The 262,150-nt window shown below is 46.7% G+C and overlaps 1 protein-coding gene across 1 annotated transcript; it reads right to left on the bottom strand.

The window, feature by feature from the left end:
* Positions 1 to 25,896: 25,896 nt before the first annotated feature.
* MMP11 (matrix metallopeptidase 11) lies at positions 25,897 to 202,111 on the bottom strand. The gene is made up of 8 exons (XM_086942745.1): positions 201,859 to 202,111; positions 93,966 to 94,219; positions 45,035 to 45,178; positions 43,763 to 43,896; positions 33,301 to 33,545; positions 32,525 to 32,729; positions 31,902 to 32,162; positions 25,897 to 29,920 (listed from the first exon to the last, which is right to left on the bottom strand). Exons 1-8 carry the CDS (start codon positions 201,973 to 201,975, stop codon positions 29,781 to 29,783), a joined length of 1,500 nt encoding a protein of 499 aa, XP_086798871.1. The 5' UTR covers positions 201,976 to 202,111; the 3' UTR covers positions 25,897 to 29,780.
* Positions 202,112 to 262,150: the final 60,039 nt, after the last annotated feature.

The raw sequence follows: 262,150 nt of genomic DNA, 5'->3' as shown, positions 1-262,150 counted from the left end.
CGAGATCACGTCTCGCGGTACTTCGCAAATTGCGAGATTTGAGATGCGGCGCGCGAAAATATAAATTTGCAATTCTGCACAAGAAATCCACAGCAAGCAGCATAAACCTTCTAGAAATGATGATTTTTATGTGAATAACTCCTTAGTTTGACATTTGCCTGCACTTTTTTAGCGAGGAGTCCATTTTGGGGAGGGGGGCAGGGGGGTGGGAGGAAGGAAGTGCCCCATAGTCTTCAACTTCCTGTTCCTGTTCAGCAGGCTCCTCCCAGTGCTTTGTCCATCTCCTGGTCACTTTTCATTCGGATGTGGACCTGGAAGGATTACCTTTTGTGGATGCTGCTGGATCTTTGGATTTGAGGCCTTTTTGACTTTCTTTGGATCACTGTTGGATTAGAAATTTTACAAGTAAGTTTGTTTGGGGCATTACAGTTGCTGCAACTAAAATTTTGGGATTTTCGATTTTTTTGCTGTTTTGGGGCCTTTTCCCAGGGGTACTCAGTGGTGGGTGGACTGATTCTTTCTGTGGGTTGTCTTGAATTTAAACATCATGGAGGCCATAGATGAATTGGGATTGTGCTGATTTTTCTGTGTTTTTCGATTTTTTTTTTTTGTAAAATTTTGTGTTTTTCGATTTTTGACCTGTTGTTGGGGCCTTGACCAGGGGTAGTGAGTGGTGCATGGGGCCTAGTCTTTCTGTGGGCTGTCTTGAATTTAAACATCATGGATGGAATGGGATTGTGCTGATTTTGCAGTGTTTTTCGATTTTTGGGGGTGTTCATGGGGAGGGACATGCCATGTGGCTGGTGGCCATTTTGAGTGCAGCTACAGGCACTGGCCATGTGCTGGCAGGCAAGTGGCCATTTTAAATGCAGGCTTTGTTGTTAGGCCTCCAACCATTTTGCCTACTTTTCAACCTTTATTTATGCCAGGGGTAGTGAGTCTTGCATGGGCCTAGTATTTCTGTGGGTTGTCTTGAATTTAAACATCATGGAGGCCATAGATGAATTGGGATTGTGCTGATTTTTCTGTGTTTTTCGATTTTTTTTTTTTGTAAAATTTTGTGTTTTTCGATTTTTGACCTGTTGTTGGGGCCTTGACCAGGGGTAGTGAGTGGTGCATGGGGCCTAGTCTTTCTGTGGGCTGTCTTGAATTTAAACATCATGGATGGAATGGGATTGTGCTGATTTTGCAGTGTTTTTCGATTTTTGGGGGTGTTCATGGGGAGGGACATGCCATGTGGCTGGTGGCCATTTTGAGTGCAGCTACAGGCACTTGCCATGTGCTGGCAGGCAAGTGGCCATTTTGAATGCAGGCTTTGTTGTTAGGCCTCCAACCATTTTGCCTACTTTTCAACCTTTATTTATGCCAGGGGTAGTGAGTCTTGCATGGGCCTAGTATTTCTGTGGGTTGTCTTGAATTTAAACATCATGGAGGCCATAGATGAATTGGGATTGTGCTGATTTTTCTGTGTTTTTCGATTTTTTTTTTTGTACAATTTTGTGTTTTTCGATTTTTGACCTGTTGTTGGGGCCTTGACCAGGGGTATGTGAGTGGTGCATGGGGCCTAGTCTTTCTGTGGGCTGTCTTGAATTTAAACATCATGGATGGAATGGGATTGTGCTGATTTTGCAGTGTTTTTCGATTTTTGGGGTGTTCATGGGGAGGGACATGCCATGTGGCTGGTGGCCATTTTGAGTGCAGCTACAGGCACTGGCCATGTGCTGGCAGGCAAGTGGCCATTTTGAATGCAGGCTTTGTTGTTAGGCCTCCAACCATTTTGCCTACTTTTCAACCTTTATTTATGCCAGGGGTAGTGAGTCTTGCATGGGCCTAGTATTTCTGTGGGTTGTCTTGAATTTAAACATCATGGAGGCCATAGATGAATTGGGATTGTGCTGATTTTTCTGTGTTTTTCGATTTTTTTTTGTGTAAAATTTTGTGTTTTTCGATTTTTGACCTGTTGTTGGGGCCTTGACCAGGGGTAGTGAGTGGTGCATGGGGCCTAGTCTTTCTGTGGGCTGTCTTGAATTTAAACATCATGGATGGAATGGGATTGTGCTGATTTTGCAGTGTTTTTCGATTTTTGGGGGTGTTCATGGGGAGGGACATGCCATGTGGCTGTGGCCATTTTGAGTGCAGCTACAGGCACTGGCCATGTGCTGGCAGGCAAGTGGCCATTTTGAATGCAGGCTTTGTTGTTAGGCCTCCAACCATTTTGCCTACTTTTCAACCTTTATTTATGCCAGGGGTAGTGAGTCTTGCATGGGCCTAGTATTTCTGTGGGTTGTCTTGAATTTAAACATCATGGAGGCCATAGATGAATTGGGATTGTGCTGATTTTTCTGTGTTTTTCGATTTTTTTTTGTGTAAAATTTTGTGTTTTTCGATTTTGACCTGTTGTTGGGGCCTTGACCAGGGGTAGTGAGTGGTGCATGGGGCCTAGTCTTTCTGTGGGCTGTCTTGAATTTAAACATCATGGATGGAATGGGATTGTGCTGATTTTGCAGTGTTTTTCGATTTTTGGGGGTGTTCATGGGGAGGGACATGCCATGTGGCTGGTGGCCATTTTGAGTGCAGCTACAGGCACTGGCCATGTGCTGGCAGGCAAGTGGCCATTTTGAATGCAGGCTTTGTTGTTAGGCCTCCAACCATTTTGCCTACTTTTCAACCTTTATTTATGCCAGGGGTAGTGAGTCTTGCATGGGCCTAGTATTTCTGTGGGTTGTCTTGAATTTAAACATCATGGGAGGCCATAGATGAATTGGGATTGTGCTGATTTTTCTGTGTTTTTCGAATTTTTTTTTTTGTACAATTTTGTGTTTTTCGATTTTTGACCTGTTGTTGGGGCCTTTTCACCAGGGGTATTTGAGTCTAGCATGGGCCTAGTCTTTCTGTGGGCTGTCTTGAATTTAAACATCATGGAGGCCATGGATGGAATAGGATTGTGCTGATTTAGCAGTGTTTTTCGATTTTTGGGGGTGTTCATGGGGAGGGACATGCCATGTGGCTGGTGGCCATTTTGAGTGCAGCTACAGGCACTGGCCATGTGCTTGGCAGGCAAGTGGCCATTTGAATGCAGGCTTTGTTGTTAGGCCTCCAACCATTTTGCCTACTTTTCAACCTTTATTTATGCCCAGGGGTAGTGAGTCTTGCATGGGCCTAGTCTTTCTGTGGGTTGTCTTGAATTTAAAACATTATGGAGGGCATGGATGGATTGGGATTGTGCTGATTTTGCAGTGTTTTTCGATTTTTTTGTGCTCTATAACTGAACTGATGTTCCTCTGTCTTCCATTTTTTTTTAGGTGCACAAGACTCAAGAGAACCACCAGTGCCAGGAAGAAGTCCTGCAGCGGTGTGTGTGTGCAGCATAACGTCACGCGACGTCACGTCTGGCCTCAGACAACTCTACAATTCGTGCAACTGCGGCCTGCTGTCTGACCTGCTCTGAAGAAGATGGCCCCGCCCCCAAAGAAAGTTCTCCGTAGCTCCTCTAGCAAGAAAGTTGCTAGTAAGGAGCAGAAGAAGCAAGTTACCAAGGAGGCTGGTGTGTCACCCGCCACTTTTTTTGGGAGCAAAAGAAAAAGTACGCCTGCAGCAGCAGGATCTGCTGGGGACCAACCTGAGAGCAGCACCCCTGCTCCATTGGGTTCAGTGCCTCCACCACCACGCCAACTTAAGTCAAAGCCCTTGAGTGCTTCAGAGGCAGTCAGTGTACTTCTCCAATCACCATCGACCAGTGATGTTGGCTCATCGCAAGAAAGTAGCAGCAATGTCCCTGAATCAACACAGGTTGTTGTAACTCATCTGACAAGTGTTGAACAACCACAGCCGCAACAACAACACCATGTGCAAGTACACGCCCAAGTACATGTGGAAGAGAGGCAGCAAAAGAGATGCGCAAGCAAAGGTGCATGGACGTTCACAAGTGCCCACAATAGTTGTTCCTCCCGAAGTAGGGGCACATTTGGAAATCGACAATGAAGCTGAGGTATCATTGGAAGCCACTCCTCCTGATGATCATTCATTGTCTTCCACATCCCTAGCAAGGAAAAGATCAAGGGGGGTGTCTACATCTTCTTCAAGCCCACCTCGTTCTGGTGCAAGTGATCTGTCTTGGGAACCACGACAACTGCGGTCTGACAGTGAGGCAGAGGCACACCATGATCTGCCACCGGTACCTAAGCGTAAAAGGAAGGTCGTCCAAAAACTCAAACCTATGGAGTGTGATGAGGCTCAACAAGAAGTGACAGATACTGCTGGTGATGAAGCCTCTCACGATGACGACGAGGCAGTCATCACAAAGGTCACTGCAGCCCCACCGGGCATGCAGCAAAGAGACATTTTGACCCTATCCCGAGAAGCTGCTGAGCGTGATGATGATGTCGGCGAGGAGGCAATGGAAATGGAATCATTAGATTTGGAGTTAAGTAGTACACCAAAACCTACCGCTTCCATATTTCTTCCTCGCAAGAAGGTACCCACCTCGTCCTCGACCTCAATTCGTGGTGGTGAAAGTGCAAAACGTACTGAAGTTCGGCAATCCACATCCTCCACTTCATCTGTCATTAGCAGCAGGACCACCACCACCAGTATCGACGCCTCCTCCGGCGGCGGCCCCCGAAGACATTTCAAGTCTCCAGTTTGGGACTTCTTTAGTGTTTGCCCAAAAAAGGCAAACGTAGCCATTTGTAGCCTTTGTAAGCTTCGATATAGTCGTGGTAAGCTTGGTTCTAACTATGGTACCGGAGGCCAGAGAGGTCATCTTGAGAGAAGGCACCCTCTCGAATGGTTTCCGCACCTAGAGGCGGTCAAGAAAGCCGGAATTGCACGTAATGAAAACGTTGATTTGTCATCTGCTGATGACGAGGAGGTAGAAGAAGACGATCCAAACACTTCACTTACACCCAGTTCCCATGTCAGCAGCACACCCCATGGGAGCCACACTAAGAGTGTGGGAGAGAGTGAGACATCAATGCGGAAAAGTTCATCAGCGAGCGTAACTGGGTCGAAGAGATCATCATCCCGTAAATCATTGGTCCAGGGCAACATTAAAAAGATGTTGTTTACAGAAGCGCAATATGAACGCAACCACCCAATGACCCGTCTGTATAACACTAAGCTGGCTAAAATGCTAGCTCTGGACCTTCTCCCTTTTTCTTTTGTCGAAGGGGTTGGTTTTCTAGAATTAGTGGCAGTGCTCTGCCCTAAATGGAAGGTTCCTAGCCGGTTCTATTTTGCCCGAGTTGCGGTTCCAGCACTACATGAAGATGTTCTGAAGGCGATTGGGGCAGCTTTGCAGAAGAGTGCTGTTCACACTATACATCTGACAACAGACATGTGGACCAGTGGCGCAGGCGCTGATTACATGTGCATCACTGCACACTGGGTCTCTTTTTCAGGGGCTAAAGCAAAGCTAAACTCAGGTGTTGACACTAACACTGTTTTTAAAGGTGCTCGGAAACATGCAACACTAGCCATGTTTGGTTTGGAGAAACGTCACACAGCAGAAAACATTTTGGATGTCTTTAACACAAAGGTCCTTAACTGTCTGTCCCCACTAAAACGCAAGGTTGGTTATGTTTCCACGGACAATGGCTCCAATATAGTTAAGGCCATGAGGGACGGTTACTATTTCAGAGTGCCGTGTTTGGCGCACTGTATAAACCTGGTTGTCCAAAAATTCTTGGGTAATAAAGACAGTGCAGCGTGCAGTGTATTGGAGAACTGCCGAAAAATTTGCAAGCATTTCAGGCATTCTTTTAAGGCCCGCAAGCAGCTGAGGAGCATGCTATATCAATGTCAAATGCCAGTGAAAGCACTCATCCAGGAGGTGGTAACACGTTGGAACTCAACCTTCTACATGCTTGAGCGTCTGTATGAGCAGTATACGCAACTCGATCAATATTTCTTGAAAGAGGGTATAGAGGAGCTGAGGATGGGTGGGCCGCAATGGAACATAGTTGAAAGCCTAACACGCATGCTTCGTCCTTTTGAGGTCTTCACGCGTGCAGTCAGCAAGGAGGACTCTAATTTGGGAAAAGCTATCCCATTGTTGTACATGCTGGAGGACCAACTGAAGGAGGTGTGTTCTGTGTTTCGAAAAGATGACAAAAAGAAAGGCTCTTCTTTGCTTCTGGCTGAGCAATTATTAGAGCTCCTACAAGGTGATGAACGTCTTCAAAAGATCCACTCAGAACAGCATTACATTTGTGCTACTATTCTGGATCCACGCTACAAAAAGGCGCTGGCAGGCAGAGCATTCTTTGCTTTTGCTGATGAAGATGTTACAAAGTACAAACGTTGGCTAGCCTTGTCAGCCAAGAAGTTTGAAAACAGAACGGCTGGAAATTGAAGGAAATGGCAGTACATCAGCAGGCCATCCCCAGTCAAAACAATCCACTTCTGCACCTGTGGCTGTGGCACAAGTGACCTCTCAGCCGTTAAAGACACCGGCAACCGCATCATCTGCACGAAAGACAGCAGAAACATTGGAGGCTGAAGAGGATTGGCTAGCTCTGCGTGGGTTTGGTTCTCAAAAGGCCAGAGGCACAGCAAGAGCTACGCAAAGTGGAGGAACCTTGGAGGAGGACCTTGAGTCGATGGTGAAGGACTATCTGAATGACTCCACAGAGGTCTATGTTAATTCTGACCCATTGGCGTATTGGCATGGGAAAAAAGAATTGTGGCCACAGCTCACCAACCTGGCTTTAAACTACTTGTCTTGCCCACTCGCAAGTGTGTCTTCTGAACGGGTTTTCAGTGCGGCTGGTGGGATTGTAACTCCCAAACGGAGCCGCCTCTCGCCCAAAAATGTGGAGAGGTTAACAATGATCAAGATGAATCAGCACCTCATACCACCAGATATAAGAGTACGAGAGAGCGTGCCGGATGAAGAGGAGGTGGCCAGCACCATAGATGAGGGAATTTCTACTCTGTCAGGTGGCACTGACCTCACCCGGGCTGAATTCGCAGAGTATGATGACGAAGCCTTATTCTTATTCCTGGACCGTGATTCCGACTTCGAGCCCTGAAAATGAGACAACGAATCAATAACTTTCTTTTTCATCCTTATTCACTTTTATTCCTGTGTGTCTGTCTTTCTTTGTTGTGCACAGTTAATATAATTCAAACTTTAATCAGATTATCACAAAGACAAGCCCATCAGCAGAACTGTCTTCACTTGTTTGCTAATTTATTTGAAGGTGCCGCAGTCTGCATTCCTCAGGTTCACAAGTTCAGAAGAACATGCTCCTCTATCCTCCTCCTCCAGACTCCTATTTCCATCAAAGCAGAGGGCTGGTTTACGCCCAATGAAGAAAGACTCAGCACTTGTGGGGGTGTTGTTCTACCTCTTTGCAGGTGAGTTGACGGGTCTGGGGCCATTGCTGGGAAGCACTAAAAGTGGTTTGTGCCAAATCCGAGGCGGAAATTTTTTTGTGTTTTTGATGACTTGCTTGCCTTTGAGGTGCTCTTAGGGGGGGTTCCGTCTGTTTGTGGGTGAGTTTCATGGTCTGAGAGCATTGCTGGGACACTCTAATCTTGATTGCATTTGCTTTTCAGGAAATCCGTCGTGCCAACCCCGACTTATGGCCTAGCTACGCAGCGCGTTTGGACCGAAGGCCCAGAAATATTGCAAGTATGAGATTTTGCTTTTGGCCTGTTTGGGGGTGTTATGCTTCTTGGCGGGTGGGTTGCCGGGTCTTGGGGCATTCCTGGGAAGGTCTAATACCGGGTAGAAGTGGTTGGGACAAAATCCAGGCCGATTTTTTTTTGGGCTATTTCAGACATTTTGCTCTATGTAGCGTTTTCGGGGGCCTGTTTGGGGGCTTGCTGGTGTTTGCGGGTGAGTTTCGTGGTCTGGGAGCACTGCTGGGACACTCTAATCTTGATTGCATTTGCTTTTCAGGAAATCCGTCGTGCCAACCCCGACTTATGGCCTAGCTACGCAGCGCGTTTGGACCGAAGGCCCAGAAATATTGCAAGTATGAGATTTTGCTTTTGGCCTGTTTGGGGGTGTTATGCTTCTTGGCGGGTGGGTTGCCGGGTCTTGGGGCATTCCTGGGAAGGTCTAATACCGGGTAGAAGTGGTTGGGACAAAATCCAGGCCGATTTTTTTTTGGGCTATTTCAGACATTTTGCTCTATGTAGCGTTTTCGGGGGCCTGTTTGGGGGGCTTGCTGGTGTTTGCGGGTGAGTTTCGTGGTCTGGGAGCACTGCTGGGACACTCTAATCTTGATTGCATTTGCTTTTCAGGAAATCCGTCGTGCCAACCCCGACTTATGGCCTAGCTACGCAGCGCGTTTGGACCGAAGGCCCAGAAATATTGCAAGTATGAGATTTTGCTTTTGGCCTGTTTGGGGGTGTTATGCTTCTTGGCGGGTGGGTTGCCGGGTCTTGGGGCATTCCTGGGAAGGTCTAATACCGGGTAGAAGTGGTTGGGACAAAATCCAGGCCGATTTTTTTTTGGGCTATTTCAGACATTTTGCTCTATGTAGCGTTTTCGGGGGCCTGTTTGGGGGGCTTGCTGGTGTTTGCGGGTGAGTTTCGTGGTCTGGGAGCACTGCTGGGACACTCTAATCTTGATTGCATTTGCTTTTCAGGAAATCCGTCGTGCCAACCCCGACTTATGGCCTAGCTACGCAGCGCGTTTGGACCGAAGGCCCAGAAATATTGCAAGTATGAGATTTTGCTTTTGGCCTGTTTGGGGGTGTTATGCTTCTTGGCGGGTGGGTTGCCGGGTCTTGGGGCATTCCTGGGAAGGTCTAATACCGGGTAGAAGTGGTTGGGACAAAATCCAGGCCGATTTTTTTTTTGGGCTATTTCAGACATTTTGCTCTATGTAGCGTTTTCGGGGGCCTGTTTGGGGGGCTTGCTGGTGTTTGCGGGTGAGTTTCGTGGTCTGGGAGCACTGCTGGGACACTCTAATCTTGATTGCATTTGCTTTTCAGGAAATCCGTCGTGCCAACCCCGACTTATGGCCTAGCTACGCAGCGCGTTTGGACCGAAGGCCCAGAAATATTGCAAGTATGAGATTTTGCTTTTTGGCCTGTTTGGGGGTGTTATGCTTCTTGGCGGGGTGGGTTGCCGGGTCTTGGGGCATTCCTGGGAAGGTCTAATACCGGGTAGAAGTGGTTGGGACAAAATCCAGGCCGATTTTTTTTTTGGGCTATTTCAGACATTTTGCTCTATGTAGCGTTTTCGGGGGCCTGTTTGGGGGGCTTGCTGGTGTTTGCGGGTGAGTTTCGTGGTCTGGGAGCACTGCTGGGACACTCTAATCTTGATTGCATTTGCTTTTCAGGAAATCCGTCGTGCCAACCCCGACTTATGGCCTAGCTACGCAGCGCGTTTGGACCGAAGGCCCAGAAATATTGCAAGTATGAGATTTTGCTTTTGGCCTGTTTGGGGGTGTTATGCTTCTTGGCGGGTGGGTTGCCGGGTCTTGGGGCATTCCTGGGAAGGTCTAATACCGGGTAGAAGTGGTTGGGACAAAATCCAGGCCGATTTTTTTTTGGGCTATTTCAGACATTTTGCTCTATGTAGCGTTTTCGGGGGCCTGTTTGGGGGGCTTGCTGGTGTTTGCGGGTGAGTTTCGTGGTCTGGGAGCACTGCTGGCTATATATACTTTACTTTGCAAGAGGTTTGAAGCAAATCCATGGTGGCTGAGGGGACTTAGGGCCTAGCTGCAGAGCGCGCGCGGAGTGATTTGGGAAATTTGTGAAAAAGTGACTAAGTCCCCATTTTTGTACTTTTGCTCTTTGGCTGTTTGGGGGTCTTCTACTCGTTTTCTCCTGGGTTGACGGCTCTGGGGCCATTGCTGGGAAGCTCTAATACCGGATAAAAGTGTTTTGGACCAAATCCCAGGCGGAATTTTTTTTGTGTTTTTGATGACTTGCTTGCCTTTGAGGTGCTCTTAGGGGGGGTTCCGTCTGTTTGCGGGTGAGTTTCGTGGTCTGGGAGCACTGCTGGGACACTCTAATCTTGATTGCATTTGCTTTTCAGGAAATCCGTCGTGCCAACCCCGACTTATGGCTAGCTACGCAGCGCGTTTGGACCGAAGGCCCAGAAATATTGCAAGTATGAGATTTTTCTTTTGGCCTGTTTGGGGGTGTTATGCTTCTTGGCGGGTGGGTTGCCGGGTCTTGGGGCATTCCTGGGAAGGTCTAATACCGGGTAGAAGTGGTTGGGACAAATCCGCGCGGAAAAGCCTTTAGTTTTGGCACTTTTTGTAACTTAGGGTTCGTTAGGGTTAGCCCTAGCACCAGGATTGCATGTGTATCGGGGTGTTCTAGATTTTTCAAACTGAGTTCTGGGGTCTTAGAGCACTCGTGAGAATGTGTAATTTTGGTTGCAAGTCATTTGAAGAAAATCCATGGTGGGAAAGGGGGGATTTGGCATAGTTAAAGAAAGCCTTTGCCACTATTCTTAACTTAGGGTTCGTTAGGGTTAGCAGTATTTCTATTGCATGTGTTTGAGTGGGGGGGATTTCGAGTCTTGGAGCGATGCTGGCTATGGCTACTTTTGCTTGGTTGCTTGCAAGTGGTTTGAATACAATCCACGGGGGGTAATGGGTAATTAGGGTACTTCGGCCTACTTTTACTTTCAAAGTAAGTTTTGTCTCCAGTTTTCTGCTAGGCCTCGTTTTTTGGGTGGGAGCACTGCTAGGAAGATCTATTTTTGTTCTAAAACACAGTTTACAGTACACCTAGCTTGAGGGGCAAGATCCGCTACATTAATTTGCCCATACTTACTTATCCTTCAAAAGGTGACTCAGAGTACGCACTTTTCAAAAACATTGTACTGTCTGTCTACTAGGAAAAACAAATTGTGACTTTTTGCACTCCACAGCCTACATACCTTATATTTATTTATCAGTGGTGTTGTAATATTATATCACTTCCTGTTTTTCGTTGAATAATTACAGGCCGGGTTTCAGTCTCTGCAATGGGGAAAAAAGGATGGAGTCAGGCTTCACAGTAGCGAGCCACAATTCAGCATCAGGCAGGCAGTGGACAGGGTGTCTTCTGGTGACCAACATCGGTGGACGAAGCGTCGGCTGCAATGGAGGAGTGCCGCTAATAGGAGGATTTTTTTTCTGCGGGCAACTTACTTACCACTTCCAACAGGACCACTACAACCACACATAGATACAGTATCCCTTGCCTTTTTCTCTGACTGTGACTGCATTTCTTTGCTCTCTCTCGGCTTCTACATTGATCCCTTAACACATCACTTAGTCCACTCCACTATCTGCACCACACATAGTCATTTTGTAAGTGCTCCTACGTAATTCGCAAGTCGCAGCACGCCCCAGGCCGTAGAGGACTGGGATGGCCCCAATGATGAAGCATGTCACCAAGGGGCAACCCTGGTGAGTGAGGGGACACCTAGAAAAAAAGCAATTTCTCCTTTCTATCTACTATACCTTCTGTCAGGTTACGCAGCCCCTAAGCGCCTACCGTACTATGAAACTACATTTCCCATGAGTAGGCGGGAGACTTGCAGACTATTTAGTGAGACTATATGAGAGTACCCTTGTATGTTAGGACATCACTTCACTGATGCCTGTCTTGTCTTCTCTTACAGGTATCCTTTCCCTGCTGACCCTACCTTTACCCATCCCACATTTTTTATTTTAGTTTGTTATTTTTCTCCCTCGCCTAATGCCTCGAACACCCTGTGTTTACACTTCTGGGTGTTGGTGACATTTGGAGGTGGAACCATATTTGCATCGACTGGATCACGGGGAGTAAACGTGACACCTTCCAGACCAACCCCATTGAGTGTTGTTGTGAATGGATTTATAGTGACCAGCAAGGCTCTCGGGTATCTGGCTACAGAGACCTTATGTTGAATATAGTTATCAATAATTCCACACAGGCCCTGTACTGTCGCATTCTTTCTTTCCACAGTTGTCGATGATATATTCTTACTCTGCTTGACAAAGAACCATTGCTAATGTGAAAGAACTTCAACCGAATTAGTAGTTATACTTTACCATTTGTTAGGCTACAATGTGGCACTGCTCTACTGTACTTCTGTCACCTGCTATATTCTCAGTTGTACCGTTGAATTGCTCAGGAGGACAAACCAGATTTCATTTTCTTTTTTTTCATAGGCATGCAACTGCCACTGTGGCACACCACTACTACCACCGCTATGAGGAAATTTTATCCGACCAAGATTGCCAACGTTATTCGGTGTTTCCCGTGGAGCCAGCCCTGGGCCTAGCCCTACTTTCAAACACAAATTACAGGTAAGATAAGCGTTTGGTGGTTTGGGGGTATAATGGAGTATTAGTACGAGAGACGAGAGCCTGAAGGTAGTACTACTAAAGTCCTAGGACTCTTGGATTCACTTCACTTAGTCTGTGAGAGGCACTTAGTGTTGAAAACATTTGGGCATTTACACTTAAAGGAAGAAAATGGAACTAAACTTTCAGGAAAACAGTCAACGTTAAACCCCCACCCACCAGGCAAGCAGTAAAAAACAGGTATGCTCAGATAAAGTTTGAAAAAGTATATTTATATCCCTAACAAAATAATCTCCCGCAAGACCCTCCCTAACCCCAACGATTGTCCTTCAAAAGTCCCCAAAAACCCAACTCCCAATTCCCACCCCCCAAAAGTCTCTAAAAAAGGGGCAAGGGACACTAGGGGTGGATGCTGTTCACTTTTTGGGCCAGGGCATCATGCTCCTCGCGGAGCAAGGCGAGCTCCTGCTGAAGGCGGGACACCATCAGGGTGGTGCGGCGCAGGCGTGCCTTCACTGCCTTGCAGGTGCAAGGCCTGTGAGAAGCAGCTGTTGGCCTTGCTGCTCGGCGGTGGCGTTTGCCTTTGGCAGCCCGGCTCAGTCTCGGTGGACCACTGTGCTGGGTCACGGTGGCAGCCGGTGAGGCCACGGAGGACGACGTTGTCGTTGTTGTCGACCGCACACTTTCCACGTCCTCCAGGGCCACCAGCCGCCGATATTCCGCAACAGTGGCCTCGATTCTCCGTTGCCGGGCCGCTCTAGCCAGCTCCTTCCTCCTTGTTCGTTTGGAAGGAGAACCTATATGAAGAAAGAAAGACATAGTCTGTAACCAATGCTCTTTAAGATTAACTCAATCATTCAGCAGAAATGTGTGCTGCAGTACAACTAGCAACTTGCAAGCGCATTACATAACTATTGAGGCCAGTATCTATCTAACCTCACACTTCTTCATCCTTGCTCTAACATTAGTGGGAGTTTAAGGAACAAATTCTATGAGCACTGTGGACTTCCATTGGAGTCGACTATGAAAGTACACCAGTCTTATTCTTCTTCTTGTCTCTTGTTTTGGAAAATTGGTACGTTATTTTCTGCAAGCCGGCATAATGCCAGCGCGGTAAACTTGCACCCGAGAAAAAGAGACGCACGCCATGAGGAGTGACCTAGACTTGCGTTGCCGTTGCGTTACTGTACCCGTCCAGTACATGCAGGTGGTGAATCTCTTACTTTTCTATTACGGGTGGCACTGAGAATACTCTGTTACAACTCAAGGGCTACTGCTTAATTAATTTAACTTTCACCCTACAGTGGAAATGAGTACTAGAAATGGAAAATTGAAGAAGATAAATAATCTGATTATCTATCACTTCACATGGGATGTTTTTGCTTATATATGGGATGACTTTAGGTGCTTTGCTTTTTATTGAGTGACAGGCAGTGATACATCCACACATGAATGACTGAGTACTACTAAACTTATTAAGAGAGGTAGGGAGTGGCCACCATAATAACCGGATCTATGCAGTGCTTGCAATACAAACTACTGCTACTATTTATGGTAGTATTTGGACAAAATTAAAAGTTCTTTTCCTTGCCTTTCCTACACTGGAACGGACGTGCGGGTGCAGTGTTAGTGTTACATGCTCTTCAAAGTTACACTTACTTCATCCACTGACCGTCTACTCTCTCTAGATCATGGGTACTCACAAACTTTCTCTCAGGGGCTACATTTACAGTGTAGTTTGGGGCCGAGGGCCGCACTGGTGGGGGCGGAGTCAGAGGGGGCGGGGCTAAAGCAAAACGATAACTTGTGACCATGAGGTTGCACACAGGTCCCTGCAGCAGATGCCCTCATCCACTGAGCCACCAGACCCAGCATTTACATACATCTCTCTCCCTCCTGCTGTCCCTCCTGCCCTCCCTCCATCTCTCTCTCCCTCCTGCCCTCCCTCTCCCTCTGTCATCTCACTGTGTGTGTGTCTATCTGTGTCAGCCTTCAGCCCGGGTTGAGACCGCTTCCTCAACGCGCACACACAGACAACAACACCAAAGTACTTAACAGGTCTTTAAAAGACCATTAACATATTATTGAGGCTTTGTTTGTTTTAGCGCCCCTGCTTCTCCACCCTGACAATCACTGCTTGCCCGGCCCCACAGAGCAGAGGCTTAGTTCTATTTCACCTCTTTGTGGCCTTGCATCTCCACTCTGCTCTGTGGGGGCCGGGGGAGCAGTGATTGTCAGAGTGGAGATGCAGGGGCGCTAACAGGTGAAATACAAAAAAGCCTCTGCTCTGTGGGGGCCGGGGGAGCAGTGATTGTCTGCAAGGTCAGCGCACCGCCAACGAAGGCTTGCCGGGCCACCACCGGCCCGCGGGCCGTACTAGGAGTACCCCTGCTCTAGATACACATATGCTATCTAAGAGTCAGATAGTAGCATGATCCAGGTATATGGACACATACAGTTTCTGTGTCACCCACCCAGGCTGTTGTCCTTCCACCCATCATTGCTTCATCATTCACCCAGCCATGCATCTCATATTCTTGCCTTCCCAGCTAGTCTTCAATCTCAATAAGTAAGGAATATATAAGAGCTTACCTCTGGCCGCCACCACCACCGTCTCAACTCTCACAGCTGCCGCCGCCGCCTCCTCCCCTGAAGCATCGCCCGATTCGCCCTCCGCCTCGGTGTCGAGCACCACCACCTCCACACTGGCCCCGCCACCAGATGTTCCACCTACAAAGTACATTTAAGAATGTTAGAATAAAGCAGTCACTAGTATTTGGTCTAGGAATGAAGACATGTGAAAACAATGTAATTTGTGACTGTCGTTAAAGTTAAAAAAAAAATGTCCCTTTTTCCAGGGAAGGTTGTCTTGCTGCACTTTTTGGCACAACTGATGAAGGCTGTTTTTTTAACACGCACCATTTTTCTCCACACAGACAGAAGATGGACTTCTAACAACAAGATCAAGTTGAAACCAGGTGAGAGCTCGGCTCGACCACAAGAAATGTCTTCAATTAATCGTCAGCACTAACCACTTTTCCATTATCAGTTAAACGTTTAGTTTTATTATGACTTCATTTTAATAAATGTGTTTACTTTTAATAAAGCTTTTAAACTTAAATACAATCTGTGTTTTTTGGTCCAGACTAGAGTGACTGAGCGAAAGGTTTTGCAATTTTTGCAAGCATGAGTCCAGATAGAACACTTCAAAAGACATTATGGACAATCCCAGAGGACTGCACTAAGTTGATAGAGCTATTGCTGACTAGAATCATGGGAGTTTCGCCAACCGTGCAATCTTAGTTAGCTACACAGACAGACTAATAAGAATAATCTAGTAATACCACAGGGAGTCATAGTAGAGGCAGGATAAGAATTTAGATACAGTCTACAAGAAGAGCAAAGACAATTTTGAAAAAAGTCAAATGAGGAACGCTAGGAAAAATAGGTACTAGTCTAAAATGAAAACTTACTGGGGCCAGCAGAGGAGCCCTCGCCTGCCCGATCCTGGCCCTGTTGATGAACAGCATCCGCCGCCTGCTGCTCCTGTGTCCTCCTCTCGCCCCTGGGGGGAGCTGACGTACAACATGAAAGAAAGAACAGAAAACATGGATGATTGTTGCTTGTCAATGTCAACCAAATCAAACATTTCAAAAGAACAATAACAAAATATTTCTGCGAAATTATATTGATTATGGTTACTTTTCATTTATATGCGGACCTGTGACTTCGAAAGTCACGTAACTCACTAAACAAAGTACTGAAACGTTCACCTAGGACTGGCAGGCAGCAGTCCGCAGGCAAGACGCAAAGTGACAGACAAACTCCATTGTGATTTCAGTCAGATCAGTGACAACACTAACAGTTGCCTGCTACATTACCAGTCATTTAAATAGTCAAACTATCAATCCACCGCCACTATTTTTCTTATTGTCAGGGTTACAAAGGAAGGGGCAGATTTAAGCCCTTGCGGCTCTTTTGCGCCGTTCTTGCGTGACTTTTGTGACGCAGCAGCTAAACAAAAAAGGGCGCCATGGTGCGGCGTATAATATTATAACAACGTGACGCATTTGGGAGATGCATCCCGTTATAAAGCCCTGCGCCATCAGGGGGCGTTCCGGCGCAAGGGAGGGCATTCCTGCGCTGGAACACATCCTAATAGTGGCTGAGGGAAATCTACAAAATATCAATCAGTCACCTTTAGGACAATGATGCGTCACACAAACCCTGCACCTGCTTGAAGCAGACGTACGGCTTGACCCAGCATTGGGGAGATAGGGTACCCCAGAGCATTGATGGAGCTGCGCCATCGTTGCGACGCAACTCCAGCAGTAAAGCTTCGGTGACGTTTTGGGCCCATGGGGCGCCGCCGCCGCATTGCAAATACGGCGCACCATGTTTGGTGGTGGTAGCGGGCCGCACAATTAATGGCGCATCCCTGCTACTTTGCAGGGATGCGACGGTAATTGCAATTCTGCCCCTTAGGGGCATACTTACTTACGCGTTCTGGCGCATCTCCAGAGATGCGCCAGATCAAATGCGTCACGCAAAACTACCCTTGCGACACGGCAGATGTGCCTCATTTACAATGCGGCGCGCCCTGGCGCAAGGGTAGGCACTTGCGTGACGCATCTCGTCACGTAAGAGCGGCGCATCGCTGGAGTCACGTCGCCAACGCAATGCAACTCCAGTAATGCTCAGGGCCACCCAATACTTTACATGCTGTGTCATTCCTTTCGCCTGCTTCGAGCAGACATAAGGAATTGAATTGACGTAGCAGCGGCGCAGAAGTGCCTGCGTTAAATCTTGTAGATTTCACGCAGGCAATTTTGCGAGGCGCACAGCCGCTGGACCGCCCACCCTGCGTACTAGGAACGCACCCATTGTGGTGCAGGCCCATGGCTTTATAACGTGACGCATCTCCCTAGATGCGTCATGCTGTAAATGACTTGCAGGGATGCGGCACGTTTACGCCGCTGTTGCGTCACGCAAGGCAACGTAAACGTGGCGCAAGGGGCTTGTAAATGTAATCTGCCCCCTAGTGTCTAGCATTACGCAGTTCTGTTAAGTACACTCATACATAATAGTTACTCAGGCCAATGAGACCACGAAATAGAAAACAAATAAGCATAGTAGCAACCCCACTGAGAAGGAGAGCAGTGCACCTGAAATGCACAGAAGATTTTGAAATATAATTTAACTACAATGTAATCGTCATCAGCGGCATTATTGGCTTGCTCCATGTAAAAAACAAATATTTGCAATACAACAACACAGAGCAGGAGAAAACATCATAGTAGTGAGTGATTAAATGCCAATGGCTACTACTACTCACCAAGGCCGGGGATCTCCAAGCCGAGCTGGTCCAGCAGGTCGCGCTCGCGGTCCAGGAGGTCCGTCCAGCGATGGGTGACCTGGCTGTAGGTGCGCTGGACCCCGTAGAGGTGGGATATGGCCCAGCACACCTTCTCCCACCGCTTCCGGCGCTCCCGCATGTTATAGCCGCCGGCCGCGATCCTGCCGCCTCCCGCGATGGTCCTGGGCAGGCGGCGCTGGACAAAGTACACCAGCGCGCCCACTTCCTCCGGGCTGAATATCTCCCGGCGCGTCACCTGCTCCCCCCTCGATCTCACGCCTGCTGTCCTGCCACTGGGTCCAGCACTACTCCCCGCCGCCGCTGCGGCCCTCAAGTGCCTGGGCAGCTTCACGGCGCCTGGCTTGACCATGGTCTGGGCAGGTAAGGTAGGAAGAAGTAGAAAATTAAGAAAGAATAGGATAGGGAAGAAGAAAAGAAAAGAGTTTACAAAAGTAGTTTAAAAGTAAAGAAAAATAGCAGAAAAGACAAAAATATACAGCTAGGAAAAGAGAGGGATAGATAAGAAGCAAAATCGTAAAAAAAAAACTGAAAACAAGCAAAGGATGGGAAAGATATCAAGAGGATTAAACACCATGCCCAGACACAGGAAATGAATGAAAAACAAGATGGCCGGCGCCCGTTTCCGAGCGCGAAAGTCAGTTCGCGCGAGATTTTCCTCGCGATCTCGTGCGAACCTCTAGATTTCCCGCGCGATCTCGTGCGAACCTCTACTCGCAATGCGCTTACTGCGCGAGATTATACATAGCGGGCGGAAACGGAAATACGTCACGCAAACAAAATGGCCGCGCCCGTACTCGACCTTGGGGTAAATTCGCGTGTTGCGCTGCAAGCGGCTCGCGAATACTGCAAAAAAACTCGCGAAACAACAAGCCGCAAAAAAATAAAATGCTCATTCGCACGAATTGGCGGCTTCCGCGGTCGGTTTCGCACGACGCCGCGCCCCGCGAATAGCGCGAAAAAAACCGCAAAACGATTTCAGCAAAAGCAAAAGCAATGAGCAGGTGCAAAAGGTCAACCTCATGATTTGTAACGATTCTTTGTATTGCTTCCTGAGGGGGCCCTCCAGAATTCGGTTGCCTGCTTGCAACTATTGTGTGACCCTGCTCTGACCTTAACTGTATGCCACAAAGGTCCTGATTTACAGCTAAAGGAGCAGACAAGCAGGTGCCAGGCTGGAACTTTAAATTCTTTCAGTGACACATTAATTAGCCCCTAATTCATTATTGTCAGTTGGGGCAGGGCAGGTGTTGTAACTAATTTTGCAACAATGAAAGCACTTAGCAAGTGCAAAAGATCACTAATCAGGGCGCACTAAGGAAGCAGGTGCCAGCTAAAAAAATATTCTGTGACACATTAATCAGCCCCAAATTAATTCAGGTCACTTGAGGCAGGGAAGGTGTGCTTTGCTTTGCCGAAAATAATGTACACTGGACAACCAGAGGGTGTGGTGATGAAACAGAGGGTGGCATGGGTGGGCCAGAGGGTGGCATGAGTAGTCAGAGAGTGGCAGTGGTGACAGAGAGTGGCAGTGATGAAGAAGAGTGTCCCAAACAGGCTGGACATGTAGAAACAACAAGTTCGCAAAACTTGCGACCCGACAGGTAAGTTCGCAAATTGCGAAATTGTAAAAACCCTCGCGAACTGGCAGAAACACGGGCGAACACAAAAAAAAAAAAAAATCCGCAAATTCGCGGGAATTCGCGGATTTTGCGGATTGCGAATCCGCAAATCCGCAAAATTCGCGAACGCGAGATCCGCAAAATTCGCCCATGCTTACCTCTGAGCTGAAATTGCCTGTTGGCTTCTTTCGCCCTTTGCCCTGTTCACTTCCTGCTCCTCCTTGCGGGCGTGGCCTGGACGAGGCAGTGCTTGAGAAGAGGGCTGATGTGAAGGCACAGTCCTGTGCCCTGCTCTGCTTCGCCTTGCTCTGGCTGGGCATCGCCTCTGTCAGACCACAAGCAGCAGACGTAGCAACCAGGTAAGAAATCTGAGCAGCTCATTCTCCCCCCTGTGGCTCCTTAACGTGTGCAGCGCTAGAATCCAGTGTCCATTGTCTCCACGCCTGGCCCATCTATTCTCATCCTCATCCTCCCACAGCCCTAACAGCAGAGGGGAGACCCCGGTGAGAGGAGACCCTGGGTCCGGGGGAGGTGGGCTTTCCCTCTGCTTTTCTGCCTAACTCCGGTACAGCACGGCCTGTTAGTCAGTGGCTGTGAACTTCAAAAGTCGCCATTATTCCTAAGTGGCGCCACTTTGCTGCCCTTTGCTGTTTTGCACTCTTCTACTGACATCTGTGCTATCACAGGAGAGTGTGCTCCTTAGCTCTCAAGTCCCATTAGTGGTGCTCTTCTTCTGGAGCACATGCTTTTCACTTGCAAATGATAAAGGAAGTTTGGTGCCGACCCCTGCCTCAGAATACATTCATATTCTTATGTTTCTTCATCTGTCAAGGGACATGTTTGCAAACCACGACAAAGCAAAATTCGATTCAGGATGGACTTCTGACCATAGTTCAACGAGGCTCCAAGCTTCCGGCCAGCTGCCCAACAGTAGCAAGGGCCCCAATGAGCAGCGGTCCATCGCACTTTCCAGGCCAAGTGGGACCCTGCTGGGTGCTCACAGATGCAGTGAATGAGGTTTATTGTGATAGGTCAAGCTGATTACATAGAGGAGATCCCCACCTGGGCAACAGCCTTAATTATCACATTCAACAGTGATAATGGCCCCTGATGGGCCGCGGCTGACATTTCCTCTCAGACTACATTGGTCCTGCCCACTCGGCGCCCACAGTCAATCAATCAATCAATCAAAGCATTTATATAGCGCACTACTCACCCAGAGGGTCTCAAGGCGCTAGGGGAGGGGGGGTCCGCTACTGCTCAAACAGCCAGGTCTTGAGTTGCTTCCTGAAGGCGAGGTGGTCCTGGGTCAGGCGGAGATGGGTCGGGAGGGAGTTCCATGTCTTGGCGGCAAGGTAGGAGAAGGACCGTTCCCCTGTGGTGGCTCTTCGGATGCGGGGGACGGCGGCGAGGGCGTGGCCGGTCGATCGAAGCTGGCGTTTGGGAGCGTAGAAGTTGAGGCGGCTGTTGAGGTATCCTGGGCCTTGGTTGTGTAGGGCTTTGTGTGCGTGGGTGAGGAGTCGGAAGGGGATTCTCTTGTTGACCGGGAGCCAGTGCAGGTCTCTCAGGTGTCCGGAGATGTGGCTGCGACGGGGGATGTCCAGGATGAGTCGTGCTGAGGCATTCTGGATCCGCTGGAGTCTCTTCTGGAGTTTGGCGGTGGTTCCGGCGTAGAGGGAGTTGCCGTAGTCCAGACGGCTGGTGACGAGGGCCTGGGTGACCGTCTTCCTGGTCTCGGTGGGGATCCACCAGAAGATCTTACGTAGCATGCGCAGGATGTTGAAGCACAACGAGGAGACGGTGTTGACTTGTCTGGTCATGGAGAGGGAGGAGTCCAGGATGAAGCCCAGGTTGCGTGCGCGGTCTGTTGGTTTGGGTGCGCTGCCTAGGGCGGGGGGCCACCAGGAGTCGTTCCAGGCTGAGGGTGAGGATCCCAGGATGAGGACTTCCGTCTTGTCCGAGTTCAGTTTCAGGCGGCTGTTCTTCATCCATTCGGCTACCTCTTTCATCCCTTCGTGAAGGTTGGCTCTGGTGGTGGCGGGGAATCAGCTGGGTGTCGTCGGCGTAGGAGATGGTGTTGAGGTTGTGCTGGTGCGCGATGTCTGCGAGGGGGCTCATGTAGACGTTGAAGAGGGTTGGACTGAGCGAGGAGCCTTGAGGCACACCGCAGATGACTTCGGTGGCTTTAGATCTGAACCGGGGGAGGCGGACTCTCTGTGTCCTTCCGGCGAGGAAGGAGATGATCCACTCCAGTGCCTTCTCCTGGATTCCGACGTTGCTGAGTCGCTGCACTAGTGTACAGTGGCAGACAGTGTATAAGGCCGCGGAGAGGTCTAGGAGGATGAGGGCTGCTGTTTCTCCGTTGTCGAGCAGTGCTCGGATGTCATCGGTGGCTGCGATCAGGGCGGTCTCGGTGCTGTGGTTGGCCCGGAAGCCAGACTGCGAGAGGTCGAGGGATCCGTTCGTCTCAAGGAAGGCGGCCAGCTGCTTGTTGACGGTCTTCTCGATGACTTTTGCAGGAAACGGGAGCAGCGAGATGGGGCGGTAGTTCTTGAGGTCGGTGGGGTCGGCTGATGGCTTCTTTAGTAGAGCGCTGAGTTCGGCGTGCTTCCAGCTCTCCGGGAAGGTAGCGGTGTCGAAAGAGGTGTTGATGATGTCCCGCAGGTGGGGTGCGATGACAGCGTTGACCTTGTTGAAGACGTGGTGAGGGCAGGGGTCGGTCGGAGATCCGGAGTGGATGGAGTTCATCGTGCGGATGGTGTCTTCAGTGCTGATCGGGGTCCAGGCGCGGAGGGTGGTGGTGGTGGGGGGCGGTGGTTCGGTCGTGGCGTGCGACGGTTGAGTGCTGAAGCTGTTGTGTATGTCCGCGATCTTGTTGTGGAAGTAGGAGGCGAGGGAGTTGCAGAGGTCTTGCGAAGGGGTGATGTCATTGTTTCCGGCGTGGGGTTGGAGAGCTCTTTAACGATGTTGAAGAGTTCCTTGCTGTTGTGTGCGTTGTTGTCCAGTTGTTCCTTGAATGCGGTTTTCTTGGTGGCGTGGATGAGTTGGCGGTGTTTTCGGGTGGCGAGCTTGAGGGCAGTCATGTTGTCCGGTGTTGGGTCTCTGCGCCAGGTTCTCTCGAGGGCTCGGCAGTTCTTCTTGGAGCTCTTGAGTTCGTCGGTGAACCATGGGGCTTTCTTGCTACCGGGTCTGCTAGGCGGGGTCTTCAGAGGGGCGAGGTTGTCTGTGCAGTTGCTGATCCACTTCGCGAGGTTGGTGGCCGCCTGGCTTGGGTTCGTTGCGCTGGTGGGAGGGTTCATGCTCAGGGAGGTCGCGAGCTGGTCGGCTGTGATCTCGTTCCAGCTTCTGCGTGCAACCTGTTGCTGGTGATGGTGGATCATGGTCCTTCTGAAGCTGAAGTGGACGCAGCTGTGGTCCGTCCAGTGGAGTCCGGTGGCGTGGCTGAAGGCGATGTCCTTGCTGGATGAGAAGACGGGGTCGAGTGTGTGTCCGGCGTAGTGGGTGGGAGTGGTGACCAGCTGCTTGAGTCCAAGGTTTGCGAGGTTGTCCAGCAGGGTGGTGGTGTTGCGGTCGTTGTTCTCCAGGTGGAAGTTGAGGTCCCCGAGGAGGATGTAGTCAGCGGAGAGGAGGGCGTGCGGGCTGATGAAGTCGGCGATGTCTTCGCTGAATTGTGTGCGTGGTCCCGGGGGTCTGTAGATGAGGGTGCCTCTGAGGGTGGTCTTGGGGTTGATGTGGACCTGGAAGTGCAGGTGCTCGGCGGGTGCGAGGGTATCGTCGTTGTTGGTCGTGATGCGGATGGTGTTCCTTTGGAGGATGGCGATGCCTCCTCCAGTCTGGTAGATGCGGTCCCTTCGCATGATCTTGTAGCCGTCTGGGATGGCGATGGCGATGTCGGGCGCTGAAGAGGCGTTCATCCAGGTTTCCGTGAGGAAGGCGACGGCTGGTGAAGTTGTGTCGAGCAGGTTCCAGAGCTCGACGGCGTGTCTGTGGACGGAGCGGGTGTTGAGCAGGATGCATTTCAGGTGGCTGCTGCTGTTGCTCGTCTTGGTTGGTGCTGGAGTAGTGCAGGTCCGGATGCAGGTGAACTTGCAGGAGTCGCAGCAGAAGGGTCAAATGCCGTGAGGATCCACCTCCTTATTTCTTTGCTGCTGCCCCGTGCAACTCAGCGTATGGTAGTGCGGCATTCCCGGTATGCGGAACTCCATGGAATTTCACTGAGATTTAAGCATAACTCTACAAGCTCCGATCACCTCTAGTTGTGATAGATTGGAGTGGGCTAGATTGTGCTAAAGTGTAGTGGGGTATATTGGGGTGGAGTAGATTGGATTGGTGTAGAGTGGAGTGGAGTAGATTGTAATGGGGTAGATTGGAGGGGAGTATATTGAAGTGGAGTGAGATAGATTGGAGTGGGGTAGATTAGAGTGAAGTGGGGTAGATTGGGTGGAGTGGGATAGATTGGAGTTGGGTAAATAAATTATGTTGAGTGGAGTGGCATGCTGTGTCGTGGAGTGAGTGGCTTAGATTGGGGTGGTGTGGCATGTCGTAGGGTGTCTTAGAGTGTAGGGGCGCAGAGTGGAGTGGCATGTTGTAGAGTGGGGTGCCATACAATGGAGTGACATGGCATACAGTGGAAGGGCATAGAGTGGAGTTGTGTGGCGTCGTGAGGAGACTGCATGGTCTGGTAGCGCAATGCCATTACAGACCACAAATTTTCAATTGAAATGACCATTCCATTTGTACAAAAATACGGTTTTACTGCACACGAACGAAAATATGTGCAAATGTAATCACTTAGTGTATTGATGTATTTTTATCCTATTCAAATATTTGTTTTCACCACACTTCAGAATTACAAGAAAAAGTTGCTTTATTTGTACTAATTATGGTATATTCTGAAACATCAGCACAGTTAATTTATTTTTGTTGTTGTGTGCTAGAAAAAAAAACATCTTACACCCTCCACTCTTACATGGATTCTCAGCAGGATTGTCACATAAATTCTCTCACTTTGAAGTCAGAGAAAAAAAAGTAAACACTAGGGGCAATATGTACCAAAAAAGATTTTCGCGATTCTCAAATTGCGATTTTTAGCGAATCGCAAAATGCAATGTATGTAGGATTTGGTAAAAAATTTGCGAATCCTACATATTCCTTATTTGTGAATTGCAAATTGAGATTCGTAAATAAGGAATACCTTCCGATTCATTCCTATGGGCTAGGAGGCCCATAGGAATGAATGGGAAGACATTCTTAATTTGTGATTACCAATTAGAGAATCGCAAATTGAGAATGCAATTTCAAGGTTGCAAGGGTGCCAAAAGGACACCCGGTTGTACCCCTGAAATATGCATGTGTGCACATTTTGCGCACATACATGTATGTGCGACATATGGCACTTTAAAAAAATCAAAAAGTGTGTTTTTTTTAAAAGAAAATCGCAAATTACCACCAACTTGAAGTTGGTGGTAATTTGCAAATCCTTAAGGCCAAATAGCAAATATCTGGTGCTTCCAGAATTGCATTTAAGGAATCGCAATTTGCAATTCCTTAATTGCATTTGCAAAATAGAGAATCACAAATTTTGCAATTCTCTATTTTGCGATTGCCTTTTGGGATTATAAATCCCAAAAGGCTTTTTCTAATTCGCAAACAGGCCGATTCTGAGAATCAGCCAGTTTGCAAATGGGAAAAAGACGTGATGCATATGGCCCCAATTGCCTTTCAAAGAGAGAGCTTGGCATTTGACCTTTGTCCTTGAATGCACAGCAAATGTGACAAGAAAAGAACAAGATTTAAAGGCCTGTTTACAGAAATTTAGTTTGTTAAAGAATATAGTAAACAAGGTTTGGGCAATGTGATGTACAAACCACAAAGCCAATGCTAAGCAATGGGTGGAATGCATTCCTAGGTCAGTTTTCTGAATGTCCCAAAGATGGCGGAGACTTCAACCTAAAAAGAAACACAATTCAAGCACATGCAGCGCAGAAGAACAATAATCCAGAAATCAATCAGTACTTGGTACATGCTCCAGGAAAAAACAAAAACTCATTGAGACACAGTGAAGCTGAAAGGAGCTGACATAAGCTCTTCAATGAAAAGGAAGAATATAAGATTGACAATGATGCCAATCAATGGTAAGTAATGGGCGGGCAAAAAGTCAGTTTTTAGAGGATTTTTTTTTTTAAAGAAACAATGAATCGTCTCAAGTGACATGGCATTCACCGTCTCTGGCCAGACCTCTTCACTAACCTAACAATGTCTGAGGCACAGAACTGCAGAGCTACGGGCGGGGACAAAACGGAATCCAACTCGGCCTTTGGAGGACAATGTAGGAATACACTGGGAAACAGCGGTAGAGCCTGTATGGAAAAAAATTCCCAATAGTTCTGCAGGGGGATACTATAGGGTCACTGGGACAAGGCGTCACCTACAAAAGATTTTGGAAGACAACCATGAGCTTGTTGGGAGAAAATAAACCCCATCAGGATCTACAGGAGGCTACAGTGGGTATTTGGAGAGAGGCTCTATCGGTAACTCTCACAGGACATGTAGAAGGCGGCTCTAGAGTTAGGTTTGCAGTAGGAGGCTTCTGCGCATTGTGGGCACCCAATAGGCACCATTTCTGTCATTCAGTCACAACAAAGCCCACATGTAGAAAAGAGTTCATGTTTATTGGTACACATAGAAAAAATATAACACATTAAAATGTACAAAAATGTACAGAGATATTTGAACTGAAAACCGATGACTCTGGAATGGAGACACGTGGGATAGTAACAAACTGAACGTTTATGTCGGAAATATGCAGGGAGTCCTGTTAATGCACCGCCTGCTAGGCAGCCTTGGAATCCCTTGAGTGCATCCTTTCTCTACATGCTGGAAGCCTCTCGAGAATACTGCAGCGATCCCCAGTGCTGTACTAATGAACCACTGCTAGAAGTATAGGAACACGAGGTACCGTTTCCATGCATAGTCCAGGAACCAACTGGTGAACCACCGCAAAGCATCCATGGAGACAGCTGGGACATCACTGATATGCCTGCGTGGAAGCCAACCAGTGCAATGCAGCACTACATCTATGGAGACAGCTAGGGCACTGCTGCTATTCATACATGAAGACATCTGGGCCCTACTGATATGTTTGCGTGGAGACAGGCTATGCACCACTACTGAGCATCCATGGAGATGAAGACCACAATTGCACCCCTGCTATTCATCCATGGAGACAACTGGTGCATCACTAGGGCACTACAACTGTGCATCCATGGAGATAAGTACACTTGTGCTGTTCATCCATGGAGAAAACTGGGGCACCATTGATATGTCTGTGTGAAGATCGACTAGTGCGTAACTGCTTTGCATGCTGAGAATCCAACTAACGCACAACTGCTGTTCATACTGCAAGTCCAAAGTAGCACACCACTGCTATGCACACATATGGTGTCCTACTGTAAATGTGCCCAGCTGCTGTCCCCCAATAGTGCCACTACTGACAACTCCAATGCAGCACTCATGTGAAACCCTACTACTGCCCAATGGAAACCCGCTGTGCCTCTTCCTAGTGACGTCCCTATTGCCCCACTGTCACATAAAGGCCCTGAACTGCAGGACCACATTACTACTCATGCCCTTTGACTGTTTATAGTAAAAATTCCCAGCTGTGCTTTGCATTGGTAACCATCCCTTCCACAGGAGATAGGCAAAGACCCTCGCGTGCTGTCTCCTTGAGGCATTCTTATCATCCAGGTAAATAACAATTACACATTAAAGGGAGGCAGAGTCCTGCTCAGTGTCCTGCACTGATGCACGATACCTCCTTCCATAATAGTCAAAACACACCTTTTTACAAACTGATACAAAATAAAGAATGGAAATAAAAATACTAACTGCAGTGTCCATCCTTAACATCAAAGTTAATGGACATGGCCACAACCTTAGAAAAGGTCTGCAATTCAACGCGGCGGCGTCTGGGTGCTGCCCAGGGTGAGGTAGAACACAGACCATAAAATGTAGGTTGTCTCGAGGGGCTTTTGATGCTCTCTGAAGTCCACAGTGGGTATATGGCTGGCAAGAGGCGCACTTGGAAAACTTTGTTAAAGAGTCACAGTGCTGTCTGACTGCTGATCTCCCAGGAATTGTGTTGAGAATGGTTTACATTTCCGTTTTCTCCCCCTCCACGACCAACACATTGGATGCTTCTTCCACTGTGGTCTATGGCGGTTCAGAACCATAGACCAGAGCAAAGGGGTTTGTAGAGAAAATGTACGTAAGAAGGTGGACTACTGTGACTTTCTCCGTGACTCAGAAGTCTTGCCCTCTGGTAGCCTGGTAATAGACAGACTCAGTTGCTTGGAGCCAATGCTACACGTCATTGCCACAGGCCTACATCATTACAAACACCTTTATGGAGAAGCCATTATAGGAAAAGGACATTACAGAGAAATATCTTTACAGAGAAGCCATTACAGGAAAAGGGCATTACAGAGAAATACCTTTACAGAGAAGCCATACAGGATAAGGACATTACGGAGAAATACCTTTACAGAGAAGTCATTACTGGAAAAGGACTTTACAGAGAAATACCTTAACAGAGAAGCCATTACAGGAAAAGGACTTTACAGAGAAATACCTTTACTGATAGCCACTTCAGTAAAGCCTCGACATATGTTGTAATTAATATTAGGACTCCGTCTAACTATTGCAACACACAAAATTGTTTTAACCGCCCTTTGTTAACTTACCATAAGCTACACTTTAACCCCTTCTGTGCTCCCGTCGGCCAATGGGAGCACTCCCTCCCCAGTGCTGCCGTCGGCCAACGGCCGACGCAGCCCCGCCCACCCTTTAGAACGCCCGCACCGCGGTGGAAAAAACTGCCGCGGTTAAGGCGTTAAACGGAACCCTAACTTTAAACCTAATTCAAAACAAAAACCTACTACCCTTTAGCTTAACAGCAACCCCAAATCTAACATTTGCTCTGTCTCTATGCTCCTGACCCTAATTCTTTTTCTTAACTTTGTGTCTTACGCTAACCATGACCCTATCCTGTCTAGCATTTTAACCCTTTTATTCCAAAGGGTTTTAACTAATGTGAAAATGTAATTCTTTTTTAGCTGAGTTTTATTTTCAGCTCTTTTGTCCAAATCTAGTTTTTCTTCATAATGCCTTTACTCACTAGTGGTTTCCATGTTGAATGTATTTCACTGTAATTATTTTTATTGTAGTGGTTTGTTAGTAAAGAGATTACTTTTTAACAGCTTTTCTCTGTATAGGTTTCTCCCTAAGGGGTTTCCTCATAAACTTTCCTTTGTCGTAGATAGTAGTAGTTAGTAAAGTGATTTCTTTGTAACATCATTTTTCTGCAACACATATTCCCTGTAGTGGTTTCTTTGTTTTGTATTGTATCGCATTTGTATCGACTTTTAAGGTGTTTCTGCTTTGTACTGTGGTTTAACTGTAAATGCATTTTTGTAACACCTTTTCTATGCAATGCTTTCTCTCTAAATGCATTCCTCTGTTTGGTTGCTTCACGTTTGGTGTTACCCCTTTAGTATATTGCCCTTCCATGGACCAATACCTTCTTGGAATCCTGCTGCTCTTTCTTGAAAAATTCTTAATGCCATGCTATGATTTTTGGACAACAGCAGTCTGGGCATTAGCGGCATGGAAACGGTGGCGCCTGTTCTTTAAGTTGCCCTCCTCTCCCAAGAATCACATTGTGAGATGTGCTCCTTAAGCATCTGAAATGATGATGAATACTACACTCAATGTTGAAGGTTCATCTACCACTTGGAAATGTTTACATGTTGGTACCCAAGAGGAATTACTATTTATTGAGTTTGGATCTGACCAATTTAAAGTTTCAATCAAATGGTTCCTCCCCCTCGAGCAATGGAAAGCCGAGTTGGGGTAGAAGGTGGATATCAATGGATAGTTTCTCCTGAGTATATTGCAATGAAGGTGCAATTAAGCACTTTCTACACATTTTGCAGGATTATTGTCTTACTTTCTTTATCAAAATGTGTCAATATTAAATTCCTTGAGCAAGATATATTTTCAGTAGCTCATTCAGATATGAAGGGTGGCGCGTGATCGTCTTTCACATGTGTACATATTGCCCTAAATCCCAAATTCTAACCATTTTAAGTGGGATGGTTTCGTTTCTTAGGGAACTGCCCACCGACCGTGCTCCTTTGAGGGATTAGTAGTTTCTATGACACAATCTAGGGGTTAGCGAACCCCGTCCCAACCCTCACTGCTCAGTGTTCTTTCACTTTTGCACCCAGGTATGCTGTGAATCTCCATCCCCCTTTTTGGTCAAGAAGGATCCACTGCTGATACCACAGCTCCCCAAAAGTTAGTCGCCGTTACATTCCAAAACTGACAGCAATCCACAATTCCCTAAAGAGGTCGAGATCTTCTTATTCCCCTGTTAGCCGGAGGAGGAAGGCACCCTCATCAGGATGTGGAAGCTATGTCTGCAGCACCTCTGGAGGTGGGAAAGAGTTCTGGTCCCAGCATCTGTGGGATCCCTTCATCGGAGTGAGTTGGCAGGAGCCGCTGCTGCGCACTTGAAGAAATCCTGGTTGATCTGGCGAGGGTATCCCTCAAGGACTCTGACCTGCACTGGGTCAAACTTCCAGTACTGTCTTCCCCTCACAAAGTAGGCGTAACCTGCGGGAGAGAAAGGTCACATATAAGGAAGAGGTGAGTGAGTAGGACAGGATGGGGCTTCAGGATAGTGTAGTCTATACATGTCTTACCATTAGCTATTGTATCTCAGTACTACATTAACCCTCATGAGAAATTATGGATCCTCTTAAGTCACTGGACAAGAAAGGCAACACCTTTTATATAAATATACATCTCAGTGCAAGAGTACGTGTCCGTCAAGGAATCTCTTGAATACCTGCATGTGGTAGAGAACCCCAGTGTTCTTAGTCACACGTGCAGGTAGATTTGATTCAGCCATTCCTATCCTGCTTTGTTCTGCATGGGGGCATATGTCTTCTAGGATTACGTTTAAGGTCCTCTACATTATGTATTTACGGTCAATGGCCATCATTTTTTAAGAGTAACATGCTCCTTTGTCAATTCTGTGCCTCTGTCTTTAAGTAACCCTTATGTTCCATAGATGGTACAAATATTTTCTATAATAGCCCAGTTCACCTGAAATAATCCTGCTGGCAATCTGAGACTAGTATCAGGTCATCTCACTTTCAGGAAAAAGCTTAGAACTTGGCTTTTCTCTGTCAGGTTTATTTACTTGTGTGGTACTTTCATATTCACGGAACCTGGGCTCAGTACATGAAACTCTTTTGTGGGTGTTTGTGTACTATAAAAAAAAGTAACATACATTAACATTTGAAGCATTCAGACTGCAGTCTTGTATTTATATGGCACAGAACACCTTGGTAATTTATAATGTCCTTAGAATGTAGAGTTGAGGGTACAATGTTCTATATACCATATTAGTAACATGCCTCTATTCTATCAACAGTTTCTCATCATAGCCTTTAGTTTTAGCACCTGGGAGTTGCTAAAAGAGCTCAGCCTCTTTTAGTGTGCACCCCAATGTTTAATGTTCTCCCTTTGTGGCCTTGCCACATCACCAACCCACTTTGATGTCTTCTTACACTGTTACACCAAGGCACTTTATCTGTTTAATGATCAATGTGATCTGACCTCCCTGCCTGGCACTTACCTTCATCAGTCCATTCTATTAGCTTTGCGGTCTCAGTGGTGCAAGACTCTGTCAAATATCTGCAGATCTTTCCTGCCCTGATAGTCATTTTTCAATGACATCGGCACAATTATTGGAGAACCAACATTCCTGCCATTTGCATTTGCACCATAGGATTACTCTGAAAAATATCAGCCCCTTGTTGCAACTTCTTTTTCACTAAAGCACTGATTGTGCACAGTAAAGTTTTTCATAAAATTTGGCTGAAGCAAAGTCCTTAAAAATATAATGAAATGTCGAGGGCTCTTGCACAGGCAGGGTGGTACTAACATTCTAAACATCTCTTTTGAACCCCAACATACAGGTGTTTCTCGTGAATAACCACAGTTGATCACCCCATCCAGGCAAGCTGTTTTCTATTCTACTGAGGCATGAGGACTGCATTATATGGGTACGGTATCATCGGCAATGCTCTTCTAAGCTTCCAAGAGACAGCCTTTCGGGCACCCAGTTGTATAGTTTCTACATCAGAAGATCTCTCCTCTAGGGTTGCAAAAGCTTCTTATATCTGACACCACGTGCCTGCCCATCAAGAGTCTACGCCTGCTCAATCTGCTTATTTTAAAAACTTCCGGGCAGCCGTCAAGGCTTTTTCGTTTTGAAGGTGTAAATGGAATATAATAATTTCCATATATGTATGGGTTATTTGTATAGCGCGAACCTAGCCAAATGGCACCAGTGTGCAGTTAAAGGGTCATAAGCATTTCCCTCTTGCCCAGTCATAGAGCCACCTGCAGCAGAAACTATGGTCTTTTTTTTTATTAAAGATGTCCAAGAGCACTGAATTCTTTTGTGGGTCATTTTGAGGAACCACTTTCATTGGTATATGTTACTCCGCTAACCTTAGGTCAATGGATGGCCTAGGGGATGGTCGGTTGACAATAGCATTGTTGCCATTCTTTCTGCACTTACCATACTCATCTTGGAAGGCAGCGTCGATGGCCGTGGGCACCCCTCGCCAATCTCCCATGCTTCGGGGGTAGACGTTGTCCACCCGGCGGGTCGTGGGATTGAAGCGCCAGTAGCTGCCTCCCTTGAAGAAGTATGCCTTCTTGTTCTGCTCCGTGCCCCACATCAGAGCTGCCCGCACATTTGGTTCAGTCAGGCCGAGATCTGAGAGCGGCGTGGGGCCTGAAACCTGCCTCTCCCCATCATACACCCAGTACTGGGAGCCTAGTGAGAGTTGGACAGAAGGAGATTAGTTAAAGTCTTGTTTCCATCAGAGGTGCTACCTACATGTTGTCTATATATATTACATGAACTGAATACATTCTGATCTAAAAGGATAATAAAATGAAGAGATTGTGCCAACACACAAAGGTTCATCTTCTGCTAACTGTGAATGGAAAGTAAATGTACACATGTGATCTGGAAAAGAAACTGTAAACTTTTGAATAGAATAAAAGAAGACTGTCTACTAAGGGCGAGTCTTGTTCTTTGCAACTAATATTATGTTTACTGTATGTATTCTGGCCAGTCATGTAGACCAGAAACAAAGTTTTTTCCTCCCTCTTTGCTTTCTGAGCCTTGCTCACCTTGGAAGAACCAGATGTTGCCAGTGGAGTCTTCGAATGCAGCATCAATAGAGTTTGGGATTCCTTTCCAGTGACGCGATGCCAGTGCCGGGTATCCAGACTGTAATTTGCCACTTCGGAGTCGCCAGACATATTGAGATTTGAAGAAGAACAGTTCACCACGGATGGTGGAGATGGCATCGAAATCGACGTTACAAGCATCAGGCTTTAGATAAAGCAGAATACAAAGAGTTTTAATTGGGCTGGTGAAAACTGCTTTGAAAGTTACCGCTTACGTCACCGGGGGATATGAGTTCCCATTGGCTGCTTTACCTCATTCTTTACCTGCCACACTTCTCTCCTGGATTGACATTCAACAGCACACACATTTCAGATCACAAAGCTAGGCTACTTCACCGCAGCTCTCAGAATAAGGCCACCATGGCGTTCCAGAACTCAAACATCCCCAAGGCAGCCTTGCTTATCAATCTTTTACTACAATCGTCTCAGAACTCAGATCTGGGGATGAACCTCTCCCTTCAACTTTCAGTGCTGTTCCATTACTTAGATCAATGGACATAAATTTGCAAAAAATCTCATATAGTGCATCATGAAAATGAATGTCAGCTATTCCATAACTGGGCCATGTTGGTGCACGTGTGTATACACGCGCACACATGCATGCACTTCATGAGGCATTCACATATCGACAGGCATCGCAAATGTCCTGTGCACATCAGTTCCCATAGAAAGAGAGGCGGGGGATGAGGTACTTCATGCATGTTGCCTCCACTCACCTCCAGGCTGCTGATTTCATTGGTTTCGATCTCAGGCTGGTGGGGCTCTGCGACAGCAGGGGTGGGAGCGGGGACGGGCCGCCGCCTGCCGTACAGATGCTGAATACCCTGCTTGTCATCCTCACTCAGGCTCAGGGGGTAGCGGAAGGAGTAGAAGGGCGACATCAGCGACTTGGCGATGGAGGAGTGCTGCAGACCAAGGACGTGTCCGAACTCATGGGCAGCCACCTGCAGGAGGTCCGTCCCTGTGTAGTAAAGAAGAGTACACATTTGACTCTGGAGCGAGAAATTGAGGAGGAGAATGTGGGAATCGGGATAGTGGTGGACAAGTCGAATGCTTTTCAAACAAAGGTTGACCCTACCGAACAAGTCATTTGTAACTTGGGAATGACAAACCTCCTACTTTCTTCTGAAGGCTGGAATAAGCTACCTGCATGCCTTTAGAGATAGATTTGTAAACAAAATGCAAAGTAAGTTTCTCTGCACCAGAATTCTTGAAGTATTGAAGGAGTCGTTTGCACTGAACATAACTTTTCAGGGACGTTGGCTGTGTTGACAGCATTGAGATACAGGCAGATTCCACAGCTATCTCTGATATGTACAAATATGTAAATGCCTGCTTTTCATACTGATGATATGGCACCGTCTAACATTATGGCAGACAATTACTTGAATGTCTTCGATATTATGATTGGTGACACTTCAATAAAACTGGCTGAACAGTTTTGGAAGATGTATTTGTTGCATGTTGAGTGAGGGCTGGATGGTCAACAACAGTACATCCTAAATGGTTTGGTAGACAATGGAATAAGGGCTTAAAAACCTCCCACAGTGGTGTAGCATCCATAACCACAGACACAATTTCTTATTATACTGGAGCTTTATTGTGTTGCATCCAGCCTGTCCCCTGTCCCTACTCTAACTGTCCTCATCCTGTACTGACCCCTCCTCTTCCCCTCAGCCCACCTAGCTCCGCCCACCCCAGCTACTAGACTGTCAACTATATTACATCTCCCCCTTTTTTAACAAAATGAGCTTAATGTCTTCAGTGTTCGCAATTCCTCAATCCACCACACGGGACGGCGGACAGTCTGTTCTTCAAACCTCAGTAGTGTCGAATCAGTGGTGGGCTTGGCTTTGGCCAATCTTTCTGTTGTCTGGATCAGGGCATTCTTGACCACGTTGCGTTTGAACTGTTTACTCTCACACTCCGCAGTCATCATGTTTCCTTCCTGCGGTGTAACTGTTGGTTCAGATGCTCGATCTCTTTCATGAGGGGATAATGTTCTGGTCCTCTTCTGAACACCAGCATCTACTTTTACTTCCTTTTGTCTTGTCCGGTCGAGGGCAACACTGCTCTCCAATCCAGGGTCATGTATACCAGACAGTACGGTGCTATCTGATGAGACTGTCTTGGTTTGGTTCGGTAACTCATTCGCCGCATTTACTTTTACTTTCTTTTGTCTAGTCCGGTCGAGGGCAACATTGCCCTCCAATTCAGGGTCATGTATACCAGATAGTACGGTGTGATTCGATAACTCATTCACGGCCTCGGGTTGTCTGGCGAGCTCGTGGGCTATCTGTGCATAGGCATGTTTCTCTCTCATCTGATGATCTCTCTCTGCTGACATGTCCGGTTTTCCTTGTGGAGTGGATGGCTGGTCCCTTCCCGTCTGGGGATTAAGGTCCACTGTCTCTGTTTTCCTTTTGTAGGTCCTTTGAGTCAGCCTCGCGGACCCCTTCAGGGGTGACGGTGTCTGATCTATGTCCAGATATACTTGTGACTGACATGACAGGTTGTCTTGTGGCGTGACCGAGTATTCAGAGTCCTTAGTGTGTGACGTGTTGCTCTTGACGGGAAGGATGTCCTTTGGTTCCATGGTGCGTTCGGGTGGTTGACGCCATGGCTGTTGTCGGGACCATGACTCGGTCAACTCACGGGATTGAACAGACGAGCCCTCTGGGTCAGAGAAGTCTCTTGTCGACTTCCAGGATCGGACAGACGTGCTCTCTGAACCAGAGGAGTTCCTGGCCATAGACGTGCTTTCTGGGTCAGAGAAGTCTTTTGTCGACTTCCAGGATCGGACGGACGCGCTCTCTGAATCAGAGGAGTTCCTGGCCATACTCCTTTTGAAGCGTTTCTTTGAGGGTGTATCGGATAATGGATGTCTGAAATGAGTGGGCCGTGACACGTTGTTCGTTGACTCAGGGTTGTCTTTAAAACGCTTCTCCGGGCGCCTTCGTCGACTTGTCTTTGGCGTTGTTTCATTTGAGAAGTTGTTCAACAACCACATGCTTGTTCTTTGTGTTTGCTCTTGAGATTTTGCATCTTTGTCTTTCTCACATGTCAACGACGTCTTCTCAGTTTCTTCGTTGTCCCCGGTGTCATTGATGCGTTGGTCTTTTCCTGTTCGTTGTTGGGGAGGGTCAGTTCGTCTTATGCGACCTATTTCTTCTTCCCACTTATTTGGTGCTCGGATACCCATGATGTGGGTGTGATGTGTTCTCCTGCTGGATGATGTTCCTTCAGACTCATCTTCACAACTTGGAGAGGAATGTTTCTGCGCCAACTTCCAGTTTTGACCATTTTGATTTCTTCTTCTATGGCTTGTCTTCCTTACTCTCTTTTTGTGCAGGTTACCTTCTTGTCCAGGAGTGCGGTCTGTCCCACTTGACGCTCCCTCCTCGTCAGACTTTGAATGACACCTTGAGGGTGAAGAACTCCTTGAGGTTGTCCTTTGACTGATTGACTCGGAGTGCTCCTTATCACTTTGTCTCTCTTGTTGTCTTTTCACTGGTCTGCCTTCCCTCTCTCTCCTTTTTGTTTTGTGCATTTTCCGAGTTTCATCCGTCCAGGCATCTTGATATGTTGCTTTCAGAGGCAGGTTCTTTGATCTGTCTTTCGCCTTGACGTGTATTCCAATTTCAGCCTTCCTAATGATTTCTTCTAATGACCAATTTCCTCGCAGGATCTTGAGCTTTGTGTTGGGGTTTGCGCAGCCTTCAATTATCCGGAGTCGAACTGCGTCCTCATTCGTAAAGGTGTTAAAGTGGCAGCCTTGTACCAGGTTTTGCAACCGAATGATGAAACTTGGCAAAGGTTCACCTGGTTCCTGCCGAGCTGTGTTGAAAGCGATGCGCTCATGATCCACTTCCGCTTGTGCGGCGAGACGGGCACCTAGCTTCTCTTGGAGTCTTTTATAGATTTCTGTGTCTTCTTTGGAAGATGTTTTGATTGGGCATCGGCCCTCAGGACCCACCAAATGGAGGAGCAGCATTAAACATTTCCTCTCTCTTTGCTCACCATTGGCGTCCAGGAAGTCACTCAATGTTGCCAGCCAATGGTTCCGTTTGAGACACAGACTCCAGGTATCCGTCTGCACCCCTGGGGGTGGTACTTCAATGCAGGGATTGAACCGTTGTGCTACTTCTTCCCCCGCCATGAGAGGAGAATTTTGATGGATTATATTTGCCGGGCACGAGCTGTTCACTCGTCTTCGTAGCTGATCCTCTTTAGTCGAAACCTGTGGTGTGGTCATGTGCTGGGACGTTGATAATCTTTGCAATCATCACAGTATGTGCCAGTGAATCACTTGGATTTCGTGCGTTCCGAAGTGTCCACCACCCAGCTGCACTGTGCTAGACACAAGGTTTCTTTTCTTTCGAGTTGCATGCTAGTGGCAGGTGTTTACCAACTCTTCCGTGGTGATGCTGGGCACGTTTGACATCTTTGCTCGTTCGGGCGTTCACTGTGCACTAGCGCAAGTCCTCCAGTCACTTCAGTGTGTGTTGTGCTTGTTCCTGGGACTCTCTTTCGCAGTCTTGCCCTCTTCTGAACCTCGTGTGGTTCTGTCCAGCAACTCCTCCCTTCGGCGCTCTTCAGTTTGTGCTCAGCGTCGTCTTTATCTGTCTCTTGAATTTGCTTATGCTTGTTCCATTGTGCTGTTGTCTTTGCTTGGTCCTTGTGTTCGCTTGTGCTTCTTTTATTTTACAGACACGTGTTACTTCATTACATTCGCCACTGCGCATTCGCTTGCGTTTCTCAGTGTTCGCGTTTTCACCCGTGCTGATATTTTTTTTTTGTCAATGCTTGTTTGTTAAGTCACTCTTGTGGTTGCTCGTGCTTGTTCTGTTTTGGTTGCCAAGACTTGTTCATTGTTGTTCACGAGCCGTTATCCACGCTTATTTATTTGCCTTTCCAATGCCTTTCTTTGCATTTACCAGTGCTTGTTTATTTGCTCATACCAAGGCTTGTTGACTTGCATGTACCAATTCTTGTCTATTTGCATTTACCAGTGCTTGTTTATTTGCACGTGCCAAGGCTTGTTGACTTGCATGTACCAATGTTTGTCTATTTGCATGCACCAATGCTTGTTTATTTGCATGTACCAATGCTTGCTTGTTTGTATCTGCCACTGTTTGTTTGATCTTCGCCAATGCTTGTTAATTTGCATCTACCAATGTTTGTTTATTTGCATGTACCAATGCTTGCTTGCTTTTGCCAATGTTTGTTTGTTTCCTTACAGTTATCAATGCTTGTTGACTTTCTTTTGCCAATGCTTGTTTCTTTGTTCTTGCCAGTGCTTGTTTGTTCACTTTTGCCAATGCTTGATTTCTTGACGTTGCCTGACTTCAAGATGGCCGCCTATGGACCACACAGGGTATGTCCTTAAACCCTGCCTGACTCAAAGATGGCCGCCGTAGTTGTCTGCAGGCACTACTTTCTCTCTCTGGACTCGACCCGATTCTACACACAGGACTCACCGGCAGTTGCTCCCAGGGTCAGCATACTCCAGGTTGGGGTCCCTCTGGCTACTGCTACAATCAGGTGAGGTTGGGGTGGGCTCCCGCCTTACTTTGCAGGGTCCCTCGGCGGCTGGTGCCAAAACCCACGCATCCGGTGTGAGGTTTTCCGACGTTGGAGCTCACTCGGGCTCCGATTTCACCGCGCTCAGCAGCGCTTGGCAGGAGACTTTCTTGGGGGCAGTAGACCTTCGTGGGGGCTATGTCCTTCACCCTAGGGCACTTTCCTTCGACCTTTGAGGCTTGGCAGAGTCGGAGTGGGCTCCCGACTTCTGTTTCTTTGGGGCATGCCAAATCACACGCATCGGGTGTGAGGTTTTCTTCCGATCACGGGCATTCGAATCCCGGTTTTCAGGCGCTCGGTCGCGCTCCCCAGCCAGTCCTTCAGGGACAGATTACCCCACCTCTGGGCACTTCTTCAGTTCTCTGGGGGCACAGCAGGGTCGGAGTGGGCTCCCGACTCCTGTATTCACGAGGGTCACTCACCCTGCACGCTTCCGGCGTGATCCGCGATTTAAGCGCGAAGGGCTCTTCTTTGGCACTGAGCGTTTCAGCGCTCCTCTCGGCCACTCTTCTCAGTTCCCTCGCGGTCTGCAGAGGGGCAGGGTCACTAGGTGTTGACCTCTTCGGTTTAGGTGGCAGCTCAGTCGTCTTCACCAGCTCAATCTCGACTGCTGCTTGGGACAGGGGTTTTTTTTCACGAGGTGCTGTGGGTTTGTGGGTTTTGCTTATCCCACCTTCGTCGCCAGTTGTAGCATCCTGCTACAAATAACCACAGACACAATTTCTTATTATACTGGAGCTTTATTGTGTTGCATCCAGCCTGTCCCCTGTCCCTACTCTAACTGTCCTCATCCTGTACTGACCCCTCCTCTTCCCCTCAGCCCACCTAGCTCCGCCCACCCCAGCTACTAGACTGTCAACTATATTACAAGTGGCCAGATGGCAGTCATATTCGAGGTTTTGTAGGTCTAGTAATAGCTGTTAAGATATGTGATGAATCATAACATGACGATGTGTTGTAGTGAGTTACATATCTGCATAGGAGTCGGCGGCTATGAAAGACTTGTGAAAATAAGGCAGTGTTAAAGGTTTGGTGGTTATAAGCAACAGCACATACCTTCAAGGAGAACCTTTCCTCAGTGTAGGGCAATGGTCCTGACCAAATAAGGAGGCTATGGAGAACCTGTGATGTAGCGATTTGACAAGCGTGGCGTCACTGGTCAAGGCTGACCATGAGCTGAACTTACAAGAGTCAAGCGCAGAGGTGAGCTTAAGTTGGCTCGACTCAGACTGTATGGGAAACAAGTGATCTGCACAAAGAAGAGAGGGAGCTAAAGACGACAGAAGTTGGGTCAACATACCACTGCTAGGAAAGTTAAGATATATACGAGTTATGGCAAATGTCTCTCATGGAAGAAACAGGATTTGAGGATGACTGCCCATGAATCTATGGAAGAAGCCATGGGCAGGTAAGGTACCAAATTAATTTGTAAATAGATTGCAATTGGACTGGGCCGGGTAAGGCTGAACTTTCATTAATAAAACCAGAGGAAACAGTACGCCGTCTAGTAAAGCACGTTTTGGCTAAATTGTGCTGTGCCAGTGAAGTAATAGCTAAAATGAATTTCAGAAAAACATGCACATTATTCAGCCAGAGAATTAATAATGTATATGCAGAGTGAGAGGACTTACATGACTGATGCATTTTCTATACATTTTTGAATTTGCTATATTTGGCACATGGTTTACTAGGTGGCGAACTGGCATGAGTACATCAGGCGAGAAACTAAATTTCCACGTTTTTTTTTCCTTTTCCTAATTTTCTCAATGAACATACCCTTAAATTTTACTCAGAATATTTCTGCTAGTACCTTTAGAAATATTTTGGGTTGGGATTGGCCCTGCAAAATGTTTGCCAATACCCACAGATTTACAAAGTTGTGGGAGTTACATGCATTTTCATGGCTACCCTCATAACACACCCTTTACCAGTCTATAACTCTAAAAGTGCCACCATGGAAGCTCTGCCTTGATATGAGATTTTTCGTTATTATAAGATCACTTTAGAATCACAAATGCCTTTTGACTCACCTTTACTGAGACATCTCCATGAAGATCGAGTACAGATTTTTAGGTTAACCCTTCAGGATGGAAACAGGGTCTACTTAAATTCACTGGATGCAAATTTGTCTTACATAAAATGTTTTGAAAAGCTGGGTGGGATCCGGCACATCTGAATTTACACACCGCTGTCTAACTTAGAATTAAGTCTGCAAAATCACTTGTGACGCAGACACAGAGATTTTTGCCTCCCTCATTTTCAAAATCAGGTGCTCCTTAAATAGATTCCTTCCCATCCAACAGATATGTGTCCCTTATAAAACCTTAATACAGAAAGATGTGCAGTACATGACTGCCTCTGAATCCATATATCATTACTAGTATTTGCCAAGACGTGTCACACAATTTAGATATTTCACAGCCTGGTGGGCAGAAAATCTGGATTTTATTAAAGACACGGAGGTTAAAATGATAAATGATCAATGTAGGCTATACGTAAGTATTCGGGATGTTCTACATGTGGATTCCTTTCCATGCAAATTGGATGTGCCAGTGATGATTCCAGGAAAAATAAGAGGAGCCCCATCTGGAAACCTACATATGCAAATGAGAAGTGCCATCTACGGAATTTACCTATGAGGACCAGGTAAGCCAAAATTGACAGAAACCACTATGATTGCATGCACCCCATTTGGATTAATGCTAAAATATGAGATGCTCAACATACATATTTTTATATAGGTAAATTATATGTGCCTAATTTCGATTTTCACATGTGTAGATGTGATGTGAAATTTGTAAATACATGGGCTTGACATGCATTTCTGTTAACTGTAACACAGATTTTTATGTATGTATACCCTATATGGATTTCTACACCCATATAGATTTCTACCTCTACCTATTTTGTACCCGGTGTGGATTTTTCCTATATAAATGAGATGTTCTGCATATAGGTGTGCATTTACTAAGCTTTTGCATTGGGGGTTGTGTCCCTTTAAATGGGCAGCCCGACGCAAAATCCTTTTTGGCATTTACGCAGTTTTGCGTGGTTTCGTAAATACAAAGCAATACAAAGCAGTTCAAAGTGCTCCCCGGTGTTAAATGGGTGAAGGTGCATTAGGATTGTCTGGTGTGTTTTGTGTGTGTGTGTGTATGTGTTGGGGCTTGCACTGCTGAGGAGCCTGCTTTACCAAATTTATTGCTGATGTAGTGGCTGAAAATGATGGATGTGTTATAACAGTAGGGTGGGGCGCTGAATCGCTGCAGCCCGGTCACAGGGAGAGCTCTGTGCGCCCCTCTGCAGGTTCACGCTCTGGGCGTGAGCCCAGCTGACCCGTGCTAACGTGTCAGCAGGGTGCTCCAAATCCCTTTAAAAGCCAATCCTGCCTGCAGTCATTTTGATGCATACTCAATTTGTTTTTGTAAATCTGAGCATGAGCTCAGATCTGATTGAGGCAGGAGACACCTGATTTTTAAGCCAAAAATAGCTTTATATTGGCCAGCACCCACCTGAAATTGCCTCTCCTTCAATACAAGTCAATGGCAAGAATACATTCTCCCGATTATATTTTAAAATCTCCCACTTTCTTCTTCTAAAATGTTGCCATGCATGTTTTCTGTCCATCTGAGTTATCACGGATATACAAAAAATTATTGTGAACCACCCCGTTGGGGCATAAAATGCCCAGCAGCTATAGAAATTCACCGGAAGCTCTGCTAGTGAGCTGGAGCCATAGAAAGAAAAAAGTTACTTCTAGACAGGCTAGTACCAACAGAACACTCATGGAGTGCGGATGAGAATTTGAGAATGGAGGGCAGACATAGAGCACTTCAAGAAGAAGTTATGTTATAAAAAGAGGAGACAGAATCCTGGCAGAAACCATGAAAAGACAGACGTCGTTCCTAGCTTTGATACCAGCACCTCAGGTACACGCAGAAGCAAGGCCATTTTTAAGGTCAATTACTATAATTTAGTGCTCTCTTATGGCAGCACCAGCCCTGGGATAAGATAAGATGAACAAAGCAATGCTAATGAAGTGTGCTACATTGAGCAGGGAAATTGGAAAGCACTTTTTGTTCCTAATTCATTTTTACAGATTATGGGTGAAAAGATTCCTTACTACAGAGAATTTTCAGGGAAGCGAGGCCTCTTTGGGATGCTGAGGCAAACCGGAATAACAGCCTTTTCCATGCAATGCCTTTACCACGCATACCTTAGCTGAATATATGATGTTTCAACGCATGCAATTACAACGCAGTCTTTACATCGCAACTACCATTACATTGCATGATTTTACAACGTATGCCATTACAACGCATACCATTACAACTCATTTTTAAAAACTACCACTACAACGCATTCCATTACAACGCATACCATTACAACGCATAATACATTTAGGGTAACAGTAGGGTAAGTGTTGGATAGTGTAGTGGTAAAAATTACTATTCCCACTCCAGTGAGTGCACAGTAGGGAAAGTGTTGGATAGTATAGGGGTAAAATGTACTTATCCCCATGTACCCCAAAAACCCATACCACCCTAATACTAAAAAAATGGTCTCCATTACTTACCTTATAATGCGTTGTAAAGGCATGCATAGTAATGACATGTGTTGTAGTGACATGCGTTGTAATGGCATGCATTGTAATGGCAGTTGTGTTGTAAAGGTAGGTTGTTGTAATGTCTGCGCTGTAATGGATGTTTCCCAACTTAGCCATGCATTCCTTTACTACACAGCCGCCTTTGCCACGCATTCCTTCACCATGCATGGGAAATTAAATCAGGGAAGGGTAAGTATATATAAAGTGCTAAGTGTCATTTTAGGGTTTGGGGGTAAGTAGTCGCAAAGGGTGGTGAGGGTAATTTTAGAGTTTAGGGTTGTGTATTGGTAAAGGGTGGTGGTAAGGGTAATGTTCGGGTGTAGCGGTAAAGGGTGGTAAGGATAATTTTATGGTTTGGGGTGGGTAGTGGAAAAGAGTGATAAGGTAATTTGAGAAAAAGGGGGGCTCGAGGGGTTTGTGGTGGTTTCTTCATATATGTTGTAAAAGCATTTACATGGCAAAGGCATGATTAATAAAGGCTGCATTGTAAAGGCCTGCGTGGTAAAGGCATGCGCGGTATTGTCATACAGCCCCAGGGCGTAGAGATTGTAGTGTAGCACGTGCAATGGCACCACGGCTCTAGAGTGTGTGGGGACCACTGTGCTGCAGTTACGGCTGCTTTTACTATCCAACTTGGGGAGAACAGACATTTTCCTACCATGCATTGGGCTACATGGCACTCCTGTTCCACCTGGGCAGAGTAAGAATGGCTGGTGAGGATGTGTGTAGAAATCCAGGGAGACACAGTTGTAGTGCAAAGGTTGTTAATTAAGTTAGCAATTAATGCACAACCATCTAGTCATGTCGTGGTCAAAGCCAGAGTGCATGAAGTACATAGAATATTACAATGTGGCATCTCTTGACATCCGTGATACGTGCGCGCGCAGGCGCTCTTTAATACTGAGGCGCTTCCTGACTGCTTCCGCTGTAATGAGGGATAGGTTTCTTGACCCTTCATAGCCTGGCTTAAGAAAAGAACCCCTTTTTACCTAGACTGTTCCCGATGGTCCACGTCTCGTCGTAGTCGAAGTGGACATCTCCTTCGCGATGTGTCTTTGGAAAGAAGGCGTGAGCCAGGATTCCCCCGGGGCCATCGAACGGCAGGTTGTCGCCGTGCCAGTACCTGTGGGAGGAGCACAGGTTTCTTCCTTCAGTGAGGAAAGCGAAGGACACTTTTCAAAAACAAAAGAACTACTGACGTCATACGGATTACACTTTTAATGTTGTCATCCTTTGTTTTGCCACGCCCTCTTCCTTTCTCCACTCTCTGCACTCCCCATCTCTGGGCCGCCCACTCATATTGTTTTCGTCCCATTCCTTTTTTTCCACCAGTAGGCCCACATTCCCTTCCCTTATTTTCTTCCACCCTTCTCTAACTAGCAGGTTTTCTCACTTAATTCTTGATGTGCCCTTTTCCCTCTTTACTTTCATCCCCTTTTTACTCGATTCCTTCTTCACTCTGTCTACTTCATTTGCCTTTCTTCCTTCATTTCCTTTCTTTCCTTTCTTTTACTTTCTCCCAATCCGTCCTTAATCCATCCTTTCTCCTGCCTACTCTCTGCCCCGTTTCTTCATTTCTTATGTCCTTTCTTTCCTGTCTTTCTTTCTCCCAATCCGTCCTTAATCTGTCACCCTTCTGTCTACTCGCTATCGTTTTTATTACTTCCTCCATTGCTTTTGTTCTTTCTTTCCTTTCTCTCTCCCAGTCTGCCCTTCTGCCCACTCTCTGCCCTGCTTTTACTTCCTCCATTTCTTTTATCCTTTCTTTCCTTTCTTTCCTTTTCCCAATCCGTCCTTTCTCCAGCTCCCCTCTGTCCTGTTACACATTTAAATATTCCTTCTCTTCTTTCTTTTCCTGCTCCATCGTTTCTTCTTCCCCAATCTCTATCCTGACCCTTTCTTCCTCCATTTATTTTGTACTTATTTTCCGTTCTTACACCCTCCCCTCGTCTCTTTCCCTCTTGGTTCCAAATCCCAGTACCTTTTATCTCTCTCCATTTAATTTCCTTCACCCCCTTCCAGTCTCTTTCCTTTATCTCTACCACTTCCATTTCCTTTCCTCCCATTGTTTTTTCCTGCCTTTGTCTTCCCCCTTTCTCTTTCTAAATTCCTTTCCACATTCCTTTATTCATGCCTTTTTTCCAGTCACCTGTTCTTCGTCACTTTCCCTTAGTCTGCTCATAATCGATCGTGAGCCATTCTTCCTCTTTTCCTTTCTTCTCTCCACTTCCTGCCCCTACTTTCATTCCACCATTGCTCACCTGGTGAAGTCGATGATAATGTCTGCCCGCCCCTCATGCACTTCGGTAAAGGTCAGGGAGGTCACGTCGCTCCAGACCTGCAGGGCTTCGGCAATGGTCCGCCTCACCTTGATCTTACTCAGCTGCCAGGGAAACCGTATAATTCTAAAAGAAATGTTACAATACATCAACGTATTATACGTAGGGTGACCAACTGGCATTGGTGCAAATTCAGGACGGTGAGTGTAAAAATTCAGGACGGGAGGTCAAAATTCAGGACAAAACTTCAGGACAATAGGTACGTTTTACAGACACATCAGAGGTCGCGCAATAGTATATAATTAATCCCAGCCATTTCCAAACATATTCAACCATTTGCAAACCTATCCATCGTGTATCCTTCCATCTATCATTTCACTCATCCATCCCTTCATCCATCCCCTCATCCATCCTTTCACTCATCCTCCATTATCCATCCATCCATCCACCCTTTCACCCTATCCATCTGTACACTTATCCATCCACTCTTCATCCCATCCATCCATTCACTCATCCATTCAGCCATTTACCCTTTCACCAATCCAGCCATCCTTTCACTTACTAATCCTTCCACCCATCCACTCTTTTAGTCATCCATCCATCCTCCCTTTCTCTCTCCATCGACCCTTTCACTTAGCCTTCCTTCCATCCATCCACCCACCCATCCATCCATCTACTCATCCACTCATGAATCTATCCATTGCCCCTATCACTTATCCATCTATCATTTCACTTCTTCACATTTCTATTCATCCTTTTGTCCATCTACCCTCCCTTTCACTCACTCATCCATCCTTACACCCACCCTTTCACTCATATCTCCATTCATTCACCCTTGCACTTATCAATCCATCAATCCATCCATCATTTCACTCACCCACCTACCCCCCATCATCCACCCACCCACCATCCACCCACCCACTCATCCATCCTTTCACCCACCCACCATCCAATCCACTCATCCATCCTTTCACCCACCCACCATCCACCCACCCACTCATCCATCCTTTCACCCACCCACTCATCATCCATCCATCCATCCGTTCACCCACCCACTCATCATCCATCCATCCTTTCACCCACCCACTTATCCATCCATCCATCCTTTCACCCACTCTCCATCCATCCATCCTTTCACCCATCCATCATCCATCCATCCATCTGTCCTTCCCCTCATCATCCATCCATCCATCCCCTCATCATCCATCCATCCTTCCCCTCATCATCCATCCATCCATCCTTTTCCCTCATCATCCATCCATCCTTTTCCCTCATCATCCATCCATCCTTTTCCCTCATCATCATCCTTCCCCTCATCATCCATCCATCCTTTTCCCTCATCATCCATCCATCCATCCATCTACCCTTCCCCTCATCATCCATCCATCCTTCCCCTCATCATCCATCCATCCTTTTCCCTCATCATCCATCCATCCGTTTCCCTCATCGTCCATCCATCCCCTCATCATCCATCCATCCTTCCCCTCATCATCCATCCATCCTTTCACCCCCTCATCATCCATCCATTCCCTCATCATCCATCCATCCATCCTTTCACCCACCCCCTCATCATCCATCCATCCACCCTTCCCCTCATCATCCATCCTTTCACCCACCCCCTCATCATCCATCCATCCATCCTTCCCCTCATCATCCATCCATCCATCCGTCCCCTCATCATCCATCCTTTCCCGTCATCCATCCTTCCCCTCATCCATCCTTCCTTTTATCCATCCTTCCCCTCACCCATCCTTCCCCTCACCCATCCATCCCCTCACCCATCCATCTCATCCATCCATCCTGCCCCTCATCCATCCATCCTTCCCCTCCATCCATCCATCCTTCTCCTCATCCATCATCCTTCCCCTCACCCATCCATCCATCCCATCCATTTATCCTGCCCCTCATCCATCCATCCTTCCCCTCCATCCATCATCCTTCCCCTCATCCATCCTTCCTTTCATCCATCCTCCCCCTCACCCATCCATCCATCCCATCCATTTATCCTCCCCCTCATCCATCCATCCTTCCCCTCATTCATCATCCTTCCACTCATCCATCCTTCCTTTCATCCATCCTTCCCCTCACCCATCCATCCATCCCATCCATTTATCCTTCCCCTCATCCATCCATCCTTCCCCTCATCCATTTATCCTTCACCTCATCCATCCATCCTTCCCCTCATCCATTTATCCTTCCCCTCATCCATCCATCCTTCCACTCCATCCATCATCCTTCCCCTCATCCATCTTTCCCCTCATCAATCATCCAGCTACCCTTCCACCCATACATCCAGCTATTTACATTTTCTCTCCATCCTTCCCCTCACTCATCAATCCATCTATCCTCTCTCATTATCCATTTATTCAATCTTTCATTCATCCATTCACCCTTTCACTAATTCATCCAGCCATTCACACATCCCTTCACTTACTTACTCGCCCACCTTTCCATATTAATTTTGAGCTGAGCCCTTTTGAGAAGAGGCCCATCAAGAACTTCACCCTCGCTGCAGGAGCCATTCCAGGACTGGGACAGAAGCCACCCAGGGCGGAGACTGGATCCACCACAGGGGGGAGAGGAGCCATCACAGGCGGGGGGGGGGGGGGGGGGGGAGGGAACAGGAGCCATCACAGGCGGGGGCGGGGCAGGAGCCACCACAGGGGGGAACAGGAGCCATCACAGGCGGGGGTGGACTGGAGCCAGGAGCCACCACATGGGGGGGGGATAGGAGCAGGAGTCATCACAGGAGAGGGCACGTGATCCACCAGGGTGGGCACAGGGGTGGGCATGCAGTATTCTAGTATCGTCTTGGGCTTCTCGCCCCCTCCTGCACAAGACAACGAGAAGACAGGCTCTCTGTCCAAAATGCCATCCCCCACTGTGATGTACAGTACTTACAGGAGATACTCTAAGAGAACTGATTGAACTGATTGTCCTCCATACATTGTTAATCAGTGTGGGTGCGATTGTGCCATTTCTCTATTTTATTACAATATAGACTGCATGTTTGAAGAACTGAGGTTTGCTTACAAATTAGTGACAGTAATTAAGCTCGGTGAAGAGAAGCAGGTGCTGCCTCGGTGTAATCAGGGGTGTAATCTGGCCGAGTCTAGGATGTTTGGGGCCCTGGGTAGAAATGGAATGTGTGAGCCCCCCTCTAAATAGCAGAGACATGACACATTCAGGGCTGTTTGCATGTGAATGGATGCCCCCTGCTCCTGAACCTGCAGCTCCTCCCTCTCAGTCACCTTCGAAGCACCTCTTAACAGGTCATCAAGGGCTGGAGGTGTGAGGGTTGCCATCCCGCTGTGCCTCTCCAATGCTGCGGGCATCTGAGGAGCTTTGGTGCAGCATCTGAGTGAAGAAAAGAGGTGGGTGCAAGCTGTGCCGGCTTTAGGGTGGAGCAACCGGTGCCCTGTTAAAATGACGATCAAATGGCATCCGTTAAAGATTCCTTCACGGACAACGGACAGATGGCCGAAATTACGGACTGTCCGTGAAATTTACGGACGGTTGGTCACCCTAATTATACGGCACACTGATGACGACTTAAAGAGAACAAGAACTTTGGAGGGGGGAGGAGCGTATGGAAATAAAATTGAGGGATGGACAGAGAGAGGCAGAGGATGGACAGAGAGAGGCAGAGGATGGACAGAGAGCAGGCCCGGACTGGCCGTTGCGGGCACCGGGCAATCCCCCGGTGCGCCGCATGGGTGGGGGCCGGTTTTGGGCCCTGGTGGCCGTTTTTGTTACAGAGCCGTTTTTAATCGGCCCTGTAACAAAATAGGCCGAAAACCGGCCCCGCCAAAGAGCTCGGTCGCACCCCCAGGGTGCCGGCCGAGCACTTTGCCAGATACTGAAAATACTACAGAGGTTCTGCCCACATCACCCTCCCATATCTGGGCAAGGAACATCAAAAAGATGAAAAAGTAGAAAAGATGATACTGAGGGATTAATTCAACATTTAATTTCGAACAAGAAAAAAATTAATTATCCTGTTCTGTACAACTTAATGTATAGAGGTAACTAATCACAAATTTCTAAAGACATATAGACATGCTGCAAGAAAAAAGTGACACACAGAAGAATATATATATAGAGAAAGCACATATCAACTATATACAATGCAATCAAATATATACAAATCACAATTACAATATATACAATTCATATACAAAGGTGTACCCAACGAAAGATCTAAAGAAAGACCTATCTCAAAATATACACTCCTAATTTCGAGTGATATATATCTGCCAAGGAGATCCTACAAGCGCCTGAGATGCAAATTCTCTCAAAAAACTATTTTTTGTGTGGCGCATGAATTTAAACAAACACAAATAGACAATAAAAGGACTCCTTAACACAATGGTGTTGATGCAGTCGAGGTCGCATTTCCGCCAATTGTATCTTTATGGCTTCATCAGGACAAGGGTACTACAATAATATTAAAAAACACACAGTATATCAAAAACACATAACAACGTGTCGTATCCTTCTCACCTGTCCGTGTGAATGCAGTGCCACAGTGCCCTAGAGAAAGTGCTCACAATAGAACAACTAAGTCTTCACTTAATTGAAATGGAATAAAGTCAAATAAAGTAACTCATCCAAGTGAAGCCCGGAAGAGAAAAGGGCCGGTTATGGCTCTCAGTCCGGCGGCAGAGGATGGACAGAGAGGCAGAGGATGGACAGAGAGAGGCAGAGAGAGAAATGGAGAGAGAGGCAGAGGATGGCCAGAGTCAAGTTAAATCAGGGACTTTTGTATTGCGCACATATCACATCCGAAGAGCCTCATGGCGCTTGCAGACGGCTCTGACAAGAGGATCAATGGTGGTTTAATTTCCAAAAAGCCAGGTCTTCAGCTTCTTAACCCTTTCGATGCTGATGACGAGCTCAGCTCGTCATCACCCAAAGGTGTCGTGTGCTGATGACGAGCTGAGCTCGTCATGGTGCTACTAAAATGGCATTTTCCAGCACAGGGGGGGAAAACGCCCAGCAGCCATGTGGTTAATAAAGCAGCTATGTTCAGGGATGATACGAAGAAGGAAGGGCATTTTATTCCATGTGGCAGGAGCAAGAAAGGAGAAAGCTTGGCCACCATTCCTGGAAGTATGGATTCTAAGAGGGGTCAACAATGTCTTGTTACTAGATCTAAGTTTTCTACAAGGCTGATACCAGCTTAGCTTTTGTGACCAGTAGTTAGGACCATTTCCATACATATGCTTGTGAACCAGGCATAGGGTTTTAAAGAGAATTCGCTTTTCTGCTGGAAGCCAGTGAAGGATTTTTAGACAGGGAGCAGAAGAGGATCTTCGCGGAAGGGTGAGAACTAACCGAGCTGCAGTGTTCTGAAGTACCTGGAGCCTATTCAGGTGGTTTTCATTTATTGAAAGTAGTAAAGCAATTCCGTAGTCCATTCTGTTAATAATTAGTCCCTGCACTAGGGGTTTCCGTGCCTCAGTAGGGATCCACTTAAAAACCTTCCTCAGACTGCGCATCACTACAAAACAGGTGCCAACGATGTAATTGATTTGGTTTTTCATGGACAGTTGATTGTCTGTTTCCTTGGGGGTTGGGCAAAGACCTAGATTGAGTGGCCACCAGTCATGTGTCCAGTGTTCCACAGCTTTGCCAAAGAGCATAATCTCTGACTTGCTGCCATTTAGCTGGAGGTGGTTTGCACTCATCCACTTCTCAACATGGGTCATGCAATTTTTAAAACGCTGTTTGGTTTCATTAGGGCCCGGACCCAGTGTGATCAGAATCTGGGTATCGTCAGCATAGGATAGGACATCAAAGCCGTAGGCTCTGATCACCCTTGCCAACGGTGTCATATATACATAAAAAAGTGATAGGCTCAAGATAGAGCCCTGTGGCACACCCATCTTGACAGGTCTCTCACACGCAAGGTTTTTGCCAATCTGAACAGCAGTTACGCGGTCGGATAAGTAGCTAGTGAACCATTTTAGGGCATTTCCTCTGACACCAATCTCCCAAAGCCGTTATATTAGAATGCCGTGGGAGATGGTGTCAAAGGCGGCAGACAGATCAAGTAGGACGAGGATGACTGCTTGATGTTTATCTAAAGCCAGTCTGATGTTATCAGGGACCTCGACCAATGCTGTCTCCGTACTGTGCGCTGCCCTAAAACCAGACTACGAAGAATCTAGGAGTCCATGGCTTTCAAGATGGTCCACAAGCTGTGTATTGACAAAAGATTCGAGCATTTTCCTGAAATAGGGAAGTAATGAGATGGGCCGGTAATTTAAAAGGATGTTGGGATCCGCCGTAGGTTTCCTTAAGAATGGTCTAACTCTGGCTGCTTTCCATATTGTGGGGAAATATGCTTCCGAAAGTGATTTGTTGAATTGTCTGGTCGATCTCTCCACTAATACCGGGGCAAGAATAGAAAAAAGTTTGGGGGAAATAGGGTTGGTGGGGGAACCAGACTTTATTTTCAGCCCGACAGAAGAGATCGAGTTACTGTCACATTTTACAAAATCATTCAGGATATATAGGGATCAGATAACGGATTTGGCAGAACTTCAGGATGAATGCTATTATGTTGTAGTGGAAAAGAATGATGAATAGCTATGATTTTTTCCTTAAAGAATTTAGAAAGAGCATCAGTCCATTCTTGAGAAATGGGTATTACTGACTGATTGCTGGAGGTGGTAAATTCCTTCAGAATTTGGTTAAGTTCTTTAGAGGAATTTTCTGCTTTATTTATAAGGAATGTTTTTTTGCCGCTTTTATTTCGCTAATATAGCTAAGCTGTAGTGCAGTATTTTATATGCTTTACGGTCAGCCAGATTTTTACTTTTGCGCCACTTTTTCTCTGCAGTTCTACATGTGGATTTTGTAGTTTTTAGTTGCTCAGTAAACCAGGGGGCAGTTCTGGTCTTGAACTTGACTTTACTCGGAGGGGCGATTTTGTCCAGTGCAGTCTTAATGGCATTGTCGAGGTGTTGTGCTGCTGCATTTACACTGGCTTCAGGGCTTGCCAGGTCTGGGTGGAAGTGTTTAAGAAAAAGGGGTAGAGTGATTTTGCGCCATGGCCTACGCAATATAAATTCACTTTCCAAAACCACTTTGGCTGCGGTTATGGGAATTGGATTGGATTGGATTTCTGCATAATAATTAAAATCTCCAATTAGGAGAAAATTATCTGAGGCTAGAACATGTGGCCCAATGATCTCAAGCAGCTCATCCGTGAAATCTCCTTTGGCACCCGGGGGTCTATATACTAAAGCCTCTATCCAGGCGTTGTTGGAGGATCCCTTGATCTTACAGATACTCATTTCTGTGTGATTAAAGACGAGATTTTCCAAAATGGTAATATTTAAATTATGCATGGAGGCAATTAGTAACCCACTCCCTCTTGTCTCTTTCCTATCGAATCGAGTTACTTTATACTCTGGAGGGAAGGCAGTGTGTACATCGGGAGAGGCATTCTCATGTAGCCAGGTCTCAGAGACAAAGCAGATGTCAGGGGCTCATGAGTCCAGAAGGCTCCATGTTTCTAATGTGTGTTTAGGGATTGAGCGAGCATTGAAATTTATAGCATTTCATTGCTTAGAAGCCTTAAATGTACTGGGCTGATTTAGACAAGGAGATGTAATAGTCTTCTTCTGGCCAAATGGTTGGGCTGAACGAGAAAGTTCAGGAATCCTACCTATTTCTGCCACTATGGTCTCCTTAGGTTTTATCAGGGGGGTGTTAAATTTTTATATTTCTTCGCAGGAGTATTTAAAACATTCCATTTTTTCTGACTCCGGGATGTTGCAAGAAAAATAGATTACTGAAAGATGCAGGGGTCCGGGCATCTGGCGACGGTCAGGCGCGGACGCCACTGCACGCGTCCGCGCCCTTCTCCTAGTTAAGTAGGAGATGACGTGAGAGAAACTGTATTCGCTGGAGGGGTTTTGTCCTACAGGACCAGGCAGGACAAGTTTACAATATAAAATAAAGATTGCCTGGTCTCGGGTTCAATCGCTGTTTTTTTATTTATCAGCAAGTGTGAGCTCTGTTATGTAGTTTTAGAGACTCATTGTTAATTAACTTTTTTTCAAGTGTTTATCTTACTTGTACATTTGCAGTAAGAGGTTATAACACAACCTGAAGCAGTTCTTACACATAAATCATAATTCAAAAAAACAATTGTGCATGGAAAATCATAACAACAATGGTGTGCATGACCATTACATACATAAACATGAATTTCAATCTTTAAAAAGGTACACCAGAATTTTCAACAATCAGTCTTAGGTCATATTTCGTTTTGAGAGTTTTTAAGACTGACACACTATGGGCATCTAATTTATGCAAGGTTCGAGAACGTCCTAGCAGCGCGGGACGTCTTTTTCAGTTTAATGCCTTATAGTGGAATAGAAAATAAATCACATGTGGAAAAGCGGACGCGTTTCCAAACCCGGTATGGATACTCGGGTTTTTCTTCAGGGCAAGCCTGGGTACCTGTTGGGTTAAAAATTATATTTTAGTCTCTACTCTTTCTCATGATTTTTGCAAGTAGGTTATATTGGATGGGGCATGTGGTACCTGTTTGTTTCAAGTGCGCGATGTCATCATTATCATTCAGATTTCCTGACCTTGACTCTGTATCAAGAGAAAGGAGACCATAAGTTGTCACTATGTCTCACTCTCTTTTGGCTACATGGGCATGACCGAGTATTTAAAGTGGCTTCACTTACTTATTTTGAAGGTGTGTGGGCGTCAGTCACGCTGGCTTTTTCGAGCGGGTGCTGGCAGGGAAGTTTCCGCGTTAGGCGCGTATTCCTTGCTGGGATTGTTTCTTTGTTTCAATCGCTTGTGGCTACAAAGTTGACAAGAACGCTCAGATTAGTTCGGCGTTTTGCTTCAGAAATGACAGCTGAGAGCGCGAGGTTGCAAACGCGAGGCTGTAGGAGCTCACCTTTTTAGATTCAATCTCGGAGTTCTTTCGACCACACTGACTCTGCCGGACTTCACCCGGAAGTGCACAGGTTAATCACCTGACATAACCCGCTGGTGGAGTTATGGGAGTTGAAGTGCGCTTTATATAGGGATTAGAGAAAGCTAAAAGAAGCTAATTCTTTCGTTTTCATTGAAGGCAGGATGGGTGCTCCAGAATGGGCGGTGGCATTACATGAGGGCTCAATGAATGTTCCTTTGTAATTCAGATAGTTCATTCATCCCCTCAACTACACAGTTGAACTTGAGAATTAAGTAGGCTTCTCGTTGTAGCAACAATGTTTCTATGTCTCCTCCTCTTGATGGAATTTTAATTCCTGACAGGACTGTCCATTTAAAGTCTTTTTCTGTGTGTCCACTTTGCGTGAAGTGTTGTACCATTGGGGCTGTTAGTACTTTTTGTTTGATGCGGGACCGGTGTTGGGCCATTCTCTGGTTTATTTGCTGACTAGTTTTCCCAATGTATAGTTTGGGACATGGACAGATAACCGCATACACCAAGTTGCGGCTTTTGCAGTTGGTAAATTCTTTATGGAACCATTTCGTATTGTTGAATTCGAATTCAGTGCCTTCAATTGTGGTGGCACACGAGACACACGTTCCACATTTGTGATGTCCTTCAACTGGTTTCAGTCGCCATAGTGTGCGTAAGTCTGTTCTAACTTGACTGACTCCTAGGTCTGCCCTCACAATCTGTTGTCCAATGCTTTTGTTCTTTTTCAGGGCAAAAAGTGGTTTCTGCATTGGCATCCCTAGCCCAGATAGCAGGTGCCAATTTTTGAGGATTATAGATTTGAATTTATTGGTGTAAGGCCCGTAGGTACTAACACAAACTAGTCTGTCTACTTGGTTTTTTCTGTTTTTTAAACAACAACTCTTCTCTTGGTGTACACCAAGCCCTTTTGATGGAGTGCTTTAGCCGACAGCATGGGAAATGAGGACACGCCGCAACTACTACAAGAGCTAGCTGAAACATCCATAGTTAACTTGTCGGAGAAACAACTTACCATACATGAGAAAACGGTTTTAGAGTTAGGGCTCAAATTTGTCCCAGCCACGCATATGGATTTGACTAAACTAAAGATTGAAACACTCGAATTTTGTCGGAAACTGCGACTACAGGCTTTCTTTTTTGACAAGGAAAATGCAAGGGTACTTGAACCCTCTGGCCTTGCCAACAGGTCTACATTCATTCCTCCCACACACTTGGTCCCGAAAGAAATAATCACGTTCGAACAAGCTGTTCTCTCCTCTATTACACAGTTGAGCAAACAGAAACCTTTTTTGAAAAAGAACTTGACAAAAGAACAACAAAAAGCCATCCATGATTTAAGAAATGATGATACAATAGTGGTGAAACCTGCAGATAAGGGGGGAGCACCAGTAGTGTGGGCAAAAGATAAATATGTCGCTGAAGCACATCATCAAATTGACAACTCTGAGTGGTACAGAGCATTGAATGAAGATCCCACAGAACAGATCCAAAATGAAATAAGCTCTAAATTAACAGAAGGGTTTGACAAAGGCATCTTAGGTCCAAAAGAGTTCAATTACTTACTCAAAAAGAATCCACGTACCCTGGTAATCTATTTTTTACCCAAAATACACAAACACCTCACAGAACCGCCCGGGAGACCTATAGTCTCCGGGTGTGATTCTGTGCTAGAGCCATTAGCAAAATATGTTGATGTGTTTTTGAAGCCATTTTTGGGTCAAGTAAAATCTTACTTAAAAGATACCATGGACTTTATCACCAAAGTCGAAGGGGTCCCATTTGATGCGAACCAACACCTAATGGTGTCCTTTGACATAGTTTCCCTATACACACAAATTCCACAAGAGGAAGGCTTAGAAGCGATTGAATTCTTTCTGGAAACCCGCCCCAAACCACACAGAGTGCCCACTGAGTTTATAATCGATTTAGCTCGAATTGCACTAAAGAGGAACTACTTCAGGTTCATGGACACGTTCTACGTGCAGGTGAAGGGGACCGCCATGGGGTGTCCTTACGCCCCGGAAATGGCGGTCCTCTTCATGGCCTCGTACGAGGAACGGTTTGTGTACCACAATAACCCCTATCAGAACCACATTTTAAATTGGTATCGTTACATTGACGACATCTGGTGTCAATGGAAGGGTTCAGTTGAATCCTTGATCCAATTTCATGAATGGCTGAACATGAGACATCCGGATATAAAATTAACTTTAACCCACAGTACCACCCACCTAACGTTTCTCGACGTTGAGGTTGGTGTACAAGATCAAAAACTCATTACCACGTTACACCGCAAATCCACAGACAAAAATACTATCCTCCACTACCGAAGCTACCATCCCCAAAGTTTGAAAGCTAACCTCCCCTATGGACAAATGCTAAGGATTAGGAGGAACTGCTCTAGAAAAGAGGACTTCACAGCACACTCAGAAATTCTCAGTAACCAACTTAAAAAAAGAGGTTACCCTGACAAAATGCTAAAGCACTCCATCAAAAGGGCTTGGTGTACACCAAGAGAAGAGTTGTTGTTTAAAAAACAGAAAAAACCATTAGACAGACTAGTTTGTGTTAGTACCTACGGGCCTTACACCAATAAATTCAAATCTATAATCCTCAAAAATTGGCACCTGCTATCTGGGCTAGGGATGCCAATGCAGAAACCACTTTTTGCCCTGAAAAAGAACAAAAGCATTGGACAACAGATTGTGAGGGCAGACCTAGGAGTCAGTCAAGTTAGAACAGACTTACGCACACTATGGCGACTGAAACCAGTTGAAGGACATCACAAATGTGGAACGTGTGTCTCGTGTGCCACCACAATTGAAGGCACTGAATTCGAATTCAACAATACGAAATGGTTCCATAAAGAATTTACCAACTGCAAAAGCCGCAACTTGGTGTATGCGGTTATCTGTCCATGTCCCAAACTATACATTGGGAAAACTAGTCAGCAAATAAACCAGAGAATGGCCCAACACCGGTCCCGCATCAAACAAAAAGTACTAACAGCCCCAATGGTACAACACTTCACGCAAAGTGGACACACAGAAAAAGACTTTAAATGGACAGTCCTGTCAGGAATTAAAATTCCATCAAGAGGAGGAGACATAGAAACATTGTTGCTACAACGAGAAGCCTACTTAATTCTCAAGTTCAACTGTGTAGTTGAGGGGATGAATGAACTATCTGAATTACAAAGGAACATTCATTGAGCCCTCATGTAATGCCACCGCCCATTCTGGAGCACCCATCCTGCCTTCAATGAAAACGAAAGAATTAGCTTCTTTTAGCTTTCTCTAATCCCTATATAAAGCGCACTTCAACTCCCATAACTCCACCAGCGGGTTATGTCAGGTGATTAACCTGTGTCACTTCCGGGTGAAGTCCGGCAGAGTCAGTGTGGTCGAAAGAACTCCGAGATTGAATCTAAAAAGGTGAGCTCCTACAGCCTCGCGTTTGCAACCTTGCGCTCTCAGCTGTCATTTCTGAAGCAAAACGCCGAACTAATCTGAGCGTTCTTGTCAACTTTGTAGCCACAAGCGATTGAAACAAAGAAACAATCCCAGCAAGGAATACGCGCCTAACGCGGAAACTTCCCTGCCAGCACCCGCTCGAAAAAGCCAGCGTGACTGACGCCCACACACCTTCAAAATAAGTAAGTGAAGCCACTTTAAATGCTCGGTCATGCCCATGTAGCCAAAAGAGAGTGAGACATAGTGACAACTTATGGTCTCCTTTCTCTTGATACAGAGTCAAGGTCAGGAAATCTGAATGATAATGAGGACATCGCGCACTTGAAACAAACAGGTACCACATGCCCCATCCAATATAACCTACTTGCAAAAATCATGAGAAAGAGTAGAGACTAAAATATAATTTTTAACCCAACAGGTACCCAGGCTTGCCCTGAAGAAAAACCCGAGTATCCATACCGGGTTTGGAAACGCGTCGGCTTTTCCACATGTGATTTATTTTCTATTCCACTATAAGGCATTAAACTGAAAAAGACGTCCCGCGCTGCTAGGACGTTCTCGAACCTTGCATAAATTAGATGCCCATAGTGTGTCAGTCTTAAAAAACTCTCAAAACGAAATATGACCTAAGACTGATTGTTGAAAATTCTGGTGTACCTTTTTAAAGATTGAAATTCATGTTTATGTATGTAATGGTCATGCAAACCATTGTTGTTATGATTTTCCATGCACAATTGTTTTTTTGAATTATGATTTATGTGTAAGAACTGCTTCAGGTTGTGTTATAACCTCTTACTGCAAATGTACAAGTAAGATAAACACTTGAAAAAAAGTTAATTAACAATGAGTCTCTAAAACTACATAACAGAGCTCACACTTGCTGATAAATAAAAAAAACAGCGATTGAACCCGAGACCAGGCAATCTTTATTTTATATTGAGAAACTGAAGCGCTACTGTGCAGCTTCCAGTAGTGCGGCCGGAAGTGAGTGAATGCCTAGAAACGACCCTGCGTTCAAGCGGCACAAGCCGTGACGGACCGGGGTCAAAGGCAACAACTAGGAGCTGGGCAGGAGAAAGATAGGCAACTTAGTGAGGCGGCGCAGATAGCTAAAAACAATAAAAAATGTAGGTAAGATACAAAATTTCAATTACAAAGTTTGTTTCATGCGAGAATTACCATCATGTGAAACTGGGACACAGCGAGGAAGTGGTGCCTAAGGGACTCCTTGCCCTTCATAAATGGTTGCAAAAACCATTTTTTAAGAGCAGGCATTGGTCCCACGGACCACTGCCCACTCTTAAAAAATAAATTGAAAACTTTCCCTTTTCTTTTTTATACACATCCCATTTTCCTTTAACCCCTCCCATGCTCATGACGAGCTCAGCTCGTCATGAGCCACGGTGGCCGTGTGCTCATGACGAGCTCAGCTCGTCATAAAGGCCGCAACATTTGCACGCGGGGCTAAATCACCCACTGTGCTGAGCGTTCTAAAGAAACGGGTGTTGTCGTGATGAGCTCTGCTCATCATGAGCACACGACCACCGTGGCTCATGACAAGCTGAGCTCGTCTTGAGCGCTGGGGTGCTATGCGCTCCCCCACACCCCCCAGCACAGCGGGGGAATTAGCCCCGCAGGCAAGGGGTTAAGGAAAACGGGCTGCATTAAAAAAATGCTTCTTTAAAAACAATCACACGCATGGTCTACTGACCCCAGCAGGCCACATCCCTGGGATTTTAGCGATCAATGGGTCGCAAACAGAGACCTACCTCAATAATATTTGTGCGACCCACTGGGAATTGCAAATGAAACTCAAAAGAGAGAAAAAGAGGTTTTCTGATTGCGACTCGCAGGAAATAGCAATTAAGAACACAGTATTTCAAAATTTCGTACATGTGGCACTAAATCCTGCTGAGCTCTTCTCACCAGACTCACTGACCCAGCCTGTATAAACATGACCCAGAATATGTATAAGTGTATTTTTTAACAACATCCATCCAAGTTCAATGACCAATTTAAGGTCTCAGTAAGCGATAATTATGTCAAGTTACATAATGGACACGGAGTAGATTTGTATCAAAGGGAATGTTGGATGGTCAAGCTGTGAATGAACTAAAGTAAACTGAGAGTTGTAGGAGTGCCATGATGATGACAGATGCTGAGTGTTTGAAGGGTCCGACAGAGCATGAGGGGGAATGTAATGGAGCAGATAATGGACGGCAGATGGGTTGTGAATATGGTTCTTTGAGGTTCAACTAACCAAGAGTGAGAAAATCCTGCAACTCTAAACTACTCTGGGGCATATTTACAACAGAACGGAGAAGCGTGGCGCTAAGTTAACGCCATGCTTCTCCATTCTGAAAATGAAGGTATGCACCGAATTCACAAGAATGCAGGGCACCCACGTGTTTCTCCTAGCGCTGGCGCTGAGTTCAGCTGCCTAGTGCCAATGCAGGCACCCTTGCACCATAGTGCAAGGGTGTCCGCGTCGGGGGAAATGATTGTTTATGTGCAGGAAGGAGTCCTTTCCTGCACATAAACAATCATTCATGGCGTTTTGAAATTTCTCTGTGTGCTGCTTAATGCAGCACACATAGAAGTTGCAAGACGTCATTTTTTGGGGGGATTGCTTATGTGCAGGAAGGGTCACCTGCCTGCACATACACAATCAATGGCAATTTGCTATTTCTATGTGTGCTGCACAAAGGAGCAGACATGGAAACAGCAAAGACAATGAGAAATAAAGCATTTCTCCTCGATGCGCCAGGGTAAGACCAGGTTTTCACTAGTCTTAAGTTTGGCGCTGCCTCCTATTTACGCCAACCTTGTAAATACGGGACATCATCAAAATCAATAGGTCTTGCGGTGGAATGCCCACCGCGACACCCATTGACAGCCCCTTCCATGCTGAGTGCAGTGTGAAAGGGTGCCTTATTTACAAGGGAGCGTTAAGTCCCATTAAGTGGCTTAACGCTGCCTTGTAATTAAGGCAAAGCCCCTATTGCCGTCACAACGTCACTGAAAGAGACGTTGTGGTGGTGATAGGGGCTTGTAAATATGCCACTATGTGTGGTAATTTTTTACTCCTAGTAGGTATGCACATTTCTTACAATACTCTGATTAGATTTTATAACACTGTGTTTTCATAGTTATATTATTGAATATTTATTCTATTCCTGAATGCTTCATAATGAAAAGACCACATAGTTATTGGTTTCTTTTTCTTTTGATTTCTCAGTGTTTTTATGTTATTTCGTGTTTAGAAGGGAAAGAAACGTGATGTAGTACACAGTGATATCACTAGTTTCATTGTTACAAGACTAGATTCAATTGGGTCTCTGCTTATGGTCAAAGAGACTTCCTGTGTGGTTTTGAATAAATATGTTCAATTCTAAAAGATCTGGGAATCCGTGATTACTCAAAGTCTCCCGCTTTGGGAGTTTGTTTCTAAAAAACAAAAGAAAGTTCAAATGTTTGGTGCATGGCTGCCAAAATAGACTGGGGCTATGCACCAAACATTTAGTGCAGTGAAAGGAAGAACAGTTACCGCAGTTCCCCTCAATGTACAAAGATGACCACTGGGCCAGCATTGTGCTCTAAATTTGGTGGATGGTGTACCCTCAAGATGGCAGAGGTAATGTCTTCTGCCATCTCGATGGACACTACTCTGTCTACAAAACTCAAAATCAGGCCCTATTTTCTTCTAGACTAGAAATGATGTGCACATAATCAGTGTACTAATTCTAATAGTACTGAATAATATAAGTGCAATGTTGTATTCTGTGTTTGTACTCTCTCTTTAAGATTTACATTCTCTTTAGAACTTTATTGTAGGGGTGTTCTACATCTTAGCTTGTCAGGGCATTTGCCTGTTAGCTTGGAGAGGGACACCAGCTTATCTCTGTAATGCTGAATAAACATCTCTTATTTAGTATATTTACTGGTTGTGGACATTCTAGCTTCCCCTACAACAGATGGCGATGAACCTCTAGCAGGAGTAAAAGAGGAACAGAAATTTAGAAGAAGTTTAGCTGGTGTAGAGAACCACGCGTGGAAATCGAAGAATATAGTAAGAAATCGAGTAAAACGAACGAAAGTAATCTTTGTCAAAAGAAGAAGAAATTGAAGTGAAGTCAAACCCGTCAAGAGGGTGAGAAAGCTTGATTTCCGAGAACGAATCAGCAAAAGAAGAAGTAATTATCAAGCAGAAAAGGAAAAATTAAAAGACGCACTGAGGTCGAAATGTGGAAAGGCATCGACAAAAACTTCTGTGAGTTTGAAAGATTTTTGATATCAAAAGACATTGGATATGCCTGAGGAGTTGTACAGATTGAATGCGACATTTAAAATTTGAGAAGTAAACATACCAAGTTTCGCCGTTTAAGTACGAGCTGAGAAATGTGTGCCACCGCTGAGGATCGCTTGTGACGTGATCGCTGGCAAAAGAGTTGTAGGACTAAAAAACAAAAGGCGGGCGTATCTCTTCACCTTATTGGCCCGCCTAAACCTCGGGCCGGTCTTTCTGTCCTATATCCGCCTCCTGTATACCAATGTCACGGCGTCGGTCCGGGTGGCAGGCGCGGTCTCAGGACGCTTCCCAATCGGCCGCGGTACGCGCCAGGGTTGCCCGTTGTCCCCATACCTATTTGCCCTGGCCATGGAGCCCCTCGCGGCGCGGGTGCGGCTAGATGCCCAGCTGCGTGGCTTTGTCTGGAACGATACTCTTACAGATAGAATTGCACTCTACGCGGACGATGTCCTCCTGTTCCTTACGGATCTGCGGCGCTCTGGCCCTCGAATCCTGGAGATCATGCGGGGGTTTGGCGAAGTCTCCGGGCTTACCCTTAACCTATCTAAGTCGACCCTGTGGGTTCTGCATGGCGGAGCGGTGGCCGACGATTGGGCTGCTGATCTACGAGTGGCGACGGACGGCCTGAAATACTTGGGTGTTTTCCTCTCGACTTCGCGGGCCGTGGCCTGGACGCGTAGTGTCCTACCGGTGTGGGAACGGGTCCAGACGGATGTCAAAACGTGGTCCAGGATGCCGCTTACGATCTTTGGGAGGTCGGCCATCTTTAAGATGGTGGCGCTGCCGAGACTGCTGTACCAACTCCAAAATTTCCCGCACCCTATCGGCATGGAGTGGTTTCGCCAGGTGAACTCTGTGCTGGGCCGCTTCCTGTGGGAGGGCGGAGCAGCCAGGGTGGCCCTCAAGACATGTTTTCTATCCACCTACTGTGGTGGCTTGGCCACGTCTGATCTCCTCTCCTACTACCAAGCATCGCATCTGCTTGTTCTTAACGATTGGTGGTATGGGGATAGGAGTGATCCGGCATATGCCCTGGAAAGGCATCTTATGGGGGACCATACGCTCCACACAGTTCTATACTCGGCACGTATACGCCGTGGGTTGCCATCGGTGACAAGGGTGGTCTTTGCAGTGTGGCGGCAGTCCTTGCGCCGCATGGGCTGGTGGGGCAAGTTGATGGCGGAAACGCCGCTGTGGCACAACGGTCTGCTTCCAGAGCTGGCGACTCTGGCTGGGTTCGAGGGTTGGGAGACTATTGGGATTACTCAACTGGGTCACGTCGTGTCCGGCGCAACCCTCAAGTCCTTTGCAGACCTCCGAGTGGAATTCCAAATGCCTCAGTCCCAGTTTTTCCGTTACCTACAGCTGCGACATGCCCTCGCCCCAAGCGTTGCCGGCCTTGACTCCCTTCCGGAGTTTAGCCCAATTGAGGCGAAAGTCTTTATGGGCGACCTGGGAGACAAGAAGGTTTCCAGGATCTACCAGACTCTGGTTATTCACTGCTCGTCTACTCTCAGCTCCCTCCGGGAAGCCTGGGAAGTGGACGTGGGCACCCTGGACGAGGACGACTGGAGAGAGGCCCTGGAGTCTCCCCGTGGCACCGCTATCGCGGTTCGGCTCCGTCTCATACAATTCAAGTATCTACATCGTGCCTATTACACACGTGAGCGACTGTGGAGGGCTGGTTTGATTGAGTCATCGGAGTGCCTGCGATGTGGGGAAGTGCTTGGCACCTTGTTGCACACAGTATGGTCATGTGGTCGCCTGGCTGGCTTCTGGAGGGGTGTATGGAATTGCCTGGCTGAGGTCCTGGGCTGGGATCTTCCCCGTACCCACCGGCTGGGCCTGCTGCACGTCATGGACGGGGTTGGGGGCAACCTCTATAAACGTCACCTATTGCTTCTGGGCCTGGTGGTGGCTAAGCGCGACTTGGCTCGGGCCTGGAAATCTGTGAGGGCCCCCCCCCCTGTCGGCATGGAAGGCGGGACTGGACTATTTTATGGGTCTTGAGAAACCAATTTTTGAGGCGCGGGGCTGCCCGCGCAAGCACTTCAAGATCTGGAAGCGGTGGGCTGACTATCGTGGCCTATCCTTGGAACCCCCAGCGGAACCGGAGGAGGACATTTGATCATAGCGCTGTCTCTGGCCCTAAAGGCACATCCCAGGTTGCTTCATGCCTGCTTCTCTTATATGAACCATCCCTGTGTTGCCTCTGTACATGTGTGGAAAGGGGGGGGGGGATAGTGGGTACGGGTGGGGGTGTAGTTGGGGTTGGGATGGGTAGTTGGGATTTTAAAGCTGAGCTTCATTGATACTTGCTTAGTATTTCTTGTGTATGTGATCCGTACATTGATCTTGATGTGGTGACCTTGGTGTGGGAAGGTGCCTCATGCTTGTCATTCTTTTGCTCAATAAACTTGGTTGTGAAAAAAAAACAAAACAAAAGGTAACGCACAGTACGTAAAGACGTAACAGCGCGTAGCGGCCATCTTGAGTGCTACCAGTGTAACCTAGCAACGAATTTCTTCGTGAATGAGACGAAGGACATTTAAATGTATTTCGTGAAGGAGGTACACGGAAACGACCGCGTCGGAATCCAAGGAACAATTAAGGAGTGGTAAAGTGTCGATATATATTTAAACCAAGAAACGTTTGTTACTAAAAGAAAGAGAGGAAAAATATTGCGGTGAAAGTTATTACAAGTAGAGCTTGAAGAAGTATTATTTGAGACACATGTATAGTAAAGGAAAGTGAAAGGTTCAAACCTAAAGATAAGAATTGATAGAGTAAAATAGTAAATATGGAAAGCCATAATGTGGTGATGCCACCGCCATTTTTACAGGAAAGTGGTGATCCACCAATTGAATGGGAGGAGTGGATCAAACATTTTAGAGAATTACATAGAGGCATTAGATGGGAAGGACTTCAGTGCTACAAAGAAAAGAGCGTTATTATTGAGCACATTGGGGAAGGAAGGACAGCACGCATTCAAATTTTTACCTCAAGGAACTAATGCAGATGGAAGAGTTATTTCTAATGTTGATACAGAAGCAAAAGAACGTTTAAAGAAGCAATATTCGAAGGAGGTGAACATTGTGATGGCAAGACATAAGTTTTATACCCAACCGCAGAGGCAAGAAGAGACAGTTGATCAATTTGTCACACGACTGAGAGAGTTGTCCCTAAAGTGCAATTTTGGAAACATCAGAGATGAGATGATACGAGATCAACTCATAGTACAGTGCAGGAACAAGAAGATGCAGGAGAAACTGTGGGCTGCAAAGAACCCGTCACTACAAGATGCAGTGGAAATTGCAAAAGTTGTTGAGGAATCAAGTGCGTGTATGAAAGAGATGGAGCGCAAGGAGAACATGAAGGAGAATGTTTTGTGTGTGGAACAGGCCGAAGGAGTTGCAGCTGTTGGTAGTAAAAAAGGGTATGAAAAAAGCGAAAGGAGTGTAGGAAGACCATTCAACTTTAATTCAAATGGTACGGATCAGTACAAAAGCAGGGATAAAATACGCACAAGATGTGGTAGCACATACCATACTGCTGATTACAGGAAGTGTTTTGCTATAGATAAAGAATGTAGGAAGTGCGGGAAGAGAGGTCATTTCAGTAAGATGTGTAGGTTTAGCAATAGAGGGAAAGTGGACATTCTAGCTTCCCCTACAACATGCAACACTTCCCACTATTACAAGCAACTAATTTTGAGCTCTACGGAGTAGCATGCTACCCATCTGCAAACTGCTTCAACACCTCTTCAGCGGAAGAAAGTGCTGTATAGATCTACAATTCAATACAATACAGTCGTAATCACATTTACAGCACTTCCTAGTACAGGTAGCAGCGGGCATCATCTTCAAAATCAGCAGCATCGTTTACAAAGGTACCACAATTAACACACCCGCTTATCTTGAAGACAAGCTCACCATTTCTGGTGGGTCTCAGCCCACCCATAAACAGGACACCATCAGACTAAGAAGCATAAAAAAGAAAAACCAAGACAGCAGGCCTTTTCCATCTATGCACCCAGGATCTGGAACAACATCCCCATATATCTAGCAGGACCACCCCAACACCGCTCCAATTTAGAAAATAGTTGAAGGTTCACCTATACATAGAACACTGCACCAGAATGCATTAACCATCCACAGTCCAGCTTCTTCTCCTCTTACTGCTTTACTTCATTTTTGTCTTTGACCATGCACAGCGATCTGACATCTTTTTGCTAGGTTAGCGCTATAGAAATACCATCTACATGCATTGATACATACATCAGGAGTGCCCGATGTAGGTAAGCGCGGTGGGGTGGAGGCAGTGTGGGGGGAGTCGACAGATGACGATGAGGGAAAATTAAATTGAAAAAGGAAAACCACTTACCTTGCACTCGCCGACTCGACGATGCGGCAAACTCAAGGTAAGTGGTTTTCTTTTTTTATTATTATTATTTGATTTTATCTGCTACTTCTCTGTTGACTCCCCCACCGCGCTTACCTGCACCGGCCGCTCCTGACATACATGCTGAACAGCTTTACTGTCAATCCTTCTGCGTGCTAGTAATTCTGGGATTCAAGGTAAGGCCTTAGGTTACCACCTTGTGTTGGCATCATGTACAATAAAGCGCCTGAAACTTGTCTTTTTAGGTCTGACTTGAAAGAACAGCTTTCGCCAGCCCGTAGGTGAGCAACAGAAAAGGATCCTAATGAAGCAGTACTAAGGGGTTTTGGCTCTGCCTATATGTTAGTCTCTACATACTTTTAATTAGGTAGAAGGCGTGTGCTTCCCTTTAAATGGAGTGATAGTATTGAAATGATTGCCCGTGCCAAGGCTTATGCTCAATATAGACAGTCTGAATTTGGTTATGGCGACAAGCCATTGACAAAGGATTTAGACCTGATTGGATCATTGGGAAAAATATGTTAAATGCCACAGGGCTGCTCTTTTCATTATGAAAGGGTGTGGCAAAGGCACTAGGCCTGGTTTATTTATTGTGAAAACACATCAGAAGGACAATAGGCCTTTAAAGGTTGATTGTTTTTATACTGTGTTAAAGCCTGAAGACTAGTATTTGTTACATCTCACAGATTACCGCAGTAAGCAAAGATGTGTTTGCTGTTTATCCTCTCTGACAAACTCTGGGGGTAGAAGAGTTGCACTGTAATAATCCCTTGTGTCCCCTTTTGGGAGGGTAGTGTATTGTTTTGCCAACTGTAATTTGGTGCATCTTTGCAATGTTATGCCTGAATGCCCGATGGGTCGCTCCCTTGTAGGAAACTCTATGCTCAATTCAGTGGGCTTGAGATGGTTATGGTGACAAACCAACGATAAAGGCTATGATACGGATTGGTGCATTGGGAGAAGGTATGGTGAATGCTATTGGTCTGATCGGTTTATTATGAAAAGTTATGAAAAAGGCTTAATTTACTATTAAAAGCAGATGTTAAAGGCAATAAACCCTTATTAATATTATTATTCACCTTTATTACAGTAGTTATCATTGTTGAAGTTCCATAGTAACTGCATGATCGATATAACAACACAACATAGGCAAAGGTTTTTTTGTGTCTCTTTTTGCTCTTCGACTTTCCACTCTTGCCTCAGTCTGCATCTGCTTCAGAGTCCCAAACAGCATTTCAAGGGTTACATTTTGTGATTTCTGCCTCCCGTCCTTTTCTTCCTCTTCCTGTCCATTTTCCTGATAAGTCTCTGAGGTAGCAGAATAGTCCCACGATAATTTCTTATTCATACTACTCCTTGACCCTTTTCCAGTTCTTTTACCACCAGCCCTCTTTTTCTTTTTAGACTCTAATTCCCTGGAGCCCTTACTTGTATCCGAGTCCGAAGTCTGTTCAGTGCAACTCCCTTCCTCTTCAGTTTCTTGTTCACTGACATCTGTAGTATCTGAGCCCTCATTTACTGAAAAGAACTCTGGGGAGCCTCCCCTCGTGTTTCTATCTTCTCTTCCATTCTTGCTGTTTTTGCCAATGTCTCGATTAGGATGTAGCCCTTGCTGGTCCCTTAGGCTCTGGGTGCTACCCCATCTCTGTTCTGAGTGCTGCATAGGTCGATTATTTGGCTCTATCTCCACACTTAACAAAGCGTCTAGCATCTGCATGTTGTTATGCTTTTCTAACTGCTCTGTAACATTGTCCTCATAGCCGACATTCTCTACAGCCCCTTTGCTCACCTTCACGTCTTCCATGTACTGTCCTGCTTGCAGCGCGCCGTCTCTCGTATTGTTCAGTGGTTGCCCAGAAACCATGCCTTTCACGCTTGTGTCCTCGCGGTCTGCTGCCGCTGGCTCGGCTTCCGCGTTCAACTCACTCTGGGCTCCTGAATCCGTCAGCGGTACCACAGCCTTCCCGCTCACCATTTCAATCTGATGGGGCTCGCTCCGCTGAAGCACTATCTGCGGGACTGCTGGGGGCGCTTTCGAGCTGAAAGACTCCGGTAAGGTTGCCTGCCGCATCTGGTCTTTTGCGATCACTGCTTGTACCCGCAGGGTCTTTCCGTCCGATTCCATTGACACTTCTTTTGTTGTTTTGATCACAACCGATCGGGTCTCCGGTCTCACCTCAGTCTTTTTCTCTTGCTTCTCAGGTTTCTTTGTCAATGCATTCTTTGACGATCGATTAGGTAACTCCGATTGTTTTTTTGAGGATAGAGCTTTTGGAACTGCCCCCTCTCTAGCTGCAGCAGCTGAGCCTTTAGTCGGCCCTGCGTTTGCTGGTTTATCTTTGTCCACTTTGGCTCTTTGGGACATCTTGAGAGATACTTTCACGCTGCTTAGCAGGCTTTTCCAACACTTCAGCCAGCTTTTCACCGTCTTTGTTGAAAGAACCCTCAGCCAATCTGGTTTAAATGTTTCTGTCGTATCACGATATACCAGGTTAGCCAGAACCCACATTCCTGTATTCACCAGTCCTTCCACATCCTAGGATAGGAGAGAGGGAAAAAGCGACTTCTCTCTACAGAGCTACGTCGGCCATCTTGCCCTGTGTCTTGAGGGGAGAGTCTCGCAAGTTGAGGAAAGGACAAGCAGGGTGGAAGATGAGGTGACAGAATGGCAGACTTTTAAATCAGAACAGGAGAAAGTGGTGGAAGACCTCCAATGGAAGCTAGAAAGTTTTGAGAATCGCCAAAGGAGAAACAATGTGAGACTTTTGGGACTGGAGGAAGGGAAGGAGGGACAGGACCCCAGAGGATATGTGGTTAAGATACTGGAAGAAGCTTTTCCAGAGTCAAAATGGCACTGGGATGTTGAAGTGCAGAGAGCCCATAGATACCCGATGTTTATTAAGAAAAATCGGGGGGGGGGGGTATGAGAACGAGCGACCAAGAGCAATGCTGGTATTCCTAGCTAATTTCTTAGCAAGGCAGGAAATAATTGATAAGGCTAGGCCTGACACAAAAAAACAGTTGACGGCAATACTTTTTTCTCTAGGCCTGACTTCTGCCACGTTACTGTGGAAAGAAGGTGGAAGTTGAGACAGATTATAGGTCCCTTCCAAAAACAAGGGGCGGAGGCTTATCTGTTGTTCCCTTCAAGGTTGAAAGTAATTAGGAGAGGCTATACTAGAATGTTTACATCTGAGATAAAAGCAGCGGAATATCTAGCAGAAATTACGGAACTTGATAAAGGAAAGGAGAGGAGAACCAGAACCAGAACACCATCTAGATCCCCTGTAAGAACCTCACCAAAGACCCCATAAGATGGTAACATTAACAAAATGTATAGAGCAATGCTTGACAGAGGTGAAATAGGATAGGAGAGAGTAGCGATTCTGCAGACTACAGGGGCTACACATAGGCCAGGATTGGCCTATTTGCCTGTAGCGAGGGGTGGGGGGGGCTCTTAAAGGGAGGGGGGTAAGGGGGGGTGGGGGGGGGTGGTGGGGAGGGGAAATAAGCACGGTGATTTTGAGCACAAACATGGTGAAGGCAAAAGAATTAAAAAAGATATATGGAGCAAGTTATACAATGGAATAGCAAGAAGAAATATGGGGAAGAAAATAAAGAAAATCATTAAATGTTGTTGGCGTAGGTGTGAACAGGAAGTAGGAATAACTATGAAATATAATGACCTGTAGAATAGTTTCTATAAACATTTGTGGACTTAATGAGCTAAATAAGAGGTTAAAAACCGCTTCTTTGTTAAAATCGCTAAAACCTGATCTAGTGTGCCTCCAGGAAACACACATTGAGGGCACCAAGGCTTACCTATTGGATCAACTTGGTTTTAATGTTTTAACAAAAACTAATCAGAATACAAAGACGAGGGGGGTGGCGATTTTGGGCAACAGACAAGATACTCTGGTTAAGAGGAAGTTGGAGGATCAGTGGGGCAGATGGGTTATAGCAGAATTACTGTTTAGGGGAGAAATTATCACGCTAGTTTCGGTGTATGGATCTACAGGAGATGATCCAGATATTTTTCAATTTTTAGACGCGGAACTTGCGCAATGGCCGGAGCCCATAACTTTATGCGGTGACCTGAACATCCATGACCTAGATAGTAGTTTTTTAGACCCTGATAAGAAATATATGGGGAGAAAAAGAAGAACCTACAGAGCTCTAGCAGATATGGCAAGAAATAATTCGCTAGAAGATCCGTGGTTAAATTGTCATCCGAAATTTAGATGGAAGTACTTTCTTCTCAGCTCCTCACCAGACACTGGTCAGGTTGGATTATTTTTTAATCACGAGAGGTCTGATAGATAGAGCAAGAATAGAAAGAGAACCAAGGATCATTTCAGATCATAGCCCATTAGTGTTAACTGTAATACTTGGGCAAAGGAGAAATAAAGAACTTAGACAATGGACTTTTGATAGAATGCTGCTTCAGGATCAACCTTATAGGGAGAGAATGAGTGAATGGATTAAGGAGTTTTGGGAGATTAATAGAGGTACTTCAACACCAGGGATTGTGTGGGATGCTTTTAAATCCGGGATAAGAGGAGAAACCCTGAGCTATGTTATCAGTGCTAAAAAAATGGAGTAGGAAAAAGCGGAGAAAGATAATAAATTAATCAGAGAGGCAGAGGAAGAACTTATGATGGCTATACATACACATTCTCCAATTGAGCAGATATTATTGAAGATAGTTGCCCTTAAAGCTGAAGTTATGGATGGGATGGCAAAAAGACTGTTGAGAAGTATCTAGTAAATAAAGAAAAGGCGTATGAGCTTAGTGAAAGAGTTGGTCACATACTGGCAGTACGAGCCAGGCAAAGAGATGGGATGGCTGATATCAAAGAGATTAAAAACTGTCAGGGAATTAAGGTTAAGGATGCAGAACAGACTAAAGAGGTTTTCAGACAGTTTTATACGGAGCTTTATACATCAGGTGGTCATGAAAGAGAGGAGGATATAAGGGCATATTTGAGTGAGATCGAGCCCTCAGTGTTGGCAGAGGCAGACAGAAAAGATCTGGAAGAGAAATTTCAGGTGGATGAATTGGTTGAGGCTCTGAGGGAGTTGCCATCCGGGAAGGCAGCTGATCCGGACCAGATCCCGATAGAATTTTATAAAATTTTCCAATCCTCTTTATTAGCAGAAATGTTTAATGTGATGCTGCTAGCGCAAATGGGTGAGTTTGCTCCACAATCCTGGGGAGGCGCAGATATTATTGTTACTCCGAAAAAGGGCAAACCCGTAAATGTCCCTGGCTCTTATCGACCCATTACTTTAATGAACGCCGACGTTAAGGTGTTCTCTAAAATGTTGGCAAAAAGGCTATCTAGGGTAATCGAATCCTTGGTTATCACTTCTCAGCATGGTTTTATTCCAGGTAAGGGAACAACCCAGCATACTAGGCAAGTAATCACGGCATTTGATGTAGCAAGCATCCTAGAAGACCCAATGGCAGCGGTGTTTCTTGACGCCGAAAAAGCGTTCGATAGGGTCTCTTGGAGATATTTATGGGATGTTTTGAGGTGGCATGGTTTAGGTCCAGGATTTATAAAGGCACTGCAGACACTATATATTAACCCGACAGCTAGGATAAGAATCAATAGAGGCTACTCGGCAGCAGTTAATATACAGAGAGGTACAAGGCAGGGCTGTCCCTCTTCTCCCCTGCTCTTCGCTCTATATCTGGACCCCTATATACGAAAGTTGGATAGTAATCAGCAGATACCACCGTTAGTTCTCAATGGTTGTAGACTTAAATCATTAGCGTACGCGGATGACGTCGCCATCCTGACTGCAGAACCTACAGGGGCCATTAGGGCAATTGAAGTTGAAGCAGAGCGGTTTGGTCAGTTTTCAGGATATAGCTTGAACATCACTAAAACTCAGATAGTTAAAAACCAGTGGGTACTCTGTAATGATGTTAGAGTGACGGATATGGCAACTTATTTAGGGGTACAAATAACAGCAGAAATTGGTAAGATTGTGGAAAAAAATATGGACCCCTTGATAGCTCAAGTGAAAAAAGATCTAGAAAAAATGAATAATTTGCACCTGACATTAGTTGGCTGTACAAACATCATTAAAATGATGATTCTACCTAAATTTTTATATGTATTTAGGGCTGTACCCTTGTTGATTGAAGCCAGCTGGTTTTATGGTATAGAGGCTATATGTAACAGGTTTATATGGGCTCACGGTAAGACCCGGAGGGCCTATAGGTATATGACACTCCCCAGAGAAAAAGGGGGATGGGGTGCACCAGATTTCCGTTTATATTATATGGCTACTGTCCTACAGTATATTCAAGGCCTTATTGGAGGCAATGCTGATGATGTAAGAATGCATAAGATGTCTACAGAGGTTTATGCTGTCGCACTAGGGGTAAATGCTCACAACTGTTTTTTGAAATGTACAGATTTTAGCTATTTTAAGAGAACTAGGTTTAAAACTGTGAAGGCGGCAGTCACAGTATGGAATGCATTTCTAAAGAAAGTTAAAATGGGGAGGTACAATAGGTATGTTTCATTGGTCAACAATAGGTCACTCCCTGAGGAAATTTTTGCAGACCATACAATGGCAGAGTGGGGTTTAAGGGGGATCACGCAAATAGGCGATCTATTTTCACAGGATGGTTTTAAGCAATTTTCAGAGCTAAGAGATGCATATGGTATACATAACAGGGGATTCTTCAAATATTTACAGATCAGAAGTTTTCTTAAAAACAAAGTCAGAGGACCAGCAGGTTTCAATAAAATAGAATTAATGGAAAAAATAAAGCTGATGGGGGACCGTTCTATCAAATCCTTTTATGCAATATTGGTGAAAGAAAAACAAGATGACTTAGATAAATTTAGTAAGAAATGGGCAGATAAATTAGGAGTTGAAAGTAATTTGTTTTATGATTCCCTGAATTTAGGATGTACAATATTATGTGCTGCCCCGCTGCAGTCGCAGCATTATAAAACATTATATTTTTTGTACTTCACGCCTGCAAGGATCGCAAAATGGGGGGGGAATACAGGAATTAACTGTCCTAGATGCAATGCGTTGGAGGCAGATAGTGTGCATATTTTTGCAACATGCCCCCAATTACAAACATTGATAAATGAGATTAAGGGGTTTTTGGCAAGATCATTGGGTATTGCGATATCTCTTACACCAGCTTGTATTATGTTAGGTGTGACTGAAGGGGGACAGGAGCAATATGCTGAATTTCTGTTTGTAATAATGGCTGTCTACAGATTAACAATAGCTAGGGCTTGGCTAGATAAAAACCCGCCGAAATTGCAATGCTGGTTGGCAAATACCCTGCATGCATATAATATAGAGGAAAAAATCTATGCTCGAAAAGGGAGGAGTGGAAGACGACTGGGGAGAAGAATTTGGGAGCCACTATGTAAATGGAAAGAGGTGCAAAGAAAGAACAGCTAGGTCTGGGGGTTGGAAGATGTCATCTTTACTGTTGCTGTTTTCTTTCATTTAGATTTCCCTGTATTTGCTTCCTTGGTTTTTTTTTCTTTTTTCTTTTTCTTTTTTCTGTTGAATGGATTATTGGTATGATAGTATGACAGTACTCAATGATGGAATTTAAATAATATAAAAAGTATTGTAAATGGAAAAATTGTAATATATGTAAGGCTTATTGTGCTCGATTATGGTGAAGAAAAATAAAAAATTAAAAAAAATAAAATAAAAAAAAAACATAGGCAAAGGTCTATTTTGGATATCACCTATGTTATGGTGGGCGTATGATATGCCAAGGGAAATTTTACCTGAATCCTAGTGAGCGACAGAAGCGAGCGAGTCCAACCTTTTCTAGGGAAGAATCTGGGTGGGGGGAGGAAATGTTGAGAAAAAGCAGTCTAATAATGCAGATTAAAGGCACATTTTCACATAAATTTGCTAACAAGCCTTACGCTGTGAATAGAAACTTATTAAATATTCAAGTCCTTTCGTGGTATGTCAAGCCAGTGAAACCAGACGGCCCCCATGAGTTGATCCCATTTTTTGAAAATGTCCTCACTATGGGTGCACCCATATCTTAAAACTTACCCCCATTTCCATGGTCAGCATTTTGTCATGGATGCCTCTGTAGCCCAAACTTTACATACACTTTGCTAGTGACAGACATTTGCCATTATCCCATCATCAAAGCCATATCCATTACCCCCATGGTTCTAGTCATTCTCCACACCTCATTTGTTAGTCACCCTCCCAACCTCTATCTTTTCAACACGTGCCTCAGTGTAGGCACTCTCAGCATCTTCATTGGGCGCAGCATCACTACGACACACCAGCTCTACTTATTAGATGGATGAGGCTCTCCAGCGAACTGGAATCCTACATGTATTACTGGAAGCGACTCTTTAATTGGATTCACCGAGTGAATGCTCTTACATTCGACAGGCTGGATTAGTGCCATGAGTGGCGGCTACATGCCTATGGGCAATGCTGCCACACTTTACATTCTTCAAAATAGGATGTCTGGAAAACTGTTGACAGCCAGAAGACATAACTACTCTTTAGTCTCTCTTTACCTCCCTGCAGCAGAGAATGACTTTTACAGGTACAGGTGTCGCTCACTGAGCCCTTGCCAGGATCCACCCCTTTTTCTGCCCACAGCAGCCTTAAACTGCAGGCCTTTATGAGACAACTGTGCTTTTTTGGCATACTCAAAGCCCATGTGTGTGTGTAGGTGGCAAGCGCTTCTCTTCGGCCCACTGTCCGCTATGGAACTCGCCCTTTTAGAACCTTTCTGAAAGGAAGTCTTGGAAGAGGCCGGGACATGCCTTTCCTTCTACTCCATCTGGCTTCACTTTCCTGTTCTGGTTGATTCCAATCTCATGCCCTGCAAGGATCACTGTTGAAATCTATGGACACCGGGTCAGTAACTCAGCCTTATATCCTCCTAAGGTCTATAAAAGCATAGATTAATATACAAATAATGTATGGGTTATATAGTTTCAAGAAATCCTTCTAGGCGAATTTGCAGTTTACAGCACACTTTACGTATCACAATCAATATTATTGCAATCTGAACATTGTACAATGTCCTATTTAATAGAAATGCTCCTTTGCTCCGAGGCAAAGGTCACTAGACTTTAAGGCTTAGATTTGAGTGGAAACAAGCCTTTGTAGATGCACGGCTCACGGCAATCCTTCCCTTTCTCACTAAAACTACCAGATCCCAGTTTTGTTGGTGATACCGTGAACCCTGCAGATGTGCGCCACTGTGAATGCAGGCTTCAAAGAGCCCTCTTTGGAGAGATGACCCGCGTGCGCAGGCTGGCTCCTGTGCCAGCTTGCCCTCGCCAGCTCCCACCAGCAGTCCTTCCTGAGTTTGCATCTTCTGTTTCCAAGGCAACGTGGCAACTCCCATGCCTACTGTTCTGTTCATTGTCCCCTAAATCTGCCTTTTCTTCGTATAATAACTGTCTAATCTTTGCTGTGAGAGGGATTCTACGCCCCCTTATTTGTATTTATAACAGAAGCCGGCTGGTGCAAACAACACTGCTGCCTTCTCTTCCCTGTAGTACCTGTGGCCATGAACACAATAGGATCCTCGCCTGGAGTGGAGCCGTCACTCTTCGACACCCGGCAGGAAGGAATCCTCTCTGCCACTCACTGACTGTGCAAAGAAGACATGTCTTTTAACAGTTTGACTCGACTGGATTAAAGAATGTGATATGAAAGTGTTTGAGAAAGAGATTAATGTGGGTGCAAATATAAATGGAGAGGAGGTTGAATGTGTTTCTGTGGATTTGGGGCATGGAAACATTATATTCGCTGCTAAACTTTTGCAAAGTTCTGGATTTGCGCCCTTTGTGAACTTTCACAGTTTGTTTTCACTGGTGCAAAGGTCAAGGCCATTTTCACTTTAATGAAACCCAGTCACCCCGAATTACATTCTTATCCGGAAATATCCTTAAATATGGACAACGTGGCTTCTCCTGTAGTCCCTTCAATATATTGTCAAATCCCAAGAAGCTACTGGATTTGTGACAACGGATCTCCCGGTATTCCGTCTCCCAGATACCCTGTAAATTTCACTTTGAGGGGATGGTTAATCTCCTCTTTCAAGCACTGGGGGTATACTCGTAACACCAAAACCATCAAATAAACTTTCTCCAAGAAAGCAGGCATTAAATCCGGTGCGAGTTGCAACACTGGGGCGAGCAAGGTTCATCTAAAGAGCATGATGTCATTTGTCCCAGGAGAGTTTTAAATGTTGCTACTGGAATGGGGGAGAATGGAGGCAATTCACCATTAGTGGTGTACCCCACAGAGCCATCTTCCAAAGATAAAACGGAGCCGTCCTCAGATACCTGAAATTCAGAGAAGATCTTCAGAATCCTGTCTTTAAAGAATGAGGCCACCCTACTGCAAAAATCTTGCAAATTCTCCAACTCCTGTTGAGTTGACGAGATGTAAGATCTCTTATCACCTTACACAATTATTTTGAGACATTAATAGCAGATCTTATTGTGTGGGAGAAGTATGAAGATTTGATTAATTGGTATATGAAAGTAAGCATCCAGGAAGTCTAATATCACCATAAAATCTCCGTCTGAATTTAATTGAATTATTGTTTGTCATGTTATCATTCTGAATGACTTGCAACAGACAAGCTTTTCACAGATTTCAAGTCTGTAGCTTCCATTCAGTTTTAGCACCAAGAAGATTATTGAATCCATTCCATGTCTTCCCTGCTTCCATGGACAGGTGACTATTGCTGCTTTCTGTACTAGAGTTTGAATTCCTTGCAACATTCACTGTCTCTTTTCTTCTGTTAGAGGCGTTGATCTTAATAGTTGGTTTGGAAGTAAAGTTGCAAACTCTATGAGATATCCATTCTTTATGAAGTTCAGTACCCCCTCATGTCTTTTATAAAGCTTTTCTATTGGGTATAACATCTTCCAATTTTTCCCCTTCTGCTTACCTCCTCCCACTGTCCATACAGTCAGGATTTTGCATTTTGTTGATGGGTTTGCTTGTTCTAACTTGAATTTTCTTGACATGGCAGTCTCCAGGCTACAGGCATGACCATGAAAGGGACATTTGTTTATATGGAATAACTGAGTAGTATTCTTTTGCTAAAAATAATTTCTTACTGATGGGTTTCTAACATTTTTCTCTCTTCTGCAGACTTCTGCACAATGTGGTTGTAAGAAATTAAGTTACTGGTTGAGGAGAGTGAAACCCTACTCAGGCAGAAAGCACAATCCTTGTCAGTGTGAAGTCACAAGCAAACCCTAAATTAACCTGTGCTCAAACCCCTGGTAACTTGGCACAGATCAGTCAGGCTTAACATAGAGGCAAAGTGTAAAGTATTGGTGCAAACCTTCAAACAGTAACACAGTGAAAGCAAACCATAGAAGATCCCACATCAGTTTAGAAAAATAGACTCATTCTTTAATAAATACAAGAAGACCAAAACAACAAAAATCAAATCAGTAGAACTGGATATGTGCAGGTTTTAAGATTTCAGTGAAAATGGTGCCAAAAAGCACAAAGTGCCAACTGTGGATATATGGTCGTACCAGAAAGGGACGAAAGTCCTATGTTCAAGCTGACCACGATGGAGGGTGAGACAAACAACCTGACTGTCAGCGGTCTGTAGAGTAAGAGGACTATGTGTCTGAAATGACAAAGGTGTCACTGTGTACAGGAAATGAATCCCATCAACCCACCCAAATAGCGGAACATCATCATCTGGGATTTTCGTGGAAACTCGTATGGATAGGGAGATACACTTGTTGAAATAGTGTGTTAATCTCCGCTTCACCGAGACCACCAGCGATGGATCCAACCATAGAATGACAGGGAGGGATAGAGTGGTGTGGGATATTTAGTTGCAGTGAGAAAATGTGTAAACAAAAAGTGTATAATTTAAAATTGGCTACCGTGACAGCAAGGAATAATTTTAATAGGAAGCAATCAAGGTGTCAATATTAAAACAAAGTGTATGACAGTTTGACAAAATAACTGTCAGGAAAAGATGGTATAGTGGTCAACATGTTTCTGCCATTTACTAGGGATATTCCCTTCTGGCTTTCATCAGGACCTAATAATACACTACTGCAAAAAGAAGAAGAAAAACAGTGCAAAACAAAGTATTTACACCAAGATAAATGATACCGGGTATACTGTTGAGCGTGGAAGATCTCCTACGTCTCTTCTTAACCAGTTCAAAATTCTATTGGATTCTTTCCTGAAAGATTTACAAGCAAAGAAAAATTGTACATGTAACAGACACAAAAAATACAATTTCTAACCTAGTGTTAGATATCACTCTTAAGTCTAACTTCAGGAGATAGTTTCGAATTGATGAAAAGCTTTATGTAACTCACCCAATAATCCTTGGGAGTAAGCCCCACCTCCCCTGGCCACTGCTCAGGAAATGGAGGCCCCACTCTAAATCAGTGAAAAAATAATAAAAGTAACAATTCAATGGTAGTGTAGGTTCTGACTCTAGGAGATACCTAACCCCATTTATTCACTGTATTTACTCAATAGTTTTATAGAACCTTGGTATTTGATTTCTGAAACACCACAGACGGCTTGATCCACTGAGCCCACACATAACGACGGCATTGTGTGTTGATATTGTTAATAATAATTCAACACAAATTCTACCAAACTGCCAACTTGAACCTTGATGAATAACAGTCCTGATGTGTTTAAGAAAATATGGCAGGGTAGTACTTCAGCAAAGATCCCTTTTGCAAAATAGGGTTCAATCTATGCATTCTGACAACAAATGACAAGAAAGAAAAAGACCCGCTGTAATTCTGCAGAGCGCCCAATTTCCTGCTGCCTCTTACCTCTCCGTCGGTACCTCTGGCCTCGTCCTAAGCCAAGGGGGGAGGTACCGACTGAACAAGGAAGTTCGCTTTATCTAGAGTGTATTAGCCAATCACGGTTTCGTGACAAAGCATGTGGTCATGCGGACCAGAGAGGACACCACACATTGCATGTTACACCGTGGTCCGCTATTTATCATCAGCATCAAGCTAACGTGGGATATCTTCCGGCATAGCTTCAGTACGTTGTATACGTATCCTGAAACTTTGGTTTTAAGGACCCTTTGTGCTTACTATTTGCCTCACTGGTGTCTGTACTCTGGGCTTGAGTAAGGTTCTTCTTTACATACGAAGGATTTTAAAAGCCAACGATTACAGCACGCCCCACGTTAGCTTGATGCTGATGATAAATAGCGGACCACGGTGTAACATGCAATGTGTGGTGTCCTCTCTGGTCCGCATGACCACATGCTTTGTCCCGAAACCGTGATTGGCTAATACACTCTAGATAAAGCGAACTTCCTCGTTCAGTCGGTACCTCCCCCCTTGGCTTAGGACGAGGCCAGAGGTACCGACGGATAGGTAAGAGACAGCAGGAAATTGGGCGCTCTGCAGAATTACAGCGGGTCTTTTTCTTTCCTGTCATTTGTTGTCAGAATGCATACATTGAACCCTATTTTGCCAAAGGGCTCTTTGCTGAAGTACTACCCTGCCATATTTTCTTAAATACATCAGGACTGTTATTCATCAAGGTTCAAGTTGGCAGTTTGGTAGAATTTGTGTTGAATTATTATTAACAATATCAACACACAATGCCGTCGTTATGTGTGGGCTCAGTGGATCAAGCCGTCTGTGGTGTTTCAGAAATCAAATACCAAGGTTCTATAAAACTATTGAGTAAATACAGTGATTAAATGGGGTTTGGTATGTCCTAGAGTCAGAACCTACACTACTATTGAATTGTTACTTTTATTATTTTTTCACTGATTTAGAGTGGGGCCTCCATTTCCTGAGCAGTGGCCAGGGGAGGTGGGGCTTACTCCCAAGGATTATTGGGTGAGTTACATAAAGCTTTTCATCAATTCAAAACTATCTCTTGAAGTTAGACTTAAGAGTGATATCTAACACTAGGTTAGAAATTGTATTCTCTGTGTCTGTTACATGTACAATTTTTCTTTGCTTGTAAATCTTTCAGGAAAGAATCCAATAGAATTTTGAACCGGTTAAGAAGAGACGTAGGAGATCTTCCACGCTCAACAGTATACCCGGTATCATTTATCTTGGTGTAAAAATTTTGTTTTGCACTGTTTTTCATCTTCTTTTTGCAGTAGTGTATTATTAGGTCCTGATGAAAGCCAGAAGGGAATATCCCTAGTAAATGGCAGAAACATGTTGACCACTATACCATCTTTTCCTGACAGTTATTTTGTCAAACTGTCATACACTTTGTTTTAATATTGACACCTTGATTGCTTCCTATTAAAATTATTCCTTGCTGTCACCTTAGCCAATTTTAAATTATAAACTTTTTGTTTACACATTTTCTCACTGCAACTAAATATCCCACACCACTCTATCCCTCCCTATCATTCTATGATTGGATCCATCGCTGGTGGTCTTGGTGAAGTGGAGATTAACACACTATTTCAACAAGTGTATCTCCCTATCCATATGAGTTTCCACAAAAATCCCAGATGATGATGTTCCGCCATTTGGGTGGGTTGATGGGATTCATTTCCTGTACACAGTGACACCTTTGTCATTTCAGACACATAGTCCTCTTACTCTACAGACCGCTGACAGTCAGGTTATTTGTTTCTACATGGTATATGGGAGTGTAGACTGTCAGGTGGGTCTATAAGGATGGTTTCCCCTTAGACCCTACTCCAACCATTTTGTTATATACACGATGGAGGGTGGCCTGGCTACAGGGGTCCAGTTAGGCCCGCAGAGCAAAGTACATTAGTTCCTGGCTTCGGAGCTTTGTGAGGTTCTGCGATGAGGATCCATTGTGCAGCCCAGACTGTTCCGCGGTGCCATAGAGCTGTGATGCAAAGTCCGGTGTCGTTGTCAAGGATCCCGTTGACAAGGGCTTGAGATGCACAGTCCAGTATTGAGGATGTGTTGCGCCGTTGAAGCTGTTAATCTTCCTGAGGAGCTGTGAGGTTGCGATGTGAGAACCTGTATCATTGTCAAGGCTGCTGTCAACAAGGCGTGCAAGGATCTGTGTTGGGGAAGCTTCACACAGGTTGCGGTTTCTAATGCAGGCTGTGAGGTCGATGCAGAGTCCTTTGCATCTGGAGGACCCCTTGCATCGGGAGGGCCCTTGGTCTCTGCAACAGATGTGATGCATCTGTTCTGCTGGGTACACAGGTGGGTTGGTAGAGCTTCTTCAGGGCTGCTTCCAAGAGTCCATGCCTGGGGTGGCCCCTCTTGGCAGGGCAGTACTCACAAGTGTCAGAGCCCAGGAGCTGAGTTCAAGGTTGTTGGAGCTCTCTGCCACTGAGGCTCTAGTCAGAAAGCCAGCCAACTAGCCCTTGGAGTCACTTTGGGTTCCTGGGTTCAACAGAACCAGGTCCAGTCCTTCTCACCCAGGCAAGAGACCAGAGGGCAGCATGAGGCAGGTGAGCACAGCAGGGTGGCAGTTCCTTCAGAGCAGCAGAAGTACAGTCCTTTCAGCAACACAGCAGTCCTTCTTCCTGGCAGAGTATCCACAGGTCCAGAAGTGTACAGAAGAGGTGGTGACTGAAGTACAATGTTTATACCTGGTGCCCTTCCTCCGGCAGATGAGAGAAGCTTCTAGAAATTCTCTTTGAAGTGCACAGGCTTCCTGCCTTCCCTGTCCTGTCTCCAGACTAACTGCATGGGGTATGCAGCTCTTTGTGTGGAGGCAGGACACAGCCCATTCAAGTGTAAGTAGGGCTGTGCACAGCTCAATCCTCCCATCCTGCCAGAAAGTGGCCATCCATGCACACCTAAGCTCTCTATTGTGTGTAGCTGTCTAGGAGAAATACACAAAGCACTACAGTCAGCTACATCCAGTCATGTGACCCAGAGACAGGCTACTTATTATAGAGAACAGTGGACCCTAGTATTTAAAGGATCGAGGTAATAATAGGCATACACTAAATAGTGCGTATGTCCTTTGTCCAGCCGGACAGGATTTTATTTAGTGAATATAAACAGTAGCACAAGGATTTTACATAAATGACAAGTGGACACGACCCGTGACCCACAGTGAACAAGACAAAACAACGAAAAATCAGGCATAAACGGACATGGCGGTCTTTGTACTTGTACTCAGTGGACAGACTTAATTAATTTTTAAACACCATTGCACAAGTCATTATTGGACATTTGTAGTACATATGGTGCTAATTTGTCGACGACGTTTCGATGCCTAACTTTGAATACACCGCATCATCTTCAGGACAGAGAAATAGTACATGTTTGTCTTGAAACCATAATGACATTTGCCTATTAGATCAGGGCTTTCTTATGGTTAAGCACCACGGTTGAGGAGTGCGCGGATAAACCAGGTTTCTGCTGGCAGAGGGAGCGGTTTGCTCATTCTGGCGCCAGTATAAGAGAGGGATAGCTCTTACAAACGAGACCGGACCAGTCGCGGTTCGTTCTTAGCCGGTTACTCGATGGAATCCATGGCGTCGGGCAGGTGGGAATCACTGATCGCCATAAGTTAGCAGGGTATGCTCAGACGTGAGTCCCTTGCTCACTTTGCCACTGGACTCAAGCAAGCCTGGCTGAAGACCGCTGTAATGCTAGAAACTGGTCCTAGGAGGCTTGTTTCCGGTCCAGGGAAGGCATGGCTTGGCAGTTCGGGCTGGACTGTTCCCATGAGGCACAGGGTCAGACTGATTTGCATATGGCCATGTCTGAACTGGGGTGGCAGAGTGGGCTTAAGAACAGTGATGGATTAAACCCAGATCTGTTGACTGGGTGTGAGTGTTTGATTGGTTCAGATGCTCCGTCCATCACCACCCCTTTTTGTACAACTTTCTAAAAGCGGCATTTTCAAAATTGTAATTTAAAATCCGACTTTACCATGATAGAAGATTTTTCATTACAATACCAAAGACCCCAAACTTGGACTAGTTCCCTGCTCCCATTTGGAAATTACAGCTTATTAAATGTAATAAGGTAACTCGATGTTAGCATATGGAAGAGGTAGGCGTTGCAGTAGTGAAAAATGAAATTAAGAGTTTTTCACTACCTGGAAATGAAAAACTTAAAAGTACATGTGCAACTTTTTAATACCCTAAACCTTGCCCACTGGGCTATCCAGGGCCTACAATAGGCGTGTTTTATATTTATTAAAAAGGAAGGCTTGGGCCTGGCAAAAGGTTTATTTTTGCCAGGTCAAAATGGCTGTTTGCATCTGCACACACACGCTGAAATGGCAGACCTGAGAAGGGTTTAAAGGCCAAACTGAGTGTGGGCCACAAACAGTGCTGAAGGCCCAAAATGATTCAATTAATTTACAGGCCCTTGATACCTTTAGTACCACTTTACTAGGGATGTACAAGTAAATAAAATATGCCAATAGGGGATAAGCCGGTCTTACCATGTTTTAAGGATTGAGCAGAAGCACTTTACCACTGGTTAGTAGTTGTAAAGTGTGCAAAGGCCTAAGCCCAGCAAAAACAAGATTAATTAAGAGGACGAAGGCAAATAGTTTGGGGGAAGACCACCCTAAGGCTGACAGGTCTATCAGTGACTGAGTTCCGGGCCAAATGTTTTTATGCCCAGGACCGGTAGCCGATGAACCAAAGATCTTGCTACTCTTGCAGCTTCAGCTTAGGACCACAGGGCATTAACATTAGTGCCTGATACAAATTGTGTCAATATTCCATATTTGCTCAAATCTGAGTTAGAGCTCCTTCTTCCTGCAGGCATTCAAACTGATTCAAAATCTTTCAACAAAAGCTGTGATTCATACACATTTTTTCGTAAGGAAGTTTGATGCTATGTATTCTCTTTTGAATAATGATTTCACTTTATTTTATACAACATCCAAACGCGATGCCTCTCAGTAGCAGCTGGTGACATTTCAAAGTTGTGATGGGTAAATGTTGGGGATGAGTTTAATTAACGAGTAAGCAAAGTGAGTGAGCCGAGCAGACTTAAGGGGAGTTGGAGTGATTTCCCTGAGAATATTTTTTTTAAACGAGGGGCAAATGTATTTTAAAGCTAATTGTTCTGAGAAGTTGGCCTGATATGTGATGTCCACTATTCTAGTGGGCACAATGTATCAGTCCAAACAACCCTTATGGTGATGGTTGTAAAGTCAACCTTATAGACCAGCTATCCTAGAGGTAGAATGGACAAAGCAGTCTTAGACTAATACTTCAGAGAGCATGTGAAGCCAGCTGTTTTACCAATCATAATCCCTTGAATACCAAATGGAAGGACATCACACAAGCTATATATAATATATATATATATTTATTACTAACACAACCCCTCTGCACTCTTTATGAGGTCAGAGTTCGAGATACAGCACAAGTTACTCAATAAGCATACTATAAGTTGCACAAATACAATTCTGCCCTGGGGGCCTCACGAACCATATACTAAGTAGGTGGTATAAGAACCACTTCAGGAAAGGTGAGTAGGCCTAGGAAATCACTGGGGCTACACTGAATAACCAAAGGTTAGGAAGTAGGAGTCCCACAGGATGCGTGTGCAGTGTCTAAACACACACGCGAGTTACCGTAGACTTTAAATGGGAACGTAAAAGTTACAAAGTAGTAGATTTCGGACACCTCCCGGTGAACTACGGGAAAACCCAGTTAAACTAGGACACTTGGATAGTTATTACCCACGGGAGCACCGGAGTACTCGAGTTACCTCACCCAGGGAAGCCGGGTGCATAGGTTTTCTTTTGTGTCGGGTTTCATCGATCAATCCTATGGAGAGCTGCAAGAAAGTCTGCAAGCGACCAGGAGGAAAGTGTCCGGATGGATCCAAGGGTGGATCGGAGCAGTGAAGAACCTGAAAGCAGAGGGGACAAAGTCTGGGTCACTAGCCAGTGACCAGGAAGGAACCAGGCGATGTCGAGATGCAATCAGGTGAGGAGATGAAGCTTGGCTCTGCAGCCACGTGGACCAGGAGGCGTTGACGATGACCAGGAGCTTGATACCGACTGTCCCACAAAGGATCTAGCTGTTGGTGGTGTCGGTATCCGGATTGCATCCAACAAGCCTTGGCAAAGGCAATCCATGCAGGAAGTGAAGATCGGCTTCTGTTCAGACCAGCACAGTCTGGGGAGCGTCCCCTTTACAGGAAAGCAGGAGCAAGCTCAGAGCAACCAGGCAAGTGGTGTTGTTTCAAAAGGATGTCTTCAGGGGGGCCACTAGCCAATGGGCTAGCAACCGCGAAGATGCGTCAAGGAGAAATGCAGGCGCCGGCCTCACGCGGCACTCGTGGAGTGTGGAGGGCTGAGCTTCAGTGCACTTACTGCTTGGGGTTGGGGCTTCTCAATCCCCAATGCACAACTTCGAGGATGCCTCAGAAGCTGCATAGTTAGCAAAAAGCAGGTACTGCAGGAGGTCCGGTCCCACGTATCTCGTGTCCGCCACGGGTCTCAGCTTTGCTATGGGTGTGGGTCGGAGTCAGCGAAGTCTGGAAGTCCAGAGGCAGCATCACTAAGTCTTCGGGTTCCAGCGGGAGCATCGACAAAGCATACCGGCAAGTTACTGTTGGTGCCTGTTTGCACAGGGTGGTCACTCCTTGACCAAAAGGGAGATATCTTCAGTCTTCCAGTCAAAATGAAACATCGAAGGTCCAAGAGTTTGTTTCAGAGTTTCTTCCAGGATAATCTAATGTCTCTAGACACAGCTCCTAACTTTATACTAATCTAAGGGGTTGGATTACCTGCTAGGTCCCTCCTATGGGTGGAACCTGAGAAGGGGGTGGTTACACCCCTTTCTCTTTGTCCAGTTTTGGGCCAGAGCTCGGACTGGAGTGCCCCAGCAACTGGTTTCAACCGGGCTATGCATGGAGCACCTTGTGTGCCCCAGGCAGTGTCTGGAAACAGCAGTTTCCATTGAACCCACCCTGCCCCAATCCAGTACAGGCTGTCTGGGGAGGTGCCAGCACCTCCCTTGACAGGAAACCTATTGTCCAGGCCTCCCCTGCCGGAGTTTTGTCCAGCAGCAGAAGGTCAAACTCGTGTCTGTGGCAGCAGCATTCATTTTGTGATGCTGAGGCTCTGTTTAACTTTAACCGGGTAAAGCAGTAACTACATGTCTTCTCCGTCTAGAAGGGTTGAATGCTACCCCCGCCGCCAGGACTGGCGGGGGGTAGAACTCCAAAGTGTTTGACACCTTACACAACATGTTTTGATAAAGCCAAACCAAAGTTAGCATTAGCCGCGAGGATTATAATGCAAAGAGTATATGGTATGGCTATATCATAGAACAGCTATAAGGACATGGTTCTGAAATCTGCAGACAGGCTCAGCTCATGCTAGAGCCTCATCTCACATAAAACCAAGCACTCTGCCTCCAGGATTGTCAAGGCCTGCCATAGGAGTGACTTATAGTTATATATGTGTCTATATATAAGGGTGGATATAGGAATACTATATCTAAGGTAGGGGTGATTACACCCCCTTGCCCAAGCTGAGTGATCAGCCTGTGGTGTCAGTTTGGATGGCCAGCCAGGGGTGACATAATACATGCTGCAGCCCCTGGTAGGCCTTGGATGCACCTATGCCCTGGGTGCCTATGGTACACTATACAGGGGCTCACAAAGGTGACCCAATACCCAATTAGGTATATACCTAAAGTACATGGTATGAATTTATAGAGAGAATAGCTGGGCTGTGGGTCTGATTAGCAGGCCACACTAAAGTTGAAAAACCAGAGTATCACAGCAAAAAGTGGGGGTGACCATAGGAAGCAGACCCTACTCTCCTACAATTTTTATAAGTGATTTTGAGTGACAGCAAGGTTTATAAAGCAATTTTGAATGTGTAGTCTTGAAACCTTTAAAAACATTAATGACTGCCCCATATCCTACTGCATTAACATGTCTATTAGGGTGAGTTCAGGTTTTGGGGGTGTTTGTAACAGAGCAATATTGAGAACTCTGGACCTGCAGGCCTATCAGTGGGTCATAAAGTTGTTCACACTAGAGGCGCTCTCCTTCCTTGGACTCTATGGAACACCTTAAAAATGTTAAAGTCCCATTTGTTGGAAAGCACATCCAAGAGGTCACCTAGCTGTCAAAATACATACAGGAAGAAGGGAAAAGAAAATGCAGCGCTCATGGGCGAGTGGAGTGTGCATGTTGGGTTCACAGTGGAGACAGAGAAGTGAAGGAGATGAAACTAAGAATACACAAAAAGGAGAGAATGAAAACTGTTGAGGAGGGGAGAGGATGTAGCCTTACGGCTAGAGCGGTCGACCTCGCAGCTGGGGAACCGCTTTCGAGTCTCAGCACCGACGCTCAACATCCTGTGATTCTGGGCAAATCACTTAATCTCCCCGTGCCTAACAAAAATGAATGTGTCCTTCTGTAACGAAACTGGTGCTATTTAAAGCGCTCTGATGCCCGATGTCTCGGGTCTAGTTCGCGCTATATAAAACTCGAAAAAAAAAGAAAATGAGTTTGTTAGAGGTTCCAGACAGCAATGTTTATTCCTGTCCTCAATGAAAAGAGAGGGCTCAACTGTCACTTCACTGTGTGAACCCCTCTTTAATATGCCTGGAAACCCGGAATTGATTTGATTGATTTGATTTGATTTTCCATCTTGTAAAGCGCAGTGTATGCCCAAGGGCGTCTTGGCGCTAGGACTACCTAGAAGCTAAAATTGCACTGATTTAATTTTATCTAAACTTATTAGTTTTTAAACAGTCAGGTTTTCAGCAGACTTTTGAACAACATCAAGGAGGTACTATTTTTAATCTCCAAGTGAAGGGAGTTCCATACCTTAGCAGTTGCCACAATAAAACGCCTCCCCCCCAGCGTAGCTGCTTATTCCTCGGGACTACCAGTCAATGTGCCTGTGCTGATCTTAGATTTCTGGAAGGAGAGTATTTCCTGAGGTGTGTTCTCAGATAAAGAGGCCCTTTCCCCTGTAATGCCTTAATTGCCAGACACTGAGCCTTAAATACAATTCTCTTTCCCACTGGCAACCACTGGAGATTCCCTCAATCGATTTGTTACTGGTTCCTATTTAGGGATATCCAGAATCAATCTTGCAGCTGCATTCTGAATCCGTTGGAGTATAAGTAGGAGCTGTGCTAGAGTCCCACGTATAGGGCGTTTCTGTAGTCCAATCGAGATATGGCCAATGCAGTGACCACGTTTTTAAAGTATCCACAGGGATAAACGGGTGGATCTTCCAAACAATTTTTAAGATGCCCCAGATGGTGGAGGTAAGCTTGTTAATTTGACCTTCAAATGTCAATCTTTGATCAAATATTACCCCCAGGTTTCTAACCTTTGTGACTGGTACTGGGCAGTCGCCCAGATCAATCGGCCACCACCCTTTGAAATGTCATTTCAAAGGGTCTATCTCTGCCAGTTTAAGCCGCGAGGCGGAACAGAATAGATAAAGAAAAGACACTGAGAAAGTACAATGAAAATAAAAGCAGAGGGGGAACCGAGTCACATGAAATAAGAAAAGGAAAAATCAAGAGCATGTCACTTGAGACGCGTGATGTACCGAACAGAAAGGAACGGCGAATACAATACCAACGGCAGGGCCGGCTCTCGCACTGGTGGCTCCCGGTGCGGCAATCACTTCTGGCGCCCCCACGTCCCATGACTGCCTTCTCGGATTCTCTCACTGCCACCTGCAAAAGTGCCCCTCATCTCTCCTATCATAAAATATTGGTCAGCACAGAGCCCCCAGGAGGTCACAGCGCCCCCCTCCTCCACAGGTCAGCGCCCAGTGCGGCCGCACCAGCCGCACTGCCCTAAAGCGACAAATGGCATGGAGGGCCGTGTAAAGAACAGGAAGAATGAGGTCTGCACACACAACACATAGAGCCTCAAGCTCTGACAAGCACAAACACACACAACCGCATACTGGCACATATGCATACATACAATCATACACACATGCACAAAAATGCTCATGTATGCACACACACGCAAAAACACACACAAAAAACCCTTTCTTTTCCTAGGGGCGGAGCGAGCCCCTCACCTAAAGTGAACCTGGCCCTGGAAAGCGAGAGTTCAAACAGCACTCTGCAGGCATCCGCGCGTCTCAACACGCTGCGATTTGTTTCATGAAGGAGGCCAGCTTCTCGAAGATGCCGTTTTGTGTAGAACGGATCTGTGTGTGGGCTTCGGCCGGCAACCCACGAGGGTTATTTAGAAGCAAAAAGGCTAGGATCGGATTTTTGAGTTTCTGAAATGAGTGAGATTGACGGTCTTAACTCGAGGTTCACCGTCCCATACAGCACTTATCACTTCACGGTCAGGAGGCGCTACATGTGAGGTGCTGCAGAGGGTACTAGCTGCACAACTAAAGACCGCAGTTTAAAGTGCACTTTGCCACCAGCCGCTGGCCACCCACCTCTGTCTCTGCCCTCTATCCCCACCCAGCCACGGGTCAGGGTTGGATGTAATGTGGAAGGCGCTTTAGAGTCAGTGAATTTTATATCAAATGGACCAACCATTCTCCACTAGTGAGAAAATATGTTGGGGGTAAATTTGCTTTGTGAGGCCCCCTGACATATGAAAGACGAGCCATAACACAGGCAGGCTTTGAGGCAGGCATTTATGACCCGGCTGACGATGCATGCACAGCAATCAGGACGTTCTGGGTAAAATAGACCGGCTACTCAATTAATTAAGCTTCCATCAACATGGTCCGGTCCAGGCGTCTGCATGTGAAAGTCTATTGAGGTTGGACATCCAAACGGCCATGCAATGTGAGCCCAAAGTATTGTGCGCAATCCACCATGTGTATGAGAAGGGGACACTGTCGCATGGTGCCTCTTTGTGCAAACCTCGAACTGCAATGTGCTGGACGGGAAGGGGCCCCTTGAATGCCTTTGAGAAGAAGACTCCGCCAGGCCAGATTTAATACCGCCAAGGCTGGGTGACTGACTGTTGCTACTCCTGGTGCAGGAGGAGGTGCTCAGTTGAACACAGCGTCGTCGAGAGAAGTTTCAATGGCAGTACCTCACACACGAGAAACAACATCGCGTAATAACCAGCCCACGCTGATGTTAAGCGTAAAAGCCATTTATTAGGACCAGGTTGCACAACTATTACATAACCAATAACATCAAATAACCAATAACAAACCTCCCAACATCAACCTTTTCATCCACTCACTCCCTTCACACCACTCTGAACTCACCTCTTATTCCACACCATGACCCGTTCAGTTCTTCATCCACTTCTTAACTTCTCTTCTACCATTCTCCCCTGTATCACCTGGCATTACACTCATGCCTACAGGCCCCCCATCATTCACTCTCCCCCCCTGAGGGAAGGGTTCGCCCATCTGTGACTCCCCCACCCCTCCCATGTACCGCTAAACCCTGCAACATTTCCTAAACTGGCACGCTCAGCATACCCGGCTCCTGAACCCTAGTAAACTGTAGGGTGGGCTGGTGGCCTTTTCTTAACCTAACCCTCCCGATGGTGCCAGAATGCAGGAAGAGGAAGTCGCCTTCCTCCCCTGCATTCTTATACCCTACCCCAAACCCCACCCCTTGATCCCAGCCAGGCCCTCCTGCGGGGAAGACTAGTCTGCGGCTTTGCTTCCCCCGGGGCCCACCATAGAGCAGTCTCTCCAGTTACAAAATGGCGGCAGTCGGGCTTGCACAAACACTGATTTCACGAACATGAAAGACTTTGGGACATATTTACAAAGAAGTGACGGAGGGCTGCGTTAGCCTTCTTGGCTTAATGCCACGCTCCACTGCTTCTGAAACGCAGGGCTGCACCGTATTTACAACAATATGGTGCAGCCCTGCATTTCCCCCTGCACTGGCGCTAATTTGAACTGCCTAGCGCCAACGTAGACACCCTTACACCATAGTGCAAGGGTGCCTGCGTTGTGAGGAATAATTGTGTAGGTGCAGGAAGGTGTCCCTTCCTGCACATAAACAATCTTAAATGGCGATTTGTAACTTCTATGTGTGCTGTGTTGTGCAGTTGCAACTTGTCATTTATAAAATGATGGTTTATGTCAAGGAAGGGACACCTTCCCGTATATAAACAATCATGCATGGTGTTCTGTTGTTTCATGTGTGCTGCACAATGCAACACACATGAAAGCAGCAAAAACAAGGGGAAATAACACATTTCTCCTCATTGTGCCCTCTTAAGACCAGGTTTGCCACTTTTGTAAATATGGGGCAACTGCAAAATCAATGGGTGTTGCAGCACAACGCCCACTGCAATACCCATTGCCCACCCTGTGAGAGGGGACCTTATTTACAAGGCAGCATTAAGTCACATTAAGTGGCTTAATGCTGTCTTGTAAATAGGGCAAAATCTGTATTCCCACTGCAACATAAAAAAAAATGATGTTCTGGTGGTGATAGGGGCTTGTAAATATGCCGCTTTGTCTTTAAGTTAACATTTAATCTCAGTCTGTCTGAGATAAAATGTTAACTTGAAGTAAAATTCTTAAATGTGCGTGAATTTCAATATTTACACCACTACCATTCCGACTGCCGCCATTTTGTAACCAGTATACTATGTGTAAAACACACCAAGTAATAGGTCAAGTGAAGTGATTTTTAAACATCGGTGTCAGACTCGGGAAGACTTCAGGCAGTGTCACGCGCAAACACAAGTTCAGGGAGTTAAGCACGTTATACACTCCCAGTCTCACACACAAATAAATAATAGGCCCTGGCGGGTGATGTGAAACATTTATTTTAAACATGGCCGTCCAAATCGGACTCGGGAAAGTTTCAGGGTCACAAACGTAGTCAGAGTAAGAGTCCAAGCACCTTTCACAAGAGACTAATGATGAACACTCATACATATTTTTTCAGAAATATGCGGCACATACTTTCAAACAGGAAACAAACCTCCTCTGCAAATAAATGTACTCCCTCAAGAGTCATAGGCAACCCTACTGGCTAAAACACAAACGAAAAAATGTCAAAACAGATGCAAATGTATTCCAAGTCAGTGCAGATGCTTAGTCACTCTGCTGTGACCCCCCCCCCCCCCCCCCACGCCCGGCTCCCCAACTGTGCAGGGGGAGAGGCATCTCTAGACTTTAGTGCGCATGTCAGAATGGCCACCGAAAGTCAACCGGCCAACCTGACATGCACACTGCGAGTACAGTGCAACAATCGCATTGCATAGCATTCACGGCTACTAGTAGCACTACTAGTGCCTGCTGATGTTAATGTTAAGCCCCACCCCCATATGCTCTACCACGTAACCGCACGCTCCTGCTGCAACCAGGCCCGCCGCGGCTGTAAAAAGATGCTGTGGCCTGAAACAAAAATGTAAAAAACGTTTCACATTTTAAAAAGGGGCTAATAGGGGTGCAGTATAGAGGTTCAGGGGGGCACTCTGTGGGTTTGGGGGCAACAATTAATAGGGGGGCAACGCCTGACGTCCAAATAGAAAAACCGCCACTGAATTGCCTCTTCAGAACCACAGGACGCCATATTCACCAAAATAGATATCACTTAGGGAGTGTGTGGAAACAGATCCTTCTAAAAGCTATCCTTTTGCCAGGAGCTTTAAAAAAGACGCTTTGTACAGGTCGTTCCATTATTTTAGAGTAATATTCTTGATTACATAATGGAGAGGCAAATTATCAACATTTTTATAAGTGTGAAGGTTCCTGTTCCGCTTTTGTGTGCCCACATGTAACAAGCACAGGAACACCACATTCACTTCTAGACTCATGACAAACAGAAGCAGCGGAAGCCTCTATTAAAGTATGCCCAGGGCGAAGAGCGAATATGCCACTGCAAAATCATTGGCAGGATTTTATTCATCACCCTGGATTTTTAAAATCTATTTTAAAAAAACAAGTCAGACTATTATCCAAGGAAGATGACATGAAGGAACTTGAGTCTTCCAGTATTAATATTAGGATATTAGCTAGCTCCTACCATGATCGATTGAGGCAGCCATACCTTGATTGAATAAGACAATTTTAAAGTGAATCTTATCAGTGAGACTTATGGTATTGCCGATAAAAGATATCAACACTTGCTGGAAAACATTAGAGGCGGTTACTACTTGTAGATTGTGTCACCAGTATGAGGAAACCATGGTTCACTTGGTTTGGATATGTCACTGTTTGAATAACGCACTTTGCACTTTATTGAAACCTCTGTTTTTAAAATATGGCACACGTACTTGCACAGATGACATTAAACTTTTTTTCAATTTGGAGATCCCAATGGAACTGGCCAGATTAGCGAAATTTGCACACCAGGTGAAAGAACTTTTTTACGATTTTAATATATGGCTTATATCTCTTTTATCTGTTGCGCATTGCTTAAGTGTTATGACTATTAGATCTGTCTTCTTCATATATTAGTCATGATTATTAGATCTGTTAATTATGTATTACTGAGATTGAAGAAAGTGTGTGGGCGGAGATATTTTCGTCTGATTTCTTTGTAACAATTTTTTTTTAATTGATACAATAAACGTATTCATTCGTTCATTCATTCATACATTCATTCATTCATTCAATGCAAAATCTGTCTTTGTTGTGGTAAGAAGGGAAAAACAGACCAGAAGTGGAAGCGAGACAATGTGGATAGAGAAGAGCATGTAGGCACAGACGCTGACGTGTAGAGGTAGAAAGGGGAGAAAAGCAAGGCTGGTAGTGGCAGTGACGGGAGGAGCAAGGTTGCCATGTAGGTCTGCACAGGAGTGAAAAGAGGTATGATGAATGGGGTACACAAGCAGGCGAGGGCGCGGATAGCTCTGCAGTGAGACGCGAGGGTTCCAGACTTACTTGTAGGTTAGGTCCGTCTTCTCCCAGCGCCCCCCTGAAAGTACAAAGCGTTTCTGGCGATTCCGGCCAATCTGGCCATCTGGTTGCACCGGGAAGTCCGGCACGCCGCAGCGGGGTGGGTTCCAGTGTGTCGACTGCTGGTTGTCGGGACCAGGAGACAAGGACTGCGCAGACGAGAGATGCTCTTTGCTGTTGTCAAAAGCGAAGAGCCAGGGGTGTTGCTCCTTCCAGCTCTGGGACTTCTGCACCCAGCCCTAGGATCACAGAAAGAACCCCGAATTAGATCGCCAATCACGATTGCATGTCGCTACCCTACATATAGAGTTAATGCTATCACTTTCATGCACATATATTGCCATTTATGGACATTGTAAACACAAGGTACCCTGATGTAATGATCATAAGTTTACCGACCTCAGAAGAGGACAATGCACAGCTGGCCTTAAAAGATGTGGCCTCCGTGTCACTGCAGATGTCATAAATGACGCATTGCGCTCGCTTTAGTTCTAAGCAATGTCGCTTATTGTTAAGGAACAGCCAATGCTACTTTCCTAAGCACTTTGGATGGAAGCTGCGTTCTGTGATCATGAACAACCACAGTGAAATCTCACGCCAGGCTCCCCCGCAACCTATTCAATTTTTAAAAGTGGTTTGATCTATGGCGTGCCAATCACTTGTGAACATCAGCAGTTTGCCATAAATGTAATGAATGCGAAACCATCTGTAGGCACCCTGGGCAGATGTGGTAGATACAACAATGGGGTTTGTCAAAGTCAGACCCTGAATTCATGCACACTTTGCTGAACGAATGGTCTTTAAGTACCTATACATCAATTGCATAATACTCGTTTATGTCTGCTTGCATCATCAGTACATGAGTTATGATGATGTGTTTGATTCGCTTCAGTCGCCTCGCCAGCTCAAATATTGATAACAGTCGTCCACTTTAGCTTACTCAAGCACAGATTATCTGACTTTGTGAAATATCCTTTAATATAGTGTTCCATACATTGACTGAAATATGCTCAAAATAACAATATCAGTGATAACTGCACTTGAAAGTTGATTCCGAGCTGGCTCCATGCGGCACATGCTGAGGTCGAAGGGCCTGTTGGTCTCGTGTTGCATCCGTGCCAAGCGCCATGCCAGGTTTTCGCGAAGGGCGCGTGCATTCAAGTCCTGGGTCTGGCCCGGAGCATCAGTTCTGTCTCTTCTGTAAATAATCCCATGTGGCTAATAGATGCTGCCCAGCCTTTTCTCCTCTAAGAATGGGTTGGACGTTAAGCTGCAGATGTAGAGAATCCCTCTCCCCTTTTGGGCTCCGCCCTCTCTGACCTCTGTGCCATTAGAGTCCTCCTCTGTCTACTCTCATTCTCACTGGGCCAGGAGTCCAGACTGCCAGTCCAGCGTGAATCTATCAGTTCCAGGGCCAAACTGACTGCGGGACATGTGGGCGCCGTGGCCTTCCCTCGGTGGTCAGCACAGTGATGGCTGCACTCAGGCTTTGCTGCACTGCCTGGCAGAGCACTGAACATGCTTAGCTAATCTATGCAAAAAGGTGGGATTTAATGTGCACCTTTTAAAGCTTTTTCTAAAATGTGAGACCCTCAACACAGGTCTCCAGTCAGCAAAAGACTGCTTGCTCCCTCTGTCACCAGCACCGAGCTGTGTGCGGCTGGTTTGAACAGTGTTGCCAGGGCTGGGTTTCCTTCCCAGTCTGGCGCTGAATAGTTATCACTTGCTTTGTTGGGTTTCACTTTCTGTTCAGCATCTCTGTCACCTTCAGTGAGTCCAGGCTTTCTGGCAACATCAGTGTCTGTTCTGTATCCTGTGATATCACTTTTCATATTCTGTTTGGGCCTGTGGCTCAGCATGGCAAGTGCTACGCACTTTAAAGCCAAGGCAAAGGCCTGTTTAAGGTGCCTACTAGTTTGTGCTCTCGGATTTGTTCTCACTCCACAGATGTAACTTCTCTACTAGGGATGTATTCTTGACCCTCCATTCTGCAGGTCTCCCATATGCAGTGGGAATGTTTTCTTCGAGGGGTCCCTGGCCAGGCCGTCCTGCACCTGCCCTCGGAGCAGAGAATTTCAGCTTTTGTGTGAAGTGTTATAAAGTTATACGAATGCAATGTTGGTCACATCAAATATCAGGAGGCCTGTTGGGTCTTGAAATATCTGCCATCGCGATCAAGTCTGCCCTGGCTGTGGTCCAGTTGGAAGATTTGGACCGCAGGGAAATCAGCCAATGTAAATAATGCCTCTGCTTGACTCGACAATATATATGTGCATTTCTATGACGCGTGTTCCCCCTGCACTAAGGGCAGATGCGTTGTTACCTAAATGAATGGGACACATTGTATTGACCTTGGGAGAATGAAGGTCGTACTGGCCTTACGAGGGTTAGACCTGTGACCTGGGTGTAAATACAGATCCCCCTGATGGATACACTAGTCCAAAGAGTCTTCAAATCTAGCATATGCCTGACTCTTCTCCAGACCTACCGGCCTTTCAGTGGTGCCAGCCTGTTGGAAAATCATTGTGCATGCCCACTGGCCACCCCACCACTGCCCTCTTCCCCTAGCCTTGCAATGGCACCTTGGCGCTCAGAAAGGAGCTGAGGTCCCATCCCACTGTGACTCCCCTCTCTGTGGCCTCTGTGCATCCCTCTGTTACACTCTCTACCCGCACCCTGTCGGCACGAGCCACTCATACTGTTTGGGATATTCTCTTCTCCTTGTGTGGGCGCTAAACGCGGATTCACACATTTATTACTACAGTGCAAAGGTCAAATCACGTCATCCCCACAGCAGAGGTCAGATGGATCCTACTGAAGTCAAGCTATCCATCGTAGCTGCCTGCACTATGGGCCTATGCAATGAGACTGCTCTGAGCCTGCCTGCATGCCTGTGTGCATGCCTAATGCACAGGAAGAGCAGCATGGCATAGACCACACCTGCAGATCCAGGGGTAATGTGCGATATATTACCTTGAGGGAAGCCGAGGGCAGCATGGCCCACTCGAGGCTTCAGTTCTCGTGAGTCCTGGCCCCGTCCACACTCAGCAATGGTAATACATGGCGTTATACACTCTTTCGGACCGGCTATGTTATTGCCGCATGATGCAGCACCCCTTGCGAACAGCACTTATTTAGCTATTCCTGTCTGTTTCTACCGCTGCATATTTCTACCGGCTTCTATTGGATCAAAGATCGACAAGCAACGTTTTCCACTACCCTGGTGACCTCTGAACGATAACTGTCTTGCTTTACATTGGCATGTGCTGTCCAGTACTCAGTACCTGCACGTCTTTAATTTGAAAGGGAGAGGAGTACCTGCACTTCTCAGCAGTGGTGCAATGCCTATAATGGTAGAGTACCAGCACTTCTCAGCAGTGGTGCAATACTTATATTGGTAGAGTACCAGCACTTCTCAGCAGTGGTGCAATACATAAAATGGTAGAGTACCTGCACTTCTCAGCAGTGGTGCAATACCTATAATGTTAGAGTACCTGCACTTCTCAGCAGTGGTGCAATACATATAATGGTAAAGTACCAGCACTTTTCAGCAGTGGTGCAATACATATAATGGTAAAGTACCAGCACTTTTCAGCAGTGGTGCAATACCTATATTGGTGGAGTACCAGCACTTTTCAGCAGTGGTGCAATACCTATATTGGTAGAGTACCAGCACTTCTCAGCAGTGGTGCAATACCTATATTGGTAGAGTACCTGCACTTCTCAGGAGTGGTGCAATACCTATAATGGTAGAGTACCTGCACTTCTCAGCAGTGGTGCAATACCTATAATGTTAGAGTACCTGCACTTCTCAGCAGTGGTGCAATACATATAATGGTAAAGTACCAGCACTTTTCAGCAGTGGTGCAATACCTATATTGGTAGAGTACCAGCACTTTTCAGCAGTGGTGCAATACCTATATTGGTAGAGTACCAGCACTTCTCAGCAGTGGTGCAATACCTATAATGGTAGAGTACCTGCACTTCTCAGGAGTGGTGCAATACCTATAATGGTAGAGTACCTGCACTTCTCAGCAGTGGTGCAATACCTATAATGTTAGAGTACCTGCACTTCTCAGCAGTGGTGCAATACATATAATGGTAAAGTACCAGCACTTTTCAGCAGTGGTGCAATACCTATATTGGTAGAGTACCAGCACTTTTCAGCAGTGGTGCAATACCTATATTGGTAGAGTACCAGCACTTCTCAGCAGTGGTGCAATACCTATAATGGTAGAGTATCAGCACTTCACAAGAGGAAACAGCAACTCTAAACAGTGAGTACCTGCACTTCTATATTTCCATTTAAAGTACTGGATGAGAGCAACAGTGGCATGTCCAGCAGGGTGGACGTGTCATCTCTTAAAGAACCAAGGCTTTCTGCGTGTTTTTATTTTAATGAATATACAGCACACACCAGCAGTAGTTTACTTCTTACCACCTACATGACTCCTTTAGAACTACTGGTTTTTTTCCTAGTATGTGTAGTATTCTCTACCAACAGCCCAGTAGGCATGTTTCTTGGAAAGGGTATTACTACAGTGCAAAGGTCAAATTCCATTGTATTGCCAGAGTAAATCATAACGGACTCCCAGAAAGCCCCGCAGATTCCATTCTTGAAACACTTTACAAAAGAAAACTAATTGGGGTGTGGAGGGAAGGGGTTTTCCATGGAGAAACAAAAAAAAGATATCGGCGCAAATTAGTTGTATATCTCACTGCAGAAATGTGCACCTCTACATCTTTTTAATTTCCATGTGAGCACTCCTGGGAAACGTCAACAATGGTAGCTTCCCAAGACCACACCTAACATTCCTCAAATGCCATGAAAGTTGTAAATTCGCTCAAAATATAGATATAAATCCACGTGATAAAAGGCGCAGCTTTCATTCTGGGAGTTTTTGAATCACTGGTAGAGTCTATCTTCAGTAGTGCTTTGTAGAGTGCGTCGGCGCTATATAAATGCATACTGCACATGTCCCGGTGGGCCCTGCCTCCAGGGTCTCTCGGTGAGGGTCTCAACCCCTCGCCCCCACAGCAGCGGGGCAGCGTGCACCTGCCCCGGGCGCCAAGCCTGCCGGGGCCCAGCTGTGCTTATTATGCCAGCCGGGAGGGTGTGACAGGAAGTGTGTTTACAAGAGTGAAGTAACCAAAGAAAGGAAGTGGCAGCATTCCTACACCCCCCTTAACCCCCACCTGCTCCCCTTACACCTGCAATCGGAGAACAAGACGCCCAGGCTGGCCGCCAGCTGCACCCCCTCCTGGCTGCAACAAGGGGCGTGCTCCCTGCGGCTTCGGGTCCGGGAGGGGCTGACAAGAAGGAAAGAGCCCCCGCACCCCCAGGCTGCGGAAAGAGTAGGGGGCCTTCTGGAGAGCTCTGCGGCTGGACTGGGGAGGGTGGGCTGGAGCGGGGGGAAGTTCAGCTGCAGCCCTCTAATAAAATGTTAGGGAGCCCCCCGTGTATGTGTGAGCAAATACCGCGTGCATAGAGTGACGTTCACACGGTACCTTCCTGGTGTGCTGAGGGTTTCGGATATTTACAGGGTACCAATACCAAACCCTTTTCGCCGCCATGTGGGACATGTTTTGTTGCGTTTCACTGTGCGTGCATGTTTTAGCAAACACGTGGCCGCTTCTCCCAGGTTTGAAGTGAAGGTCTCACGAGGTGTTGCCGCTCAATGTCCTTTCCAAGGACCTTTGATGGTCCCATGTCCAGTGCTTGTTGGGACTTGTAGTTCCAGCTTTGCCCCCTGAAACAAGATAGAGGTCAGAGGCGCAACTAGAGCCACATTTCGGGGGGGGGGGGGGGGGGGGGGCTGAGAAAAAATGTCAGGGGGGGGCTGAAACTTTAGGCAGAGTGGAGCTGCAGGGGCTCTTAGAAGGGGCGAAACAACAACAAAGCCTCATGGTCTTTTAAAGACCTGTGAAGTGCTCGGGTGCGGCTGTGTGTGTACCCGGGAAGCTGTCTCATCCCGGGCTGCCACACACAATGGGGGGGGGGGGGGGGGGGGGGGGGGGGTGAAGCCCTTTGAGTCCAATGGTTGTGCGCGCCTGATAGTGGTGCAGGGGTGCTTCAGCACTCCTAAAATAAACATGCTGGCGTACAGTAGGTGAATGAGCCATAACCCCTGTCCCCACCTCCTCTTCAACCTAGGAAGCAACAAGATCCGCCGGCAGCTCACTGTCATTCTCAACACATCCATCGCCACAGCCACCTTTCCCTACGCATGGAAACACGCAGAGACCAGACCTCTCTGAAAGAAACCCTCCACAGACCCCAGCGATCTCCAGAACTGCGCCCCATCTTTGCTCTTCCATTCCCCCGCCCAAAAAAAAATCCTGGAGAAGGCCATCAAACGACAGCTTACCAAACACCTGGAGAGAAACAACTTGCTAGATGCCTCCCAATTGGGTTTCGGGCCAACCCCAGCACCAATACTGCCCTGATTACCACCACGGATGACAACCGCACCCTACTCGACAGAGGAGAATCGCTGCCCTGATCCTCCTCGACCTCTCCCGCAGACTTCAACATCATACCTCACCACACACTCATCAAAAGACTGCATCAGATTGGAATCAAGGGAGACACACTCAGATGGATTGTATCATTCCTCATAGGACGCACGCAGAGACTCTGCTGACCCCCCTTCACCTCTGAACTCACAAGCACCACCTGAGGCGTCCTCAAAGGCTCATCCCTTAGCCCCATCCTCTTCAACAGGTACACAACGCATCTAGACGACATAATCAGAACCCACAATATCAACATCATATCCTATGCCGCGACACATGGCTCATCCTCTCGCTCTCAGCAGATCCCTCCACCACCAAGACCAGCTTCCACAACTGCATGAAGTACAACGTAGCCTGTATGATGGACAACTGTACGAAGCTCAACACAGAAAAGACCGAAGTGCTGATCTTTGGCAGCCACGCCTCCCTCTGGAATGACACCTGGTGGAATGCTGAACTCGTACCCACCCCAGACCAAAAGACCACACCTGCAACCTCAGCATCATCCTAGATTGCAAATTCATCACCTTGAAATGACAGATCCACAGTCTCCTCTGCCTGCTTCCTCACTCTGCATACTCCGAAGAATCATCAAATGGCTTCCCATAAACACGAGAAAGTCATGCAAGCCCTTATCACCATCCATCTGGACTACAGCAACACACTGTATGCAGGAAGAACCACTGAACTCATGAGAAGGCTCCAGACAATACAGAATTCAGCAGCCAGACTAATCCTCAACTTGCCCAAATGGACCCACATCACCCACGACCTGAGGACCTCCACTGGCCCCCCTCCAGAAAAGATGCCAATTCAAACTACCGACACACACCTACAATGCCCTCCACAACCAAGGACCAGCATACATGAACCACCCCCTGAACTTCCACCAACCATCCAGAAACCCTCGCTCCGCCTTCCTCGCTCTTGCACAGACACCACGCAGCCGAGGACGCTCCTTCTCCCACCTCACCACCAAGTCCTCGGACGCCCTCCCTCGCCATCTCCGAACATCACCCTCGCTGACAGACTTCAAAAAGAGACTCAAGACCTGGACCTTCGCCTAGCCCAGCAACCCAGAGCCCGAATACCCTCGTGGGTGATAAGCAACGTTCTACAAGTACTGATTGATTGATTTATAACAAGCCTTTACATTTTGTTTCTCTCTTGTTACACTTGCTGTGAGCTCAAAGACAGGGCACTTGTCCGGCAAGGTCTTCTGACAAAACTGCTGATAATTCTTTTAACCTGTAGATTGGTGTTTACTCTTCTTCCTCTGCAGAGTCAGAGGATTTTGTAAAGTTAACTATCTTACAATTTTTTGGGGCAAAAGGAGATTGTGAAAGAAAAGGCTGTAGGATGTCAGTTTTTTCTCTACAACACAAACTGTACAAATATTGGCAGTTAAGAAATCACAATTTCCTTCTGCAATTCTAGAGTACGATGGAAACAAATTTACTGGGATCAAAACAATTCAAGACACCTAACCTGGTGATTTGCAAATAACACAAATTTGCTGAGCCATGATTTCCACACATTATTGTTTATATGCTATACAGTTTTGTCAGTAAAACTGCATGTCAGTGAAAATTCTGTTGCGATTTCGGAATAAAATGTGCGTTCTGTAAATGACAGTACGGTGCCACACCATTAGTAATATATTTGTGACTGTGTCCTCCAAAATGCACAACTGGCACATACCACACCCTTCCCACTCTCCTGCAGAAGTGGCGTGGCTCATTTGCTACACTTGTTCTCTGTGTGATGCTTCAGTGATGTAACATTGACGGCAGCACCCCCACTCCACAAATTGTTGTAGCACTCCTGTCCAGGAAAATGAGTCACTGGTGCCCCGCCTCCTGGCCTCCAGTCACTGCTGCTCCGCCTCCTTGCCTCCAGTCACTGGAGCTCCGCCTCCTTGCCTCCAGTCACTGCTGCTCCGCCTCCTTGCCTCCAGTCACTGGAGCTCCGCCTCCTTGCCTCCAGTCACTGCTGCTCCGCCTCCTGGCCTCCAGTCACTGGTGCTCCGCCTCCTTGCATCCAGTCACTGGTGCTCCGCCTCCTTGCATCCAGTCACTGGTGCTCCGCCTCCTTGCCTCCAGTCACTGCTGCTCCGCCTCCTTGCCTCCAGTCACTGCTGCTCTGCCTCCTTGCATCCAGTCACTGGTGCTCCGCCTCCTTGCCTCCAGTCACTGCTGCTCCGCCTCCTGGCCTCCAGTCACTGCTGCTCCGCTTCCTTGCCTCCAGTCACTGCTGCTCCGCCTCCTTGCCTCCAGTCACTGCTGCTCTGCCTCCTTGCCTCCAGTCACTGCTGCTCCGCCTCCTTGCCTCCAGTCACTGCTGCTCCGCCTCCTTGCCTCCAGTCACTGCTGCTCCGCCTCCTTGCATCCAGTCATTCTTCCTTGCCTCTGCAAACTTTTCTTTGCTCAGAAATTTCGGTAGAAATAGAAAATCTGAGGATAATTTCTAACATTTCGTGGAAAATGCGTGTAAAATTTCGGAAATCTATGGAAAAATAAGGAATTGGGTGCAACACTCAGAAGTCTGTGGAGGACTAAGAAATCTCCTTGTTCTGCACAAAAATCTGTGGTACAGATTTGAACTGTTCCTGGAGAGGGGTCGAAAGAGTGTGTACACCTAGTTAACTAATCCTTGGGCACAATGTAAGACAACACACTCTCTAGTCTCGAATTTACTCACTGCTCACTCACTAACTTGATTATCTCTAGTGTTGTGACAGTGAAGCTGCCAAACAGACATATTGCTAACAATATACATAGAGTGGGCTATGCATTCACCCCTTTAAACCTTAGGCTTTCTAATACATTCCTCATGCAGCCATTGGTTTCTGATATTGTCAATCACATTTAAACTCAGACCAGTGGGTATTCATTCCTCGCCTAATACTATTAGCTGTGTGGGTGTATCCTTCCCTTTCAATTTGAGTGCTTTTATCAAACTACTTTACAACTATAGCACATTAAACACAGAATTCTTGGCTTTGCTAGTGATTGTTATATTCTTCCTGACTCTAGTACCTACTGCCCAGAGGCATACTGCTCATTTACCTATTTGGGCAAATGCCTGGTTGACCAGTCGCATCAAAGCCACTTGGGGAAGTTATCTGCAAATTTAGACCGCATTGCATCATGTGATCACTATTGGACCCGTCCAACTTCAAGCTACAGGCTCCCTCGTCAGAGACAATACTGTGTGGCACCAAGGATTATCGATGAATGAGTGGCCAGTCACAAATGCCAACCAGACTTCATTAAACAAAGGCATTTCTAAAATCCCTACTATAAGTGAAGAAGGAGCTGGTGTTTTTCTTTTCTGTCGAGTAAACGGCTGCAGACCCCTCTCTTCTCATTCACCAAAACAATGGGGCGTAAGCATTCATGTGTGAGTGGAGACCTTCAGCTATAGCGCAATCACCATGATGTGTAAGGGCAAATGAATCTTGCGTTTTGAAGTTGGGACAAATGTGGATCCCATCCTGGCTGCTGGTGGCTTCCGAGTTCGATCTGGTTTCCACCTCTCCAGGACCAGGACCGTCTTCGTGGTTGAGGCGATCGCTCTGGCCAAGCCACGGGCTCTGGATTAAGTAGAGTGAGTTGGTCCCAAAGCTCAACACGACCTGCTGAGAGGAAAGCAATGCAGAGAGGACGCTCTCCGTGACCCACCGAGCTGACTTTGCATTGATGGAAATCGCATTGGGGCGGACCTACAGTTTGCCTTATTATCCTTATGGTGCAATCGCCTTTGCCTTCTTGTGCTCATGGATGAAACCTCCGCCGTATTATCCTTACGGCGAATTCGCCTTGGCCTTATTATCCTTATGGCTGAATCAATTTGCTGTATTATCCTTATGGCGAAATCACCTCTGCCCTACTATCCATACGGCGGAGTCTCCTCTGCCTTATTACCCTTACAGTAGAATCTCCTCTGCCTTACTACCTTGCAACTGATTCAAATCTGCATTATTATCTGTACTGCGGAATCACCTCCGCTTCTTATCCTTACGGTGGAATGACCTCGGCTTATTTATCCTCATGCCAGATCTATCTCTGCCTTATAAATCTCATGGAGGCTTTACCTCTGTTTTATGATCCTTACAGGCCATCACCTCCACCGTACCAACTCTATGGCAGGGGTCATTTTGCTGGCAGACTTTTCATAGGATGAGAATCCTCCAATGGAAGAGTAAGTGGACTTCCTCCTCTGTTCACCCTACAATTCACCTGTTCAGCCTCCTCCGCCCAACAAACGTCATATACTCTAAGACAGATACAGAACTTAAAAAAATTATTTTGTTTATTTATTTCAAATTGGAGTAGTGAAAGGAAGCCGTGAGAGCTAAATTCCTAGACACATAAATTACGCAAATTATTCAGTAAATGACCAAACCTGTGCTCACCTGCAAACACGGTATGTCTTCCCATACCCTGTTAGAGCTCCCACTTTCTTCCAGTTTATTAGAGGAGCTTTTATTGATGGCTGCCTGGTACCTCCTTGGCGCTGCGGAGGTAGGTCTATTGAGGGCTGAGTGAAACAGCCTTCCTTCTTCCCATGCATAAAGCATCCCATGAGAATTACTGACTCCCCGTGTATTGCGGGTGAGGGGCCTGTGTGGAAATGTTGTTATGTTAATTTATCTATAACACATGAGAATCATCCCGGGAGGGATATCCAGCACAGCTCAGAGTCCCAGGCAATAAACAAAATATCTAGAGCCTTAACAGCTCAGTCTTCAGAAGTTTTCTGAATTTAAGGTGTTCAATACGTTTCGGCATGTGCAAAGGTAACTGATTCCAACACAAAGGGACAAGACAAGAGAAAGGTCTACCACCTGAGTGAGATTTTCTAATCTGTGTTACAGTATGCAACGCTATATCTGTTGATCTTAAAAGTCTCCCTGGTTGGAAGGATGAAAACTTTGAAAAACAAGCATTTACAATGCAATAGGTCTCGCATTATTAAAGTTTGAGCTATTGGCATTGTAAATGACAACGCCTTTTATTCATTTGTTTTTAAAACCTGCAATCGGTGCATAAACACGCACTTTGAACGTATAGTCCTTCCTTAAGATGAGCAAGGCTGGCAGTAGAAGAGACTGCCAGCCTTGCTTCTCATAAGCATGGACTAGAAGTACAAAGTGCTTGTTTACGCACCAATGCAAATGAATAAAAGGCATTGTCATTTACAATGCCATTAGCTCAAACTTTAATAATGCAAGACCTATTGCATTGCTCTAACCATAAGGCTACATCCTCTCCCCTTGAAAATCGAAAAGTTTGCACCTTAACCTGCTTTGCTTACTGTACAGAACCAGAATGACAGTGGTTTACCAACGTCCACTAGGCCACAAGAATTTACGCGTATGAAAATCTTGGGAAAAAACAAACATTTTCACAACGAATATCTCAGGCCTACTGCCTTTAACATAACTTTACATAAACAGATCCGGCACACAGCCAAGATCACTGGCTTGAGACCATAAGCAACAATGTCCTGCTACTCAAGGCAACCAACATGTATGTGGGTGACGCCTAAGCCCCTTTCAACAGCTGTTATGAAATCTGTTTTTTACGTTGACTACAAAAGGTCACTCGACAGCTGCATTAGGAGCAAGAGCTAAAAAGTTTTGAAACTGCGATGAAAAAGTATATTGCAATGTGGTAAATAATGACCTGGTGGGGCACAGAGGGAGGTGGAGAAAGGAAGAACTCAGTGCAAGGGCCGATACTTAAGTTTGTAGGAGGGAGCGAGAAAACAAGAGCAAGAAATACAGAAGGAAAAACATAAAGAACTAGTTTTAAATGCGTGCATGCTGTTTGCGAGGAATGCAGCTAGAGAAAGCAAATTTAAAATACAACACATGTGTGCAATGTTATCAAGTGGATTCTTGACGTAAAAACAGTGTTCAGTAAGTGTCAAATACTGACCAAAGACAAATACTGCAGCTTTCACATAGGACATGCAAAAGAATTGTCAATGGCAACGGGCGCCGACTAGCAGGAAATGCAGCAGGAGGTGGTGCGGGACAGCACGCAGCGTCCCAAAAAAATAAATAAATAAATACCGCCTTCGGGTAAAGTCCGCGCTATATAAAAATGCATAAATAACTAACTAAATACATACCGCAAATCACCGCCGTCACTCTGCCGGCCTGCGACCAGGAAGTCAGGCAGGCCGGCGCGACAACAGGAAACAGGAAGTAGGAGGGCGGGAGCCTACCCCGCCTCCCACGGAAGAGCCGCGATTGGACGGAGCCGCCGTGTTTGGAGCACCGGAGCAGGCAGGAGCCTACCCTGCGCCCCGGTGCCGAAGGAGGGAAGAAGAGTCCTGCTGCCGGGCCCTGCAGCTGAGGAGAGCCGCCGCACGAAGGAAGCCGGTGAGTGCGTTGCTGAGCGGGGGAGGGGGGAGGCGGGGGAAAAGCATGTGCGCGCGCGAGTGCGGGCGGGCGGGCTTTGTATGTATGTGTGCGTGCGTGTGTGTGACTGTGGGGGAGGGGGGTGTGTGTGTGTGAGCGAGTGTCTGTGTGCCTGTATGTGTGTGCCTGCGTGTGCATGCGCTCGCCTGTGTGTGCGTGCGTGCGTGCATGCAGAGGGGTGGGGGCTGCCTGCCTGCGTCTGTAAAAGCAAGGGCTGTGAGTTACTCTGCGCATGCGCGGGGGCAAGCCTGTTCATTCCAAGCCAGCCTCAGCCAGCCTCGGGAAAAACGAAAGTAATAAAAAGCGAAACTGACACTGCCACTGCAGACAATGCTGCGCGCTCCCGAGGTGAAATCCGAGACTGAAAAAGCTCGTAACACTTTGGTGTCCACTCTCCTAAATACTGATTACATTAGTTGTCGAGCTGACAGCATTCATGCTTCGCATGAATGCTAACGTCAGCTCGACCTAAAAAAGATAGCAGGGGCCTTTGCTGTTTAGAGATTTATGTGTTAAAGAGCACATTTTACAGATAATCATTTTGTGGATGGGAAGCAAGTGCAAAAGAAGAGAGTAGGACGTCCTTAATGGGAGATTCTTGAAGCACTCTGTACAAAGGCAAAGCGAGCTGCCAGGTTATTGTATGGTCTGTACAGCTTCTAAAGTCACGTGGTGAATGTTGTGTGCTTTGCACACGCTGCGGCATCAATTCCGCAGATTATCAAGCCCCTTGCGACAGTAGCGCCGCCGTTGCGTCACTTTTGTGACGCAGCGGCGATGTAAACAATGCGGCCAATTTACAACGTGAAGCATCTAGGGAGATGCCTCACGTTGTAAAGCCCTGCGTCACATTATACCTACGTCAGGTATAATGTATGCAGGGTGGGTGTTTTCACAGCGGAAAGCCTACTACAAAAAGTGACACAGTGAAATCTTCAAGATTTCACTGCACCACTTCTAGGACACCACTGCGTCAGTACCATACGCATGCGTAAGGAGTGACCCAGTGCAATATGTATAGGCCTCAACATGCATTGCTAGAGTTGCGCCATGCTTGCGACACAACTCCAGCATGCGTGACTTTTGGCCCAACAGATGCGTCAGAATCAATCCTTGCATCATGGTGCGCTGTATTGTAAATACGGCGCATCCACGGTAGCGCAAGTGTATCATAGGCTGGCGGAGGGAAACTGACGAATCTCCACAGATGTGTCAGTTTCTTGCAAATCTGCTCCCCAGTGAGTAGCATGAACACAAAGCAATGCGCCTGGTGCAAGTACACACATGTACACACGTGCCCATACCACGTGGAAAGATAACTGGGTACACGTGTTTGTTGCAGAGATACGTAGGCACCAGGCAGGTTACTTAAGTGAAACCACATTTCACATTAAAGGGCTCATAACCTGCCAACGATGAGTTTAACGAAAGCCCACAACGGAAGTGGAAAAAATACAACCAATGCTGTTATTGATTTACTCGAAAAACAGATGGCTGGGGAGAACTCCCTCCGATCTGGGGTGTATTTAGGGTCGGGCTGGGAGAAAATAGGTCCGAGCATCAAAACAGGAGTGCCCCCATCAGTTAGACAGATAGGAAAAAAGTGCCCGCAGCATGTCATTGAGGGAGTTTTTAACTCGTAAATAAAGACCTGCTTTTTAGTTGTTTTGCAGGGAATGGGAGAGCGCGTGCATTTGTGCTTGCTGCGGGTCACGTTCTGTGGTGATATAAGGGAAATTAACAGTGGTAACCGTCCCACCAGACCATAAAACATCCCCCAAAACATCAAAATATCGGTCAACACAGTGACCTCTTCTGACAGTGCCAAGCTGCCCACAGGCCAATCTGACCCGAGATGCTTTGCGTGTCGCGTGACTCATAACTGAATAGAGAGGCGCTGTAAACAGAAGAGCCTCTAGGCGCTTCATGTCTGAACTCCGACCTTGGGGAGCCGCCATGTATGATGAGCTGGGCTCTGGCACCAAGAAGACAGGAGCCGTCCTGGCGACCCCTCAGAAAGGGTGGCCTGTCGAAAGTAAGCTCCCAAAGGGGCTAATGAGGCGAGGCTGAGCCCCCGTCGCCTCCGTGTCTACGCGCCGCCACCTCAGGCAGGGGGCCCGGCCCATGGACACCCCTCCGCGGGGCTAAGGTTTCAGGGTCGCCGGCGCGTCCCATTATCCACTCGCGCCTTTTGTCCGGGGAGTGTGGGCTTCACGGGCTGGTGCTTTGAGTGAGAAGGCCGAGGGGCACGTCCAGGAGCCATTGTTTGCACGGGGTGGCCGAGCTCCTGTACCCGCCCACCCATCCCTCATCCCGGCTCGCCCCATTAGGGATCCTCCTGTCTGAACAGCGCAGACTTTAGAAGACAGAATGACCTACTTACCTGAGTCAATACCCCTCCCCGAGCCCGGCGAGCGATGGGAACCGAGATAACATTCCAGCTGGCAGAGCGCCCCCGCCCGGGGTGTGCACACCTCTCACCGCGCATCACTGCCGAGAGCCAGGGGACAGCCCCCCCCCGCGGCGGCTGCCACGTGGGCCGGCCTGCTCCTGCTGTGAGGGACAAACACGTATCCAAGGACGTGCGATGGATGCAGCCGGTACCACTCTTCTGGCCAGAGGGGGGCCTGGCCCGGGCTTAGAGCTCAATAAACGGCCCGGCATTGACCCCACGTGTGATCTCTGGCAAATCACGCTGTCTCCGAGGGCTTAAATACAATTACCTGTAAGTGGTGGGGTCGGTATGTGTCACGAATAATTAATGGATTTCTTAAAATATTGTTCTTTCCATTAGAAGTAGGAGGAAAAAATATTCTCCAGAGATATTTTCTGTGCTCCTTCCTAAGATGTCTGCCGCCACTTTCAAGCTGTCTCCTACGGGAAACAACCTTTACAACGCAACCATTACATCGCACTACACTTACAACGCAGTCATTACATCGCAAGATCCTTTACAAGGTATGTCACTACAACGCAGGCATTACAAAGCATACCATTACAATGCATGACACTACATCGCATGTCACTACAACGCGGGCATTACAACGCATGCCATTGGAGTTAGAATAGTAATTTTTAACCCCTACACTATCCAACACTTACCCTACTGTTGCACCCCCTGGAGTTAGAATAGTAATTTTTACCCCTATACTATCCAATCTTACCTTAAATGCAATGTAATGGTATGCGTTGTGATGGTATGCGTTGTAAAGGTAATATGCGATGTAATGGAATGCGTTGTAAGAGTAGTTTTTGTAGTGGATGTTGCGATGAAAAAAACAGGTTGTATTTGGGCGCATCCAAAGGGTGCAGAACACGTCCCAGTCTGGAATGAAGACAAAGAGCTACCCCCGGGTCAGGGCAGCAGCGGCAGGGCCGGCGCTACGTTAAGAATCAATGTAGACACTGGCTTTACAGCACCACCACAAATGGCCTCTAGAAGGTGCTGATGGAGTAAATGGCAAAACATTGTCCTGGTAATGGGCATTAAATGCTTTACGTCTCTCAGTATTCACTCTGGTTCTCAGTTATTCATCAAGAAAACTGAGAAGTTTGATGTTCGGCCAGTAGAATAAGTGGGAAGTTTGATTTTCGGCCAGTAGAATAACTGGGACGTTTGATGTATGGCCAGCAGAATGAATGGGAAGTTTGATGTACGGGCAGCAGAATAATTGGGAAGTTTGAAGTTCGGCCAGTAAAATGTATGGGAAATTTGATGTACTGTCGGCAGAAAAAGCGGGAAGTTTGACATATGGCCAGCAGAAAAAGTGGGAAGTTTCATGTTCGGCCAGTAAAATAACTGGGAAGTTTCATGTTTGGCAAGTAGAATTGTTATTGTTATTGTTATTTTTGATTTGTAGCACGCTCAATCACCTACAGGCCTCTAAGCGCTCGGGAATCGATGGTAAACAACAACTTTGACAGTACAGAGGGCATCCACTAGCCTACGTGGCTCACAGGGCTCTCCTGAACAACAGCGTTTTCAGCCCCTTTCTGAAACGTAGGAGGTTTCCCTCCTTTCGTAGTGGCTCAGGTAGTGTGTTCCATAAATGCGGAACCAGCACCGAAAAGGCTCTACCGCCCTTGGTGGCAAGTTTGTACCGAGGGCAGACTAATAGCTGAGAGTCTGAGGACCTAAGAGCTCTCTTTGGGCTATACATTGCCAGGCGATCTTTGATGTAAGCAGGTGCCATGCCATAGATGGCTTTATGGGCGATGCACAGATTTTTAAATTCCACTCGCTCCTTAATAGGGAGCCAATGGAGGCTTTGTAGCAGGGGGGATGCTTTAGTGTGTCTTGGCTGTCTGAAGATAAGACGAGCGGCATCATTCATCACCACCTGTAGCCTATTTATCAAGGTTTTTGGTAGGCCAAGGTAGAGGGCATTTCCATAATCTATGCGTGAAATCACAGTAGCTGCGACGATGGAACGTAGCATAGATTGGGAAATGATAGGCACTAATTTCCGTAGCTGTCGGATGATATTAGTACAGCTGCCCACCACTGAAGAGATTTGGCTGACCATAGAGAGGTCACAATCCAGTTTGATCCCCAGGCTCTTCACGTTCAAACTGGGTTTTGGGGCTGGACCTAACTCTGCGGGCCAGTAGAGGTCACACCATGGTGAGGTGGTAGATGAAATAACCAAGACCTCAGTCTTGTCTGGATTGATTTTTAGGAGGTTTCCTGTCATCCACTGGACCGTGTGTCTCAAAATATTCTGAGTGTGGAGTTGGGCGGTGTTTGTATTGTCAACACTCAGCAGCAGCTGCGTGTCGTCTGCGTAGTTATATACTGTGCAGCCCATACTCGCCAGGGAGGCAATCAGAGGCTGCAGATATAGGTTAAACAGCAGTGGGGATAGGGCCGAGCCCTGAGGTACCCCACATTCTATTTCTCCCACTGCGGAGATTTCTTCTCCGAGTTGTATTCTTTGTGTCCTTCCTGACAGAAAGGACTGCAACCACTCGAAAGCCCGGCCTTTGATGCCAAAGTCACTCAGCCTTTCCAGTAGCAGCGCATGACTGACGGTATCGAACGCCGCTGAAAGGTCTAATAAAATCAGGGCGCTCGTTTTTTTACCGTCAGCCAAGCCTCTCAATTCATCCAGCACCGAGAGCATCACCAACTCGGTGCTGTGGTGTGCTCGGAACCCTGCTTGTCGTTCATGAAGCAGGGAGTGGGACTCCAAGTACATGGACAAAGATTTTAATACATGTTGCTCCAGTACTTTAGAGAGGAATGGTAGCTGAGAGATCGGCCTATAGTTTTTTAGTATTGCGGGGTCTGCGCCAGGTTTTTTCAACAGCGGTCTTACCCGCGCTTCCTTAAGTGCTGCTGGTAGTTGTCCTAATTCCAGGGATCTATTTAGGAGATGGATGACTTGCTCCTCCAATAGTGGACGGGCTGCCTGAAAAACTTTAGGTGGACAAGGGTCCGCTGGAGATCCAGATTTGATTCTGGCCATCAACTGCTGCAGGCTCAAGATGTCAATCTCTGGAAACAGTGTGATAGCACAGTCAGTTTGATTTTGGGGGATTATAGGTGTAGCCAGTCCAGTAAGCGGCCCATTTTTTATGTCCTGGATGATGGTTCTTACTTTCTCCAAGAAATAATCCTGAAAGCAATTGCAGTTTATGGGAGACTGAACGCTGTCTGGTTTTTTGGTCAACTCCGACAGGATCTTAAAAGTCTCTTTCTGCACGTTGACTGCCTTACTTAGACGGGATTCGTAGTACTCGGCTTTGGCAAGGATGATGTGTTTTTTGTATGCGTTCAAGGAGGCACGGTAGAGGTTCCTGGCTGGGTCCAGTTTAGTTTTCCTCCAGCTTCTTTCTAGGGCTCTAAGTTTCTTTTTATGGTCCCTCAGTGCTGGCGTGAACCAAGGGGCATCCTTACCCGGGCCTTTTAGCGCCTTCATTTTTATTGGCGCTATCTGATCAATAGCTAGTGTCAGGGAACGTGTTAAATCCGCGTATTGCTGATCTAGACTATGATCTAAGTTCGGGGGGCAATCTCTGGGCAGGAATACCTCGGTCTGGGTCCTCAAATCGACCTCTGCCCATTTGCGGGTTTTCCTAGCCTCCAATGTTGGTTTGATTATTTGGCCCTTAATACGTAGCTCACAGGAAATTAGGTAGTGATCAGACCAGATACATGGGGCAACTTCTTTCAGCGTTAGTGAGGGGTCTGTAGTCCATACCAGGTCAAGGGTATGACCTTTGGTGTGCGTGGGGACATTCACGATCTGTTTAAAGTTTAGCGCTGACATCAAAGTGTACAAATGGCGCATAGGAGCGTCATAGTGAGGTTTATCCCAGTGCAAGTTGAAGTCTCCTGTGACTAAGATTTTCGAGTAGCGAGTACAAAGATCAGATATGATGGGGGCGAATAAGTCCTGGAAGGTTGGGGTTGCGTTGGGAGGGCGATAGACCGCTAACACCACCCAGCATGAGCTGTTTACTGTGACTTTCACCCCAAGCAGATCAGCCAGGTCGACTGTCTCTGATAGTAGGATTTCTACTGACAGCATCTTTTTGAAAATCACAGCTACCCCTCCTCCCCGTGTGTTTCCTGGGCGGTTTTGCCATAAAGCATCATAGCCGCTGGGGAGGGCGGCCAGGATGTCTGGCATTGAGCTCTCACTCATCCAGGTCTCTGTTAAGGTCAGTATATCAGTGTCGTTGTTTTGCAACAGGTTATAGACCTCGACGTGGTGGCAGTGGAGTGATCTGGTATTTAGATATGCTATTTTCAGGGTGGAGAATGCATCTTGATGTATAATGTTCAATGGTTTGTAGATAGCATGTGTTCTTAGTATCTTCAGGGTGTTGTTATCAAAGCAAGCCTCACCCTTATCCAGATTACGTAGGTCTTCCGAGGTGTAGGAGCGCATTAGTCCAGAGGTCCCTGCCCCCGAGCCCGTCCGTGCGCGGACGGGCACAGACGGGCTGGACTCTGGCGCGACTCCGGCGACGCTCCGGCGAGCCCGCCGCGCGTGCCCGCTGCGCGTCAGCATGGCTGTCTTAAATACTGTTCTAGCGTCCTTCTGACAACTAGAGCAGCCAATCCTTGCTTTGGATCCTTGCCCTCACCAAAGATGTCTGCCGTTCAGGCAGTGTGGTGCCCTTCCCTGATAGAAAAGCTCAGCTCTAAACACAGTAATGTGGCGAAAAACGGGTGCAGGTATGCAATCACAATGATTTTTAAAAGCAGGGTACAGTGCCTAGATAATGCAGCAAAAAAACGGACAAAACGGGGATTTTTAAAAATTCAGTATTTCGCTCTCATTAAGTGTACAAGTAATATACATTTAGCGGAAACACCTCTGATCTGTCCAAGAGGCTATTCCCAAGTAGTTGGCCGCCTAATTTGCCTGTCTTAAATACTGTTCTAGCGTCCTTCTGACAACTAGAGCAGCCAATCCTTGCTTTGGATCCTTGCCCTCACCAAAGATGTCTGCCGTTCAGGCAGTGTGGTGCCCTTCCCTGATAGAAAAGCTCAGCTCTAAACACAGTAATGTGGCGAAAAACGGGTGCAGGTATGCAATCAGAATGAATGGGAAGTTTGATGTTCGGCCAGCAGAATAAGCGGGAAGTTTGATGTTTGGCCTGCAGTATAAGCGGGAAGTTTGATGTTCGGCCAGAAGAATAAGCGGGAAGTTTGATGTTCGGCCAGAAGAATAAGCGGGAAGTTTGATGTTTGGCCTGCAGAATAAGCGGGAAGTTTGATGTTCGGCCAGAAGAATAAGCGGGAAGTTTGATGTTCGGCCAGAAGAATAAGCGGGAAGTTTGATGTTCGGCCAGAAGAATAAGCGGGAAGTTTGATGTACAGTCAGGAGAATAAGCGGGAAGTTTGATGTACAGTCAGGAGAATAAGCGGGAAGTTTGATGTACAGTCAGGAGAATAACTGGGAAGCTTTAATGTACAGCCAGCAGAATAACTTGAGCAGTCTGATGTTCGGCCAGCAGACTAACTTGAGGAATTTGGTGTACAGGCGGGTCTTCTGAAAGGCCAGTGGATATGGAGACAAATCAAGTATTTGTCAAGTGAGGCTAAAATATAAGGGCAGCTCACGAGGCCTGCATGCCTTACAATAGGAGGTTCTCTGGCCGGCAAACTGGCCACTCTCCCTCTGCACACTGACCACCTTGTAATGTCCTCTTGTAAGGATTATGCTTCCTTCGTCATTACGAGAAGGGCAGCTGGTTGTAAATCACAGAAAGATGATGCAGAAAAAGAATTTACCACAACCCGCAGACAAGCGGAACTGGTAGATGAGGCCATGCACTCAAGCCATGGGACTACACATTACAGAGTGTGTGACAGAAAATGTACCTACGGTCGCGACCACTAGTCCATGGGAAAAGTAATTTTTGATAAATAAATACTCTGGTTATTTTGGTGAATCTTCAGAAAATATTGCAAAACAGTATTTGATCACATTGACATGTTTCTGTAAGGTTTCATGCAAATTCACCAACGAGAGCCACATTCATAGGGAAGGCCTGAAGCTTTTTCCCCTTGGAAAGTCCCACAGCTAAAAACAGTGGGAGGGTTTGCACTAAACTTGCTAGGCAATGGCGAGTGGTTCAACCAGAAATCCCTGTGTAGTTTTCTGTAAATCAGTTAATGATTAATGAAATATTAGAAATGGAATGTTATTAAGCTGTCTTTACAGTTTGGTTTGCCAATGATTGAAAAAGCGACTTTGCAATGCCCTTTCTCTTGCTGGCCATTTTTTGGCATGTTATGTTCTGTTAATTTGTAAAGTGCACATTAGTGCAACATAAATGTGTAATATGAAAAGTATAAAATGCAAATGTGTAAAACCCTGCTTGATAAACATGAACTTGAACTATCTTCAAAGTCCTCACTTTTGTATAGTGCTTATTTCTAAATATGTTGACACTACATGAGTATTATTTTTTGTATTTACATTCCTGCAAACGTCGCCCTGGGTCTGACCCCTCCTTCCCATGCTGTTTGTGGAGGTGGAGGAAGAGGGGGCAGCTCGCGGCTGCCCCAGACTCCCAGACTCCCATGAGGGGAGGTTTTGCTGATTCAGCACAGAGCCCAGCACGTTCTGCGCCTACAGGGCGTAAAGGGAATTCATCTAACCCCATTTCTCTCTCAGTCAGTGCATTATTTTCAGACAGTTCAACTCGGAAACCAGTGAACAATAATTGCCTCTTTCTGCGCTGTGCTGTCTGAAAAGAAAGCACTATCGCTGAGAAATAGCGGGTTGAATTCACCTTCCAACCTGCAGGCGCATGAAACAGGCGCTGGGCTCTGAGGTGCCCCAGAAAACAACAGCAAGCGCCCCTAGTGTCATGCAGAGGATGAACACCTCTCGATCCAATCGGAAATATAACACCAGGGGAGCAGAATAAGAGGCAGCAGGCAGCTTATGACCTGCATGAAGCAAACATAATGCACTAAACAAGCACGTACTGCTCTTTTCCACAGCGGGTTGTGAACAGTGGGCACAGCTTTGTTTCTGCATGTGCCCTCCACAGGCAAGACCAAGGAACAGGAAGTTCACTGCACAGAAATCATAGGAATCCTTGTTTGAGATCAAACCATCTTCTGACCAAACTTCAACTGTACCTGTATATACACCTGTATAGATTCATTTCCCCACACTGTATATATTATCATGTTCACTGAGCACTCCTTCACAAAAAGTCACACATTTTTATGACGGTCTTGTTATGTACTCATAATTAAACCACGAATGAAGTAATTCTGATTTGTATAGAAGCAATCTTGTGTTAATATGTATAATACAATACTTTGACCTTATGACTTAGTTCTTCCGTGTTTTGAGCATTTGATTTCTCACTAAACACTAGTCCCTGTATCAGAGAGCTGATTTGTTTTCATTTGCATCTAGGAGCATAGTGCAAATAACCTGTCTTACCCAACAGAACCAATTTTTTGTTTAACTAGGCTGGTTGTAAGGTTTTGTGAGGACCGGGGTCATAGAAGGCACAAGACCAATAACAGCAAGAGACAGGCATGGCAAGAAGTGAGATTGGGGGATCTGGAGAGCTGGGCGGGGCATCGGGCGCACAAAGATATCAGGGGGGCCTGCCAGTTCAAGATCACTAAGATCCACCCAGGGGACTTTAAGAGCATTCAGAAACACTGGTGTGTTGCCGTACAACTGCTTGTCTGCACAGATCTCCATCTCATAGTCTTGCCAACCATTTGCTCCTTGTCTGCACATGTGTTGTTTTTCCCCTTCCCTTACTGGTATCCTTCCTGTGCGGTCTGGTCTTCTGCTTTGTTTGACTTGCACCCCTGCAGTGTCTGTCTAATGAACCAGTTACGCGTTGAACCTACGAGACTGACGCGTTCTTCTGGTACCTCCTCCTGACTGTATCACTTCACTGGTTTCATCGCCCCTGCACCGCAGGTCCGGTGCTTCCCAGTCCTCAGGCAGTCTGGGTGGTTTTGGCCCTTTACTAGTACTTCCTTACTATGACCCTGGTAAGTCCTGGACAGGCGTAGGGGTTGTGGCTTGAGGTGGTTCTGCCTTGTAATTACTATCTCCGAAGTCCTTCATCCAGGCGGTACTGGGAGGACGTCTGCAAGTCGTTGTGTTTCTGAAGACTTACCACTTCATGTGAAGTTGGCTTCGAAGTCCCGAGCTTCTCTTACCCCTATTTCCCCCAGTCGAGAGGATGAAGGCAGAAGCTATTGAGTAGGTCATCGTATATCGGAATATCCTCTGCAGTCATAGCATCTCACATCAATATTGTATTTTAAATATTGTTTACAAAAATATCATGTTAGATTTTCTATAATTAACTCCAACGGGTGATATTTACGAAAACAACATTTTGTACACAATATTTATGTCAGATGATATTGTGACTGATATTCTGGCGCCATATCACATGGGTGTAGCGTTGCCTTGGGGGAGGCAGTGAACACCCACAAACTTGCAGGCAAGGATCCACAGACTCTCTCACTCTTTTTTAAGTTCAAAAAGTACGTTTATTGAGGGGAAGGAAAATGATAATACAGAAAACATAATAACAATGAAGTATTACATACAGTAAAGCACTTTAGAATTGATAAACACAAAGGATAAACATGTTAGTCAAGTAGGCATATCATATATATGAGAATAACAATAATGTACAAAAAGTCGGTGAACGAGTGGAAATTACAATCTATGTTAAGAAATATAGTTTAAAATGAAATGGAGTTAAACAATATAGTATCAATGTGGGGAAAGTCATGGAGGTTTAGACACTTCTTGTCGGAGGAGGATCAAAGACAGAGAACGTTGGGCACTAGCATCAAGAAACAGTGTAACAGGTGACCATAGGTCTGAACGTTTTGATGCCAGATGTATCGGGTATACAAAGGTAGTATCCAATCTATGGTTATGACAAACAGCATACCACCATGCTTGATATGACAATTTAGTACAATCTTTCCAATTTTTAGTTATTTGCTGAAAGGCAACTTCTAGCAATAAATCTATTATCCTTACATTGGAACCACAACTCACCCATATAGGGGATACACTTCCTAAGAAGATATGTGAAATAGAGAAGGGGTAACAGGAACCAAATATCAAATTGATTTGAGACCGAACCCTTTTCCAGAAATCATGAGCAGGTGCGCATGCAAAGAGTAGACGGTGTAGATCAGCATGTGATAAGGAACAGGCCCAACACATATCTGAGGGTTCAGTATGTCTAGCGCTGGGAGTAAGTGGGGAAAGTAAAAGCTCTCTCACTCTTTTTTAATGTCTGATTTATGCACACACACTTATTCCGAGAGAAGCTGGACGAAGTATGTGAATTGAGTGTGAAGACCACATCTTTTTTGTGTGTATAACCTGGAAAAGTGTTTTGCAGCGGAAGAATAAGGTAACACAGTTTTAAGGTAAATAAAGAAGCTTTTTTTGACTGGCAGGAGATGCGTAGGTTCGTAGTTAGCCGCTCCGGCAGGCTCGTCGCTGTGGATGGATACACACCTGGGGACCGTGGTGAGCCCTTCGCAAGCAGTAACTGTGCAAACCTCAGAGGCAAACGCCTATATTTCTTAAATCCCTTGTTTTTGAGTTTGTGAGTCTCCCCAAAATACAAATATTGCAATAAGACACACATAGCAATAAGAAGGCGCTCGGCCTGTGGAGTTAAGGCCCCAGGCCAGGGCCTGCCCTGTGTCCCTCGCATCAGATGCACGTGCACAACACTCCGATGTTATTCTAGGCCTGGCAGGGGAGACAAAGGAGCAGTCTTCATGCACACCAGCAGTTTAAGGGTTACTTCCGTGGGAAGCCCCGCGCACAGGTGTGACCTCTGAGCCCCCACACCTGGCCCAGCCTCACCTGGGGTTTTATTGTTCCACTTGAAGCCGTGAGAAAATCTTTTAACCCTGGCGCTGACGCATCGGACACATGGCTGCGGCTTCTGTGTTTGTTTCTCGGATGCGTCTCGTCTGAAAAGGAATGTTCCCCTCGGATTGCTCCTGCCAGAGAGTGCTTAGAGGAGGGTTTTTTCATGGTCTGGCAGGGTTGTTTTCGAGTTCAGCTGTGTTGTCTAGTTTCCTATCCAGGAGTGAGAGCCAAGCCAGCAGCAGCCAGCACTCCAGCAACACCCGCTGCCTCAAACCGACAGTGCAGACTCCCAGAAGAAAGAGGAGCTTTGGCTGTGGCCACCTGCCACGTCCAGGACCACGCGAGTGCATACATGTCACTCGCTGCATCACTGCGGTACTCCCATCACTGGGGAGCATCCATCACTGGTACCTCAGCGCTGCAGAACCGTCATCACTTCGGTACCTCCGTCACTGGGATATCTCTATCACTGCAGTACCTGCAGCAATGCACTGCCACTACCCCGCGTCCACCACTCTAGTATATCTGCCACTGAGGTACCACCTTCAGTATCTCCAGCAATGCACTACCCCTCATCCGTCACTCTAGTATCTCTATCACTGAGGTACCACCAGTAAATGCACTATCCCAAATCCATCACTGGGCTATCTCCATCATGGTGGTACCACCAGCAATGCACCATCCCACATCCATCACTCCAATATCTCTATCACTGAAGTACCTCTAGCAATGCACTACCCTGTATCCATCACTCTAATATCTCTTCTACAGAGCTATCTCCAGCAGTACCTGCATCTATGCACTACCCTGCATCCATCACTCTAGTATCTCTTCTACAGAGCTATCTCCAGCAGTACCTGCATCTATGCACTACCCTGCATCCATCACTCTAGTATCTCTTCTACAGAGGTACCTCCAACAGTACCTGCATCTATGCACCACCCTGCATCCACCACTCTAGTATCTCTTCTACAGAGCTATCTCCAGCAGTACCTGCATCTATGCACTACCCTGCATCCATCACTCTAGTATCTCTTCTACAGAGCTATCTCCAGCAGTACCTGCATCTATGCACTACCCTGCATCCATCACTCTAGTATCTCTTCTACAGAGCTATCTCCAGCAGTACCTGCATCTATGCACTACCCTGCATCCATCACTCTAGTATCTCTATTACTGAGGTACCCCCAGCAATGCCATACTCCACATCATCAGTCCAGTATCTCTGTCACTGAGGTACCTCCAGTAGTACCTCAAGCAATGCACCATCGAGCATTCATCACTCAAGTATCTCTATTACTGAGGTATCTCCAGCAATGCACTACCCTGCATCCAGAACTCCAGTATCTCTATCACTGAGGTAGCTCCAGCAGTACTTGCAGCAATGCACTATCCCACATCCATCTCTCTAGTCTTTCTATCACTGCGGTACCGCGAGCTGTGCGCTATCCTGCATCTATCACTCTTGATTTGATTTAAATTTATGAAGCGTGGCATATGCCTTAAAGGCGTCTAGTTGCTGCCTGAAATGAAGAAGACTGAAACTAATGCAAGAGAAGTTTAAAAAGCAGAGGTAAACAACCAGGTTTTTAAGAAGCTTTCTAAAAGCCAAATGATTGGGAATGTTCCTTACATGATCAGGCATTTGTGGGCAAATGCATCAAGCGATTTTGGAATCGCAAACGGTGCAAATCGCAAAATGCGGCTGTTTGCGATTCCAAAATCACTTTTTGGGATGCATCAATCATTTCCCATTTCTCGCAATTTAAGAAATCACAATTTTTTGAGATTTCTCAAATTGCGATAGCATTTAAGAAATCTCACATTTTGCGATTTCTTAAATGCTATGCATGATTTTTTTTTGTTGCGAATTCACAATTTTAAAGGGAAAAATTACCATGAAGTACAAAAATGCAAATAAATGCATTTTTGAAACTTACATTTTACACTCACACATGCCCTGGGACATGCATGTGAGTAAAATGTACTTACATGACATTCCAGGGGTGCGGGGGGGGGTCCTTTGGACCCCCCCTGCACCCTTGAAATTACATTCTCATTTTGCGATTCCTTAATTGCGAATTCGCAAAATGAGAATGCCTTCCCATTGATTCCTATGGGCCTCTAGGCCCATAGGAATCAATGTAAAGCGTTTCCTTATTTCCGATTCGCAATTAAGGAATCGCAAATAAGGAAAATTAGGGAATCGCAAAATAAATTGCGATTTTTTGATGCATAGGAATTTGTGATTCCTAAATTGCAATTCCTTAATTTTTGCAATTTAGGAATCGCAATTTCCTACAATGATGCATGTGGGCCTAGGTTCCAAAGGCGAGTGGTTGCATGAAAAAAGCTTCTACCACCCCAAGAAGCTTTAGAAATCGTTGGAACCCGCATTTTGTTAGCTGACGCTGAGCTGAAACGTCTGTTTGTGATGTACCATCTAAGCTTGTCTCTGAGCCGGGTATGGTCTGCTAGAAAGAATGATTTGTGCGCTATGCAAAGTGCTTTAAACACAATTCTTTTTTTGATGGGCAGCCAGTGAAAACCAGGCCTGGCTTTTGACACAGGTTCATATTTAATGATCTTTATTAGCACCCGATTGCTGCATTCTGCAGCCTTTGGAGTCTATTCAAAACTTTATTTTGGGCTCCCACATAAAGAGCATTGCAGTAGCCTTACTTTGAATGCAGCAGGGAGGTCACCACAACCTTCTTCCAGTCTGACGGCAGAAATGGAAGAATTTTCTTCAGCACCTCTAGACAGTGGAAACATGACGAGGCCAAAGTGTTGGTTTGGTCCTTGTGGGAAAGCTTGAAATCCAAAATAATTCCAAGATTCTGACGGAGAAAGGTTTCGCACGTAGAGCGACTTGCTTGGAATCAGCCCTCTCGAAATAACTATTAATGTAATAATAAACATGTTTTGTGTACTAATAATTGCACCACACAACGTTATAAGCATCTAGGGGAAGCTTGTCTATGTGCTTTTACTAACCATAATCAGCTTGCATTAAAATGGCTGCTGCGGGATTCCCTACTGCGCATGCATCTGTCAACTCACGTGACATGACGTACTACGTCCTTGGAGGGAAACTTTGCTTCTGCGCACTAGAACCAAGATGGCTGTTTTGTGTTACAGCATGCATGAAGCTTGCACGCCGCTTTTACTAAGCTGTTTGTTTTGCCTAAACAACTAAACGCAATAGTTAAAATAAAATAATGGGAATAGAGTAGAGATAAGTGGTATACAGAACATTCATTTATTCTTTGTTCTAAAACTGTTTCTTTTCTACTTTGCTACTAGCTCGTGTTTGGGCCTGAGATGTATCTGTAACTCCATTTTGAAACCCACACCGCACATGCGCACCAGAATCCAGAAACACTCAAGTCATGGCATTGAATGAATGCCAAGGACAGTCTTGACTGAGATGCGCCTGGGAAAATCACCTCCTGACCCTATGGAGAGGAAGCCAATGTTGTTGTATTTGTTAATGGAACATTCATGGTTGGGTGGAATAAACGTGCATGGAAAAATAATTTGATGGGCGGGAATGCTAATTTCAATATTCAAGAGAAAAGTTTCATTCTGGTATGGTGTGATGACCTCTCCTCATCCTTTTGTCCAATCAAAATTGGGGATCCTTATACTTGCAACATTGGGGGTGGTACACTGCCCTGGAAAATAGTATAACTAGAGTAGGCTTAGCTAGTTAATTTGTCTGACTTGTCCGAATAGCTGACCTGTCACTGACCCAACGCACTCGATTGGTGATCGAGAGCAGATGTGCTGGCGGAGCCATCAGTCAGAAGATTCGATAATCCAATCGGGGTTCGGGAGTTGAGGTGCTGGCGAAGCACTCTGTCCGAGGATTTTGCTGATCCAATCAGGGTTCAACTGTTAGCTGCAGAGAGGATCCAACGCAGGCGTTTACCCTTTAGCTGCGGGTGCTGGTTCTAGCCTGAGGTGGTCCTGTCCTGATCCAATTTGGTCCGTACCTGTCCTGATTCTGGTCTGCACCTGTTCTATCCTTGCTGGCATCTGCAATTTCCGGGGTTTCTGTCTTTTATCGCCAGCCCGTGGCCAGGGTTGGTCTTCACTCCATTCTGGGTAAATATTAAATGTGGTTATGTTAACGTACGTTTTTGTTTTCTATCCCCTTGCTACAAAGCAGGCTGCAAACAGTAATAGTATGAAGATAGGTTTATTAGAACAGCCCCACACCGGTGATGGTGCGTGGGTAAGCGGAACATCTGTAATGACAGTTGGTGTCAACGGGTATCAGCTGGGAGGGAATGGAATGTGGGGGAACCAATGGGGAAGAGGAGAACTCAGAGGGAGTTCACGCGCAGGGGAGGGGAAGGTACCATGCGCTGGGGTGCAGGGGGGTGACATAAGTAAGATACAACACATCTTCCTCTCTTGAGGGCTTTGACAACTGTGCCACGGAATGTGGTGACCATTAACAAGTGGGTACATAAACTGGTGGGTAATTAGTCGCAAACAAAGTCATCCAAACGTTTTGGTCTACGGATGGTTCTACCAAACCTTCCAGAGACCGACGGTAAGTTAGGTGCACATTCGGTGTCAGAATGGGAATCATGGTTAGTTCTGCCGAACCTACTTCTGAGCCTGTGACTGTAGGAAGGTACATCCTGACTATGGTTGCCCCCAACTTTTTGCCCTGTGTTTTAGCTGGTTTTGGACATAGTCGACCTGGGATCCTGCCAATCAGGACCCCAGGCCTACTGCTCTCTCTTTAAAATGGATTCCATGTACCCTAGGTACATTTCCAATTGGTACTGGGCCACCTTATCAGACCCTGTAACTCAGGGCATAGGTGTACCCAGGGCTGCCAGGGGCTGCAGCATGTATTATGCCACCCCTGGCTGGCCTCCCAAATTTGACACAACTGGCTGCATGACAGCTGGGGCAAAGTCGTGTAATCACCCTTTGCTGTAGGTGTAGTATACCTATACCTAACCCTAAAATGGACACACAGATTCCTATCAGTCACTCCTATGGCAGGCCTTGACAATCCTGAAGGCAGAGTGCTTGGAATCGTGTGAGATGGTGCTCTGGCATGAGCTGAGCCTGTCTGCAGCTGGCGGAATCAAGTCCTAATAGCTGTTCCATGATATCGCATACCATATACTCTTAAGTGCATTATAATCCTCGCGGTTAAATGCTATCTTTGGTATTGCTTTATCAAAACATGTCGAGTAAGGTGTCATACGAATTGGAATACTAACCCCTCGCCAATTCTGGCGACGGGGTTAGCATTCCACCCTTCTAGAGGGACACGACATGTATGTAACTGTGAACCCCGGTTAAAGTTAACTGAAGCCTCAGCTCCACAAAATGGATGCTGCCACCACAGACACGAGTCTGACCCCCTGCAGCTGGGAGTCCTTCCAGCGAGGGGAGCCTGGACAAAGGGTTTCCTGTCAGGGGCGGTGCTAGCACCGTCCCAGACATGGTTTTGTGTATCCTGGGTAGGCAGGGCTTTACAGGAAGGTGACTGCTGAGTGGCACCCCGGTGCTCACTACGCATAGGCCGGTCTGAACCAGTTCCAGGGGCACACCAGCCCCTGGCCTGGGGAAGTCCGGCATGGCAGAGGGGTGTAACCACCCCCCACCTAGTCCCACCCATAGGTAGGACCTAGTCACCGGGTCAGCCCCCTTTTTTAGTATAAAGATAGGAGCGGGCCCCCTGTTCAAATTAGATCATCTTTGGAATCAAGATACCACTTTCTTCGAAAGGACTTCACGATTTCTTCTTCAAGATTCTCCCTTGTGGCTAAGGAGTAGTCACCCTGCATCCGCAGGCACCATCCTAAAGAACACTGCGGTCTGCTGCAAGTCCTTCATCACGAATCCGACGACCCAGCACGACGAGACCCGGCTTCCCTGGCACCTCTGACCTCTACTCACCTCTACAGCAAAGCTGAGAACCGTGAGTGCGACGAGACCTCGAGGGACCGACGATCGCCAAGACTGCACGACATCTTTATTGCAAGCCCACCGAGTCTTCCACTGGTGAGTGCTTTGGGGTCCGAGAAGCCCCAACCCTGCGCAGCTCCAGCACCCAAGATCAGCCTCCCTGCATCTCCACGATCGGCGTGGGGCCCTTCTGCTGTTTGCTGTGCACCGCGTTGTTTGGCTACTAGCCGGCTGGCTTGTGGCCTTCTGAACGACGCCCGACGACAACTCTTCTGCTGGTCTGGTTGCTCCAGGCTGGCCCTTGCTTCCTTGTTCAAGAGAGGCACCCCGGACCCTCCTGGTCCACTCCAGACGCCATTTTAGGTCCACCGCGTGGGCTTGAATTTGCCAAGGCTTTGTTGCCCAATCCTGGGTCCAGCGACGCCGACAGCTTCTATCTTCGTGGGACAGCTCGATCCTCCATCCTGGTCGCCGACAACGCCTCCTGGTCCGTGAGATCTTCGAGTCAAGCGTCACCCACTCACCTAGTCGAGGTGGCTACCATCCGGTGCCCTCCTGGTGCCCACTGACTACTGGCTAGTAGTCTCGAACTTGGTCCCCTCTGCTTTCAGGTGTCATCTATCTTCCAGATCCAGGCTTGGATCCGACTGAACTTTCTTCACTGGTCACCGGCCAGCATCTTTTCTTCCGGCTCCTGGTCCGTCTACGAGGATTCCCGACGTCTTTTCAGACCTATGCAGCTGCAGCCCCTGGGCTAGGTAACTTCGGCATTTCGGTGCCCCAGCATAGCCTCACTATCCAAGGGTCAGAATCTACTTTCGTTTTCTCCCTACCAGGTCGGGTTCGCCCGAGAACACTAACTTTCTATTTCCTAGCTACCATAGACTTTTGTCCCGCATCTCGCGTGAGAGTGCACACACTGCACCCGAGTCCCCTAGGCCTCCTAGACGTAATCTAACGATTCCCTAGTCAAGTCCTAGCGATTCCAAAAGCTATTAGTACTGTACTTACCTGCTAGGAATTTCGCATTCCACTTTCAGAGTATATGGTTTTCCGTGCCCCTCGGGCATTTGTATATACTGTGCTAACTTAAGTATTTTTGTAAGAGTTTTGGTTTGTGCTTAGTACCCTGTCCTTATAAAGAGTACAGGGCTGTTGTGATCTTTAAATAAATAACTGTTTATTTTCATAACACTTGTGTGGTGTCCTTTCACTTGGTATTCAAGGGGTATATGTGTGGTAAACAGCTGGCTTAACGCGCCCTCTCGAGTCTTTAGCCTTAGACTGCTCGTATCCACGCTACTAGGATAGCTGGTCTATAAGGTTGACTTACAACCAATCATCAATAAGGGTTGCTGGACTGATACATAGTGTTCACTAGAATAGTGAGCACTGCATATCAGGCCACCTTCTCACATTGGTGAGCAGCGGGTGGGATTTGAGCTTGCTGTTGTTTTACCACACGTATCCTAAGAATATCTTGTTGAAAGATCACATAAGTACTGTTAGGTACATATAACTAAAGCTTAGAATACTCTGAGTTCTACTGAACCAGCTGTTGTAGCTCCTCAAGGCTTAGCACACCTTGGCTGCAACTCTAGCAAGGGACCAGTAGGTAACACATAGTGTAGGTAGGTGCATCACTTACACCACACTAGAAGCAGTATGTCGGTCACAGGAGGAAACACTGAGTCTCCCCTTGTGTCAGTTGACCCTCCACAGGTCATCCCTTCAAAATATACTGCTCTTAGCTTCCATGAGATGAGACAAGTGTGTACTCTCAGGAAACTAAAACAGGGGTCTAACCCCACCACTTCCTTTCTGATTGGTCTCCTAGAGGCTTATGATGCCAGTAGGGCTGGTAACCCAGACCCTTCTAATCCAGAAGGAAATATGCCCTCCTTACAGGGTCCCTTTGATATCCATCCCCTCCATGAGGCAGATGATGCTGAGGAGGAGGATGAGTTGTCTGGGGATGAGGCAGATAAGGGACAGCTAGAAGTCAGTAGACTAAGCAGGTCCAACTTAAGCAGACATGAGCTTGGTACTGGGGGACTCCTGGGCCCACTCTCAGGTCAGCTTAACATTGGGAATGGACGAGTTAGGTCTCTATCAAGAGGCTCTAGCAGATCCTTTCGAACCAATGGCTCTCTCAACTCTTCTCACAGAGGAATGTCTTCCCCTAAGAGGAGAGTGTATGAAGCTGAAGAAAGGGCAGTCAAACTGAGGATTGAAAGGGAAGAACTTGCCCTGGCCAAAGAGAGACTTGCCCTTGCTAGAGAGCAAGAATTATGTGGGCTAGTTCCCACTGGTGGCGGCAATAAACCTAGCAATAGGGAAAGGAGTTTTGATAAAAAGCACCTGAATAAGATAGTGCCCCCCTTTAGGGAAGGGGATGACATCCACAAATGGATTACTGCTTTGGAGAGAGCCTGCACTGTGCAGGGTGTTCCCCAAAGTCAGTGGGCAGCTATCTTGTGGCTCTCCTTTGATGGTAAAGGTAGAGATAAGCTCCTCACCACAAGGGTGGAGGATGCTAACAATTACCAAGTCTTGAAGAATACACTGGTTGATGGGTTTGGTTTAACCACTGAACAATACAGGATGCTGTTCAGAGACACCCAGAAAACTCAGTCTCAAGATTGGACTGACTTTGTTGATTGTGCCACTAAGGCTTTTGAAGGCTGGCTACTGGGTAGTAAGGTTACTGATTTTAAAGGATTGTATAATCTAATTATGAGGGAGCAAATCTTAAATAATTGTCAGAACCAGCTATTACATCAGCACCTGGTAGACTCTGAGTTGACCTCTCCACAGGAATTGGGTAAGAGGGCAGACAAATGGGTCAGAACCAGGGTTAGGCCTAAAAACCAGGGTGGTGACCAGAAAAAGGAATCAACCAAGCCTCAAGAGAAGGGTGGGGATAAATCCACAGAGAAGACTTCCCAAGGGCCCCAAAACTCCAGCAAGGGTGGTGGGTCCCAGAACACTCCTTCAGAGCAAAAGAAACCTTATTGTCATACCTGTAAACAGGTGGGCCATTACAAAAGTGATGCCAGTTGCCCTAAAAATGGCAATAAGGGAAATGTACCCCCAGGTAATACTCCTAAACCTCATGTTACCACTAGTGGTAATCCCCCAGGTGGTGGGAGTGCCCCCAAGAATGTGGTGGGCATTACTTTGGGCAATCAGGAGGACTATGGCTTAGCCAGGTTCCCTGACCACACTCTTGTCTGTGAGACTGGCATGGGGTTTGCCAACTTCACTACTGGACCCCACATTTTGGGCAAGTATAGACAAGAAGTTTTAGTGAATGGTCAGAAAGTTGAGGCATTCAGAGACACAGGGGCCAGCCTCACCATGGTGAGTGACCATCTGGTCCCCTCTGCTCAACTGACCCCTGGTTTTACTTATCAGGTGACAGACATTCATGGAATGAAGAGAAGGCATCCCATGGCAGTAGTCAAGCTCAGCTGGGGTAATGTCACAGGGCCCATGAGAGTGGCAGTGACAGATAACCTACCTGTAGATTGCTTACTGGGGAATGACCTAGAACTCTCAGCATGGGCTGAGGTGGAACAAGAAACTCATTCCAGAATGATAGGCCTATCCAGACAGGTTAGTGGGGCAGTAATAGCTACAGCCCCAGTCCAAGCACCATTCCTCCCTGAAAAGGTTGGAAGGGCAGTGGTAGCCACTGCCCAGGCTCAGACAGAATTTCCAGAACAGGATAGGAGGGCTGTGACAGTCACAGCCCAAACACAAACTGAGTGCCCTCCTGAAAAGGTTGGCAAGGTTGAAATGGTCTCAGCCTCTACTCAGACAGATAGTGAGGTTGTGAAGCCTGAAACAATGGATCACTCCACTCAAACAGAGAGCATTGAGGAGGAAGAAGAGTCTTCCCCCTCCCAGACACTAGGTGAGAGCCAGCCTCCTCAGGGAACTGACTCTACCCCTGTTGAAGGAACTGCCCCAGAGGTAGTCAGGCCTAGCCTGGCAGAGCCCCTGATGGTAGTGGACCCTTCCCAGGTGGGACCCAGTCTGGAGCAGGTAAACTGCACCTCTCTACCCTGCCTTAGTCAGCCCAGGGCTGAAGAGGTCAGGGAGGCCAGTGGTGGACCCCAAAGGGCCCCCTGTCCAAAAGAACCCCTTAATCAGCAGATTAGGATCACTGAAGCTGGTAAACCTAGCCAAGTGAAAATAGAACAGACTCCTGAGGGATCCCCCTTAAAAGTAGTTAGGGAACTCCCACAGCTGGACACTGTTGGGCACAGCCAAACATGGGGCCTAAAAACCCCAGACCTGACCTGTCCCTCCAGTAAGCCAAACAGAGGGACTCAGCCTCCAGCTTTAGGTAGCCAGAGGCTGACCCTGAGAGCTCAGTGCATCTCAGCTAAAGAAAGAAAGGCACATATGATGGATGGTGATTGGAGGAAGTTGAGCCCAAAGGTAGAGGAGCCTCACTTCAGTACTCCATCCCAGCATCAGCCTTTTGCTTTCCCAAGACACACCAGAGACAGAGATTCCCTATGGTGGAGACCCTCAGATACCCTTAGGGTGAGGGGTTGCCTAGTGGACCATGACACAGGGGGAAACCAAGCCAGAGCTGGTACTTCCTTATATGGCCACTTAGGTAATAGAGGCTTACCTGGACAAGGATAGCCTTATCTCCTTTCGTTTGGGGGGGGGTTGTGTAGGAAGGTACATCCTGACTATGGTTGCCCCCAACTTTTTGCCCTGTGTTTTAGCTGGTTTTGGACATAGTCGACCTGGGATCCTGCCAATCAGGACCCCAGGCCTACTGCTCTCTCTTTAAAATGGATTCCATGTACCCTAGGTACATTTCCAATTGGTACTGGGCCACCTTATCAGACCCTGTAACTCAGGGCATAGGTGTACCCAGGGCTGCCAGGGGCTGCAGCATGTATTATGCCACCCCTGGCTGGCCTCCCAAATTTGACACAACTGGCTGCATGACAGCTGGGGCAAAGTCGTGTAATCACCCTTTGCTGTAGGTGTAGTATACCTATACCTAACCCTAAAATGGACACACAGATTCCTATCAGTCACTCCTATGGCAGGCCTTGACAATCCTGAAGGCAGAGTGCTTGGAATCGTGTGAGATGGTGCTCTGGCATGAGCTGAGCCTGTCTGCAGCTGGCGGAATCAAGTCCTAATAGCTGTTCCATGATATCGCATACCATATACTCTTAAGTGCATTATAATCCTCGCGGTTAAATGCTATCTTTGGTATTGCTTTATCAAAACATGTCGAGTAAGGTGTCATACGAATTGGAATACTAACCCCTCGCCAATTCTGGCGACGGGGTTAGCATTCCACCCTTCTAGAGGGACACGACATGTATGTAACTGTGAACCCCGGTTAAAGTTAACTGAAGCCTCAGCTCCACAAAATGGATGCTGCCACCACAGACACGAGTCTGACCCCCTGCAGCTGGGAGTCCTTCCAGCGAGGGGAGCCTGGACAAAGGGTTTCCTGTCAGGGGCGGTGCTAGCACCGTCCCAGACATGGTTTTGTGTATCCTGGGTAGGCAGGGCTTTACAGGAAGGTGACTGCTGAGTGGCACCCCGGTGCTCACTACGCATAGGCCGGTCTGAACCAGTTCCAGGGGCACACCAGCCCCTGGCCTGGGGAAGTCCGGCATGGCAGAGGGGTGTAACCACCCCCCACCTAGTCCCACCCATAGGTAGGACCTAGTCACCGGGTCAGCCCCCTTTTTTAGTATAAAGATAGGAGCGGGCCCCCTGTTCAAATTAGATCATCTTTGGAATCAAGATACCACTTTCTTCGAAAGGACTTCACGATTTCTTCTTCAAGATTCTCCCTTGTGGCTAAGGAGTAGTCACCCTGCATCCGCAGGCACCATCCTAAAGAACACTGCGGTCTGCTGCAAGTCCTTCATCACGAATCCGACGACCCAGCACGACGAGACCCGGCTTCCCTGGCACCTCTGACCTCTACTCACCTCTACAGCAAAGCTGAGAACCGTGAGTGCGACGAGACCTCGAGGGACCGACGATCGCCAAGACTGCACGACATCTTTATTGCAAGCCCACCGAGTCTTCCACTGGTGAGTGCTTTGGGGTCCGAGAAGCCCCAACCCTGCGCAGCTCCAGCACCCAAGATCAGCCTCCCTGCATCTCCACGATCGGCGTGGGGCCCTTCTGCTGTTTGCTGTGCACCGCGTTGTTTGGCTACTAGCCGGCTGGCTTGTGGCCTTCTGAACGACGCCCGACGACAACTCTTCTGCTGGTCTGGTTGCTCCAGGCTGGCCCTTGCTTCCTTGTTCAAGAGAGGCACCCCGGACCCTCCTGGTCCACTCCAGACGCCATTTTAGGTCCACCGCGTGGGCTTGAATTTGCCAAGGCTTTGTTGCCCAATCCTGGGTCCAGCGACGCCGACAGCTTCTATCTTCGTGGGACAGCTCGATCCTCCATCCTGGTCGCCGACAACGCCTCCTGGTCCGTGAGATCTTCGAGTCAAGCGTCACCCACTCACCTAGTCGAGGTGGCTACCATCCGGTGCCCTCCTGGTGCCCACTGACTACTGGCTAGTAGTCTCGAACTTGGTCCCCTCTGCTTTCAGGTGTCATCTATCTTCCAGATCCAGGCTTGGATCCGACTGAACTTTCTTCACTGGTCACCGGCCAGCATCTTTTCTTCCGGCTCCTGGTCCGTCTACGAGGATTCCCGACGTCTTTTCAGACCTATGCAGCTGCAGCCCCTGGGCTAGGTAACTTCGGCATTTCGGTGCCCCAGCATAGCCTCACTATCCAAGGGTCAGAATCTACTTTCGTTTTCTCCCTACCAGGTCGGGTTCGCCCGAGAACACTAACTTTCTATTTCCTAGCTACCATAGACTTTTGTCCCGCATCTCGCGTGAGAGTGCACACACTGCACCCGAGTCCCCTAGGCCTCCTAGACGTAATCTAACGATTCCCTAGTCAAGTCCTAGCGATTCCAAAAGCTATTAGTACTGTACTTACCTGCTAGGAATTTCGCATTCCACTTTCAGAGTATATGGTTTTCCGTGCCCCTCGGGCATTTGTATATACTGTGCTAACTTAAGTATTTTTGTAAGAGTTTTGGTTTGTGCTTAGTACCCTGTCCTTATAAAGAGTACAGGGCTGTTGTGATCTTTAAATAAATAACTGTTTATTTTCATAACACTTGTGTGGTGTCCTTTCACTTGGTATTCAAGGGGTATATGTGTGGTAAACAGCTGGCTTAACGCGCCCTCTCGAGTCTTTAGCCTTAGACTGCTCGTATCCACGCTACTAGGATAGCTGGTCTATAAGGTTGACTTACAACCAATCATCAATAAGGGTTGCTGGACTGATACATAGTGTTCACTAGAATAGTGAGCACTGCATATCAGGCCACCTTCTCACAGTGACCATCAGACGCAACTTCAGAATCCGAAAGAGGGTCATCGTGACAACTCCGATTATAAGTCGAAGTGCTGGGATTGACACCTACAGACCGATCTGTCGATTGACCATCATCAGAGTCAGAATCAGGTTGGAGATCATGTGTGCTGTTATTACTAGACATATTACTCTCTTCAACACAAGACCTATCAACGTCCACCCACAAATCATTGCTAACCGTAACATGCTGCTGTTGATTGTCAGCCTTGCCTCCAGGATGATAATTCGCCAGTCTGCTCATGTGCCAAACTTTTCCATCGCTGAGTCTTGCCGCATTGTTGAACAATTCGTCAAGGTGAAGAGGGGCAGTGAATCTGCTTTCTCCTTTCTTTACTTTTTTTTCCAAACGAACTTTCACAAGGTCGCCAACCTTGAATGTATGATCCTTTGCGCTGTGTCTCGAATCATACCATTCCTTGTAGTATTTCTGTGCTTTGATAATGTTATTCCTTATGTTTTCTGTTGACCATTCAATTTGTTTGGATTCAGACATCCACCCCAGGTCAATGCTCAAAGGTTGTCTGCTTCTCATGAGAACAAACGGTGCTGTGCGTGTGCTTGCACAAGGAGCAATCCTAAATGCCCAGATAAGTTTGTATATTTCTTCTTCCCAGTTTAGGTTTGCATTTATGGATAGTTGTATGTGTCCCTTTAAGACACGGTTGAAACGTCCAGTGAGGCCATTTCCTTCGGGATGATACATTGAAGTGGTGTGATGGGTGATGCAGTTCCTAGCCAGGAATGACTTGAATGCCTCTGAACAGAATTGCGGACCATTGTCAGTGAGCACTGATTTGGGTAAACCTTCACTTAGAAAGAGTTTGTCCAAGAAATCTATACATTTTGAGCTGTCAATTTCCTCAACAATCTTAATTTCCGGCCACTTGGAGAAGTGATCTATTGCCACAAGGATGTACTTGATTTCTCCATCATGTCCTTCGATGGGCCCCACTATGTCTAAGCCCAATTTCTCCCATGCCATTTGAGGGGGTTGAATTGGAGAGAGACTGACTTTTGAAGTTTTGAGAGTTTTGTCTGAGTCACAGCATTCAACACAGTTCCTGACCTGGACCTCAATTTGCTTGTCAATACCCGGCCACCAATAACTAGACCTGACTCTCTGCTTAGTTTTGGTGATGCCAAGGTGGCCTACGTGACACAAACTTAGGATTTTGTCTCTGAGCGTGGCAGGGGCTATGGCTTTACCCAATCTGTACAAGACACCGTTTTCCAAACTGAGTTCATTCCTTGTTTCCCAGTACGCCTTGACATTGTCATGTAGGTTGCGCTTATCTGGCCATGCGGAGTTGACGAATTGGCATACCATCTGCAGTGTAGAGTCGCGCGACATGTGTTGACCCCATTCTTCCGCTGATATCCCATCCTCGTCGCCACTGTTACAAAGCAGGCTGCAAACAGTAATAGTATGAAGATAGGTTTATTAGAACAGCCCCACACCGGTGGTGGTGCGTGGGTAAGCAGAACATCTGTAATGACAGTTGGTGTCAACGGGTATCAGCTGGGAGGGAATGGAATGTGGGGGAACCAATGGGGAAGAGGAGAACTCAGAGGGAGTTCACGCGCAGGGGAGGGGAAGGTACCATGCGCTGGGGTGCAGGGGGGTGACATAAGTAAGATACAACACCCCTTCCTTTGTTTTAATGCCAAAATTAAGTTCTATATCTTCTTTGCACATTATTGTTCTCATTATCATTCTCATAATTGAAAAAATCTTGGTCAATAGTGTATGGACTGTAACATTTGAAAAACGTACATAGATAAAAGGTTACACTTTTCCTGAGTCTGTGGTTATTTGAAAATAAAGAATACATGAAATGTTATTATACCTATTATTCTAACATCCCTTGATCCCTTAGGTCCCTAGGTACTAGTGACAAGGATTGGTAAGTCTATGGTATAGGACCTAATAAGTAAAGTTTATAAAAATGTGATAGAGTGTGGAGGTAACCTGCTCAAAAAGTAAATGATTAATGTGTTTGTTGAGCCCAGGTGAGTATTTGGAAAAATAGTGGGTTCACCCCTCCGCTCTATCAATACCTTGCTTTGACCACCTTAGCAGGGAGAGGCCTAAGCGCTGGTCGCTACCCTGAGCTGTTCCAAAACAAAGTATCCTTTCCTAAGAGAGGAACCCATTTTAGTTCAGTTTTAGGCACCAGGAAGACATCCAACTAAAAACTGCCAGCAATCAATGCCTGAAACATGTGGCCACCTCAATATATCCTTATTGATCGGAACAACAATTTGAGTGTCATCAGCATAAGATATAGTAACCAAGTCGATTGCCTTTATAATGCTCATGAGCGGGGCCACATATATATTAAACAGGGTGGGGATCAAGGACAAACCCTGACGAACACCGCACGGCAGCGTGAAAAGATTTGAGTTTAAGTTGCTTAGGTTCACTGTTTGTTCCCCGTTATCTAGGTAGGAAGTTACAGAGCAGATCCTTGGATGCCTATCTCACTCAGTTATTGTTTCAGGATTGTATGGCTTACCGTGTCAAAGGCTGTGGATAGGTCCAGAAGGACCACCACAGCCTTGTCTCCTCGATCTAAGATGGCCTTAGCCTCTTCGGACACTGAAATCAGTGCAGTTTCAGTACTGTGTGCTTTCCCAAAACAGAATTGGGATGTGTCAAGATTACAGTTTTCCTCAAAGAAGATGGTGAGAGCCGTATTAAGGTGCCTCTCTAAGACTTTAGCAAAAAAAGAAAGTCCTGCTATTGGACGGTAGTTTACCTCTGACGCCGGATCAAGGCTAGGTTTTTTAGCAATGGTAAAATGTATGTATGTATGTATGTATAGGCATTTATATAGCGCACTACTTACCCGGAGGGTCCCAAGGCGCTTCGACCGCTGCGAAACCCTTCCTGGCTTCCCTGAGAGATGGTCCCTTAATGGGTATCTCCAGGGTGAGACCAGGCATCCCCAGCGGTCTGGTGGGGCCGTTAGTGAGGATGAGGCAAGCTGATGCCCAGAGTTGCCGAGTGTGATCACTGATCAGAGTGGGCACCGAGGCGAGAGAATTATCGAGTCCGCTGACCCTAGTCCAGAAACCTGCCACGCCGGGAATCGAACCCTGGTCCCGGGCCGTCCTCTGCTCTCGGGTCTGCCGCCTCTAACCAGTGAGCCACACTACCTCACTATAACAACCAATATTTAAACAATTATTGAACCCCCTAGTATCACACTCGAGTATCTCTATCACTGCTGTACCTACAGCAACACTCTATCCTGCATCCATCACTTTAGTATCTCTTAATCACTTCTGTACCTCCAGCAATTCTGTTTGCTATCCTGCATCCATCACTCTAGTATCTCTTTATCACTGTGGTACCTCCAGCAATGCACTATCCCAAATCCATCACTCTAATATCTCTGTCACTGTGGTACCCCCAGCAATGCACTCCCCCTCATTCCTCACTCTAGTATCTCTATCACTAAGGTACCTCCAGCAATGCACTAACATCCGTTACTTTAATATCTCTACCACTGTGGTACCTCCAGCAATGCACTATGCCGCATCCATCACTCTAGTATTTCTTCCACTGTGGTACCTTCAGCAGTGCCTGCAGCAATACACTACCCCACATCCATCACTCTCTATCACTGAGGTACCTCCAGCACTTCCTCCATCAATGCACTATCCACCATCCATCCCTCTCGTATCTCTGTAGCACTGAGGTACCTCCAGCAATGTACTATTCCAAATTCATCATCCTAATATCTTTATCTCTGTGGTACCTCAAATGCTGCAGTAACTCTGCCCCTGTTACACCTCCTTCACAAGGGTAGCCCCATCACTAGGCAGCATCCATCATTGGTACCTCAGCATTGCTGTACCTCCATCACTTTAGTGATCTCCGAAACAGGTATATGTCCAGCACTACAGTACCTCCAGCAATGCTGTATCTCCACCTCCATCGCTCTGATATCTGTATCACTGCGGTGCCCCAGTTGCTGCAGGAGTTATGTCTGTCTTGTGCCTTCTTCACTTGAGTATCTTTATCACTGTGGTACTCCCATCAGTAGTATTTAATCAATCAATCAATCAATCAGGGGCTTATAAAGCACGCTACTCCCCTGTGAGGGTCTCAAGGTGCTCGGGGTATGGGGCAGTTCTGGATCAGTCGAAGAGCCAGGTCTTTATGTCCTTCCTGAATGAGTGCAGGGTCATGAAAAGTCTGATGTTCACGGGGAGCTCGTTCCAGGCCTTGGCTGCGATGTACAAGAAAGCTCTCCCGCCAGTTCTGTTTTCGCGGATGCAGGGGACCTCAGCCAGGGTGAGGTCGGTGGAGCGGAGGTTCCTATTGGGTATGTGGAAGGATACTCTCTCATTGAGGGAGAGGTGTGGCACCGCGGCCTGGGTGACTGACTCCAGAATCTGGGGATCACAGTTCGATCCCCGGGGCCGGCGGCAGATTAGCTTAGCACCATGTGACTCTGGGCAATAGCTTGCTTAATCTTCCCGATGGCCCCCGGTGCCTAAAGACCCTAACGGGTGATGGTTCGCACTTTACAAATGTGGATTATTATTATATTGAGGTATTTGGGTCCGATGTTGTAGAGGGATTTCTAGACATGGGTGAGGAGTCTGAAGGTGACCCTCTTCTCGACGGGGAGCCAGTGGAGGTCTCGTAGGTGTTGGGTCATGTGTTTGTGACGTGGTGTTTCCCGAGGACGAGTCTGGCGGCGCCGTTCTGCATGGATTGGAGTTTGTGTAGTAGAGTTCTGTTGATACCAGTGTATAGGGTGTTGCCGTAGTCCAGTCTGCTGGTTATGAGCGCGTGGGTGATGGTCTTTCTGCCATCGGGGGGGGGGGTCCATTTGAAGGTCTTGCGGAGGATGCGCAGGCTGTTGAAACTGGTGGAGGCAACACCGTTGATCTGTCACTTCATGGAGAGGGAGGAGTCGTGGATTTCCAAGGGCGGAGGGCCACCAAGTGTCGCCCCAGGCGGAGGTGTGTGTCCGAGGACGAGGACCTTGGTCTTCTCTGAGTTGAGCTTCAAGCAGCTGTTCTTCATCCAGGCTGCCACATTCTTCATTCATTCCTGGAAGCAGTCTGGTGTTTTCGGGATTCTTCGTGAGTGAGAGGATGAGCTCGGTGTCATCGGCATAGGATACAATGCTGAGTCCCTGCTGTCTAATGATGGTGGCAATGGGGCCATGTAGATGTTGAAGATCGTTGGGCTGAACAATGATCCTTGGGGTACTCCGCAGTTGATATCGGTTGTTTCAGAGAGTAAGGGAGGGAGTCTGATCCTCTGGGTTATACAGGTGAGGAAGGAATGGATCCAGTCGAGGGCGGCCCCTTGTATTCCTGTGTCATGAAGTCTGGCTGCGAGGGTGTGATGAAAGACGGTGTCGAAGGCTGCAGTGAGGTCTAGAAGGATGAGGGCAGCGGTGTATCTGTGGTCGAGTAGCATATAGATGTTGTCCAAGGTGGCAAGGAGGGCGGTCTCGGTGCTGTGGTTACTGCGGAATCCGGACTGGGAGGCATCTAGGATGGAGTTCTCTTCGATGGAAGTGGTCAGCTGGGCATTCACCAGTCTCTCAGTGACTTTTGCTGTGAAGGGGAGGAGAGAGATGGGCTGGTAGTTTTTCAGGTTGGTAGGGTCGGCCGTGGGTTTCTTGAGGAGGGGTTTAACTTACGCCTGCTTCCAGTCATCAGGTCATGAAGGAGGTATTGATGGTCAGTCCTAGTTCGGGTGCGATGGTGATGGTGGCCCTGTGGCATATGTGTGATGCACAAAGGTCCATTGGGGCTCCTTATTGGGTCTTCTTCATGGTGGCGGTGATGTGTTAGATGGTGGCAGGCTTCCAGGTTGATGGTTGGCCTATCGGCGGCATTGGGGGGTGGGGGTTTCATCCATCATAGGTTTGTAGAAGTTGTCATAGAGGGCCTTGATCTTCTTGATCTTCTATTGCCACTAGAGGGGTCCCTCCAGGACCCAAAACCACAGTACTTCCATCTCTTAGGTACCTACATCACTGGGGTTCCTCCATCCCTGGGTTATGAGTATCACTGAGGCTCCTCAAGCAATGCAGAATCCCTAACAGTGGCATTTCTTCATCTTTAGAAGACTCCGTTACTGAGGGCCTTCCACCATCGTGGTACCTCTGTCACTGCAGTACTGCTGTCCCTGAAGTACATCTATAACTGGGGTACTTCCATCAACATTGTAGCCTGTCATACAGACATTTATCCTTTTAGTATCCCCATCACTGGAGTGCCTGGGGTTTCTCCATGGCGGTATTAAACAGCACTTGTGATGCTCCATGACTGGCCTGCCTCCAGCACTGGATCTGCATTGATAGGCTATGTTATTTTCTGTCATTAATGGAACCATAAGAAGCTTCTTGGCGCTGTGGCTAACATGTGTGACAATTGCGACTCAGCCTAGCAAGGAAACGGTCATGTCTTGAGTGTCCTCCTGAAACTAACAGTATTCACTCTGAGGCTCTCTCTAGGGAGCTCATTCCTAAGTTCATCAGCCAGTTTTTTTTACATTTCTTTATTAAATTTTAGTTTTAATGTAAACACATTATCCAAACTACAGCCATCGGACAATCAGAAAACCAGTCGAGAATGAAGCACCTGGAACACAAACCTGGTTCAATATAAAACAGTACTGCACGATGGAGAAAATGTAGACGACCTGGGGATACATTGACTTGCTTACAATACAAACCAATGGAGATCCTGTGATATCACATTGACTGTATCGCAACGCAGGCCCAGCCCGTGTCAATACACAACTCCAGATGCACTATAAGACCCTGCTTACTTCACCCATTTCGTAATACATCTCGAAAATGCATGAGCACCCTCTACTTTTTAAATCAGTTTGCACCCCACTCAATCACTCGCCCTGTTCAATAGTACCGGGTATTTGCTGCCTAAACCTCAGATTCATCCATTCAAGGTGGCTTATCGTCTGATTTGCCATCCCATTTTGTTATGTATGTGTCCCACACCGACCCGATCGGAGCCCTCCCCCGTTGCTTGTTCAATGAAGATGATACGTCGGCTTCAACCACAGCAGACTTCCACGCCATTGAAATATGATGCTTAAAAAGAATGAGAGCCAAATCGACAGGTGACATTCAAGGTTGTTCTTTTTCATTCTGGTTATCTAACCCAGCACACACATCAGGGGATCCAGAGTCACATCTCTTCCAATCACCTTGATGAGCCCCTACTCTAGTTCAATCCAGCAGGCTTCCGGACGGCACGCCCATACCATGTGCTAGAAATGAGCCTTCAGTTGCCCACATCTAGAACATGAAGCTGAGGCATGGGGAAACATTTGCCCGATTTGTTGCTGTGCAAATTTCAGCCTGGAGTTTCTAGATACCTTTTGAACAGAAGGGGGATGGGAGCACACTGCTTCACCTCCCGGCAGCACAGTTCGCCCCGTTGTATCCTGGTAAATGCAGTTCAATTTAAACGCTTACTTGAAAGTTTGCAGAGTGTTTCACCAAAGTTGCTGCAGGTTAGTGCTGTTAATTTCTAGACACATGTGTTTCTGGATTTTATCCTTCATCAGTAGAGATAAAAAGAAATTCACCTGGGGTTTGCTGAGAAAGCTGCCACAATCCTCTCAGGTCTCTGTACCTCTCCCTGGCGCACAGGTGCATCTCCAAGAGCTCGTCAGCTCAGTGGCTCAAGGGAGCCTTTTTAAACAGAAGGGGGATGGAGCACACTGCCTCACCTCCCAGAACAGCTCCATGGAGGCCGTCCATTACTTATCTGTCAGTGCGAGGGCCATGGTGACAAGCAATGGACGGCCTCCATGGAGTATCTCCATGGCCATGGAGTATGTCGCAATATCTTTACAAAAACTGAAAATACACAGCATTGTATAGAAGCGACACTGCCTGTCTACAGAACCCATGTGTTACCATGTATGGCAGAGGCAGAAAGATTGCCGTCCCACCCAGTCCTCATTTATACCACAATCTAGTGGCCATCCATATTATGCACCAGGAAGTGTCCTGGTCCCATCCCATAGGGTGTTCAGCAGTCAATTGTGAAAACTCGTAGGGCCCGATAAACAAACGGAATCGTAAAAAATACACTGCTGAAAGGCAGCCCCATATGCATGCGCTCCTCGTACTCCCATTGGGAAAATAGTTTTCTCCTTCAAGAAACTCTTTCCCCAAACCCCCCAACCCCCGGGTTAAACCAATTCCAACTGACAGGTATCATTTACTATATAGCTGGCAGGCGAAATAGAACCATTTACGGCTCTAAACACAGGTTTGTGCCCGTAACTGGCTTTGTGAATCTGACCCCCTTTCTCCTGTTAGTTTTTCATGCATTCAGCAAAGCGGGAACCGGCAGTCGCTGCTGGAACCATCCTGTCTGAACTGGTTAGGGTGAAAATGCAGATCTATCTCATTCGAGATCCTAAGAACCATACTCCGGGTCTTTGACCAAATTCTTGTGTCCAGGGCAAGTCACTGTAACCTCCTGGGGAGCACCAGCGACACGTTCTCTGGCACTTCCATTAACTTGTATTGTACTTCATACCTTGGTTCCTTGGTTATAGTATCTTTTCTCTTTAAGAGGACAGGGTAGCTATTACCCAGTTAGCATCATCTTTGGAAGAATGGCAGGCAGAGTGGCCCTTGGTTAGGGATCAAGGGATGTGGTAAAGGGACCAGAATTTCCTGCTGCTGGCTTGTCCTCCAGGTATTACTGCCTGGTGTGTTGTCTTAGGCTCTGATTACGAGTGGCCTAGCGGTAGGGATGGTATTTATTGTACCTGATAAATAACTATACCACGGGCTACATAATTTATAGGTGAGACATGTTTTTCTACTAAAAAGTGGCATAACGCCCCAAAATTCATGTCTTTGTATTTTCCAGGCATTTTTCTCCCTTTAAATTCTGGCAAGTTTGACCTGTTGACATGTAATCTTTATTTATGGCACTCAGCATGCACTGGGTTCAATAAAAACACAAACCTACAATCCTGATATATGCTGTAACATGAGCTACCTCATGTATGTACATTATGAGGGCCTTAATCTCAAGGTAGGGTTGTCTGTGACACCATACGTTGACCATCTCCATAGTCTAAGTGAAAAGAATGATGAAAGAGGTGACAGCAACCAGATGGGCATCTGAGAGCAGTGCCTGGACTCTTCTAAGTATCCAGCAATGGAAGCAGGAGAAATTAGCAGTTTTGTCAGTCTCTGGTCTGAGCATCAGATTCCTATCAGCCGGCACTGCCACATTATTACCTCTAGCGCTGGAGCTGGAAGTCATCTGAGGTTGTCTAGTCATACCTCGACAAAGCATCTTGGGTGCTCCATCACAGGGTACCTCCTCCATCCATGGGGGTTCCCCCATTACTGTGGTATTTCCACTGTCGTATTTCCATCACTAGAACATGTTAATCACAGAGGGACCACCATGAGTGGCTTACTACCATAACTACGGTGGTTTTGGGGCCAGGCCTGGTGGCTGAAAGTTGCTTCCTTCATGACTGGTGCCCCAAGAGTTGTTTTCATCTATCAGGCTCGTGCGCATGTTCCTGAAACCATGGTGTAGTCTTTTCGATTTATATTATGGCCAAACTGACAGTGGCGACCCAGGAGTTGGAGTCCTGGCTGCTGCAGCTATTTATTCTTATATGATAATTGGTGGATGGGGCACTGGCCCCCGGAGCCACTACTGAGCCAACTCTGTAGCGAGCCAAAACCCTTCTAAAGAGGGGGCGGGGTGCAAGCATGGCCCCTCACAACAGGACGCCGCCACAATAAAATAGCTCAGCACATTTTCCCTGAATCCTTAGAGAACTTTCCAAGACTCATGATTCGATGTTTTGGACTAGGGTTCTGATCAGCTACTAGTGCTAGGATTTACTGTTGGACTTAGGTATTAGGGCTTTGGCGATGATTGGCATTTAGGGCTAGTGATGTGATTGGTTGATAGGGCCAGGTCTCCCATTGGCTCTAGGGTTTAATGTTAGGGTTCTAATTGCTTAGCCAGGGCAATTTTAAGCATAGGGCTCAGGGCGTGTAAGCCTGAGCGTCGAGTTTAAAGGCGGAGAGGACAAGAGCAGTTGCCTATTTAGGCATGTTTGGGTCAGGCCTCGGGCCAGAGACGCTGCTCAATTTTCACTTACAAGCCTGTACCTTAAGCCCTTCACATCCTCCAACACCCAAACAGAATATCAGCAATATCAGCAAAGGCATTCTACGCATGCACCACAGACAAACCGCATACAGATTTCAATATGTATTGAACCACTACACAAGCACTACAAAACCCCACAAACCACACCTACAAAGACTTCTAACCCAACTACAACACCATGGCACCTGCATTCTCACACAAAACACAACTTTGTCCGATACCACTAACACATCCACACATCACCAACACAACACAGAGCCACATTATAAATAACTTTAATTCTGCCACCACTCACTTCCTGTTCCAACAAAACACCAACTCTAGCCTCTACTTGCTCCTAACAGACCCCTTTTTTCATGACAAAACCAATATTCTGCCTTCCATCACACCTGCCACAAACACCGCCTCGTCTTTTTTACTAATTACACACAGCCATGTAATCCTTACATGCCATTACAAATATTACCTATTCCAGTGATGAAATCTAACACAAACACTCATAACTCTTGTTCATCTCCTCTTAAACACCACATACTCTGCAAAGCACATCACCACCCCTGTAGTATTCAAACACCACTCACCAGCAGGAGCGCACATACAACTCTTTCACAGAAAACCACTACTTTAGTAACTCCTCTCACTTCTCCACAAAAACAAAAACACCCAAATCTCAATATATTATATTCATTACACATATATTTCCTTACTATGTAATCATGTATCTATATATTTATTATTTTAGTCCTATTAGACAAGGGAAAAATACGACTCTTGAAAGCTTTACTCTGTCCTACCCTCACAGTACACCTCTATCAGTTTATCCTCTATCTTCACTCTCTCTGATCCCAAACCCTTTCTACTACTATGATCTACAAAATAACCCTTCCTAGACTCCTCCCTCATCTACCCCTCCTGGCTCACCCCATACATCAGCTTACTACTATGATCTCCCAAACAACCCTACTAAATTCTCCTGCATGTTATCTCTCCTTTGACTCGTCCCAAACCAAATTCTTCTAACCTGATTCTCTTTCTCCCTAATCCCTTTCTTCAGGCTCTTCCCCCCTCCATCTCTCCTTTACTCATCCCAGACCTCAATTTATTACAATAATCTCCCAATTAACTTTCCTGTTTTTCTTCCCTCTTCTATCCCTCCATTACTATTCAATTCAACTAAGAGACTCACATATACTTCGTTCAAAGTAACTTGTACCTCCCCATACTAATACTATACTAATATTTCCCTATACTAATACACCACTAATCCTTTTGGGTTACAGAGTAGCGTGCTACTTTATGAAAAGTGCTTCGATGCCTCGTCAGGGGTAGAGAATGTTCTGTAAATACAATTACAATCTAATGCTTCAGGGTATTCCAAAATAACCAAGGACAGTATTCCTCGGCAGCAGGAATTACATTTATGTTCTTATACCAACATATTGTGCAGGAGAAAAACACTGGGGGGGAAGATTCATAACTTCTGGCGCATCTCTGCTAATCAGCAGGGATGCGCCAGGAGAGTTGCGACGCATCTGTCCACCCGTGTGTCACCACTGATGCGCCGCATCTACAATGCGGCACACCAGGGCGCACAGATGGGCAGATGCATGTCGTATTCCCCGGTGGAAAGGCGGCGCATTGCTGGAGTCGTGTCGCCAGAGCGACGCACTTCCAGCAAGGCTCGGGTTGCCCATATGCCTAACATGCTGCGGCAATCCTTACGCCTGCTTCAAGCAGGCGCAGGGTTTTGACGTAGCAGGGTCGTAAAAGTGACTGAGTGAAATCTTGTAGATTTCACTCAACCACTTTTCGGAGGAGTTCCTGCTCTGGAATGCCCGCCCCCCCTGTGCCGGAACGCCCACATGTGGCACAGGGCTTTACAACGTGACGTATCTCCCTAGTCACAAAAGGGACGCAACGGCGGCGCAAACGTGGCGTAAGGGGCTTGTAAATCTTCCCCTGGATGCATAGCATAAAAAGACAAGGCAGAGATGGCTAAAACCCACATGTCTATTGCTCGGCACTAGGAGTCATTCCGTAGCCTTGAGAATATTTAAAACTGACACCAGCACACGCCTAGTCTGTGGGGTTGCTAAATTCCTGAGTTGGGCCTGGGTAATAAGAGCAAAATCCCTGTGATGTTATCACTTTTTAACTAATCATTCTTAATTTTTACCTTTACAAAGCTTCTACTGTTTAATATGTTTCTTAATCTATTTATTGTAATATGGATGTCTTTTTATTGCTATTAACTCTGTAAATTGTAGTGACCAATGAATTATGGTTTCTTGTTTTTATCTTGTCTATGTGCTTTTATGATAACACATGTTTATCGAAATAAAGCTTTGAATGAATGAAAAAGACAAGAACTGGTAAAAACTGATAAGTCTGGCTAGAATGTACACACACAGTTGTGGATAACTGATCCTACTATTCTATGCTTTAGGATGTTTCAGCCGGTTGTACTGACTTTAGCAATGCTTCTTTATAGCAAAACGTGCAAATTGAGTTAATTCGCACAATGCTCAGCAGTGAAATATCTTTTCCAGCCAAGGAGAAAGATTCTAAACTGACCTGGATGCATTTATTTAGCCAGCAGTAAGGCAGCCTCTGATAGACAGGCAGAGCCTGAATAAAAAAGTGTTTGTTACAATTTGCAAAGTGAAATTAAAGCAGCCGATGAAAAGAAGGAACTGGATCTCAGTAAGGCTGTTTGCTAAGATGCGAGTTGATTCTGTGGTGGTAGGATTGTACTGCCTGCCTGGCTCGCACAGCATGAGGGGGGAAACAGGCCAGAATGTTCCTTTAAAAGCGTCATCAATGCAGCTCCAGTCTGATTTCCTGGAAAGTAACACAGCGCTGCTGCCTCCCACCCTCTGATGATGTGTGTTCTGAGACAGCTCGGCTGACAGCGGCACCACCTTGGCAGAGACGGAAGGCAGGACTCATTTCTATGGAAAGCAGTCTGATTAGAGGCATCTCGCGTTACCATGGAGACATGACCCACATTCAGCATTCAGCAGCAGCGAAAGAACAGCAATGCTTGCCTTTGCCCCATCAAGAACAAGCGGCAGTGTCTGAATAGCAAATGAAGGGAATGTTCTTTCTGCAGAACATGCTGCCACTGAGTTACACGCCCCTAATAACCGAAGGCACCCATAGGTGTCACACTCCTGTGAGGGCGCGTGAGTACGAAGACGCTCGAAGATATGAAGAAGTGACTGTCCAACTTGTGCTACTGGCTTGCAAGCAACTGCGTCCAGCATCTGATTGACATCAAGACGGCCATATCCCTAACCTGGGCTGCAATTAATAAAGAATTTAAAAAAAAAAAAGAGAGATGGCCATATCCCAGAATGGCGGCCCGGAAGTCTCACAAGATGATGACATCATGATCTTGCCACACTTTTGGCATCCCACTGAGCAAAAATAAACAGCTAATAGAGAGGTCAGGATTGGATCAAGCATCACACTTCAGTCCTGACATAGCATTACACAAAAGCCTGCTACAGTGAAAAAAAATAACATCAAAGGATTGCTTTGTGTACAAAAGGCACGCATAATTGTAATAAAAATATTGACTATGACAAGAAGTGTTATGATGTAAAACAATTCATTGTGTATATGCTGGAACAATGAGATTGCCTATGTGTGCCACCAGAGATGACCCTATCATGCAACCATAGTGTGAACAGAATTGTCTGCTGAAATATCACAGACAAAAATATTGCCAACACAAATATCGCCCAAAAATATTGATGACAGAAATATCAACTTGATATACTTTGTATATAAAATCAAAAATATTGACTACAAAAATGTGGAAGACCACAACATTGTAAAAAAAATGTGAGTATATATTGAATTTGAACTATATTAACTTTGAAGCATATATTAACTTTAAGAATAATATTGGATACAAAAAATTGTAATATTTAACATATTATAACGTACAAACATAAAGTAAAAACATAATGGAAAAATATATACTTCAAAATATTCACATTAACAAAATATTTAAAATATACTATTTAAATATAACAAATATTAATTATTATAACACTATGTATTAAAAAATAAAAAGGTATAAAATAACATAAACAATGTAAAAAATATTACAAAAATTAATAAAAGAAATTTACATTAAACGTTCACAATCAAAACAAAATATATATATTACAAAAAGGTTTTAAAAAATCAGGTAAAAACTTAGACTTGGAGGGGTAGCATTTATTATGACCACACCAACATCAGCAGCAGTAGGGAAAGTGTTGAACTTTTTATGTGTCAGATTCACTATTGCCACTCCAACATAAGAAACAGTAAGGATGGTGATAGACCTTGGAGGGGTTTCGATTTACTATTCCCACTCAACGTAAGCAACAGTAAGAAAAGTGTTGGACTTAGTCGGGTTTAGCTTTACTTTTCCCACTCCAACATTAGCAACAGTATGGAAAGTGTTGGACTTTAGAGGGGTCAGATTTGCTATTCCTACTCTAACTTGAGCAACAGTAAGGAAAGTATTATGTAAACTAGTATTCCAATTACAGCATCCGCAACAGTAGGGAAACTATTATATTTTTGAAATCCTAGTTTTGATTGTACCCATCCAAAATGAAAACTGCGAGTTCATTAGAATGCGTAGGATATGTAGCTCTGAGTCTGAGCTGGTGGCTTGTCAGAGGGAGGCACATAAAAGATTCCTGGCCCGAGGCTACTCACCTAAAGAATTGAGAGAATCTAGGGCGAGAGCCAACAGTAAGAGTAGAGAGGAATGCCTGGTAGGTAACAGAGACAACACACAGGCAGATGACAATCCAGACCTGGTTAGAAAAGAAGAAAGACTGTGCCTTATCACCACCTTTAACACTGAACAAAGGAAGGTCAGGGGGATACTTAAAAAGCATTGGCCGTTACTTAAATCTGACATTAGCCTAGCCTGACTAATGCCAGAGGAACCATCCATCACCTTCAGGAGGACTCCCTCCATGAGGGATTCCCTGGTGAAATCTAGTCCTGAAGTTAAGAAGGTGAAGAACTGGTTGTCCAACAAAACGGGCTTCCATCGATGCATTTCGTGTAGGGCATGCAAATTTGGCATTAACACCACTGAATATTGTTCGGCCTTCAACCCTAACCCTGTAAAAATTAAAGGGCTTTACACTTGCTGCACAGATTTTGCAGTTTATGTACTCGAATGCACATGCGGGCTCAAATATGTTGGCAGTACAAAGCTTCAAGCTTTCAATCGTATCCTCCAACACCTAAGGGCAATCGTAAATTTGGATGCTAATTAGCCGGTTGCCCGCCACTTTGAATCAGTCCATAATAAAAATCTGAATGACTTGAAATATTTCATAATCGATGCAGTACCCAAAAACATAAGAGGAGGCAACAGGGAGAGGCAATTGAGGGAGTTAGAAAGTAAATACATCCTCTTATTAGATACGAGGATCCCCAATGGGATGAATACAGGGGAGGATCTTCACAGTTTTTTATAAAAACATACGTTTCTATTACTGTTTCTCTGTGTCCCATCTATCACCATGAGTCATTTCTTTGCCCGTTCCCTGTTTATCCCCGAAAGAATAAGATCATTATCAAGCCAGCATTAAGGGCCAACCAAAATAACATAATTTTCATCAGCATATGTTGCTGGGTAATCTGATTATAGACATTCGAATCGTTTCTAATGGTAGTTTGCATAATATGATTCTTGCATTTGCACTTATAGTTATGTAAATAATGTATTCTCAGGGTGTAGGAGGACCTTATTTATGTAGTGATTGTCACTGTGATTTGGTTCATTTAAGTAGGACACATTATGACACTATTTCGAGATTACAAGTTGAAACATGACGTCCGTCCTCAGTTATGTGTTTTTTGTACTGAGAAAGTAGGAGATTTTTAAAGTGTTTTTTCTAACTTGGTATTTGATATGAGATTTTAATTTCTTTTTATCCAAGAGCACTTTAGAAATTGGCTTTTTTGCACTATTAGCATGTTATTTGCACTTGCACTTAAACCTTATATCTATTTTTTTGCACAGACCATTTCAGAATGTAATGATGTTAAGACAGAAGCCATTATTTATGAATTTGAGAATTGGTACAGGGCATATGTATTTACGTAAATGAGACAACATTCTGACCATTTGATCATCTAACATAGGGTCTATTATGTATAATTCTATGCCCTATAGCCATGTATATATGTATATAGTATGGGGGTACGGGGGAAGGGGGTACTTACCTGTTAGCCGTTGTTTCTTTTGATGATGAGGCAATATTTATTTAATCATACATGTTTTTATGTGTATGTTATTTATTGAGATTCCTATTGCGATATTTTGCACATGAACCTGTCTTTCATATATTCATAGGAGGCGTGTAGTATGTCTTTTATGTCTATTCTGATAATATGTGTTGAACTCACTTACACTGTATTTAAGCACTGCATTGGCCCTTTCATGCCATGTGATCAAGGCTGCGGTGACGTGGCCGAAACGCGTCATGCTGGTGGTAATGGGGAAATAAAATCACGTATAAACTGGCTGTTTGGCGTTCAAAGTGATCTGTACCTGTTGGTGAGATTGGCGATTGAGGCTGATTCACGGACCTTGGAGTTTATAAAACCCAACGCGTTTCGAACTGGAAAGTTCTTGCTCACGGGCTCAGGTGCAATTCGCAAATGTTTGAATTGGAACACCCTGATAAGTACATCTGGTTCCGCCTCTTGATGAGTGCTGCATAGCATGCTGGGTCCTGTAGTTCCGCTTCGTTAAACCCCAGTGGGTGCTGCCATCTGACACTGTAGTAGTCCATGAGCAAGAACTTTCCAGTTCGAAACGCGTTGGGTTTTATTTTCGAAGAGAGACTCTGTTTGCTGTACTGAGGCTCCTCAAATGGGCAGCTCTTTTTTTGTGCATATAAATATATATATATATATATATATATATATATATATATATATATATATATATATATATATATATATATATATATATATTCACAAAACTTCACCACGCCACTTCCAATCCCACTCGGATCAGCGAAGCGATAACCAGGAGACGGACCACCAGTTACAGGTTCTTTATTAAATGTTCAGCTGGAAAAAGTGCACAACGCGTTTCGGGCTAAGCAAGGCCTTGATATATATATATATATATATATATATATATATATATATATATATATATATATATAGCAGCACAAATCAACCAGTCCAGTTGATAAACGGCAAGCACATATATATATATATATATGTATATCACCGGTGGTGATCCAGGAACATGTTCTTCATTATATATGTATGTATATATATATATATATATATATATATATATATATATATATATATATATATATATATATATATATATATATATATATATATATATTCATTATATATATATTCATTATATTATATATATATATTCATTATATATATATACATATATAAATATAAAAATATAAATATAAATATATATAAAAATGTATATATATATCTAGTATTTGGAACGTTACATTTTTGAAGGCTCGTGAATAAAGACGAACTTGCCTGGATATCGTGGGGTCCGCCTCTTCTTTCGCCGCTTGTGTGGAGGTTTGAAGAATTTTCGGTATATATATATATATATATATATATATATATATATATATATATATATATATTTTCCACCAAGAAAAGATTAATGTCCGCACTCGCTCAATACATTAAATTGGGTTTATTTAACAAGAGACTGCAAACAATCCCCTTCACCTACGTGTTTCTACCGCAGGTCTTGGTCACAGTGTTACCACTAGTCCATCATTGCTTTCTAGTTTATATACCTTCCTCTCCAATTGCATATAATGATGCATTTGGGTGAGGTCGTTTTAAAGTTACACATAAAGAAATAAAACATTTGTTTTGCAGAAAAAAACAGTGCTTGATATCAGTTATACCTGTCAACATAAGAGTAGTTAATAACATATCTATCAGTTAAGATACTTTCACTTATTCATTTGTAATATAGTTTTTAGTATAGGCTAAGTGCCCAGTGTTATAATTTTGTACAATTTGTTTCAATACTTCTTAGTAATGGCTAAGTGCCTTTATGGTCTTATTACTGTTGCAGCAGATCTGGTTTCAACAGTTGTTAGAGCAGTCTATTTCAGTATTTAGTCATATATTACAAATGAATAAGTGAAAGTATCTTAACTGATAGATATGTCATTCTTTGTTTAAGTCGTTTTTTAACCCATACAATGGTTAAATAGGAAATTCCTATAGTGATAAGCGACTAAAATAATGGGGATATAAACTGTACAATTGAGAATTATTAACTACTCTTATGTTGACAGGTACAACTGGATATCAAGCACTGTTTTTTCTGCAAAACAAATGTTTTATTTCTTTATGTGTAACTTTAAAACTACCTCACCCATAATGCATCATTATATGCAATTGGATAGGAAGGTATATAAACTAGAAAGCAATGATGGACTAGTGGTAACACTGTGACCAAGACCTGCGGTCGAAACGCGTAGGTGAAGGGGATTGTTTGCAGTCTCTTGTTAAATAAACCCAATTTAATGTATTGAGCGAGTGCGGACATTAATCTTTTCTTGGTGGAAAATTTAATTGTGGGGATGTTCATCTCCGCTGTCCTGCACCGGCCGTGCAAAGTGTGCACTTGCAAATGAACAATTTGGTGGATTATATATATATATTTATATATATATATATATATATATATATATATATATATATATATATATATATATATATATATATATATATATACTTTAAGAAGAACATATGTATATTCCCATAGGCAAATTATAAAAATATTTTTAATATAATAACATTTGCATAAATTATTATACACAAAAACATGGAATAAGTTTACATGTACATTTATACATAAAATATTGATTTATTTATTTAGATTACTCCGGTTGGCCGTGAGCCGGAGTTTACTACCCCCACCCTGCCCATCCCCCACCCCGCGGCACTCCCTCCACGAGCCGCTACTGATTATTACGCTCATATGTGGAAGTATTTAAAAATAAAGGCTGCATTAAATCTCAACTTCAACCAAATTTGTGATGTCTTTACTGCACCAAGTGCGCTTATTCCATGTCTCTCAATGACTGTGTGTGTGATGTACAGGTCTCCTGGATTCATAGTAGCAAAGGGTCAGTTAGTCTTCTGTCTCCTCCTGTGTTCCCTGTCTCTTGTCTTCTCACTATGTGTCACACTTTTGACTTACTTTTACTGCTTCTCTTTTCTCTACTGACTTCCCTTTTACGCTTTCCTCTCCGCCCTCCCATCCCATCATATGTGGCCTCTCTCCTGCTGTCCCTCATCCTCTGCTCAGATCAGTGCAGCTCCAAGACTATAATAAGCACAAGCTATTTTATTTAAACCTCTGGCAGAGTAAATGTTTGCACATGCTTCCACTGCCTGTTTATGCAGAGGGTAAACATGCCCACAATATCTCCACGGCCATTCTTCAAACGAGGAAGGGAAACAAAGCCGGACGTACCAGAGATGGAATCCCTCCGGGCGTGAGGGATTGAGGACGCGCCAGCCATGACCTCCCTCTCCTCCTGCGGGAGTTTCACTCACTTTGGCCACCATGTTGGATAAACAGTGTTGAGTGAAGGTAAGAAACAGTACCCCATTAACAGTTGTCCCTGACACCTACTGGGTGGGTTACAGTCAAGCTCAGCTGCTCCTCTAGGGCTGAGTGCCAGGCGGGCCCATGGAGAATCAGAAGTGACATGGAGACCCTGGAGGTGGAGCAGAGGGTGGCAGAATCGTGCAGGAAAAGGGTTGAGCTCTGGCTGGGGAATCGAAAGAACAGGAAAAGAGGGCAACCAAGGGGCTGAGAGAGTGCACTCAAGAACGTGCGGAGTTCCCCAAGTCAACAGCTGTAGCCGTTGCGCCTTATTTCCTTCCAAAACCGCACGCCCAGGGCTGGACTGGCCGTTGCAGGCACAGGGCGTTTCCCGGGTGGGCCGCGAGGACAGGGGGCCGGTTTTGGACCCCTTCAGGGCCGTTTTTGTTACCGGGAGCCAGAAATATCGGCTCCCTAACAAAATCGGCTGAAACCAGCCCTAGTAAACAGTTCAGCCGCACCCCCAAGGGGCCAGCTGAGCAGTTTGCCAGGGCCAGTTACGGTTCCCAGGCCGACCTTGGCCAGGCCCGGGAGACAGGGAGCTGCCTATCTGATTTTATTACGGGGCCGTTGTACACTGCTCACCATGGTACTTACTCTCTCCCAAGGGTTTCAGTAACAATTCTTGTGCACACTACCTACCATAGCACCAACTTCTGCAAAAATCCTAATACCTCAGTGCATAGGTGAACACTGCATCCACTGCACTGACTCCCACACAACTGCTCTCTTATTTACTTCAGCGCATATACACAGACTATCCACACCTTGCACCTCCACTCATGCACATTGGCCCCAACATGGTACCTCCATTACAATGAACCTTTAGCAACACATTAACTACACCCACACTACTGAAGATCCAGCTCCAACAAACAGAAAGAGACTGCAGTCCGTAACTGTGATCGTCTGCAGAAGGTACCCAAAGTCCTACAGCGCTTCAAGGCCATACTAAGGGCAGTACATCGCTAGACGAATCTCTACCAACAAAACATACGAATTCCATTATTCCAATGCTACAGGGTGCATGCTATTAGTCAATCAATCAATCAATCAATCAATCAATCAATCAATCAATCAATCAATCAATCAGCATTTGTAAAGTGCAACACTGTCACCCCTAGGGCTATCTGGGCACTGTGTCTCCATCGAAGAGCGAGGTCTTGAGTCTCTTTCTGAGGTCTGCCAGCAAGGGGGCTGTACGGGGCTGGAAGGGAAGGTTGTTCCAGGTCTTGGCTGCGATGTAGGAGAAGGATTGGCTGCTGATGCGGCTGTGACAGATGCAGGGAGTGTGAGGGCGAGTGAAGGGGAGCACAGGTGTCTAGAGGGCTGCTGAAAGTTCAGCCAATGATTCTAGGTCATGGAGGACTTTGTAGAAGTGTCTGATGATCTTGAACTGGCATCTCTTCTGGATGGGGAGTCAGTGGAGGTCTCTCAGGTGGGGAGCGATGTGGGTTTATTTGGGGAGGCCTAGGATGAGTTTGGCTGCAGCTTTCAGTATGGTTGGAGTTTTCTGAGGAGCTGGGTGGAGATGTCGGGGTAGAGGGTTTTGCTGTAGTCAAGGCGGCTGGTGACAAGGGCAAGAGTTATGGTCTTTCTTGTGTTATATAGGATCCATCTGAAGATTCTGAGGAGCATGCAAATTGTGTGGAAGCTGGAGAAGGCGAATGCATTGACTTGTCGTTTCATAGTCAGTTGGCTGTCGCAGATGATGCCGAGGTTATGCGTTTGGTCAGCCAGTGTGGGTGTAGTTCTGAGTTCTGAAGACCACCAGTTGTGGTCCATTGTGGAGGTGTTCTTCCCAAAGATCTGTACTTCAGTTTTGTCGGAGATGAGTTGGAGCCAGTTATCTTTCATACAGTTGGCTATGTAGTTCATGGGGTTTCAGAAGTTGGTTTTGGCATTGGAGGGGTCCTCGGTGAGTGAACGTATCAGTTGAGTGTCACCTGCTTAGGAGATTATGTTGAGTCGGTGGGTTCTGACGACATCTGTGAGGAGGGTCACATAGATGTTGATAAGAGTGGGGCAGTGGGGTGATCCTTGTGGTATGGCGTATAAGATGTCTTTGGGGGAGGATGTGAATGGAGGCGGTCAGATGCTCTGTGTGTGTCCTGAAGGGAAGGAGGCGATCAATTTGAGGGTGTCTTGCTAAATGCCTATGTTGTAGAGTCTATTAATGAGGGTGTTGTGGGAGACAGTGTCAAGCACCGCAGAGAGGATGAGGAGGATCAGAGCCTCAGTTGAGGAGTGTCTGTGGCAAGAATCAGTGCGGTCTCAGTGCTGTGGTTGGCTCCGAATCCTGATTGTTAGGCTTCCAGTAGGTGGATTTATTCCAGAAATTCAATGAGCTGCTGGTTGATGGCGTTCTCGAGCACTTTGACCAAGTAGGGGAGCAGGGAGATCCGTCGATAATTTTTGAGATCGCTGGAGTCGGCAGAGGCTTTCTTTAGGAGGGGTCTGATGTCTGCATGTTTCCATCTGTCCTGGAAGGCAGCCGTGGAGATGGAGGTTTTGAGGATTCTGGTGAGTTGTGTGATGATTGGGTTCATTGCAAGGTTGTAGAGGTGGTGGGGGCAGAGGTTGGTGGGCGTCCCGGAGAGGATGGAACACATGATGACTGAGGTGATCAGGGTTGCTGGCGGAGACCAGGTGGTAATGGTTTGGTTGATGATCACTGGTTGGTAGACGGCGTTGGGGTTGAAGGTGGTGGGTGGGAGGTTGAACTTGTTGTAGATGTTGGTGATCTTGCTGGGGAAGTATTCTGAGAGGGTGTCACAGACTTCTTGGAAGGTGTTAAAAATGGCGATCTCCGGTTGGCTAAGGCTTGCGCCCCAAGCCAGGCAGAAACCACCATTCTACGTCAGGGCAAGGAAGTCACCCGCCAAGATAACCCCTGCTCACCCCCTTGGTAGCTTGGCACGAGCAGTCAGGCTTATCTAAGAGGCGATGTGTAAAGCGTTTGCGCGAGCACCCAGCAACAACACCCAAGGCCCATCCCCTAAGGAAACTCCACACAAGGTTATACATAAAAATAGCCTTTGTATTATACCACACACATTAGATAATAAACACACACTTTACAATGTGCCAGAGGCACGGGCAGAATTTACAGGGGATTATGTGCATGGGACAGGGCCATGTGGGCCACTGTCAGGAATAAGCACTTTTAGAACTAGCACTTGGTAGAATTATCACTTTGTAGAAATAACACTTAGAACATAGAATATATAATAACTGTAGCACCAAATACCAAATGTAGCACACAACCAGTAACCACTGGCAAAAGGTAAGTACCACCTATGCAATCCTAAACACCTTAGGCAAATATCACGCAGGGAACCATGAACTCACTAGCATCACTTAGACTAGGAAAACAACCTCCTAAGCATAAACATACATTCAGAGGTATAGGCATAAAGCATTACACATGATGTAGAAATCACATTAGGCAGGTAATCACAATTGCGCCAAAAATCACAAGGGGCAAAAACATGTACCCCAAGCAAGAGCACAACACATGAAAATGTCCCTAGGCCAACTTGGCCTCTCAGGGGCTAGAACGCTCTGTGTCCACAATGTCAGGGCAGGCTGCGCAGGCAGCAAAAGGAGAATGTGCAACGCCTAAACGAAGCAGTTGCCCACTAAGTGCTGGGCAACTGGAGAACTGAGCCTGGCTCCAGCGTGCCTCCTGGCTCTCCTGTGGGGCTCTGAAATTAACAATAGCGCCAAAAACGATGTGGGAGCCTTGCAGGCTCTAAAACAACTGTGACCCAACACTAAGCATGGGCGGAAAATCCGTTTCGCTCGCGGATTTTGCGGATTTTCGGTAAATTCGCAATCCGCGAGATTTGCGAATCTCCCGCAAAATCCGCAAATACGCGAGCAGCGGATTTTGCTCGCACTGTTCGCACTGTTCGCGTGAGTTCGCGCCCCGCGAATAAGTGCAAAATTGCAGAAATACGATCTTAGCAAAACTGAAACTACTTACCAGGTTCAAAAGTTCAGGCTCATCATTAGTAGCCATTTCCTGTAGTGCTTCCTGAGGGGCCCCTCCAGAGTTCAGTTGCCAGTTGAAACTATTATGTGACCCTGCTCTGAACCTCAGAATAGTTACACATATGCCACAAAGGTCCTGAATTACAGCTAAGGGAGACAAGCAGGAGCCAGGCTGGAAGTTCAAATCCATTAATCAGCCCCTAATTCATTATTGTCAGTTGGGGCAGGGCAGGTGTTGTAACTAATTTTGCAACAATGAAAGCACTTAGCAAGTGCAAAAGATCACTAATCAGGAAGCACTAAGGAAGCAGGTGCCAGCTAAAAAAATATTCTGTGACACATTAATCAGCCCCAAATTAATTCAGATCACTTGAGGCAGGGAAGGTGTGCTTGCGTTGCCACAATAATGTACACTGACTGGACAACCAGAGGGTGCTGTGATGAAACAGAGGGTGGCATGGGTGGGCCAGAGGGTGGCATGAGTAGTCAGAGAGTGGCAGTGGTGACAGAGAGTGGCAGTGATGAAGAAGAGTGTCCCAAACAGGCTGGACACGTAGAAACAACAAGTTCGCGAAACTTGCGACCCGACAGGTAAGTTCGCAATTTGCGACATTGTACAAAACCCTCGCGAACTGGCAGAAACCCGCGCAAACACACAAAAAAAAAATCCGCAAATTCGCGAGAATTCGCGGATTTTGCGGATTGCGAGTTCGCAAATCCGCAAAATTCGCGAACGCGAGATTCGCAAAATTCGCCCATGCTTACCCAACACGTGGGAGCCTTGTGGGCTTGGGAAACAAGATGCCCCTTGGAGCCTTTTAGGCTCTAACTAATAAAATACCCTTATCGCTGGAGTCCCGCACGGGGGGGCTCGAAATAAAAAAATGCCACAACACGTTGGAGCGACCCTCTGGAAGGTGGGGCCGCTCAAAGAATATGCCCGGGCCCCCACGGGGCTTTTAAAGAACAGTGGTCCCCAAAAAAATGACAATTGCACTACTGTGGGGGGGGGGGGCGGGCACCACCAATGTGCCCCAACGACCCCTATCACCCAAATTAATACAACAGGCCCCCACTCACCAGGACCTGGGGCGGGTGCTCCTCTTTGGCGCTGCTTCTTTGCTGTGTCTCCTGGCGGCCAGGACTCCTTCACTATGTGAAGGCGGGGGCAGGCACGGGAATGTGCCTCGCACCCCTCCCTCCGTAGGGACAGGCTGCCGGCCCTCCGCTGGTCACCATGGGGCTCTCTCTCACTCTCGGGAGTCCCATGGGAGGCGGCAGCTTCCTCTTCACAGTGCAGGAGCACGCGACGGCCTCCTGTCCGCTTCCTGTCTGGCCCACAGTACTTCCGGGTCACGCTACTGAGGGCAGCCAATGGCAGCGCTGCCTTTAGGGGGGAGGCGAGCACAGCACCTTCTAGGCGATCCCCGGGCCGGCAGCGGTGATGCTTGGTCAAAACACGGGGTAGGCTCCCGGTCTCTTAGGCACACGATCCCTGGCGGGGTGGGCACCCGCCAGGGTATGAACAGCTGGCAAGATCTAGTCGCAGGGTGGGCACCTGCGCAATACAAATCCACAATAAGCGGGGTAGGCACCCGCAATGAAGCACAAGTGTGGGGGAATCCCCAATAAAAATGATGGCAGCTCCGTGCTGCAGTTGGCAACAAAAAGCGCTTCCCTGGAGGAAAACAAAGCGCTCACCAGGCGCTAAAAGTAAAACACCCAGGGGAAAGTCCTTTTAGAGTGCAGCAAGAGGGGGGGCATAGGCTGGGCCCAGGGGCCAGCAGCTCACAGGGCCCTCCAGGCAGGGAGGCAGTCCCAGTGGCGGTCCTCCTGGCGCCCAGCAGCAGCAGCAGGCCCCCTCCCAATTAGGATCAGCAAGAAGAACATTTTGTATAGGGTCACAGAAACACAGAAACCCTTTGTCTGTGTCTGCAGGGTGGGGGGAAAACCAGTTGCAGCTGGTTTTGGAGAACTCTGGTGTGCTCAGCCCCTCTCACCATTCACTGGCCAGGCTAGGGTCATCAGTCGCACCACATGGGGCGGAGCCAGCATTGTGTGGGCAAAGCCCAGCTCTATTCAGGTCCCAGGTGTACTCCTCCCTCACATCAATCATGCAGATATCTCCAATCACCACTAGGGCAGACCCATCCAGGCTCACCAGCCAGCTCCAGCCAATCACAAGCCAGACTGCCAATTCACATAAATTACACAGACATGCCAAGTTCTAGAAGTGGCACTTCCACACTAGACACAATAACGCCGCACACATCATCGCGCAGCATTTGATCACACAAGTCCTCACATAACAAACTCAACCCTGCACTCCCCACGCATCAGGAACTACCAGGGACACATACATTCCCCAAGCATTCCTATGGGAGGGGAGGCCAACCTCACTACACGCACACACTTCACCCTGGGGCACAGTGGTAAAGGGCGCAGAAGCCAAAAATAACTAACACCAGGTCACAATTAAAAGCAAAAAGTTCAGGGGTGAACCTGCCAGAATGGCCAAGTCCAACAGGAGGGGTGGGTGGGGTTCTTTATGGCTGTTGGGTTGGGGAATTCTTTGACTATTTTGAAGAGTTTCTTTGCGTGGTTGGCCACAGAGTTGATGTGAGTGGTGATGGCTGCTTTCTAAGCTTCCTTGATGTGCCAGTGAAATTTGTTAAAATGCTGTTTTGTGAGCTGCTCTTTTGGTGGGGTTCTTGGTGGCTAGCCATCGTTTCTCCAGTTGTTGGCAGTTGCGCTTGGTGTTCCTGAGTTTTGGGAATGTAATAGCTGCCTTCTTTGTAGGTTTTGTTGGCTTTTGTAGATATCAGTGGGGTAACACTGTTGGTGCTGTTGGTGATCCATGCAGAGAACTTCTGGATGGGCTGGTCGAGGTCTGTTTAGGCCTCTAGTCTGGAGGTGGTGAGGGCCTGTGACTACTGGATTTTGGTGACCTTGATCCAGATGCAGTGGGGGGGGATCTGACACCTGGTAATGGTGTGCTTGGCGTCAGTGATGGTGAAGTCGACAATGGTGTGCTCAGTCCAGGTGAATTCTGTAGTGTGGCTGAATAATGAGGTTGAGTGTGTGTCCAGCTTTGTACATGGGTTTGGTGATCAGTTGATTGAGGCCAATGTTGTTCAGGTTCTCCAGAAGGGTGATGTAGCTGGCGCCGTTGGGGTTGTCGATGTGGAAGTTGAGGTCGCCGAGTAGGACATAGTAGTGAGAGTTGATTGCTAGGGGTCAATGAGGTTGGGGATGGTGTTTCAGAATGTGCCTCGGGGTCCAGGTGGTCTGTAGGAGAAGGCGCCTCTTATTGTGGTCTTCACCTCAGTATGCAGTAAGAATTTGAGATGTTCCATGAGAAGCGTGGGGTCGTCATTGGTGATGGTGCATTTGATGGATTCCTTTAAGACAATGGCAATGCCTCCACCTTGTTTGTTGGCGCGGTCTCAGTATAAAATCTTGTAGACTTCAGAAGTGACGGTGGTGATGTCGGGGTTCGAAGAGGGGTTGAACCATGTTTTGGTGATGAAGACCGCGTCTGTGGCCAGGATGGTGATGGTGTGCCATATTTCTGTGGCGTGTTTGCAGAGAGAGTGAGCATTGTGCAGGATACTGTGGAGCAGTTGTGGGGTGTTCATGGTCTTGTGGGCAGGAGTGGTGCAGGATCTGCAGTTGAAGGGTCCTTTGGTGGATAGTGAGGAGGAGAAGACACAGCTGTTGTTTCGGCATAAGGGGTCCACGTCCAGGAGTTCCTTCATGGTATACGGTCGGGTGGAGGGAGGGCCAAGGATCCTGCTGCGGGGCATTGTCCGACCGGTGGTGCATTGGCAGCACAACCGCTGAGCGTGTCCTCTGCCCGTGTGGCGGCCTTCATTAGTGGTCCTGGTGGGTGGTCCTATGGGTGCTGGGCGCTGGGCAAGGACCTGGGACAGGCAGCTTAGTGTAAGAGACAGCAAACAGCACGGGGAGAACGACAGCGCAGTGACGGGGCTGCAGCGCAGGGACAGAGCAGGGGGAGTGGCAGCGCCAATGCAGGGGGAAGGGGAGTGCCAGTGCAGGGACAGGGACTAAAGCGCAGATCCAGGGGGAGCGGCAGAGCAGGGACAGCGCGGGCGAGTGGCTGCGCGGGGACAGCACATGGAATGCGGCAGCACAGTGACAGTTAGTAAACGGAGATGCCATTAACAGTAAACCGTCTTCGTTGGAAATCGCATGTGCGTATGTACGTGTGTTGAGTGAAGCTCTTTATATGCAGAGATTCTGCAGCAGTCTCTGGTATGGCGAGTACTATTGTAAGCTTAGACATGAAAGGCGACCTCCAGCATTCCACAGTCTTGGTATTCCTGTGAGACTTTGATTCAAAGAAGAAAATGTACCATATTTTTGTTTTATCTACTCCTTAGATGCCATGGGGTAACTTTGCTGACGCGGTACCCTCGCCCAGGATCGGACTGGGACGGAAAATAGGGCCGGACACCAATATCAAAGTGGCCCCCACTCACGGCCAAAAAATCACTTAGAGCAGCCAAGGCAAAAATTGAAAATGTAGCCCCTATTTGCACCAAATGAAGCCTTCCCCATCACACTACCCAAAGTCCAAGCAGAGGATGTTTATTTCCTACAATTGCTTTCTGTAGAATAACCAAAAAATGATCTACTACACAAGTTGCATGTAGCTGCAGCATGTTCCAGGGCCCTGTGTGACAGGCTGCTCAGGTCTAGATATTTACTTTGAATTCTGGGACTTGGAGTGTAGGTTTTACAGCAGGATAACGTGGCTAGAAGTACCAGAATACAAGAGACTAATGCAGTATCACATCTCGGCTCAGCACAAAGAACACTACTACAAACTAATTGTACAACACAGAGGCTCTGCAGAGGACCGCCCTTCTCACCCACGCAAACTATTCATCTGCTATTGGTCTCTTCAGACTCTTGACAGCGAAGCACGCTGGTGAAGTAACAAAGCAGCCGGGGCCTTTCCCTGTTTTCTTTAGAATGAGGTACAAACTAAAAGATGCAGAAAAGAGCAAATCTTCTCTCGTAAAATAAAGTAGATGGTTGTAAGTCACGTGCGCTGCGAGATATATACAGGATGTGCACTCCAACCCTACATATTTCCAACATCCTTCAAGGCTCCTGAATGCCATTCTACACCTCCCATCCCAAGCATTGTCCCCTTCCCCTACCCCTCCAGGCACAGTATTTTCCCTTTTCTCGTTGGCTTCTAACTCTTTTTCTTAGTAGCCAGTCCGATTAATACATACTTACGGGAGTTCATAAATTCTCTGGGAATCAGGACAAATACAAACTGCTTTTATCAAGAAAAGTCCTCTCGCACCTTGTGGGCCCCATGAGGACACGGTGCAGGCGCGCATGCGGCTTGCTTCAGGTGTCTGTCTGCAGCTACAATGACATTCATAGCATGCTGCAGGAGTGCAGGGCTCGCGCTGGTTTCAATGCCATGCCTGCATTTCTCCACCCTCTCACCTGTGCTCGCTCTGTAAACGCGGGAGGCGCCATGGTAGCAGTTATTAGTGCGCATGTGCCCTGAACACAGCTTCAAAACATCAAACAAGCAGCAAATGCATAACTCACACTACCACTCCTAGAGGATGTCATGATTGTTAGTAGTTCTCTCTGTGCATTTTTTTAGCTTGCACTACTTTGTATTCTGACATGCATTAAATAGCACTGTTATCTAAGTTGCAAGACTTAGGGGTCGAATACGACCCTGGTGGTAAGGGAACCGCTGTCGGTTTTTGGCGGTCTGACTGCCCGACTAAGACAGCGGCGGTAACACTGCTTCTAGAGCGCCGCCACCACCAACATCTGTCATCCTGCGGTGAGAGGGAGAGGCGGTGCATGGTGGCGGTGCCAGCATGATGACCGCCGGCCCAATTATGACTTGCCTTTCTGCCAACATATACACAGCGGGGACACCGCCATGCCCGAGTCGGCGCAAAGGCAGGTAATGAGCCTTACTGACTGGATCTAGGGCGAATATGCCGTTGTGTAATGTAGTTGGTGCTCCAGTGATGCCCGCCAATGCTGCCAGGTCAGTGTGCACTGTTGCACCAGCACATCATGTTGCAGGAAAACTGCACCCGACTGACAGAAGGTACCGCATCATGGCCGACATCGGCTTATGGCTCTTTTCTGGAGCCGAGGAAGGCCACTGCTGCATAGAGTAATGTGTAGAGGTGTGCTCAGCTTCTACAAATGTGGTGAAAACACCAAGGGCCTTATTTAGGAAGGCCTTGCGCCGCCGGTGCGTCACTTTTAAAATGGGAAAAAGTGACGCACCGGTGGCGCAAGGCCTTCATAAATAAGGCCCCAAGATCTTACATGGAGTCACACTTAGAGGTGTACTCAGCTCCTATAGATGAGGTGAAAACACCAAGATCTTGCATGGAGTCAAATGTGGAGGTGTGCTCAGATTCTACAGGCCAGGTGAAAACACCAAGAACTTATGTGGAGTCACCTGTGGGTGTGTGTTCAGCTTCTACAGATGAGGTGAAAACACCAAGATCTTATGTGGAGTCACCTGTGGGTGTGTGTTCAGCTTCTACAGATGAGGTGAAAACACCAAGATCTTATGTGGAGTCACCTGTGGGTGTGTGTTCAGCTTCTACAGATGAGGTGAAAACACCAATATCTTAGGTGGAGTCACCTGTGGGGGTGTGTTCAGCTTCTACAGATGAGGTGAAAACACCAAGATCTTATGTGGAGTCACCTGTGGGTGTGTGTTCAACTTCTACAGATGAGGTGAAAACACCAAGATCTTATGTGGAGTCACCTGTGGGTGTGTGTTCAGCTTCTACAGATGAGGTGAAAACACCAAGATCTTATGTGGAGTCACCTGTGGGTGTGTGTTCAGCTTCTACAGATGAGGTGAAAACACCAAGATCTTATGTGGAGTCACCTGTGGGTGTGTGTTCAGCTTCTACAGATGAGGTGAAAACACCAATATCTTAGGTGGAGTCACCTGTGGGGGTGTGTTCAGCTTCTACAGATGAGGTGAAAACACCAAGATCTTATGTGGAGTCACCTGTGGGTGTGTGTTCAGCTTCTACAGATGAGGTGAAAACACCAAGATCTTATGTGGAGTCACCTGTGGGTGTGTGTTCAGCTTCTACAGATGAGGTGAAAACACCAAGATCTTATGTGGAGTCACCTGTGGGGGTGTGTTCAGCTTCTACAGATGAGGTGAAAACACCAAGATCTTGCACAGCGTCACCCACGGAGCTGTGATCAATTTGCATAAATGAGATAAAAACACCAAGATCACACACTGTGTCATTCGTTGAGCTATGTTGTATAAATAAAGAAAAAAACACCAAGATCATGAATGATGTCGCCCGTGGAGCTGTAATCAAGTTGAATAAGTCAGATGAAGACTCCAAGATCATTCATGTCGTCACCCCTAGTGCTATGCTCAGGCATAACAGGTACTTCAGATGAGGTAAATTCACCATGATGCATGAATCAGACTGAGCTGTAATTTATGTGGGTACATCATTTAGCAGCGAAAGGGTTAAACTATATAATAAGTGAGTGACCCATGGTAGACAAGACGCCACAGACAGAACTGTAATCAATGCATGAATAACAAGCATTGGCATAGCGAATAGGTCTCGCAATTGGGACCTTATAAGTGTTTAGCCATGCAAAAGTTGGTGTTGTTGCACCAAGGATAGTCTGCTGCATAACTAAATACTTATAGGGTCAAAAAAGCGACACCTATTGGCTATGCCAATGCTTGTTTTTTTTGGTGTTTTGTTTAAGTTGCCAGATCTACAATAGCTGGAATGGTTTTTGTTAACAGTTCTTTGCATCAAATTAACTTGTTTTCATTGCTCTGAATGTTGTTTCCATTCTGGCTGTAGGAAGCAGTCATTCCTGGGGATGTGGGGGCTGCCCATGCGCCAAACTTTGCAAATGAGAAAAAGCCTGGTGCAGCCGCAATTTACAAGTGTGAAGTGAGTGGGCCCCAGGCAACATGACTCACTCACACAGGAGTTCATGCACTACACCTGCATACTCAGCATGGTTTAAGGAAACTCGACCCTCTCCCTCCCAGGCATCGAACACGTATTTACCAAGAAACTCTGAGAAGAGCCCGCCTGCTGTACTGACGGCTGGTGGTGTGTGTGCCTGATGAAAGCGTGCACTGATGGCTGGTGGGGTGTGTGCCTGGTGAAAGCGTGCACTGATGGCTGGTGGGGTGTGTGCCCGGTGAAAGCGTGAACTGACTGCTGGTGATGTGTGTGTCCGGTGAAAATGTGCACTGACGGCTGGTGGTGTGTGTGCCCGTTGAAAGCGTGCACTGATGGCTGATGGTGTGTGTGTCTGGTGGAAGCGTGCACTGACGGCTGGTGGTGCGTGTGCCTGGTGGAAGCGCGCACTGAAGGCTGGTGGTGTGTGTGCCTGGTGGAAGCGTGCACTGATGGCTGGTGATGTGTGTGCCTGGTGGAAGCGTGCACTGATTGCTGGTGGTGTGTGTGCCTAGTAGAAGCGTGCACTGACGGCTGTGTTTGTGCCTTGTGGAAGCGTGCACTGATGGCTGGTGGTGTGTATGCCTGGTGGAATTGTGCACTGACAGCTGGTGGTGTGTGTGCCTGGTGGAAGCGTGCACTGATGGCTGTGTGTAAGCCTGGTGGAAGCGTGCATTGATGGCTGGTGGTGTGTGTGCCTGGTGGAAGCGTGCAATGATGGCTGGTGGTGTGTGTGCCTGGTGGAAGCGTGCACTGACGGCTGGTGGTGTGTGTGCCTGGTGGAAGCGTGCACTGACGGCTAGTGGTGTGTAAGCCTGGTGGAAGCGTGCTCTGACGGTTGGTGGTGTGTGTGCCTGGTGGAAAAGCGTGCACTGATGGCTGGTGGTGTGTGTACCTGGTGGAAAAGCGTGCACTGACGGCTGGTGGTGTGTGTGCCTAGTGGAAGTGTGCACTGACGGCTGGTGGTGTGTGTGCCTGGTGGAAGCATGCACTGATGGCTGGTGGTGTGTGTGCCTGGTGGAAGCGTGCACTGACAGCTGTGTGTATGCCTGGTGGAAGCGTGCACTGACGGCTGGTGGTGTGTATGGCTTGTGGAAGCGTGCACTGAGGGCTGGTAGTGTGTGTGCCTGGTGGAAGCATGCACTGACGGCTGGTGGTGTGTGTTCCTGGTGGAAGCGTGCACTGATGGCTGGTGGTGTGTGTGCCTGGTGGAATCGTGCACTGACAGCTGATGTTGTGTATGTCTGGTTGAAGCGTGCACCAACGGCTGGTGGTGTGTGTGCCTGGTGAAAGTGTGCACTGATGGCTAGTGGTGTGTGCTTGGTGGAAGCGTGCCCCGACGGTTGGTGGTGAGTGTGCCTGGTGGAAGCATGCACTGACGGCTGGTGGTGTGGGTGCCCGGTGGGAGCATGCACTGACGGCTAGTGGTGTGTGTGCCTGGTGGAAGCGTGCACTGACGGCTGGTGATATGTGTTCGAGGTGGAAGTGTGCACTGATGGCTGGTGGTGTGTGTGCCTGGTAGAAGCGTGCACTGACAGCTGTGTGTGTGCCTGGTGGAAGTGTGCACTGATGGCTGGTGGTGTATATGCCTGGTGGAAGCGTGCACTGACAGCTGGTGGTGTGTGTGCATCTGGTGGAAGCGTGCACTGACGGCTGGTGGGGTGTATGCCTGGTGGAAGCGTGCACTGATGGCTGGTGGTGTGTGTGCCTGGTGGAAGCATGCACTGACGGCTGGTGGTGTGTGTGTCTGGTGAAAGCGTGCACTGACGACTGATGGTGTGTGTGCCTTGTGGAAGCAGGAGCATTCACAGCATTGAAGACACAAATGAAACTGACAAAGAGGGAGGGGGAGAAGGTATGGGGGAGTGCGAGCAGAGGAGCCTGATTACAGCAATAAAAACACAGATGGCAGCTGTTCACGTGCATGCGCTCGTGATCACAAGCTGGAGGCCAGCAAAAGACTCTGGTGGCACTTTCAAAAGCCACTTACTAAATGTCTCGAAAAGACAGCATGCACTGCCTCAGGCGAGACCTAAAAAGGACCTCTATGACATTATAGGTCAGGCAAAAAGGGGTGTTAGTCACTGAAGCTCAGACATGGAGTTCAAGGAAGAGCTAAGACCAATAAAAAGAGACAGGGTGAAACCATAGGTGGTTCAAGGTCAGACATGGTATCAGAAGATTTCCGAGATCATGAGAGAGTGAGTGGAACCAAAGTAAGTTGCTCATGGTTATAAGGCAGAGGTACAGTCTAAGATCAGAAACAAAGACCTAGATTATTGCATCAGGGCTGCTTCACTTTTGTAGTGTAGACCCGAGGCAAAATCCCTTTTGGCATTTCCTAAGCTACACACAGTAGATTTTCGTGGCTTAGCATGGTTTAGTAAATAGAAAGTAATGCAACTCAGTGCATAGTGCTGCCTTGTTACTTTGTGCCAGATGCTACATGGGAGGAGCATGGTTATTCCCATAAATCCTCTCATGGATTTTGATGCAAACCCAGGTGTCCCTTTCTGTACAAAAACAATCCTGCCCGTAACACAGGCACCAGAAGGGTGCCTGCACTGACATTAATCAGCACAAAATGCGCCAGCGCTCGGAGAGAGCAGAAGTGTGTCATATCTTAGTGGATATGGTGCATTTCTGTTCTCTCCCTTTCACGCAACAGAGTGCAGCAAGTTACCTTGCTGTGTTGTGTTGCGTGAAAGAATAGTAAATCTTGCCCAGAGTGTTGGAGGAAAACTAACGTGACCCAGGTCAGTCATGCTTAGAGCCTTGTGTTGACACATGCAATAAACCACAATGACTTCATTGTAAGCTGGCCTGCAATAGTCTGAATGAATTTCCAGCTAATGCCATGTGTCCTGGAGAGAACCCATGTCTTGGACGGGAGTCAAGTCAGCCTCTTCTGGAGCTGCTCCATGGGGGCCCAGAACACCTACCATCAAGTGCCGCAGGCAAATACCTGCATCCTCCTGGTGCACTTTGTGCTCGCTCCTGCTTCATGCTCAGTTAATTCCACCACACTCCCCATTGCATGCTCCCAGAGCCTCTGCCTCTCGCAGAGCACCCTCCTACTGAAACTGTATTGTATTGCAACATTTATATAACACTTACTACTCTTGTGTGGGGCGTTGAAGTATGTGCCCACATGGACAGCACACTACACTGTGAACAGTGTTTGATTGGACGTGTGTTTTCTTTGTTTTGATCCTATGTGGGAAGTGTTTGCATGCTGTGCATGATCGAGACCAACCCGAATGTCATTCTTCATGGCATCCTCGCCTACAGTCCTCCCGGACCCCAACACCCCCTTCAGTGACGCCATAGCCGACTTTTTCACTCACCACCTCTCGTCTCAATGGACTACATACTTCACGGCGACCTCAGTTTCCACCAAACAAATGGTGACAATGCCAACCCATTCAGCAGGGCTCACGCTCAGCCCCATCTTCTCCGCAAGCAAGAACATCTCCATCAGCCATACCGCTGAGCCTCACTGGACCAATCACCAGTGAGTCCACTTCTCCTGCACCCAACCCACTGTACACCACCATGCCTACTGCGACACTCGCAGAAGCTGGAACAAGGTCACCGAAGACCAGCTCACCACCTCCCTCAGCAAGACCCCACCACAGACATCCTTGGATGTCAATACCGCAGCATGCAATCTCAACCGCTGGATCACTGACTGCGCCAACACACTGGCCCCCCTCAAGAAACCCTCCGTCAAACAGCCCTCCAAGTAGGCCAGCTGGTTCTCCACCCTCCAAGAATTCAGGCGCACCTGCAGATAGCTCAAGAAAACATGGAGGAGTAGCAAGATCACTGCAGACCATGCAGCCTTCAAATCGCTCGTCACTGCACACTACTGCCGCATCAGAACAATAAAGAAGGCTGCCATCAATGAACGCATCAATGCCAATGCACACAACAGCAAAGAACTATTCGCCAAAGTAAAAAACAATTGCCAAACTCAGCATAGAGAGAGCAGCCATCACCCAATCCCAAGACCTCTGTGAAAACCTCACCACCTTTTTCCACCACAAGATCAAGATCTACGACAGCTTCGCAACCCAAGACCCACCCACCACACCCAATGGATCTAGCCCCCAGCAGATCTTGACCAACTGGACTACCCTCACCTCTGACGAAACCCTCAGGATCATGAAAGGCATCCACTCCAGAGCCCCCTCAGACCCCTGCCCTCATCATATCTACAACAGAGCTGGCACCTCCATCGCTCGTGAACTCTGCGACACCATCAACTGCTCCATTGAGTCTGCATCTTTCTCAAAAGACTGGTAGCAAGCAGAGTTCAACCCCCTGCCGAAGAAACCTTTTGCCGCCCGACAGACATCAGGATCTACAGACACCTCTCTCTGCTCCCCTTCCCAGCAAAAGTCATTGAGAAAACCATCAACGCCCAACTCTCCGAGTTCGCCGAAATGAACAACATCCTGGACCTCTCCCAATCAGGCTTCAGAAGCAACCACAGCACTGAGACCACTCTCCTCGCCGCTACAGATGTAAGCTGAAGCCTCCTCGACCGAGGCGAGACTGCAGACCTCATCCTCGTGGACCTCGCGGCCGCCTTTGACACCGTCTCCCACCACACCCTTGACGCAAGGCTCCATGATGCTGGCAGCCACAACAAAGCCGTAGAATGGATCCACTCCTTCCTTACCGGCCAAACGCAAAGAGTCAAACTTCCACCGTTCAAATCTAAACCTACAAGGATCAGTTGCGGAGTGCCTCAGGAATCCTCCCTGAGCCTTACCCTCTTCAACACCTACAAGGCCCCACTTGCAGCCATCGCCAGAAGCCACAGACTCAACATTGTCTCCTACACCGACAACACCCAGTTGATTTTCTCCCTCACAGACGAACCCACAGCCGCCAAAAGCAACTTCCATGATGGGATGAAGACAGTTGCCACCTGGATGAAGGACAGCTGCCTCAAGCTTAACTCAGACAAGACCGAAGTCCTTATCCTGAGCTCTTCCCCCTCCACCTGGGACGATTCTTCGTGGCCCGCAGTGCTCGGAATCCCCCCACACCATGCACGAAACCTCAGCATCATCCTGGACTCCTTGCTCTCAATGAACCACCAAATCAATGCCGTCACATCTTTCTGCTACCACAAGCTCCGCCTCCTTCGTACATTCTTCAAGGGGATCCCAACTGAGTCCAGGAAAACAGTCACCCACGCGCTCGTCAGCAACAGACTCGACTATGGCAATGCACTCTACACTGTCACGACCCAGAAACTCCAAAAGAAACTGCAGACCATCCAGAAAGCGTCTTTTAGAGTCATCCTTAACATTCTATGCCACAACCACATCACCATCGCCACCTGAGAGACCTTCACTAGCTACCTGTCAACACAAGAATCACCTTCAAGCTTCTCATGCATGCCTACATAGCCCTCCACAATTCCAGACCTACATACCTCAACACCGCCTCTACTTCTAAACCCCCACCAGACATCTCTGGACCGCTCAATTGGTCCTGGCCACCATTCCCATGGATCTGCAAGACCACGGCTGGAGGAAGATCCTTCTGCAACCTCGCTATGAATACCTGGAACTCCCTTCCTCTGCACCTCAGGTAAATCACCATTGCTGCCACAATTCAGGAGGGACATCAACACCTGGATCTTCGACTATACCACAGACCCACACCCTCCCTCGCCCCAGTGTCCTGAGACCTTCACGGGTGAGTAGTTGCGCTTTATAAGTCCCTGATTGATGGAAAGATTGATGACCACCCAGGTGTGGTTATTGTGTTATGCTTAGCAGTGTTGATGGATGAAGAAGCGTGAGAGGTGCACAGTTTATGGTTTTCAATGTCTTCTCAATTCCTCAATTCCTCTCATCACACCCTCCCATTCTGCATAGCATATATGCATGCTCTCTAACACCACATTCACAGCTTCTTCCTGCCGTATAGTTCTGCTCTCCCCCACAACACCCTATGCTACCACTTACCAAATCCTTACTTCTCTCCCACTGCACAATCTCATCTCTCCTATCCGTGTGATCCCTCCAACCACACCATGTGCTTCCTCTAAAAACACCTCCCCCTCCCACCAGAGACAGGAAAGCTCCACCACACACCCCACCCTCTCCCACCAAATCCTTGCTCCCTTCTACTACCACATAATCTCTCTTACTAAACTTCAGGCTCACTTCAGTCTCTAGACTTACGCTCGCGGATGTCTCCTACGAATGTATGACGTTACAACGCATATATTTACAATGCATGCCTTTACAACCCAGTTTTTACATCACAACATCCTTTACAACGCATTCTTTTACATAGCATGCCATTACATCGCATTTTCAATAACTACCTTCACAACACATTCCTTTACATTGCATTGTACCTCTACAATGCATACCATTAAAATGCATACCATTACATTGCATTTAATGTAAGGGTGGGATAGTATAGGGGTAATAATTACTATTCTAACTCCAGTGAGTGCAACAGTAGGGTAAGTGTTGGATAGTGTAGGGGTAAAAATTACTATTCTAACGCCAGTGAGTGCAACAGTAGGGTAAGTGTCGGATAGTGTAAGGGTGGAAGTGTGCACTGCCAGCTGGTGGTGTTGGTGCCTGGTGGAAGCGTGCACTGACAGCTGGTGGTGTGTGTGCCTGGTGAAAGTGTGCACTGACGGCTGGTGGTGTGTGCCTGGTGTGCCTGGTGTGCCCGATGAAAGCGTGCACTGACAGCTGGTGGTGTGTGTGTGCCTGGAGAAAGCGTGCACTGACGGCTGGTGATGTATGTGTGCCTGGTTTAAGCGTGCACTGACTGCTGGTGGTGTGTGGGTGACTGGTAAAAGCATGCACTGACATCTGGTGGTGTGTGCCTGGTGGAAGCGTGCACTGATGGCTGGTGGTGTTTGTGCCCGGTGAAAGCGTGCTCTGACGGCTGGTGGTGTTTGTGCCCGGTGAAAGCGTACACTGATGACTGATGGTGTTTGTGTCTGGTGAAAGTGTGCACTGATGGTGTGGTTGTGTGTGGTTGTGGTTGTGTGTGGTTGTGTGTGTGTGTGGTTGTGTGTGGTTGTGTGTGGTTGTATGTGTGGTTGTGTGTGGTTGTGTGTGTGGTTGTGTGTGTGGTTGTGTGTGTGGCTGTATGTGTGGTTGTACGTGTGGTAGTGGTTGTGTGTGTGGTTGTGTGTGTGTGCGGTTGTTTGTGAGTGGTAGTGTGTGATTGTGCATGTGTGGTTATATGTGTGGTTGTGTGTGTGTTTGTGTGTGTGGTTGTTTGTGTGTGGTTGTGTGTGTGTGTGGTTGTGTGTGTGGTTGAGGTTGTGTGTGTGTGGTTGTGTGTGTGGTTGTGGGTGTGTGGTTGTGTGTGACTTGTGTGTGTTGTGTCTGTGGTTGTGTGTGTGGTTGTGTGTGTGTTTGTGTGTGTGTGGTTGTGTGTGTGGTTGTGTGTGTGCGGTTGTGTGTGTTTATGTGTGTGTAGCTGGTGCTGTCATGTTCTCTGTCTCCCAACCTTCTACATGGACCGTCAGTAGATTGGGATTTCTATCATACTCATCATCATGCCGTTGTAACAGCCACTGAAAGCACTATGCCTGCTCACTTCACTCTCACAGAGCACCGAAGCACAGCCCTCATAAAGGAAGGAGGAGACACACCCAGACAGAAGTGGGTATGAGGCAGGAGCTACCTCAGATATATCTTAACGTTCTGGGAAACGTATGGTGAGGGAAGACCAAAGAGAGGTGTGTTAGTGTGGCAGGCACATATGTATATTTTGAAATATATGTGCAAATTGGACCATGAAAGGGATTGGAGTGTGACACTAGACTAAGTATCTTGCTTTCATGAATAACGAGAACGACAGAATTAGAGCTGGGAAGACGCCATACACACAAGATGAAATATATAGGGGCCATGTGCGCTACATTTCACTAAAGAATGCCAGCTACAAAATACACAGAGCCACAGGGTGTTAGAATGGAGGTCGGACAGTGGAACAAAGAAAAATAGCAAAGAATCGATGCAGAAAGTACGAATGAAAAGCTGCAGTGAGTCATGGGAAAAAACAGAAAACGTGCATGGGAAGGGAAGGAAGCAAGCTGAACGGAAGGGTGTAAAAGGAGGTGAGAAAGGAGGAGAGAGGAGAGAAGAAGGGAGGGGAGGCAAAGTGGCAGGAAGAAGAGAGAGGGCATGAAGGGATCGAAGGCAAGGGAAAGAAAGGGAAGATGGACGAGATTAAGAGGAGCCACAGCTGGACTTCCGAAAAAAGAAGGGAGGAAATGGTAAAGGAGAAGACTCAAAAAACACGAGCCCCCATGCCTCAATGCTAAGAGAGGCGCGAATTGAAATAAAAAAAAGCGATTTGTGCGCACGCACATTGGGTTTTTCCGCTCACAGACAGAACTCACTCACAAAAGTGAACAACTGACCAATCATATGGGTTGCCTGCAGTGGTCATAGTAGAGGCAGAAGCAAAATGACGTTTTTTTATGGGAACGGAGGGGGCAGCCATTCACAATATGGGAAGCAGCAACAAACTAGCACTGTGGAAATGCATGCAATTTATTTAATAAAATGTTTCATTAATGGCATCTCTAAAGTGGGAAAGAACCAGTCACACCTGCTCAGATGTCAGACACTAGCGAGCCTCGTTTTTCACTCAGAGTGAAGAGCCCCCGTGCCTCAGTGCTAGGAGAGCCGCAAAATGAAATAATTTTAAAAAATGCGATTTGTGCGCACGCGCGTGCGACGAAAAAACGTGCTGTGCACGTCACGCGCTTGCTTGTGCGCAAGAGACGTCTATCGGATTACAAAAGACATCATCAATGCGGCGTGTTTATTCATTTATTTGTGTATCAAGTGAATGGCACCTGGAAACCGTATGGCATTGAACATTTTAAAAAGTTAATAAACATTGGTTATTTGCCTTACTCACGGCTTGCACATGCCCTAAGGGCATGTATGTCTGCCACATGGCACTGAGAAAAAAGCAAAAAAATGCTTTATGTAAGGTATTCGGTATTTACAACCAACCTGTAGTTGGTGGTAAATAACGAATCCTTAAAGCTAACACGCACTCACTTGAGTGCCTCCTACATAGCTTTTAAGAATTCTGTAATTTACTGATTCTTTAAAATAAGGAATTGTTAAATCACCGAATCCTTAAAACCTGCCTCCTACATTAGAAAAGGCTAAATAACGGTCGGTAACAGGATAATTAACGATTTTCGGCCGTTACCGACCGGTATTTAGCTACCTACATCTAGCCCCTGGTGACAACCAAAAAGACATGGAGCTAGAAAGCAACCACACTGCAGAGAAGAAGCGTTCATCTCAAAATAGCATCTGAGGGTGAATGACTCAATAATCAATGCAGGGTTTCAAGGATTGCTTCTTTGCTTGACAGGTCAATGCCACCACAAATAAAGCTATTGTGTGAAGACGATGTGGTCTCTGTGTATTTCACACACAGCTTACAGGTTTAGGGGTTCTACACTTAACCCCTTCGATGTGCGTGACAAGGTCAGCTCGTCATGGGCGTTACCTGCGCTGCGCGTGTGACGAGCTGACCTTGTCACGTAACGCAGGATTTTCAAAATCGCAGCACACAGAGGGAAAACCGCTAGCGCGCATGCGGTTAAGCATCTCTTAGAAGAAGGATCGGCAGAGAATGGCGACACATTTCTTTCCAGGTTATCAAGGAAATGTGGCACAATATCAAAGAATGCAGTAAAAAGAAGGATGGATGGTTAAAAACTCCTTCCTCTGTTTAATATCTGTGGAAAGTGCAGAGGAGGGGAGACTCGACAATTTGTGAACCTTCTAGGGTTATGAAACTGCAACAAGAAAAACATCTTCCTTGCCACCCTGCTAAGGTGATTGGTGGCCATGGACTTGAAAGGCCTGTAGGCCAAAACAAAAAGAACAATTTCAAGTCCTAGACTGAAAAATGGAGAGGAGGGAAGGGATCTGTGTATTTCCCCATACAAGAGACACACTGATGCCAGCTGGGACGAACCTATTTCCTGGTGGGCAGGGTGGTCCCATTCATGGGGGCACAGGTATGAACTGGCTTCTCCCTATGAAAGGTCCTTCCCGGTACCTAAGATTTGCATCATAACACCTAAGCTTCAGACACAAACTCAAGATCCTGGGCCTTATTTCCAAGCCGCTTGCGCAGCTGGTGCAAAACTTTTAATATGGGAAAATGTGACGTACCAGCGGCCCAAAGGGCTTTGTAAATAAGCCCCTCTGTTCTTTTCTCTGGAATCCTCCTTCTAACCCCTCCATGTAACTTTAGTATAATTATAAAGCGTGCCAGCCAGGATTAGGTCGGTGCTAGGTAAATGCCCGCCACTACCATTTCAAAAACATGGCTGTTCGTTCCTTCATAACCCCTGAGGGCAGGCGTAGGCAGATCAGCGCTAGCAAGTTCTACCGGCAATGGATGTCTTTAAAGTGAAGGAGGAAGTTGACAGCACTTCCAGATGTTCTGTGGACTCAGGTACCAGTCCTTGGTGTCCCCTCCAGACCAAGCAGAAAACATACATGTGCAGGAGCAATGCGACCCCTGGTCTTGTACTCATGCATAAGGGACTAGGCTGCACTGCCCTGCAGGGGATTCTTGCAGGCGTATAGGCGCCTCTGGGACAGGGGCAGTGCTACATTAAACCAGATGTCTTATGGTACACGAAAAGAGATCAGAAAAGAGGACAAGAAAAGCATCTTTAAAATTGCCATGTTCCTGGGGCGGGGGAGAGTCCCTAAAGAAAATTTTTTTTGTCCGGAGCTGTTCTGAACCACCAGTGGGGGCAGGGAAACATTATGGGCCATATGTAGGTAAACTACATTTACTGATTCTTTTAAAATACCGAATTTTTTCGGGGGGCGTGGCTAGCAGCCGATGATGGCGGCAGCAAACTAGAGAGGCGCCCGTAGCATGGCGGCTTCCCGCATCAATCCGCATGCCTATCCGCTCAACAACGAACCCAGAAGGGGTGCCCCGGGTCCCGTGACCGAACGACATCTGAAGGAGAAGTTTGGGAGCGTTAACGCCCCGGGAACGGGAGGAAACAGCTACCTCACCTGACCTCAGAGTGCGGCCTGGTGGCACGAGTGCAGCCGCGGTGGCTGAGTTGGGACCTGCCCGGACGGAAGTGGAGCATTGTCGGCGTTGCCAAGCGGAAGTGCCCGCGGCGGACACAGACCCACGCCGTCGGAGCTTGAAATTTGCAGATCCTTTTCGATATCTTAAGAGATTGCTTTATCGCTCCGACAACAAAGTGGTACAGTGAACAACAGCGGCGATAAGCGTAACTGAAGTTGGAAAGTTACTGCGTAGTCGCCGCCATCTTACATCTCTTCCGCCAGTGTTGGTACGGACACATCACCGAAAGGACCAGACGCCATCAGTGACTCGCAATCAACGACTGGCGAGTCTGCCTGCTAAGAAGGCTGGACACCGCTGACACAAAGGCGGCCTGACCACCCATCCGCCGTGAGTGCTCCGCCAGCGTATCACTATGGCGGGGAAAGGACTTCGACAAACCACCACTCAGGCTAAGCTCGATAAATTTGCTTACGATAAACAATCACTCTCCCAACCGGAGCAGCGCAAATCTGTGGGCAAAGGCACGGAAGGTGACGGGACAAAGAAGGCTACCCTGGAAGATGTCTTGCACGCCCTGGCGCAGGTACAAGCAACGGTGAGTGCGACTGCTACAGAAGTGACCCTGATACGAGCGGACCTCCAGAAGATGAGTGAAAGAGTGAAGCAGGTGGAGGTGGTAGCTAAATCATTGGTGGAGGATGTCTCTGATCTACAGGTCGCAATGGAGAAGTTGCAGGCCGATAATAAACTGCTTAACGACAAACTGGACGATCATGAAGGACGCTCCCGGCGGAAACAAGGTCCGCATTTTGGGGGTCCCGGAATCTGAAACCAAAGGGGCCATGGACTTGTACGTGGAGGATTTGATAAAAAACCAACTGGCCCCCAAGGGACTCTCTAACTTCTTCACGGTGGAACGAGCTCATAGGGTACCCGGAGGAACACCTAAGCCGGGGGCCCTCCCGCGTCCGATCCTAGCGAGACTTTTTAACTTTAGAGATCGTGACACGATCCTTCAGGCGGCCAGAGTGGCACCAGCCATTCAAATCCAAAACTCGCGGATCTCCTTTTTTCCGGACTATACAGCGGAGGTTACGAGACGGAGGAGAACTTTTCTGGAAGTGAAGAAGACGCTACGCGAACAGGAATTGCCGTACTCTATGTTATTCCCGGCCCGGCTACGGGTGGTTGCCGACAAGAAGGTTTGGTTTTTTGACTCCCCCGAGGCAGCGAGAGACTGGCTTGAAGGATGGCGCACAGTGGACCGCACGTCTGGCCGACAGCGCAATAGACACCAAACCGACAGCCGGCCCGGCTCACAGACTTCAGTTGGAAGAAGTGCGAGTGCGTCGCCGACGCAGGACCTGTCCGGGGCTGCCGGGGGCAAATAAGATCATCAGGCCATGAAATGTTTGGACATAGACTCCCTCACACATTGGTTGCTCATACAGGTCGTTTGTGGACACCGGCCTGGGTATTCCGAGGGCAGCAAGGGAGCCGCCTGCTTTGGAAGACACTCTCCCCCAACGTGCAAGTACTCTGTTAGTGGGATGGGTTAAGCTCTCTGCTAAGTTGGGGTGGCGGGCAGTTGTAAGTCCGTTAAGCAGGGAGGCAGGGAGGGAAGGGTGGAGGGGGGGTTGTTCTTTTTTCATTGGAAATTCACTTAGTCGGTCAAGCACTGGAGTGTGTGGCGTAACTAGAATGGTGTTATTGCAGGTACGATTGATTCTTTATAGACGGTTTGAATGTTGCAGTGTGATTAAAGATGGCGGATGAACAACTGGTTGCCGCGGGGCATGATGGTTCGCGGTCGAATGGCTTCGTCCTTAGAATACTCTCTTGGAATGTTCGGGGCCTAGGGGATAAGGTGAAACGCGGCCTAGTACTAACCGAGCTGAAACGGCATAAACCCCAAATAGCACTCTTGCAGGAAACACACTTGGTGGGAGGGGCTACTAAGGCCTTAGATAGGAAAGGATATAAGATGATTGTGCATTCGGAATTCTCATCGGGTTCCCGGGGTACGGGTGTCCTGATTAAAAAATCCTCACACTTCATTCCACAGAGCACGAGAACTGATAGTCAGGGATGCTTCGCGGCGTTGCTGGGACAATGGGACGGTCGTCCTTTGACAGTGGTTTCTGTGTATATTCCGCCGTCCCTCCACTCAGTAATGCTTCCAGCCCTTGGTGATTTCTTGTTGTCTCTCCCCGAAAGTGATGTCATTTTGGGTGGGGATTTCAACGCAACGGCGGATCTACAGCTTGATAGGTTCCCAGTGACAGCTTCGACTGGGGGACCCTCCCGGTTTCAGCGATTCCTAGTGGCACTGGGATTGGAGGATATTTGGCGTCATGTTCATCCTCAAGTCAAACAGTACACGTTCCATTCCACAGTCCATAACAGTCTTTCCCGCATTGATTACTTTTTGGCGTTGGGGGAAGGAATACAGCGAGTCGACACTGCCGACATACACCCTCGAGGCATTTCAGATCACTCCCCGATAACTCTAACCATTTCCACCCAGGCAAAATCGCGTCGCTGCATATACCCCATTCAGGCATCTTATCTCAAAGTCCCAAAAATTAAAAAGGCTCTTCAAAAGGCTACGGAACAATACTTTGTTGAAAATGTGTCAACTGTGGCCTCCTCCGAGGTTCTCTGGGAGGCCTACAAGACAGTGCTGAGAGGGAAGGCTATAAGCTCAATCGCGGCTCATAAGAAGGAACAGGCAGATGAACAGTCCACACTGAGCTCCAACTGCGTGTAGCCACAACTTTACATGAGGCTAACCCTACAGAGGACACGGCACATAGGCTTGCACACGAGCAGCGACTGTACACAGATCATGCTCGTCTCACAGTACAGGGGCACATTACCGATACACAAAATCGGGTATATGACGTAGGCGATAAGGCGGGAAGGATGTTGGCCTGGCTTGACAAAAGAGGGGGTAGCTCCAGAGGGATTCAACAGGTCAAAGATAGAAATGGCGTGACACAGACCAACCCTGAACAGGTAGTGGAAGCACTGGCGGCCCACTTCGAACAGGTGTATACTCCTGAAAGGAAGGTGACCGCGATCATGGCCCAGAGTGCATTGAGTGGCATAGATATCCCAATATTGCAACCGGAGGCAGTGGCCGACCTAGACGCGGCAATAACCACCGACGAAATACAGCTTGCCATAAGGGCACTCAAACCCGGAAAAGCCCTCGGTCCGAACGGCATTCCGGTGGAATGGTATCAAGCAAGATCTGAGGACCTTAGTCCCTACTTGCTCAACATGTATGAGGAGTGCCGTGAGAAGGGGCTACTTCCACTAGACCAGAGAACGGCCACTATCGTGGCAATACCAAAGCCTGGTAAGCCACAGGAGGAATGCTCCTCTTACCGCCCCATCTCCCTACTGAATGCAGAAAGCAAAATCTTGGCTAAACTCCTGGCCAACCGGCTGATGGCTCATCTGCCTGATCTTATCCACCCAGATCAGTCTGGCTTTATGCCTCATAGGAAAACTGCACTCAATCTTCGAAGGGTTCACGGGGTGCTGGCGAGGGCAGACCAGATTCATGACAGCGCAGTTATACTGGCCCTGGACGCGAAGATGGCTTTTGACCTGGTGGAAGGGGCCTACCTTTTTGAGGTGTTGTCTTACATGGGCTTCGGCCCGAACTTCATATCATGGATTAGGCTACTATATGCGGCGCCTGTGGCACATGTGGTAGCAAATGGTCACATTTCGCGCACATTCTCGCTGGGAAGAGGCACCAGGCAGGGCTGCCCCCTATCCCCCTTGCTCTTTGCACTAACCCTGGAACCACTGGCTAATCACATAAGACAAACACCCCTGCTTAAAGGGATACAATGGAAGGAGGGATGGGAAGACCGCCTGTCCAAATATGCGGACGATATGCTGGTATATTTAGCGGATCCCGAGCATGGAGTGCCGGCTCTTCTGAACCTATGCGACGAGCATGGCAGGGCTTCAGGATACACCATTAATTGGAACAAATCAGAGATGTATGTACTGAAAGGCCAGATCCCGTCGCTCGGTCCAGACTGCCCCCTGAGATTGGCCGGTTCCTCCTTCAAATATTTAGGGATCCACGTCACGAGGGATCCACTTGAATATAAGAGATTGAATTTAGTGCCGCCGCTGGAACGCCTCAAGCAAGACGCCAAATTCTGGGCGGGGTTACCACTGACCATGCTGGGGAAAGCAGCACTGTACAAAATGAAGTCGCTGCCCCGCATTTTATATATCCTAGATAACACGCCCTTTTCGGTGGCATCGGGATACTTTAAAAAGGTAGCCGCGGTTGTTTCGGGGCTACTGTGGGGCAATCGACCGGCACGCATAGCACAGGCTAAACTATGCAGAGGCTGGTATGATGGGGGCATTGCACTGCCGAATCTGCACCTGTATTACTGGGCAGCGCAACTTAAGCCCATTAACCAATGGTTACACGCCCCACAGTCTGATCCGGCATTTCAAGCAGATAGGGCGCAGCTGGGCGCTAACAACATACTTGCCCCACTCTATGACCGACGAAAACTGGGACTCTTATCAGGGCCCACTAAACTCACGGTGGAAACCTGGCACGCGGCAACGGCTGCGTTGGGCTGGAAGGGGAAAATCACCAAACTCACCCCGCTCTGGGACACACGCGCCTTGGGTAACTTGAGAAATAGCAGGGGTTTCTCCCACTGGGATTCCATCGGAATATCCACGGTGGGCGACATGTGGGAGCGGGGTGAAGTCATTTCATTCACCCGCCTGAGAGAAATATATGACCTAGGGCCACATGAATCATACCGTAACGTACAAATACGTCATGCTCTGCTCGCGGCCATCCCCTCTGGGTCGACTCTCCCTGAGTCCTCCCCGCTGGAGGATCGCCTCCTCACTGACTTCATGGCGGAAAGAGCAACATCGCTGACTTATCGTAAGCTCCTGAACAGCTCGCCAGATCCGCTGGCTCCCCTGAAGGAAAGGTGGGAGCGGGAAGTAGACGCCCTAGATGAACATGAATGGAATGAGGCAATGGCGTCACCGAAAGAAGTGGGCATCTCGGCTAGGATGAGACTCGTCCAACTCAAGGTCCTCCATAGAGTATATTATACAAGAACACTGCTACACCGCATCCACAGAACACAACACCCTTTCTGTCTACGTGGCTGTGGGGAAGAGGGTACCCTTTTTCACACATTTTGGGACTGCCCGCGCATACAAAATTACTGGCGGCAAATACTGCGCACCGTATCCCAGGCTCTTGAGATCTCGCTCCTCCCGGAACCAAGTCGATGTCTCCTAAACGTGTGGGAACCGACAGATTTACCCAGACACAGTCGACTCTGGGTGACGTTGGGAATGATTGTGGCGAAGCGTGATATTGCTCAGCGCTGGGGGGCGGCAGAACTGCCAACAAAGTCGCAGTGGTGCATGAATATGGACAGGATAATGATAACTGAAAGGGCGGTATACTTGAGCCGTGCGTGCCCAGGCAAGTGGAATAGGGTGTGGTCCCCGTGGAATGTGTACCGTGGGGAAATCTGTGACCCGCTGCCGGAAGACGATCAGTTGGAATCAGATGATGAGGGTGGGGTGGAGTGAAGGGTGGAGGGAAAGATAGGTACACCACTTGGGTAGAGATGCGGATGGGGGGAATGTCCTTCCTCGTTCCGGATAAGATCCCCGGACAATACATGGCAACTTATACTGTCCTAAGAATATTCCAGACAGCTAACCTGCACTATTACTTTTCAATGACCGCAATGTGATTTCCTGCTTGTTCTTTTGTTTTGTTCTTTTTAAAAAAAAAAAAAATGAAAACCTCACTTAATTTGTAATGCGATCTTGGCTAAATACCTTCAACTCGTTTTAGCGATGTGCCCTTTCACTACAGTAGCGTAATTAACGTATGGACTTAATTTATGCATGGCTGTCACTGCTATTTTTTTATTTTTTTTTCTTATTTTTAGCGGCCGGTCCCTCGGGGTTGTAGGCGACTTGCTGTGTAACTATGAGAAGGTACAATAAAGGTTTTAAAAAAAAAAAAAAATACAGAATTTTACCGATTCGGTATTTCAGAATCGGTAAATGGTATGTAGTAAACAATTCGGTAAATATTACCGGATCGGTACGAATCGGTATTTAAGAATCGGTATTTACCGATTCGGTAATTCCCATTCATTCCTATGGGCCTGGAGGCCCATAGGAATGAATAGAAAGCCATTCACTATTACCGATTCGGTAAATACCAAATCAGTAATAGGGGGCACATATTCAAGGGTGGCAGGGTGTCATATTGACACCCTGTTGCACCCCTGAATCGTGCATGTGTGCACATGTGGGACACAAACATGCCCTAAGGCAGGGGTCTCCAAACCGGTCCTGGAGGGCCGGATCCATGCCAGATTTTTTTAAATTACAACATGTATCTCAATGGGGATATCCAAAAAATCTGGCATGGATCCGGCCCTCCAGGACCGATTTGGGGACCCCTGCCCTAAGGGCATGTATGTCTGCCACATAGCACTTTTAAAAAAAATCACAAAATTGGTTTTTTAATGGTTTTCGATATTTACCACCAACTTGTAGTTGGTGTTAAATAACGAATCCTGAATGCAAGAAGGCACTCACTTGAGTGTCTCATACATAGCTTTTTGGATTCGTTAATAACTGATTCCTTAAAATAAGGAATCGGTAATTACCGAATCCTTAAACCTGCCTCCTACATCTTAAACTCTAAATACCGGTCGGTAACAGCCAAAATTCAGTAATTTCGGCCATTACCGACCGGTATTGGGTTACCTACATATGGCCCTATGTCTCTGTAGTGCGACCACTCCTAAAAAATTGTCTTTTAGGTCTCGCCTGCGTGAGCTCATGTGCGCAGTGGCTTGCGAGAGATATTGTCTTTAATTAGGGGCTTGGAGCCTGCCCATTGTTTACCATTGGTGGGTTTCATTGTCACTCTCATATGCAGCATTCTATTTGGGCAGCGGGAGCCGTCTTCACTTCCTCTTCTTTCTGCAGAAGCAGGGGATATGTACTGATTGCTTCAAGTTCATTAAGGTCCAAACACTGCTTGATCTATAATCGAGGTACTCTTTTTTCTCCTCCCCCCTTCCACCTGTCCCATCCATCTTGCTTCTTTTATCTACTTCCCCTCCCTCTTGCTTTTTTTTCTCCCCCTCATCCCCGTCCATGTTGCTTCTTTTCCTTCACACCCGCTCCCATCCATATTCCATTTTTTATGTCCCTCCTTTCCCACTCCATATTGCTCCTTTTCCCTCCCACCTGTGTTGCTTCTTGTCCCACCCCTTGCCCCATACCTGTTTCTTCTTCCCCAACCTTCACCATAACTGTTCTCCCTTTCCCACCTGCAAATGTCCATGTTTATTCTGCACAACAGATAGAAGGGGGGAAAAGCGCCATGACATGTCAAGGGATGGCCACTTCTCATATGAGAAAACTAATGCTAAATGAAACAAATTGCCTTATGATTATGTATTAAGCTGCTGCAGCAGAGATAATCAATAAAAACTGTTTACAAAAAAAATAAAAAAAGGGAAACCCACTTGGGGCTTTTTTTTTACCATCGTGCTCTCAGCCCTCACCCGACCTCCTGTTCACCACCCCCATCTGATTAACAAACCAATAACCCGCCCATAGGCGAGACTTACTGGCTTTGCCAATGCTTGTATTCTCCAGCAGTTCAGCCTTATTTCGAGATCGGGCCTTTGTGAAAAGAATCGTTAAGGTTCCAGCCCCGCCCCCTTGTTCGGCTGAGGTCCTCCGGTTTCATGGCTCATTACCTCCTCTTCCCAGTGAGTACGTGTAAACTGATGTTTCCCAAACGGACAGGCGCGTTTGTCTGCATTCACACACTGCAGCAAGGGACATGCTCCGTCAGGTTCATGTGTGTAACTTGTGAACCGGTTTGGGAGAGAGACACATTCCTAAATTCTTCAGATTCGGGAGCCCTTTAATACTTGATTCTAGGGCTGCGGCATTTACCGCATAATTATGGATTTGCTGCACTCGCCACATAATACACCAACTTTTGAACCGTTTCGAGAGTTTCATTTAAAAATATATATAGTTATGAGCTTATACGGATAAAAAGGTAATACAACTCTGCTACACATGTTGCTGCACTGTGGTTGACCTTTTGGTAAAGCCAACTGGCCACCTTTCTGTTGCTCATTGCTGTATTTGGTAGTTAAACTGCTACTAATGAGGTGAAACCTTTGTCCAGATAGAGTTAATACGTGCAAATATGACAACATGTTTTAGTAATGCTGTCCTGCCACAAATGGGCTGCTTGCACCGCATAGTTAACCTTTTCTAGCTGCAGAATCCCATTGGCCCAGAGGGCATCAAAAGGCTATGAGAGAATCGAAGATTTCAGTTACAACTTTGAGTACTGAGGCTAAAGGATGAGTTTCTTGCAGCAGCCACAGAACACCGAGGTCACACATTTCAACACAGTAGGGGCTATTTGTATCATTTTTAATGCACAGTCACACCAGGGTAGGATTGGGATTAAAAATCGACCCGGGCACGCTAAATAAAAGTGGCCCACATTTGCATATGGCTTTTCTGCAAAACACTGCTTCTATAGCACACCAGACTACCATAGGAAAAGTGATAAAAGTAAAAGGGTGGGCACTAAACTGTGTTGGCATCCAGCACGAGACAGTATGTCTGTGCCCTAGGTGCGGCAGGGTGTGAAGTTACCCCCTCACTATCGCTTCATATGTTAAACCTATGTCAAAAATAGTTTCATTTTATCTCTTGCCATGGTGAATGGCTGCAGTATTTAGGCACCGGTTTAGATGCAACCCAGAAATTTCTAAAACCTAGATACCCAAAGGAATCTAGCCTGGATCCCAGTCCATTTCCTTACCCAGAGTACCCTGCAAACATCAACAATAAGCCAAAACACCCAATTTCCTCTTCCCTTCCACAGGGAATGGTTGCAATATGTTGTCCTGTGTCAGCTGGCTTACAGGCAGCTCACCAACCCTGGGCATTTCTGAAATCTAGAGACCCATGTCATCCAGGGCAGTGTGGCGTGCATAAACCCCAGCACCTCACCCAGAATGCCCTGCAAATGTTGAAGTATGGGTTAAAACTTCCATAAACGTGTCTGAAATCTCAGACACTTCCAGAAAATGACTGAAGCTTAACCACCCTCCATTCCACACTTCTCTCGATGAAAATCTTCCTTACTCATCATGTGTGAGTGGCCGTAGAGCATGGCATAGCTATGGGCCAAATCTACAGCCTTGTGAGGCCTACATTGACACTATATTGACTTCACATGTTTCAGGTTTTAGCTGGTTCTTGTCAGACAAGTTTATACACACATTCTGGAACATTCTCTCACAGAAATGCCGGAACAGTCTGTCATTTTAGTTAAAGTTTGAGGTTTGCAGGGCATTCTGAGTAAGACATAGTACTGGAATGCTTGCACTCCACACCAGCATGGACTGCCCTGGGTGTCTAGTTTTCAGAAATATTTGGGGTTGGTAGGCTTCCCTCACTGCCAGTCGATCCTGTGCCCGGATACCACAGCTACCCAGATCTCCAGTGTAAATAAATGGAAAAATCTTGATGTTTTCACATTGCATTTTGGCCTTGGTTACAAAATCCTCAACATGTGGAAAAGGGATTAAAATTCGGTTTAGATATCTTTGGTGGAAAAAAAGTGATGAAGGCTTAAGCACAAACTTCCATAAACATTCTGGCCTACGTGCTGTTTATGCTTATTAAACAAACATGGCAAAGCCAAAAAAACTTTGAATTTCGACAAAACACTGTGTCAAAAATATCCTAAACACAAATATTATGTTATACTGGGATGTAAAGAATATTGTGAGATAGAATATAAAAGGTAAGAAGGTCTTTTTTTTTGGTCTTTCATAGCTTTTTATGTAATTGTAGTTAATAATGTTTTAACTGATCTAGTAGACTTGTATAGATTTTTGTGTTGTAAGTTATTTTTATTTTAATGTTATGTATGTTTAATCATTTTAGTGTTTTCTTTTTTGATTTAGTAATAACAAAGTTTTTTCACTTTATGTGAATTTTGGGGGGTGGGCTGTTTGGTTTGTAGTGGTTTTGGGTGGGAAATATTTTTTAAATTGCCTTTTCTTTAAATTGTTAATTTGTTAATTAGATAATAAATGATGCAAGTTTAAAATTAGTTAATAGATAATTTCAACAATATGGTAGTATTGTTTTACTTGTTAATTTGTTTATTGATTGAGTGTGTCAATTATGTAATTGTTTTTAATAATTTGGATAATCATTATATTATATTGAAGTTTTGTGTTAGCTAACAAATGTTGTAGTTTTATTATATTTGTAAACAATGTGGTTTTTTTTCTCGCTTTTATTTAATGTGCGTTTGCTGGAACTTTAGCATAATATAGTGGGAGGTACTTTAAATGTATTAAAAGATTGTGGCTGTAGTAGTGACCAGTAACTATTGGTCAAAGGTAATCCTGGCTGCAGCAGTGACCAGTAGACAATAAGCCTAGCTGCACCTGTGACCAATGGGTGGACAAACTACATGCCGCAGTAGTGACCAGAAACCATAGGGCAGAGACGATAACAGTTGCAGTAGTGACCAGTAATCTCCATTCTGGCTTTAGCAATAACTTGTGACCCATAGCTAGATTTCATCCCAGTTGTAGCATTGACAGGTGACCAGTGGGTAAGCACCATCATGGCTACAGGAAAGACCTCTGAACCGTACACATAGGTCATCATAGCTTTAGCTGGAACCCCCCCATTCCCCTGATTAAACGTCACCTGGCTGCAGACGAGCCAGGGTTGGACCCAGCTGACGGTAGCCATGATATTTCACCTGTTCCTAATGATCCCTGTCTCATTGACAGGGTCAGTGCAGGGCTCGAGTCGAGGTACCATGCGGGTGGACGGCGTCCCCACACTTATTTTACCGGGGGGACGCCATCCCCCCTGCCAAATAGCTGGACTTCACTCTTTGGCCTCTCTGGGACGAGGAGCTCAGCACCTTTCGTGACGTCACTTCCGGTCGTGACCCACTTCTTTTTTTACGACTTGTGCCCTGGGTCAGTGGAATTATGCGATTTTGCGGCTGTGGCGTTTTCCACATTATTATGGATATTGCATTGCCACATAATCTTTTATCTGCTGCATAATCTCCAGGTTTTAACAAATAAAAATGTTTCTAGCTCCAATGGACAATAGGTTTCCAAAAACGTGGTAACGTGTCTTACTCCACAGTGGAAGGCCCATCTGCAAAGGCTAACAGGTCATCTTGTTGTTGCTTATTGCTGTTTTTTGGGTATTCAGTGGTAGTAATGACTTACCAACAGACCCAACTGAGGCAGGAGACTTCCGATATTTGGAGCTAAGAATTGCTTTAATTTGGTTGTCTCCCACCCAGTGGTTAATTTGTAAAAAAATAAGAAAAAAGTGCTGGGGCTCTGTCAGGAGGCAGCTTCGACCAGCTCATTTCTCCTGTTAGCGCTGGTTAACAAAGAACCAACAAATCCTACAAGTGGGGAAAGGATGTAGCCTAATGGCCAGAGCTGACAACTTCTGAGCCGGGTAACCAGGTTCAGTGGAACCAGGTTCAAGTCTTGGTGTCGGTTCATCATACTGTGATTCTGGGTGAATCACTTAATCTCCCTCTGCATACCAAAAAGGAATGTGTCCTTAACTGATGCTCAAACTCGGTGTTGATGATTAAGTGCTGGTGCTGAGCACTGGAAACCACCAGCTCAAATTAAGCACTGCTCCCGCCTGAAATGGCCTCTGCTTCGGTAGAAGTCAATGGGCGAAATACATTCTGCCCATTACATTTTTGAAAGTCTCCCACGTTCATCTTCTAAAATGTTGGCATGAAAGTAATGAGGTGAAACCTTTGCTCCGATAGTATTAACGTGTTAAAATTACGAAATAATACGGTAATACTACCACAATACGTCCTGTATTATGCGGCACCAATTGCCTTTTCATTCCACATACTGTCGCCACCCTTGCCACAGAATTTGGTCCTCCCCTGCCAGATAATTTGTGTGCCCCTGCTCATGGATAGAACTCATCCTGGTTCGAATATGGCCAGTGGCTCAATGTTTTGGGGTATTTCACTTGGAAACCTTCATCTGGTCGACTTATGTACCAGTGGCATGCATTCATTTCTTCCCTCACAGTCCCAACCCTCTGGCGTGCGGCTTCGTTATCTTCGGTGCCTGTTGTCACACGCAGGCCCTTTAAAGAAAGGGAAAGGGGCCGAGCTGTAGTAAACAGTCATTAGCTGAACCTGCCTTTCGCCCGGGCTGTGCCGCCCTCCCCGCCCCCACCGCCCTGCACATACACGAAAGGCCCGTTTTCCGAGCGCACCCTGGTTTGCAAAGAGCCAGGCTGCAGAATTTCGGCGGCTGGGTAATCCGCAGGGCAGGAGTTGACGGCAAAGAAAAGGCTGCAAAGCAAACAGAGTAACGGACCGCTGCACTGCCCTGCACTGGCAACAAAGCGCGCGGGCACGCATGGAGGGGCACGAGCTGTCGGTGCTGGGTCTGGGGGTCGGCCCGGGGGTGGCACGGGAGGGGACCCGCTCTCTAGAGTCCAGTGCCACAGAAAAAAACAACCAAGAAACAGGAGCAAGGAAACAGGGGTCTCGTGTGACGAAGTGGGCACAGGTGACGTAAAGAAACGACCGGTGACCACGAGTGAGGTGCGAAGAAGGGGACAGTGGGCCTAGGTGAGGTAACGAAGGGGCAGAGAGCACACGCGAGGTGTGAAGAAAGTTCTGGCAGACTGCAGTAGTAAGTGCAAAGGTGAGAGGCGTGGACACAGGTGAGGAACAGAAAGGGCAGTGAGCACTCGCGAGGTGTGGAGAAGGAACAACATTCATTGAAGAGGACTGCAAAGGCGTACAACGAGCACAAGAGTGCACAACACACAGGCGAAGAGAGGGACAGCACCACAGGAGAGGCCTCAGGGTGAACGCACACAGGTGAATGTGGCGTAGGGGCAGTGCATACAAGTGAGATCGGAGATAAGGACAGGGACGGCAGGTGAGAATGGTGAGGGGGTTAGGACAAAGAATAGAGATGGAAGAAAGGGGGCGTGGGGAAAAAATGTAAAAAAAAAAAAGTAAATTGATACTTGTATAGCGCACTACTCAACCGCAAGGGTCTCAAGGCGCTTGTACGAATACCGCTGTGGAACCCGTCCTGGATTTCCCTGTGAGATGTAGACTCCTGGGCATCCCCAGGGTGAAGGCCAGGCATCCTTAGCGTTATGGGGGCTGTTGTGGAGATTAAGCAAGCTATTGCCCAGAGTTGCAGAGTGGGACTCCATGATTGGAAAAGGCACCAAGGCGAGAATTATCACGGCCGTGGAATTTTGAGCCCAAGACCCGCCGAGGCGGGGAATTGAACCCTGGTCGCGGGATAGCCCTCTGCATCAGCGTCTGGCACTCCAACCATTGAGCCACACTTCTCCACTGCATGAGTCAGGGAGGCCACTGAAGGGGGCAGTACGTGCAAGACTGATGGGTGGAAGGGGAAAGTGCACACAGTAGAGGGGTGAAGAAGAGGACAGGCCACAGGAGAGGCATGAGAGTGAACGCATGCTCAGGAGAGGTGTGAAGAGGGGGAGCTCACACGTAAAGTATGAAAAGGGACAGTGCACACGGGTGATATGTGACTAAGGTCATGGCACAGTAGAGGAGTGAAGTGACAGCATACGCAAAAGATGTATGAAGTTGCGGCTAGCACACACAGGAGAGTTATGGAGAAGGGGCAGCAGCACACGGGGTCTAGGAAAATAGGACAGTACACCCAGGAGAAATGTGGAGAATGGACCTTTGACCACAACTGGCGGGAAGAAGGGGCAGACAGGACGCTTGTGAAGAAGGGACAGTGCACAGCTAGGGTGTGAAGAAGGGACAGTGCACAGCTAGGGTGTGATGAAGGGCAGTGCACAGCTAGGGTGTGAAAGGGATAGTGCACAGCTAGGGTGTAAAGAAGGGACAGTGCACAGCTAGGGTGTGAAGAAGGGACAGTGCACAGCTAAGGTGTGAAGAAGGGCCGTGCACAGCTAGGGTGTGAAGAAGGGACAGTGCACAGCTAGGGTGTGATGAAGGGCAGTGCACAGCTAGGGTGTGAAAGGGATAGTGCACAGCTAGGGTGTAAAGAAGGGACAGTGCACAGCTAGGGTGTGAAGAAGGGACAGTGCACAGCTAAGGTGTGAAGAAGGGCCGTGCACAGCTAGGGTGTCAAGAAGGGACAGTGCACAGCTAGGGTGTGAAAGGGATAGTGCACAGCTAGGGTGTGAAGAAGGGACAGTGCACAGCTAGGGTGTGAAGAAGGGACAGTGCACAGCTAGGGTGTGAAGGAGGGCAGTGCACAGCTAGGGTGTGAAGGAGGGCAGTGGACAGCTAGGGTGTGAAGAAGGGACAGTGCACAGCTAGGGTGTGAAGAAGGGACAGTGCACAGCTAGGGTGTGAAGAAGGGACAGTGCACAGCTAGGGTGTGAAGGAGGGCAGTGGACAGCTAGGGTGTGAAGAAGGGACAGTGCACAGCTAGGGTGTGAAGAAGGAACATTGCACAGCTAGGGTGTGAAGAAGGGACAGTGCACAGCTAGGGTGTGAAGGAGGGCAGTGCACAGCTAGGGTGTGAAGAAGGGATAGTGTACAGTTAGAGTGTAAAGAAGGGACAGTGCACAGCTAGGGTGTGAAGGAGGGCAGTGCACAGCTAGGGTGTGAAGGAGGGCAGTGCACAGCTAGGGTGTGAAGGAGGGCAGTGGACAGCTAGGGTGTGAAGAAGGGACAGTGCACAGCTAGGGTGTGAAGAAGGGACAGTGCACAGCTAGGGTGTGAAGGAGGGCAGTGGACAGCTAGGGTGTGAAGAAGGGACAGTGCACAGCTAGGGTGTGAAGAAGGGACAGTGCACAGCTAGGGTGTGAAGGAGGGCAGTGCACAGCTAGGGTGTGAAGGAGGGCAGTGGACAGCTAGGGTGTGAAGAAGGGATAGTGTACAGTTAGAGTGTAAAGAAGGGTATTGCACAGCTAGGGTGTGAAGAAGAAATAGTACACAGCTAGGTTGTGCAAAAGGGTAGTGCACAGCCTAGGTTTGAAGAAGGGATAGCGCATAGCTAGGGTGTGAAGAAGGCTAGTGCACAGTTAGAGTGTAAAGGAGGGATAGCGCACATCTGAGTGTGAAGGAGGGCAGTGCACAGCTAGGGTGTGAAGACGGGTATTTCACAGCTAGGGTGTGAAGAAGGGCATTGCACAGCTAGGGTGTGAAGAAGGGCATTGCACAGCTAGGGTGTGAAGAAAGGTATTTCACAGCTAGGGTGTGAGGAAGGGCATTGCACAGCTAGGGTGTGAAGACGGGTATTTCACAGCTAGGGTGTGAAGAAAGGTATTTCACAGCTAGGGTGTGAGGAAGGGTAGTGCACAGCTAAGGTGTTAAGAAGGGATAGTGCACAGCTACGTTGTGAAGAAGGGATAGTGCACAGCTAAGGTGTAAAGAAGGGCAGTGCACAGCTAGGGTGTGAAAGGGATAGTGCACAGCCAAAGTGTGAAGAAAGGCAGTGCAAAGCTAGGGTGTGAAGAAGGGACAGTGCACAGCTAGGGTGTGAAGAAGGGCCGTGTACAGCTAGGGTGTGAAGAAGGGCCGTGCAAAGCTAGGGTGTGAAGAAGGGCAGTGCACAGCTATGGTGGGAAGTAGGGATAGTGCACAGCTAAGGTGTGAAGAAAAGAAGAACACAGCTAGGGTGTGAAGAAGTGCAGTGCACAGCTAGGGTTTGAAGAATGGACAGTGCACAGCTAGGGTTTGAAAAAGGGACAGTGCACAGCTAAGGTGTGAAGAATGGACAGTGCACAGCTAGGGTGTGAAGAATGGACAGAGCACAGCTAGGGTGTGAAGAAGGGACAGTGCACAGCTAAGGTGTGAGGAAGGGTAGTACACAGCTAAGGTGTGAAGAAGGGGAATTCACAGCTAATGTGTGAAGAAGGGATAATGCACAGCTGAGATGTAAAAAAGGGATAGAGCCCAGCCAAGTTGTGAAGAAAGGATAGTGCACAGCCAAAGTGTGAAGACGAGTAATGCACGGCTAAGATGTGAAGAAGGGACAGTTGATAGCTAAGGTGTGAAGAAGGCTAGTGCACAGCTAAGGTGTGAAGAAGGGACAGTTCACAGCTAAGGTGTGAAGAAGGGACAGTTCACAGCTAAGATGTGAATAGGGACAGTTGATAGCTAAGGTGTGAAAAAGGGTAGCGCCCAGCTATGGTGTGAAAAAGGGTAGCGCCCAGCTATGGTGTGAAAAAGGTGGCAGCAAACACGTGGAGTTTGAAAAGGGCATGAGCAAACAAATTGTGTGACCAAGCACACGCATTACATGAGGGTGAAGCTACAACTCATTGCACATACATGTGTGACAGTGAAGACTACCCATATGTGTGAAGATGACAGCATGCACAACATGTGTAAAGATGGAATTGGCACATATATGAAAGTGCAGACAACACTGGACATGGTAATATAAGATGTTTGCATGAAGATGGACACAGCGCAAATCATGTTTAATGTTGAAGACAGTATATGCATCATGTGTGAAGACAAAATACACGTATGGAGATAAAGACAGCACATGTGTGGCAAAGACAGCACACATCATATGTGTAGTTGAAGGCGACACTCATTTGCTGTGTTGAAACAGAGAGCATGGGCATCATGTGTGACAGATAAAAACACAGATGTGAAAATTAAGACGACAGGCACATGGACAAAGATGGAGACAAAGGGCACCTGTATGAGACAACACACATCGTGTGGAGAATACAGCAAACATGTCTGAAGATGAAGGAAGCATGAACATTTGTGAAGGTGAAAACAACAGGAGAGATAATAAAGATGAGGCGCAGGTCATACGTTAAGAAGGGCAGAACTACAGTGAAATGAAGAATGAAGCACAGGCATCATGTATGAAGAGAAAGACAAAACATGTATGGAGATGGCAAAACATGTGAGTTTGAAGATGAAGACACTTGAAAATTAACACAAAACCTACATGTATGACGTTTAAGTCAAAACTTGTTGAGATGAAACCAGCATTTCTGAAGGTGAAAACAACATACATGTATAAGGATGAAGACAACACATGCAAGAAAATGAAGATAAAACAGGTGTATGAAGATAAAACGAACACACATACGAAGGTGAAGGCAGTATATTTGTGTGTAAAGGTGATGACAACATACATGTATTAGGCTTTGTGGGGTATTTGTAAAGCGCACTGTTACTCTAACAGAGTGTCCTGGCGCTGCAGACCGCTGGGGAACCCGTCCTGGTTTTCCCTGTAAGATGGTCCCTTTCTGGGTATCTCCAGGGTGAAACCAGGCATCCCCGGCGTCTGTGGGGGGCCGTTGTAGAGATGAGGCAAGCTTAATGCCCAGAGTTACCGAGTGTGTTCCCTGGTTAGAGTAGGCACTGAGGCGAGAATTATCGAGTCCGTTGACCCCTAGTCCACAACCCTGCCGCGTTGGGAATTGAACCCTGGTCCCGGGCCGTTCTCTGCTTACAGGTCTGCCGCCTCTAACCAGTGAGCCACACCACTCCACAGCTTTAAATGACAAACAATGTATGTGGGATGATGAAGGCAGCACATGCATGTGTGAAGGTGTAGATAACATGTTAAATACTTGCAAGAAATGGGACAAGCGTTGCATATCCGTGTCTGATGTGGCGATGACACAGCACCCACTGGGCATGTATGAAGTGTGTCAGCAGTAAATGTAAATGTAATTTGCACTTGTATAGCGCCTATCACCCAGTGGTCTCTAAGCGCTGTACGAATACCGCTGTGGAACCCTTCCTGGCCTGTTCCTGTGAGGTGTCCACTCCTGGGCACCCCCAGGTTGAAGCCAGGCATCCTAGCATTGTTAGGGCCGGTGTGGAGATTAAGCAAGCTATTGCCCAGAGTTGCAGAGTGGAACCCATGATTAGAGAAGGCACCGAGGCGAGAATTATCGGGTCCGAGGACATGGAGCCCAAGACCCTGCCGCGACCGGATTGAACCCTGGTCCCGGGCCAGACTTCTGCCTCAGGGTCTGCCGCTCTAATCGGTGAGCCTCACTTCTCCAGGTGTGCCTCAGGACATGTCCAGATGCGGACGATTTTTCTGTTACAGAGATTGCAAACAGTCGTAGTTCTGATAATTCTTTCGACCAAGGGTGGTAGAGAGGCGTGAAGGTGGCATTACACACAGCAGCGGTGTGGAGATGACACACACAAGGAGTAATGAAGGAGAGGGCAGCACACACTAGAGAGGTGTGAGGAAGAGAACACACACAGGAAGAGGTGTGAAGGAGAGAATATACACAGGGAGAGGCATGAAGGAGATGACACACAGGAGAGGTGTGAAGAAGAGGACCACACACACAGGAGAGGTGTGGAGAGATCAGAACACACACAAGAGAGGTGTGAAGGTGACCAACAGAGAGAGTCGTGAGGACAGCACACACATGAGAGGTGTTAAGGTGACCAACAGAGAGAGTCGTGTGGACAGCACACACATGAGAGGTGTGAAGGAGATGACACACAGGAGAGGTGTGAAGAGATCAGAACACACACAGGAGAGGTGTAAAGAGATCAGAACACACACAGGAGAGGTGTGAAGAGATCAGAACACAACCAGGAGAGGTGTGAAGAGATCAGAACACAACCAGGAGAGGTGTGAAGATGACACACACAGGGAGAGTCGTGAGGACAGCACACACAGGAGAGGTGTGAAGGAGATGACACACAGGAGAGGTGTGAAGAGATCAGAACACACACAGGAGAGGTGTGATGAGATCAGAACACAACCAGGAGAAGTGTGAAGATGATACACACAGGGAGAGTCGTGAGGACAGCACACACAGGAGAGGTGTGAAGAAATCAGAACACACACCGGAGAGGTGTGAAGAGATCAGAACACACACAGGGGGTGTGAAGAGACCAGAACACACACAAGGGAGGTATGAAGAGATCAGAACACACACAGGAGAGGTGAGAAGAGATCAGGACACACACAGGAGAGGTGTGAAGAGATCAGGGCACACACAGGAGAGGTGTGAAGAGATCAGAACACGCACAGGAGAGGAATGAAGGAGATCAGGACACACACGAGAGAGGTGTGAAGAGATCAGGACACACACAGGAGAGGTGTGAAGAGATCAGAACACGCACAGGAGAGGTGTGAAGAGATCAGGACACACACAGGAAAGGTGTAAAGAGATCAGAACACACGCAGGAGAGGTGTGAAGAGATCAGAACACACGCAGGGAGGTGTAAAGAGATCAGAACACACACAGAAGAGGTGTAAAGAGACCAGAACACACGCAGGAGAGGTGTGAAGAGATCAGAACACACAAAGGAGAGGTGTGGAGAGATCAGGACACACACAGGAGAGGTGTGAAGAGATCAGGACACACACAGGAGAGGTGTAAAGGGATCAAACACACACACAGGAGAGGTGTGAAGAGATCAGAACACATGCAGGGGAGGTGTGACAAGATGAGAACTCACAAAGGAGAGGTGTGAAGAGATGAGAAAACACACAGAGGAGGTGTGAAGAGATGAGAATACACACAGGAGAGGTGTGAAGAGATCAGAACACACACAGGAGAGGTGTGAAGTGATCAGAACACACACAGGAGAAGTGTAAAGTGATCAGAACACACGCATGAGAGGTGTGAAGAAATCAGAACACACACCGGAGAGGTGTGAAGAGATCAGAACACACACAGGGGGTGTGAAGAGATCAGAACACACACAAAGGAGGTATGAAGAGATCAGAACACACACAGGAGAGGTGAGAAGAGATCAGGACACACACAGGAGAGGTGTGAAGAGATCAGGGGACACACAGGAGAGGTGTGAAGAGATCAGAACACACACAGGAGAGGAATGAAGGAGATCAGGACACACACAAGAGAGGTGTGAAGAGATCAGGACACACACAGGAGAGGTGTGAAGAGATCAGAACACGCACAGGAGAGGTGTGAAGAGATCAGGACACACACAGGAAAGGTGTAAAGAGATCAGAACACACGCAGGAGAGGTGTGAAGAGATCAGAACACACGCAGGGAGGTGTAAAGAGATCAGAACACACACAGGAAAGGTGTAAAGAGATCAGAACACACGCAGGAGAGGTGTGAAGAGATCAGAACACACGCAGGGAGGTGTAAAGAGATCAGAACACACACAGGAAAGGTGTAAAGAGATCAGAACACACGCAGGGAGGTGTAAAGAGATCAGAACACACACAGAAGAGGTGTAAAGAGACCAGAGCACACGCAGGAGAGGTTTAAAGAGATAAGAACACACACGGGAGAGGTGTAAAGAGATCAGGACACACGCAGGAGAGGTGTGAAGAGATCAGGACACACACAGGGGAGGTGTAGAGAGATCAGAACACACGCAGGAGAGGTGTAAAGAGATTGGAACACGCGCAGGAGAGGTGTAAAGAGATCAGAACACACGCAGGGGAGGCGTGAAGAGATCAGAACACACACAGGACAGTTGTAAAGAGATCAGAACACACAAAGGAGAGGTGTGGAGAGATCAGGACACACACAGGAGAGGTGTAAAGGGATCAAACACACACACAGGAGAGGTGTGAAGAGATCAGAACACATGCAGGGGAGGTGTGACAAGATGAGAACTCACAAAGGAGAGGTGTGAAGAGATGAGAACACACACAGAGGAGGTGTGAAGAGATGAGAATACACACAGGAGAGGTGTGAAGAGATCCGAACACACACAGGAGAGGTGTGAAGTGATCAGAACACACACAGGAGAAGTGTAAAGTGATCAGAACACACGCATGAGAGGTGTGAAGAAATCAGAACACACACCGGAGAGGTGTGAAGAGATCAGAACACACACAGGGGGTGTGAAGAGATCAGAACACACACAAAGGAGGTATGAAGAGATCAGGGCACACACAGGAGAGGTGTGAAGAGATCAGAACACACACAGGAGAGGAATGAAGGAGATCAGGACACACACAAGAGAGGTGTGAAGAGATCAGGACACACACAGGAGAGGTGTGAAGAGATCAGAACACGCACAGGAGAGGTGTGAAGAGATCAGAACACGCACAGGGGAGGTGTGAAGAGATCAGAACACACGCAGGAGAGGTGTGAAGAGATCAGAACACACGCAGGGAGGTGTAAAGAGATCAGAACACACACAGAAGAGGTGTAAAGAGACCAGAACACACGCAGGAGAGGTGTAAAGAGACCAGAACACACACAGAAGAGGTGTAAAGAGACCAGAACACACGCAGGAGAGGTTTAAAGAGATAAGAACACACACAGGAGAGGTGTAAAGAGATCAGGACACACGCAGGAGAGGTGTGAAGAGATCAGGACACACACAGGGGAGGTGTAAAGAGATCAGAACACAAGCAGGAGAGGTGTAAAGAGATTGGAACACACGCAGGGGAGGCGTGAAGAGATCAGAACACACACAGGACAGTTGTAAAGAGATCAGAACACACAATGGAGAGGTGTGGAGAGATCAGGACACACACAGGAGAGGTGTGAAGAGATCAGGACACACACAGGAGAGGTGTAAAGGGATCAAACACACACACAGGAGAGGTGTGAAGAGATCAGAACACATGCAGGGGAGGTGTGACAAGATGAGAACTCACAAAGGAGAGGTGTGAAGAGATGAGAACACACACAGGAGAGGTGTGAAGAGATCAGAACACACACAGGAGAGGTGTGAAGAGATCAGGACACACACAGGAGAGGTGTAAAGGGATCAAACACACACACAGGAGAGGTGTGAAGAGATCAGAACACATGCAGGGGAGGTGTGACAAGATGAGAACTCACAAAGGAGAGGTGTGAAGAGATGAGAACACACACAGGAGAGGTGTGAAGAGATCAGAACACACGCATGAGAGGTGTGAAGAGATCAGAACACACGCAGGGGAGGTGTGAAGAGATGAAAACACACACAGGAGAGGTGTGAAGAGATCAGAACACACGCAGGTGAGATGTGAGGAGATAAGATCACAGGAGGCTAACCCTCCACTGGAGTAAACAGAGTTTTCTTGTAAAGCCCTCCCCACCAGGGTTACCCCTTGATGGCATGCTTTATCATCCGGTCCTGCTGTTTCACACTGGACCCACACACCTTGCACGCGGCGGTGCACCAAATAGGTAGTAAGACAGAGGCGGAGCCTCTGAGTTAGTGTGACTAGAGGCTACCCTCTACCCCTGCAGGAACAATGATGCGATATTCAAGCAACTTATATAAATACAGACTGTGATTGCCAAATAGGTGGTATATACACTATTTTCTTTAGAATGCAATGAGTGCGTGCCCAGTGTGAAATAGCAGTAGTAGTATCAGAGAGTTTGTGTCCCTAGGTCCTGATCAAAAGACAATAGAGGAATGGCTTGAAACATGTCGATCTTTTAAGAAAGCAGGTACATGACATCCTCCTTACCCCCCCCCCCTCCTCCCCCCTTTTTAATTATACCAACTAGAGGCCAGAATAAATAGAATACAACTACAAGAGAGTTTTTTAAGATACTCTCCAGACCCCAAAAAACCACTCCTATTTTTAACACAATGTCTTTTGTCATTTCATAGTCATTTAAATGCTCCCGCATAGTCCGTAGGTCGCAGCACGCCCTGCTCCGTAGTCGAACGGGCTGGACCCGATGATGAAGCCTGCCACCAGGGGTAACCATGGTGGGTGAGGGTTTTACAAGAAAACTCTGTTTTCTCCAGTGGAGGGTGGGTCTCCTTGACATAGCTGGGTTTTCTTTTTTGTGAATTAATACTTGTTGTGGAGGATGAACCTAGCATATCCTCTCACCCCCTTCCCTTCTTTGACTCAGAAAACACAGGGGAGGCATGAAGAAGGGTACGGCTCACTGTTGTATTCATACTTCCAAAGCTTCAAGCGTCTAGAGACGAGAGAGAATGGCTCATTGGCGTAAGATCTCTGTACAATGAACGAAATATCTTCAGTTGGATCCATGCAAAAGAAAATACAGGTTGGTAAGTACCAGACTGCAAAGAGCAACCGAGGCTGGGGGGCTACCAACACCACAGGTGAGTGAATAAGCCAAGACCACAGTGCAGTCTATTGCAACGATTTGAGGCCTCGGACACTAGCCACTACATCAAGATCATTACAGACTTTTATAAAGCATGAACTTGACTCGAAGGTATCAGAGCCCTTTACATGAGCACCAGTTGCGTTACACAAGGAATTTCTTTTTTGTTAGGCACAGGAAGATTAAGTGATTTGTCCAGAATCACAGGATGTTGAGCGTCATTGCCGAGACTCGAAACTGGTTCTCCAGATTTGAGATTGATCGCCCTAGCCGCTAGGACACATCTTCTCCCCAAGTTCTCCAAATTGTTCTACTTCCTCAAAGGGTGACCATCCTGAACATCCCACGTGTGTCCGAACCGGCACCGATCCTGGAACAACCAGAGTTTGTACAGAATATAGAAACCTGCGAGCAAGCCTCCATCACTGGGCTATGGATGGGGCATGCAGAGGGACACAAAATGACATCTCCTACCCCTCCTCACCAGGCCGTCACTGGGGGCCATCCTGGGGGATAAACAGACACCCCCCCCCCCTCACTAGACTGTCGATAAGGACCCTGCTGAGGAGTAAACAGACATACCCCCCCTCCTCTAGACTCAGTGCTTAATTTGTAAAAACATAAGTGCCAGGGCTTTCGTCAGGAGGCCGCCACAGCTTCCACCACAGATTGCCCCTGCTGTGCTGCCATTGATACAATGATAGTAACCATCACACTCCTACAAGAGTTACAATGTGGACTATTCCGGGCCGTCAAAGCTATAAGAATGGCTTGGTGGCAGGTGATAGTAATTTTTAATGTATATTGCATTAATAATTAACTGTTGTTGTGTTCATCCTTAAATTAGCCAGACAGTGCCATCTTGTGGCCGACTGTTACAAGTGATAGTGTTGACAATTAAGTACGAGTGCCAGTGCCCAGCACCGGAAACCACAGACAGGCTCAAATTAAGCACTGCCTAGACTGTCAATGGGGGCCATGCTGAGGGATAAACAGAGATGCCCCCCGCCACACTGGACTGTCTATGAGGGGCATGCTGGATAATAAACAGACATGCCCCCCCCCACTAGACTGTCAATGGGGGGCATGCTGGATGATAGACATGCCCCCCCACCCCCCATTAGACTGTCGATGACACACAGACATGTCCTGCCCCTCCACCCAGCTCACTAGACTGCACAAGGGGGTCATGCTGAGAGCAAAGACACATGTCCTGCCTCTCCACCCTTCACTAGACTATAGAAGGGGGCATCCTGAGGGACAGACAGACAGACATGCACGGCCCTCCACCCCTAACTAGACTATAGAAGGGGCCATTCTGAGGGACAGACAGACAAGCCCTGCTCTCCACCCCCTTGCTGTGCATTGGCAGAAAGGATCCTGACAGGGACACAAATGGACGCTTCTCTTTCAGAGGGCTGTGCCCTGCGGGCACCGTCACCCCTGCTCAGGAGACTGTGCCCTGCGGTGGCGCTGCCCCCTCCTTAGACGGTTGTGCCCTGCGGGCACCGCTGCCCCCTGCTCAGAAGACTGCGCCCTGCGGTGGCGCTGCCCCCTCCTCAGAAGGCTGTGCCCTGCGGTACCGCTGCCCCCTCCTCAGAAGGCTGTGCCCTGCGGTACCGCTGCCCCCTTCTCAGAAGACTGTGCCCTGTGCCCTGCGGTACCGCTGCCCCCTGCTCAGGAGGTTGTACCCTGCGGGCACCGCTGCCCCCCTGCACAGAAGGCTGTCCCTTACGGGCACCGCAGTCACCTCCTCAGAAGGATGTGCCCTGCGGTCACCGCTGCCCCCTCCTTAGAAGGTTGTGCCGTGCGGGTACCGCTGCCCCCTGCTCAGAAGGCTGTGCCCTGAGGCCACCGCTGCCCCCTCCTTAGAAGGTTGTGCCGTGCGGGTACCGCTGCCCCCTGCTCAGAAGGCTGTGCCCTGAGGGCACCGCTGCCCCCTGCTCAGAAGGTTGTGCCCTGCGGGCACCGCTGCCCCCTGCTCAGAAGGCTGCCTGTGCCCTGCGTTCACCGCTGCCCCCTCCTTAGAAGTATGTGCCCTGCGGGTACCGCTGCCCCCTGCTCAGAAGGCTGTGCCCTGCGGGCACCCCTGCCCCCTGCTCAGAAGGCTGCCTGTGCCCTGCGGGCACAGCTGCCCCCTCCTTAGACGGTTGTGCCCTGCGGGCACCGCTGCCCCCTGCTCAGAAGACTGCGCCCTGTGGTGCCGCTGCCCCCTCCTCAGAAGGCTGTGCCCTGCGGTACCGCTGCCCCCTCCTCAGAAGGCTGTGCCCTGCGGTACCGCTGCCCCCTCCTCAGAAGGCTGTGCCCTGCGGTACCGCTGCCCCCTTCTCAGAAGACTGTGCCCTGTGCCCTGCGGTACCGCTGCCCCCTGCTCAGGAGGTTGTACCCTGCGGGCACCGCTGCCCCCCTGCTCAGAAGGATGTGCCCTGCGGTCACCGCTGCTCCCTCCTTAGAAGGTTGTGCCGTGCGGGCACCGCTGCCCCCTGCTCAGAAGGCTGTGCCCTGAGGGCACCGCTGCCCCCTGCTCAGAAGGTTGTGCCCTGCGGGCACCGCTGCCCCCTGCTCAGAAGGCTGCCTGTGCCCTGCGTTCACCGCTGCCCCCTCCTTAGAAGTATGTGCCCTGCGGGTACCGCTGCCCCCTGCTCAGAAGGCTGTGCCCTGCGGGCACCGCTGCTCCCTCCTCAGAAGACTGCCCTGTGTCCTGCGGGCACCGCTGCCCCCTGCTTAGGAGGCTGTGCCCTGCGGGCACCGCTGCGCTCATTAGTGCCCACCGGGGGCGGCTCGGAGCTGTCTGCACACAGCTCGCACGCCGCAGCCCGGGCGGCAGGTGGAGGGCCCGCGGTGTAACGTGAGCTGCTCCCATCACCAGGTGAAGTTCAGACTTGTTGTCCAGATGCCACCGAGCGCTGGGAGCCGGACAGGCAGGTTTAACCTATTCATGTCCGGCTGAAACAAGCAGCGATGCATGCAAAGCAGGCTCCATTGGAAAGGGGGAAAGAAACATTTGAAAGAAAGTGTATCTTAAACAACTTATCAAAGAAAGTTATTAGAGGTGTGGGGGTGCTCCCCCCGCCCCCTTACTCACCAGGGCTTTGTGCCGGGGGTGTCCCCTGGATGTTGGCAGCGCCTGAAGCCCCAGGATAAAGTGCACCGTGAGGGCTGCGAGTGCTGCAGCAGCTGCAGAGAGGGGGCTGGGGGGCATCCTGCTGGAGGGGGTCCCGGTGCTTCCTTTGTGCGGGAGTGAGTCTGCACCGCAGCTGCCTCGCGCAGGCTCTGGCCAGGGGTGTCCTCCGGCCCTTTATATACCCGCTTCTGCCTTTTGTTCTCCCTCTTGGAATTACAGTTGCATGGGCTTACATGACACATTTCAGGGAGGTCACGTGCGCGCGGGCCGGGGAGGGGAGGGTAGATAGGAGGGAGGCCGGAGCAATATTGAGGAGGGGAGGGGGCAGCTTCAATTCTGCCCAGCTGTGTTAACTGTTTCCTGGCAGGTGGGGGCGCAGACACCTCCCTTTCAATGCTCCATCGCCGGCTTTCTATCCATAACAAATTCCCCCCCCACCCAACCCCCATCAATTTATGAAAGTGGGCACTTGAAAAGCATTCTTCTACTGTAGCCCCCACTCTCCCCCCCTTGTGATCCCGGGGGTCTGGTGAAGCCCGTGGGAGAGCCGTGCCTCTCGGGCACGGCGGCTGTGCCAACGCTCCCAGACATGCAACAATCGCAAGGCTGTTGATACAAAGTTGGAGCCCGGTTCCAAGGAGGGCACCGGGTAAGAGGGTGGTCGCCTGGGAGATGGCCCGTGATGCATATAAATATCTGCAGAGCTCTTAATTTATGTGCATGCCCGGGGCAGGGAGCACGAGCGCTTGCGTGCCGAGTGGCTTGGTGGGTAGATAACAGGGGCGCTTGTTGCATCACAGCAGTTACATGAGCCCTTGCTACAAACCATTGTGACACACATAGTGAGAGTTAGTCGCGTGCATCTTCACAGGAAGTCCAATGTGACGTCACTGAGCAGCGGTAACTGAGGTATATAGTCACTGCGAGTTAACTCTGACATCGCAGAACACTAGTTTATATAATACGTCCGTACTGCAAGCCCATTGTGACATCACATGAAGGGTATAGTTAGTGCTATATAAATTAAATTAAAATACAATATTTGTCTTCTCTCCCCCTCGGCCCTCTGTAATACTAATATAACACTCAGCAGACGGCGGTCGATTGCCGTTCACACGGGCCCCTTATACTGCCTGAGAATCCTACGCTCACGAAAGGCAAGATTGCTACAGGGCTTGTGCATCAGCCCATACTGTGCCAGTCCACAGTATTAAACCACGAACCACCCATCATCACTTGGACAGGCATGGAAGAACCGAAGCGATCTGAGCCATGCCGCTGGCCAACGGGGGACTTTCCTTTAGTCCAGCACTGCAGGTCCCAACAAGCCGCACCACGACGCCCTCTGACACCTCACGATGGCATTCGGATACGGGATAATATTAATAAAGCCCATTCCAGCAGATCTCTCCACCAGGTCTCCCTCCGGCTATCAGGGCCGGACTGGGAACCAGAACCTCCCCTGGCCAACTGCTCAGGTGGCCCCCCCTGGGGAGGCTGAGGGGGTGCAACCGAGCTGTTTGACCGATTTTGCAACAGGGGACAGATATTGCCGACACCCTGTAACAAAAACTGCCCACGGGGGCCCAAAACTGGCCCCCACCCTAGCGGCCCACCGGGGAAACACCAGGTGCCTCTGGGGGGCTGAGGGGGTGCGGCCGAGCTGTTTGCAAGGGCTGGTTTCAGTCGATTTTGATATTGCAGGCCCCCGGTAACAAAAACGGACCTCCAGGGGTCCAAAACCGGCCCCCACCCTGGCGGCCCACTGGGGAAACGACTGGTGCCCTCTACGGCCAGTCCAGCACTGCTGGCTTTGCCTGCTCAGAACCATAAACTTTGAAACAAAGCCTCTCAGAATGGACAACCCAATGAAGTAATGCTCATGCGATCCTCCTGTTCTTCACAGGCGGCCCCCTGGTGAGCAGCATCACTGCCCTGCTGAGACAGTACAAAGGGGTTGGTGATGGACAGATCATCTGAACCAATCAAACACTCACACCCAGTCAACAGATCTGGGTTTAATCCATCACCGTTCTTTAGCCCACTCCGCCACCCCAGTTCAGACATAGCCATATGCAAATCAGTCTGACCCTGGGCCTCATGGGAACAGTCCAGCCCGAACTGCCAAGCTAAGCCTTCCCTGGACCGGAAAGAAGCTTTCTAGGACTGGTTTCTGGCATTACAACCGTCTTCAGCCAGGCTTGCTTGAATCCAGTGAGCAAGGGGCTCACGTCTGAGCATACCCTGCCAACTTATGGCGAACAAAGCGGTACAAAAGGGGGTGGTGATGGACGGAGCATCTGAACCAATCAAACACTCACACCCAGTCAACAGATCTGGGTTTAATCCATCACCGTTCTTTAGCCCATTCTGCCACCCCAGTTCAGACATGGCCATATGCAAATCAGTCTGACCCTGTGCCTCATGGGAACAGTCCAGCCCGAACTGCCAAGCCATGCCTTACCTGGACCGGAAACAAGCTTCCTAGGACAGGTTTCTGGACAATGTTAAATAGCATTTATTTACATGCTAACTGAAGTAAAAAAAAAAAGAAGTTGACCACCATTTACCTGTATAAAAACATTCATTTTTTAAGACATTTTGTATCAAACTTGTAAACATATGATAAAGTCCCTTCAACATTCAAAGCAAATTATTTCATTTACAAGCAGAAGTGTTTTAGCTGAGTACATCAGATGACATCACTGCATTCAGGAGTACTTTTAAAGCTGGTAGTTTTCAAAAATGAACGCAGACACATTCATGCCTCCTTCCACCCTGACAACAATGTCAGTAGTGGACTGGTCTTGGTTGTTATTATACATAGACAATATTATAGCTTAATAAATTGAGAATGTGTTGTACAGCATTTATCTGGAACTCGTGTATTTCAATATGCTCTTATATGTCACAATGAAGAAAAAGTAGGCAAAGTAAATTTAGACAATTGCCTAGGATCACATAATTTGGTTAAATGGGGCTGCCGGGATTGATGCCAGTTTTTCTGGTTTCCCATTGTGAAATTGAGTGAGTGAGTGATATATGCTTTATTTGGATACATAAATATCTTAAAAGCAGTACATACATTAAAAAATACATTCTCATTTGTGAAATTGTATTTGATTCCACTTCATTAATCAAGTTACTTCCTTTTTACACTGACACTCCCAGAGTAGTGATAGCAAGCATAGAAGGCTTGCCACAGGGTCTGGTAGAGGGATAGCGATTCAGATACAGCATAACAGAGTATTGTCAAATCTATCACTCTTCTATAGACGAGGGGCCTTCTTTAGAGGCCAGTGTGGAATGAAACCCTAAAATAATCCCATCACTCACTGACCATACCATGTACATAATTTGCTTCCCCAATGCCCACCTTAACCCCTCACCCGCAACCCCCACAAACCAGCACCCCCACGGTGCTGGCATGAATGAGGCCCTCAGGCACACCACAGACCATACCTTATGGCCCCTAGGAAAATGTCTGTGAGTACCTATGATCTAAGCGGACTATCCTAAAAAACAGATCATAAAAGCATCTGTAGAGCTGCTGAAGCTGCCAGCTTACCGAAAACCATAAACTGCGCGCCTATCTCTCATTCTTCACCCATCACACTGCCAAGCGCCGTGTCCCAGAGCATGATAACCACACTTCGGTTGTCATCACTTACTAAAATGGAACCAAAACAAGGACAACACACTTCCAACCACATACCTTATACAACCCAAGTAGGCAAGCCCTTCAGCGCCTCACATAGGGGTAGAAAGTGCTGTATAAATGTTGCAGTACAGTACAAAACATAGTGAGAGTTAGTGTCCTGCATCTTCACTGGAAATTCTAAGTGACCCCAGATAGCAGCAGGCAATAATGTAGATCTTCACTGCAAGTTCAATGTGACATCACAGAGCACATGTTAATAGCATACATACTTCTTGGAAGGCCACGGTGACATCACAGAATTGAAGTTAATGGTGTACATCTTCAATGAAGTCCACTGTGACATCAGAGAACAGGTGTTAATGATAAACACCGTCATACAACTACATTATGACGTCACATTAATGGTGCACTCACTGCAAGTCCCTTGTGACATTCCTGAATATGAGCTAATAATACACGTCTTCAGGCACGTGCATTGTGACATCACAGAGCAGCCGTTTATGATACGGATCTTGAGACAAGTCCATGGTGACACCAGAGAACAGAAGCTAATGGCTGACATTCTTAAGAAAACTCCGTTGCAACGTCATATGAATACCATGCATCATTACTGCAAGTCCATTGGGACATCACAGAGTGGAAGGCAATGATAGACAGCTTCAAACATGCCCATGGTGACATCACATTAATAATATATGTCCTCATGCAAGTCGACTGTGACATGACAGTGCAGGACATCTTCAGACAAGTCCAATGTGACATGATGCTAATACTTTTTATCCTTACAGCACACCAGAGTGACATCAGGCAAGTCCACTGTGACATCAGAGCTCCAACTTGGAACCAGGGCCACTGGAATTATGCAGCAGGGGAGCACCACACTATGCGGCAGGGTTTCCTAAATTGTGTGGCAAGAAGGGGTAAATTATAAGGTACACTGTGGGACATTTTGTATTGTAATGATTTATTCATTTATAATATGTACACATTGTTATACTGTCTGGCGAAAGATTGCACCAGTTTAACATCCAAACAGAGAACTAAGCAACTGAAAGATGAACAGTAATTGCGAAGGGCTTCCCACTGTATGCAAACACATTTCTCCACATTTTGAGTAACAGGAGATCCGTTAGAGCTAGAAACAAAATTCTTTTTGGTCAAAATCTGCAGATTATGCAGCAGATGGTGGCTTGTGTTTCAAGTTCAAAGCAAACAAGGGTATGCAGTTCTTATATGCAGCAACATGTTTCAAGTGCACCATTTTGTGAAAGAAAACACGATTGCAAAATCTCAAAATCCTACAATCCCATTGGCCCTGGTTATAACTCCATTGAGACATCAAAGAGTGAAACTGTCTAGTGTGTATCCTCACTGCAACACTACTGCCACATCACAGACCAAGAAATAAAGGTATTATCTTGTGTGTAAAAATATTATTAGACTGTGTGCCTTTCGGATGTATGACGTTACAATGCATACTTTTACCACGCATGCCTTTACAACGCGGTTTTTACACCGCAACCCTTTACAACGCATAGCGCTTTGGGGTGCTGGATAGTGAAAAGTTTAATTTACTATTCCAACTCCAGTCCCCGTGGACACTAGGGAAGGTGTTGGATAGTAAATTAAACTTATTGCCTATCCTAGAGCGCCCCCCAGCGCAATGTGTTGTAATGGTTTGCGTTGTAATGGTCGCGTTGTAATGGTAGTGCGTTGTAAAAGTTTTGTTGTAAAGGTTGTTCACCATGCCTTTCGCATTTCTCCCATACAGCAGTTCTAAGGTGGGCGGCCCTCCTAGAGTCATTTAGTTTTAGTTGGGCTCTTTAGCCGGGCGGATGCAGCCAATCACAGAGCCTGCGGTAGACCCCAGCTATGTTGATTTTCTGCACCTTTGTGTTTCTTTGGACAGTGCAGTTTTTAGAGATGAGCAAGCCACTGAAAGCTCGAGCCAGACGCTTGACTCTGGTTCAGCTCGCGGCCCACTTGGAACCCGAAGCTCAAAACAAGCTGAGCTTTCATGGGAGGCCACAGCTTAGTCACCACAGCATGCACGAATCAGGTTCAAACCCAAGCCTGGGCTCCGCATCCTGCAAGGCTGGCAAAGCTCCCGGAGTCGTAAAAAAAATATGTAAAGTTGTCTGTGAAGGGCTCGTGGGCAAGGTTCGTGCTATGTGACACTGCTAAAAATAGAATGCGGATTCTGCCTGTCACCCACGCACTAATCTCCTCTTCCAAGAATTACAGACAAAGTATTAACCTTTGATGTCAGAAAGAGATACCCAACTAGTGGCTGGATTCTCCGACGTGATCCCGGAAATAGACCAATCCTGGCTTCCCTGCTTGACTTAATTGTGTGATCCTAGGCAAATACTTTGTCACTGAGCATCCTTTTTGTTCATTGTCGCATATGACATCACTTGAGTTCAGGATGTGCGCTTACAAAAAGCCTCTCGCATTCGATGTAATAAACTATATTGTGCTCCACATATAATTAGAATCTAGGCGACAACACTAGGGCAGAGATGACAACTGACTTTCCTCTCAGTTTATTAATAGCATTGTCCTCTCTCGGAGGCAGGAATGAACCCCAGTTTCGATTTAAAAACTACGACATTTACGAGAGGTCACATGCCCCAAATTCCTCCAGATTTTGCAACTCATTCCCTTGGAACCGCCCGGGGCTGTTGCATGATTGTCTCTAGCTTGCTTTAGGAGAGTGATGGGATCCCTGGACCCCTGGACTTTGTGGGTTGACTGAACTATGCTGATGCGGAGAGGGTGGGGAGGGGGGGGGGCTAGAGTTGGCTGGGTGTTGGGTGGGGCGGAAGGGTTTGGTTTCTTTTGGGCTGTTTTCTTTTTCTGGTTTTGACAAAAAGCAGCATCGCCTCCCTACATGGTTCCACCGCATGGCTGTTAGCCCACCTTCACCGGGTCGCCCTCCGGGTTGTAGACCCTATGGCTGTGTTGTGTGTAATTTGACTCCGCTCTGCCGGCCTGTGGATGTAGGCAGCCCAGCTGTGTTCACTGCTACGTGTCTGCTGAATAAAATTGTTCGATTCTAAAAACTACGACATTCTATAAATACTTCTTGCTGCAGAGATGCAATCTGATGTACTATGGCAAAATGCTTTTTCATGTACAGAAAGATGCCTTTTTGAATTTTTAACTCTATCAAAAGAACAGCAGTTCTTACTGGAGATATGTGCGGATATACAATAAAAAGACATGCTCAGTGGCAGAATACACTTGTGCGGTTCAAGGATGAAAATAAGGAAAAATTAGTCAAACAATTGTTGTGTTGAAAAATATTGTATTACCTAAAACACAAAAACGTGATGTGCCAGGTGACCCACGTGAACAGCAGAATGAAAAAGAAACAATATAAGACATTTATACAGACAGCACACAAAAGAATTCACGTTTCCAAAACTAAAGCAAACGGCCACATAGAAAAATTGTCAAACGAAAGCAAATGTATGACGTTTCAACTCATAAATTATCTAGGCATGGCTTTATAACGCGATCGTTTCAATGACCACGTTGTTACCACATGTGCCATTACATTATTATTATTATTAATGGCAATTTGTATACAAAAAGCGCAACTAAACCCATAGGCATCAAGGCGCTGAAGATGGTAACCAGAGAGCTCAGATATCAACCAGGGGGGGAACTTAGAGATAAGCTGCTAGGAATAGCCAAGTCTTAAGTGCCTTGCGGAACTGAAGGTGAGAGGAGATCAACTTGAGATCATTAGGGAGCGTATTCCAAAGTCTAGGCGCAAGGAAGCGAAAAGACCTTCCTCCCAACGACTTGCTGTAGGGGGTGCGCTGGACTTAGGAATAGTATTAATTACTATTCCTCCTCCAGTTTGTGCAACAGCAGAGAAGGTGTTGGATTTAAAATCTAACACATCCCCTGGTGTTGCAAGCCCCCTATAGCAAGTCATTGATATGACTTGCTATGTAATGGCACGCGTGGTAAGAACGCGGTTGTTGTACCAACCGCGTTGTAAAGCCATGCGTTGTGAAAACAGCTTTGTAAACTGTTTCCCACAAAAGCAAACCCATTTTGACCCCCTCTATAGTATAAGGTCTCATCAGGACCAACAGAAAGTGGGGACACCTGATGGTATCTGGGATAATTACAACCAGCATGCACACCAACCAAAAGTGACAAAAAGGGGAAGGGTACTCACATGGAGCACCTCCGATGGGAACCCCAAGCTGAGGATGCCGACCAAGAAAGACAATGCTTATTGGAAAAAGGCTGAGTAGAGTGCCACGATGGGGGCCTAACCGGTTGACAACCAGTGACAGAGTAGCGTGTACGGCGGTCGTGAAGACTCATCCCATGCAATCAAAAAGATGGGCTGCATATGTCCAGCTCGCCCGCTTCGTCAGTCTCAATCTCCTCTTCCAAGAATTAAAGACAAAGGGGCAGATTTATGAGGCCGTTGCGCCTCTTTGCGCTGCAATTGCGTCACTTTATTTGACGCAACTGCAGCGCAAACAATGCGCTCTATTTACAACGTGACGCATCTAGGAGATGCGTCACATTGTAAAGCACTGCGCCATAAGGAGGCGTTTCTGCGTGGGGGGGGCGTTCCTGCGTAGGAACGCCTGCTGAAAGTGGCTGAGTGAAATCTATGAGATTTCACTCAGTCACTTTCAGGGCAATGCTTGAAGCAGGCGTAGGTCTTGACGCAGCATTGTGAAGATGGGGCACCCCCGAGCCTTGCTGGAGCCGCGTCGCGCTTGCGACGCAACTCCAGCAATGCGCCACATTTCCGGCACAGATGCGTCACGCATCTGTGCCGTTTTTGCACCACGGTGCGCCGCATTATAAATGCGGCGCACCATGGGTGGCGGAGCTGTGGCGCACTGTGGTGCACGTTACCTGGCGCATCCCTGGGGATGCGCCAGTTAACATAAATCTGCCCATATGATCCTAGGTGAATACTTTGTCACTGAGCATCCTTTGTGTTCATTATCACAAATGAAAGCTCCTCCGTATGTGTGAATTCAGGATGTGCGCTTACAAAAACCTCTGTGTTATATGTAATAAATTATAATGTGCTCCATTTATAATTAGAATCTAGGCCACATATAGGGCAGAAATGACAGCTGACTTGCCTCTTAGTTTATTATTAGCATTGTCCTCTCAGCGGGGGCAGGAATATTCTCAGTTTCTATTTAAAATCTGCGACTTTTGATAAATACTTCTTGTTGCAGAGATACAATCTGAAGGACTAAGGTGAAACGCTTTTGCATGTTAAAGATAGATGCCTTCTTGAATTTCGAAGACACCTTACAATATGAAGTTAGTTGCATGATTTACTTGCTAAATGTTTTCATATCTCAGCTCGTGGATGGACTCTTAGAGCCAGTGCCGACCATTGGACGGCTCAGGCTAGGCTCTTCTTGTTAATTTTTTGACTAACCCACCCCACTTCAACCCACCCCCCCGTCATGTGTGTCAGCCCGGGCTGAGACAGCTTCCCAGGTACACTCACAGACAGTTATTGAGCTGTTGTAGGCTGGCTGGTCTGGCGTTTGTCTTATTGCAACTGCACCCGAGTACTTCACAGGTCTTTAACAGACAATTTGCTTTTTAACAAGGCTTTGTTGTTTTTCACCGATTCTTGGAGCCCCTGCATCTTCACTCTGCCTGTTGATGTAAGAATTAACCCCTGAAATACAGCTGGATCCAAACCGAGGTGGCATGGTGTGCAAAATAACAATGGTTTGAGAATGTGGCCCAGAGTAATCAATGGCTAAGATTAATTCAAGCATTCCATCCATTATTGTTTTGGATACTTCAGTGCGATGAATGTGCCCAGATGTGGGTACCATTCTCACGGTGCCACTGGAACCAAGCTGCATCCGATCGACGAGCCCCAATCATGACAAAACCTGTCTTGTGTTGCTTGCATTCTGGTTCAGGGAGGACCTGGTCTGGCGGTTTGGGCTAGACTGTTCCTCCTGGAGTAAGGCCAAGGCTGTTTTGCATATAGCTGCATTCAACCTGAGGCGGCATGGTCTGCAAAATAACGATGGACTGGGATGTGGACTAAATAAAAGCATTTCACTCAGCACTTTTTTGTACATTTCAAAATGACACAGGTGGCTAAGTCATATGCTTTTTTTATTCTTCTTTTGCCATGTTGCACAGGATCAGGGATGCTGATATTTTTGCCTGCGTTGTTCTGTATGCTATATTTGGAAGATCCACCTAACATGTTTTTGGGCCAAAACACAAAATGCTAAACTCATCTAGTAATTTTACTTCCACCAGTTGCATTACATTAAATTGTGTTTAATTGAATCTGATGAGGCACTGAGTGCATTTGCAGATGGTTAGTATAAAAGGTAGCACATTATGACCTCTTTGAGCCAAGTGTCTGTTAGCAAGATGAAGCCCTAGCATCTTCACTTTGGCCTCAAAGCGTTCTGCTGCCCGAGTCCAGAAGAAAAAGGGACTATGTCGACTAACAGAGATCACTAACGTGCTTTCTTCACGCAGCTCTGAGTACGTTCTAGGATTTGGTCATGGCAAGTGAACCCGCAGGCTCGTCTTCAGGCCCCGGCGTCACGCAAACTATCGAGAACATCCTCCTATCGAAAGGGAACTCTTTACACAGATTGTGAGGTCCATAGAGGCCAGATTGTACAGCCTCTGGATGTTGAGGCAAACAAACCCCCATATAGATTGTACAGCCCCTATGTATTGAGACGGAAGGTCCTTGTCCAGATCGTGAAGCCACTACATGTTGAGTTGAAGGCTTTTGCCCAGATCGCACAGTTTCTAGGTGCTGTGGCTACAGTTCTGTTCAGAATGTGCAGCCCCTTGGTGCGGAGAGGGAAGGTCTTTGTCCAGAGTATGCAGCCTCTAAGGGTTCAGTACTGAAGGTCTTTGTACAAACTGCGTAGCCCCTAGTTGATGAGATTGAAAGACTTGGTCCAGATTGTGCAGCCTCTACGTGTTGAGACTAAAGGTATTTGTCAGCATCAGCAGACCCTGGATGTTGCAGCTGGTGGTCGGATCTGCTGGTGCTGTCCCTGGGTGTTCAAGCTGAAGGCCTGTCCTAGTGGGGCAGCCCCTCAGTGGTGAAACTGAAGATCTTTGTTTAGACTGTGCAGCCCCCAGGAGTTGAGACTGATAGATTTTCTAGATTCTGCAGCTCATAGGTCTCGAGACTGAATTTCTCTATTTCGAACCTGCAGACGAAATGAGTTGAAGCTGAAGGTCTATTCAGATTGTGCAGCCCCTGAGTGTTGACACCGAAGGCCTTTGTCTAGATTGTGAAGCCTCTGAGTGTTGACACTGAAGGTCTTTGTCTAGATTGTGAAGCCCCTGAGTGTTGACACCGAAGGCCTTTGTCTAGATTGTGAAGCCTCTGAGTGTTGACACTGAAGGCCTTTGTCTAGATTGTGAAGTCCCTGAGTGTTGACACAGAAGTCCTTTGTCTAGATTGTGCAGCCCCTGAGTGTTGACACTGAAGGCCTTTGTCTAGATTGTGAAGCCCCTGAGTGTTGACACCGAAGGCCTTAGTCTAGATTGTGCAGCCCCTGAGTGTTGACACAGAAGTCCTTTGTCTAGATTGTGCAGCCCCTGAGTGTTGACACAGAAGTCCTTTGTCTAGATTGTGCAGCCCCTGAGTGTTGACACTGAAGTCCTTTGTCTAGATTGTGCAGCCCCTGAGTGTTGACACTGAAGGCCTTTGTCTAGATTGTGCAGCCCCTGAGTGTTGACACTGAAGGCCTTTGTCTAGATTGTGAAGCCCCTGAGTGTTGACACAGAAGTCCTTTGTCTAGATTGTGCAGCCCCTGAGTGTTGACACTGAAGTCCTTTGTCTAGATTGTGCAGCCCCTGAGTGTTGACACTGAAGGCCTTTGTCTAGATTGTGCAGCCCCTGAGTGTTGACACCGAAGGCCTTTGTCTAGATTGTGAAGCCCCTGAGTGTTGACACTGCAGGCCTTTTCATTCCCATCAATGGGCAAGTTTTTCCTTTAAATACTCCAGTAACAGTTAATTTGTGTGAGCAGATTTCTTTTTATTGGTACTTTCACTTGATTTTTCATTATTGCTCATTTTTCATTTATCCATTGTACAGTTGATTCTTACAACAAAGGACAGAACAGCCGACACGTGTTTTGCCCTGTTTGGCTAGTAAGGCCAGGGCTTTCTCAAGACTAGTTTATAGTCTTTTCTTTTTCTTGGCAGCTGAGTATCATGTACATTCATAGTTACATGGTATTATGTGCATCATCAATCGTCCTATTGAAATTTCAAAGATCAGTATTCATCTCTTCAGGAATCGCCGGGTAAATCCGCTGTCACAAAAAGAAATCTGCTCAGACAAACCAACTGTTACTGGATTATTTAAAGGAAAAACTTGCCCATTGATGGGAATGAATGAAAAAAACCTTTTGGGAAAGGAGGAATAAACGCTTGCAACCCTTGTGCACCGAAGGCCTTTGTCTAGATTGTGAAGCCCCTGAGTGTTGACACCGAAGGCCTTTGTCTAGATTGTGAAGCCCCTGAGTATTGACACCGAAGGCCTTTGTCTAGATTGTGCAGCCCCTGAGTGTTGACACTGAAGGCCATTATCTAGATTGTGAAGCCCCGGAGTATTGACACTGCAGGCCTTTGTCTAGATTGTGCAGCCCCTCAGTGTTGACACTACAGGCCTTTGTCTAGATTATGCAGCCCCTGAGTGTTGACACTGAAGGCCTTTGTCTAGATTGTGCAGCCCCTGAGTGTTGACACTGAAGGCCTTTGTCTAAATTGTGAAGCCCCTTAGTGTTGACACTGCAGGCCATTGTCTAGATCATGAAGCCCCTTAGTGTTGATACTGAAGGCCTTTGTCTAGATTGTGAGGCCCCTGAGTGTTGACACTGCAGGCCTTTGTCTAGATTGTGAAGCCCCTGAGTGTTGGCACTGAAGGCCTTTGTCCAGATTGTGCAGCCCCTGAGTGTTGACACTGAAGGCCATTATCTAGATTGTGAAGCCGCTGAGTATTGATACTGCAGGCCTTTGTCTAGATTGCGCAGCCCCTCAGTGTTGACACTGCAGCCCCCGAGTGTTGACACTGCAGCCCCTGAGTGTTGACACTGCAGGCCTTTGTCTAGATTGTGCAGCCCATGAGTGTTGACACTGCAGTCCTTTGTCTAGATTGTGAAGCCTCTGAGTGTTGACACTGAAGGCCTTTGTCTAGATTGTGCAGCCAATGAGTGTTGACACCGCAGGCTTTTGCCTAGATTGTATAGCCCCTGAGTGTTGACACTGCAGGCCTTCGTCTAGATTGTGCAGTCCCTGAGTGTTGACACTGAAGAACCGGGGGAATAAAGGCTGGGCGGCGCAGGGTACGCCTAAATCTTCGAGTTCTCCTGCCTGGTTAAACAGAGACACCGGACACTCCGTTGGCGCAGAAGATCGTATTTTATTAGCTGCAGCCAGCACAGTTGTCCCTGAAGTACAGAAAGTATGTTCAAAGGAGACTGCTCTCGAACTCCATGGCACACGGGTTTATATACATTTTAGATACACAATGAACAATCCCAAGACATACAAATCAGACAAATGCGAAGGGTTCGGAAAGCAAAGTATTACGTAACTTCAAACAAACTTGGTTGTCGGCTGTATTTGTTACCCAACCCCTTAAGCCATTCGCAAATGAACCCATACATCCAACTTGCAGCTGAGGAAACACATTTGTATGCTTAAGAAGGACAGTTGTGGAATCAGAGAGTCCATAAAGGAAATGGCGAAGGACAGCAGATAAGATAGCCTCAGGAAAGAATGGTGCGAACCTACAGATAGTCTGGACGGGGATTAGGTAATAAGACATGGATTGTTGTGCTCGGTCAGACCCTGACACTAGACCTGTAAATAGAGGCGAAAAGGTTACTTAGTATGTGAATGCAGGGTAATGACAGAGAAATACCTGGCTGGCGGTGCTGCCTGAGTGAGGGCAACACAAAATGGAGGCCAGTCGCAAAATGGCAGACGAACACGAACAAAGTCGCGAAATACAGAACCTCAGACCCTCCTTTTGCCATTACTCAGGCAAAAGCACCAAACTCATGTTAGTCTGAGTCGGAGTCGACCTCAATGGCCATAAGGTCATCAAACTGTTGCTGTACCATCATCTTAATGTTCTCTGTCTTCTTGGACACAGATGTTGGGACACACATTGTGGCAAGTAGACCACAAATGGCGGGCCTACACTGTATACACATGCAACAAGAGAATAGAATGGCTAATATCGCTCCAAGGAAAATTAGTATCTTCCATCCCCAAACAGACAATAATCCCCAGAACCATCCTACCAAAGACCAGTCTCCTTCGTCCTGATGAATCGACTCGGAGATGGTTTGTAGTTTGGAGATGGCCTGGTATATTGTTGGAGAGTCATCAGGAATGTAAATGCAGCAGCTAGATCCAATCAATCTACAGACCCCTCCTCAGTCTGCTAGGATAACATCTAGTGCAATCCTGTTCTGCAATGTCATGAGACGATCAGCCTGAAGTTCTGCTGTAATGTTACTTAAAGCACCTATAGTAACATCAATGGTGGTCTCGACCACACGGGTCAGCTGCCTGATATGCCTACTGTTGACCATTGGACCCCAGAAAGGGAGAAATCCTTTAACCCTTTGCATGCTGATGACGGAACCGCTCCGTCATCAGCTGCGGGTGCGCTGTGCTGATGACGGAGCGGTTCCGTCATGGCCCAGCCGCCGCGCCTGTGCGGCGCTGATTTCGCGCCTGCGCGGGCGTTCTAATGAGCGGGGCGGGTCATGACGGAACCGCTCCGTCACCAGCATAGCTCAACCGCGGCTGGTGACGGAGCGGCTCCGTCACCAGCATGCGGCCGCCGCGCGGCCGCCCCGCCCCTTTAGCGCTGCGGCGGAATAGCCGCCGCAGCGAAGGGGTTAAGGAAATCACCTCCTTCTTGTCCCGCTGTATCTTTGGCGTCAATTATCCCTCTACCATATCTGTTTCTGTGATGACCTGAAGGGGCAGTGTATGTAGGGGGAAGCAAGAAGGCTATATAGCATGTTCCTGAGAAGTCAGACGGGAGCCATGTATAGGCTGTGTCTTCACAGACAAAGTATGTACCCTGAGATAGAATCAATGGAGGGGAATTCTGCGATGTGAAAACATACGTATGGGAATAATTCTGTTGTATACCAGTCTTCTTGCTGTTAATCTGAAGGCAAAAATTACCGTGATGGGGTACTGTCCATACTGGGGGAGACTTTCCCTGCTTTGTTTTATCACTAAGGCTAGTGATATAGTGAGTCACATTACAACCTTCAAATGCTCGTTTCTCATCGAAGGGTATCGTTTTCTTATCTACAATTTTAGCCATTGATATTGATAGTAGCCTTTATCAGGCTACTATGGCTAAAATCCATTCTGCTACCGAACGAACCAATGGGGTATGGTATGCGGCCGAGAATATAGCCAAGTATGCCCAGGCCGATCCTTCATAGGAGAAGGGAAGGACTAGGTAGGGCATGCCTTTGTGCGTGCTATGAGGCATGAGTCCACATACCCAACGTGCTGTTATATTGACAGCTAATTGGTGTTGGTGTAATAGTTGAATGAACAAGTTAATCAGGTATTCAATCCTTCTTATCTTCTCATGCGGGGGAAGGGCATGTGTCTGATGTTGAGAAACAAAGAGGCTAAAAAGCAAAGAAGTAGAATCAGAAAGGGGTTTTGGCTGTAGACGATGAACAATCCAACCCGCAAATGTTAACAAGATACATAAAAACATCGAAATACACAAAGTAACGCCAAATCGACTACGCAATAATTTACAGTATTTCTGCTTCATCTTTGTCTTCTTATTTTCCCTACTTGATGTACCATCCATCCTTTCTGAAAAAAGGTTGTTGCTCAAGGCAATCTTCCTCAATCACTTGGCTGTATTTATTTGCTTTTATAACACTGCAAATCCTGCGGGTCCTAGCCACCAAAACAGGGTACAGTCCAAGACTACTACCGTGACCCTGCAATGGGGACAGATGGCATATCAATGATCTCGTAAAAAATTTCAACAAAAAAGAATAAAAAAAAATAAAAAAATTCAAATGTCCTTTGTAGTTCTAGGCCTGAGGTTTTAGCGTCTCTTATTCGATATAGTCTGGTCTTGAAACAGTGTTTCTGGATTTGTGGTGTCTATTCGAAGATGTGGTGGTATAGCTTCCTGAAGAATATCATAATCTTCTTTCTCGGACTGAGTTCCATCCAACCGGGCGCTACTAAAAGGTACGAAACGGGGAATCTTCTCTCTTTCGGACTCGCCTATGCCCCTGCGGACCCACTGGTCGAAGGGCAAGGGCAAGGGTACCTTTTTGCAGTGCAGGCCGTGAACCCAGTTTTTCTTCCCCTGGACTTTCACCGCCGTGCGTGTGACGAGGAGTACTAGACAAGGGGCTGTCCAACCGGGCTCCAGGTTTTTGGTTCTCTGAAAGTTCTTCACGCAGACCCAATCCCCAGGTTTGATCGAGTGACCTGGGTTTGTGGGGGCTTCTGGCAAAGCACTTTGAACCTGTTGATGAAGAACACTCAGTTTAGTAGTCAAATCATGTAAGTAATCAATCAACATTGGGTATGGTATGTCTGAATACTTCTTTGGATGAGGGACTCCCCAGATATTTGCTGGGTGTCCGAAAACCACCTCGTAGGGGCTAAGTCCCACTCGAGAATGCACAGTGGTCCTGGTAGACAAGAGAGCTAAAGGTAAAGCGTCATGCCAGGCGAGACCTGTGCTGGCCTGAATCTTTGCTAATTTGAGCTTGAGAGTGCCATTATAGCACTCTACCAAACCCGCTGATTGGGGATGGTTTGCCGCATGGAATTTCTGTCTAATACCAAGACCAGCACACACTTTTTGCATAATTTGGCCCACAAATTCACTCCCATTATCACTCCAGACAATTCGCGGCAGGCCGAATCTAGGGAAGAACTCTTTAAGCAAAATTTTAGTAGTTGATAAAGCAGTGTTATCCTTCAAAGGATAGGCCTCTATCCATCCGGAGAAAGCACATACTACCACCATGACATACTTGAGGTTGTTGCACCGATCCATGTGAATATAGTCAATTTGCAAGACTTCAAAAGGATATGTCGGGGGAGCAAAATGACCTACCGGAGTTGGGGTTCCCTCTCCTGGGTTATGCATTAGACAAATAATGCAGTGTTTCATCACATTTTCCGCACACCTCGGAATACCTTCATTCTGCCATACCGGAGCCAAAACCTTGCATATACCCTTTGCACTGATGTGGGCTGGACCATGTGCCATAGTAACTACAGGCAACACATAGGTGTCTGGCAACAGCCAACGCTGGTGTTCTGATAACTCCGTCCAACATCCCATTGCATCTAACATTCCCATGCCTTCTTTCCATTTACTCAATTTTTTCTCTGTAGCCTCTCCTTGAATCGACCTCACACTCTTTAGTGTGTCCTCACACATTCCAGCTTCTCTGACCCAATTTGCAGGGCCCGCAACATACAAGCGACTTGTGGCATCTCTAGCTGTAGTTTTTGCTACCTCATCCGCAAAAGCATTCCCACAACCAACATCATCCGTGACCTTCTTGTGTGCGCTACACTTTATGATTGCTATCTGTGTAGGCAAAGCAAGTGACTCAAGAAGATCAGTCACCAATTGACCATGCTGTATTTTCGTTCCATGAGATGTAAGAAATCCTCTCTCCCTCCTCAAGCGGCCGAAACTATGAGCCACGCCAAAGGCGTATTGGCTATCTGTATAGACATTTACTCTTTTTCCTCTTGACAACACACATGCTCTGGTCAAGGCTATTAACTCAGCTGCCTGGGCTGAATTATGTCTAATCCGTGCTGTTTCAATAATCGTATGTAGGGTAGTAACAGCATAGGCTGAAGTTGTTTCCCCATTAGGGAGTTTGAAACAGGAACCATCTACCCATAGGATCCCATCTGGATCCTTAAGTGGAGTATCCTTCAGATCAATCCTGTCTTTCGTTTCCTCCTCTGTGCAGAGAAGACAATCATGCTGCTCCAGAGCATGTTTCTCATCTGGGAGGGGTAACAATGTGGCTGGATTTAAAGTGTTACATCGTTTAATATGTACATGGCTTGCCAAGAGCGTTAGCTCATATCCAGATAAACGAGCACTCGTGAGGTGTTGTGTTTTAGTTCTGTTTAACAAAGTCTCCACTGCATGTGGTACCATAACGGTAAGTGTGTTATCCAATACTATTCCAGCAGATTGGCGAATAGAGATTGCTGCCGCTGCTGTAGCTCTGAGGCAGCTAGGCAATGCTTTAGCTACTGGGTCTATAGTGGCTGAAAAATAGGCGCATGGCCTCTGTTCATCTCCAAACTGTTGGGTCAAAACTGACAATGCACAACCCTCTCTCTCATGGACATAGAGCCTAAAAGGCTTACTATAATCTGGGGTACCCAACACAGGAGCAGAACATAAAGCAGTACGTAAGTCAGCGAAACTCTTCTGGCTCTCCTCAGTCCAAGGAAGCAGATGAGGGGTATCCTTCAATGTAAGTGCTAGCAAAGGTTTAGCTAATAAGGAAACATTGGGGATCCACTGTCTGCAATAAGAGGTAATGCCCAAGAAGGCACGCACTTCTCTCTGTGTAGTTGGCACAGGCACTTGTGCAATAGCTTGAATACGTTCTGGGGTCAAACGCCTTCCCTTCTTCGACAAGAGATGACCTAAGTAGGTAACCTCTTGGCGGGCAAACTGCAACTTGGAGGGTGACACCTTATGATTGAGATCAGACAAATGGTGTAGCAGTGTAACAGTCACGTCTTCACAAACATCCTCTGAATGAGCAGCCTCCAATACATCGTCCACATATTGAATAAGGGTAGCACCTGAAGGTAAAGGGAAAGTATCAAGCTGGGGTTTAAGAGCCTGACTATAAATCGAGGGACTCTCACAATACCCTTGTGGTGCTCTTTTAAATCGGAAACTTCGACCTCCTAAAGAGAAGCCAAAAATATCCCTACTCTCCTTAGCGATGGGAATGCTGAAGAAAGCATTCTTCAAATCAATCACAGAGAACCAAGCTGCTGAAGTAGGTATCATCGTCAGCAGGGCTGCAATATCCAGGATGACAGGAAACTGTGGGACAACAATTTTGTTGACTTCGCGTGGGTCAATCACAAATCTATAAACAGGGAGCTGGGAAGGATCTGTTCTTTTAAGAATCGGCAACACAGGACTATTGCATACATTTCCTCTCGTTTCCTCAACCACACCCTTCTGAACCAAATCATGAATAATAGCCAAAAGCGCTTTCTCACCATCACTAGATATTTTGTATTGAGGAATACATGGTAATTCGACATTGAGCTTGAGTGTGACATCATAAGGTGGAATCTCAAGACGGCCCACATCATTTGGGCCTGTAGCCCAGAGCTTTTCAGGGAGAGAAAGCAACTCAGGTGGAAATTGGTTTTGGGACAAGTTCATTGAAGAAGTCATTTTCCTTCCTAGTGTGAGATGCACACCAGAAGGAGAACAATGTAATGTTGCATACAACCTTTTCAATAAATCCAAACCCAATAAGTTCTCACCACAACTAGCTGTCAAAATAAGTGGAGCCTTTAAGTTATAAGGACCAATTGTGATAGGCAGTGGGCAAGAGACCGGATTACAGACAGGGGCGCCAGAAAATCCTACAGATGTATTCATTGAGCCAGACAAAGGTGCCCCAGGGAGTTTAGAAGGAATGATAGAACTTCTCGTCGCACCAGTATCCAAAAGAAATGTTTCTGAGACACCCATAGTATTGACAATAACATAAGGCCCATTCTGGTCTACTGGAATCAATACAACTCCCTCACTTTGTCTATGGCTGTCCTATTCAGTGTGGAAATCTTCGTTCCCATTGTCCACATAACAATCATCAGTGTAGTATTGTGCAGACTGAGCTTTCTGTTGATCGAAATAATTCGTAGCATTCTGAGGCGGGAAAGAACGCTGTTCTTGAGGGAACACACCTCTTCCTCTACCCCTGGATGGTGACAGAAAACCACTGCGACCACATGGAACAGACATCCAATTACTACGCTGTAAAAGAACTGGGCAACTATTCTTAAAATGGCCATCCTCTTTACAATAAGCACACTGGTTAGGATCCAACAGAGGTCGTGGAACAAAAGGCTCAGGTTTTTGAAGTACCTTCTGGAATTGCGGAGGCTGGGGGAACTGACGCTGAGCAAAACGTGGAGGATAAGCCTGTTGTAAAAGGACCTTAGTTTTCAGATCTCTATTCTTCTTCTCTTGCTTATCTTTCTCCTTCTTATCCCTATTCTTATAATATTGTGCAGTGGCTAATATTTGGGCAGGAGAGGAAACAGCCCATGAGCTCTCGGAGCTTTTCAATTTGTTGGATAACTCGGGAAGTAAGTTAAATATAAACTTGTCCACAAACAAACGTTGGCCACCCTCAGTAGTCATGTCCCGTACGCTGTGATCAATAAATGTTTCCTCGAAACGAGTAAAGAAATCTGAGACACTCTCATCTATCTTTTGCTTACACGCAGCCAGCTTATCCCAATTTACTCGTACTGCGGGCATCATTGTCTTCATTAGAGTAATGATTCTACCAGGGAGTTCCTTAATCAGAACATCGGGCTTTGCACAGCCCACTTGTGTTGCTTCTGCTGCGCCTATTGCAGCCCAATTACCACCTAATTCTGCTGCATGGTCCTCTCTATGAATCCGAGCCCATAAGGATTGCGGGACTACGTTCCCAAATAACATATCGATTTCGGCTCGGTTCATAATACAAGCCTCAACCGTCTGGGACAATTCTTTATAGTAACCTGTAGGGTTTTTGCGAGGGTCCGGAAGAGTCTGTTTAAGAGCCAAAACTTCAGACCTTTTCCATGGGACATGAACCCATACACGCTGAAAGTGGGTTGGTACGGGATGGGCGCCAGCTACTGTGTCTCTCCATACTGGAGGGACTTCACGCATCGGATAGTGCTTTACTTGACCGACAATAGGATCACCTTCTGGAAGAGTCAAGGAAGAGAACATCGTTCTAAAAGCAACAAGCGCATTTATAGCCTCCTCGACATTTGGACCTACTATAAGACCTTTGTCAAAATCAGCCTGAACTCTCAACAAATCCGGGGGAACTGTATCCAACTCCATATCCTCCCATCCCTTAACCAGAGTGTCACACATAACATCGAAAACATATCCCTGGGTAGGCTCGGTCCATTGGCGGAAAGAACTCATAATATCTCGTGCACTATATACTGCACCTTCTTTAATCCATCTGCGAGCGAGAGAACCCAACACTGTTTTCTCATCTGAAAGCGGAATTTGCCGACGGTATTGCCGTCGAGAAAAAGCCGGAGACATATTTCCAAGTAAAAGAGAAAAGAAACCTGAGACAGCGTCTACCAGTCGCTTATGCGTAGTCGGGGTATCACTAAAAAGAACAGGTGACATAAGGGAAGCGGAAGGCGATACCGGCGGACGTGTAGTTGATTGCAGAGGCAAAGAAGTTGACAATGAGGGAGGTGGGGGCTGAATTACAGGAAGGGGCAAATGTGGGGGAATAGGAACAGGCAAAGCAGCAATGATCGGTTGTGCAGGTGGCTGGGCAATCGGCAACTGAATGGCCACTGGCTGAGCGGGAGGTGCTAACGGGGTGCAGTAGCACCTTGTGCATAGGGTGGAGGTAAACTCAATAAGTGGGCCATTAAAGGATCTTCCTCAGGATCCCTACTCTTCTCTGGAGGGGAAATAGGCAACGCCGGATAACACCTATCTATCGCCATACGATGTTGTCTTTCCGTTATCTCCATCACACAATCGGACTCATTATTTATAAATTGTTGGGCAGCCTGCGTAATCGTCATACCTTGCACTTTTCTATCTCTTTTTGCTTGCTTTATTTCTCTCTGCTTGGCTTCTTTTCGCCAGAGGAGGAAAGAGTCAAACATTGACCGGGCTTTTCTTTTAAATAGACTTGCTTCTAAATTATCTAATATATCGGTATAAAAGCTACCATTCTGTGGCCACTGCAGAACACCATCCCTTTTAGTATATTGGATCCATGTCTTATTAAAAGTAATGGGGCCAATGCCATGTTTTGAATATAACTCATAGGTGGGAGTTCCAACCAGAGGGATCGGACAAGAGTCCTCCAGCTGGGAATCCCTATCACAAGAACAACAACACCAACGTTTAAACTTACTGAAACCAGGCATCGTTATTTCACTGGTCTCTTCTCAATCATCAAGGGATTAATGTAAATAACATTGTACAAACGTACTTACCCCTTGGCTTCGGCCACAGCAGTAGCCGAATAGAAACCCAAAACAGAAACAAAACAAATTTGTGGGAGCGACCCACCAAATACTTAACTAAGTGTCTTCTTACACCACCGGAGGTCCGTCTACTGTCTCGCAATAGCAATTATCACCGAAAGGACCAAGGCAGGGTGGCAGTCAGGGCAGCAGTCGTCAGCAGCCATCAGCAAAAAGGGGGAAGCCGCGCTGTAAAGACCTTCGGTCCACTTATGACATACAGGGGCCAATCGTGTGGTGCGCATACTCCGTAATTTCTTGCGGGGCTCCTCATAATCCTCAGGCTGAACCTGCTCCCACTGAAGCTGCCCCACGTTGGGCGCCAATTGAAGAACCGGGGGAATAAAGGCCCGGCGGAGCAGGGTACGCCTAAATCTTCGAGTTCTCCTGCCTGGTCGAACAGAGACACCGGACACTCCTTTGGCGTAGAAGATCGTATTTTATTAGCTGCAGCCAGCACAGTTGTCCCTGAAGTACAGAAAGTATGTTCAAAGGAGACTGCTCTCGAACTGTGTGGCACACGGGTTTATATACATTTTAGACACACAATGAACAATTCCAAGAGATACAAATCAGACAAATGCGAAGGGTTCTGAAAGCAAATTATTACGTAACTTCAAACAAACTTGGTTGTCGGCTGTATTTGTTACCCAACCCCTTAAGCCATTCGCAAATGAACCCACACAATCCAACTTGCAGGTGAGGAAACACATTTGTATGCTTAAGAAGGACAGTTGTGGAATCAGAGAGTCCATAAAGGAAATGGCGAAGGAGAGCAGATAAGATAGCCTCAGGAAAGAATGGTGCGAACCTACAGATAGTCTGGACGGGTATTAGTTAATAAGACATGGATTGTTGTGCTCGGTCAGACCCTGACACTAGACCTGTAACTAGAGGCGAAAAGGTTACTTAGTATGTGAATGCAGGGAAATGACAGAGAAATACCTGGCTGGCGGTGCTGCCTGAGTGAGGGCAACACAAAATGGAGGCAAGTCGCAAAATGGCAGACGAACACGAACAAAGTCGTGAAATACAGAACCTAAACACTGCAGGCCTTTGTCTAGATTGTGAAGCCCCTGAGTGTTGACGCTGTAGGTCTTTGTCTAGAGTGTGCAGCCACTGAGTGTTGACACCGAAGGTCTTTGTCTAGATTGTGCAGCCCCTGAGTGTTGACACTGAAGGCCTTTGTTTAGATTGTGCCGCCCCTGAGTGTTGACACCGAAGGTCTTTGTCTAGATTGTGCAGCCCCTGAGTGTTGACACTGAAGGCCTTTGTTTAGATTGTGCAGCCCCTGAGTGTTGACACTGCAGGCCTTTGTTTAGATTGTGATGCCCCTGAGTGTTGACACTGAAGGCCAATATATAGATTGTGAAGCCCCTGAGTATTGACACTGCAGGCCTTTGTCTAGATTGTGCAGCCCCTGAGTGTTGACACTGCAGGCCTTTGTTTAGATTGTGCAGCCCCTGAGTGTTGACACTGCAGGCCTTTGTCTAGATTGTGCAGCCCCTGAGTATTGACACTGCAGGCCTTTGTCTAGATTGCGAAGCCCCTGAGTGTTGGCACTGAAGGCATTTGTCTAGATTGTGAAGCCCCTGAGTGTTGACACAGAAGTCCTTTGTCTAGATTGTGAATCCCCTGAGTGTTGACACCGAAGGCCTCTGTCCAGATTGTGCAGCACCTGAGTGTTGACAATGAAGGCTTTTATCCAGACTGTGAAGCCCCTATCTATTGAGAATTAAGGTTTTTTTGGATTGTGCAGCCTCTATGTGTTGAGATTGAAGGCCTTTGTCCAGGCTGTAAAGCCCCACGGTAATGAGAACTACAGCATACCAAAATTGCGAAGGTCATAGGTTTAAAGACTGTGGCATGGATTTACAAAGATTTTACATCGGGTTTGCGTTACATTTTTAACACAGACCCGACGCAAAATCCAATGGTGATTTCTTCTGATTTGTAAACAAAACAAAGGAGCTGAATGCGCTGTATTGTGTTACTTTGCATTAAGGAGGTATTCCATCTGTGTTTGCATGTGTGTTTGCAAGCACTCCCACGGATTTTGATGCAAATCCGTATCTACAAAGACTTGAACACACAGGTTTGACTTATAATCCAGCAAATCCCAGAGGCTAAGATCTATGTACGTGGACGTCATCCTGCAGTACACATATGTTAGGAAATAGCCTTAAAGCATATTTTTTGTACAGGCAGGGACTCCTTTCTGCACAAAACCATGATGACTAACGCAGACACCCGTGCACTATGGCACAAAGGTGCTTGCTTTGACACTTGGTGGCAGTAAGTGCGCCAGTGCAGCTAGAGAGTAGACTTTAGCCACTTCTTTGTAGATAGCGTGCAGATCTGCTCTCTCCAGTTGACACAATGCAGCGCAGCAACTATTCTTGTTGCCAAGTGGTACACAAAAGATTTGTAAATCTGTGCCTTCATTCTTTGTCCAGATTGAGCAGCCCCTAGGCGCTTGGACTTGGGTGTGCGTCCTGATTGTGCAGTCCTCACGAGCTTGGACCTGAGTCTTTGCACAGAATGTTCAGCTCCTCGGAGATAGGACGTGAGTCTTTTGATTGTTTTTGCAGCCTCTATGGGGTTGAGGCTGAAGGTCTTTGTCAAGACTAGATAGTCCTTAGGAAATGAGAACAAAAACAAATTCAGATTACTAAGGTCGTAGGTTTAAGGGTTACATTTTTGGACCAGATTGCATTACCTCTTGGCACTCAGATTTGAGTCTTCTTCCAGATTGTGCAGCCCCTAGGAGCTAGGGCTTGAGTATGTGTCCAGATTGTGCAGACCCTAGGAGCTAGGGCTTGAGTATGTGTCCAGATTGTGCAACCCTTAGGAGCTAGGGCTTGAGTATGTGTCCAGATTGTGTAGCCCCTAGGAGCTAGGACTTGAGTATGTGTCCCGATTGTGCACCCCTAGGAGCTAGGACTTGAGTATGTGTCCAGATTGTGCAGACCCTAGGAGCTAGGACTTGAGTATGTTTCCAGATTGTGCACCCCTAGGAGCTAGGACTTGAGTATGTGTCCAGGTTGTGCAACCCTTAGGAGCTATGACTTGAGTATGTTTCCAGATTGTGCAGCCCCTAGGAGCTAGGACTTGAGTATGTGTCCAGATTGTGCAGACCCTAGGAGCTAGGACTTGAGTATGTTTCCAGATTGTGCACCCCTAGGAGCTAGGACTTGAGTATGTGTCCAGATTGTGCACCCCTTAGGAGCTAGGACTTGAGTATGTGTCCAGATTGCGCAACCCTTAGGAGCTAGGACTTGAGTATGTTTCCATATTGTGCAGCCCCTAGGAGCTAGGACTTGAGTATGTGTCCAGATTGTGCAGACCCTAGGAGCTAGGACTTGAGTATGTTTCCAGATTGTGCACCCCTAGGAGCTAGGACTTGAGTATGTGTCCAGGTTGTGCAACCCTTAGGAGCTATGACTTGAGTATGTTTCCAGATTGTGCAGCCCCTAGGAGCTAGGACTTGAGTATGTGTCCAGATTGTGCAGACCCTAGGAGCTAGGACTTGAGTATGTTTCCAGATTGTGCACCCCTAGGAGCTAGGACTTGAGTATGTGTCCAGATTGTGCACCCCTTAGGAGCTAGGACTTGAGTATGTGTCCAGATTGCGCAACCCTTAGGAGCTAGGACTTGAGTATGTTTCCAGATTGTGCAGCCCCTAGGAGCTAGGACTTGAGTATGTGTCCAGATTGTGTAGACCCTAGGAGCTAGGACGTGAGTATGTTTCCAGATTGTGCACCCCTAGGAGCTAGGACTTGAGTATGTGTCCAGATTGTGCACCCCTTAGGAGCTAGGACTTGAGTATGTTTCCAGATTGTGCAGCCCTTAGGAGCTAGGACTTGAGTATGTTTCCCTATTGTGCAGCCCTTAGGAGCTAAGACTTGAATATATGTACAGATTGTGCAGCCCTAGGATTTAGGACTTCAGTGTTTGTTTAGATTGTGCAGCTATAGGAGCTAGAACTTGAGTGTTTATCCAGTGTGTAGTTTGTGCAGCACATAGGTGCTAGCACTTGAGTCTTTGCACCGTTTGCACAGCCACTAGGATCTATGACGAGTGTTTGTCCAGATTGTGCATCCCCTGAGTGCTAGGACTTGAGTTTTTGTCTCGATTGAGCAGCCCTAGGGGCAAGGACTTGAGTGTTTGTCGAAACTGTGCTGCAACTAGGCGATAGGACTTGAATCTTGACAGAGCTTGTGCAGCTTCTGGCAGCTAGAACTTGAGTCTTTGCAGTTTGTGCAGCCGGATGTATGACGTTACAACACATACTTTTACTCCGCATACCATTACAACGCGGTATTCACAACACATACCATTACAACGCATAGCGCTTTGGGGTGCTGGATAGTGGTAAGTATAATTTACTATTCTAACTCCAGTCCCCGTGGACCCTAGGGAAGGTGTTGGATAGTAAATTAAACTTACCTCTTATCCTAGAGCGCCCCCCAGCGCAATGCGTTGTAATGGTATGCGTTGTAATGCCTGCGTTGTAGTGGTAGTGCGTTGTAAAAAATGCGTTGTAACAGGTGCATACCGTGCAGCCCCTAGGAGTTAGGGTATTTGTTTAGAATGTGCAGCTGAAATGTGTCAAGACAGAAGTTATTGCCCAGATAATGCAGCCCCAAAGATTGTAACACTATATTTTGTATAAACGTGCTGCACCTAGGAGATGAACCTAAAGCTTTCGCTCACACATGCCCCAGACCTCTCCACAGTCTGCCTTCTTCCTGGTGACAGAAGTCCACACTACCAGGCTCTTCTCTACTCCCCAGGGGCAGAGTGGATCTGCTAATGTCTCTGCAGAATCAGGCCCTGACAAGTTACAGTGCTAATGTTTACCTCCTGTTGCTTTATTTCACCTCCCAGGAGCCCAGTCCCCTCCCCTGCATCGCTCAGAGACACCAGGTGAGGCTGGGACAAGGTTTTCCTCACAGAAGCCATGTTCCAGGAGTATCTTGCCTCTCTGCCCAACTCCCTAGTTTTCATTCACCTCCCCACCCATCAGGAGCCCAGAGGTACCCTGCTCTGATTACTGGACCAGGCCTGCCCATTAGGAGCCTGACCATCTCCTGAGAGGGTCCTGCATAAGTGATCCTGGACCCAAGCCTGCTTCCCAGGAGCCCAGCCCTACCATCCTCCGGCTCGGAGGGACCAGAACACTGAGATTACTAGTTCATTCTCTCTCTCTCACATATATATATATATATATATATATATATATATATATATATATATATATATATATATATATATATATATATATATATATATATATATATATATATATATATATATATATATATATAATCCAACTTGCCTCCAGAGTGCCTCGAGGACAGACAGCTTTGTGAATGCTTTATTTATGCATTAAGTGGTGCATGCCGTATATATATATATATATATAAATATATAGAACACAAATGCCCTGTGCATTCGAAAGGCACACAACAGCGCCCTGCCCTCCAGCTTCATGACGCAGCCTTCCCTCAGCTTGCCTTTCATTCCTTTCTGTTTGCCGACCCGTTTCAAGGCCAGATAGCCCCTTCTTCATGGGCGGAAAAACACACATTCAAACCTTCATTTCATTTCCGGTCTTTATTTATTTCCCCATGACCTCCCAACGGAGGGTGACTTGACCCCTGATGAATTATGGGGCATGGAGTCCGTTGGTTCGAGTGTGGGTTTAAAATTGCAAAGTTCATTAAATTCCTTAAGTAGGTGGCAGAGCCTCCGGTCTGGCTAATTAGTGCGTGTGGAGCGCTGTGCCATTTTCAGCTTTGATAAGTTCGAAGCTCTGGCCTCACAAAGCAGGTGCACGAGTCTTTCCTGCTGGTGATGGTGCACTTTCCACGGCCAAGGCTGCCGTGCAGAAATGTAGAACACAAATGCCCTGTGCATTAGAAAGGCACACGACAGCGCCCTGCCCTCCAGCTTCATGACGCAGCCTGCCCTCAGCTTGCCTTTCATTCCTTTCTGTTTGCCGACGCGTTTCAAGGCCAGATAGCCCCTTCTTCATGGGCGGAAAAACACACATTCAAACCTTCATTTCATTTCCGGTCTTTATTTATTTCCCCATGACCTCCCAACGGAGGGTGACTTGACCCCTGATGAATTATGGGGCATGGAGTCCGTTGGTTCGAGTGTGGGTTTAAAATTGCAAAGTTCATTAAATTCCTTAAGTAGGTGGCAGAGCCTCCGGTCTGGCTACTTAGTGCGTGTGGAGCGCTGTGCCATTTTCAGCTTTGATAAGTTCGAAGCTCAGGCCTCACAAAGCAGGTGCACGAGTCTTTCCTGCTGGTGATGGTGCACTTTCCACGGCCAAGGCTGCCGTGCAGAAATGTAGAACACAAATGCCCTGTGCATTCGAAAGGCACACGACAGCGCCCTGCCCTCCAGCTTCATGACGCAGCCTTCCCTCAGCTTGCCTTTCATTCCTTTCTGTTTGCCGACGCGTTTCAAGGCCAGATAGCCCCTTCTTCATGGGCGGAAAAACACACATTCAAACCTTCATTTCATTTCCGGTCTTTATTTATTTCCCCATGACCTCCCAACGGAGGGTGACTTGACCCCTGATGAATTATGGGGCATGGAGTCCGTTGGTTCGAGTGTGGGTTTAAAATTGCAAAGTTCATTAAATTCCTTAAGTAGGTGGCAGAGCCTCCGGTCTGGCCAATTAGTGCGTGTGGAGCGCTGTGCCATTTTCAGCTTTGATAAGTTCGAAGCTCTGGCCTCACAAAGCAGGTGCACGAGTCTTTCCTGCTGGTGATGGTGCACTTTCCACGGCCAAGGCTGCCGTGCAGAAATGTAGAACACAAATGCCCTGTGCATTCGAAAGGCACACGACAGCGCCCTGCCCTCCAGCTTCATGACGCAGCCTTCCCTCAGCTTGCCTTTCATTCCTTCCTGTTTGCCGACGCGTTTCAAGGCCAGATAGCCCCTTCTTCATGGGCGGAAAAACACACATTCAAACCTTCATTTCATTTCCGGTCTTTATTTATTTCCCCATGACCTCCCAACGGAGGGTGACTTGACCTCTGATGAATTATGGGGCATGGAGTCCGTTGGTTCGAGTGTGGGTTTAAAATTGCAAAGTTCATTAAATTCCTTAAGTAGGTGGCAGAGCCTCCGGTCTGGCTAATTAGTGCGTGTGGAGCGCTGTGCCATTTTCAGCTTTGATAAGTTCGAAGCTCTGGCCTCACAAAGCAGGTGCACGAGTCTTTCCTGCTGGTGATGGTGCACTTTCCACGGCCAAGGCTGCCGTGCAGAAATGTAGAACACAAATGCCCTGTGCATTTGAAAGGCACACGACAGCGCCCTGCCCTCCAGCTTCATGACGCAGCCTTCCCTCAGCTTGCCTTTCATTCCTTTCTGTTTGCCGACGCGTTTCAAGGCCAGATAGCCCCTTCTTCATGGGCGGAAAAACACACATTCAAACCTTCATTTCATTTCCGGTCTTTATTTATTTCCCCATGACCTCCCAACGGAGGGTGACTTGACCCCTGATGAATTATGGGGCATGGAGTCCGTTGGTTCGAGTGTGGGTTTAAAATTGCAAAGTTCATTAAATTCCTTAAGTAGGTGGCAGAGCCTCCGGTCTGGCTAATTAGTGCGTGTGGAGCGCTGTGCCATTTTCAGCTTTGATAAGTTCGAAGCTCTGGCCTCACAAAGCAGGTGCAGGAGTCTTTCCTGCTGGTGATGGTGCACTTTCCACGGCCAAAGACTCGTGCACCTGCTTTGTGAGGCCAGAGCTTCGAACTTATCAAAGCTGAAAATGGCACAGCGCTCCACACGCACTAATTAGCCAGACCGGAGGCTCTGCCACCTACTTAAGGAATTTAATGAACTTTGCAATTTTAAACCCACACTCGAACCAACGGACTCCATGCCCCATAATTCATCAGGGGTCAAGTCACCTTCCGTTGGGAGGTCATGGGGAAATAAATAAAGACCGGAAATGAAATGAAGGTTTGAATGTGTGTTTTTCCGCCCATGAAGAAGGGGCTATCTGGCCTTGAAACGCGTCGGCAAACAGAAAGGAATGAAAGGCAAGCTGAGGGAAGGCTGCGTCATGAAGCTGGAGGGCAGGGCGCTGTCGTGTGCCTTTCGAATGCACAGGGCATTTGTGTTCTACATTTCTGCACGGCAGCCTTGGCCGTGGAAAGTGCACCATCACCAGCAGGAAAGACTCGTGCACCTGCTTTGTGAGGCCAGAGCTTCGAACTTATCAAAGCTGAAAATGGCACAGCGCTCCACACGCACTAATTAGCCAGACCGGAGGCTCTGCCACCTACTTAAGGAATTTAATGAACTTTGCAATTTTAAACCCACACTCGAACCAACGGACTCCATGCCCCATAATTCATCAGGGGTCAAGTCACCTTCCGTTGGGAGGTCATGGGGAAATAAATAAAGACCGGAAATGAAATGAAGGTTTGAATGTGTGTTTTTCCGCCCATGAAGAAGGGGCTATCTGGCCTTGAAACGCGTCGGCAAACAGAGAGGAATGAAAGGCAAGCTGAGGGAAGGCTGCGTCATGAAGCTGGAGGGCAGGGCGCTGTCGTGTGCCTTTCGAATGCACAGGGCATTTGTGTTCTACATTTCTGCACGGCAGCCTTGGCCGTGGAAAGTGCACCATCACCAGCAGGAAAGACTTGTGCACCTGCTTTGTGAGGCCAGAGCTTCGAACTTATCAAAGCTGAAAATGGCACAGCGCTCCACACGCACTAATTAGCCAGACCGGAGGCTCTGCCACCTACTTAAGGAATTTAATTAACTTTGCAATTTTAAACCCACACTCGAACCAACGGACTCCATGCCCCATAATTCATCAGGGGTCAAGTCACCTTCCATTGGGAGGTCATGGGGAAATAAATAAAGACCGGAAATGAAATGAAGGTTTGAATGTGTGTTTTTCCGCCCCTGAAGAAGGGGCTATCTGGCCTTGAAACGCGTCGGCAAACAGAAAGGAATGAAAGGCAAGCTGAGGGAAGGCTGCGTCATGAAGCTGGAGGGCAGGGCGCTGTCGTGTGCCTTTCGAATGCACAGGGCATTTGTGTTCTACATTTCTGCACGGCAGCCTTGGCCGTGGAAAGTGCACCATCACCAGCAGGAAAGACTCGTGCACCTGCTTTGTGAGGCCAGAGCTTCGAACTTATCAAAGCTGAAAATGGCACAGCGCTCCACACGCACTAATTAGCCAGACCGGAGGCTCTGCCACCTACTTAAGGAATTTAATGAACTTTGCAATTTTAAACCCACACTCGAACCAACGGACTCCATGCCCCATAATTCATCAGGGGTCAAGTCACCTTCCGTTGGGAGGTCATGGGGAAATAAATAAAGACCGGAAATGAAATGAAGGTTTGAATGTGTGTTTTTCCGCCCATGAAGAAGGGGCTATCTGGCCTTGAAACGCGTCGGCAAACAGAAAGGAATGAAAGGCAAGCTGAGGGAAGGCTGCGTCATGAAGCTGGAGGGCAGGGCGCTGTCGTGTGCCTTTCGAATGCACAGGGCATTTTTGTTCTATATATATATATATATATATATATATATATATATATATATATATATATATATTACCTACTGGCGATCGCCAGTAGGTAGTTATAGTTAGGATTTTTTTCAATGCAAAATCTCAAAATTCTATTGTAAATAACTTTGGCGTCGGTTGACGAATCTGCCTGAAAAGTTCCTCAAATTTGCCTCGCTGAGCTCAGGTCCTTCCCTTAATTTGGGAGAGATTCGTCAAGCGGGGGCCGAGATAAAAGGGGGGTCCCAAAACGTGTTTTCCCCATTTAAATTTCCATAGGGCGGTCAAACTCAATTTTAGCCCGAACGGCTGAATGGATTTGCACCAAACTAGGCAAAATTGTAGGGACTGGTAGCCCGATGTGCCTTCGCTATGTCTCAAGATATGTGCTCCAGTGGTTTTTACGAAAATTTACTTTGAAAAAATTATATATTGGGTTACATTGGGCTATATATATGTTAGAGACCAAATGTAGCCCAATGTAGCCCAATGTAGCCCAATGTAGCCCAAAGATGGCCACCAGAGACAAAAAAAACAAATGTAGCCCAAATATCAGCCAGATGTAGCCCAACTATAGCCCAATGACAGAATGTCCCAGAGTGTTCTAAAGAACAACTAGAGCGCTAACAGTCTTACTTATGACAAAAGTATGGCACACCTGCAGTCATCTTGATTGGAATAAAGTGTTAACACTTAAAACATTTAATTTGAAAAGGAACAAAATGAGGGGGTTCATTTTGCCATAGAAATTATGATTAGTGCTGAAGAAAGAAAAATTAGGGCACATTTTGAGTGACTTCTCAAATCCTCTTATATTTCATTAAAAAAATTCTGATATGCAGTCTCCCAAGATGGCCACCAGAGACAAAAGAGCCCAAATGTAGCCCAAATATCAGCCAGATGTAGCCCAACTATAGCCCAATGACAGAATGTCCCAGAGTGTTCTAAAGAACAACTAGAACGCTAACAGTCTTACTTATGACAAAAGTATGTCACACCTGAAGTCATCTTGATTGGAATAAAGTGGTAACACTTAATACATTTAATTTGAAAAGGAACAAAATGAGGGGTTTCATTTTGCCATAGAAATTATATATATATATATATATATATATATATATATATATATATATATATATATATATATATATATATATATATATATATATATATATATATATATATATATATATATATATATATCACTGAAAAAACCCTAGGTTTCACACCAGTTATAGTTAGGAATTAGCATTTAAAAAACCTATTAAATTCACTGAAAAAAACATAGGTTTCACACCAGTTATAGTTAGGTGGAAATTTTACTCGCATAAAACCATTAAAATTCCCATGTTATAGTTAGTTGGACTCACTATAACTTGCGCGTGCAATGCACTGCTGATGACGTCACATATTACATCACTCATGACATGGTCAGTGACATCACTCATGACATCACTCATGACATCTCAAATGACATCACTGATGACAACATCCTTGTGACAAAGTGGCAGACCTCCTATCAGCATAAAATAACATTTGACACACACATTCAAAAATAGAAACTAACATTTTCTTATAAAAGGAGAAACCAATACCAATTTCAACAACTTATTAGGTAATTCCAACATCTACATACACATCCACTCATTCACCAACAGTTCTATATAGTCACTCATGCATGTTCTTACTCGTCATATGTACTCATACACCTATACATCCTGTTACACACTAATACTCATCCATATAGTTACTCATTCACACATGCAAATAAACTATCAAAAAACATTTACTTGATTATACTGCTATATACACACCACTACACATATTTCTAGAGAACAGTAAACATATTTACTCTCTTAAATAATCAATTATAAAAACACATACTCACTAACCCACCCATACACACAATCATCCACCCATACAGTCTTGCACACATGCTGTCTTGAAAATACATACAAATAGTGAGTCACTCATTCATGCATCTGTGCTCTAAGTAATATCCCCCACCGAACCATACAGACACTGATACTGATACACAAAAAAACAACTAATAACCCATATACACACTCATGTAGCTACTCACCAACCCATGCAGCCACTTACACACAAAGTGAGACACAGATACAGATATTTAAATATTTAAACATTACTCGCTAATATATGTATTCACTAAGATACATTTAATAAGTCAGTTAACCAATCAATTTTACACAAAAAAAACATCCATTTAGACATTTATTTACCCATTTATTCTTCCATCAACCTTTAGATATACATATATAAAAAATATTTATTTTTCAGAAAGATACACATTCACATTCACTGGATGATGTCATCAGTGATGTCATTTGAGATGTCATCAGTGATGTCATGAGTGATATTGATAGAGCGCGCAGTTCACCCGGGTCACTAATTTCTTACACGCACTGGGCCCCGGCGTGCATTTAGTTTCAATCAGTGATTCTCGTGAACCGGGTGAGATCCTGGCACGCTCTTATGAGTAATTAAAAGGTTCAGAATTACCTCTGCTTACCATGCACCTGACTTACCACAGGCACAAACTTTCGATGGACCTAGAGCTAAAAGGGAAAATAGTAGACAGGACCTTAAAACATTTCTTTACTTCCATATATTTTATCCACTTTCTGTAAAATGACCACAGACACCTGATGAAGTTTTGACTCTTTATATAAAGTTCAAAAGGAAGATGCCAAGACAATAAGTGATATGCAGAACACTATGTCAAACATTAATATCAATCATCAAAAGGTAACTTTGCACAAAGAAAATCCCGACCATTAAGATATATGGGAAAAACTAGAGGTAGGATTTAGAACAGAACTAATCACTGCAACGTTAAACTAAGGCACGAGGTTTAAGGTTGGGACCTAAACATGTACTTAATCCTTAAACTGTTCTTTCTAAGTTCACTGCAATCAACTAAAGGAAAGGGAAAAACGGGAACATACTATTATTTATGATAACGTCAATGAGTTACTAAAGGAAGGGGGGAGAGAGAGAGAGAGAACAAACTAAATCAGCAATGGCAATAGAACAATATCACAGGTAATAGTGCTTTAATAGATCATACGAAAGAGAGAAGAGAGAGAGAAAACAAGATACAAAGAATACGCAAACCCACATACAATATTTACCTAATTCAGATCTGAGACCAACCCTGGCCACGGGTCAGTTGGGAAGACGGGGACAAGGACCCTCAGAAAGGCACACCAGAGTGCGAACAGGTACAACCCACGGACAGATCAGGACAGGATACCCCTCAGGTTCGGGTCAAAGGACTGGGCCTCCCAGGGAAACGACCAACACCCACAGCTTCGGACAGCAACGCCTGCGTTACCCCTTTCTGCAAGTAATCCGCCAGAAACCCCGATTGGATTGTCGAATCTCCCAGCAAAGTGCTTCGCCAGCACTTAAGAATTTCCACCCCTTAGGAGCTTTGTGGAAAATATGGACAAAGTGCTCCGCAGCACTTTCAGATTGGACACCTATTGAGATCGTAGGGTCAGTGACAGGTCTGCTACTCGGACAAGTCGGACAATTTTCCTAAGCTAAACTAGGGTAATTATACCATTTTGGGGTCCCTCAGACCACCCACTAATGTTGCAAGTGACAGTTTCCCATATTATGATTGGTCAGGAGAGGTGGTGCGGTCATTACCACCTCCTAGAGTTCGGCTTTCTCATCATCAATATTCAGTTTTGTACACCCGCCCCTTGGGTTCACGTTCCCAGGCATAGGAATACACAATACAATACAAGTGTACAGCATATAGCAACAGTGTATGGTAGTTCAAGGTGCAAGACTGCATCTTCGGGACGGGTTCCCAGGCGCATCGGGCTTCGGGAGCCAGCTGGCTGGTTTCAGCTTCTGCGCAGTTAGGAATTTCCCCAGTCACGTGACGGGGTTCTGAGGAGCCTCAGCATGGCGTTGCTCATGTATGCCCCAGCCCACAAAGACGCGGTACATGAAAAGTAAGCGAAAACAAATTAATATCACATCCAGAATGATCACACTGTATACCATGATGAAATTCTAAACATCCCTTATTTTATAATGACTATAGTGTTACTGTTTTAGTGCGAAAAGACAGATAGGCTGAAGCAGCAGCAATAGCAGAGAGCGTGGTGAGAGTCAAGCGGCCATATTAGCAACAATGCGCATGTGCACAGAACTCCCTCCAGAATGCGAGTGCGTCACATCACATGGGTATGACCGACGCATGCGCAGACTGAATTTCAGCGAAGCAGCCATTTTCCTTAGCGCAAGCTTCGTTACTATGGAAAAGACATACAGGCAAGCATCCGGGGACACCCGCGTGTTTGGAAAAACGTGTAATAAACGACAATAATGAATTTTAGTAATGTTATACATTTGGCGAGGTTCTTGCACGGGGCAAGGCGTTTCGCGTGCAAATCCTTGCTCCATCAATCCCCTCTTTGATGATATTTACTATCATCACTACATAATGGAAACAGATGCCAACTTTTTCTCATTCATCCACATCACTCATGTCAATTTCAATAAATTTATTATTCAGTTTTCTTTCAGCTTCTCTATGAGAGTGGTGATTTTTCGCCTTTTTATAGATGGAATTCTTCACCTCTTCTAATTCCAGTTCATCAATATTTCTTTTCACCCCTCTCTGATTTACTGTGTATTTCCTTTTGCACTTCTGACATTTGCAGCAGATAAAAATAATCAATATAATTACACCTATCACAATTATTGGCATCACTATTTTCCACAACAGGTTTCTACCTAGGTTAGCAAACCAACTACCTATAGAGGAGAGACCTCCAGTCAGTCTTGTCCAGGCACTGTCAACCTCCAATGGTTTGAGTTCCTTTTCCAAATTAGTTATGTTCTTCACATATTGTTTTAATTCGATACTTTTATCTGGAATGTAAGTGCAACAATGTTGCGCTTTCAGCATTCTACAGACTCCGCCCTCTTTTGCTAATAGGGTGTCAAGGGCAAGACGGTTTTGTAAAACCATTGATCTGATCGCAACCATTTCAGTATTGACCAGCAGGAATCCAGCAGCAGTGTCCGTTGATAACCGGTCCACTACTGTAGACAATTTGCAGATTCTATGGGTGTTCAGAACTACCCCCATTCCAGGTATCAGTGCACTGAAAATATCACCTATAACTTCACCTACACTTTCGCGCTTACTACGCACTAAGCCATTAGTTTCTTCGTCGCTTCCAGCTGCATTATTCACATGGTATATTTTCGGGAAAACAATGCCAAAGTAGCAGCTTCCATACCAGTGATCCGGCAATTTGAAATACGCCTTGTTCCCACATATATAATATATTCCGGGAAACACAGGTTCTGACCCATTTTTGAAACCCCAACCTCCAATTACCTTGTAATTATGTTCACACTCGCTGGAACCGATGAATTCATTGTTATAATACTCTGTCTTTTCCCTATGGATACAAAGTTTCCCTTTTCGTTCAAAATCCAGCAACAGGGCAGGATTAGCTTCGCCTTGCGAGGTGTTATCCATGTGTTCAGCCCACCTAGGGACTCTATCTTTCTCGTCATTTGCTTTCTTTTGAAACTTTTCTCTTCTTCTGTCTGCCATCTTTATGAACATCTTTTCCTGCTCTTGCAGAGAACAGGTCAGATTAGATTCTCTTGCTTCATTTAAATCTATATTACCTATAGTCAGAAAATATTCTCCCATATAACGGGTCACGTCACTTGTAGTATGTACACGGTTCAAGTGTTTTCTAACAGGAAGTTCAGAAAAAACTACGTCATCATTTGAATAATAATATTGCAAGGTGCTTCTATAGAACAAGCTAGCCAAAATACTACAGGAAATTCCATAGGTTAACGGTAGGTGATGATATGTCACACCTTCAGCCACTGAGGTAGGTAGCTTCATGCAGACATAGCAGTCTTCTATTTCCATAGCTTCTACGTAATGCACTAACAAGTTAGCAAAGACATTTAGATGTGTCCTGTTTCTCATTTTGTGAAAATGTAGTCCATCCTCATCTGGTGCTTCTAATTTAGGTCGTGTGTGTGTCAAGCCTACTAGTTTGTCGCGTCTTTCTAAGCTTCGTGGTGTTTCTGCAGTCGGGTCAGCCCCTACATCTACTGCCTCAGGTTCAGTAGGGGAAAGGTTTGGATTCTTATTTATCATAAACGGTAAGAAGATTGTTAGTCCTATCCATATAACTATTAGCACAGCTACGCTACATAAGCATACTTTACAGCAAGTTTTTAGACACCCACATCTGGATCTCCCAGAGACACTCGGATCAGACATTTTAGCTTACAGGTGGCTTTCGCTACCCCTCTTTGTTTCCTTGTACCAGAGGTTCACTTCCGGGCTCTCTCAAGGAGGGTCTTCGTCAGAGCTCCGATCAGCAATGGACTCGTCTTCACTGTTGCCACTGTGGTGTGGTTCGTCTATTTCTTCCAACACATAGTAAGTCCACTCAGGGCTTCGATACTGTTTGCTCTGTTTCTTTATTCTGTCGCTCTTTCTCAGCGATTTTCCTTGGGCTGTCCTTCTTTCACTTTGAGCCCTTTTTCGGTCTTTGTCGTTGTCTGCGGCTGTCTTTAGTCTGAGCCTCAGTCTTTTTACGTATCGAGGTGCACTTCTGCCTCCTTTCCTCCCAGTAGTTGAGGAAACTTGCCCTTCTTCGTGCACTCTTTTTACTTTTTGTTGTGGCACTTCTGTTTCCCTACCTGACTGGCTAGTTCCAGGTCTTTCATCTATCTCTTCTGCCTGGTCCCTAGTCTGACCCTGCTCAGATTCAAACCGCACTCTCTTTTTCTGTTTAGTTGATTTTATTTCAGATGTCTGAGCACATTGATCTATTTCTATCTGTTCCTGTTCATGCGCTTCGATCTCTTCGTTTTCTTCTGCATGAACGTCAGCTCTAATCACTATTTGTCCCTTTCCAGACTCCGGAGTTCCAGGAGGAGTCTCGATGCCTTGATCTGACCCTACTTGGCCTACTTCCTGATCAGGTGTGATGTGATTCTCGTGGACCTGATCTGCTTCGTCTATTTCTAGCTCACCTGGACTATCCCACTCACTGTCTAAGTAGGAATACTTCCTGGTTCGTATTGGATCATGAACCGGGTCGTCGGCGGGATACCATTCAACGTCTCGACTGGTGCTCGGCAGTTCGATGTCAGCTAGTTCTGGACTCTCCTCTTCGGAAGCCTCCTCAGCTGAGCTGCCTTCAGCTACAGTCGCGTCTTCTCCAGCTACCCGCTTCGTGTGGCTGGCGTGGATCCACTTCGGTACACCAGCACACTTTACAGCAGTGGTAGTGACGAGGATCACTTGTCGTGGCTTTCCCCACCTGGGTTTCAGGCAACTGCTCCGGGTGTGTTTCTTTAACGCCACCCAATCTCCTGGTCGCAAGTTGTGTGCTGGAGTCTTTGGCCACTCGTCTTCTGTCTCTCCAATCTGCTGAGAGAGAGAACGCACTTGGTCACCCAGCTGCTTGCAGTATTCTAGCACCATATCATCAGAAATGCTGAGCAGTTTGTGTCCGGGTACCCATGCCTGCCGCATCACTCTTCCCATCAACACTTCATGGGGACTTAGGCCAGTCTTTCGGTTCGGGATACTTCTCAAACTCATCAGCACAAGGGGTAAAGCCTCTATCCAGTTCATTTTTGTGGAATCACACATTTTTCCCAACCTGGACTTTAAGGTGCCGTTTATTTGTTCCACTACTCCAGAAGCCTCTGGATGGTAGGCACAATGTATTCTTTTCTTCATTTTGAACGCTTTACAGAGTTCTTCTAGCACATCGTTGGCAAAATGCCCACCTTGGTCCGTTTCGATAGTCTCTGGGATTCCATACCTAGGTATCAATTCCCTAAGCAATAGCTTAGCTGTGGTTAAGGCATCAATTTTCTTTGCTGGGTAAGCCTCCACCCACCTGGAGAACAGACAAACTATGACTAGGATATATCTATATCCCTTGCAATTTGGCATGGTTACAAAGTCTGCCTGCATTCTTACAAAGGGACCTACTGCCTTCCCAATGGTACTCTGTTTTACTACAGTCTTCTTTCCTGCATTAAATTGCTGACACACTAGGCACCTCTGGCAAAACCTTTCCGCCTGGTTCCTGAACCTTGAGTTACAGAACACCTGTTCAAACACTCGACACATAGCGTCTCTTCCCATATGTGTTGGTTCATGTATCATTCTGACCATAGGGTCCACCAAGCTATCAGGCAGTACAGGCACCCCAGCCGAATTTACCACCACACCATCCTCTCTCAACTCGCATTCATTTGCTGCCCACCTGCCTTTCTCTTGCCTGTCAGTAGCCTGTTGCAACTCCTTTAGTTCTTCCCACGTTGACACATTCTCAAACAACATAAGTTGGCAGCTGTTTCCACTCCACAATGCAATTTGGAGAGACATGTGATGTCGGGCACAAAACTGTGCCATTTGGTCAGCGTATCTATTACCGGCGGTCACATCATCATTTCCTGACCTGTGAGCCGCACACTTGACCACAGCCAATTCTTTGGGCAATTGGATGGCTTCCAGTAGGTTATGCACCACTTTTCCATTTCTGATAGAGGTGCCGGAGGAAGTCATGAATTCTCTTTGCAACCACAACTGGCCGAAGTCATGAACAACCCCGTAACAATACTGGCTGTCGGTGTATACAGTTATTCTTTTGTTCTTCCCCCTCTGACAGGCTCTAGTTAACGCGATGAGCTCTGCCACCTGTGCAGATTTCACCGCGCTTAGGTATGATGCCTCTATGGTCTTTGTCAATGTAACCACAGCATAGGCAGCACTCAGGCCCCCATTCTCATGTCTTAAACATGAGCCATCCACGAACATTGTCTCCTCCCCATCAAGCAATGCTATTTCACGAATATCTGGACGGGGCTTTGTACTGAACTCAGTCAGATCAACGCAATTATGGTCCCCTTCTTCTTCTGATTCTACATCCAGGGGGACAGGTAACAGTGTCGCTGGGTTTAGGACATTGCACCGGGAGATGGTGACGTTTTCAGCACCAATCAGGATTCTCTCATACTTAGTCAGCCGACTAGGTGTGAGGTACTGAGTCTTGGTTCTAGTTAGCAGGATTACAACAGAATGAGGAACATATACAGTGACATGATGTCCCATGACAATGTTCTCACTCTGTTCCAGGCTGACACAAGTAGCAGCAACTGCCTTCAGACACCCTGGTAATCCAGCAGCCACCGGATCTAGGGTGGCCGAAAAATAGGCCACTGGGCGTCTAACTAATCCGTGCTCCTGAGTCAGAACTGAAAGAGCACAATTTTCTCGGGTGTCACAGAACAGTTCAAAAGATTTAGAGTAGTCCGGCATACCTAATGCAGGAGCGGTACATAGGCAATTTCTCAATGTTACCCACGCATTCATGCTTTCACTGTCCCAGCTGACGGGGTCTTCTACTCCTTTCTTGGTCATGTTTATCAGGGGCCTGGCCAGTGCAGCAAATCCTACAATCCATTGTCTACAGTAACCCACAACTCCTAGAAACATTCTCACTTCTTTCTGAGTTTTGGGCAGTTCCATTGCTCTAATTATTTTGATTCTTTCAGTAGTTACTTTCCTGATTCCTTTTTCTATCTGGTGCCCCAGATACTTCACTGAGTTTTTACAAAACTGCAATTTGTCAGGCGACACTTTATGTCCTCCCTTTCCTAGGTGATTCAGCAAGGCAATGGTGTCAGTGACACAGTCAGTTTGGGTTTTAGATGCCACTAACAGGTCATCTATGTACTGCACCAGAACAGACTCTCTTGGTAGCACTAGGGATTCAAGGCACTTTTTCAGTATCTGGTTGAAAATCGAGGGACTCTCGGTGTACCCCTGAGGGACACGATTCCAGACATAGATATGGCTGTCGAATTCAAAACTGAAAAGGAATTTGCTTTCTGGATGCAATGGGATGGAAAAGAATGCGTGGCACAGATCAATGACAGTGAACCATTCTGCATTCCAGGGAATCTGGTAGAGAATGACTGCAGGGTTTGGTACAATAGGACAGCAAGGTACGACAATTTGGTTTACCTTGCGCAGATCTTGCACTACCCTGTACTTTCCACTAGGCTTTTTGATCCCAATGATAGGCGAGTTACAGGGGCTGCTCATCACTTCTTCTATGATTTCGGCTTCGAGCAGCCGGGTAATTTCAGTCGCCACTCCTGCTTTCACTTCTGCACTCATCTTATACTGTCTGGTTTTGGGGTATATAGCATTCGTTTTTATGGCTATTTTAACTGGGTCCACATTTGCCATCAGGCCTACATCTTTTCCTGTGAAATCCCACACTTCTGGTACCACTCTTAATTGGAGCTCTTCAGGTAAATCTTCAATTGTCAAAGTCTTTATATCAGCATCTTGTCTAACTAACATCAGTTTGTATAGGCCATCTTCATCGGGGGTCTGAATTTCGACACCATTTGGTGTGCAATAGATGGTACAACGCATCTTGCACAACAAATCACGTCCTAGCAGGTTTACAGGACTGGAATCACAGACCACAAATCTGTGCATTTCCTTGAAATTCCCTATAGAAATTTCCATGGGTTCAGTTACTGGAGTACTTATTATTTGATTTGAGACTCCCACTACTTGGATTGCTTCTCCCGAGAGGGGTAGGTTAGGAACATCCACTGTTCTCACAGTGGATCTGGTAGCACCAGTGTCCAACAGAAAGGTGACATCTTTTCCTTCAACCTTTCCTTCAATGTATGGTCCAGTCTGGTCTACCGGTAAGGAGGCGCCAAGCACACACTCCTCATCCTCCCCTCTCAGGCCCCGTCAATCTTGACCTTCACAAAGGAATGTATCATTTAGCAAATACTGTGGAATGACTGCGTTTCTTTCACTCTCGACTTCCCATACTTCCGCCCTTTCATTCTGCTGACCCTGATTCTTAAAATTCTGTCTAGGAGCGCGAGGCACTGGGGGTAGCTTTACCTGTTGCTGGTTCTTTCTCGTCCCCTCTTTCGGCACCTGTGGATTTAAACCATTTACAGGGGCATTACCGGCCTGCAGGTGTGGACACTCGTCTCTCCAATGCCCTATCTGGCCGCACCCATGGCACGGGAATTTCTTCATGGCTTCTTCTCTACTCATTTTAGTGCGGGGCTTCCCTCCTCCCCCAGCAGTGGCATTCTGAGCATTATTATCAGAAGTTAATCTACTTAACTGCTTTTCTTGCTGTTCGGCTAATTTCACCTGTGCCCACATAACTTTTTCTTTGAGGGCCTTCCTTTTGTTTTCGATTTCATCTTCACAATATTTTGCATATTTCAGGACAGCATCTATTGGTTCTCCCTGCCAACTGATTTTATTGTCCCTAATCCATTGGGAAATTTCAGGCCTTAATCCTAGTACAAACCTGTAACTGAAATGTGTCATGTCTTTCAGGTCCACATTGTCGATACCGCTGTATGTTTTAAACACTTGCAGCAACCTTTCATAGTAGGAGTGAACAGTTTCATCACGTTCTTGGGTGGTTCTATCTATTCGGGTCCAGTCTGTTTCTTTTGCGGGAACCTTTTTCTTGAGGTATTGTATGACTTGATCATATTTCCTCATTACTTCAGGTGCAGGCGCACCTGTTTTCTCATCTCTGGGAAATTCCTCACCGGGCCAATCAATTTCAATTTTACAGTCGGTCCACAGATCTACAGGGACCACAATGTCGAAAAACCCATCCAAGTCTTTCAGCAGACATTTCTGAACTTTTATGAAGCGCTCTACCTGCCTGTACCAATCAACAGGCTTCTCCCGTAATTTCGGGAAGTCATTTGTAAATGACACAATATCCTGTCGGGACCAAGGGACATGGACATATTTTCCTCCCGGGACCTCCCTCATGGGGCACAATTTTTCGGCTGGTGTTACTTCCTTTAATAAGAGTTCCGAAGTCACTGACCCAGCCCTGCTGCTTTCCTTTTTCTTTGCCCACCTGGTTCTCCACTTCCCCACCTCGCCCCACTTCTGCAGGAGTTTCAACAATTCTTTGACTTGGATCTGTTTTCCCATTACATTCAGGCTTTCTAAATCTTTGTCTGAAAAATCCACTCGGTAAGGTTTCTGAAGGATTTTGGAGCGACTAACATCTATTCCCATTTCTTCTGCTGTATCCATTATCCTTTCATGGAGCGACCTAGCGTTCCGGGTCAGATATTTACTGATAAACAGCAATTCTTCTTCGTTATACGAGCTTAGGCGCTCAACTCCTACGTTTCCAGCCATCATTTCTTCTATTTCTATTCTCAATTTATATATTTCCAATGTTTTAGGTTGGGGAGTGGCCTCCTTCTCTAGCTCCTTTGTCCATCTATCTAGTTCTTCAGGGGAAACTAAAGTAGCACTCCTAATTCCCGTTGCACTTTCAATTCCCACCTCCTTTGGTCTGGGATGACTTCTAGTCCCTATTATACTGGCCCTTGATTCCCTTATGGGCAGATCCATCAAACTCCCCGATTCACACTCACTCTCTTGATCTTCATCTATGAATATCTCCTTTTTCGACGTCAAAATGCTAGAAGTAGGCAGCATCGAGGGGAAAACAGGAGGCTGGGGACCGGTCATGTCACTTTTATACAGAGGAATAGCTGGACCAATGGTTACTGGAATAGTCAAGGAATCAGGATGGGGCTGCATTTGGGTAATGGTTCGAATTAATTCATCTCGCTGTTTAGTCAGGACCTCTCTCTCTTTTTCTCCCAATACCTTTCCAGTAGATTTGTCATGCAATACCTGGGGTACTAGGGACGGATAAATATTCGGAGCGGTCGGAGTGACCAGCCGCGGAGGATCTTCTCCGAACGGCTGATAATTCGGAACTGTAGGTCTGGGTCTGCAAAACCCGTCCTTTTCACTGGTTTTACTGTCTGTCCCGGTTCCCTCCGTATCACTATCCCTCCTACATCTGGGATACTTGGCAAAGGGATTTCGAGAGGGCACAGGTTCTGAGTCTGCATCATAGGGAGGTGGATTTTTCATTAGTAAATCTTCCAAGTGGTCATCATCCAAGTCCCCCATAGGAGCTAGGTGATGAGTCTTTTCTTTGCATTTTCCTTTCCTTTCCTCAACCACCCCCATCATCGGGAACAGCCCTTCAGTTATCATAGACTGCCTCCACTGTTTCATTTTCTGCTCTTTAGTTGGCGTTGGAAGCTTAGGATACCATTTACTTACTCCCTTATCCATCCTGGGTTTATCTCGCTCTGCAGCTTCAATCTCCCATTCCTCCAGAGCTTCGTACTGGGTCAACCTAGGTCTAGGGTGCAATTCATTCATGCGGGTCCTTAGGTTAAACAGGATCCGACCATTAAAAGTACCTTCAACAGGGAATGCTAGAACTCCGTCATCTACTGTATATTTTGCCCAATTTTCTAACCAAACACAAGTATGATACCCTTTATCAAACATCATGAAAGAAGCAGGGGTATTTGGTGGGGGAATGAGCACACCCTCCCTCGTTCTAATGGGCCTGTCGGTTTTAAAAAAATTCTTTATTTTCTCAGAAAAAGACAATTTCCTCTTTATTCCGTACATCATGTGTGGTCTACCTCGCATAAGCTGATCCTTATAAAATCCTTGGTACTTTGGATTTGGTATAAAATCTGGATACCACATATAATCTTCGGGACTCTCTTCGAACTTGGCTTGATTAATTTTGTTTACCTTTGTGCTTCCAATGGTAGCGCGACTTCTATCTCTCACTACCCAATCAGGTTTAGTGAATACAAAACTCTTAGCCAATGGGTGCGCGGCCTTTTCGCGAGACAGAGTCTCACTCTGCGGCACTCACCCCTCCTTCACAAATTCGGCTTCACTACACGCCCGCTGTCTTGACCAATACCAGCGCGGCACGGAGTGACGTCAGAGCAGCTCTCCGGCTGACTCCCTCCTTTACAAGGTAACGGAAACTTTTAACTTTTCCTAAAGTGCGATTGAAAAACTTAGTTACCAACACACAACGTCTGCCACTATGTCTGAGTGTTCTAAAAAGATAGAAAGACTTCCTCTCACTGCAAGTAAACCACTTCTGTCTACTTCTCATTCACTCCGGGTAGACTTCTTTGCCTATCCTCACACTCGAGTAATATAGAACCCGTTATTCTTCCGACTCATCCACTGTCGTCAGGGATATGTACTGAGCCGGGATTTCACCAGTGAACTATTTTACTTACCAGACAAGCCTCGGAGACCCTACTACTCCTTCCGTATGCGACCCTTACTAGGTGATATCGCAATGAAAGTTTTATACCGGACTCGTAGCTATCAATTATTCAGATATAACAAAGATCCTAATTAGTGCTTCCAGTTATTCATTTAACCCTGCACTAATGTTTCAGACCCTAGTGACTTCAACAGCTAACCGGATTCTACTCACCGTTAGCTAAAATACTTCCCCGGGGATTCGGACTACACTGAACATTCACAAACAATTCTGGGTTAATTCAACATTTATAGCAGCAATGTAAAATCATATACATTTACATATAAAAATTTAAAACATTTCAAAAAATTTCAAACAATATAGTAGAAAATCAGTAGCACATTATTTTTTTTTCACGGTTTGTTTCTTAACTTTCCCTGTCTACCTAATCTAACTAGTCCAAACCATCCTCTGGCTGCCAGAAAATTACTGATAGAGCGCGCAGTTCACCCGGGTCACTAATTTCTTACACGCACTGGGCCCCGGCGTGCATTTAGTTTCAATCAGTGATTCTCGTGAACCGGGTGAGATCCTGGCACGCTCTTATGAGTAATTAAAAGGTTCAGAATTACCTCTGCTTACCATGCACCTGACTTACCACAGGCACAAACTTTCGATGGACCTAGAGCTAAAAGGGAAAATAGTAGACAGGACCTTAAAACATTTCTTTACTTCCATATATTTTATCCACTTTCTGTAAAATGACCACAGACACCTGATGAAGTTTTGACTCTTTATATAAAGTTCAAAAGGAAGATGCCAAGACAATAAGTGATATGCAGAACACTATGTCAAACATTAATATCAATCATCAAAAGGTAACTTTGCACAAAGAAAATCCCGACCATTAAGATATATGGGAAAAACTAGAGGTAGGATTTAGAACAGAACTAATCACTGCAACGTTAAACTAAGGCACGAGGTTTAAGGTTGGGACCTAAACATGTACTTAATCCTTAAACTGTTCTTTCTAAGTTCACTGCAATCAACTAAAGGAAAGGGAAAAACGGGAACATACTATTATTTATGATAACGTCAATGAGTTACTAAAGGAAGGGGGGAGAGAGAGAGAGAGAACAAACTAAATCAGCAATGGCAATAGAACAATATCACAGGTAATAGTGCTTTAATAGATCATACGAAAGAGAGAAGAGAGAGAGAAAACAAGATACAAAGAATACGCAAACCCACATACAATATTTACCTAATTCAGATCTGAGACCAACCCTGGCCACGGGTCAGTTGGGAAGACGGGGACAAGGACCCTCAGAAAGGCACACCAGAGTGCGAACAGGTACAACCCACGGACAGATCAGGACAGGATACCCCTCAGGTTCGGGTCAAAGGACTGGGCCTCCCAGGGAAACGACCAACACCCACAGCTTCGGACAGCAACGCCTGCGTTACCCCTTTCTGCAAGTAATCCGCCAGAAACCCCGATTGGATTGTCGAATCTCCCAGCAAAGTGCTTCGCCAGCACTTAAGAATTTCCACCCCTTAGGAGCTTTGTGGAAAATATGGACAAAGTGCTCCGCAGCACTTTCAGATTGGACACCTATTGAGATCGTAGGGTCAGTGACAGGTCTGCTACTCGGACAAGTCGGACAATTTTCCTAAGCTAAACTAGGGTAATTATACCATTTTGGGGTCCCTCAGACCACCCACTAATGTTGCAAGTGACAGTTTCCCATATTATGATTGGTCAGGAGAGGTGGTGCGGTCATTACCACCTCCTAGAGTTCGGCTTTCTCATCATCAATATTCAGTTTTGTACACCCGCCCCTTGGGTTCACGTTCCCAGGCATAGGAATACACAATACAATACAAGTGTACAGCATATAGCAACAGTGTATGGTAGTTCAAGGTGCAAGACTGCATCTTCGGGACGGGTTCCCAGGCGCATCGGGCTTCGGGAGCCAGCTGGCTGGTTTCAGCTTCTGCGCAGTTAGGAATTTCCCCAGTCACGTGACGGGGTTCTGAGGAGCCTCAGCATGGCGTTGCTCATGTATGCCCCAGCCCACAAAGACGCGGTACATGAAAAGTAAGCGAAAACAAATTAATATCACATCCAGAATGATCACACTGTATACCATGATGAAATTCTAAACATCCCTTATTTTATAATGACTATAGTGTTACTGTTTTAGTGCGAAAAGACAGATAGGCTGAAGCAGCAGCAATAGCAGAGAGCGTGGTGAGAGTCAAGCGGCCATATTAGCAACAATGCGCATGTGCACAGAACTCCCTCCAGAATGCGAGTGCGTCACATCACATGGGTATGACCGACGCATGCGCAGACTGAATTTCAGCGAAGCAGCCATTTTCCTTAGCGCAAGCTTCGTTACTATGGAAAAGACATACAGGCAAGCATCCGGGGACACCCGCGTGTTTGGAAAAACGTGTAATAAACGACAATAATGAATTTTAGTAATGTTATACATTTGGCGAGGTTCTTGCACGGGGCAAGGCGTTTCGCGTGCAAATCCTTGCTCCATCAATATCACTGACCATGTCATGAGTGATGTAATATGTGATATCATCAGCAGTGCATTGCACGCGCAAGTTATACTGAGTCCAACTAACTATAACGTGGGAATTTCAATGGTTTTATGCGAGTAAAATTTCCACCTAACTATAACTGGTGTGAAACCTATGGTTTTTTCAGTGAATATATATATATATATATATATATATATATATATATATATATATTCCGCAACTGCAGTCTTGCACCACGCCGCCATAGCAGGGACAGGAAAAGACCACGCAAATCCGATCGTAGTATTTACGGCAAAGATTTATTTAAAGGAGAGTCACCAAATCTGACGCGTTTCGGGCGTCCGCCCTTGCTCACAGATCGTCAGGAAATAGTCAAAACACCATTTAAATACGTTTTTACACAGTTTTTTTCTCTCATTAAATTTTTTTCAAAAAGCAGTTGCACCATGTGATAATAGAAAGCAAGGACACACTACAAGCTGTGGACATATAAAGTCTGTTTTCCAAACATTGTTTTTAAATTAATCCAAAGACCTCATCAATGTTTTAAAAGTTGAATCATTTCAAATTTTAAAATTGATATTAAGTCCATATTATTAATCATCATATAAAAGTAGAATGTAATTCATTTTCTAGGCTGCTGAAAAATAATAAATATGTTTCAATAAAAGCATAAATGCTAGAGCCAACCAGAATACTGTGCATGTAGACACAACTAATAAATGTGCACAACACGCATTGTGCATAATAGTGCAAATTACGCAAGTAAAGTGCAAGTACATGCTTGTGCAAATAGCGCAATGAAGTTTGTGCAAAGTTGCATGGATATAAAATCAACTTCATAGGTCATAATAAAAGCCATATGCAAAACTTGACAAGATAAAATTCAAGCAATATAAAAGCCATGACAAAGCTCATCACAGTAAAGACTGGTATTTCTGCATAAATGCATTAACGGCCACACACATATTAGCAGCAATAATGAAATATTCAAATTTATCAATTATAAAGGACTCAAAATAATGGTAAATAAATACATAAAGACCCACATGATGAGTGATTTTCAAGCTCGGAAGACAAAATCAAATATGCATACCAGAGTGTCTATGTCCTATAAAGATGTGCCAAAATAGAGTGAAACCTATTTCCAGGAGATAAAAGAAAAAAGCCTTGTGTATAGGAAAACTAATGAATATGAAATAATAGGTGTAATATGAAGGCAAAATTCATAAATTATAAAAGGCTAGAGAGGCAGGAAAGGTGGAGCATTCTCACTGGGTTGTAAATCAAGAAAAGGGAAGAATATAATGGTTATAAAAACACATGTAAGTCTTCTGTAGTGTTCAACCCATTTGGGAACCTACTGTCCAATTCTAAGATCATCTGTGATTCCAATCTCCTAAGCATTTTGTCTCTATCACCGCCTCTGCGTGGTTTTGGAACTGAGGCGATGACATAGTATTCAAGGCACTGCAAGTTATTATTTTGATGGCTTTGAAGTGCCTAGCCACTGGATATGTGCCATCATTGTTAACGATGGCACGCAAATGCTGGAGAATCCTGGCATGCACCTGTAGCCTTGTGCTGCCTGTAGGAGAGTAGGGTCTGCAATCCTATGATCACCCAGATTTTTTGCTTTTGTTTCACTGGTTTACGACTTTCTCTGGCTGTGGGCCTGCTAATTAGACCCACAGCCTGGCTGTTCTCTCTCTAAATTACAACATGTACCCTAGGTGCATTTACCAATTGGTACTGGGCCACCTTATCAGACCCTGTAACTCAGGGCATAGGTGTACCCAGGGCTGCCAGGGGCTGCAGCATGTATTATGCCACCCCTGGCTGTCCTCCTAAATTTGACACAACTGGCTGCATGACAGCTGGGGCAAAGTCGTGTAATCACCCTTTGCTGTAGGTGTAGTATACCTATACCTAACCCTAAAATGGACACAAAGATTCCTATCAGTCACTCCTATGGCAGGCCTTGACAATCCTGAAGGCAGAGTGCTTGGAATCGTGTGAGATGGTGCTCTGGCATGAGCTGAGCCTGTCTGCAGCTTGCGGAACCAAGTCCTAATAGCTGTTCCATGATATCGCATACCATATACTCTTAAGTGCATTATAATCCTCGCGGTTAAATGCTAACTTTGGTATTGCTTTATCAAAACATGTCGAGTAAGGTGTCATACGAATTGGAATACTAACCCCTCGCCAATTCTGGCGACGGGGTTAGCATTCCACCCTTCTAGAGGGACACGACATGTATGTAACTGTGAACCCCGGTTAAAGTTAAACGAAGCCTCAGCTCCACAAAATGGATGCTGCCACCACAGACACGAGTCTGACCCCCTGCAGCTGGGAGTCCTTCCAGCGAGGGGAGCCTGGACAAAGGGTTTCCTGTCAGGGGCGGTGCTAGCACCGTCCCAGACATGGTTTTGTGTATCCTGGGTAGGCAGGGCTTTTCAGGAAGGTGACTGCTGAGTGGCACCCCGGTGCTCACTACGCATAGGCTGGTCAGAACCAGTTCCAGGGGCACACCAGCCCCTGGCCTGGGGAAAGTCCGGCATGGCAGAGGGGTGTAACCACCCCCCTCCTAGTCCCACCCATAGGCAGGACCTAGTCACCGGGTCAGCCCCCTTTTTTTAGTATAAAGATGGGAGCGGGCCCCCTGTTCAAATTAGATCATCTTTGGAATCAAGACCCGACTTTCTGCGAAAGGCATCAAGATTTCCTTCTTCAAGATTCTCCCTTGTGGCTAAGGAGTAGTCATCCTGCATCCGCAGGCACCATCCTAAGAACACTGCGGTCTGCTGCAAGTCCTTCTTCACGAATCCGACGACCCAGCTCGACGAGACCCAGCTTCCCTGGCACCTCTGACCTCTACTCACCTCTACAGCAAAGCTGAGAACTGTGAGTGCGACGAGACCTCGAGGGACCGATGATCGCCAAGACTGCACAACTTCTTTGCAACAAGCCCACCGTGTGCTCCACTGCTGAGTGCTTTGGGGTCCGAGAAGCCCCAACCCTGAGCAGCTCCAGCACCGAAGATCAGCCCTCCAGCATCTCCACGATCTGCGTGGGGCCCTTCTGCTTTTGCGTGCTCACCGCGCTGTGTGGCTACTAGCCGGCTGGCTTGTGGCCTTCTTCACGACGCCCGACGACATCACTGCTGCTGGTCTGGTTGCTCCAGACTGGCCTTTGCTTCCTTCTTCAAGAGAGGCACCCCGGACCCTCCTGGTCCACTTCAGACGCCATTTTGAGTCCACCGCGTGGGCTTGAATTTGCCAAGGCTTTGTTGCCCAATCCTGGGTCCAGCGACGCCGACAGCTTCAATCTTCGTGGGACAGCTCGCTCCTCCATCCTGGTCGCCGACAACGCCTCCTGGTCCGTGAGATCTGCGAGCACAGCATCACCCACTCACCTAGTCGAGGTGGCTACCATCTGGTGCCCACTGACTACTGGCTAGTAGTCTCGAACTTGGTCCCCTCTGCTTTCAGGTGTCATCTTCCTTCGATCCAGGCTTGGATCCATCGAACTTTCTTCACTGGTCGCCTGCCAGCAACTTCTTTCTTCCAGGCTCCTGGTCCGTCTACGAGGATTCCCGACGTCTTTTGAGACCTATGCAGCTGCAGCCCCTGGGCTAGGTAACTTCGGCATTTCGGTGCCCCAGCATAGCCTCACTATCCAAGGGTCAGAATCCACTTTCGTTTTCCTCCTACCAGGTCGGGTTCGCCCGAGAACACTAACTTCGTCTTTACTAGCTACCATAGACTTTGTCCCGCATCACGCGTGAGAGTGCACACTCTGCACCCGAGTCCCCTGGGTCTCCTAGAAGTAATCTGAAGATTCTATAGTCAAGATCTAGCGATTCCAAAGCCTATTAGTACTGTACGTACCTGCTAGTAATTTCGCATTCCACTTTCAGAGTATATGGTTTTCCGTGCCCCTCGGGCATTTGTATATATTGTGCTAACTTAAGTATTTTCGTAAGAGTTTTGTTTTGTGCTTAGTACCCTGTCCTCATAAAGAGTACAGGGCTGTTGTGATTCTTAATAAATATCTTGTTTATTTTCATAACACTTGTGTGGTGTCCTTTCACTTGGTATTCAAGGGGTATATGTGTGGTAAACAGCTGGCTTAACACGCCCTCTCGAGTCTTTAGTCTTAGACTGCTCGTATCCACGCTACTAGGATAGCTGGTCTATAAGGTTGACTTACAACCAATCATCAATAAGGGTTGCTGGACTGATACATAGTGTTCACTAGAATAGTGAGCACTGCATATCAGGCCACCTTCTCACATTGGTGAGCAGCGGTTGGGATTTGAGCTTGCTGTTGTTTTACCACACGTATCCTAAGAATATCTTGTTGAAAGATCACATAAGTACTGTTAGGTACATATAACTAAGCTTAGAATACTCTGAGTTCTACTGAACCAGCTGTTGCAGCTCCTCAAGGCTTAGCACACCTTGGCTGCAACTCCTAGCAAGGGATCAGTAGGCAAACACATAGTGTAGGTAGGTGCATCACTTACACCACACTAGAAACAGTATGTCAGACAAAGGAGGAAACTCTGAGTCTCCCCTTGTGTCAGTGGACCCTCCACAGGTCCTCCCTTCCAGATATACTGTGCTTAGCTTCCATGAGTTACGACAGGTGTGTACCTCTAGGAAGATAAAGCAGGGGTCTAACCCCACAACTTCCTTTCTGATTGGTCTCTTAGAGACATATGATGCCAGAAAAGCTGATAAACTTCTTAGCTCTTCTAATCCAGATGGAGGTATGCCTCTCTTGAGGGAACCAGAGGAGAACCTGACCTAATCCACCTCTCAGCTGAGACTGAAGAGGGGGAGGAGGATGAGGATCCCTCTGGGGATGAGGCAGATAAGGGACAGGTAGAAGTCAGCAGACTAACCAGGTCCAACTTAAGCAGACATGAGATAAGTACTGGGGGACCCCTGGGACCACTCTCAGGTCAGCTTAACATTGGGAATGGACGAGCCAGATCTCTATCAAGAGGCTCTGGCAGATCCCTTCAAACCAATGGCTCTCACAACTCTTCTCAAAGAGGGATGACTTCCCCTCAGAGGAGAGTGTATGAAGCTAAAGAAAGGGCAGCCAATCTGAGGATTGAAAGGAAAGAACTTGCCCTGGCCAAAGAGAGGCTTGCCTTTGCTAGAGAGCAACAGTTAAGTGGGGTAGTCCCCACTGGTGGCAGCATTGTACCTAGCAATAGGGAAAGGAGTTTTGATACAAAGCACCTGGGTAAGATAGTGCCCCCCTTTAAACAAGGGGATGACATCCACAAATGGATTACTGCTCTGGAGAGGGCCTGCACTGTGCAGGGTGTTCCCCAGACTCAGTGGGCAGCTATCTTGTGGCTCTCCTTTGAAGGAAAAGGTAGATACAAGCTCCTCACTACTAGAGTGGAGGATGCTAACAATTACCAAATCTTGAAGAATACACTGATTGATGGGTTTGGCCTAACCACTGAACAATACAGGGTGCTGTTCAGGGATACCCAGAAAACTCAGTCTCAAGATTGGTCTGACTTTGTAGATTGTGCCACTAAGGCTTTGGAGGGCTGGTTGCTGGGCAGTAAGGTTACTGATTACACAGGATTGTATAATTTGATCATGAGAGAACAAATTTTAAACAATTGTCAGAACCAGTTGTTACATCAGCATCTTGTTGACTCAGATCTGACCTCTCCCCAAGAATTGGGAAAGAAGGCAGACAGATGGGTTAGAACAAGAGTTAAACAGAACCAGGGCCAGAATCAAGGTGGTCAGAAGAAAGCAGACCAGAAGGGTAAAGATTTTAAGGGGGAACAAAATGACCAGAAGTCTTCGACAGGTCCCCAACAACCCAAAGAGGGTGGGGGTCAGGCTCCCCAGAAGAAGAAAGAAGGCCAATCTAAAAGGTGGTGCCAATACTGCAAAAGTAAAACTCACTGGTTTAGTGAGTGCACAAAGAAAGGAGGAGGGCAGACTCCTGCCACTGCAGCCCCTAAGGCACCTGTGCCCCCTAGTACAGTCAGCAGTGGTAGTGCACCTCCCAAGGGTTTAGTAGGGTTAACCCTGGGTTCTGAGGGGAGTGACAACCTAGTTGGCACACTCACTCAGGCTGTCCTTGTTTGTATAGGGGATGTGGATATGTCCCCTGATATAAGTCCCAATACTTTGGGCAAACACAGACAGACACCTTTCATTAATGGAAAAATGGCTCAGGCCTATAGGGACACTTGTGCCAGTGTCACAATGGTGACACCTAACTTTGTGGACCCTGGACAGATCATGCCAGGTACAGAATTCCTGGTGACCAATGCAAGCAATGTCACTACCAATCACAGTATGGCAATTGTAGCTTTCTCCTGGGGAGGGGTAACTGGCCAAAAGAAGGTTGTAGTTAGTTCAGACCTCCCAGTGGATTGTTTGTTGGGCAATGATTTGGAGTCATCACAATGGTCAGAAGTGGAGCAGAGGACTCACATGGAAATGTTAGGCTTGCCAGCACATGTGTTTGCTGTGACCAGGTCACAGGTCAGGAAATGCCCCACTGAACAGGTGCTGGATCCTGGAACAATGGACCAGACACCTTCCAAGAAAAAGAGCAGTAGGGTTAAGGCTGTGCCTTCCCCCTTGCCCCAGGTTGTGGATCAAGTCTCAGAGGAGGCTGACCTACAGGAATTGAGGGAAACTGAGCCTAGAGAGTTTGAACTTGATCAAGTTGAATTCTTGGGTTCAGGGGGACCCTCAAGGGAAGACCTGGGGAAGGACCAGTTAGACTGCCCTTCTCTTGAACCCCTCAGACAGCAGGCTGCTGCTGAGGCTGCTGGGAACGCCACAGGTACCCACAAGGTATACTGGGAAGATGGACTCCTGTACACTGAGTCAAGAGACCCCAAGCCTGGCATGACCAGGAGGCTGGTTGTACCCTTGTCTCAGAGAGGTTTCCTCCTTACCTTGGCCCATGAGATTCCCTTAGCAGGTCACTTAGGCCAGACAAAGACTTGGGACAGGCTTGTCTCACACTTTCACTGGCCTCACATGAATGAGGATACCAAGGAGTTTTGTCGCTCCTGTGTCACTTGCCAAGCCAGTGGTAAGTCAGGTGGCACAACAAAGGCCCCCCTTATACCAATGCCTGTGGTGGGGGTGCCCTTTGAAAGAGTGGGGATTGACATTGTTGGTCCAATGGAACCCCAGACAGCATCAGGGCACAAGTTTATACTGGTGGTAGTGGATCATGCCACCAGTTATCCTGAAGCTATTCCACTTAGGACCACCACAGCACCTGTGGTGGCAAGGGCCCTAGTTGGAGTGTTCTCCAGAGTGGGCTTCCCTAAGGAGGTTGTCTCTGACAGAGGTGCAAACTTCATGTCAAGCTACTTAACTGCTATGTGGAAGGAATGTGGTGTCAACTACAAGTTCACCACACCCTATCATCCACAATGCAATTTATTTATTTATTTATTTTATTTATTTTTAGAATTTATTAAGCGCGAACAATTGCCCGCAGGCGTCTCGGCGCTGTATTGTATTACTCACTTGGTGGATACTGAGGATGTTTTTCAGAGGTTAAACAGCCAGGTTTTCAGTTTCTTCCTGAAGGACATTAGGTTCGGACATAATCTTATGATTTGTGGGAGAGAATTCCACAATCTTGGGGCGGCAACTAGGAAACGTCTGTCTCCCCAGTTGACCAGCCTAGTCCGAGGCACTGCCAAGTCATTCTGTCCTGCTGATCGTAGCATTCGAGTGGGAATGTATGGGACAAGATGGTCGCGCAGGAATTGAGGTGCTTGTTGATGTAAGGCCTTGTAGACGATACAAAGCGTTTTAAATTTAATTCGGTTCCTGACCGGGAGCCAATGAAGACTCCTCAAGGATTCTTGTACTGGCTTAAATTTAGGAATGTTCAGGAGGAGTCTTGCTGCCGCATTCTGGATTGTTTGCAATTTCTTTATTATCCTGACTTGTGCGTTTGCAAACAAGCCATTGCAATAGTCCAGTGCTGACAATACCAGAGCGCTGACCAGTGTCTTTCCCACATTAGTAGGAAGAAAAGGAAGAATCTTCCTAACCAGACGTAGTTTGTAAAACGCCGTAGAGGCCGTCTGATTAGCATGAGCCAGAAAATTTAGCTTGTCATCGAAGATGACACCCAAATTTCTTACTTTCGTAACTGGTTTGGGTACGGCTCCAAAAGATGATGGCCACCAGGTTGGGGACCAGCTAGGACTGAGGTGGCCAAAGGTGACCACCTCAGTTTTATCAGAATTTAATTTCAGACAGTTTGCTGACATCCATTTTCCAATGGCCAGCATACCTGTCTTGAAATTTTCCGCCACTGTTTCCCCATTGTTCCTGACAGCCAGTATCAACTGTGTATCATCCGCATATGAGGTAAGGTTCATCCCGTGCGCTTTGATGGTATTAGCGAGGTCCGACACATATATATTGAATAGTGTCGGACTAAGGGATGAACCTTGAGGCACCCCACATGGCAGCGATAACTCAGCGGATTCAAACTGGCCCAGTATAACTGCCTGGGATCTCTCTGCTAGAAAAGACGCTAGCAGATCTTTTGCTAGGCCTTGTACACCCATCTTTTCGACACGGTTGACCAGGATTTTATGGTCAACCGTGTCGAAAGCAGCAGATAAATCTAAGAGTACCAACAGTGCAGTACCACCTTGGTCTCTGATGAGTCGAATGTCATCTGCAGCTTTGATAAGTGCTGTTTCCGTTCCATGATATTTACGGAATCCAAATTGTGTTTCATCGAGCAGGTGGTATTGCTCGATGAATTCCGTAAGTTGAATATTCATGGTTTTTTCCACTATTTTAGCAAGGAAAGGTAAATTCGCTATAGGCCGATAGTTTTTAAGTTCTGCTTTGTCCAAGCCAGGTTTTTTCAAAAGGGGTTTGAGTAAAGTTTTTTTTAACTGGTTTGGAAAGATGCCTGTGCGGAACATGAGGTTAATTATTTGGGTAATGGCTGGGATAACCGTATCCAGTATTGAACAGAGGATGTTTGAGGGACATGGATCCAGGGCTGATCCAGATTTAATTGTTTTAATAATGTCCTGAATATGAACTTCCGTAACCTCTGCAAAACAGGAAAAATTTATACTTGGGGATGGGGTATTTATCCTTTCAAGGCATTGGTTATCGGCTTGGTTGAAGGCTGAAAATATGTCATTCACTTTACTAAAAAAGAATGAAGCCAATGAGTCACAGAAATCTTGTGAGCACGGGGGGTTAAGGTCTGGGACACTTCCCGCAAGCTGTTTAGTTATTTCAAACAACTTTTTATTCGAGTTTTTTGCGCTTTCAATTTGCTCAGTGTAGAATTTCTTTTTTGTCTCTGTGATCAATAGTTTATATTGGGTTAGCAGTCCCTTGTACACTATCTTATCCTCGTTCTCATACTTTTTCCTCCAAATTCTTTCTTTGTTTCTGCATTGCTGTTTTAATTTTTTTAGTTCCTCCGTGTACCATGGTGCTGAGGGGAATCTTCTATTCCTGGACATTCTTTTTTCAGGTACCAGTTTGTTGGCCGCCTGGCCGACCCATATATGATATTGATTAGTAGCAGTTTCTGGATCAGTAGCCCATGTGGGTGTAGAGTTCTGTAACGCCTCCTGAAGACTGGGAATATTAACGTCTTTCCAGACCTTAAACATTTCATGTTTGGGGGGGAGCAAAGTGGCTATGGGTTTTTTATTCATTAATATTGTGGCCAGTACCAAGTGATGATCAGTCCACGTCATTGGTAGGACATCAGTCACTAGTATATTCTCCAAGTTTGTGAAAATACCATCTAAGGTATGACCTGCGTTATGAGTAGGTCCTTTCACCAACTGAACTAGGCCAAAGATCTCCATTTCAGATAGCAATGAGGTAGTCTCCTTATCCTCGCTACATTCCAAATGGAAATTAAAATCACCTAACAGAGTCACAGATTTATCCATAGCTGTAGTTTCTAGGATAGTGAGTATTTCTGTGAGGAATTCCGACCGTGATTCTGGTCTTCTGTATAATAATACACCTTTAAAATTGTGTGAAGGGGACAGATAGATATCGAATTGAAGCGCCTCACATGCCGTTAAAGGAATGACAGTAGTACGAATTCTAAAAGAGTCACGGGCGATTATGGCAACCCCACCGCCTCTCTTACCAATTCTATCTAATCTGTAAGACTTGAAACCTTGTGGAACGGCTATGACGAGGTCCGGGTCAGAGGCTTTGTCCAGCCAAGTTTCTGTCAGGAACATTACATCTATGTTCCTATCAATAAGTACATCGGCTACTTCTTGCCTATGTTTGGCTAATGAGCGTACATTAATAAGGGCTATCGTAAACACTTGATTTACCTGGATGGAGTTTTCGCTGCTAGCTCTTTTATTTAATAGGGGAATGGACATTTGGCAGTGATTACAATCCAATACAGTTTTAGATGATGTGAAGTCTGGGCTGTGCCTTATGCATTTTTCAGTGGCTTGTGGGCGAAGGTCAATCAACGCAGAGCGTGGGTAGGATACTGTGTTTACGCAAACACTATGGCCAGGGGGGGTGGCCCTAGGCCCGTGTCCGGCGCGGACGGGCGCAGACGGGCTCGCCTTTGGCGCGCCTTCGGCGCGCCGCCGGCGCGCCCGCTGCGCCCGCCCGCTGCGCGGACGGGAAGGTGGTCTGTTTTTATCCATCCAAAAGAGAGGGAGGAGGGTGGAGGGGCGGAGATCTGACCCGCGATCCTTCCCCAGGCCAAGATGGCGCCTGAAGATTGTGGAGTGGTGCCTGGCGCCTAGCAACAGTGGCGCTGCCTGACACGAGAGGGGGCCCTGGGGCGATGTAAGTCTCGTTCTAGGTGGGGCTGCTAAAAAGCTCCTATTTAAAATATTTACAGTCCTTAAAAACACGAGTGCATTTTTTAATCAAATTACACCCAATGACAGCAATGACCTTCAATAAATGAACAGCGCGCAAGAGAGCGCGAAGAACCCCCGGCATCCGCCTCAAGGGTGAGTGAGCATTCAATACAAATACCACGAGGGGTGTTGATGTCAGGCTTTAAATCTCCTCGGAGGGCGGAGGGGCGGAGATCTGACCCGCGATCCTTCCCCAGGCCAAGATGGCGCCTGAAGATTGTGGAGTGGTGCCTGGCGCCTAGCAACAGTGGCGCTGCCTGACACGAGAGGGGGCCCTGGGGCGATGTAAGTCTCGTTCTAGGTGGGGCTGCTAAAAAGCTCCTATTTAAAATATTTACAGTCCTTAAAAACACGAGTGCATTTTTTAATCAAATTACACCCAATGACAGCAATGACCTTCAATAAATGAACAGCGCGCAAGAGAGCGCGAAGAACCCCCGGCATCCGCCTCAAGGGTGAGTGAGCATTCAATACAAATACCACGAGGGGTGTTGATGTCAGGCTTTAAATCTCCTCGGAGGGCGGAGGGGCGGAGATCTGACCCGCGATCCTTCCCCAGGCCAAGATGGCGCCTGAAGATTGTGGAGTGGTGCCTGGCGCCTAGCAACAGTGGCGCTGCCAGACACGAGAGGGGGCCCTGGGGCGATGTAAGTCTCGTTCTAGGTGGGGCTGCTAAAAAGCTCCTATTTAAAATATTTACAGTCCTTAAAAACACGAGTGCATTTTTTAATCAAATTACACCCAATGACAGCAATGACCTTCAATAAATGAACAGCGCGCAAGAGAGCGCGAAGAACCCCCGGCATCCGCCTCAAGGGTGAGTGAGCATTCAATACAAATACAAAAAGCAATGGGCTTGTTGAAAGGTTCAACAGGACCCTAAAAGGGATGATTCATGGACTACCTGAAAAGCTCAGGCGTAGATGGGATGTCCTGATTCCCTGCCTTCTGTTTGCTTACAGAGAGGTCCCACAAAAGGGGGTTGGCTACAG

Source organism: Lissotriton vulgaris, chromosome 11 (genome assembly GCF_964263255.1).
Source record: "Lissotriton vulgaris chromosome 11, aLisVul1.2, whole genome shotgun sequence".
Taxonomy (NCBI): domain Eukaryota; kingdom Metazoa; phylum Chordata; class Amphibia; order Caudata; family Salamandridae; genus Lissotriton; species Lissotriton vulgaris.
This window is presented reverse-complemented; position numbering and strand designations above follow the sequence as displayed.

Coding starts and splice junctions, on each gene's coding strand:
- MMP11 (XM_086942745.1), bottom strand. CDS start 201,975: ATGCCCCCCAGCCCCCTCTCTGCAGCTGCTGCAGCACTCGCAGCCCTC. Junction 43,897..45,034: donor ATTATCATCGACTTCACCAG/GTGAGCAATGGT, acceptor CTCCTCCCACAG/GTACTGGCACGGCGACAACC. Junction 33,546..43,762: donor GACCATCGGGAACAGTCTAG/GTAAAAAGGGGT, acceptor TTTACTACACAG/GGACGGACCTCCTGCAGGTG.